We start from the raw sequence: 230,695 nt of genomic DNA, 5'->3' as shown, positions 1-230,695 counted from the left end.
ATATGATTATCGATGGAGACTGTTTTCTTGAGTTATAAATGTAACTTCCTCAGCAATAGCATTGACATTGCACGTGTTCAATTCTTCAGAATTAAAGCACTAGATAAAACAAAGTGGTAGTTCAGCGTTTTTTTTTTGAGAGTGGTGTCCATGACACCTAACTGCCGAGTCACCTGATGTTACACGTCACCCGATGTTTGCATAGCTCCAGGGCGAACAGGTGAATAGCTACCAGATCACCACTGTGGGTCTGAAACCTCTCTCTGTGAGCAAACAGTAGCTTTCACACACTGGGAAGGTGATAACTCCCATAATCGGGATTTGGGAACTGCCCTCCACAAACACAACTCTCCCCACCTCAACCACCATAAACAAAATTCCGGCCGTCCTGTGGTAGCCGTCTCAAACGGCTTTTGCCTGAAAGCTGTACCACAACTTTGGTTCTGCTTTGTCGGCACACATCACCGTGGCAAGCTGCAAACTTGTGTTTTATTATCCTACCGATTTCCAAACCTGGCTTGGGGAATGATTCCGACACTACCATTGTTGAGAAAGGAGCCGAATCCCTCTTGAAAGAGCTGGGTTAATATATAATTAAGTACATAATTGGCAAACCAAACAATGTTCGTGATTGAGTGTACAGAAGAGAAAAACGCAAACGGAGCCTGGATCCAGACAGGCCTATAAATTATGTGTAACGGTCTGATGTCAGTCAGATATCGTTTCTCAATGTGATCTTAGGCTCTGCGGCCTCCAGTGTTGGTCCTGAGGGAGGGGACAGTCTTTGTTTTTCTAACGAAGCACTTTGATAATGCTGTGAAGCGACTCCGCCTCTCCTGTGATTTATCCTGTTTCGCTTCACACCAGGAAACCCTCCTCGCTACACCAACAACAGGAAGCGGCCATCCGTCAACTACAAAGCAAAACAGCTGTTAACCTGGACATCAAGGCCTGACTTGAAAAGATGCGAAATGATCCCACATTGTCTTTCGACCCCCTCGCCCCCGAGCGCCTTTTAAGTTCTCAAGTTAATGTAGGAGCCCGCGGTCGCTCCAAGAGGTATCTTTTACAACAACAACAAAAAGAAATAGTCGCTTTAAATAAAACCACGCGTTTGGCTGACGTAGCCGTATTTGCAAATGGTCTCGATTCTCAAGTTAAACGGTGGTTTAAAAGTTTTAGAGCTGGGCGCCCAACGATATTTTCGCGAGACCAAATAAATGCAGGCAGCTCTGTCACTCTGTAGTTCAATTTAAAATGACCAGGACGGTCAATTTTAATTGTAAATTCCTCCCGTATTGTTGCATTTAAAAACACTCAATTCCATTCATTACTTTTAGATCCACCAGACACACAATAAACAGGCAAGTATTTTTTTTTAATTGTCTTAGACGATTTAAGAAGGAAAATGAAACGTGGTAATTTAGGAATTTTGTACTGGAACATACTTTCCACGTATTTTAAAGCACTCTTGGACTAGCGAGTGATTCATGAAGTGGACAGGTTTTCGACCTGTCCATTTTTTCTGAATGCTTGAAAGAGTGTAGTTTTTCCTGAAACGTCCTGTGTGCCGACCACACCAAAAGCACAATAGGATTTCACCCCAGTTAACATTACATGAGAATACAACAAAAAGTCTCCGATAATTTAAGAATATTATGTTTAACTTGGACAAAGGGCTTGTGTTTACGCAACATGAGGGTTAAGGTTTCATTAGTAGAGGAAGGAGTATAATGTGTGTTTATTGGCACGAAACCTTTTAGTCATGCGGCTAGGGCAGAATTTAGCGCCGACAAAACTCGCAGGTTAGAATCGGGTTGGCCTTCCTGCTCGACCCCGAGTCTTCCTTTCATCCCGCGACAGACAAGTTTCACTCACAACCACGGGGACTTGTGCAAAGAGCCGCGGCCTTTCAGATGACAGAGCCGCCAAGGACCGAACGGTATAACCACCTGCGTTTTCCCTGACCGCAAGACGCACAGCGGCTCGGTTACCTCGGTTTTGAGAGAACAGTTTGCGGAACGTGAGCATTTTAGGATCAGGCGATTACAGCACCACCGCAACCAACGCAAATTATCAGTAATAACAGTATAACCGGGTAACAGGCAAAAAGGTCAAATATTATTTAATAACTGACAACGTAAACGGAAAATGAAGTCACCGGAAAAAAAAAACAAGAAATTCCTATTAAGTAAGGCGTAATTCTATTCTCAAATGCACAGAATGAAAGCTAAATGCCGTTCTCTGTGTGGTTTTATTAACCAACACCAATAAAGACGGATTCCTAATGCACGAAATTGTATATGGCTAATAAAGTGATCTTATCTAAATACGCCAGGATGTTCATTACGTAGGAAACTGATATAGGGTTTACTGTAGCAACATAACAAACTTTATGTTCCTCGAATTAATCTACAATACAATAGGTTGGTTTGAGAGCATACTATTAAGCATATGCCTAAACATACAAAATAAATACATAGTAAGAAAGTGGACCGACGTTCCTTTCTTCCTTTCACAACAAAGCATTATTTAAAACCTAAGCATGAATTTAATATATTTCAGCTTCCTGGAAAGGGAAGAAAAATGCTTTGTCTACACACTACATAACAGAACATACTGAAATAATTCATACAGAATAGGACTAACCAGAGTTAAGAAGTGGCGTGTATCTGGGTGTTTTTGACTCGTTTCTCATGATACTGTTTTTAAATAAATATACATGAAATAGAGTTTAGCTGAGGTATGTGCTAAGTTTACATTCCCCTGTTGCTGGTTTGTATTCGTTTACTTAGGCGTTAGTGCTTTCGCGTAGGTGATAAGTGATCGTGAACACTAATAATGACAAGCCAAACAGTAAGCCTGTTGACTCGAGGAGAAGTGACTGCATCCTCTTCCCTCAACTGACAGGAGACAAATGGTATTAGTCATCACAGTCAAGGAGCAGACTCGTGACAACTGTTGATTAGCCTGGTGTTAGCTCTCCAGCTCCTCTGTTTTGTTATTAAATAAAAAGCTCATTGTAGCTGCTTTTTTTTAACTGCTCTGCCCGGCTACTGCTAATGGCTAAGGTCATACGAGACATGTCTGAAAAAAAAATACACACAGCGTTTTTGCGTCGTACACGATGTTAAAATGATGACAAATATATATATATATTTTTCAATACGTTTCAGACAAAAGTCTTTGTAAGGTGAGATTTTGCCTGGAAAGGCGAACTTTAGAAGGACATCATGAAACCATTTTCAGCGCTCTCGTTCACGAGCTTTTTGTCCATAGTGTTCTGAGTTTGCAATATTAGCATCAACTATTCGCTTAAAGCGTCCGCTGTCGTTTTCAACTACTAGAGTAAGTTTGACTGTCATTAATACAGTTTACTTTTGGTTGGAATCGTGTTCTTTAGCAATCTTTAATGTACACTAATCTGCATCTTCACAACCCCTCAAGGTAAGCTCTATGACAGTCAAAATGAAGTGTTTTAGTAGTTAATCCATATATTTACACTGTCATAAAGTCATGTTATTCAGAAAAAGAAAAACTAAGTGAAAACAGTGGGACAATGCAAAATGTCTACAACTTGCATAACAATGTATATATTTATGGTACAGCTTTAAAATGACTAATAAACACACATGCTTCATATATTTCATGTACTGTATGTTCTGGACTTTAAACAGATGTATAAATCTTTGTTCTTAGCTGTATTTTGCACACTTTTGGTTTTCATGAGAGGACAATGGAAAACCCAAATATTTTAGCAACTATTCATGTGCAGGTCCTGAGAGAAATAACTTTAAGTCTTCTTCATGGGTTTTACTCACATTTTCGATGTGAGACTTTTGCCATTTAAGCCATAGTGATGTGTTTGAGATTGCAGGCCAGTGAAGTCGTCTTTACTCGTTGGTTGAAGTGATAAACCTCCCTGAAAAAAACTTAAAAGCTCATGTGCTCTCTTTGAACATCTCACCTGCCCTTTTTGAAATGCCGTGCTTCACTGTAGAGGGATTCAGCACTCTGAGTGGGCTGCTCACTGCGAAGAGACATACCATACTTATAAAAGTGTTTGGCTGTATAGTGATTGATGCACTGGTTTATGAGAAATGCATGACATCATGCAATCATTCCCGTGCAATAATAACAAATTCTTTGATGTCCCGGACTACGTACAATTCCTGGCTTCCCTTTTAGACAGCACAACAGCGTAATTCTGTAATTTCCCCCTTTTACTCACTACAGCAAAGCCACTAATGGGCTGTGTTTATACCACAGCAATGTGCCAACTCGAGCTGAGCTCGCACTCCTACTCCGGCCTGACTGTGTTGCCGATGTGAGACTCCAGAGGAGAAGCCCTGCTTTCATCTGCTGCTTTCTGGTTCCTCTCTCATTTGCAAGAGTAGGAGAGAGGAAAGGAAAAGAAGCTGACCTGATGATGTTTTGCTTACTGCGAAGGGAAGTTGGGGATGAGGAGTATCGTGTCGCTCTTGTTTCAGATGAAGAAATTAGCAGCCTCCGTCAACAGCCACTTCCGTCTTAATTGGATGCAGTCTGAACTGCTTTTTGAAAAAGTTTCCTGAAATAATTTCTCCTCAATCATTGCTGCCTTTATCACTCCTCCCTTTTATCTTTTTGGGGAATATTTTAGTTTTATTTTTATATACGTTGCCATGTTCATTTTGAATCAGTCTTGCAGCTGGCTTCAACAGTAGACATTTAAAAATACCCCTCCCATTTTATTTTTAGTCTCTACACAGCCTGGCTGTCAGGCCCCATCAAAAGCAGTGATTGATCACTGGATGGGAAAGTGGGGTTAAATGAGGGATATTTCTGCACTGTCAGTTAAGCATCCCACTAACTCAGTCCCCATCCACAAAACCACAAAGACGGCAGTGCAAGACATCTCTCTCGCACATTGGACAAATAAAAAATCCCAGCCCTCTCTTCTCTACAATAAAGTAAATTACATTACCCTAGATCAATGTCTCCCTAAGGCAAACAACATAACCAAATGTCGCCACTTCAGTGATTTAAGACAGTCGTGGCATTCAGAACTATGCTAAATAAATGCAGTAATTGCAAAGATTACAATAACTGGGATGTAGGAGTCCTCTACGCTTGCTGTTAGCTTGTGATATCTGCGCAACATTTTATAGGAGACCTTGCTAAATATTAAAAAAAAAAATGTGTTTTGAAAAATTGAAAACAGACACTAACGACACACTGACATTTAAATTAGGCTTAATGCTTTGTGAGTAATTGCCTACAGAGCAATGACAGCACTTTGGAATAGATTGAAAATGTTGTTTGGACAGCATAAAAATGTCAGCGGCATCATACAACAGGCTACCTTTGAAATTAGGGAAAATGCGGACAGCTCAGACTTACTCCCGAATTTTCTTAAAGCATCTCTTTTAAAAATTGCATTATAGCCCCTTTGTGGCGCTAGTACCTTCTGGCACTGCTGTATCAGGCTGTGTGGGTACGGTGTGTTCGCGGCAAGCTGGACTGAGATCACGAGAGATAAACCCTGAGGCTCCTGCAAGCAGAAATGCCAAACAGGAACTCGCTGGGCTTTGAAGACATGCACTGAAACTAGATTGATGAGACTGCAAGTTAGGAGCGCCCGCGGAGTCTTTCGACAAACACGAATTTGCTCTTGTGCTGTCGTGTTGCTCTTGACCTGTAAATGACCCTGTCGTTACGTCACTTTAATTAGAAAATAAAAAAGGACAACAAAAGAACTTCGCTTCTTCAATTATCAGAAGAATCCAAGATGTCACAAGGACCTTGGAACGAATACGTTCATAGATGAATGCCAACATACGCGTTCTTTAAAATATTTCACGGGGGACAACAGCTCTAACATTTTACTTTACGTGGGGTTTTCTAGTTTAAAAAAAGTTCATTAAAAATACATATTTGATTTTTAAAAATCGTATTACATCTTCGAATAAACAGATTTCAGGAGCGCCCTGAGTTTATTATAGGTAAACCCGATATGTCGTCTTCATGCATATATATGGATATATATTCACACGAATCTATATGTGGAAGGGAATTTAAAACCGAGAACAGGAGACACTTCTTCACCCAAAGGCTTGCTACCCGGGCAAGTTGTTTAGATCCTGGGATAAAAAAGCTACTAACTGCCAAATGAACTAAATAGACCGACCAGCCTCTCGTATTTTAAATATTCTTACACGCCATTAGTCCGAGTTGAATAGCTGAAATCTATGTTTATCTGTCTATTGCCTGTCGTGGGCTTCAGTTCAACAGGTGTTCCGCTTGCATCGGAGTTCTTGTTCTTAAACGTCGTCTCTCTGGCTGACAGACAGATCGATACAGATGATGGGTAGGTATACCGTTACTATCCTGTGTAAAATGAAAAATAAAAGAGCTGAAACGAAAGAAATCTGTTATGAATGACTAGTCATTGTCCTATCAACCTCTTCACCCACACCAACATTTTCGTTTTAAAATTAATCATATTAATGTTTGACCGGTAAATTATGTAGACGTTTACGGACACGAACATTTCAGATGTTGAATGGCCACAACCCTGCTCTGTAGTCCGGCCTAACAATTAAAATCCTGTTTAATAATCTCAGTGCCTGCTGGGGATGGCGCGTCAATTCGGGAGAGTCTTGATTTAAACATATGCATTCATTCGCCTATAGGTTACGAAGGATTAAGCCTGACAAATTTCGCACACAATTAGAGTGAAAAGCAATGTCCTGAGCCTCAAAGCTTCATGCCGCCCTTCTATTTCGGGAGACTTCTAATACTGGATGTCAGGCCTAATTTTAAAGTAATTTAACCAATTCATCGTATAATTAGTTTTGCAAAATTACCTCATTGGTGAATCACTCACCAGTAATGCAATAAAACTATTAACATTCCGGATTTATAGACAGGCGGGAATACAGGGTGGCTTTTGTGTTATTAGATATCATTTCCTGGATTTTTTAAGTGGCACAAAGGAACTAAGTTGAATGACAAGTGCCGTGAGCATTGCTCTGATTAAATGTTTAGCCTGTAGCCCTGAGCATTCTAAAAAAAAACGCACTATTGATGAAGTGCGAGCTCTGTTCCGAGTTCCAACTCCTATCATGCCAGAGGATTTTAAAGACCACAATAGTATTTAACCAAGTGCTTCTGAACAATTGGCTTTTAAACACCTAGAACTGGGCCTAAGCGTTCCTTATTGAAATATCGCCGCACGGATGTGTGGTACATGTCGAAAAAGATTAGCATATTTAAGTAAAGGACTACAGACGTTTCCTGGAATCAGTACAAGGGAGAACCACCAGTGGCTTTCTAAGCTAGAAGAATGTCCTACAACTGACAGGCTGAAAGACAATGTGTAGGTTTGAACAGCGAAGACCTGATACAAGATTTCATAACAGCTCAGAGGAATCGGCTGTGAAACACAAACCAGAGGACGCACGTGGAGGTTAATTGGATGTGTTTTTAAAACGGAGCAAGGGGCAATTTTGCACAAAGGGTTGTGGGTGTCTGGAACAAGATGCCCAGTCATAATGTTGAAACGGATACCATGTCCGTTTTTTCAACAGACGCCTGGACGAAATCCGAGATCAGTTAGCTAATTAGCAACCAAGATGTGCAAGATGGGCAGAATGGGCTCTCGTTTGTACATTTTGTTCTGTTTTTTGTTAAAAGCGGTAACTCGTCAATAAAAAAGGACATGTTCCGTAATGCCCTTGAATATAGGAGCGGGTAGCAATTCTAGGAGTCAATTTAGGCTGGGTCCAGAGGTCCTGTATCCACCTGCTTGAAGTTTAATACGATTTCTCATTTAATTCGATTTAAAGCTAACAGAATAAAGATGAATGAGGTCACGTTAAGCCACAAACGTCTAATAAAGTTTTATTCACAGGGATACCAGATCTATACTTCTCCTATACCCATTTTTTCCACGCGCTTTTGAAATTGCGTGAAAACACTCCGGGCAAAATAGGGGGTCTTGTAATATGGGTATTATAACACACTATTTGTTCAGTTAAAAAGGTTAAGAAACCTGGCTCAAAACAAATCGAATACGACACAGAGGCCAGACTCGCATGCATTTAGCAAACACAACAACAGACACATGTGATGCTGAGTCCTGTGTGTGGAATAAGTCGCCTACATGACAGGCCTACGAATTGAGGGTTTAGGATAATATATAACACAGCCAGGAAGAGACGACAAAAAAAATCGGTCAGGGCAGTTCACGAAATCTTAAACTACTCATCCCTGGCGTCGGTGCCGTCTTTAAAAAAATCGCTCCACCCCCCCTCCCCCCCCGCGTACCAGAGCCAACCCTCTCATTATCGATGCGGGGACCTGCGATTGGACGGCGGCTCGGTTACTTTGAAGTTTGCCTTCTGATCGGAGATACTTCAAGTGTTGATGGGAGTGGGGAATGTTTGTTAAGAAACAGAGCGAAACAGGCAAGGGAGTTGTGTATGTGTGCCTGCCGTGCTGTGGATTTTTTTATTTTTTATTTTTTTTTGGAGGGGGGGGGGAGTGTTCACACTTGGGCCCGGCGGTGGTGGCGAGCGGTATTCTCCAAAAAAGGGCTTATAATGAGTGATCTGGGGAGATTTCCTTTCCCACTGTAGTGCGAAAGACACACCGCTGCCTTTCCCGGGACGGAACACAATTTCTGCTTGGATTACAGAGAAGGACGCGTGGGGAGGGAGATATACACCATCTGTATATCAGACCGCATCCCCGCTTTCCACTTTTGTCGCCAATCTCCAAATGAACGATTCTCCTTGTGGATCTAATAAGCAACGAGTGAGCGGCCAGACACCAGAGAGCAGCGAAAGCAGGGGCGATTGCTACTCGAAACACCGTGGTCGAAAAAGCTCCCCGGTTTCCTTCTTGCCTCCTTCGGATCCTATACGCCAGGCTAAGCGGCTCCCGATCCGGATTTTGAAGATGTTGACCGCGCATACGAGTCACTTACTGCACGCGGAGTACCTCCAACCACTAACCTCTGCTCCTGTAAGCATAGAGGTAATGTACAAGTTACAGCTACTTTTACAGTATGTTCAAGAGCCATCGACGTATCTGCCTTTTCCATCTGTGGCTGGGTCTTTCCTACTGTAGTAAGAAAGAGTTACAAAGGGAGAAAAACGCCTTTATCCCACCCAATTCGCGCTCTGTGTATAACCATAGCGGCATTCCTTTAAAGCTGTGTTTTCCTAAGCGGGTGTCTTCATGTTTCCAGTGTTCAGTCCGCTCCATCTAGGGCGCAGGAGGACAGCGGGATCGAAGTTGTTTGGTCTTTAATAACACGTTATATATATATATTTTAAGTTCTCTTCAGCCACTTCCTTGCCGTTGTCTGTTGTGAAATATGTCCCTAACCGAGACTCCTATAGGCGATTCCCACTTCTGCTACATGAATTTCCTGTCTTTATCTGTAATTACATGCCGCAGATTTTTCAATACGAGCCGATCAGCCTCCTGTCAGTTGCTCTTGTTTCGTTGCCTGAAGTTGGTACTGTTACGAGACGTGGGGTTTAATGTACATTTTCCTCCTCTAGCTCGAAAGATATCTTTCCACAAAACTGCTACTTGTTCACGAATATCCCGAGACGTGAACAGGAGTGTTGGTATTTTTCCCCTTTCAACTTTTAGTCGCCTATGCGTCTTAAAATAAGACCCTTTGAGACTGCTTTTCCTCAAATGACCCGATTCGCAGTACGGATGATACTTGAGCAATATACTGACCAAATATGCGAGTATTTTATTCCACAAGCTGAGAATATTACTTCCAGGTATAATACATCCGTATTAAATAAAACTGAATATTTGTACTGTTTGTTCCAATTAATTGTTAGCGTTGGTTTATAAAGTTAAGACAATTGCAATCCAGATCTTATGTTTAAAATCAGAAATACTATGAACAATATTTACTTAAACAGTGCAGAGTATTTTTATGCAGACAATAGTTTTCGTTTTCTCCCAATAAACAACAATAATCATCTGGTGGAAATATTAAATCCTGTTACTACCAAGCTATTTTGAAATTGTAATTTTATACTAACTCTATAATAGCCACTCAGTGTTTCCTTCCGAGACTTAAACATGAATGTGCATCATTACTATTTTACAGAAAAACGGCTTCTGAATGTTGTCTGGTGTGAATGGTGTAACTGTACGTCGTTGCACACGCATAGTCGCAAATTTTTTTTTTAACTTTGTTACCGAAACTCCTTTTGCCTTCGCTACTTAAAAGCGATATCTTTTTTTTTTAATTGTCGAAATATAGTAGAATATATATATAGTGTGGTAATATTAAAGGACGGAGGGGTTTGCAAAACTAAACAACTTTATTGGGGAATTAATTACACTTCTCTCTGCTTTTGAACCTCCATAGCTGGACGCCAAGAAAAGTCCCCTGGCCTTGCTGGCTCAGACGTGCTCCCAGATCGGAAAACCTGACCCGCCGCCTTCCTCTAAACTTAGCTCGGTGACGGCCAACGGCATCGGCGAGAAGGAGCCGAGCGGCAGATCTTCCAGTTCGGGTCTGAAACTCGGGGTCGGGGACCACCACCAGTCTCTGGAAGACAAGTCGAGCTTCAAACCTTATTCCAAATCCGGAGGGGAATGTCGGAAGGACGCGGCCGGCTCCGGTGCAAACGGGAATGCGGATAAGGCAGGCTTTAGGGTCCCCGGTGCTGCTTGCCCGGCTTTTCCTCCACACGCCATTTCGCCAAACTCCAGGGTCTCGTCGCCACCTCAGCACCAACAGTCGCAGCAAACGCAGTCACAGACTCAAACGCCCTCCCAGCAACAGCAGCAGCAGCAACAGCAGCCGCCGCACCACATACAGAACCCGCACGTCGAAAACAAGCCTCTGGGCGGCGACCTGCTAAACCAGGATAACAGCACCGGTGGCGGCGGCGGCCCGAAAAAGGACTCGGACCTGGCGAAGCCGAGCCCGGAGACCGCTCTGCTCGCCAACTCCAGCCACGCCCGCGCCAGCGCCAATTCGAGCAGCGCCAGCTCGGAGAACAGCCCGCACCACGACGGCAAAACCGACTCCCAGCCCTCGCAGCAGGGCCTGGGCTCCGGCCACATCGCCCCCGTGTCCCCCTTCAAACCGGGCCATTCCGTCTTCCCTCTGCCGCCTTCCAGCATGGGTTACCATGGATCCATCGTGGGAGCTTATGCGGGCTACCCTTCCCAGTACGTCCCGGGTTTGGATCACACCAAATCCAGCCTGGTGGGGGGGCAACTGGGGGTTCCAGGGAAGCACCCCAGCTCCAGCCCCCTGACCGGTGCTTCCCCACCTTCTTTCATGCAGGGATTATGCAGGGACCCATACTGCTTGACGTACCCCAATGCCCCCCACTTGGGGGGCAGCAACTGCTCGTCCTGCGTACATGACCCTTCTTCCACGCTGAAATCGGGGTACCCGCTGGTGTACCCCACCCACCCGCTCCACTCCATCCATCACACCGCCCTGTCGTCTAGCGCCACCCCCACTCTGTCGGGGCACCCCCTGTACACCTACGGCTTCATGCTTCAGAACGACCCCCACCCGCACATATGCAACTGGGTGTCCGCCAGCGGGCCCTGCGACAAGCGCTTCGCCACGTCCGAGGAGCTCCTGGCCCACCTGCGCACGCACACGGCCCTCCCCGGCGCGGACAAGCTCCTGGCGGGGTACCCCTCCTCCGGACTGGGCAGCGCGGCGGCGGCCTCCTGCCACCTCCACCTCCCCCCCGGCGGGCCGGGCAGCCCCAACGCGCTCCCGGGCTCCTTCTCCCTGAGAAGCCCCCACAGCCTCGGACTGGGCCGCTACCACCCCTACAGCAAGGCCCACCTGCCCACGCCCGGCTCCCTCCCCATGCACACGCTGCAGGCCACGGCCAGCCCCTACTACTCCCCCTACGCCCTGTACAGCCAGCGGCTGGGCTCGGCCTCCGCCCTGGGCTACCAGTAGTGTGGCTGGGGGGGACGGGGTTGGACCCCGCGGACAGAGGCAGAGCGATCTTCCTTTCCTTTCCTCTCCCACCCTTCTGTTTGACTCTTCCTTCCTGGGACTGAAGTGTATTTATTTACTGAGCGCTTGGCTTCTAAGTTGGGAAATTTATCCAGATGCATTGTTCTAATTATTGTTATTATTAATATTATTATTATTATCCACCTTTTATAGAGTTCTGTGGTATGCAACATTGCAAAGGTGAACTGAGTCTCCTATAAAGTAATACCCGTTTTTTTTCTTCTTTTTCTAAAGATCAGATTTTCTCTCTCTCCCTTTTTCTGTCCATATAATTTCAGTGCTTCAGTTTCCTGCTCTGCGTGCCAGGGGGAGTGTCATGCATGTTCTGTCTCGGCATCATAACTGCATATCCACGATTGTGTTGTTTAAGATTCCATTTATTTTTGATTTGTACAGCTGAAGAAGAGATGTAATATTTTTTGTAATGTATTTGAGTGATGGGCTCGGGGCAAGGGTGGGGGGAGGGATTGTCACAGTGAGAGAGAGGGGCCGAAACCAACAGTAGTGATGGCAGGGCTATCCCCAAAAAAGGAGGGGGGGGAGGTCTTATTTTCTTTAATAAATGAAAACTTGATTATATTTAAGTAAGCTGTCTTTTTTTACATTTTGTTAAGCGATTCAATTTTTTTTTTCGGTTCGAAGTCTTATCCTATTGATCTTTGTGATAAAAAAAAAAGCACATCACCAAAGAATAAAAGCCCTTTTCTCTTTCTCATGGGATTTCTGTTGATTTGTACTTGCAGGTAGGAAAGCACTCAAGCCAAAGTGTTTTTCAGCTTTTGAGGACTTTTAAGAGGTTTTTTTTTGTGCGATTCTGCCTTGATAATGTAGACTCTTTGCCCAATAACACAGTAACGTACTGTGTGTATATATATACATACAGCTAAAACACTGAGACTGAGAACACAGCGTGGTCCGATTCCTCCACGCAGCTGATGTGTTGGGAGCCAAGGGTGTCCCTGGAACTGTCCAGGCACCTTTTTTACCAAGAGAAGGAGAAAAACTAAGATGAACGTTTTGAATCTGTTACTGAATCTAAACTTCCTGAGTGAAGTGAAAAACAGAGTTCAAAGCCCCCGTGTCGCTTTTGAGCTTGCTGGCAGGTTTTCCAGGAAAGGAGCTGGGCCCTTGTTCAGCTCATGCGCTCGGTTGGGACCTTCATCTCCGGGTCCGAACTGAAGTGTGCCCCCTCCAGCTCGCTGGCCATCCGGGCAGCACGGCATGCGCACGCAGACCCTGGAAACGATCCCGGGCATGGGCGTGAGCTACCCGGCAGAGAATTGGGGAGCAGATTGAGTCTCCTAGCAAGGAAAACTGGGAAATGGATCATCTTGGGTTTTGATGTTCTAACACAAAGGCATGCCTTCCACATGGTAACGCAACTGTCCGCTTTGTCGTGATCCTATGTCTTCCCTCTGAGTAAATCCAAGAGGCACTGCAGTGTAGACTCAGGGCTTTCTGAAGCACCCACTCCGACGACTTTCCTTCCCTTCGAGTGCAAGAACTCCACTCTTCTCGCTCTCCTTGTCCGGCAGAGGAAATGCATTTTAATTGCTGATGCTAGATCTTTCCGCTAAAAGCCACTTCAGCACATTGATGCGTTAGCAATCCGGGCTGCTGTAGTGAGACCGGCCTTTTAACAACCACTCTAGGGAGCCTCCCACACTCCTCCGTGCGGATGTGTGATTTATTAGAGGAGCTACACTGGGATGCTTCCAGACCAGCTTCGCTTTACAGGAGGCCTTTGTTGCTGCAATAGCGGAATACAGATCACAGAAGGACAGGGCCACACCGCCGTCGTAATGCCACTGTAAACGGGAGCGCTCCAGCAGGATATAAACCTTTAGTCTTGCTAATTGCAGTTTGAGTAAAAAGTACTGCTCGGGTGCAATAAAAAAAATGCTGAATTCTGTTTTACCCATGGTCAAACACACTCCTGGGCCGTATTCAAAGAATGGGTTCCAGGTTTGACGACTCGGTTACTAATTGGATAGATGGTAATATTACATAGAAAGATAAATGCAGGCCAAAGTCACTTAACACAATTGCTTTGAAGGGAGATTAAAACCCTGACAGAAGATGTAGAGTATAATTTGTCTATTCGGCGCTGTTTGGTCTTGAGGAATTGCTCCTCTTTGAAATATGCCACAGTATTTCACAATCATTTGTGTGTTTTACTTCTGCAAGGTTAAGCCTGTTTTTAAACTTGTTTATTGTGGCATCGATCTGTGAAATAGGATCTTTCAGATGTGCCTGAGTCAGATGCCTTTTATGTAGCCTTTAATAACACCTGTGTTTCAAGAGATTAAGGCCAGCAGTGATTCAGCAGTGGTATTTATCACAGATGGACATACTAGAGAGAGCAGACTGTTCGACTAACTGGGATTATTGACAAAGCTTGTAATCTCTGTTAAATGCCACCAGTGTGTGTGAAAGTGGTGTAGCATATCAAAGGAAAGAAAACGTTGGATTTTATTTTTTATGGTTTTTTTTTGCTGTAGATTTATTATACACAGGACACACTAAGCATAAAATATTACTCATCCACATGTACTGTACATCAATGTTTACTTTTGAGCAAGTCTCAACTTCTGAATCTACAAATGCAAATGAATAATAAAGATACATTACCTACTTAAATTATTGCACTCTTCCAATTCAATTACTAATTCATAAGTAGATATTTTGTTAATACATTTGAAAAGTACTTGATTGTTAGAAATTTTAGTTTAATTTCTGTGGGGTTTATAGGAGAACGTTAATCATCCTCCTTCACCAGAGAAAAAGAATTGTCTTTTTTTGGTTTGTTCTTACAAAATGCTTTAAGGGTCTAATTTAAGTTTTTCGCCCCTATAAAAAATTTGAGGCAGGAGCATTAAATTATCATGGCTTGACTTGTATCGCCACCTATAGGCCAGATGTAAAAAAAACATTTAGAAGTGCTCCCAACATTTTTTAAGTGTTCATTCCTATTAATTGACGTCCATAATAACTTTAAGATGTGTTATAACAACATTATAATGGGCTTCTGTTAACACTCAGAGAAGTTTTGATGACCAAATTTCAAATGACCTTAATAGTAATTTTGAATTTTGCCTTATAAAAAATATATTCTGAGTACATGCTGTATGAACCTTTTGTGTATGGTTCTGTAAAAGACATGGAAGTCTAAAATTATGGTAAAGAAACGTCGTAGACACAAATCCATTAGATGGGAAATTTTCCAGTCCAGTGCCTATCCTTTGAAATAATTTAGTCTTTTAAGATGTTTGAAAAGTGGTGTAAGGAGCTGATCTACTGGTATTGTGTGTTCTAGTTCTTAATAAGGTTGTGGTCTATTACTTGACAAAAGTTTATGTACCATATAAACTTTGCCCAAAGAAAATCAGTGTTGATATATCAGAAAAAATAAATAAATTGTCCGTTAAGTTTAATATATTAACATTCTGAAAGATGTGTGCTGGCACTTTGCAACTACTTGTTATTTATTTGGATAAAAAACAAAATATAATTTTAAACTAAGCAGGAAGTTGAGAGTTTTATTAAAGTGGCCTATTATAGTTTACCAGCAAGATATATTTAAACGATTTACCTAGATTGGTGGTATTTACGTAGCGTCTACTTTATAGCTGGACCGTGTAGCGTATCTGTAACTGGTTCCCTGCTTGGGAATACTGGGAATACTACTATTTTTCCACCTTGGAAAAAAATATGATGAAAACATCATTATTCTTTGTTTCTAAAAAACAAACATTCACGTGCTAAAAATGCATCACGTTATTAAGCAAGCAAGTAGCAGTGAGTCTGACCACTATTGCATAGCACCACACCACCAACATCTGGTAAGCAGCTCTTGCAGAAGAGGGATTTATTGGGAAGGAGAGGGTTCGATGGAGACAGATGTATAACAATCCGAGAAAGAGGGTGTGAGTTTGGAATAGCATTGAAAGATGTTGTCTCTGGGTGTTTTGGGGTTAAACATTCGCTTGCGGTGAATTTGTGGGAACCGTTTCTCCACGCAGCACTTCCCAGGATGTGGACGACTTCAGATGTGAAATCTGGGTGGACAGAGACCCTGATTAACGATGACAGACGGAGAGGATGATCTTCAGTTAAATGCCACCAAACTGTGACAGTTTTAATGGCCGAGACAGACTTGGAACAGAGAACAACAGACAGAGAGCACACACACACACACACACACACACACACACGCAAGCAAAGAAAAGACCATCTCCCCCTTCAAAAGTGGATGTTTCCCATAGGTTCCCGAGTGATGGATTACACCCTGAGTCACTGGTGGCCTTGTTGACCAAAGAATAAAATAACCCAGATGTCTGAATCCCATCTAACACTCCGGTCGTAAAAAAAAAGGCACAATTTATTTGTTTTTTTCACATGCATGCTACCCCCCCCACCACCCCCTCCACAAAAACACTAAATATTATAATAATAACAACAAGACGTTTTGAACAAATTAAAGAAGGAAAAAAGCCAGCCAGCCAGCTCGTCAGTCCTTTCTCATGACATGTAATTTGAAGACAAACACCCTCAGCTGTAAACAAAGCCCGTTATAATTATGGCAGACCACTAATGTTTTTAAGCCCAGCTGGGTTTGATTTTGCTGGTGCTCGGGGAGAATGCTGAGAAGATTTAGCTTTCATATATCATAATGGAGCACTCATGGAAAACGTGCTTTGGCAGGGTTGTGGCGCTGGCTGCGTGAGATTTGGAAGAGGGGTGACATCACGTTCCCTTGTCTGCCTCTGGAATCTTTGAGAGGGTTTTGGTCAAATTTCTTTCTTTTTTGTTTTTCACCAAACCGTCAAAGGAAGCTGCCAAGGGTTGACCCCAAACTACAGCACAACCATAGGCAGGTCAGAGCAGATGGATTGCTTTAGCTCTTGTTTTTTTTTTTTTGTGGACTTTTTTATAATCTCGTTTCCATCACCTAACTGGACGCGAAGCCTAGAATGTTTTTAAGAAGGGCTTTCTTTCTTTTAATAAGGCAAATAAAACAAATGTCTTTCCATTAAAGCTAATGACCGGACTAATTTTTAATTGCATCAAATGTTTAAAGTTGTATAGGCAGGGCAACGCAGTAAATTAGCCCATATGTGTTTCCATTACTTGGAACACACGTGTTCATTTAGTGCCACTGATGATTTACCAGGCTGTAAGAAATGGTTCCAGGTTTCTCTGTGAACCCAGAAAAAGTTCTGAGGACACCCAGGAGTACTCAGACCTCAGGACCACTACCCTAAACCTCTCAGACTGGCCCAAAGCTCTATTCAGGTCTTGTTTTACTGTAAGGCCTGATCAGCTGCACTGCCTCCACTTCTGTAGGAGTGGAAGACAGTGGTAGTGCCAGGAGACAATACGACAATCCACTGGGAAACATTAGCAAGAAAAAATAACTTTGCATCCGCATTCCTCTCCTTCACATCCCCGTCAATCCCGCTGCGCTGGTGAAATCTGATTAGAGGGGAGAAGAGTGCTGTCTGACAGGGAACACATACATGCACATCCACACTTGTTATCGCAGGCTCGTGAAAAGCAGGCTGACAGCTCACTCCGTCCTGGAGTCCCACAGTAATGAATTCCGACTTGGCATGAACCAGCTCTGACCCTCTCCTGCAGGCCAACGACTGACAGTGTGGCGTGCTGCACAAGTAGAGAACCCCAGGCTCACGGGCTTGGTGCTAAGAATAGCCCAAATATGGGTAGCACAACAGTCTTTGGTGTAGTGGGCTCTAGAGAAGATTGCATTACCGGACAACACTCATGCACTGGAGCTCCTGCGTCATTCAATCAGTGAACGCAACCAGTTGTCCCTAGCAGGATTTGGAGTTAAAAAGAAAGAATGTGGCTAGAATCAGGAGTTTCATTAGCTTTGCAACAGCAACCTCGGGAATTGGCCTCTGTGTTTGGGTTTGTGGCTCTGTCAATAAAGAACTGTGTAAGTCTTCCATCCAATACTTTTACAATGCTGTTTGCACTAAGGGCTTGCAGATGCATGTGAATTGTCCTCTTCTGACAACAGTGGTACCACCCTGTAGCCTGATCTTGCCAGAACGCAGAAGGTAAATAAGGATGGGCATGGCAAGTTTTGGAACCTGAGACCTTTAAGGAAAATCAGGTTACTACTGTAAATGGTGTTGACAGACCAGTATTTCCAAAGCAACGCTCGTTACGGCAACAGATTGAGAGTATAAGAAAGAATATGAATGTACAGAGACCATTCAACTCATCTCTCTTGTTCAGTGGCTAGCAGCTAAGTTATCCTAGCACCAGAACCAGCTGCTGCCTGGAAGAAGCCAGGGTTAAAAATCAGGGCTGGACAGCTTGTTCCAGACCTCCACAACCCTTTTTGCAAAAAAGTACCTCCTGTTATTACTGGTAAACAAACCAGAGCACGGCAGCGAGGAGGGAGGGCAAACAGAGCAATCCCATGATCCTCAATGCACTGCACTATAGCCCTTTCTACATGCGGACTCACACGGCCCTATGGACATCAGTGTGATGCTTTCTGCTTTGAATAACTGGAGATAACTGGGGACCTGACACAAATATTAAAAATCCTCAAAGGCAGCAACAAAGTCAACCCAGCAGATTTATTCAGAATGAACAGTGACCACAAGTGAACCAGGGGCCACAAGTGGAAACCACGTGGAAGCACACTGAAAAGAGAGAACAGCACTTCTTTACACAAAGGGTGGTGGGAGTGTGGAACAACCTACCCAGCCATGTTGTTGAAGCCGATCCCCCAGCTTCTTTTAAGAAACAGCAAGATAAGAGTCTTGGATCAATTAACTGGTAACTTTACTTATTAATCACTTTGTTGATGCACTTTTGTATTTAAAGGTTTATGACCCTTAATCACAGGAGATTCTCCCTCCTGAAAGTCTAGGATTGCATTTTCTATATTAGCTATCCTGAGCGTCCAGCCATCACTCCTGCAGAAAACTAGATGCCATTGTGAGGATGGCCCTGGTAACAGGCAACGCTCTTGCCACTGAACCTGTGTGCTTAAGAAGGGAGGTTTGTGTTATTAATTATGTAAAGGTTTCAGCTCTCACCTTAGTAGGCTTGGCTCCTGACAGTCTGCAATAACAGGGTACAGTTCATTGAGCTTCATTAATCTAAAGCCAGCCTCTGAGTGTATGTACTGTATTGCTGAAGCACTGAGCTTAAACTTCGCAATTGGACTGTTAAGAAAATCCCTCACCTTTCAAAGGGCTAGTTTTTGTGGCGCATCAAGCGACAGTGACCACACTGAAGAAATCCCGCTCTCTCCCTGTCACTGTCTTAACACAACGCTAAGCTCTTTCTTTCTAAGAGGTGATCACGCCTTGCATGAAATTTGGAGGGTGGAATTTTATGTGGGAGAAGGGAGTTAGTGGGTGGGTGGGGGGGGGGGGGGGCATCTCTTCTTTAACCTCTCTGGCCATTGCCCCTGCCCTCCTGTACTCCACCCCCACCCCCCTCTACATGCCCCCTTCCTCTCGCGGTCTGGAGCAGCCGGCTAGCCCAGCTGCCCACCAGTGCCGCTGCAGGCAAGCACAGAACAGGCTGATTATCCAAATACAGTCATTAAAGGGGAAATGTGTTTTTAGAACTGTCAGGATGATTAATGGGACCTAGCAATCCTCGCAAATGCTCTTGTTTAGTCTAACTGGCAGACACGATTTTCCCATTGATTTATTACAGCAGTTGTATGAGGCCTCGCTGAGGTTAGAAAAGAATACGGCTGGGTTGGGGAGGGGGGAGGTAGGGGAGGGCTTGGAGAGTGGTGGCAAATCCCATTCTTACAGTAGGGACTGCAAAACTTTGGGCAGGAAGGGGAAGGCTACAGTGGATTACTTTTCCGCACTTCTGCACAGAGCGATGCAAAAAAGCTGGGGCATGTTGTTTCACTGCGCTGTTCCTCAGATTGTCCTGGGGTTGGAGAGCATTGCTGGACTTCGCTCACTGGCGGGTTTTCCCATATTTCTCCACACTGCTACCAGCTACTACCCTGGCGTCCAGTTTCGGTTTGATCTAGCCTTCAACCTGGTGCATACCGCACTCTGTCTCTGAAATCAAAAGTGGCTGAAATCTGGGAGTCCACATTCATATAAAACAACCCTAAAGACTGGATGAAAACATGCTTTGTGTGTTATGTTCTGACTGGTTTTCAAGATGTTGTTTCAACCTTACAGGCTGCCTCGGTGTTCACTACTTCTCCTTTGCATTTCTAAAAGCAGAGGGCAGGACAGTAACATTTACCAAAGCAATCATATACTCAATGGAATACAAGCTTCTTTTTTAGATGTCAAAAGATCTGCTGATAGCAAACACTTTTCATCTCCACATACCATACTCCAAGTATCAGCGGACATCCAGGACCCTGAAAAAAAACGAATCTACCATTTGATTTTTAATTGTAGTATAAATGTAGACTTCACCCCCTCTCCCGTTTTCATTGAGTGGTTCATGCAGGCTTGTGGTGTGCAGTCGTGGATTAAATCAATCAATCTGTTGTCAGGGCTTGGTCAGACTGTATATCTGTCACTTCACCATTCACAAAAAGAAAAAAAAAACCGTGCAGCATCTAGACCACCACACTGAGTGTTAATCTGCCCTGCTGTGTTGTATAGCTTCTCAATGGACTTCGCTTCATCTGTTTCTGTGCTTCAGAGATCACACAAGGCCTCCGGGCTTTATTTACACTGTTTCTCTCAAAACTCGCTTCGTCTCTCCTTCCTCTCCCTCTCAGTTTCTTTCTCCATTTGTCCCAATGAGCCACCCCTTTATCTCCTCTGTAGGTACAAATGAAACTGTCAAATCTGATCAGGCACTTGATGTGACAGCCTGTAGGAGTCAGGACCCCTTGAACAGTGGGGTCCTTGTCTGTCACAGCTGCCTGACACCTCCCATAATGCACAGATTGATGACTCCAATAGCTGAGCCAGGATGCCTTTTTATTTTCCCTTTCTTTTTTTCTTTCTTTCCTGAGTTCCTATGTGTGCTGAAAACACTTCTTAGGTGCTTCAAGAGACCATGAAAAGCCTTAGCTGGCAGACTGAGCAGCAATAATGATTAATTGGCTTTAGCACAAGTGGCTGAAGTGCTGAAACCAAACCATTCTTCCTGTCTCTGCAAGTCCTGACAAGCAGGATACACACAGCATCAAGGGCAGAGATTCAGCCCTGTAATCCCCTGGACGGCGTTTTAAATTCGCCTCTTAAATGTGCCCATTTCAATTAATGAACAAAAGAGAATTAAGGCAAGTTACTTTTATTTTTGGACATAAGGTATTTGCTTCTATTCCAAGCATCAGCACTGCCACTGTCAAGTGTGGAGAGCTGCAAGAATTGCCTTTCAGTACTTGTATCAGTGGGTTTTGTTGACTTTTTTTTGCTCCCGTCTTCATCAGGCACCTGGCATTGACCATGTCCCTGTGATGCAAGGTTTTCAAAGCTGCATTGGAAATTTTATTGTTTGGATTCGACAAGAAGACGTTCTCTTTAAAATGCCTGGCATTGCTGGAAGTAAATCATTCTGAATTTAAATGTTGGTACGTAACTGCACTGATTCTTCAGTATGCAAGCTTTTTATTTGTACTGCTAGAAATATAAAAGAGCAATAGCCAGTAAAAGAAGGCATTGTGGGACACCTTTAAATTCAATCCAATTCAAGCTTTATTATCCTCTGCAGGAAATGTGTTTCATTTTCAACACAACAGTACAACAAAAACAGACAAACGTCACCAACGAAGAACACAGAAATAAACGCAGTAACACAAATAATAAAGCACTTGATATAGTATCTTTCATGCTGAAAGCACTGAAAGGCCCTCAACAAAACAAAATTATATTTAAAACAGGAAAAAATAAAAAAGCATTTGTAAGCATTATGAACAGCAACAAAAAAGCCGATTTTATTTACAATGTTCTTTTTCTGAAATAGTGTGTTTTAAGTCTTAGATTGTAACCTGTCACTTTAAGGGCTCTAGGAGTGTTCCATCATCTTGTAGTATCATGACAAATGCACTGTCTCCTTTTCTGCTGTTCTCTTTAGAAGAGACCCCTGGAACTGTCCTCAGTGTACCGTGGTCTGATACGAAGTTTAACAGCCTAGTATCTGGCTGCTAAAGGGGTTTATACCTTAACTCTGAACTATCTCATCAGGAGGAAGAGACTTATCAGAGGGAAAGGATAATAAACTCTACTCCAGAGTACTTTTACAAAGCTGAAAAAACAAAGAGTCAGGATCTCAGCACTAAGGGAATCCTTCTCGAGTTAAAGACACATTAGCATCAAATAAGAAGCAAGAATGATCTGTAGCAATATGATTTACAGTAACAGTAAGAAACAGAAGAGCTGTGACAATCTAGCACTAAATATTCAAACAATATTTTCATTTATCACCAGATCTCAAGAATGACCCTTTTGCATGGTGGCCCCTTAACATACTGAACACCGTTAAGGAAGAATGTAAGGCCTTTTTTCATATATCTGTGTATGACTCAATATCAGTATGTAGACTGATATCTCTGTCTGATCTATAGAGTAGTACTTAATATGATATTACGTATACTACCATATATGTATCTATGAATAATCATATAGGACATGTAATGTGAGACGAAATTCTGCTAATTCAGAGGAAAAAGGTATTTCAACAGCCTCTAGGCCTGGCAATCAATGCCTCAAGAGAGGCAACATCATCAATACTGTGTCATTATTCAGTTAAAAATAGTATAAAATAATATAATTGATTAAAGGTTCCTTATTCAATAAAGAATAAAGCTTGGCATACCATAAAACAGTCAACGTGTATGTTTTTGTGTAAGTGGAATAGTTACAATATTAAGATTTTCTCCTGGAATTTTATTTCTTTGCCTAAATGGACGATGACCAGGTTTTAGTTTAATAGTCGCTATTAATTGTACACATAATTATAAGGATAGCTCAGAATCTATTTCCTTAGGGCAATCAGGTGGTGCACTGCTGTCTGTAAAATTAAAGCCAGAAGGACACTTAGTTCTTATTACATCTGGAGGACAAATACCCAGTGAAATTAAATCATGTGACTAAAATGGAGCAATTTACACAGTTAAAATAGTTGTACAGTTCTCCAGTGAGAGGTTTAGCATTTAGTATGTCTATCTGTCTCTTACAGTTTTATGTATATGCCGTACATACTGTATTTATACAGCTTGTAGATGGGCTAGTTCCATACTCAACTTGTATGGAACATCGGGTCAGAACGTATTCTGGTTTAAGTGCCATAAATTGACTGGGACACTGGTCCATCTCTGTGATTACTCCCAGAAATGTTCCCATCTAAACAGTTCGGGTGGGGCTGGAGTACCTGGAATAAAGAACCTTGCTTTACGTACAACAGTAGCAGCGACATTTCAACCTACAGTTCACTACTATATGAAACCAGACACTTACCCACTATGCTGCACTGCCCCTAGAGCCTTTATTTACAGCTCAATAAAACTATTGGAGAACACATCTAATATGCAGTTTTGTCCAGCTCTAATAATGATTACAGCTGTGACAAATCATAGCACGGACCACACTAGATGCTGACAGAGTGCTATGAAGTTATGGGATCACTCAGGCAATGGCAGTTGAAACAGATCAGTGTGAGAAACAAGTACCAGCTCGGCAATTCCTTACTGTATGTCTTTAACTGAGTTTTCAGTTTTTTTTATTTCCCAGTCATTGTCTAGAAACTCATGAGGCTGTCTGAATTGACATATTAGCCTGGACTGCTGTTGCCTTTAGTGAAGCACAATGTCAGTTAAAAAGCACAAGGGCTCTCAATCATCAGCATCTTTAAACTCTGCGTGAGGGAAAAATTAGGTAAAACTTCCAGGTACAAAGATATTTTAAAAAGTAGCTCGTCCAGGTTTGTAATTAGCAATTTCCTATTGTTTTTAATTGGGAAACATAAATGCAGATGGTAAATTTCAACACATTTCACACGATTAACCACGGAATAGATACCAAAAACAAAGAGCCCTACCAAAAAAATGACACACTGAAGAAAAGGCCTGGTCTGCTACTAATTTACAGTCCTCAGGAATCATGGGACATGCTTTGGACAGTATATGTCACAGCTAATGAACTTGCACTTCTCTTCTATTTTGGTATTTTATTTATTGTAAAATAAAAAAAGAGATTAATAAGATCAAAAAAAGATCTACACACACTCTGGTAGGCTTTGAGAATATTGTGATGGGAGACATCTGGATGTATACTGTGCAATCCAGTTGTTGGGTAAAAACTTTTCCCATGCTTCTTTTCTGTGCTTTGCTGCCTCATTCAGACACCTTTATGCCTCAAAATGTCTGGGCATCTTCCCAGTTTTTCTTCTTCCAAATGGTTTGGTCAGAGGTCCTCATCTCAATTGATGTTGCGTTATTTGATTTTTTCCATTATTTGAAACACTTCTTTGAAATCTGTCCTCTGGTGCTCTGATCTCCTTGGTTAAGCTGGAGAAGGAAACCTTACTGGAGCCTGGAGTCTGACATCCAGATGACATGACCAGCCCAGCGGAGCTGATGGCAGATAATCATTGCAGCTGCAATGCTTGTGGTTTCTGCTTGAAAGAGGTGAAATTGGTGCATGTGTCCTCTCAGTTGGTATCTACTATCTTCCCAGCAGCTTTATTGATATGACTGCCGTCCTGTCACGTGTCTTCTCTATGTTGTTCATGATTCAGCTGATGACTTGCAAAGTTGACCAGTTTCATGTCGATTTTGATGTTGTGATCCTCAAACATCTGCTTCTACAGGCAGCCACCTACATAGTTCAGGAGGATTTCTTCCTCAGGTTCAGCCTTCAGTGAAAGACAACCACTAAGATATAGAAAGTCTCTGCTTTCATAAGACACTTCTAAGTTCCAGCCTATGGTGCTGGGGCGTGTGCATTTGGAATTTGCTGATGGAGGACTTTTGTCTTCTGACTGTTAAGTGTATTTCTTCTCATATGCTTCAGTAAAGGTGTGGGCAGTTCTCTTGACATCCATTTCCATATTGCACCATCATCAGAATGGTGGAGACCAGTGACTCAATTTGAGGAGCTTTTAGTTTTGTACGAGAGTTAGTTTGCTGGTAAATCAGCTGCTCTCCAGCAAGAAGCTCGTCAGTCATCACATGGATTCTGGCACCCAGAAATATTAAAAATAGAACTGGGGCAATTCCACGTCCTGCTTTGACTTCAAAAGGGTACTCGGTCACAGATCTGCTAGAGAGGATCACTGCACGCATATCATCATGGAGCAGGGCGAAGGGTGCTGATGGATTTTGGAGGATCTTCCAAAAGTGCATCACGATTCACAGCTTCAAACACCTTTGTCAAGTTAATGAATGCATAACACAACAGTTATCCCAATGGCACTTATTCCATGAGCTACATACAGCTGTCACAACTGAAGTCTAAATAATTTGCAGGTTACTACATTTGAGCTAGTCTCACCAAGTCTGTTAGTGGGGTCTTTCTGTGCTACCTGTGAAGAACCAGTGCTGGGGTCAGAGCTAACTGTTGTTAATTTAAACAATGACTTTATGGGCAGTAACAGAAGATGGCACGCTCCTTCATGAGTAATAATTCAGAAAGAGGCAGCAAATCATTTTTCAAGGAAGAAGTGGTGATAACCAGTCGAACAGTTGTGCGAACACCAAACAGGGTGTTTTCTACACCACTCCACATGAGGAATAAAGATTGCCGATCAATAACTGTTTGTCTTCTTTTTCTTCTCTCCGGCCCCACAGTATTTTTACCCCACTGCGAAGCCACACACACACACAGAAATACACACTCCATACACTCATAAATCTTCACACTGAGAGAAGACAGGCAGGCACCACATATGGTACAAGTTAGCCAGGGATCTGTGGGCCGAGAGGGGACGCGTCTTCGGTTTCATTAGTCTAATGTGTTCACGGCCAGGGAGGACCGCGAGCTTGCATATCGATCACAGCATGACAAATGGCAGTCCCCCAGTCACAGGTCCCTGTGTGGCTTGGCAAAGCTAGAGCAACCCAGACAATCCACACAAGAACAAAAACAATAATCAGCGTCATCGCTGATGACGCCAAGGTGGCAGTACTCGGAGAAACACACTGGCAAGGCAGGGAAACAAGGCAGAAAACAACGGCAGAAAAGAGGAGAAAGTGACAGATGAGAGGCAATGGGAAATGGAGAGAGAAGTCTGCATGATGGATGAAGCTATAAAATATAGGTTTAGGTTTAACTTGTGAAAACATCTGAACGTTGTGTCAACGCCTTAGGTGTTTAAAATGCTTTTTAGAACACGATTTCAGGCTCATTTGTCAAGTTTGTGAGTTTCATCCACATAGAAGACTTTTGCTGGATGGTGGAAAGCAGGGAGAGCTAGCAGGGTACTTAGTGTCTGTGATTAGGCTGTTTATAATGAACTACAAGGGAGGGCCAGTTATGGTGCAGTGACCAGTATAGTGACAGTAACAGGCTACTAGACTGATTGCAGTGATTATGATGTGCTAGCTACACTACAGTGACTATGAAAGGCTAGTATGTGGTCTAAGTGTTCTATTTACAGTACACTATAATGGCTATGAAAGGAGACTTTTTGGTGTATTGATTATGGTGCTCTAGTTACAGAGTAGTGATTGTGATGTTCTTGCAACACCATAGTAACTATGACAGTCTAGTATTTATTGTTCTCATAACACTGCAGTGGCTATAATAGCTTAGCATTTAGTATTGTGACTTTAATGTACTTGTTACACTACAGTGACTACCAATGCCTAGTAATAATGTAGTGACTATGATAAGTTAGTTACTGTATATGGACTATAATAGGGCAGGTAATGAAGTACTCACTACTGAAGCAGATGTGAAGTATTAGGCACTCTTCATTTTACATGAACTAAGTTTTTGTAACTTAGAAGAGATGCCTTAAGAATCAGGAAAAAAGTTTCTTTAACTACATTTCTTATTCTTATTCTTAGTAGTTAATAACCTAGTATCAGTTAGCAGGACTTTAAGCAGTTTAAATTTTAAACTGAGCCTTTAAGGTCTGAGCTCATGTCTGTAGCATTAATTAAACTGAGCTTACCAGTCTGCTCCTGGACAGCAATCTTGCCTTACTCACATTACCCACCCTACTGGAGTACTGGTACCCATCTACACAGCTATGTGGATGCAGCATATACTCAAGTTGCTCAAGGACAAAACATAAAATAGCCTTACAGCCTTACATATGAACAAAAAGGTCATAAAGGAGAGGAGGCCATTTTGCCCATCCACTCATGCTAGTGGATGCTAGTAGCCGACTCATCCAAAGATCTCCTCCAGCTGTTTCTTGGTAGAAGCCAGAGGTTTAACAACTCGCCCGTATGGTATATATTGTTCCTGACTCCCACAGCTCTCTGTGTACGTATTACCTTTAATCCATGTACTTTCCATCTGTGTCCTCGGGTTCGTGTTTCGCTCTGCATTCTGAAGAGGTCCACTGGCACGACACTGTCACACTGTCAATAAAAAAAAATCCTTAATTTAGCCTGTCAGAATGGGACATTCCTTTGAGCCCAGAAATGCATGTAGTTGCTCATCTCTGGACTGATCCCAGGGCAAAGTGATCTTTTTGTAACATGGTGACCAACATTGTACACAGCATTCAAAAAGAGATCGTATCATACAGTACATTAAGATAATTGATTCTATGCTTTTAAATATATATCCTAACTTTCTGTTTGCCTTTTTCTGTAGCTTTCCCACACTGTCTAGATGAATAAAATGAATAGTACCTAATGCTTCTTCAGTAACAGAAGCACGTTTTCAATTCTGTGTTTCCCATGTTTTATCTAGACTTTAGAAAACAATCTGTAAAATTCTACACTAAAAAAAGATCTCTGCCAGGCATTTGCCAAATTTCCTGAATTCTAAATCAAATATTTTGGATTTCTTTTGCCGGTTCTTCAGTGTTTTCTAAGAATACTATTTTTATATAGGTCATAGGTATTCCCTCAGTATTAACTATTTCAGCATCTAGGTGATTGATAAAAATTAAGAATAGCAGTGGACCTAATACTGATCCCTGCAGTACTCCACTAATTCCATCACCTGAATTTGAGAATCCCATTATCCATTAGCCATGCATCCTACAGTATATTGAATGCCTACTGCCTGCACTGTAATAATTAATTGTTTAGGAGGACCTTTATTGAAATAAAAATCCAAATTATATTACATATACAGTACCAAATATTTTATGCACTGTGTGTCTGTTACAGTTATTTCTTTTTCAAAGACCTTAGTTAGTCACACAACACCTAGCTGCTCTACAATCATGCTGACTGTCCTGTCAGAGAATCCTGTAGGTTTGACCTGCTGACCCTCAGATAACAGGATGCAATGTTCCCAGCACACGACTACTGTATATAATTGGCATAGTTATAATACTGTGCAAAGAACTTCATAGGTTACTGGTTAGCGGTACACTACGTGTATTAATACTATCTCGCTATATAACGGATTTCTGAAACCACAGTTTTTCATTCCAATTAGAAAAAGGAGGTTCTTAAAAACTATGCCGTTCTTCTCGGTACAGATGTTTGGTCCAGCAGCGCAGGGGCTGCTGTGTGGGTCCTGGCCCTCAGAGGGGAAATGAAAGTGAATCTGGGGAGGTACTGTAGGACAGGACTCTGCGGTGACTCGAGCCGGACAGCTGGCCTCCCTGTCAAGAGGTGATTAATGACCAGCAGGCCTGTCACTGTTTCCTTCCACACTTCACCATTGTTACCCTGTCAGAGAATGGGCTCAGTCAGATCTGACACTGGAAATGCTTTTGCAGCTGGAGAGCTAACTGCACAGCCTGCCTGGCCGTATAAATATATACATAGTTAAGAAAGTACAAAAAAATATAAAGGCTTGAGATTTGCTTTCTTTTTTTTGTTTTATTACTCAGCCTTATTAAGAAACCCAGCTGATGAGGGTGATTCACAACCTTGTTTTATTTTTAAAGGGCTATAAACAGCATCCCTCGCACAAAAGAGCACCGCCAAATCAAGGTCTTAAAAGATGCTGGGGTGCTATTGGTTGGGGTAGTAGTATCCATGTCAAAATCCAACACAGATGCCTATTTAAAATTGTGCCCCCGTTTCTGAGATGTGGTATACACTCACCAGCTCCTCTCAAAGTGTTCAAATTAGGACCGAAGATTAAAATTTGAGCTCTTTTCTGAGGTACGCAGCCATTCATGGCTTCCGAATATAGTGCTGTTTCTGCACATCAGGACATTTACTGTACTAGCACCTTCTACATTCTAGCAGTGTGGACTCAGCATGGGCAGGGAGAGGGTTAACTGAGAGGTTTTGAGAGTGAGAGACTGGGAGGAGGGAGGAGTGTATGTGTGAGGGAATGCTCACACATGTGAGCCCGTTCCCAGCCCGTCAGCTCTGTCAGGGAGTGATTAATGGTCGCGAGACTCCAAATAGTCTTCTTTGCCAGTTCAGTATTGTTACAACTGACAGCTAATGAGGTTAGACGTGCTCTCTAGCAAAGCACTTAACAGGGTTTCAGTCTTTTTAGTCCGGTGCCTTTTTAATGGCATCGCTGAGAAGGATTTGAGCCCTGGAACTCCATCGCCTCTGATAAATCCAAGCCAAGAGGGGTGATAGAGACACGCAAAGCCATGGAGCTCCACGTCACGGACCGTGCAGAGCAGGCTCGGGCAGACGGAGGAAAACAGGAGAGGGCCGGATCAGGGTGCTCTCTCCACACAGCTCCGCAGCAGGGGTCACCAAGGAGCCCCGTCTCACCCACAGGGAGAGAAGCACACTGAGTGTGCTGTGCAGCGCAGTCATTTGAAGAGGGTGTCTGGGATACTATGACGTGATGTCTAAAAATGCAGTATACTGACGAATATGATACAGAAATAAACAAGTCAGGAATGCAAAGAGATTTTGCAATGAAATCGGAGTAGAATGTGGAGACCTGAACCTGAAATATCAGCATGCAGTCAGTGCCACTGACAAAACGTGCCTGGTTATTAGATTTTATCCATCCGTCGCATGGATCCAAATCGAATAAAAAACAATATCCAAGCATCCCAGAGGTCAAAGGCCAAACATGCAGGATGTATGCAGTGACTGAAACAGGTGTTTTACACTGGGTAGCGTGCCGCCCCTAATGGTCTCAAAGACTTTCCAAATGAGACTGCATGGGAAGACCAAAGGCCTCTGAGAAATGACATCATTTCACTAGCCTCAAACTGTCATTAAACCATTACGACTATTATTTTAAATTATTATAACTGCAGTTATGTTTCTAATTCCTATGGCGCAAATGATTCATCTAATTGGAAAACACCAGAACGCTATGGTCTGCTGAAGCATGCTTCATATCTGTCAGTCTCCCGCAGAAATAAAACACACACAAAATAAAAACAGACACAGTGTTTTAAAAGACAACAGCTGTTGATACACATAGTCGGGCTGTATTAAAATGAGCACCTCCCCTCCCTTACACGGAGTGGAATGCTCCAGAATCCTCTTGTACCCACGGTTTTTAGGTCTGCTCCAAAGTTAAAGCTACCAGCTTTCCAAGGGCTAAATCTGGGACAACCTTCCTGAGGACTGCTGATCTGTTCCAGATATTAATTTTGTGTCTCTTCAATTTGTTTTGTGGAGCAGACATTATCGATTTACTCTTTTTCTATCCCACTCGAGAAGGGTGGATAGGATTTCTTTTCTGCTTGTTTTCGTTGGAGGTGAGAGGTGCTTCTCTGTGGTGGATCCCAGTTTTTAGTGAGGCCTGATGCACACATGCACTTCTTGGCAGTCAGTGCAGAGACAGCGTAGGCAATCTCAGGGTTGGATGCTTTATTACTATTGGGTCTTCGACTAAGCGTGGAAGAAAAAGTACAAAACAGGGCAGCAGCTTCAAAGCAGGTCAAAAATTGGTTCATAGAAAATTTGTGGGCACTGCATAGCATGCCACTTACAAAACGTGACTGTCCCATATGAAGCTGGACAGATGCGTAGCCATACCCCTTATCTCCTGTTTCACATGAGGCCTTCTGGGACACAGTGCATACACCCACCCCGAAAGAGGAAGAGTGGCGGTTCTGCCAGTGCGCTTCGGCAGGTGGACCCATCCCCAGCCGTCACCTGAGCTCACGGTCTCAGTAAACTAACACAGAACAGCAAAACGCATCCAGTACATCACGTCAGAGGTGCCGACACGAAATACTCGCCTAACTTTTCTGTCTTTTATCGTTATCACTGTTTTTTTTGTGAGGTAAGTTAAGTGTTGTACAGTAACTGCGTGGTATTTTAACAGCCTGCACTCTCTTTTCTACACTGTAATCACTACCAGAGGCCTTGGCAGCTCTCCCCCTCGCCAGTTCGCTTGTCAGCAGTGATTAATGATCGGCAGGCTTGGCGCTGCCTGTGTTGCCAGTTCCTGCATTGTTCCCCAGACACTTAATGAACTCTGACAGACTTCACCCTCCCTCCCTCCCTCCCTCCCATTCTCTCTCTCTCTCTTTTGATCCACATGGCCCAGCACAGCCACAGCATCACGCGGGCATCCGAAGGTATTGTGACGCTGATCGTTGAAAGAGAAGTCACGGGAGGGAAAATCGTGATTATGAAAATGCCCACCTGAAAATATTCTGGCTCCCAGTGCTCAGTCTGTGCCACGTGCCAGGAGAGAGTAAACAAATGCAAACTTCCTACTTCCTCTAAGAGAAAATGAGCCAAAATCGCAAACAGAAGTTGTCTACTGGCTTGTGTTAGTACTGGCTTCTACATGCCTGTGCTAAGAAGTGGATCAAATCTAGTCGTTGATTTATGCAAAAATGATTAATGGTGTGAATGTATACTATTTTCATAAAGAATAAGAAAGTAAATGTGCCTATGAATTTCTCAGGGCATTTGAAAAGAACCCACGGATTGTCAGAGTTCCTGCATCAATAAGGACACGGAGTGAAATCTGGCCTCATGTGATGTATTTTATTTTAATGTTAATACACATTAACACATTACGTGCAACGTGCGCATTTATTTTTTCTAACGGTGAAATGTTGGTAGGAGTTTCTTTAAACCAATCACTGTAAGAGGAAATTGTGATTTGAGAAAGCTACATGACACTGGACTGAAACGGTGGATAAAACTGCAGCATTCACAGTTCACAATACCTGCCTACATTGCACGCGTTTCTTTCGCGAGGCAACTATAAAATCAAACAGTCTTTGTCTCCCTCTGTTGGCAAACATGACAAGCGATTATCACCTCTCGTGTCCTCACGAACGTATCAGGCGCGATTCAATGACGCAGGCACTTTGGGCATTATGGGATAAATATGTTTTCTTAATTTTTTTTTAAAACACCAGAAATACAAAAAAGGAGGCAGAATAATATGAAATATATACAGAAATAGACACTTCAAAGCCAGAGGAATTCACAATTGTGAAAACTAAAAATTATAAATTTAAAAATTATATTAACTTATTGGATATTTCCATTGTATGTCTTGCCTTTTGATTCTTTAAATTTCTAATAGAATTTAAATTAAAAAGGAACTCAACTTTAAAAGCATGAATAGAGGGAGCAGTATTTGACCATTTACGTTTGTGGATAAAGTATTTTGCCAGAATAATTAACAGATTAATAATAAAATCATATCCTTTATCCAAATCAGATCTAACAAATTATAAAATAATATTGTAGTGCTCTCGGGCTCACGTGAATATGCACCCTCGCCACTGCCACCTCAGGTTGGCCCCCCACTGATGGGGACTTGAACCCAGGCCTCCAGCGTCACTCAACAGGGACCCAGCCAGTTGAGCTTAAGCTAAATCACCCATCAGCTGCGGTCCCTGCTGAGTGATGCCAGAGGCTTGGGTTCGAGTCCCCACCGGTGGGGGGCTGACCTGAGGGAGGAGCAGCGAGGGCGCTACATTGGTGTCAGGAGTGGGATGGGAAAGCCCTTTGCCGAGGACAGCGAATTAAGCGGGGGAGAGTGTAACGCATACGGCCGACATTGCAGGTTGTGCGAGCCGGCTTTCCAGCGCCGTGACATCACCGCAGCTGCCAGGCTGATGGGAGACTTCCCTGTGGAGTGACGCCAGAGGCCTGGGTTCGAGTCCCCAGCGGTGGGGGGCCGACCTGCGGCGGCAGTGGCGAGGGCGCATACCCACGTGAACCCGAGAGCGTTACAATATCAAAATCTTTCAATTTAACATTTACCTTTACATGTTGAGCAATAACATTTTGCAGATCTATGGGAGAAATCTACTTGTGAAACTGACCAATTTGCGATGCTAGCAAAAAGTATTATATTACAGGGATAGCCACCCCTAGCCCGGGAGAGTCAGAATCCATCAGGTCTGGTAGGTCACCTGCAAGTCATCTATTTGTAAAGCCTAAGATATCATGTGAGTTTTGAGCTCTTTAGTAAGTTGGGTCTCCTACAACGCGAATGGCCGGGCCGTGGTGCTTATGAGCTTCCTGCAGTTAGAGTATTTATTTCAAACAATCCATCAATTACTTCTCTGACGACTTGCATAGGTGATGAAAACTAAATTGGGCATGCGTTTAGACATCAGTGAGTTAAGGGTGACCCAGAAAACTTGCTGGAATGTCACAGTACACGCAACCAACATTGTGCGACAGGGGGAGATTATGTGGGGGAGCAATGTTTGGCATTTCCTGCCTTTTTCCTGCTGTTTTTGGTACTTGCGCATATTCCAGTTATCGTTGTACCTCTCTCTGTTCGACTGGCTTGGACTGTTACATTGAGACCCCGTCTCGGGCTGGACAGTGTAGTCCACCAGGTTTTCCGAATAATTTTAAATCCCCCGTGAGTACAAGCAACCTGGACCCTGTTAACACAAACAATATTACTTTGAACTATTGATTTCACACACGTCATCAGCTGTGCAGGCTGTAGTGTACTAGAAAACAGAAGGCACGTCATCCCTCCATCACCAGGACTGAATGTCAGATTCCAAGAGCTTTATTGACATGACCGAAACATTACTGCGTTGCCAAAACAGAAACATTTAGCAGACATCTACAGTAAAAACATGATTGGACACTTGGCATTAATCAATACATAAAATATGCTTTAAGTCGGTAATATCTGTTTCACTCCGCTACTGTAGATGGCAGTCTCTGCACCACAATGTATTTCATTCTACCATAGACATCACAGACCAAATCACTAGAGCGCTTGTATCTTTTCCGGAAGTGGTCGTGCAGGTGATTAATTTCTCTGGAGCGAACGCGAACAGGTAAGGCGATTCGAGATATGTTACTTTAAAGCGGGGGCCGAATTATCTCGACACTGGACTATACAAAGGTGTTTCTGTCTCAAAAATCCCATAGTCGTCAATACCATGTATGTCTGGACTTCATAGTGTGATACATTTCTTAAACACAGATGGACTTAATTAACTTCAGTTTCGGTTACTCTAACCAACCTTCGAATGTGTTCTTCTGATTATGACTGTCTGCACTATAAAGATAAATGACGTTGCGTTAAGGCTCTGTGTTGGAATAGCAGTTAAAGGAATAACAGGCGTATTTGCTCCTTGTTTGTATCCTGACGCAAGACGTGTAACATCACATCGTATGGGTGACATTATTCAACAGAAGAAGTACAAAAATGTTAGTTAAGGCAGCGGACTGAAAAGGTCATTTACCTTAAATGAATGCAGGCTGTACTGAAATTCGGACAACGGGATTATATCGAACTAGTAACCGCTGAGCAGATAAAATCTCCCTCCTTCTCTCAGGCGAATCCTCTTAATATCAGGAGAAACACGGGGTCATATATCCTATTGTAAGATCCTACACCGGCGAGTTCCGGCTGCAGGTTTGCTCTGAGTGAGCAGCTGTTGGCTTATTTGTTCTAAGATCTTAGGTTACCGGTCAGTGAGTTCCAGGAAATGTGCACATTGAGTCAAAGTTTGAGCGATCCTCGAAGTGTTGTCGAAACCAGTGCTTTCCATGACAAATGTATTGGTTATTTAAATTAATATTATTTCCACCGGGTTATGTAGCCACTGGCCAGCACCTCTCCAAGATGCAATGCAGATTAAGCAATGCTTTGTTTAAAAAGTCTAATATATTACACAGTGTGTAGTGACATAAACCACTATGTAAAACTAGCTGTGCACTATATTGTGGAAAGGAGTTTGAGATGATAACCTCAAATGAAGTTAAAGAAATAAAGGTGCAGAAGAGTTATCTAGAACTTGGAGATCTGCACCTTGACAAATGTGTTAAAAATAACCACAATTCTGCCCACTATGTTGTGGCACTGGAATGCGAAGGTATTTAGATCTATTTTTCTTTACACTTTACACTAAATAGACTGTTCCTGTGAAGAATTTCCTGAAGAAATTTTAAAAAGGGGCTTCAGGAATCAGTGTGTTGATGCTGGAAGAGGTTTTATTACATGGAAACAGCCAGTCACATGAGCACAGTATGACTGACATTCTCAGTTAAGAGTGGGGGCTCCAAGACTTGTTCTTCGGATTACCAATCCACATGATGTTTTTGCATCAGAAGAATCCTGTTTCTCCAAAGTGTACACTTTGTGGGGGGGGGAGTATTTGATGAATAACTAACTAAATAAGAATAATTATTTGGATTGCCTTTGCTTTATGGAGGCGATGTGTGCCGCAGCTTAGAGGGTGTCAGCAGTCCAGTGCCAGCAGCCCTGACATGATGCTGAACTCCCGGTCCTGGGTCGCGTCTGACTTCTGCTTCTTCCCCCCAGGATGACGCAGCTCGGCGCCATCGCCTCCGTCGTCATGGCGATCACCGCCGCTGCCCTGTTCTCCTCTGTGCACAAGATCGAGGAGGGGCACATCGGGGTGTACTACAGGTCAGTGGCCACGGCTCACTTCACTGGTGCCACCGGTGCCCCGTCTGCTCTGCCCGCGGCTCGCGAGCGAGAGTTTTGCATTGCTCAAACGGTGCAAAGTCATGAAATCGGGCTGCAAATGGACGGGGCTGTTAAAATACTTTTCAAGGTGGTTATAGTGACAAGGGCAGCACGGTGGTGCAGTGCTTAGCATTGCTGCCTCACGGCGCTGGTGCCCTGGGTTCAGTTCCTCTGGTGCTATCTGCGTGGAGTTGTTATGTGTTTCCTGTGTTCATGTGGGTTTCCTCCAACAGTCCAGAGACATACTGGTAGGTTAATTGGCATCTGGGAAAATTGGCCCTGGTATGAGTGGTTCTGTGTGTGCCTCGCAATAAACTTGTGTGTCATTGTCAGGGGGTATCAAGCCTTGTGCCTGTTGCTTTCCAGGATAGGCTCCGGCTTCTCCGTGACCCTGTATTGGATACAGTGGTCAGAAAATGGATGGGTTATAGTCACGGCTTTATTTTTCCTCTTTCTCAGTCACTTTCACTGTTTTCCTTGCCTTCTGCAGGGGTGGTGCCCTCTTGACGTCCACCAGTGGTCCTGGGTTCCATCTAATGTTGCCCTTCATCACCTCTTACAAATCCGTGCAGGTGGGTATTCGTGTGAACGTTTGCCTTTGTAACTCTGTACTTTTTTTTTTAAGTGTTGAATACAAATAGAGCGTTTGTATCTATCCATACATAGAACTGTAGAATCTGCATGAAATTGGAATGAAGGCAGTTTTTCCAAGTTTGAGTTCAAGATCTTTAACCTTTTGCTTTTGTTTCGCTTGTGGCCACACTAACAACTGTTTTTGCCACGTCAAATGAATCCCTCAGTTCTATCCGAAATTCATAAAATGTCAAAGTTTCTTGTAACTATTTGTAGAAATGTCTTTTTTTTTCCATAATGTTAAGCGGCAGGAGATGAATCTTTTTTTTTCCTAAATGAATCAAGTGGTGACAGACTGGAAGATTTCCTTTTGCAAGCTTTTAGAACTGTATACGGTATGGGAATTTTACAAAGGCATCATTGAGCTAAAACAAAGTTCAGTTTATTGGAGATCCACCTGTGATTACTAAATACAGAAAGTGTGTAACAGATCACATGGTTGGATTGATCCCATGAAATTAAACTATCTCACTCAACAGCCCTTTTCTTATAAGATCAGTATTGAAGCTACATAGTTATAGTGCATTGATGTTTTTGCTTTCTGCACTGTTTGGTTCATTCTTGTTCTTTATTCTGCAGACGACATTACAAACAGATGAGGTTAAAAACGTCCCTTGTGGAACAAGGTGAGATATTGATGGGTTTTCTTGCTTGCCTTTATTTGAATAATACTGATTATAACTCGAATAGTTCAGATTACCACTAGTGCTAATATTACTGTTCTTTCACAGTGGTTTGGCAGCGTTGAACAATCTTGATAATGAGTTTTCACTGGCTTATCTTTTACCACACGAGGAAATGGCCTCCTCCTGCTTCCAACTGTTATTGTGTTCTTCAGCACCTGTATATTTACTCTATATCTGTATCTTGATTTCTGATCTGTACAAGTTACACCTGCAAATATTAAAGATATACTCCTATTACAACACGGGTATAGACTACAACTGAAGTGAGAACAGATTTGTTTCCTCACTCCGGTTTCTATGATCTCTTGGCAGTGGCGGTGTTATGATCTACTTTGACAGGATAGAGGTGGTCAACTTTCTCATCCCTTCAGCAGGTAATTCCCTTACCTACAGGGGCACACCCATTATTAACATGGTTACAGGGTCCTTTAATCATGCACGTTTATCACATCTCCATCTGTCAGTCATTAGAAGGCTGCTTGTTCTTGTTATAGTCTCTAATTGGTGTTGCTGTAAGGTGGGATCACACCTCGGATGGTATGCTAGTCTCAACACACAGCCAGCATGTTATTAAAAAGATGAGAGGAAACTGGCACATCTGGAGAAAACCCATGTGAGCATGCATGAATCTGAGTCTCTCTCCCACTCTCTTTGTCTCTACCTGGAGTATACGATATTGTGAGGAACTTCACTGCAGACTATGACAAGGCCCTGATCTTCAACAAGATTCATCACGAGCTGAACCAGTTCTGCAGTGTGCACACCCTCCAAGAAGTCTACATTGAGCTCTTTGGTGAGAAATGCACTCCCTCTGCTGTACTGTGATCTCCTCATTGCTTCTGATAATTGTGCTGTGGCTCCTACTGTATAAGTGCAGTGGGACACTTTGTGCAAAAAAAAAATAATTACGTGGTGAGGAAAAAACTCTCAACATTGGAAATACTCCTAAATTAATAGGAAACTAATTTAAAATGGTCTAGAAGATGCTCTGTGTTTGCTTAATATTAACAGAGTTAGGCTGTTTTTCCTGAAAAGTGAATGATGTTCTCAGTTTTCCACTGAAACAGCTGAAAAATACTGCTTAATCCCAACCCAGTGCATTTCATGAAAACTGACACCAGAGGGCGCACCAGAAAATATTTACCATAGATAAGTTTTAGAGTGCATATTGTGCCAAGGAGGAACTTGCTGAATGACTTTCAGTATTTTCTTTGCACTATAATCAGTATAGCAAAAAACATTTGGTAAATCAGTTTTATTTTGTTTCTTAGCAATTATATTAGTTGTTTTTGTACATTTTTGTGTTGCCTGCAATGATCAACCCAATTTGATTGCAGCATTGGAGCTGAACAAGCTTTTTATAGGAAACTGTGGAACAAAAGGGAGTTGACATACAGATAGTGGTAAAAATACACACTTCATAGGTCATTGGGCCATCATGAGCAGCTAGTAAGGCCTGCATGCACCAAGGCATAGTCTAAACGGCAATAAACTCATTTCTGGTTGACGGGGGAGGAAAACACTGACTGGGACGTCATTCAGGAGTACCCCATTAATGCTCAATTTGGGTCAGATCTGGCGACTGAGAAAACCATGATATATAGTATGGTTAAGCTCAGTGTCTCGTACATCAAACCACTGGGCAACCACACGTGCTCGAAGGATGGCCGCCATCATGCTGGATGGAACTCCTCACAGCAGGAAAGAAGTGCTGCAAAATGGTGTGAAGATGATCGCTCACATTTTTGTTTTAATTAACATTGAACTTGACTTCTAAAGGAATGAGTGCACTCAAACACTCGTCCTTTTGTTGGTGGAGGATGTTTCATTTGACCACGTCACATTTCTCCACTGCACTTTCTCCACGTGCATTGCTGGTGTGATGAGCGGGCTTATGCATTGTAACCCGACTGCAATGTCCCGTTCACAGAGATCTCAGCAGACCATTTTAGATGAAACTGGCTACTCACACCCCAAGTTAAAATGTGAAATCCGTTGATTTGCAGTGATTGCCTCTTTTGCCCTTTGCTAATGACATCCCCCCCCCCCCATCAGAGTTCCAAGCTGACTTCTTCTTAGACACTTGCTTGTGTAACATCGGCATGTTGTGCGCTCCTGGTCACTGAATACATCAGTTAGGTCCTGCCAAATGCGTTTTAACACTCACCCTCTTTCAAAGTCACTGAGCTCTCTTGCTGTCATGCCAGCCATAATGATTTTAAACTGATCCAAAATTACAGGCCTGTCCAGACTTGTATTCATTACCCAGAGTATTTAGGGATATTTGCTTAATTAGTGCATGAATCACAGTGGTGGAAGAGCTTGGTCTCAAAATACTGATCTAGTCTTCCTTCATATACCCTAGGCTTTCCATTTTTTGTGTCCACTAATTGTAAGTCAGAATGAGTGTATTTTTGCTCAGAATCCCTGCACTTCCGTGTCCTCATATGTAAATTAAATGGCATGTGACCATGAAAAACTGTTAAATATTTAAGTAATATAAAAAAACTGATTATATAACAACATGGCTTTTTTTGCAAACTGGAACTTAAAATGTGAAACGGAAACAATTATATTTGATTCTGGATTGCTGCATGTCAATCATTAGTGATTTCATATGGAGGCAACAGAAAATCAAATGTGTATTTTATCTCAAGTGGAAAAAAATATTCTCAAAGAATAGTGATCCACTCGAGTTGTGTGAAATAAGCCAGGCTTTGTAATGAAAGACAGAAGCCATCTGTGTGAACTGTGTGAACTTTTGTCTCCAGAGTTCTTCTCAAAAGGTGATGAATATAGTATAGTTCCTGATTTGGTTTTTGTGGTGGCCATGCGAGCACTCGAATTCCTTTGCTAGCAAGAATCGCAGCTGGCGGTGACGTAAAAGCACATTTCAAACTTCATCAGGTTTTGCCGTGAAAGTGTATCCAGAGCTATTGCATTCAAAGATAATCTATCTCGCATTCCTCTTTCCTTCAGATCCTTGTCAGTGCAAAACAACCTCATGAGTCATGCAAAAATTACTGTTAGTAAGTTGTCTGGACTGCAGATCCATAAAGGTTACTGGAAGCATTTTGCCCTCTTCCAGGGAAAACGTTTTGCAACAATTACTAAGGGTTCACAGTTTTAGCTTACTGTGTAAATTTAAGATGTCCTTGGATAGAATACTTCATGTGTTTATGGATATTGACAATGAACTTGGTGACTGGATCCATCTTGGATCCAATACCTACCTCATGCTACACTACAAGCGTTTAGGTATTAATGCTTCCATGGTTTTATTAGGTCATAGTGGCTGAGTGTTCTCCCTGGCTTTGTCTTCACAGATCAGATTGATGAGAACCTTAAACTGGCTCTGCAGAAGGATCTGACCACCATGGCCCCTGGCCTCATCATACAGGTGAGAGAAGGAATGGAGTACATTTAGGCAGTTATTATAGGCTGTGGCAGAGGACTCAGTTTTGCATGACAGTTTGATTCCAGCATTATCTGCTGTCGTCACACCACATTAATAATGCAACTGCATTTTGCCAGACAAGTTAAAGGAATTCTAAAATGGTTTCTTCTCTAAAAGAAAAGTGCTTTATAATCTTATTTTTTATTTTTTATCTTTTATCTATATGATTGATGGCTGAAACTGATACAGATATGCAGATATTTTCTGTTAGAGATGTAGATTTGGGGGATAGATTTTTATTTAATTTTGTAATCTATTTACTTCTTGCCTTTTGGTTTGGTTTATAATAAATACGACTTGCTACTTTAAAGTGTCAAATACTCCAAGCTTTAAAGCAACATAATGTAAAAACTGTGCACGGATTAGAATCCTTATGCAAAGAAGTGTAAAATCTTGTTTCGATACAGTATGCTTTATAGTGTTGACTGCTTACCTGAAATTTGATTATGAACATTATGAACATTGATTATGGAACATGTAACAACAAAACATCCCTACTCTTATTTTCTCCCAAGCATTTTTTCTGTTTTAATTAAGACCTTCCAAGTAGTATTTGTGTATGTGTTTTAGACTTTTTTCCATTATTTTCTTAATGCCTGTTTATACAACACTTCCTGTAATGCATGGTAGCTGACCACAAAGGGCAAAAGATGAGATAAATCATAATATAAACTTGGATTGGTGTTTCATTTCCCGCCTCTTCCTTTTTTTCCTCTTGCCTTCAAGGCTGTTCGTGTTACAAAACCCAACATTCCAGAATCCATACGCAGAAACTACGAGCTAATGTAAGTTCTCTACTGCTTGCATTCCTTGTTTGAAAGGATGTATGTCAGTTGTTTTGTGGGGCGATAAATCAATTTCTGACATAAAGCTAAGAAAGGAAAAGCTTTCTTCTGAGGATTAATGGTCTTGGGAATCAGCAGAAGGATTCTCATTCATTGAAAGATCTTGTATTCAAAATGTCTGTGTTCTCTTCTAAGCTTCTAGTAAATTTTAAGCATTACATACCAAACTCAGTCAGCTTTTGCTTGGTTTGAGTGAGTTAAGGACAGATAATCATTTATATGCCTTTTCATTTAAGTATTTGTTTGAGTCATTAGTTAAGTCAACATTTTTAGCATTTTTCCTTGTTAATAAATAATCAAGCATGAAGAATTTAAGGGGGGCATGCCTGTCTATAAAACGATTAAGTATGCAGATGGGAGGAGGCCATTTGGCATAGAACTTGTTCGGTCTTTTGTAGCTAGGTGATCCAAAGCTCTCTTCCAGCCATTTCATGAAAGTAGCTTTGTTCTCGGTTTTGACAGCATGGCTATGTAGTTTGTTCCCACAATCCTTTGTGTAAAAGACAAAGTGCCTCTTGTTGCCAGTCTTAACTGCATTTTGCTTTAGGTTCCATTTCTCCTCTTATTCCTTTTTCACTCTTTCTATGTACAGTATGTCACTGCTGTGTGCGGCATATGACATGGAAATGTGAAGTGTAAGCGTGGCACGTCTCAGGCCTGCTTTAGGTTTGTTTTTGTTTTTTTTACTCTCTCACTAGGGAAAGTGAGAAAACGAAGCTGCTGATCGCAGCGCAGACTCAGAAAGTAGTGGAGAAAGAGGCAGAAACGGAGAGGAAGAGAGCTGTGATTGGTAGGTGAGGAGGGCGGGGCTGAAATGAAAATTGGAGATGTCTGAGACATCGAAGTACTTGGTGATGATGAGCTGTGATTGGTTGTTTCCCTTAAAGGGTGGGATGTGGTATCAGAAGTCGATCTATAGGTTTGTGCCACCACCTGGTTCATCTGAAAGATGCACATTCCACTCTGCATTCACTGACAAGTTATGGGACATCATTAAAACTGTCTAAGTATTAGTCCTTCACTGTTAAAAAGAGAGCAGTGAATTTATTTGGGGGTGGAATTGCAAAACAGAGCAAGATGGGTAGTCAGTTAATTCTTTTTAACTGCTTTATCCAGTTTTCTGGGAGAGCCAGAGCCTTCTGAGCATGCAAGAGGTGTAAGGCAGGATACACCCTGGACAGGACACCAGTCCATCACAGGGAAAAGATAGACACAAACACACATTCACTCACAACAGGGCCATTTTTACCAGAAACCTATCAGTATGTCTTTGAACTGTGGGAGGAAACCTGTGTTAACATGGGGAGAACGTACAAACTCCATACAGACAGCACCCCAGGGATTGAGCCCAGGACTCCAGTACTGTGAGGCAAAAATGTGCAGCCTCAACCTAAGTCGGTTAATATGGTTCAATGTTAAAAAGAGATAATTAAAAGATGGTACAGTATATCTGTCAAAAAATACATCACATGCACTCAAATGAAAAACATTTTTTTTAAACGGGTGCATCTCTGCCTTTCTCCACTTTTCTTACATGTGAGTGCAAATTAAATGTTTTAAGGACAGAACTCCTGAAATCGTGACTGTTTCAAAGTAACAAAATAAGCCTGTAGACTCAGGATTTATGACATCTCAGATTAGGAACCTATTTAACATCAACAAAGCATTGCATTTGTGCTGTATTATAAGATAGGAGACTTAAACATGTTTTAATTTTAGTTATAAATTAAATTTTAATTTAATTTTATCCCCTAATGTGGGATAACGGTGCCCTTTCTCTTATTAAACCGATACCTTCATCTGTTTGTTCACCCATTAATTCATTCTGTTTCTATCCTACACAGAGGCGGAAAAGCTGGCCCAGGTGGCAGAGATCAAGTATGGGCAGAAGGTGATGGAGAAGGAGACGGAAAAAAAGATCTCGGAGATTGAAGGTGAACGTTTGGGAACGTAGAATGGAAATGTTGACAGCCGTCAGTAGTGACAGCTCTCCTGTCAGTAATCCAGCCATCTCCTCTGACTCGCAGTCACTGCTTTGTGCTCAGTGAAGGGCATCGCCATGAGATGAATGTACATCCACTCACAGAAGTAGACAGATGTTACTGAGCTGAAGCAGACAAAGGCAGAGTGAAGAGACCGACTAGTAGATACACACTAGTAAACCCATATGCTTACAATGGAAAGCACATTGTAGAATATAAAAGCACAAGTGTGTAGAGGGAGATTTTTAATGTGGTTAAGATCTATTTTTGAATTTCCCCCATTTTAACCATATTCTAGATTGTCACCCCTAAAATAAGTTTGGAGGTATAAATATTTTTTAAATAGTTGCAGGATTCATTTTGCATTAAAATCCTCTTGAATAAGCACTTCTCAGTACAATTCAAGCTGCAGTCTTTTTGCAGTCTAATTGTTCTTCTGTATTATATAAATTCGAAGTTTGCTAAGATGACATAAACACAAGGAGCAGATCAGCTCTTAAAATTAGTGAGCATTAAGAATTCCTAGATTCTGCTATGAAAAGCATGCTTTCTTCTAAGATCTTGTTTACATTGTAAAAGGGCTGCTTCATCTCACTCGTGGTTTGAAATGCACTCATCAATGTCGATTTCTAACCTTGAAATGTAAAAAGTGTTGCATTTCCCCTTTATGATGTGCGTGATAGTGTTCATCATCTACACTCAAAAACAGTAAAAATCCATTAGTTACTTTTCAAATCCCTATTGAAGATGAATTTAAATTGTATTCAGAAGTGCAGATTAACAGAAATTAAGAGCCAGAAGAATCTATAGGACTTGTGTACTATTTAATATTTTTGGATGTTTTTTTATGGTAGATAGGGGATATTTATTAAAAAGAAGCGAATTTTCTCAGAAATCACTGTTTACTATACTGAACCTGAGATCCAGGAGGAATGATTTAGGAGATAATGCGATGTGGTGGCTCTGTGGCTAAGGATCTGTGCCTGTGGCTGCAAGGTTGCCGGTTCATATCCCACGGCTGGCAGAGGAATCCTACTCCGTAGGGCCCCTGAGGAAGGCCCTTAACCCCAACTGCTCCAGGGGCGCTGTATAAATGGCTGACCCTGCACTCTGACCCCAAGCTTCTCTCCCTGACTGTGTGTCTCATGGAGAGCAAGCTGGGGTATGTGAAAATACAAATTCCTAATACAAGAAATTGTATATGGCCAATAAAGTGATCTTATCGTAATTCTGCAAGGACCAGCTGAACTGCCAGCAGTGAACAGCTACAGTTATTTATCCAACGCAAGTTGTGGGTTATAGGATTTTTTTATTTGGTTTTTAATTATTTTCAAGTAGCATCTAGAAAAATCCTTGCACAGCTAGCTAAAAAGTAAATATCTTGATCATCACTTTACTTTTGCTTACTGTTACAAATGCAATCGAAGCAACAGAGGCATTGTATTTTTTGTGTGAGTTTGTACTGCTTTTGCTTAATGGCTTCACCAGCTGTTCTGATAATATATTAAAATTATTGCCAGATGTTTATTTGCTGTGTTAGTCATGGAGCTACAAATGTAGCTCATTGATTTAATGATCTCCTTGAAAGAAGCTAGTTAGTCATCTTTGTTTGACTTCAGATTGCTCGAATGCCATCGTACTGTTACACATACATTCAAAAGTGCTACATTGTTATACAGCCTTTCCCCTGGCTAAGCAAAGGTTGACTTGCATAAATTCAGCTTTACTTGAAAACCTTCCTGCAGCACAAATGCTGCGTTTTTAATGAGGTTTTCTATGTTTTAAGTGATACTTGGTTGTGTGAAACGTGTATAAAGGAGACTACTGTATATTTAAAAATCACTTTAATTGATTGGCAGTTCCACCTTGCTGCCCAGCAAGTAGTCAAACCCATTTACAGATTTGTAGATTTTGTTTCTTTCTCGTCCTTTAAAGAGAGACTAAAAATGGTTCTATTATAATTTACTATTAAATTAAATTATTCCTTTGCTGCTGCCAAGTTTTAAAAACAGGTTTTTCGTTAAACTGTTTGTTGGAATCCATGTTGAAAGTTCAGGGGTTGAAGAAAACCCGAATTTCCTCTCTTCATGCTCTCTAGCATATAAGTAGTGACCCTTTTTCTCAGCAGTGGGTAATCATAAGGAGTTTCAGATGTAGTCATTTCACAAGACAAACATCTCTCCAGCCAAGCAGTCTGTAGCCAAATATGCTTATTAATACAATTTGTTTCCCACAGTAAAATTATTGTCTACATCTTCTGAATTTACTCTGTGTAGTTGTGGAGTGTAATATTTGCTGTGAGATCATGATTAATTTTTGATTAATAGTCAGAGAGATTTCACACAACATTAAGTTCTGTTTCATGATTATTTAGAGAACATCAAAACAAGGTGGAGACACTAAATATTTTTCAGCAAAACAATAAAATGTCCTTTCAGTTTTCGGAATTGTCATGTACTTGTTTAAAAAGCGATATTTTATTTTCCCTTGATTGATTTAATTTCAGTTATATTTGTCTAGTAGAAGTTCTAAAACTCAGCTCTTTACGAAATAATTTAATAAAAAGGTTGTAACTCGAAGTCTGAAAACAACCCATGGATATGACTCAAGTGCTATGTTTGGATAGTTCAGGGCCACAGATGTTTTAAATATTCAACTGCTTCTCAGTAGGCCTTCCCAAGCTTCTCTTTTAACAAACTTAGTTTTAAAAAAATCTTTATTAGCATGACAACGTCTAAAGATGTTAAATATGATGTTTAACATTAAGGTTGTGACTTTTTTTATCCCTGATTTAAAATTAAGTTTCAAAATTATTAGGCTTCCAAAGAGCAGTGTTTGGAGAAACGTATCTCAAGTAATGTTAACTGTTCCTGTTTAATGATGTGGCCAATTAACTCCAAGCTTGGTAGATTTTCTGTGTAAGATGACGACAATTTGACTGCATTTTTCTTCTGAAAAACCCCTGTACTGATTGTTGTGAAACTTTGGGGGGTTTCATCAATGTTGAAACCTGTTCAGATGTGCTCCTCTCAGATTGCCTTCATGCTGATCTTGTCCATGATTCCTGGCCCCAAACACAAGCTGGTCCTATATAGATCATAATTTTCAAGTTCAGTGAGGCTGGGATTTGTCTTGAAGTCTTTAAAATCACTTCCACTTCATCATTAAATCTTGTGTTATTCTGTTCTTTGGATCATGCGATATTTGCAACAAAGTTTCTCATCAAAAAACAACAGGTGTTGTTCAAACGATTGCAACAGAAGCAAATACAAAAAGTAAATACATTGACTTTGCTTTCTAAAGCAGAGTATGCCTCAGTGCTGATATACTGACATGAATCAGATTATGTTGCACAGATTTCAAGACTTTATTTTGTGAGTATTAAGAGAATAATTGCACGTTCTAAACCTGTAGCTGAAAGGCTGTAGGTTCAAATCACGCTTCTCTACACAGATTGCTTCAGTAAAATTCCTAGATTTGTTTAAAAGTTTGTCAGCTGTAATTTCATGACTCGTACCATTTTTCCTAGCAGAAAAGATTTGGATGTTTTAAAAAGATTTGTCAAGACTGTCTTCATATACATAAGATGGATTTGAATGCACAAAATCATGTTCTACTGTACACTGTGTAGTATTTTTGTAATGTTAATATGATAATAATTATTAATTGCTTACACTTATATAGCACTTCTCTGGACATTCCATTCGAAGTGCTTTACAGATAATGGGGACTCCCCTCCAGTACCACCAATGTGTAGCCCCTACCTGGATGATGCAACGGCAGTCATAATGCGCCAGAATGCTCACCACACATCAACTATCGGTGGGGAGGAGAACAGAGTAATGAAGCCAATTCATAGATGGGGATTATTAGGAGGCCATGATTGGTAAGAGCCAAAGGGAAATTTGGCCAGGACACTGGGGTTACACCCCTACTCTTTTCGAGAAACCCTCTGGGATTTTTAATGACCATGAAGAGTCAGGACCTCGGTTTTACGTCTTAATCCAAAGGATGGCGCCTTATTTCTGTATAGTGTCCCCGTCACTATACTGGGCATTAGGACCCACATAGAGAGCAGGGTGAGCACCCCCTGCTGGTCCTACTAACACCTCTTCCAGCAACAACTTTAGGGTTTCCCATCCAGATACTGACCAGGCTCACACCTGCTGAGCTGCAGTGGGTTGTCAGTTGTAAGTTGCAGGGTGATATGGTTGCTGGCAGCCATACAGTATGTTACATATTAGATATTGTAATATGTTGCGAGAGGTTATTTCTGCCTCTCCAAGGTTATATATTCTACTGTTCAGATACTTTTAAATATCTGTTGAATAAGTAATCCATGATCACTTATTCACACTTAAGGAACATTTATCTCTGAGCTTATGTACAGATTGGAGCCGTGCACAAAGACTGTGCCATGAGCTGGTTTCTCGTGTTGTCTGTTTGTGTTTCTCTGAGTATTGTCAGCGGTTTAACTTCTGTACTAAACTTGGTTGTAGTAAAATGTCCTGCGGGTTATGCTGGGGGGTGGTAAGGGCCTCTCACCGGTGTGTACTTAGCATGGTACAGAAACTGTTTTACGTCTTTCTTCCCACGCCCACACTGTCTCCAGGTCTTCGTTTGCCTGTGTCAGTCGATCCTTACTGTAGCCTGTAGTTGCTGAGCCTGGACTTTGTCAAGGTCTGTCTCAGCTTTGGGTTGTTCACTCCACTTAGGTCTCATACCATGGCAAGGGAGTCTAGTATCTAGCTGGGGGCCTGTATGCCTTTGGCTTCTTTTTGCACTTAAATTGAGTTCTTAGATAAACTGTGCTGTGCAACAGGATTTTAGGTTGGAGACTGTTCCTCTGTACTGAGGAGGATGTCTGCTGCCCAGGTAGTCTGCAGCTCACTGATGATGGTTGAGGGATCTAAATCTAAGGATCTCTCTCTCTCTGCTTCTCTGTTGCCCACTCAACTCTTTGTTTTCCTAGATGCTGCCTACTTGGCCAGAGAAAAAGCACGAGCGGATGCCGAGTTCTACACTGCCCGTAAGAATGCAGAAGCCAACAAGGTGACTGATCATGGGACTGTCTTCTGTTAAGAGATGTAGACTCTGTAGGACAGTCTGATCTTCCTCAAATCTTATCTATAATAAAGACAGTGTCCAGGTATTTCCTTTTATACTGTTTTGGATTCAGCAAACTAAGTTGGAAGCCTTCTGTATACATTAAGACTTCCTCATAAAGATTTTCTTGACTCCTTTCAATGTTATGAAATTTCCATTACTGTCTGTTCATGTTTGGCAGGAGTGTTTGTTTTTTTTTACATGTCAGGTCCATTCTTGTTCATTTATCCCTTATCATTGATTAGAAGATGTAAGGCTTCTCAGTAGCTGATCGGGGAGACTGGCCCCTGCTATCTGAGTGCTAGATGTCTTTTAGCCTTGCCGTGGCTACTGGTTTTAATCTGGGTTGATCCCATAGTATACTGTAGTTCTGTGCCATGTGTGCCTGGTTGTTGGGTTGGATGTTTGAGGCAGAATAGGAAATTCTTTACCTCGGCTACTACCTTGGCCTCTGACAGCTTACAGTGTCATCAGTGAGAGCTGTTCTGCCCGGGATGATACCTTTGCTGATTCTTGAACCCTGTCTCTTGAAGCTGCTGAAGAAGTTTGCTGTCATGCATTTGAAATGCTGGTGCATTAAACACTCCTACCATGTGATCTGTGGGATTCTGGCTGCATGCTTCCAAGCAGACATTTGAAAAGTATGGCAAGCATTAATGAAACATTTATTTTTTTGCATCCCAGGAGGATGCTGATTCTATCTGCATAGTACTCCTTTTTTTCTTGGGCTGCCCTGAGTCATGAGCATGTATCGCCAAAGCAAATGGTACCTGGGAATTTCCAGGACCTAGACTGGTCACTACTTTGTGGCGTGGGGCATAGGAGGCTGGGTCCTGGGTGAGAACTTATTTGTCCATTTCCTCTCTAACCCCCACCCGTTTCTCTCTGCAGCTCAAGCTGACCCCGGAGTACCTCCAGCTGATGAAGTTCAAGGCCATTGCGGCCAACAGCAAGATCTACTTCGGGAGTGAGATCCCACACATGTTTGTGGACTTGGGGGCCGGTGCCCAGCGGACCTCGGCAGTGGACAGCATCTCCGAGGGCGGGGCCCAGGGACACAGCTAGGCCGGGCGCTAGGAGGGCCACGGAATTGAGGAAAGCCAAAGTGAAGTGGGTACCTGCCAGGGCACAAGGAAGGCAGGCTGTGAGGGCTCTGGAGGTTAAGTGACCTGCCCTGGAAGAGAAAGAAACTGTTTAGTTTGACAATAGCATTAATAATAGCACCTGTTAAGGGGTGTGTGGTGGGGGTGGGAGAACAAGAGTAGTCAAATACCAGATCTTCCAGTACATTCCATTACAGGATTTGTGTACAACCACCTCGTTGTTTGTTAAAACTGAGTTCACATTAATATATTGAAATAGCTCGTGGTATGTAAGCCTGGCACTAAAATGGAAGTTCTAGTATTTCCCTGCTTCTGTTCCATAGTGTAATGTGTTCTTTTAAATGTGCACTGTTGTGTTATTTTTTTTTTACTTTTCTTCCCTGTTGATTGAATCTGTTTGAACTTTGTAAAGATCAAGTCATAGGTAAGCACTGATTTACTGATGGAAGAATCAATCGTATCAGTAAAAAAGAAAGTTTAACCTATTTGTATCGTTAAACCATCTCAGTGGCAGAAATGCTTTTTTTACTGTTTGGTGCTATGACACATGATTTAAAAAGTTCCACATTGCACCTGATTGTGCTTATTAAAAAACTGACTTCTACTACATTGAAAATACTAAATTTTAGAAAAAGTTAAATGCATGTTTTAAGATTGAGTACACTGGGAAAAAAATAGCATCAGTTTTCCTTATGACTTGTTCAGATGGTCTGAAGTCTGGAGGTCTGCAGAGGGTTAGGTCAGCAGCAGCGGTGGTATACAAGTATGTGGCAGTATCCTTCTAAAAAGAATTAAGATGACTTGCTAAGCAAAACCAAATAAAATTCCATTTTCTGGTAACTGTACCATGTGTATTGTGCCAGACGCTGGCCAGGGAGGGACTGAGAGATATGAGCACATTCAATGCAAGATGAACTACAGTGACACCCTATGGTCGATAACACCATATGATCCTCCTGATTGTGAAACTGCAATTTGACATGTTTGTCAAAAGGGGAAGTGGGCAGACTGAAAGTTCAGGATTTTCCAGCGGATTCTAGCCGATTCTTATTAAAACAATTTAGTCCTCTGTCCTCTAAAGTGTGGCATAGTTTATTGGCCCATCTCCTTTGGTTATAATCAGTGGCAGCAGCATTTTATTAAATAATGGGTTTATCAAGAAATGCAATTGAGACATTATTTGAGAACATTATTCTTGGGCAATGAGGGAAATTCTGGTTTTTATCATCTCTAGGGGCGGCTTCTTTACTAAGCATTTCTGCATAGAGGGTTTGTTGTTTTTGTGAATAGGGCACCTGTCTGGCTTGTCCTCGAAACTCAGGTCAGTTTTTCTGCCTTTACTTTGGAATCTTTTGAAGGTTATTTCCTTTATGTCTTATTGTCCTTTCTGCAAAGGTCATGTCTAGTAGGTGTTTTTAATTTAACATCTGAATTCATTCACCTGAGGAGATCCATTGTGGACAAAGGCTTGTACATATAATCCAGACAAATCTCAGTCATGAATTTAAACAAAATGTTGGTGCACATGTACATAAAATAATACGTACTTTTTCTACCCAAGTCATGAGGGATCAAACATTTTATTCTCTATTTCATCCTTTTTTGCCTTTACTGTGTAAATTTACTAGCATCATTTTACTAACTATCCTGCTAGAAGAATGGAAAATTGCTAACTGCAACTTAAGCGTGAGCTGGCAACATGCATGGAACGTGAGGGGCAGAGCCCGCATCGGGCACCCTGAGCAGAACTGAGAGTGCCTGATATCTGCCTAAGCCATGATTGACAAAATCTGGAAGTTGTCTGCTTAAACAATAATTAAAGGAACCCAAGAATATTCTTACATTTTATCATGTACCAAGGCTAGCAGCCGTGGCTTTATACCATATATGGCATGGAATTGGACTGAAACTATTCTGGGTGGGTTTTCCGTTTGTGATTTTGTATAAAAAGCGTCCATTTGTATCAGTAAGTTGAGTCAGTGCTTCGTCGGCTTTGGCTCCTGTATGCATACGTAATGAAGGTAATGCCAGCTTATTTTTAGTTTTTCACACCCTATGTGCAAATAATGTCCATGTCAAGGGAGGTAATATCTGTGGTCTTACGAACATTACAGAGACCATCAAGTAGCCTGTTTTTTTAGGCTTAAGCAGAGCAGCTGACAACTTGTACAATGAGAAACTGGCTTGTGTCTCAAGGATTTTCCAGAATAGGGCCTTTTGTGTCCAATGATTTAGGCACTTCAAGGTATAATTTCTAACAGGATTTTCTACAACATAAGGCTTTTGCTGAACACTAGCAGTAATTGAGTTTAATACCTCATTGTTCAATGGAATAATGTTAAATGGGCAAAAAGTGCAAAGTGTTATTTTTTATTTTTTAACAGGAACCATTGATGTACAGTGCCGTGAAAAAGTATTTGCCTGATTTCCTCTATTATTGCATATTTGTTACACTGGATGTTCTCAGATCTTTAGAGAAAGTCTGCTATTGGATAAAGGGAACCTGAGTGAACTAATAACACTTTTTAATTTGATTATTTCATTTATTTAAAAAACAAAGTTATCCAACACCCATATCCCTTGTGAAAAGGTAATTGCCCCCTTACACTTAATAACTGGTTGTGCCACCTTTAGCTGCAATGACTGCAACCAAATGCTTCCTATAATTCAATATCAGTCTTTCACATCGCTGTGGAGGAATTTTAGCCCACTTGTCCTGACAGAACTGCTTTAATTCAGAAACATGGGCAGGTTTTCGAGCTGCATGACCCAACTACGAATCAGCTCACAGACGGGTGACTGGACATTCTTCTTAAGAATTTTCTGATACAGAGTAGAATTCATGTTTCCTTCAATTATGGCAAGTCATCTAGGTCCTGAGGGAGCAGAGCATCCCCACTCCATCACACTCCCACCACCATGTTTGACTGTTGGTATGATGCCCTTACTGTGGAATGCCATGTTTGCTTCACATCGGATATAATGGGACCCATGTTGTCCATAAAGTTCCACTTTTCCCAAAGAACATTTTCCCAAAGGCTTGGGGATCATGCAGGTGCTTCCTGGCAAATGAGAGACGAGCATTTATGTTCTTCTCGGTTAGCAGTGGTTTCCTCCTTGCTGCTCTCCCATTAAGCCCATTTTTGCCCAGTCTCTTCTGATTGTGGAGTCATGAACATTAACCTTAGCTGAGGAAAGAGAAGCCTGCAGTTCTTTGGATGTTTTTTTTAAGATCCTTTGTGACTTCCTGGATGATTTTCCGCTGCGCCCTTGGAGAAATTTTGGCAGGTCGGCCACTTCTGGGAAGATTCACTATTGTTGCAAGTGTTCTCCATTTGGAGATTATGGCTCTCACTGTGGTTCGGTGAGTCCCAGAGCCTTAGAAATGGCTTTGTAACCCTTTCCAGACTGATGGATATCAACAACTTTTTTTTCTGATCTCTTCAGAAATGTTCTTTGATCATGGCATAATGTGCTTGTTGAATCTTTGTGCTGGCAGCTTGACTCTGAGGGTAAGGGTCAAAATAAGTGAGGTTTATATCGAGCAGGGCTGGCTGTAATCAAGCCTGGCTGTGTTCAATCAACTGACTAATTATCCCTTTAATTGGGTTGATTTCACTAAGGGGGCAATTACTTTTTCACACAGTGCCAGTTGGTGTTGGATAACTTTGTTCATTGAATAAATTAAATAAGTAAAAAAAAGTGTTATTTGTTCACTCAGGTTCCCTTTATCTAATATTAGATTTTGGTTGAAGACCTGAAAACATTCAGAGTGTCAAAAACCTGCAATAATAGAGGAAATCAGGAAGGAACTTTTTCACAACACTACTTAAATGTTTCATTTTATTTTGTAATTTTTATTGGTTTTCTTGAATTTGTCTAGTATGATGTTAGTGTTGCACTGAACCAAAAAACTGCATCATATAAAACAGTTTCAGACTTAACCGTTCGTACCCTGGGTCTCCAGTTTTTCTGAATTTCTCAAGAATTTGCTCGTTTCAGGTACGAGATGCAAATGTTTCTGCATCTATTCAGAAGCCTGTGGAGCTGCTAAAGTAAGGTCTCTCAAATGAATTAATCCACTACAATTCTCATCTACCAAGTATGGCTGAGTGTTCAATAAATGCTACAAATGTTAGTACAAATTGAACTACTGTAGCTAGTAAAATCAGAAGAAATGTTATTGTGAAATAGTATACACTCATCGTTGGCTATACAAGTGCAGTTTGTTCCAAAATTTCCAGTAATAGATGAAAACTTGTAATGGCAACACTAAGTTCCCATTAAAATATATGTACAAATCTCTGATTCATTCCATGTGCTCATAACTGCCCAATATTTAATTTATTTGATGTATTAGAATAGTTTGGCAACATAAGTTGCTAAGTATGTGTTACAACATTTATCTACAATTCTTTTTTTACACAGACTGTTATGTTTAAAAGTTTTATGAAGATATTTCTAACAAAAAATGTTTTTTTATGATAGTTAATGAATCTTGTGCAAAAACAGAATGAAACCCATAACTGCAGAAGTAAGACCTAGCTGTCTGGTGATATTGATGCTTTACATTCATAGTGATTCCAATCAAAATGAAACATTGCATTGTATAAAATGATTTAATTTGTGAATTAATATTATATTTAGATATTATGCATTCAAACTTGTTCTACACCATAACTAGTACAATACCCTTACAATTTCTGATAAGATAAAGTCAAGTGAAGGGTAAAAATGCTTGGAGCTTGTATTGGCGGGGGAAGTAAGGTCGTATACTGATTAGTAGATATGTATGTTTTTCTCGTTTTAGCAAGTAGCCATAAGTGCTCATTTAACAAAGGATGAGTATTTGAATTTTTATTAAGTCTGCCAATTGGTGACAGTCTTTACATGCAATATTCCTTAGAGAGATTTGTAAGGTTTGGGCTAGTTTGCAGCACCTTCGAGTTTCATGGCAAACATTTATCGTAAAAAAAAGGGGTTCACTCCGGTGTTACTTCCTGTTGTTGTCCTCATCGGATATCACTATGCAAAAATGGGATGTTGCTGTACGCATGCTTTTTTCTCCAGGTTCGACCTGCTGGCACTGCTGAGTGCATCTCCCAAACGTGATCCCTGGTGTTCGGGATGCTGCAGGTTGTTTCTTTTTTTTACGTTGCAAGAAACTTGAACCCTTGGAAAGTGAAGGTGGACCTCTTTCTGCCCACTTCCAGATACTGAGAGCCACAGTTATACAGCCCTGAGTTGCCCTTTCTTTTGCAGCACGCTCCGAGCTCAGTTTTAGAGCGCCTCACTTGTGATTTCCTCACTGCAGGCTGGCCTTCTTGATGCTTTAGGGAGTTGGCACAGCTTGTGGGTTTTCTATTCTGGATCATAGACTTTGTCACTGCCTAAATCTGGGTATATGCGTTTTTTCAGTGTTGTTTATGAGGCTTTCTTTTGTGTGTCTAGTCGTACAGTATATCAGTGATGCAATTCCACAGTGATGCAAACTGTTAAAAAAAGCACTTGTTTTCAAGCAACAGCCATTCCAGTGTGTGTTGGAGGAGAAAACTTGGCTTTCACTTTTCTTCAAGTCAATAATATGGTCTTTATTCCCACTGCTTGTAGCCAAGTCTTAAAACCATATCTCCAACGCTTTCAAGTGTGGAGTTTTTATTGGTTTACTTTTTTCTTTTTTTAAAAAAATTGATTAAAATGTGGTTTTAACACTTGTTTTATTGGCCTTTGTAATCCTCAGCTTTTGGGGTCCCTGTCAGTTTATATTTGTGTTGTTTGCTTTTAATAATGTGATTCTACCTTTTTTCCATACCCTGTCATCAAAACTAGTTCTAACTTTATTGTGAATGGGAAAATATGTAGTGTTTGCAAAGGAAACTAAGTGTAAACAAAGTGTGGAGGTGCTGTTTGTAATTTGTTCATTTTCAAAGCTATGTCTTGGAAACAGACCCAAAGCATTGATTTGTACTGGGAGAAGCTTTCATTCATAGAGATTTTACAGTGCGTCTTTATTAGCGTCTCCAGTGACCTGACTAGGAGGGAGTGGGCAGTTTTCTTGACTGCTATTTTAGTATTGGCAGATCAGAGGCCATACCGATGCAGTCTTTAAACCCAGGAAGTGGAGGAGGATTGCCGTTTCTGAAAATTGTGATCTTTGTTCATTTTTTTTTCTTTAAACGAACTAAAGGGATCAAATAATGTCCTGTGGTGTAATTACACAGTGAAGGCCCTAAATCCTGTGAAGGTAGACTTGCCAAAATCATTTATTTTAGTTTAGAAAATAACTTTAGGTTTTAAATATTCTGCTGTTGTAGTTTTCTTCTGTTCACTGTTTTTTGAAACTGTACCCTTTAGAAACGTACCAGAGCAATATTGCAAGTAGACTACTACAGAGCTCTTATACTAGCTAAATGTCAGACAGATGAGTAAGATTATTCTTTGGAAAATTATACATACAGACCCTTTACTTTTTAACATTTCCAAGAAAGCTAGTCACATTGCCGATAATACCCAGTGATGTTGCCTGTAATTAACATTGTCGAATAATCTAAACATTTTTACATACTTCTTATGCTGTTTTCCTAGCAAACCACTATGCAATTTTTAGAAAAACGTCTTGACCAAGCTAACTAAGATGTAATTAAAGCATTCTACTGACTTCCATCCACTCTGTCACCATTCTGCTGTCTTAATCACCACAATTAATTTACAGATATTGCGGTTTGTAATAATGGAATGTGTTGTGAAAGTCCCATTGTGGTCACTGCTGAACGCAATCCAAGTTGTACATCTGTGCGGCATTGATATGTGTGAATATCCAGTGTGCAGTGGCTGTTTGTGTTGAATCCTGTCCAGTTCCTCTCATTGAGCCCGGACAAGCTTGTGTTTCTGAGCCATAGATGCAGTACTTAGGACATAACAGAAGGGTTACAAACGAAACGAGAGGAGGCCATCTATTCCATGTACCCCGCTTGGTACTTCGTTGAGCCAAGGATCTCATCCAGCCGTTTTGTGAAAGTAAGCAGGGCATCGCCATCAACGACGTGGGTGGATAACTTCTTCTGTACTCCCACAATCCTTTGAGTAAAGAAACGCCCCCTTCTCTCCATTTTTAATACACTTTCATATGTCTCAAATTGACAGATATCATGCAGCTTGATAAGTAAGGCTGTTGGAGAGAATTTGTTTTAAAATGGAATATTTTACCAGGTAGCTGCGTCAACAGGTGTAGGCTGCAACGGAACAGGTACAGGTTGATTCCAGGCTGAGAGATACTGTAAAACGAAAAGAAACGGTGTTTTGGCTGTGGGCCTCCAATTGCTGTACACACTCCCCAAAGAAAACTCCATGGCAAAAACTTTTCCTTACCTTTCAGCATGGAATGAATCTGTACCTGTTCATCTGGTCATTTTCACTGCTTATTGAATATTCTTTTAGTTAGCATTGTGAGATTCCAAATGTTTCGTTTTGTAAGTCTTGTCTGGTCTGCAGTTCCCATCTGATATTCTGTGCTCTTTATTGCCAAACCTAAGAGACGTGTTAGCGTGCTAATAAATTTGGGGGTTCCTGACTGACAAGCCTGGCTAGTCATGCAGAACTGTATTACCAGCAGTGTATGACAGGTACCATCATCAAGTTCCCAGACGTGTATGTGCAGTATATATATGAGTAATATTTCCTTTCTATTATGTTCTTTGTGCTTAAAGGTTTTATTACACACGTTTCAAAAGGTTAGTGTTTCTTCTTGTGTGGGTGTGTGTCACGATACTGGTGACTTCATTTTCATGAAGTCACAAAAGGTTGATTTTCGGTGGTTTGTAGTGTCCTCACTGGAACCTTTGTCTGGATCACAAAACATTTTAACGGGATCTTCAGAGAAGTTTTTTAAAATCCTGAATCCCTAGAAAAACCCATAAGAAAAAGACTTATTTTTGTTTCTAGCTTACATGGATTAGAGGGAACATTTTAATGTTCCAAGTTTGGTTTTCTCAATTTCGATGCAGTATTCAGTACCAAAGGATATCTGCCCCCTGATGACTATGGTTTGGCCAGGAAAACACAGAGGTTTTAAATTGTAATATCCTTTTTATTGAGGAATGTCTCTTATGAACAAATACTGCCTTATTTTATTTAATGACTTGTTCCTCCCATGTTCTCTGCTGAATGTTTTTTCCACATGAGAGACTCGGCAGCACATGATAAAATGTGGTAACCAGGTGCAATTAAAAAATTGGCATCTTGGTAATTGGGTGCAATTTGACCTTCAAATAAAGTATTCAAAAGCAAGTAAAATATCCTAAAGTGTTGAACATGTTCTAATACAGTGCTGACAGAATCCTCCTGGGTTAGTCGAAAATCTTGTATTTTGCAGACCTAAAATGTAATTTGTTCCTCTTAAATGTTTTAATGAAAGATCAAAGTAACATGACCAAATGGATAAAACAAAGACATAAGATGTTTTTGGACTATTTGATTTACCAAAATAATCCAACATTAAAAATCCTTGAGTAAATTAGTACAGTATGTGAACCCGATTCAGTAACTGGTGGCACCCCTTTTAGCAGCAGTGACTTCAGCTGTCATAGCACTTCAGTGGGGCTAAGGTTAGGATTTTGACTTCTGCCATTCTGGTGGATATCTGCTTGTACGTTTAGGATCTTTGTCATGCTGCACGACCTCACTTTGAGATAAGCTTCAGCTGACAAATGGGTGACCTGGTTTTCTCCACCTTATACAAGGCCAAATGCATGGTTTCATGGTTCTTCAGAAGAAACTCAACTTTTGACACATCTATCCTAAAAACATTTTCATCCAGGTGTTCTTTGAAGAGCCTGAGCGGGGCGACAATAATAATATTGCTCAATAATTGCTTACACTATATAGCGCTTTTCTGTCAAAGCGCTTTACGGGTGATGGGGACGCATCTCCGCCACCACCAATGTGCAGCATCCACCTGGATGATGCGACGGCAGCCATAGTGCCCCAGAACGCTCAACACATATCAGTTATCAGTGGGGATGAGAGGAGATTAATAGGCCAATTCATCGATATATAGACAATGTTCTTTTTAGAGAGCAGTGATTTTTTCCTGGCTGGCCCATGAAAACCATTGCCACCACAGGAGACGTGAACAGTGACTGTGACTTCCTGGATGATTTGCCAGGTTGCTCTTGGGGAGATCTTGGCAGGTCTCTGGTCCTGGGTGAAGTCACTGTGATTTTGCAACTTAAGTTTTATTTTTTGTTTTTATTTAATTATCAGTGTGGTTTTGAATGTTTTCCATTTGTCAACTGTCTGACCTACCTCTTTTCCTGAGAAATCCCTTTGATTGTGGCATGACATGTTTCCACTAACCTGTATGATACGAACCAAACTCCCAAAGTATCTGACCATCACATATGATAGCTCTGCCCAAACTCAGTACTTTTTTACTACTCACCCAATGAGTTAATAACCTCATGTTGATTACCCCCTTAACTGTACTTATTAGAGGTTTATGTATTTTCCATACGCTGATTCTAATTTATTTTTTCTACTCTGTATACATCATTACATCTCGATTAGACATTGAATTTTTAATTGAATAATTCAATTCTTAATGCCCTAATTCAGGTCCTCATTTGCTTAATTGGACACTTTTGAAGCTTTCCTTTGGTGGGGAGGAGATGGAAATTCACAGAGACTTACTGTACAAGCCTTCTGGACAGCAGCCCTTGAGGACCAGAGCTACTCTGGGGGTGAGGCAAGTGCCAAAAATGGATGATTGTGTAGCAAAAGAAATATAAAAAGTCCAAGCTGTCCCCCGGGTCTAGTGAAGTTAGTAAGACCACAGGTTGTAATCGAAATTTCTTCCTGTGCTAATATGATTTACTATTAATGAAAACGTGGATGGCTTGTGATAGACAATTAATGTAACACTTTTCCATTTTTTTAACTTATCCACTTATTAATTGTTCGTGATTTAACGAAGTTAAAGATCAAACGAAGCTGCTGCAAAACGCAACAGTTTCCCTAAATGCACACAATTCTGGAGAGATAGCGATGTTGGACCGGAGTTTGTTGAGCCATCGTTCCAAAATACTACTCCCCCCACACACACACACCCACATCAAAACTCCCCTCTTCTGTTCTGCTTTCATTCTTCCCGAAGTCCCGAAGTCGTGATCTGTGTCTCTTGGTAACCGCACGGCGAGTAACACCGTCAAAGCACCTCTTTGAAGCGAAGAGTCAGGGTGAACCGAAGTCGTGGAGAAAGCATTAAGAGGCAGTTTGCTTCCATCAACAGAAAGAACAGAAAAACGAATCGAGATGTAGACTGGAAATCGGAAAATTATCAACGAAGGAACAAACAAACAAACATTGAGATGAATAACACCTGCCCAGTCGGACCGTCGGTAGCCCTTCAGCCTGTGTGGGATGCGCTCCGCAGTCACGACGCTCTCCTGCTGTCACCGTTCTTCCCGGCTTTCATTGCGTTCGCGGCTCACCTGGCTATGTCTTTACCTTTCCTGGCTTTAGACCTCCTCGGTCCTCGCTGTGCCACGCTGCACCGATACCGTATTCCCCGCATCAGGGTCCAGCCGGCGAGTGTGCAGGTGTGGTGGCAGTGCCTGCTGAGGATAGCGCGCAAACACCTAGCGGTGATCGTCCCTGTCACCTTGCTCATCCAACGGGTGAGGACGCCGTCTCTGCCAGCCGAGGCTCCGAGCTGCGCCAGAGCCCTGACCGAGGTCACTTTGTGCCTGCTCCTGTTCGACTCTCTATACTTCGCCTGGCACATCTCCATCCATAGGTAAAAACCCAAATTACTTTTTTTTTTGTAATGTCAGCTCTCCTTAAACTGTTAACGACGCTGTTATTCTCTCCCGTGTCCTCGGAGTTTTAATGCAGCAATGTAAATAACATACAGGTAGTGATACTTCGCTTGCGCTGTCCAGAAAGAAAGTACACTTTTTATTAAAAAAAAAAAATATTTCGTAAGGTATTGTTGTTTAAATACCTATATGCTAAATTCTGTCATTTTAGCTTTAGTGCACAATACAAGCTGTAAATAATTGTATAGAAAAAACTGTAGATAGTCTTACCTCTACTGTAAAGCGTCATTACAGTAAAAACGACTGCATTGTTTACTACTTGTACAATAAAGTAGAAAGTACACGTAACCATACTTAACGATAATTAACATGCTTGCTGGGTTAGGCTCCGGCTTCCCCTGCGACCCTACAGTGAATGAAGAAATGGATGGATGGGTAAATTATGTTGGTTTTAAAACAGAAGAACCTGTGTATAGGAATAATAATATTAGAAATAGTAATATAATAGGAAACACTAGTGACGCGGTCTGTTGATGAATACAGACGAAGATACTGTAACTCTCCTTACTCTCTACGTGCTGCACCTTACTTAACCTCCGTTACCGCTTCTCTGCATTACATTCAAATAAAGTAAGTTATGCCAAAACCTACAGCTACAGATTACACTGTTTAGTGTGTTTTACAAAAAAACTACTGTAAAACTGTACATAATGCAAAGGGAAGAATTTTAGAAGTCCCCCCACAGAAAAAAACACCACACATCTGCATACGACACAGAAAAACTAAGTGCAAGACATTTACATAACTTAATTAAACAAAGTGCGGGGAGTGGGCGGAAGAGGTGTCGCAGATGTTTTATGTTTGTGCTTTCATTCTGTTTGCTTCTCAGTTTAAACGTTTAGCGATTGTAAACTATGACTGTTTCTTTTCCCCCTCCGTCTGTGAAATGCCAGCTGAATGCATAAAACTGCTTTGTGAACTGAAAACAGAAAGTTTGTTTTCCGCCCCCGGAAAAAGAAACATGTCCATGGATTCTGGACAGAGGTCCTGTAAGAACCCCCTTACTTACGGTGCAGTCCATACAGTACTGCGTTTTTTTAGAAGTCTTGAATTGTGGCTGGAGCTGCGTACACCGTCACCAGTAGAATTCTTTAACTGCGATCTGACCACACTCCAGTGTGCCAACAGATTTTCTGACAAAACGATCTAAATCCGTCTTAACTGGGCCAGTTTAATAGCCTCTCCCAATTATTCAGGTATAGGTGCCTAGAACCAGCAGACATACTGTAGGACACCTGCAGACACACACACAAGCCCACTAGGATACAGGCTGGGGACCTCTGGTTTACTGTACATCGCCACTTGTTTTATGTCTGAAAAGTAAAGCAAGTATTGACCTGTGGTGTTATGAAAGATCAGAAACTCTCCAGCATTTAGAATACAGGAGCCCCGCAAGATTGAGATATCTTTAGATATCTTACAAAATACACAACAGCTTTAGTCCTCAGTAAGTTGCTGCTCACACTGCGGCAGTTTTCTGATTCAAAACCATATTGTTTTGACATTTAACATGTGACTTCACTTTTCTCAGTGCGCTAGAATCTCATAATGAATGTTCATGGCATTTAGTGTCTGTACAGGGCAAGCTGCAGGTGGGGTGGTGGTTTAGCTTTGGTAATGAGGCAGACCCTTTCCAATAACCTACCAAATGTTCATAAGAGGAACTGGGCTTTGAACTTTAAATTCTGTAACCAGTGCAAAAGAAAGAATCTTAATTAATCCAGAGCAGATTTCACTAACAATGTACTTTAACCGAACACCGAGCATATTAAGATTCAATGCTTACATTGTCTTTAATAAGTTCACCAGGAGAATCAAGATGGAGTGATAATGGCGCAGATCTATAGCTGCTTGTTTTTGTTTTGCTTTATGATCATTTATTTTTTAACCCTAGAAAATCACATTTTAATGCGGTCATATAACTGTAAATTGCCCTATGTGCGACTGTTGCTGGTGACTTACGAGCAGCACCTTGGACATGGAATAGTGCATTTGGACATGAACTTTTAGTTTCATCTGCCTGTCTTGGGACAGTGGGGAGGATGTTGCATAGATCTGTGAAATAGATTCTTCACACCCAATACATCACATGCAATGGGTGAAACATAGTGAACAATCTCAGACCCGTGAAGAATATGACGTTTCCACTGAGTCATAGTTACTGCAGTTTTAGTGTGAGCTTTTCAGTTTTTTTTTCTCTCAACAGTAACTTTGGGGGAGCTAATAATTCCAGTCAAATGCTTAGGAGATTTCTAGGTATTGAAAGTGTAGGAGTGCGATAAAAAGAGTCTTCTGAGTGCACTGCAGTCTATCAGTGATTCAGCAAATGCCAGAGATAGAAAAACTTCCAACAACTCTTCCAGGCATGAAATATTTTCTGACTAACCAAGTAAAACAGATTAAGTGAATAAAGATAAGAATGAAGCTGGACGTAAATGTTGTCAGCATTTAAAGATTATACATCCATATGAATAAAATGCAGGATTCAGTTGTGTTTCCTAATAGAAACAATAAAAAGCTACTATTTAGAGTGTGGAAAGCATGCCTAAAAATATGACTTATCATCTTAAACAATTTTAGGAATAAAAAAGGATTTCTGATAGAAATTTGGTATGGAATTGTTTAACTGTTTAGGGCAGTAGTAACACACTCTCTCTGCAGAACAGACCTTCAGAAATCTTGTATAAGAACTAAAGAATGTAGAAAGGTTACCAACAAAAGAAGGTTATTAGACCCACCTAGCTCATTCGGGGACTAGTACCTAATTAAACCAGGGATCTCATTTAGTCCTGTCTTGATCCTGTCCTGTCAGCATTGAAACATGGCTTCTACCAGATTCCTACAGCCCTTTGTGGAAAAAATACCTCCTGTTCTCAGTTTTAACTGCACTTTCCCTTAGTTTGTACTTGAATTGTCTGCTTTGTGTGTCTCTGTTCTGAGAATGTCAGCTGTGTTGACCTTGCCTGCTCCTTTGAGGGTTGTGGATGCTTGAGTCAGGTCTCCTTGCAAGTTTCTCTGCCTGACATTCTCTTGGGCCTGTCCTGGGAATGTGTCTCTTTGCTCTTCTCTGGAGTGATTCCAGTATCTTATTTGTAATATGGTGACCCCATTCTACACAGTATTCTATTATTTTATTTATTTGTTTTAGATCAAATTCTGAACTATAACTAAAACAGTAAGAGAGAATAGTGGCCCATCAGCACACAGCTTCAACAGAAACCAGGGAAGTAATTTGATAATAATTAAATAATAAACACTGCCGCGCAAAGTACTCCTTCCCAATTCATGCCCTTATGTTCCAGCAACTGTCACGTGGTTATTTCTTTCTTTCCTGTTTTGAAAATGATTTTGGAATTGATTTTTGGCAGATGGTGCACATGACTGCATTTAGATGAGGGAATGTTTTAAATGCAGTGGAAAGCAGACTAGACCTTGATTAGTCAGTTGCTAGTTGGACTGAAGAACTTGAGAGTTACTGGGGAACTGGAGTCCTGGGGGAGACTGGAGCTTGATGGAGAATTAGGAATTGTGGATATGTGAAGTATTCTGTTTTGTTCTACTCTGTTGATTGAACAGTTGTATGACTGGTGCATTCTGCAGGGTACCACAGATGTTTCAGTTGATGCACAGTGCCCACCATCAGCACCGGGACACCTTTGCCCTGGCAGCCCAGGATTCCAGCATCTGGGAGTTGCTGTCCCTGCAGGTCCTGGCCCTCTCCATCACCGCCCTGCTGGGCTGCCATCCACTCAGCGAGGTAGTCTTCCACCTGCTCAATTTATGGCTGGCCGTGGAGTACCACTGTGGCTACGACCTGCCCTGGGCTACCCATCGCCTTGTGCCCTTCCACCTGCTTGGGGGGGCCCCTTTCCACCAAGCCCACCACCAGCTTCTCCGTGGCAACTACGCCCCCTACTTTACTCACTGGGACCACCTGTTCGGGACCTACCTGGAAATCCCCAAGGACAGACCAGCTCACCTTTTGCTGGGAAAGAAAAAAGACCTCAAAGACGCTGCCAGCATCTCCAGGACCTAGTTGCAAAGCCCTGACCTAAAAAAAATGGGGAAAGAAACAGAAAAGCTTGTCTTTGTTTGCAGTCTTCTCCTAAGTACAGCTATGCCCTCTTTGTAGATGTACCACAAAGAGAATTACATCCTGACAGCCTGCTTATATTTGTAAATTGATTATGTTTGTTTGAGGGCATTCTAATGTAAAGTGCTTTGAATATTTGGCTTGGGGGACTTACATTGTTGCTTTGCAGAGCTTGGGCCCTGAGATCAATTCCCTCGTGGGGTGTTGTCTGTGTGGAGTTTGCGTGTTCCCCTTGTGTTTGCATGACGTTTCTCCTAGTGCTCTGCTTTCTTCCCATGGTCCAAAGACACACTGGTAGGATAATTGGCTTTTGGGAAAAGTGCCCCTAGGGGTGAGTCTGTTTTTGTCTCTGTGTGCCCTGCAATGGACTGGCGTCCTGTCCAGGGTGTACCTCACCGTGCACCTGTTGCTTGCCGGGACAGGCTCCAGCTCCCCTGTGACCCTAAATTGGGAGGAGTGGTTTGAAGATGGATGGATGTGTAGCTTAGAATTAAGCTACTTGATGACAATGCCTGTGCAAAAATCGAGCTAACTGACTGAACAGTTGAGTTACAAACCTTTTAAATTGTGCTTCTGTAGAAAAGTACTCCATGTTACTGTTTTCATCATGTGTGCTAAGTCTTGAAGTATTTGTTTGAATCCGTGTCTTGGAAGCAAGTCACTAATCAGCCTCAAAGTGTCTGTTAATTTTTAAAGATGTGCTGCAGATGTTTCTTTGGATAGAAATATACAAAATGACTTTGTTTTAAAAATGTATGTAGATTGATGTCTCTGAAGGGGAATGATTGTCTTTAAAATGATGAGAACACAAAGGTCTAGATGGCAAATGGCATTCATTTGAGGTTTGGAATACAACTCTTTTCTATTTCTGACTGCGAGGTATTTCTTCACCCGGGCCGTTAAGGGACTTGGCAAGCACTCTTATTTTTAAGAGACTCCATAATCTACTGTATGTGGACAATTGTGTCAGTACCATCAAGGCCTGTGAGACTTTGCTGGACTCCACCTAATAAAATGCACTATTGCTTTCTATCTCAGGGCTTTTTAACCAGTCGTCCTGGAACCCCACTTGGGTCATCAGCGATTGTCCAGGGGATCCCCAAGAACCAAGAGAAACTTTTTTCTGCAAGTACAGCCATATGCAAATAAGTACTCTGACGCAGTGTTAGTGCAGCTGCTGAACCCCCTTTCTGCTTTTAATGTTTTATAATGGCTAGAAATATTATTCTTAAGAATGACACACATCCATGTGATTATATGTTTAAAATGGAGTTCTTGATGAACGTCTTAAAATGGGAGTCCCCCAGCACTGGGAAAAAATTGAGAAATCTGCTGCTTTAACTCGTGCAAAGGGGCGTATTCTGGGTGTCTCTTGAACTTCAGGATTTTCTGCTTCTGATTATTGCCAATACGAGACTCAGTCATATGAAATCCCCTTGACCGTGTCTTTTGAGATCTCTTTTGAGACTCTGTCTTGCACGTGGTGACTCATCACACCCACCAGATCTGCTGGACTGGTGCGAATGCTGTTACAGCCTCGTCCATGGATGGAAGGCTCATCAAGGTGTGCTAGTATCGTTTCACGAGGAACAGCAACACCTGAATGGACTGAAAACTGTCTATTGCTTAGTCCTAGTAAGATTTGGCTCGACTCCTTGGCTGTGGGACAGGAGAGGGAGGAGTGACAAAGAGGGAGCTAGAAATGTGGAAGAGGGCTGCAAAGGAAGATGATCACAAAGGAGAAAAGATGGATGTGTGGTATGTACAGTATTATAAATAAAGAGTGGTATTTATAGGGCTGGCCTCAGCAGAGATGGGCATTAAAGCTGAACAGGATTTAGTGAGTGAGTGCATGTGTGTGCACGAGCCCTAAGATTGACGTGCGTCTTGTCCAGCATGTATCCCATCTTGTGCCCGATCTTGGCCAGGATAGGCTCCCCCATGACGCTATATTGGAACGGTTAGAAAATGGAAGGATTGATAGACGGATTCATAGGGCCGGTCTAAGCAGAGATGTGCACTAAAGCTGAACACGGTTTTCGTGAGTGAATGGATGTGTGAGCAAGCATCCCTGTGATGGACTGGCATCTCATTCAGGATGTAGTCCTCCCTTGCAGGTTAGGCTCCAGGTCTCCGAGAACCTATAAGCATAGCAAGGTGCCAGAAAATAGTTGGATGGCTTTACTTCCCTGAAAAATCCACAGTGCATCCCTTCAACAAACAGACAACTGCCTGGTGTCTAAGTTCAGTCTGACATTTCAAAGACCTATTTTGTGTATTCCCCCCCTTCCTCCATCTTTCTGACACATCCCCGAGGACTGCAAAGCGTTTTGAACAGAGGAGGGGACCCAGTCCACACAGTCCACATGGATTTGGGTGAATTAAGAAGGGAACTTGAAGAAGATACGACTGTTTGAGTATGGAGTGGAGTTTAGTCAGAGCACTAGAGCTAACACCTCCTCTCTTCTGAGCAGTGCCATAGGATTAAGGATTTAGTAATAATAATAATAACAATTGCTTACACTTATATAGCGCTTTCCTGGACACTCCACTCAAAGCGCTTTACAGGTAATGGGGACTCCCCTCCCCCACCACCAATGTGCAGCATCCACCTGGATGATGCGACGGCAGCCATAGTGCGCCAGAACACTCACCACACATCAGCCATCAGTGGGGAGGAGAGCAGAGTAATGAAGCCAATTCATAGAGGGGGATGATTAGGAGGCCATGATTGGTTAGGGCCAATGGGAAATTTGGCCAGGATGTCGGGGTTATATCCCTACTCTTTTCGAGAAACGCCCTGGGATTTTTAATGACCACAGAGAGTCAGGACCTCAGTTTTACGTCTCATCCAAAGGATGGCACCTGTTTACAGTATAGTGTCCCCATCACTATACTGGGGCATTAGGACCCACGTGGACCACAGGGTGAGCGCCCCCTGCTGGCCCCACTAACACCTCTTCTACCTCTACCTAACACCACTAACTACCTCTAGTAGTCTGAGGACTTAAAGGACTTAAGGATTAAGGACTGCAGTTCAACATACAAAGGGCACCACCTAGCACAGAACAGAGCTCCTGGTCACCACACTGGGACGATGGTATATAAATTCTTGTTCAGGAGGAAGAGCGCCACCTAATGGTCCATCCACACCACAGCAGCCAAGTTTTCCCTTGATGTCTCTTGACCCAGAACTGATCTGCAAGCCATGCTTAGCTTCATAGATCTGACAAGATCAGGCTACAAGGAGCTTCAAAGAGGACTTTATCTGGAAACAATACCAAAAATTACATATGAACTAATGACTCCATGGATAATTCGAGGCTCAGGGCAGTTAAACACAGTGAAAACGTATTAAAATAATATATAACCACAGCAAGGGTCAAGTAAAGCTACAGCAAAACCCACCAAAACGTCGCTGTACACTTTCATCAGCCAATGATGTGACTGGTTCGATATAATGTGTGAAATTAAAAGTGAAACCAAGAAATACATATTCCATGAACGTCTTGCAGCAACAGATAACTTTCCCAAACGCTGCTTTGAAGCTACTGCAGACTGTATAACCATCTGCTTCCATCTAGCGGTGAAGATTAGAAATATGAGCATTTCTATTCAATTACAAAACATAAAGATGTTTTGTGGTACAAAAACGAGCAGAGGAACCTTATCGTATCGAGGACAAAAAACAATACATCTGTTTCTATCGTCCATTTTCTCACTATCATGACATGAGTGTTTCAGTGTATTTTCCCTTGTTTAAAAAGTTTTTTATGAACATAAACATTATGCGATGTGCCTATGTTTGCTTTAAATTAAATAATGCCGCTCAGTGGTATCAAAAATTCTATAGTAACGAGGAAGGTGCTAAGCTTCTTGTATTTTATAGATGAAATAAATGTTTTTTTTAAGTTTTTTATATTTCCTTTTCACACTATTTCAAATGCTAATTTGCACATATTTGACTCCTTTGGATAGTCTCCAAGGTGCTACCGCGTGCGTTTTGGCTGTCAGATTTGAACTGCCGGAGAACGTTAAAAGACGACAAGGGGGTCTGAATAAAAGTAAGTCGTGGCACTGTCTTAACAAACAACTCCAGAAATTATTTGTGTGAGGAAGAAACGATTGAAATGGAGTTACCTATACACTAGAGATACAGTAATTTATGATGGACTTTTATCCTCAAGGGGCAATCCGTTGTAAATAAAAATGAACGGGAAAATCAAAAATAGGCCATTCGCACCGGCTAGCGCGTTTGTTTGCTACTAGATAACGTAATGACCCCATTAAGGTGTTAATAAAAACTTTTGATAAGAGCCTACCTCAGTAAAATACTGATATTCCAAATATTCCAAACTATGACCGTCTGTGTTAAGGACGTTTCTAACCCTGTTTTCTGTTTTGAGTGCTTGTGAGACTCATTTCCCCTCCCGTCTCCCTGTTTGACAACGCCATATAGCTTCATGAATAGAAATGCCCTTATGGTTTAATGAGAAGGAGTACTGAAGTACTTACAAAAGAGAGACCCTATCCTTCAATCACCGGCACTACGTCATTAATGTCTAAAATGGTGTGCGTATCTTAAAACCAGAATCAGTGACGCCGAGGGAGAGGTTGGACACAAGGTTGCTGCTGGAAGAGGTGTTAGTGGGGCCAGCGGGGGGCGCTCACCCTGCGGTCCATGTGGGTCCTAATGCCCCAGTATAGTGACGGGGACACTATACTGTAAACAGGCGCCGTCCTTCGGATGAGACGTAAAACCGAGGTCCTGACTCTCTGTGGTCATTAAAAATCCCAGGGCGCTTCTCGAAAAGAGTAGGGGTGTAACCCCGGTGTGCTGGCCAAATTTCCAATTGGCCCTTACTAATCATGGCCTCCTAATAATCCCCCTCTATGAATTGGCTACATCACTCTGCTCTCCTCCCCACTGATAGCTGATGTGTGGGGAGCGTTCTGGCGCACTATGGCTGCCGTCGCATCATCCAGGTGGATGCTGCACATTGGTGGTGGTGGAGGGGAGTCCCCATTACCTGTAAAGCGCTTTGAGTGGAGTGTCCAGAAAAAGCGCTATATAAGTGTAAGCAATTATTATTATTATTATTATACTGTATCTACTTCTTTCCCTCCGATCATCCTGACAATGCGGACATCATTTTAATTCAGTGTGTCCCCCTCTCCTTTCCACCACACCCACAGTGTGTAATGGCTGATCAAGAACTATAACTGTATATCAGAAACTGAATGGGTATAATAAGAAGGAAATTGCAAGTACACTCAATAACTGCTTTGCTTATGTCTTTACTAACGAAGTGGTCAGAAATATACCTATTTACAGTATATGGTATATGATCAAGTCATTGCACGAAGCTTGTCAATTGCAGAAATATAAAAAATAAAAATTTTAAAAAATAAGTGAACATGGCCAGTAGGTATATAACTTTAAGAAAAAGTATTGCATGTCTGTCACAAACAGATTTTTGCTTCTCACTATAAACTGGAGAAATAGCCAGAGACTGGAAGTTTCCACATATGATATTTATACACAGAGAGAGGAAAATACTGAACATGGCGGTTATAAACAGTTTGACTTGTGTGTCATATAAAATACTGTAGCCTGCTTTTAGGGACAAGCCGATGTTATATTTCCACAGTAATGCTGTTCCTGGGTACAGTCTACATTTGTTCTGCTGAGGGGGATCTTGCTAAGCAAATCGTCTGGACTTTTTTGAAGAAGCCATAAAATGTTCTGACGCTTTGAAATGTTGTGTCTGGATGTTCAGAACGTACAGCAGAACTGTAATAATTGTAAGCAGGGAAGAGTCGGGGGTAGGCCAACGTGAGAAGCGAAGTCTGGTGAGGTGAGGCGTTGGTGTTAATCAGAAATTAGTCTGATTTTCTGATGATACCAAGCATGGGGGAATGAGGAACAATCAAGATACAATTAGGACAGTATGATAAGATTTTTATAGCATTCAGGAGTGGGTAGTTATGTAGCAAATGAAAACCAATGTTTGTCAATATAAACATTTGCATGAGAAAGTACTTAGTTTAAAAAACGAGATTTTAAAAGATTCATTACTCTCTCAACATTTTGGCAATCCACAGAAGGAATAAAACGCAAACAGGATGCTTATTTACAAAGTAAGGAATGTAGAATACATGTTAAGAGGTGTTATGCTGAAACTATACAAAACACACTGTTGAGCACTGCACACACTTCTAATCCCTGCTTTACAAAAGGTTTCAAGAACCATTGGAGAAAGTCCAGAGCAGCAACACTCATTCCAGGGGCTTAAGGAGATGAGTTATGCAGACAGGCTGAAGTAATTTAATCTTTTCAGAGGGGATCTGATTTTTTGTCTTGGCTTGATGCTGTGAGATTCATTGAGATTATAGGGAAGAGACAAGTACTACACAAAAATCAAGAAATCTGAACTTTCATCAAATTAATGTGGTACATTTGCATACAATTGTAGTTAAAAGCAACAACAATATTCAATGCTAGACTAATGGAACAGTGTCTCAGATGGCACTTTCCAAAACACACCAATTGATTACTCAATCATGATATTATGATAAAATTATGATTTTCTTTTTTAGAAACTGCATGACATCCTGTCTGAAGATCTAGATCACAATGAACAGGTGTCTTCACCTGCTACTTTGCAAAGGTAGCTATTGCTATTGAAGAAAGAAACGTTCTGTCTCATTGGGCTTTATTCTTAATTAACCGATAGTGGGGGGGGTCTTCATTTATCTTGGCACTGCTTCTGGCACACTATGCCTTTGCAGTGCAATTTTGATAAGCCAGGATAAAGAAAAATCCCAAAAGGAGGACTCAGGTGTGTGTCCTGGGGCTCAGGCTATAAACTGATCTGCTGTAAGAGCGATGATCCAAGACTCAGTGTTGTTTGCACTGAAGCATGTGTACAGTGGAGGACAGGTTTCCTGGAAGTTTGTCAGAGATCTTTACAGTTCCCGGGTTCGCAAATTTTCTTCAAGCTATGCGTGGTTAGTATGTGCAGGAGCTCACGTACAGTACTGTGGGCCGGGTGTACGGTGCCAGAGAACAATGGATGTCCCATCTCATCCTTGGGCACAAAGCACTAACTTCCAAGTCACATACAGTACAGCCAGCTAGTTATCAGCAAGATCTCGAGCGCCAAAGCCCTGCTGAATGGAGAGATGAAACCGTGACCCTGAGGTCAGGCCTCCCTGGTCTTTATTAAATGCAATTAAGACATTTCCTCTCTTCTAAATCACCACGTTTCTGTGCCTGCTCACTCTCGCAGCAGCCTCTGTGCACACTGTGAATAACAGCAACAAACAAAAAAATGACATAGATTGGAGTGATTACGCACAGCCTACCGTAGGCGAGGGACGATTTCAAGGAAGTTTTAGTTTTGTCAAGGGAAACCCTTGCCTCTCTTTATATGCACCAGTGACAGGGTTTTGAACTTTTCATGTCCTAGGAGACTCTACAAGCTTGATTGCGAAGCCTAACAGGATCTGATGATGGTGGGTCATAATGATTTTTGAGATGCAGAGATATGTTTTTGATTGGGGGAGGGTGGGGCGATGAGGTCCCGCGTCAGAGCGAGGGCCTGGCAGGGCTCATTGTCATCAAGGGCCCCTGCGTGATTCCAGACAGAGGAGGTGTTGGGAGATCTTCCTGAAACGTGCAGCTGACCTGGTTCTCATAAACAAGGATAGACGCAGGGGATGCATGCAAACCATTGCACATACTGTATTTTTCCGTGCACAGGTCTTCTGCCTTGAGAATGGCAACCAAAGTTACACCTCAGCTAATCTGTTGATCTGTTGCTCAGGTGTGGAAATTGAAAGAAAAAAGTAAATAGGTGGAAAAGAGTTACATTTTCGTGCAGTGTGTGATATAATTGAAAATGCATAAGTATATGTCCTTTGGCCTCTTTTAGGGGATGTTTCTGAATGTCTTTATTTGGGAAAATGTAAAAAAAACAGACATGCACAAGGAAAATGAGATGAGACAGAGGAGATTAACTGGGGGGTGCTAAGAGCTTTCACAGTGTTTCAAGAGTTTAAGGAGTTGTAATGTTCATTTATCATAACACAATACTAAAGAGAACAAATATTGTATACTAAAGAGAACTTCATATGGGTATACATGCAGATAAAACACTCATTATGTTGAAGGAGTATTTCAGGAGGCACTGCAAAGAGAAAAAATATTTTGAAATTCATCAACTGGAAATTTTATGAGCTACTTTGGCAGACATCCTTAAAATTAAGGAAAGGTCCTAGAGCCAAAGTCTAAAACGTCAGTAGATAACTTCTGGTGAAAATATGCATAAAATGTATTTTTATAACGACCCCCTTTTTGTCTAAGAGCTCAGAGCACCAGATTTAGAAAGTTGTTGTTTTTCCAGCAGATTATAACTTCCCCCTTTCAACACTGAGTCGCATGAGATTAAGTCAGTTGAAAAAGGCCAGACTCTCTCTTGTAGTTCAGCTTTTATAAATATTTCATTAATTATCATTGCTCAAAGTTTGTTTTAAATACTCCGACTATCAGCTGAAGGTTTTTGCCCTCCTTTTGAATGTGCCTTCAGCAACAGAACTTTACCAGCATTCCCATCTCATTAGTAACTAAGGCTGCGAGAAAACAGGTCATCATGCTCTCCAAAGGAAGTTTAGTTTCACAATATCAACATCTAATCCCCTTTTCTAAACACTTTAGCGCAGCTGGTTTTCTTTGGTCAAGATGCTCGTTTTTCAAGCAAAGTGGGAGCTCTTTGCAACCTCCAGTTGCCAGCTGGAACTGGAATTCAAAACCGAGTGGGGATGAAACAGCACTGGAGGTGTGCCGAGAGGTGAGGATTAACCTTGAAAAAGAGTGAAATTCACACCAGGGACAGGCTGCAGACTGAATATAACCATGTGCTGTTTGTGTTTCTGGACAAGTGCGCTCTTCAGTCTATTGACAGCACTGCCATGTGTACCTGTCATGAGAATTCCTGTGTGAGAGAGTGTGGACATACCACACTTGTTGCTCTCCCGGCAGCAGCACTTCTGCTCTGTTGTGCTTGGGAAAGTTTCCATGGGCACCGAAGGGCAGCATAACTATTGAAGCCTGCACAGCAAGTCAGCAATGTCCAAGTTCAGTGCTGCTGCAGATTTTGTATTTATTCTTCAGTCTTCAGTGGTAAAACACTTGGGAAACCTACAGTCAATCGATCGAGCAATTAGTTCAATTAAGAAATGGAGAGCAGGAATCGTGGAAGCCAGGAAGACCCTACGAGTCTTCAAGATAAGCTCATTATTCAAAGCTTTCTCCTACTGATCGCGCAGGGCAGTTGAGGTTATAATTCAGACTATAAGGCTGTTTTCCATCATGCCTTTAGAGATTTGCAGTGAATTCCGTCAGCAATCACTGTACTATATACACATGTCTTGATTTTAGAACATTTCTTGTTTTTCCTTCATTTCACAGGAAAGATACTGTATTTGGTCATAAAGTCCAGAACTAGGTCACCAAATTAAAATGTCCAGGATTCCAGCTAACAATATTTATAAGCATATGTGTGAAATTGTAGATACAGTATATAAGCTAAGTGGTTTACACAGTACAATTAGTAATGTTCAATATTGACTTAAATTATTTTTTTGTCAATGATTAGTATGTTTGAGAGTTCAGAATAGTTTATACCCATTATAAAATCACATGAACTTTACATCAACCTTATACTACCTCTCGTTTTCACTGGAATTAAATTCAGGCACCTTGTAAGAAAGCTATTATCTCTAGAGCTTTTGATAAATGTTTTATAGCATACTGTAGCGATACAACGAAATGCTATTACCTATATGTTTTATCACTCTTACAACTTGTCTCATGTCGCTTGGTCACCATCATATCTCCACCCTAGTTTAGGCAATGTGATTAAATACTGTTTTTTTAAATTTAAGGTTTTCTTCTCTGATCAAATGTTGACAGTTTGTGTTAATGCATATACACATTAAAAATCTATTTAAATAATAAGAACAAAAATGTGCATTTCTCAAAAGATCGGAAAGCAGTATTCTCTGGCATATGACTTGTTCTATAATGAAAATCCTCACATTTTTATAATTTTATAATCATATTTTTTTCAGATGCATACAAAAGCCTCCAAGTGTTCCATGTCTGTTTTCTATTCTGTCCATCTCTCATAGAATGGCATTTTCTCAAGACGTTGTTGCTGTTACCCTGCATAAGATAATGTTTTGCTTTATTCTAGTTAACGTATAGTTTACATACACTTATATGTGAACTCCATGAACATTCATACACATGTAGTGAAGTTCATACACATTCAAACAGCCCCCCGTGCTTTGATGAGGAAGTAATTGTACTCCCAACATAAAGACATAGAACAAGAAACAAAGTGATGTATACAGCTATGCATTCTCCTTTGTTATGTTTGGAGAACTTGAAACTGTCATAAAACCTCACAGACAAAGAGGAAGTTACCCTTTTTTTGCGTGCTGAAAACAAACTTTTAATCTCTTGGAAATACTGAAACATTCCCAAAACACCTACTACACATTTATGTTTTCTTTAGTCAGTATTTTTTATACATTATGCTGTTTAGTTCACATTTTCATTTACAGTTCTTCAGTGTCACAATCACATCAATAAATAAATCAATAAATATGATTAATGAAAGCAGCACAGAAAGGGGAGTGGGGGCTAGTGGAGGGAGGGGCAGGGAGTTTGCGTGAACCCAGCTGAAAGTTAGTCAGCGTTGGTATTTGATAAAAGTATTTCTCCTTGAGACCCTCATGGAGTGTTGGGGAGGCATGCTCTTCAACAGATATTTCCACTTATCGCTGCCAATGATAAGTGAGATCTTTGCCATAAAAGTGAAAAAAGAGTCACAGTGCAGTTCTGCAAGACGGAGGGGTCCTCGTCAGTACCATTAGCCCAAGAATCTGACAGCTCCCAACATCTCTGTTCCACCAAGTGACGGGACACATGTTTCTCAGCCCTAACACCTCCTTATCACAAAGCTATAGGGAGCAGGGAAGTGCTAATAAAGGGCATGTGATCCTTGGTGAAGGTTGTTGGGGGGAAGATAACTTGTGGAGAAAGGTCCAGCTCTTTTTTTTCCAATTGTTTCTTGTGCTTTTCTGCCATCCATACAGCACAACAGCATACCACGCCAATTCTGTTTCTGTCGTGAGACATCCTGACAGGGAAAAGCCTTTTTCCATAGTGTTTTAAAACTACTGGAAATGAATGGTGGAACAGACCGTTTGAACATCTGTCCTTAAAAGGGGGAGCAGAAGGAAAACATTTGATCAGCTGGGATGTTCTTTGCCTACAATTCTTTTTACCTTTCTTTAGGCATAAAAACTAGGATTCTTGAGGTTATAGATCTGCATTATAGGTTGAAGTTGACAACCATGACAGTTACGTTCCAGCAAAACTAGAGGCTAATTCAAGAAAAACATGATGGTATATAATCAATACAAACACAGAATAGTAGGGCTTTCTGAAGTCCTGTTTATCCTCCTAACCATACATGTGTATCCTTTCCAGAGAGAGGTAACTGTAAATGCTTGTGTTCAGTTTTTCTTTACTCCTTGAGAGACAAGGAGATATTGCTGTCCAGGGTATTTGCTGAAATAAATGCTGAAAGAAAACAACTGTTGTGGCAGTATATGGGTTATGCATTCGGAGTTTGAAGTTCAAAAGCAGTTCTGACAGTGACTTGGGTCTTCCATGGAACTTGATGTGTCCTTTAGGGACTGAGCATGTAACTCTGGACCCTAAGAGCTGCAGTCCAGTAGGGTTTATAAGTGTGAATAATCAGCAGTTAATTATTAATCATTCAAAATAAATAATTAGTTTTGCCAGGTAAATCAAGAGCATTTGTATGACCCTGCAGTCTTTGAGGATTAAAGCTGTGTACCTTGTGTCCAGAGAGGTTCTTAGTTCTTTTTTTTAAACATCTCGAATGAGGAGTCCACCCTTCACTTTGCACTGTAGTCTCACAAAGCAGGTTTTCTGGAAATGACTCCCGGGTTCTCCATTTAAAACTGTAAATATCTTTAAACAAGCAAGAAAAAGCTTAGAAATAAAATGGTAAGAAGAGTATTTTGTCCACATGGTTCATCCTTCATCAGTGTCAGTCAGCTTATTTTCTGCACCTTGATGTAGACTCAGTATATCGCTGCTGTATTTGGCTGTTTCTCCATTCCTAGTGTGGGTCCAGTTCTGTACACTCTGATGGTGGTTCACCGGGGCTGATAAATGCACATACAGAATTTGCTAGATTTGCCTTATGCAGTCTAGATTCAATCAAATGAAAAATATACATCCAAAAAAGGAACAGAGCATATTGATCGCAGATATACTTGATCTAAAGCTTGTCACATGATCAACAGCAAATCTGTTTAGAATAATATGTTACATCATAATAATCTAATTGAGTAAATTTAATGTCTAACTCACTTTACAAATGATTACTTCAGATACTTGTATCTTACTCTAATTTTGGAAGGAAGGCTTTGCATCCCATTGAGTATTGAATACTACCAAACTCATATAAAATCTCACTGACATAACTATATAGGCTTATACATCATTTAAAGATGTTTTAAAATTAATCTTCATTAACAAATTATTTCAAAGCAAAAGTATAATTAATTTTAGGATGAAAAATGTAAGAGGACAATTTCACTCTTTGCATACAATTTCTTTACAGATTTAACAACATGATTAACAAACACACTGTACACAATCATTAAATAATCTCTTTCTTTAAATACAAAATTTACACATTTACAGACAGGTAAAATTAAATATCCCCACGCTGACTATACATACATATGTATTCCCCCCTTTTGTGTATTTCAAAGTCTGTGACTATCTACAGCCGCACTCCGCCACTACCATCCCTTCGTACTTATATTTGTATGTGACAACGCCTGTGTCATCCATATAAAGCAGTGATATGGGGTCTAGCTTTGTGGGCACACAGCAGGCTCTGGACACCTTCTGTGGGCTCCTCATATGAACCAAAGTCCGAACGATGGCGTGCTTTGTTGGGGACACATGCTCTGTCATGGGGTAGGTGCACATTCCATTGCACTCGTATGCCTCATAGCCAGTAGGAGCGAGTATCCAAGTATCCCACCCAATGTCTTTGAACTCCACATAGAAGGAGGTCTTTTTGCAGTGGTTGCCCTTGGCGTTCCTCCGGATGCGGGAGGCGGTGTCATAGATCAGGTTGGACCTCATCTGGATCAGAGACTCCTCGTTGGGACCTTCCTCTCCGTCCTCCCCCAGCCCATTTAGGTCCATTTCGAGGTTCTCCAGCTCCAGCGGCTGTTCGTGTCCGATCATCTCATTGAGCTCTTTCTTCTCCTCCTTGTGGTCGCCGCTCTGGTCGTCGGAAAAGACGATGAGCAAGGGCTCGTGCTTGGCCTCGGGGTTGATGTCGATGTCCAGGTTTCCTCCCTCAAAAGCCTCTCCGCCCATGTCGTTGACGCTCTGGATGTGCACCTCCAGACGATGTGTGGTGTAATCTAGCTTGCGCCAGTGCCTGGTGGCCTCAGTCAGGTCAAAGGCTTCCCAGCTACTATCTGTCCCGAATACCTGCCTTGATGCAAGTTCCACCAGCTTTTCCTCTCTCCCAACCCGTTCTCCTCCAGCTCTTCTCTCCGGCTCCTGACCCTCCTTTTTCTCCTGTCTCCCCTCGCGCACCTCATAGATCGTCACCTTCCTGTCCACTCCCTCGTACAGCCGGCGGTCTCGCTGAACCAAGGTATAGAGACGCAGCTCTGCCATGGTGATTCTCTCGTGGTGAGGAATGGACACGTTGAAGAGCAGGGGGTGTTTTCGGATCCCACTGATGTCCATGCTATATGAGGATGTATCTAAGAGAGAGGAATCAGAAAAAAAACTCATCGAACTCTGCCAACGGGCACATTTACTTCATTCACGTTACTTTTTTATGAATGCTGCGTCATATTGTTGCACAATTAAGTCTTTTCAGAAAGGAAAGACGTTTTCTTGCAATATTTTTTTTAGATATTGCTTGTAAGCATACCTGTGAAAAGAAATTGAGTAGAAGCTTATGTACAAGATACTGCATATTTAGAAGGCCTTTTTTCCCCCTTTTTTCCTAAAAATGAGCAAATATTGTTTCTTCTTCTCACACCTTCCAGTATTTTGTGTGGTGGCACTTCCAGATTATGAAGGGAATTAAATGCCTATTCAAGGGCATGTTTGAAACCAGTCATAGTAATAAAATTAATTATTACTTAACCAAATAAACACATTCTGTTTTGCAAAACATATATAAACAATGAATCAATGATTTATGTCAGTTTTGTCAAAAATTACAGAATAATTAATTTTGATCTCTGTGAAAGATTAGTGAAAGAAATTAATTTTGTGAAAGAGAATTAATTGATGCTACTTCACAAAATGGGATTTTGCATAAACATAAAAATTTAAAAGCCTGGTAATCAAAAAAGCTCAAAATACCTTCACTACAGTTGAATACAGTAAAAATGGTTTACAGAAATAAAATAACAAGTTTCTGTGTTTTTATATTTATTAATTTTTAAGTACTGCTTGCACTAGCATCCCACAACTTTTTCTCCTTTGACAGTAACGTGTGAAAAATGTATCCCACCTTACAGATTTCTGTTCTGATAGCAAGTGTCTTAAAGTCATTTCCTCTCTAGCTTTTAGTGAGTCAAAAACAGGAAACTGGTAGGGCTGTGAACTTTGACCAATGGAAAGTGCTTTAATCATGTGCCATAATATCCATTGTCAAGTTTTGTAAGTTATCAACGATTTTGGTAGTCATTGAACAACTGTTTCTTTGTCAAAATCAACATATCATATTCTTAAACTATAGTGTGCAAAATTGAGATCTTTGAATTCTTTATTTGGATGCTGACTTATCTGATGTCAAATGACCTTAATTCCTTAATTCTGTTTATATTTTTGAAATCATATTGTTTTACAGTACTGCTCTCCTTCAACAAGCTTTATTCATGAACTGTATTACTGTTTAAGCAAAATTGTGCAGATTTTTCTTACAAATATATACTTATATCCTAAGTATATATTTGGCTTGTATTCCACTGTTTTGTTAAGACTACTGCGTGTTAGGTAATCTGAAAGCCACATCTTCCTAGCTTGTTACACCGAGGAAAACAAAATTATTTTCTGGGCATGTACAAACAACTTGTGCATTTCACATTATTCTAATCTATAGATTTGATGTTTCACCTTCCGTATGCAGACAGATTATCCTGTAATGTTTTCCTACTGAAATTGTAACTGTTTTACTTTATGGTAAAAGTAAATCCTGATAGATCATCTTTTTGTAGTAAATGAACAGCCTTTAAATTCTGTGTATATGCAGAGATTAGAAACTGTGATGTATTACAAAACTGCAACACTTCATATTTTTCATGATTTCAATCACTGTAAATTAAACTTATCAAAATGACAAGCTTGGTTTCTTCTCAACTCTTCAAGTTGTAATAATAGACTAATAAGAGTAACAGAGGTTTATATTAAGTTTTTAATCTTTACAACATAAACACATTTACTCTGCTCCTAACTTGTCTAAGAAATTAAAGACATTTTCTGAGTTGTGTGCTCAGTTTACATTAGTCCTTCTTTACAAAATAACTTAGCAATTTACTATTTTGCATGCTTTTACCATTATCTTTGGTAGTTAGCATCTGCTTCTAATTCCTGAATTCACCATCATTGTCCTCAAAGCAAAAGTGCATCAGCTACATCTTCATGAGACAGGAATCTACAAAGCAGATATTTCATAAGAATCAAATCTCACTTGGAGATCTTATAAATCTTATAAATGACAAAGTGCACTGAGGTAAGATCTCCAACAATAATAACACTGATTGAAAATACATTAAGTAAATACTGATTCAATGAATAAGTAAAGATACTATAGTCATTGGCAGTATTAAGATGTGACTTGAGACTTGCAATAACCACAAATAAACTTTCCGTACTTTCACTTACCAGATGTATGTGTCTACGTATTTGTTTTACCCAGAATTCTTTGTGATCGTTAGAAGCATTGTAAACACTAATTTCTGACTACCCACTGGATTTTTATATTGTGGAGGTGCCCTTCCCCACTGACATGAGTCCAAGAGCACTTAGTTAATTAAAATACAAAACACTTGCAGATAAATGTTCACTATCCCTGCCTTAATTTGTGAAGTGCATACCTTCATTTTTGAAGCTCCTGACAATGTTGCCAGAAGGCATGGAAGACCGGTCATTGGCAAACTTGTTATAGAGCTGCAGCATGTACTCTGGGGGTTCCACTTTGGTGGCATCTTGCTGCGGGAAACCCGACAGGTTGAAGGTCTTTAGGAATTGCTCCCGAATCGTCTGCACGAAGGTCTGGAAATCCAGTTCGCTGTCTTGCTCTAGAAGGGGGTCTCCAAAGAGGTTGTGCCTGTCCATCCCCATTGCAGGACGGGGGTCTTCAGGAGCCATGATAGGGCTGCAGCACCCAGAGTGGATAAGGAGCCACAGGGCCACAAGTGACCTCAGTCTGACAGTGTCCATAGTCCTGCTGGCTTTCGTAGCACAGGGGCGACCTATAGATGTTCGTTGCCTTCCAATACAATGACAACACTCTGCACCTTCAGCTCAATTTGCTAGCTGGCTGGCAGGAATGACTGGTGGAAAGGTTTGCCTTTCTTATAATCTCAGGAGGGCAGGGCTGGTGTCAACCAGAGCTGACAAGTTTGGAATTGCTTCTCCACTCTGTGACTTGTGACCACACACTCTCGCGCTCTCTGTCCAATTTGAGAATCTCTGAGCTTCAGTAACAGGATGACTCTGCTTTGTCCAACTGTGACATCCTTGTCTGTTTTTTTTTTCTCTTATCTCTGAATTGGGAAGCACTGCAACAGAATTTTGGCGTGTGTGTCTCTGTGTGTGTGTGTACAGGGGCAAGTTTCTGTGTGTTGTTATCAGTCTTATCCCCTCTCCCTTAATGAGGATTTTGTAAACATCATTCCCATTCAGGCAGTAGCTTCCGAGATAGGATGGTTTGATGGGGTGGGAGAGGATGAGGAGTTTTTCTAAATGAGAGGCTAAAGTGGCACTGCTGGAAAGACAGACCCTTCCTTGTTTGATGGAAGTACGAACAGTTAGATTGAATGTTATTGCTTTAGATGAATGTACTGGATGAAAGTTGAAAAATAGCAATATTTAACATCATGCTTGAAACATAATTGATGGAAAGAAATAATGTATAGATACAGTATAGCTCTGCATATAATATGTATATAAGAAATTAATCAGACTCTGACAGCAATCTGGAGCAATATAGGAAATGTCTTGGTTCACTGAAGGATGCAGAGGTCTGGGAAAGGTTGAAAGCAACAGCGGCTTTTTTCTTCAGTTTGAAAAAAAAAATCAACCAGGAAACTACACTCAAGTTTCCTTCCACTTCACAGCTCAGATTTAGCAGGATTGGTATCTGTGATTGACATCTACTGCAAATTCTGTATCTGGCAAAGTACAGATAAACCTATTCTACTGGTCTAAGGTTGTCTGGATTTCACTATTTATAGGACCAGTGTCAAGCTTCTTGGGGGTCCTAATTGCCTGGTGTATATTATCATTTCTAAGCCACTGTGATTCCCCTGTTAATACGTTTCCTGCATTAGATTGTGAGATTTATCTGTACATTGCTTCTACAATTACAGTTCTTTTGGATTTTGTGATTAATGTCCAATCATGCCAGGTTTGCATCTTTGGATAGTAAGAACCTTGTATGATCAAATCTTCTGAGTGACTGCAACATGTTTAATGTAATAAAAACATATTAAGTGCAAGAAAAAATATTTATCTTTCTAGATACTGGCACAGAGCTTTCTATTCAACAATTGTGTTTGTAAAAATATAGTGCTTCTTCTAAATCTTAGAAGGAAATGTCTGACATGTTCTACATTAGTTTTCATTGTGTTTGAATGATGAATATTGCAAAGTAAAAACAGCATTTTAGTATTAGTTTATGTTCAGACACTTTGCAAATAAATATATCAAATCGTTCTGACCTTTAAATAAATACAGATATCATGCTATATATGTACAAGAATGATTCAGGCAGAAACAGTAATTTTGAAAAGTGTTTGGGATTCTGATCTTATTAAAACTTTTTTAACTATTACATTCCTTACTAACTTCCACCCTCAATATTTTTTAAAGTCATGCTTCCAATATATACTGAGAGAACAATGCATTTCAAACTAAAAAAAAGCTATATGTTGTCAGTATTCTTTTACTGAGTTTTTAATATCTCTCAGTATGTACAGTATATATTAAAAACCATGCAAATATGTATGGGTATCCTACATCCCAGACCTTAATATTAATCAACCTCTATATATTTTTAGACTGGGCAGCAGACACTTTTAAAAAATTCCAGATTTTCACAACATGCCTTAAGAAAATGTTTTAGCTTGTTTGATGAAATGACTTAGCTGAAAAAGGCTTCTATAGACACAAAGCAGCAATAAAGTTTTAATAATATGGTAGGAACAGATCCTTACTCATTATTAATATTTGAAAAGTCAGATTGTTCTGTTATATAAATATGTTATCAATGGATACTTCAGTGTGAATAACATCATCGGTAGGCATTTACAAACTAATTTGAAAGTCATAAACTAAAGTTAAAAAAATAATAATGTTCTTATTGTGGACTGGAGAGGAACTTCACTTAATCTTTGCACTCTGTGCTGATACCGTGACACCAAATTTTTTACATATCTCCAGCACAATATTTAAATTAGTCTATCTAGTACAAAACCTTTTTTTAAAAAAATGTTACTGGACACACAAATTGAGCAAACAAAAGCTTCTGGAATAAACTATTCATAATTTTTTCTCAGGCAGGCAAGGTCTAGTATCATCTCTTGCATATTTGCTTCAAAATATCCAGCTGCAAACTGAGCAGGGTTTTTCTGCATATGTGTTTCCAGATTGAACAGCTATCTAAGGGCTGTGAGGAAGCTAGATGACTACTAGATAATATGTGCGCTTTGCTAATATGAAAACGTAATATTTACATTTTGAAATAATGAATGAACTAGGATGGGAAGTACTAAACTGGAAAGGTGACAGAGTTCTGAGGCTCATTCAACATTTCACTTAACCATCTAATCTTGCATTACTGAGTTCATGCCTAACTGTTCATGCCTGCCTGCATTATAAGTGTGATTAGGAGGGGAAAAAAGAAAAAAAAACAGGGCTGCAGATGTTTTTGTAGCTCTGTTTGGTGGATGTAAAAGTACAAGTTCCACTGTATGGGGAATGAAGATAAGTAAATGAAACTGTAAAGTAGTTTTAGGACTAGACAGTTTGATGCGCAGTGTAAACCGGTCCATAACGTGGAAATTTCAGAGGAAGCAGTAGGTGATTACTTAGAAGGGCTATTCCAAAACACGTGCCTCACACTGAAAATGTGACAAATTCCCTCATTACAGCTAAGAATGGTTGATTAACTGTCCAGTAGGTGGATGGCAGGGTGTGAGATATTCAGATATGACCACAGCAAGATGCAATGATGAGTCCACAGGGGATAATCCAATCAACCTTCTGAACTCTTTTCTAAAGCTCTGCTGCAGTCTTCTTCACATTACCCCCACAACCCACCCAATTTACCTGTCAGGTATTTAACGTTGGTGTTAAGTGCCAGAAGTAAAACTGATGACCAAAATGTTCTCCATATGGTACATTGGACACTCTGTTAAAAACTGGAATTTTCTGCTGAAAACCTCTTTCAGTATGTTTAAGGATTTTGGATTTGCACACTTACAATATGTCCTGTGTTACCTGTTGTGTTAAGCAGAACCTGGTTATTTTAAGTTCTGAAACTGTCCATCTTAAAATGTTGAATGACTCGGTATGTATGTATATGGAAACATACAAATATTGTAAAAAACACACAGTCATTCTTTTGTGACATTATGGATATCATGCCACAAATATTGAATCTAAATATTTTTGATTCTCTTTAACAATATTTCACATTATTCAGAACCTAATCCTTAAAAGTGTTCACATGTACAGTATGTACTGTTCAAATGGTCAATGAAACCTAACGTTTGCAGGTCTCAAGATCTAGAAACAATGGAGAGAAGAGAAGGTGTTTACTGAGGTATAGCAGATCCGAGATAGATACACTGATCAAGAGGAATAGTCTGGTTTACCTTAGTTAACATCTTGTTCAATAATAAAAAGTCATTAACAGTCCAGAGACAAAGGATAAAAGACAGTCAGGCAGAGGCAGGGGAACACACATGAGGGAGGAGGAAACGGGATGAGAAGAGAGAGGAGAGTGCCAGGCGAGATGACCTTGTTCGAATCAACCTTAAAGACCAGGTTTTAACGAAGAATTTGAACCTTGATTAAGAGAGCCTGCTGTTCTGTGTGTTATTTTAGGAAACTCGGGTTTCCTTTTATAAGGAATTCCCAGGCATTCTAAAGATGTTCTCTCCAGGTTAATGGATGCAATCAATTTTCGAATATGGAGATAGGAAACTGTTCACTTTGTAACATGCAAATTTATAGGAAGAGAGATTTAGCTTTGGGATGTATTCTGTTTTTTTTTTAGGATGCAGGTTTAACTCTCTTGTTGGCCTATTAGGCATTATAGAGGATTTCTGAGTACTGGGTTAGTGCTCTGGGTTTTTGTTTGGTTGGGCAGGATGTAGGCCTCTGAGATGCTATGTTTGTAAATATAGTAAATTATATTTGGTGTGTTATATTGTGTGTTGTTTAGTTTGTGCTATTGTCATTGTTAATTTTTACCTAATGTTGCCTCTCATTTGTTACTCTTTTTGTACAGCTATTCAAGAGAGCAAAGAACTCAAGTGTCTTTAATTATACCAACTGCTCGGGTGTATTGATTGGCATATCTTTTACAGTTTGGGGGTTATGATTATTTATTTTAATGATTAATTATCCCACTCTATTTAGTATTTTTGTAACCTCCTACTGTATTTGTAACAGTACTCTATGCAATAAGTCATTAGCAGACATTGTTAAGCAGTTCATAAGCGCAATTCCAGGTATCCTAACAAGGCATTGTTCTTCCTGAAAGATTCCTGCGTGACTTTTTGACATAGCAGTTAGATGGGCACACCACCTAAATTTAAGAGTGTCTGAGTCTGAAATTCTCCATGGTGTTAAATGTATGATAAGGGGTCTGTGTGAAGACAGTGTGATGCTGATGGCAGTCTGGGAGATGACACTGTCTACTGACAGCTCCCTGTCTTTCTCCTTTGGCGTTCCCCCAGAGCTTCTTCCTGCTGTCACAGGGATTAATAGCTATACTAGAGACCTTAATAGGTGCTTCGAGCTTCTATGGTGGTGTAATCCTTCATGGCTCCTGTTGAATATTAAACTCATGTCTTTTTTTGTACATTATCCATTGATTGTTTTGCATGACCTAAAGAGGTCCTAGAGAGAAGCTAATTGTATAAGATTTCAAGGCATAAACACTGATTTACAGAAGCAGAGAATAAAATCTGTTTAGTAGTAATGACTACAAGTAATATTAATATAATCTCTCTTAATAATACACCACTTGTCATCTGTGAAAAAAGTATTTGACAATCCTGAAGATCCCTTTACACAACATCACGTTGTTGTCCACTGGGAGAGCAAAATCATGGCACTACATGGTCTTGTGTTGCATCTACTGTACATGTGTTCTACGGGGCTGATCACATCAGGGGAAAGGGGTAACACAGAGACAGTCTCAGAAAGGAGAAGTACCTCTGGTTTTCATGACATTTTCTTGGACAAGGTGCAAAGCTTTCTGAACTGGTATTTCCCACCAGCTTGAAGCTTGACAGACATCCTGTTATCTGTCCTACGATGTCTTGCATAATACCTCAGTCTAATGAGGTGCCTAGGCTTTTCTCAGCTATGTGTGTTTAAAAAGCCTGCCCCTGGTGCCTTGATAACGTGTCTCTTCTGACTAGCAGATGGATCTCATGTAGTGAAAGCGGTGCTCCAAAGACATTCCTGACATTGCTTGTAATGGTATATTCTGTTACCATCAAACTAAGACTGATTTATTTTTAAAACTGAGACTACTTTGCCTTGCAGGTTGGTGAGAAAAAAATTGGTTTGGCAGCGTAAAAAACTCTGCATTATGTAACTTAATAATGCAGGGGACCTGTAACTAAAGTCTTAATGCAGAAACTTCGTTTTGGTAATTGTGTTCCTCTCTTGACCAAAATAGTGTGTAGTGCTGTATCTTACAACATATTGAATACCATATGTGTTCATAGAGAACATCCACAGCTTGATGCATTATTAGTCTTTATGTACCTACAGTAACGGTATACGTTTATATGCAGAAGACAAGAGTTGTTAAATACATCAGACAATACGTTTTTATATAGTTGTAAAGATTGACAGTAGCTTTTATTCAAGTATTTCATGTATTTGGGTTGTATATGATACTATACAATAGTTATCCAGTGTAAATAAGAAAATACTGAATGATAAAATAATACTGAAGCGTCTCCTAACGGATTCTGCATACCCAACATGAAAACTGAAGGCCCCGTCATTTGTACTGTGGTGCATAATATAAAATATTATATTCCAAATTTTAAAAAAGAAACAAAAACAAAGAACAACAATCCAAAAATATTTTCAACATTCAACTCTGTTCCAGACAGATTAGCTGTAACGCCTGAAAATCCTATTGTGTTTTCGTTTTTCTTATATACAAAATATCATTATAAATCTTTTAAATATATGTTGTGCTGCAAGGGAATGAAGCAATATCAGGTCTTCTCCCTCAGTCTGTGCTTTGACACCTGGGGTTAGGTCTCTGTTGCACATGAATAGCAGTAGTTCGGACCTTCATCCTGCACTATCACTCAGGTTTTATGTCTATGACATCTGCCGTGTAAAACTCCAATGATTTGGATAGTCCCCAAAGCATTAAAGACAAAGGCATTAGACTGCAGCAGAATGATGCCTTTCTGTACCAGTTCAAACCTTACAAACGTTTACCATGGTACATTAGGAAAACATTTCTGCAGTTGTACCGTGGTTGTACTTGTCAATTATTTTGCAGTGCAATTTAATTTGCTTTTCTGTCCTGGAGTATCTTGAAGAAATTCAAGGTAAATCCACTTTGGGTACTTATTGTCCTAATCAAGACTAGCCAATGAGAAAAATGCAAACATTATTTCCAGTGGCCCACAAATTTCAGTGAGGATCATGGGACACTTACGCATTTCTGTAAAGGGGAGCATAAGAAGAATTATATTCCCTTGTAGATGACCAGTCCCACTGATTATGCGCCAGGAAGTGAGCTTTTATTAATAAATCTCATTGTTAAAATTAACAAATTCTTGAATGAGCTAAACCTAGGTTATATTTAACCTCATCACCATGCTTGCATGCTATTTTTCTTCCATGCCATGCATTAACCATCTATGCCCTGATTTTGAGCCACTGCCTATACTGCATTGAGGGGCAGTAGTAAGGCCAAGGCATCCTGTATTTTTGCCTTGAAATTAAGAGGGCCCAGCAGTGGCTTTTTCTCTAGAGAGGAACTGCTGGATCTCACAGTCTAGAATTTGGTTCCGTTTCTCTGCCTCCTCCCGGGCCCTGTCTGCATTTCGAAGGCGGATCTCCAGAGCAGTATTCCTCCGTTTCTCCACTTCCAGAGACGCCCTCAACTCAGCCACTGTGGCCGAAAGCTCGTTGTTCCTCTTCTGCAGGCTGAATAAACACAAGCACATGCTGGGTGAGTTTCATTAAGTACTATCTTCTACAGCTTTCAGCCAGGAAACGTGCTAACAACAATTTAAAAAAAAGAAAATCATTTTAAAAAATGCGTGAACTCCAAAAGCAGCAAAACATTTGATCTCTTCTTTCCTTAGGACTAGAGAAGTAGTGTCAGTAGTGTTGCATTACATCTGCACCTAAGCATAGTGTTTATCTTAAAGTGAGATTGTAAGAATTTTCTTTAATTATCGTTAGATATTCTAAAGAAAATATTTTGAAGTCCTTGTGAAGATGAATATACATACCTATTAATTTGATCTTCATAGACCTTTTGGCTGCCATTGTCTTCCTGCTCCCTGCTCTGGACAGTAGTGGCCTTTTGCTCTTTTTCAGTCTCAGATCTCTGTAATTCCCTGGGCTGCAACACCTCAACCTGAGCAGATGTGGCTTCCAGAGCTTTGGAGTCAGCCCGTTCAGAAGTTTTCCGCAGGCTAGGGTAAAGAGAGACCCGCTGGAGGTCAAGAATCTTGAAAATATCCTCCGAGAGCGTGCCTTTCTCAGAGTCTGACTCAAGAGGGGAAGATCCTGGCTGGCCCCAGAGGTTAGCTTCTAAAAGCCCAGCCCTCTTCCCACTTCCATTCTTCCTAGAGCCCTCTCCTCCAAAGGAGGACGTACGAGACGGCAGGGTCTGTGTGCGCTTGCGAGGGCTGCCTGTCCAGGGGTCTGTGCATGGGGAAGTGAGGGAATTAGCTCCTTCCAATTCCAAACCATCACTGTCTAGGAGCCTGGCCACATCTTCTGCAGATTCGGACAAAGAACGACTTTCACTCTGCAGGAGGAAAAAGGACAAAGAGGCTGTTGAGAAAGAAACCAATGATTTACCAATTAACAGTGCCTTCGCAATGTTTTGAAGGTTGCGTTGGAACAACAAGACTTTCAGAGAGGAAGATATTAAGAATATAGTGCCAAATGCTGTGACAAGTGGGGGACAAGATAAACATATTTCATTCCTGAAGGATCCAGGATAATTTTAGAAAACTGGAGACTTGTTTTTGCTTTACTAGCTTTTTAATAAAGCTGAAAAATGTAAAATATAGTACAGAAGAAGCATGCAATGCAAATCTGTTGAGATACTCACTATGTCATCCTTGGCGCTGTCTGTGGGTCCTTCTGTAACATCCCAGCCCACAGAGCTACGGGGAATATTGGACTTCTTATTGTCACTCTTCTGAGGTGGGGGGGATGGAGCCACATCTTTGGATTTTGGGAAGAGCTCATTGTGAAGGCTTATCATCACTGTCATGAGCTTCTGAATCTGGGGTGTGCCTGCAGATTACAGGGTCACGTAAAATGAATCCATTTCGATGACTCACTATTTCTGTTATATAAGAACGCCTGTAGGCTAGATGAGCAGAATAGTGTCCTGTTGCCTGTGACCGATCTTGTCTATATTGTAATACATGGGGTAATACCTGATTTATTTGTCATGAACTAATTGCAACCTGGAAAATCTACATTGTATGCCCTTCCCACCCATATTTTTTTGTGTTTAAAAAACATTGGGCTTTGAACAACTCCTCATGATGTTTAATTACATAGGTAACAAAACAACAAGATGAAAGGTCATGTCTTTAAAACTGATTTTTGAATCCTTTTATTGGCCAGGTAATTCAATCAACACATTCTCATATACAATGTACAGTTGAGGACTACCCATTCATACAGCAGGTCATTTACTCAGATTAGCAATCTGAGTGCCTGGCTCAAAGGTACAACAGCAGCATTCAAAGCAGGATTTGAACACGAAACCCCCAGCTACTGTAGGAGTCCTAAGAGCCAGAGCTCACCTTTCATGATGGTGACGGGATCTTCAATTCGGGGTTTCAGCAAGTTGACACCTATGACTGTGGCAAGGTTCTCAACACTCATTTTATTTACACCCGAGTTCAGCTGGATTTCATATAGAAACCTGCAACAAGAAAAGAAACTCTGCATTCAAGTGACAAACAGCCATGATTCACAGCAAATAATTCCTTCATCCTCTAGTGTTCAGCATGTCTTGAGCACTCTTACAGGCAATGAATGGATCCAGCAATCTGCTCTACATGTTTGGCATCTGTTACAGGACAAGAGTGATAAAACAGGCTAATACTGGGATTTCAGTGTAGGCAATGGTTAGACCTTCTTTTACATGGGATAGGAAACGAATGACCTCTGCTGGCCAGATACTGGAGGTGCATGAAGCCCTTAATATAAAACCAGTGAGGGCACGTTTTGTCATTGTCCGAAGCTCAGCGTATTATTTCATCAGAGCACAGGGCTCCTTGTTCGAGTCTTCACTTGAGAATACATAGCCTGATCATATATTCATTTTTTCTTTACATACTGTACTCCAATCAGTCAGAAGGCATGAAATGTGATTTCTAAACAGATACTGTAGTTCCAAATCATGAAATAAGAAAGACCAATTAAGCTGCACACAGAACATTAGCAAGAAAATTAAATGTAGCATACCTGCAGATGTAGCTGAGAAGTTTGTAGTTGGCTCTGGGAAGGAGGGAAATCTGCTTCTCTATTTTCACTCGACCCTGGAATATATTTAAGTCATACTTAAATATTTCAGACTGTGCATCACAGAATATTGTCATCAACAACCTTTTGTGTTTGAATATCCCTATGGATATTTTAAATGAATGCAACAGTTAAAGGATAATTGGAAATGTATGCTATCCATTCATCATCAGATAACTTACTCCTGGCTGGGATCATGGTAACCTAGAGCCTATCCTGGCATCATAGTGCACAGGAAGCCAGTACCACACAGTGCACACACCAGTTAACCTAGACACCAATGCCTTTGGAAAGTGAGAGAGATCTAAAGCACAGGGTGAAAAACCCATGCAAACATGGGGAAGAGAATGCACACTCCACACAGAATGTGCCCCAGTCCAGACAACACGCAAGACCTGAGAAGCAGCAACTCAAAATGACACACCCTCCCGGTGCCAGTACTACATCCCTAAACTAATTGCCAGTTAAATAATAATTGCATAAATAATTGCCATCGTGGCTATTTACAAATAATTTAGTGGCTGTCAAGTGTCGCTGTACTTGCATCTGTCTCTTTAGCTGACTTTCCACATGGTCCATTGATAATGGAAAAAGATCAAACATCAAAACATCAAAATATGCAGATGGGTGTACAGTACTGTATGCGGTAGCACCTACCAGCTCTTGGTTAGTGCTGAGAAGCTGGCTGCAATCCAGAAAGTCCTCGTACTGGCACCAGGGCACTACAGGCTGAGGAAGCTCCCGGAGGTACAACTTGAACAAGGAGGCCACCGTGTGGACATCAGTGTCACTGCAAGACAAAATCATCATACGACTTTTGAATGTATTTATAAAAAATAGACCACAATCAAAATATTTTTATTCCTCCACTTTTGATGTTCCTCCCTCTTATTTTATAGAAAACAGAGAAAAGTTATATTAGGCTTATTTTAAAGGGCAAATCTTGATATTTTGGTAAAAAAAACCCAACTCAATATACAATGTATTGAAAATGACACTGCATTTTTTTTTTAAGAAGACTCCAGGACTGGCACATTGGGAAATCTATCTTATTGGAGAATGATTTAAAAAGAGGGGAGAGTGGAATACATTCCTTCCCAACAGCTTACAGATTTAGAAAACATCTCTCTGTTTTTGCCATAATAACCAACAAAACAAGCTGTTTTGTGTTTTACGGTCAGGAATAAAAGTGGAGGTAGATCAATAGGTCGAAAAAATACAGTATGTGCATTGCAAGACAACAAATGCAAGAAATGGGAGCAACAGTCAATCCAGCCCATCAGCTTTATTGTGGTGTGCGATGCTTGCTGTTGTGCAGTCTGAACATCCTTCAGAGGAGCATTCTGAATAGACAGGATGTGGTTGAGTGAGAAGGAGGGTGTGGAGGCTGCAAGTTGTTTCTGTGTCAAGCTGTACTTCAGTGACTGTGGGCTACCTGGCTGTCTGTGGCTTCCACAGGAGAGAACTGAGCAGTGAGTCAGCAGGGAGAAGGTGGGGCTGCATCATTACTGTAACATAATACAGCTTTGGACACCATGGACTCATGTCCAGTACAGTATGTAGGTCACAGACTGTGATTTCTCAACCTCTTCATAATTGCTTTGGCTTTGCTTTTTTTTTTAAATGCACACCTATCTTTTACTGCAATTGTTTTCCAGGCTACTCCCATGCAATCTCTTAAGGATGAACCATACAAACTATATTAATATGAACAGAGCATTTATGATTTTAAAATTAAGTCTGTACCATGTTCATTTTCTTTTTTTACAAATCTGTAGTTCCTGTAAACAAACTATGGACATACAAGACACTTTACCAGGAACAATAAAGAACAACACTGAAAACTGGTGCAGAAAAAGTTTTCTTTGTTAACCCACTTGGATGCTGACTGTTTCTGCTTCTCTAGGATCCACTGCTACCAAAAAAGAGTTTGGCTTTCATTTTTTAATCGATGTTGTCAAAAATAACCCAGTTCACAGCACAAATATCCTGTCAAGGCCAGGTGGAAGAAGCCAATGCAATCAAAATGTCAGCTGAAACTCACTAATCTGATACAAAATGCATGTGCAGCTGTCACCTCCAAGAACGTACCTTGGGAAAGAGGGTCTCTCTCCTGCATCAAAGGCATCTCTGAACTGTTTCACCTGGTTGTCCTGTCCCGGCAGACGGAAAATGCCCTCCTCGCTTAGCCCGTGTTCCCGGATGAATTCGGCACACTTCTCCACTAGAATGGGCACGGATTGATGCCCGAACTTCTGCTCATACAGCAAAGTGTCTGCAAGATTCTGCCCAAAGACAGCTATAACAAAGAGTAGTGGGGCTGTTACATCACCACAGAGCATTGAAACCACCTCTCGGTAAACTGGGGAGGCTGTTTCGACCTGAGGTGCCATTACAAAGATGACCTAATGTGAAAAGGTTGGAAATCAGTTCTTATCCATTTGCAAATGTTGCTGATGTAATTTGAATGACTTCATAACGAAGTGTACATTATGGCCATTGGAGAGGACTTACAAAAGTCTGCATGAAATTGGTTACTGCATTGTGCCTCCTGCAGTATGTAATTATTATCGGGCATTCTTTGGAAAGTCTTATGAACCCCAGGCACAGTAAATTGATTTATGTTATTGCAAGTCAATGTAAATAAGTAGAACATACTGGTTAACTGTGCAATTCATACTTGACATACATCAATATGAAGCTTTAATACAAAGTGGTGGATTTGTGGGCTTGTGTGTCTTGTGTACCTCCACTGGAGGGCGCTCCTATCATCCTGCGGATGGTTTTGACCCACTCCTCCATTTCGTTCTGGGAATTTGCCATAAGGATGTGGGAATCCCGCTCTCGGTCCCCAAAGCCACCTGTAAGGCAAGCCTTGGGTCAGCTGAGCCTGAGTTGCAGATTAACCCCTTGGCTGAGATCAAGTCCAGAACACTATACATAGCTACTGCAAGGCTGGCCATATCCCTGACACAGACAAGAGATGTAGGTAAATACTCTTCAGCTCCTTGAGGAAAGCAGAAGTTATCACTGAATCACGTAATGTGCTTGTCACCTCCCACTGACCAAAGTGTTAGAATAATGTCTAGAATATTATACTGTGTCCACAGGAAATAAGCAGGTCTCCAGAGAACTTCCTAGAACTGTCAGTGGAGGGGAATTTGTTGCCTTATTCATGTGGCAGTGAGCTTTTGCATCACAGATACTGCAATTATTACAGTAAGGCAGAATAAACTGTGAAGTGCCTATTTACATCCTCCAGAACGTGAATAGATTGACATTGAATATAATTATGTTAAAGAGCAAACCAGCTTGCTCAGCTCTACTGAGGCAGAAACAAAGCTTAGATGCAACTAACAGAAAATAGTATTTTGGGCTGATCTAACACCTGGCATACACAGTACAGTCCCAAAGAGATTACATGAAAGTCCCCAAAAATCCCAGTAACCATAATTCATTTTCACCCTGCCAAGTGCTGAAGTACTATGTTGTATTACGAAGTACACTATAGAATCAAATGAATCCCCTTACATCAGTCATTCTAAAAAAAACTGTTTTTCAGCCCAGTGCTATTATTTAAACAAGAAATAAGAGAAATATTTGAGGGCTATGATAGTATAACAAAGCCAGAATAGGTCAGGTTGACAGATTCACTAGTGAAAAGTATTTGCATGCATAATGGTCACTTAATTATTATCTTAATAATGCAAGCAGATTTAATACCATGCACAATAAGTGAAACACAATCCAACTGTACTTCTGATGAAAGGTTTAGTAAGTTTATTTTTCAGCTTTTCTTGAAGTTGTAAGGGAACCCAGGGTCAGAGTCTGTCAGCACTGGGATTAATGGTAGCTGTAAAAAGGACAGTGGCGCTTTGTGAAAAGCCTAATTTCAAAGGTTATTCGTTCACTATCCTATAAATCCAGAGACTAACCACATAGAAAAACACAGGGACGCAGCAATACAACCGTAGCATGGTGCAGTTAGCATTTTTGTGCCTTACCTGGGATGATTTCAAATAGAAACTTGCTGGGGTCATCAGCATTCGAAGGAAGTTCATTTATCTGACTGGACTGTAGTGCAATGTATCCCTAGACATAAGAGACACACTCAGTTCACTGATTGGTGGGTTAGCTGTGTAATGAAAAGAGCAGGACTGTTCAGATTTATGATGCACTTGAGCCAGAACTGTAGCATCTCTGCCAATTCATCAGGTTAGAAGTAGGACTTATTTTAAATTGGTTTATCTGTATATAGCAAAGGAACAAGTAATAGGTTTATTCCATGCTGAAAAAAAGAAGAAAGAGAACACAACGTTTCGGCCGTGGAGCCTTCTTCAGGTGTGTCACACCTGAAGAAGGCTCCTGAAGAAGGCTCCTGAAGAAGGCTCCACGGCCGAAACGTTGTGTTCTCTTTCTTCTTTTTTTCAGCATGGAATAAACCTATTACTTGTTCCTTTGCAGCCTACGCATGCTGACGCAGCTACCCACCTGAACTACATTATCTGTATATAGTCTGTCTTAGTTTTCACTGATTATTAAGAGTATATAGTGTGTACTATGTATATGAACCCATTGTGTAACAAAGCACAAAATCCCAAGAGTGGAACAATCAATACATGTATTTTCCAGCAGTAAGAAGTCAGAACATTCAAAGAATAGTTCTTTTTAAAAGAAATAAGCCATTGCACCTTCTTATTTGCTGTGTTTTGTGATTTTTATATTGCACCACAGCAACAAATGTGACTAATCAAACAACAGTTTTTTGCTGCATTTAAGTAAACAGACAAGGACTAGTGAAATGAAGGAGTTAACACACATACTGTAGCTGTGTCACATTCACACAGAGCCCACCCCTTTCTCACCTGGCAAGTACTATCCTTGTCATCCTTGTAGTAATAGAGATTTTGTCCCTTCAGCACAAAGTACTTCAGCTGCCAGTTCTTCACTATTGACCTCTGCTTCTTCAGCCAGCCTGTCTTCAGTGGTCTGTCCAGGGAGTTCGAGGAGCCAGGCTGGCCCAGGCCAGAGGAGGGGTCGGCTGGCATGACGCTCTTAGACCGAGCTGCCAGGGGAAAGGGCAAGTTGAGCATAGCCGGCGTTGAAGCAACAACAAGGTAAAAAAAAAAAGAAAAAGAAATCAGAAAAAAAGGCTTGTGAGAGAAACAAGGAAATGACCTTTCAGAATGATACTGGCTGCCTTTACAATCTTTTGCCTAGTACGATTCAGATAAATATTCAATATATAAAAATGTAAATGAAATGGCATTTGAGAGACCAAACGTATTGCTTAGATTTTTGTCCTGAAGCGTCATTTCCTACAATGAACATGCAAGCTTATGTTTTCCCAGCTGTATGCTGTGTCTGTGTGCCTCTGTGTGTCAGCATGCTGCAGCTGGGAGGAAGTAGCCGTCCAGCTTTTGACCTGATCAGTTTCCTGTTGAGCAAATCGTTTCATATGGGTAGTGATTGTTCCATAGAAGGAAAAGCCTTTTTACAAAGTGTGCTATAGGCTGACTGGGGCCTGTGGGTTTGAATGCAGCAGCGAACTTGGGAGGAAAGAAAAACTGAAAAGCAATTCACAGGAGTACTTCCAAGCTTTGCTCCAGAGCTGAATTTCTAAAGTTGAAGAATTTCCTGAGTTGCTGAACCTAATTGTAGAAGTATGAAGATAATGGAGATGACTATCAAGCTAGAAATAATACAGTTGAGGAGAACAAAAATAAAGTAAGTGCTATGGGTTTTGCCACTTAAGTTTAGGGATTTAAAAAAAAGGGCTCTGTATGGAGAGAGCAAATGTGGACCAAAGTTTTTTTTTTTAAGCACAATGACTTTGAAAGTTCTTTTGCAACACCTCAAACCACAGAAATAGAAATGTGAACTCAACCAACGCAAAATGTGAAGGCAAGAGCTTTTCTTGGTCTTGGAGAACAGAAGAAAAAAATGTTTTGAAGAAAATCACAATGATTGACAGTAGGCCAGGTTTCCTAGCAATGCACTAGCCAACAGTACAGCTCTCAGCTTACGTTTAGGGAAGTACAAATGGGCGTATTTTCAGGTGTGGCCGTAAAATGGCTGAATCAACAGCAAACTCTGCTTGCCTATACAAACCTACAGCACCCACAGTGATATTAGTGTTAAATGAACTCTGGTGCTTCAGTGGAACAAGTCCCAACAATACCAGCATTACCCAGACAGCTTTAATTTAAAAAATTGAACTTGTTTGTTATGGTTTCAAGGAACTGCTTAAGAGCAACAGCCCTTTTTCATACTTTTAAAAAGCAATAACTAGAAATATGATGTATGACTTAAAAATACACACAGGTGGAGTGCAGGGGTCATTTATGTTAAACACCTTTAGTGAAAATTTCCCTTGATTGTTCTCTTGAAATGCCGCACAAAGAAGACAAATGCATTTCTAATTTTAAGTGAAAACTGACCATATTTAGCACATTAGGTTTATAAGTGTTTTACATCTATCAGACAGGGCCCAACTGAGAGATACTAATGACTGAATACAGGGTGGTGTACCTCCAGCAGAGTTCTGTCCAAATCAATATTGTAATGCAGTACATCATGGATGATCTGATGCCCAGATTACATCAAAGTTATCTATCTGATTTTTGTAATTCTTTCATAACATGGTGTATTTGTTTATTGTGTTATAAAGAATGGAGTGCCTGAAAATATACAAAGTACATACATTTGAAGTACCGCATTACAGAAACAGTGCTGTACAGTGCACATTAATGCAAAGTACATGTTCAATGAGAAATAAAATAATTTGTAAATACCCTGTGATATACTTTTGTCTGATCAGCTTGTGACTGCCAGAAAATGTTGGAAGCCAGACCATCTGTTTTTGAATAATTGTTTAGTTTTAATGGCAAACGAGTTTAATGGTAGAGTGCTTTTCCTGCATCCTTTGTAACAATCGAAAGTAAAAACAAAATCATAAAGGAAGTGTGCATTTATCTGTTTTTAGACATATTTGGGCACAAGTTCATGTTAATCTGGCACAGCAGTTTTAAATAACGTCTAACTATTATCTGACAGTCACTTCATTTACAGGATGCTTAAGAAGAAGGGCTGGCACTGTCTAAGACAGATAAGATATCAGGTTTTGTCCTGTAAATGAGAAATGTACGCAGAGTTTTGGGAGAAACTGGGGAAGGCATGAGAGAAAACCACCTGCAATACCAAAACACTGTCTTATCAGAAGTAACCAGTGCGTCCATGACCCGACCAAACAGGAAGTCTCACCATCATGCAGGAAGAAGATTTTTAAGATCTCCACCTAAATACAGCTGCTTCATCTTTTCTCAAAGAACCATTGGCCCTTTGAGAAAGGTCTTCAACCTGGCACTTCATTTAAACTGTCACATTTACTAAACGTTACCGAATGTATCATACAGTAGCAAGTAGACTGCAAGAGGCATTATTAATTATGATACAATGTTAAGTAATACATTTCTTTAGCATGTCTGAAATTTTCTAATGGATGATCAGTAATCCTAAAGCATTAACTAAAGCATGAGTGAAATAACACTGCAATGGAACAGATATATTTTGCCCCTCTTTGTATGTACAGTAAGGGTATTAATTCATTAAAGAACAACTCCAGTCTGTCTGCCCTTTCCAAGTTACAGACCCCCAACCTGACTAGTGGATTGTCTCTAAGAAAAAAAGGAAGCTTCTGGAAAACCTAACGCCATCATCAAAACCCAATCTTGTAATTTTTGACTCTTTGAGTTGAAGCTTCGGTCTAACCTGGGCTGAAGTGTAAGAAATATTTTGTGTATTCCTATTTGATAATACCTCTTTTTAGGGTATTGAACATTGTTTTGTCCTAGCAAGGGAAGATGTTGTCCTAGCAAGAATTGTACCTATAGGATGTGGTATACAGTAAATAGCTGATGTGGGCAACACTCAGATGCATGTCATCTTTTGTCAGTAACGTATTAAAATTTTAATATCTCACTAGGCCAAAGTAGGAGATAACCTCCATGTTCCATTTAAATGCTGAGTGTGAAACAGTCCCCTCGGTTGAAACTTTAGGATTTTGTATACCTGAATCAGATCTGCTCGGTACTGGACTAAGGAGATTCATCTTCCTCAGCCTGACTGTATACAACAATCCCCTGAGGAACCAGGAATCACCTTTGTTGCTTGGGTTTGAATTCTCAGGGGGTAACTTCTGTAGTCTGGTGAGCCATTTCAGAAAGCAATCCTGGCATCACTTGTGCCCAGATGGCAGTACAAGCAAACCAGCTGTGTCTGCTGAAGATCAGAAAGGAGTGACACGGAGTGGGATTGTTTTATCTGAGTGAGAACTGGTGAAATTGCAGGTTTGGTGCTAATATTCTAGCCTTTGTAAGTGAGACATCTTTATGAGTCTTCCTTAATTTCTTTTCCGACTGACATTTGTCTGATCTGAATGTAAAGCCGTTAACCCTATTGTATTCGACTGCATCACAAAGCCCTGCATACAGTATCTGCTTAGAGGCTTTGTATGTTTGTCTCACTGACAAACATACAAAGCTGGCAATTTGAAACCCTCTGTAGTGTGTTTCTCTTCTCACTTGGCTCACATTTCACACACCATCACAATACAGCAATAAGCCCTCCTTTAATTCACAGCCCAGTGTAACGTCCTCACATTCAAGGGAAGATTAAATGAGAATTATTTGGATTGGGACTGACCTATGTGATTGATTAAGAATTTGGTAAATGTCACTCAAGTCATTTTTGATAAAATTAATTGCATATGTGTAAAAGTTTTACGATCCCTTTAAAATATGTGGTGTCAAAATATTTGTGTGCCGCTCTGTAAAGAGACTAAAAATAAGACAATAGGATCCATGTTAAAAAAAAGGGACCAGCTGGTTCTCAATCTCCATGCCTTCCTTTTAATAACAGCTCTCATACTTTCTAGTGATGTCTTTCAGCAGACAAGTCAGCAATGTGCTTAAACCTTGTGTGAATCCTTAATCCTGGACCTGGAGCTGCAGAATATTACTGAGACATAACCCATATGTTAAACTGCAAAGAATGACATTTGTAAAGCAATTAAATATAAATAATGATTCCTGTGAAGTGTCTAGGAGAATGTTGTTTCGTGGAACTCAGCATTACATAGATCCACTGTATCTTTATTTAAAGTGAATGAATGGAAAAAACAGTCCAATATGACACTGCTAAAAATGACTTCCCCATCTGATCTTTTTAAATGAAAAACATTGACACACTGCTGTCCAGCTTAACTGCTTGACTTCTGTTTCATGTTTAAAACATAAGTTTTTACAGAACATTACTGACTGATATCAGTACTTCATCATAATGGCATGTTACAATATTTTCAAAAACTTGCACGGAGCATTGTTGAAAGCCTCCACTTCAAACCTTTCAAATTACAAATGCAACACAAACTACAATGCATTATAAGGGGTAGCTGCAAACCATAGTCTATCAAGAGCTTGTTCAAATTTCTTAACCTTTTTCATCTGAAGTAAAACTGACCATTATTACTAAAGCTACATAATGATCTCAAGGGTTATGTACTGTACAGCTATATTTTTAATATCTTTTCATAGTAAGCCTGATAAACTATACTGACATAATTGGAGCTCATTTTTGTTCCAATTAAACTTCAAAAGTTACAGTTGTTAATGCTAAGACCCACTGCCTCCAAACTATGTCATTTGTACTGTACTTTGTCTCACCTTCAGTGACAGAAACCGACAAACAGGACATGGATAAACAACATAGCAGGACATGGATAAACAGCTAACTTCAGCCTTGTTTCAGTAGCTTTTACAAAACTGTATGATGCAAAAGCACGCAGATGTCGAAACTTGAGGTGGAAGACAGAGGTTTTGAATTCAGCTATTGTGAGTTAAAGATCAAAGTTATGATGGAACTTGCATAGAAGAGGAAATCTGTCTTCCGGCAGCATTAGTGGTGTGTGCAAGCTGTAAACGCATGGCATTAGAACGAAACATGCCAGAGGAAATCACTCTGAACCAACAAATCAGAAAGATACTAGATTCGACAGCTCATGGTGCAAATTGACCATGACAAACTACATGTCAGTAGCAGGCGATAGAGATGATAGTGGTCCATTTTCTAGAATCCTTTTTACTATGATTTTACTGGTACAGAAAAAAACACTGCTGCTTGACAGTCTTCTGTTATACTTAAATATAATTCTCCACGTTTGAGAATGTATTTTACTAATAAATATGCAACACCCCTTTATTGCAAGTTTAAAACGGATACGCCATCATGAAGACTTAGTAGCAACAGGGTTAGCATCCCTGAACAGAGGCAGCCTATATGACAGAGAGCAAAGGGGAAGTTGTCTTAGCAGAAGCATCAAGTGTGCGTAACCCAGTGCCCGTTCCCCTTCTCTATAACCAGAAGCAAATGCTTTAGTCGAACGTGCTCTTACCTATCTTGCTGGCTTCAGCTCGGAGGTTGAAGTCCCAGTTCCGAATCTTGAGTGACATTTCTCCTACAGGAGACTCACCTACAACCGTTTTTAGAGAAACAAGGGAGTTAATGATATCAGATGCTCTTTCACTTCACTTCCTCCTTCCTGTGTGCTGACCTTTTTTTCTTCTCCTTTTTCTCTTCTTCTGCTCACTCCTCACAGACCCGTTACCTACAGCCCAGCCACGACAATTTCTGCCCCCCCCTCCAAACTGATGCTTTTAAGGATGAAGGATTTCCTTTAGAAGTCTTTGTTGGCCTCTCCTGCTCCTTTTCTGTTGATGAGAAATGACCTCTTTTCTCCTGACACTGATCACATCACTCCGTTACCCAGATATCTCATCTCACGCCCCTATCGTTTGGCTGGTTCTTCGTGCTGAAGGAAGTGGGTTAATGACTCTGTTTTCTGCTCTTGAGTAAAACAGTGGTTAGATTAGTAACATGCCTAGTTTTGTAGCGGAGGGCGCAAGAAGCGAACGTGGTTATTAAACTATTTATATTGCATTCCAGGGTTATTGAGAAAGAACACAGGACTAATGCCTTCATGAGAATACATCCCTTTTCAGCATAAACAGATGTTTGTTTTCTTTTTGTTTCTATGCCACACTGTTTATTATTTTTGTCATCAATGCTTAACTCATTTTTAATTAAACCCTTGTTGTTCTGTATTAATTCACAGTAGTTTTTTTTTTAGCTACCAGTATTACAAGATTTTCATTTGAATATGACCTCTTCTACAAAAACCACTGTGCTACACTGAGAAGGCTAAGATAAACAACAATATTGTTTTACATAAACGGTATGTATATGTGTAGGAACAAGCAAAGGTTTATTCCATGCTGAAAAGACAAGAAAAGAAACACGTTTTAGATGTGAAGCGTGATATCTTAAGATATCAGAAGAAAACTCCACAGCTGAAACGTTGTTTCTTTTCTTCTCTTTTCAGCATGGAATAAACCTTTACTTGTTCCTTTGCAGCCTTTTGTACATATGCTGACACAGCTACGTATTTGACCTACTATGTATATGTATGTTTTCATATCTTTCTATGACTGCATACCGTACAAGTGAATATCTACATTAATATTTTTGAGGAATCTAAGTGAATAGGTTTAATCAGACTTGAATGCTTTAGCACTTATGGATCCAAGATCTTCCAAACTTTTAAAAACTGCAAAAAGAAAGATCAAAGAATAAAATGGTGAAGGCACAAGCTTTCACTCCGTTTGCTATGGGAGTGTAAACTAGTTAAATTACTTATATTTTTACATATATATTTAAATTAACTGTAAATTAGTTCAGGTGCACAAAACTACTTGAACAAGTCACACAATTAGTTGAGTGGCCTCTGTCTGTGTGCAAAATAAAAGAGGTTCACGTGATTTCATCATAAATCCACGTCTCTGTAAGGAACTTGGTGAGATTTTCATTTAAAGCAAAGATTCTACAGCAAAAACCAAGGAGCTCTCCAAACTCAGGGATAAAGATTCAGAATAGCACAGACCAGGAGACAAGTATAAAAACAGAGAAACATTTTAAAGACGCTGAATTACACTTTGAGCAAAGGGAAGTTCATTGTTAACAACTGGGGGACACTCAGACTCTTCCCAGAACAAACCGTCTCTCCATACCGAGTAGCTGAGCATAGAGAAACTGCTTAGGGATGCCCCTCGGAGACCAATGGCAACTCTAAAAGAGCTACAGAAAATGTCTACGAGACAACAATAACCCAGTGACAGCATAAAACTAGTCTGCACAGAACTGGGAAAAAACCCCATCAAATTCTGCACGGGATATGCAACAAAGCTTTTATGTGATACTATAAAGATAAGGCAAAAGGTTTTGTGGTCAGACAAGACAAAAGTGTAACTTTATGGTTTAAATGCAAAGCGTTACGCCTGACAAATCCAACATGTGCATGATATTGGTCAACACGATCTTAACTGTCGAGCATGGGGACGGCAGCATTATGTTATAGTGTAGTTCTGCTTCTCATCAGCGGTGACAGGGAATGCTGTCATGAATTATGGGAAAATGGAAAAGCAAAGTACAATACAAGCAAGCCTTGGAAAACTTGCTCCCATCTCCTAAAGACCTAAAACTGGTTTAAAACATCATCTTTCAGCAGGGAAAAGCAAAATGGCTCCAATTTACCCCCTGACTCAGTTTTGCCAGTGGAAACTTTATCATATGAAACATCCACCACATTAAAAACCAGAGACCTTAAATATTCGGTCGTGTCCTGTCAGAAGTAGATTGTTGAACCAATAACAAGAACCCCTTTACCAGTAACCCTGAAGTATTCTCCATCTTCAAACCTGGACCTAAAATATCTACTTGAAGTCCAGATTAGGATTCTCCATACGTTCTCCTTATTGAATGTTGTATGAACGTTAGGAGAGTAAATTTGCAGTTCAGTGTGTTATTTATAGAGTTGACTTCAAGAAAGGTGTGTATTGAATCCTTGGCTTAGTTTGGAATCCCAGAATCGAGTACAGTATTATAAAGGCAATATCACAGCAGAAAGTGTTGCATTTAGATATCTTAGTATATCTGATCACGCTTGCTGGGCTCTGGCTCTTGGTGACCCTGTATTGCACTGCAATCCTATTTCCATATATCGATGGTAAGGGAAGTAACAAGAAACATTTCACAGATTCCCCCTTATTATTTCAAACATCCTGTTAGTGCAGTACTATACCTACATTACTTTTCGGATACCAGATGTGTGTAACTGACCAGATTAGTCCAATATTTCCAGTCACCACTTTCACTACCAACACTGTAAACAAGTTGAAAGAAAAGGGTAACTAAAAAGAGGAAATAAGGAGAAGTTACAAGGTCAGTCTGCGGAACCCGGTGTTAGACTATTAAATACCCAGCAGAAGCACTTCTGTATTATTTTTTAATATATTTAACACAGTGTGGTACATAAATAGGTTAAATATTCTTTTCTTAAAAGGTTTACAGTCTGAGATATACAAAAAACCAAAACAAATACCAAGTATTTACGATCATTCAAGACCACTGACTAAGGAACAGCAGGAAAAAGAATGACATACCCGATATCACAAAATAAACCTAGACGCACCGCTAGAGCTGCAAAGCTTTAACCATTTATTGTCCCCCCTTTTAATGTCTTTTTCTGAAGCAACTAACAAAGGCTGCTATACAACTGTTTCACTAGAGCACCATTTCCTTTGTGTTACAATGGCACTGCACTAAAGTCTGGTACAGTCTTTCTGACAGTATGGAAAGAGGAGTTCACTGATAGCACATCTCTATTAATAGCACTGTTTCTTTAGAAGGACTGCTCAGCTGGAAGACTAGTCTATTTCCTTTCAAAATGTCTTGGAAGGAATAAATAGATCTCGGTTCTCTGTCCACACACAAAAAACGCGGATAAATATACAGCACCCAGAATGCTGCCATGACACAATAATACCTCCACAGTTGGACAAATCTGAAAAAACGTGTTTCTAATGTTCAGCTAAGCACCAAAGAGATGTGCCAGAATGATAATATCTAAAAAATAATAGCTTATTGCAGTGCACTGCAGTATCTTGCCTGTGGCACACAATAATACCACATAGAAGTTTCTATATTGGACCAAACCAGACATTGAAATGGCAGTGAAGCTGGTTAGGTATGGAAAAAAAAGGATTTCCCCTGTATACCTCTTTCTAAATATATCTGGAATTTAATAAGAAAACACAAAGCCATTATAATAACTTTTCATCAAAAGCAAATATACAATATTTCAAAGCCTGGGGTGCAGAACTGACCTGTTAATTTGACTCTAAAACAGCTGTGTTTTGTTAATAATTTCAGTACTTTCAATACCTCAGGCAGAGAAACGCCTACTGCATTAAGTCAAGTCAAAATCCTGACCAGATGACCGCTCCTCTGTAAATTTCTTACACAGTAATAAAACACTCAATCATGCAAGTGAAAAAAATATAGTTTGTCAATCCAAAGCAGGACAAGTCGTACTAAAAAATAAATATGAAATGAATGTATAAATAGCCCAACTCAGGACATTTTGCAGTACAGCCTGTGAGGCTTAATCAAAATAGGAAATTCCTGTACATGGAGGTAAATGCTACCCAGTGGATCCACCTTCTGGTTAAAAGTGCTAGTGTCAGGACACGTCTGGAGTACGGCATTGATACTGCGCACACAAACCGGGATCAGAAAGAAATCTGAACACTCCAATTCTTCACCTCTCATTTTGCAGATTAAAAAATTGGTTTTAAATACAGTGTGCTGCAGCATTCTGCACCCCGAGCCCTGAATAATAAGCAGACATTGATAAAGGAATCACAGACAGTACAAAAACAAAAAGACCCAAACATTGACTTACATTCACATGAGGCCCATAGAATATTTAAAAATAGTTATTCTGATATCATTCTCATACATAATATAGCTTTAGACACAATATGGCTATCTTTCTCGATAAAATCTAGTGATAGTTCACAGAAGTGGTAAAGCACAAAACTAAAATTTTAAATATGTCATGTAATTCTGACCACAATTATGCCTTATATATGTAAATAAAATGCACTGTACTAGTCAAGTTAATTTTCCGTTATTAACATAAAGAAAATTAACTGAGACAACTTGTGTATGACATTTCATGTGCTTGGACATGTATGCCATACTTTAAAATACATTAACAAAGAATATTTTAATATACATAAAAACATTAAAGCTTTACAATAGTGTTTGAATAACAGATAATTAGCATGTATGATTTTCCATACTGGGTTCCCTCTGTATATGCATCTCTTCAGTAAGAACTCATGTATCATAAAACTAAAGCAGTAAACCTACTAGCAAAAATGGCTTTCAACCAGCAAATCTCAAATTTCCCATCCTAGATAAACTGTTTCTGGTATCTTTTGCTAAATCGCACTTTAGCTCTTTTAGTAGAAGTTTTTAAGACACTCTGTGGGGGGGGGGGGGGGGGGTGTAGAACTTCAAACTTAAGAAACCCATTGCAAACCTCTCTTGTGTAGGATTTACAAATAAATGGATTAGGAATTATTTTTATCATAGTATTTCTTCCCATTGTCAATAGCTTACTGAAAACAATTAACGTGGTCATGTATTGTTTTACTAAGGTTTTGCTTTTAAAAATTATGCTCTCCCTGGAATGCATTTTGATTATCAGAAGAAGCAGTATGCATTTTTAACATAAAATATTCCTACATTCCTACAAATATTCCTGAAAAAGACTGAATACGCATAGACCATAAAGTTCATTTCTGTCTATAAAGAAGGTGCTGTTTATCCCTTGGCAATTGACAATAAAGTTCAGTTTAAAAACAAAATTACTGCACTGCTTCAATTTATTAAAAAGACCACATTTGAATTGGTACACATTAAATAAAATTATCCTTTTTTCTCCCTTAGATATATTTTTATCTTATTTTTGGTTACAACGGAATGTTCTGCAGTTTCTATGTACAGTAATTGCAGTATAAGGAGTAAATGCTAAAAAATATTTCAGTCAAAATCTATAATATTACTGTATGGTACTGTAGGTGGCATTAAAGTACACGTACCTGAGCAGTACTTAGCTACAATGTAATACTGGAACTTCAGAATGCAAACAGTAGTCTTCTAAACCAAGGCCTTACTGAGACTGAAGATTGAGCCCAAACACAAAAAGAATGATTTTATGTTCATTGCTGTGCAATAACTGGTTGTTTTTCTATTCACTTTGACTTCTTGGCTACTGTATAAACAGGAACAAGTTTAGACTAAATCCACACGGAAAAGTAGAAAAGAGAAACATTTCAGGTGTTGAACTACATCAGGAGTAAGTCACCTGAAGAATGCTGGCACCTTAAGAAGGCTGAAAAGCCAAACTGTTGCTCCTTCTACTTTTCAGTGTGGAATTAACCTTTACTTAAGTAAAATATTGACACAGCTCGCCACTCAAACACGTGACTGTAAACATTACCCAGTGTATTTAATTTTGAGTCCTTTCACAAATGTGACATTATACTGCTACATAATAAGCTCCAGGTTCAGGAAAGGGGAACAGATCTGGTTTCTACCCCTGTCTAAACTAGGCCTATTGAATTAACAGCTCTTCCAATCCACTCCACTCCAGAGTTTTGATAGAACCAGGTCTTTAACGTCGATATTGACGCTGAACTGTTTGTAGCAAAATGCTGGAATAGTCACTGAAATAGGTTGAGAAGCCCAGGTCTAAATTATACCGGAGAACAGATGACAACTTCTGCGTGGGTTTTCATCAAAGGAAAAATGTACAGCGATTTCCTTGTACATATTAGCAACTTCCCACTTTCCTGAACCTCCAAAGCATTAGAGGAAAGCAGTTGCCATTTCTGAATAAAAAGAAAAACAGCAATTTCACACGAAAAAATAAAAACAGGAAATAGAAATTAAAAAGTGAAATACACATTTCTGCATGAAAACAAATACAAACACAGCAAACACTTAAGATTTGATTCAATTTATCTTTAACATAAACACATATTAATCGTTTGGTTGATATATTGCTCAAACTATTTTCCAACTCCACCACCAGAATAAAAATGTAACTAAACAAAAAAACACCAAAAGTCTGTAATTACAGTGTAAACATGATTGTACAGTGCATTTAAAACCCACTAAAAATAAGTACCATAAAAATATTCACATATATAGTATGTACAGTATACTCTGTTCTGTATATAACTGGGACTATTTAAATAACCAACAAAAAAATATAGACAGCACTGTGTTTTTAATATAATTGCAGTATTAAATTAAAAGAATATTTAATTAAAAAAACAGTCGCGCACTAAATGGACACTAACATCAAAACACACAGAGTGGAATTGTCCAGGTATTGAGTCTGTCTCTGGTAAGGGCTGTTCTTTTCTCACTTCCCAAAACCCCCCGCCTCTCCCCGTTAGGTCATTCTGCTTCTGTCCCATCATTGGCTGACGAACCCCCTAAGCTGCCTCCTCATTGGCTGAGAGCAGCCCCTTTTCCAGCAGGTGGGCTTTGAGGGAGTTGAAGATGTGCAGTTGCTGGTCTAGTCGCAGGGCCAGGAGCTGCTGCATCACCTTGCTCGGGTTTGGACCCCTGTTGAGCAGCACAGAAATCACAGCATTATGAAAAATCGCCCCTCGTTGAAAGTGACATCAGCGTTCTTACTAATTGAGCCCTGATGGAGTGCTACTTAAACGAGAAGGACCAACAGCTCTTTGATTTCTGGTTTTCCACCTGATCCACCTGAAACTGAATAGACACAAAACTCTGGAATGGTGGCTGGTTTTCAGCTACGATAACCTCTCTTGCCTCGGCTGGTACAGAAAGACAAATCATGAAGAGCTGATGTCAGTTCAGCATTTTGGCAATATCGGGAAACACAGTTATGTTATTTGGAGTAAAACAGGCCTTTCCCCTAGTCAGTGCTTCGCCTCCAGCCTGTGATGTTAAAACACAAGTGGCTCAAAAGTGGGGAGGTCACAGGGTTTATAGCCGCAAGCCGAGAAATTCCCCGAATGGTAAATTTAATTTAAAAAAAACCTGGTGATTAAAACTCACTTAAATGCTCTGTACAATACAGCAAAAATGAATAACTCAATAAATAAAAACAGTGATACCATAGCATCTCAGGCTTAAACACAAATGCTCTGTGGAAAATGCACCACTACTATTTTTGCCTCTGTTATGGCATTATGCCTCCAGAGGAAAGCAGCACTTTACCTGATAAAACTGGCAATGTAGACATTGACGAAGGTAGCCATGAGGTACTGGCAGTCAAAGCGGTCCATGATCCCACCATGCCCTGGGATAGTGTTGGCAAAATCCTGTGCAAAACAAGGAAAATAGCTTGAAGAAGCTATAACTTGAGCAGGAGAAATAACTTGCATCTTTGAACCAGGATTTGGGGAATTTTATGTGAGATGCAGATCACCTGTAGCAAGACATTATGTACAGTAGGTAAGCATGTGAAATCATTTGCCTCCGAGATAGGCATTTGATTATTTTACTGTCCTCCTCTACTGTACCATTACAGCAGTTTCAGTTCTACTAAGATTCTTTTCTCTGTAGCAAAGGTCTTCTGAATCCTTCTCTGCTCCAGCACAGACTGGCCATGTGCCTTTCAGATCTGAGCCATGGGAAAAATCATCCACTTGCGCAAGTTCAGATACAGTAACTTGGAGTAGGAACATCAGAAATGATGGAATTATTGTTTGACGGATGATGCTTTCTAGGTTTCCAAGAGAAACCAAATGATAACCAGCAGCTTGCATTTATGCACTTCATGCATTCCTGACTGTTCTCAAGGCTGTAACATCTGCTCTTGGTATTACATCACAGATAGGCATACTAGTTTTAGAAAAGAGTCATCTATCATACAAAACATGATATGGCCATTTCTGAAGTCCAAGTACCACGTTATCAGAGCAGGTGTGGAGGGTTAACTCCAGTGTTGTACAGAGAGCAGGATGCGCCTCTTGTGAATACAAAGCCCATACCTTAATCTTGAAGGCTCTTTTGAAGCCGCTGGCAAAGAATCCACCGAATGGACCCATGAGTGAAGCAAATGCAGACAGTGCGATGCTATGGATCTGGAAGGGGTACATGCGCATGGTTTTCTGCGGAGAAGAAAGGAGAAGCTGATCATATTACACAACCTCTCATATGACAATATTCTTAATAAATCCCATGAATTCACAGAATCCCACAGGACATGGTGAAATGGTCTATTTCCCTGGTTGTGAGTGTGCACTGTAAGTAAAGAGGGTTTTGCAACCAACAGCTGTGCTTTTCCATTTCTGTATGAAATAGAATAGAAAACAGATACAAATATTTTAAAAATATTTTTATAGTGTTCCATTATTTGTAGACTTGTTAAGGTCAATGCAAAAGCAAGCTGTGGATGTTTACATTTATGTTAGCATACAATAAAAAAAAAGTTGTTGTTGAAACTCTAGGTCATGAATGATTTTATTGGCAGATCATTTTAAAGTCAGATGTCTTAGCAAAAGGGTAATCATGATACTTGCTCTTTTATAGGGGATATCCAGCTAAATAAAAGCTCATTTAAAGGTTGATTGTATTATTGTAGGTCTAAAGTAACTGGTCTTCGTTTTTATACCAGGGGTGCACAGCTCCAGTCCAAGGGGGCCAGGTTTCTATTTTTTCTACCTTAGCTCTTAATTACCTAATCAAACTGCTTATTTGCCTAATTGGACATGCTGGAGCCTTTCCTTGCTCTTGAGAAACCGAAGGTTTAAAGAGACAGTGACCCATGAGGACAGGAACTGGACTCCTCTGATGTACGATTCCGTCTTACATGAGTTAACCCCATCTCGCAGATAAAGAGCACCACTCAGATGTGAAGACAGACCAGTAAGAGAGCCATACCCAGCCGGTGAGGGACTGCAGGACAGCAGGAAGGCTGTAGTCCTGCAGCTGGAAGAGCTCCGAGGGCTCACAGTCCACTGTGAATCTGTTGGAGTCATTGTTGAATTCCACAGGACACACAAAGTATTGGTACCCTGCCATTACATAGGAGAGCTGAGAAGAGTGAAGAGGAGAGAGGGTCAGAGCAGTGGAATGGCACTTGAATCCCTGTCTTCAGAAACAGGATCACTACTAAAATACAGTGCATCAATCTGAGCACTGGGTTTAGGTTAAGAGTGAAAACTTGATATTTGCTGACATCTTCATCTGTCTGCTGATCATAGGAGCTGAGCTTTATTACTACAAACAGTAACTGGGATTGAGATATCCCAGCATGAAGAGCGGCACACCAGCAAACCTCATCAGAGTGCCTTTGGAGAGTAAAGTATATATACAAAGTTCAGCATTTACTTACCAGAAGTCCAAACACGACAGTGGCGAAAAACCCTCCTATGAACCCTTCCCAGGTCTTCTTTGGAGACAGCTGGACAAAATAAAATGGAACATTTAAATAGATATTTATTTTCTAGTATCAATTATAATAACTTTCAAAATATGTGAATTTATCCGTTTTTTAAGACTGCATTATCTTTGTGGATGTACTGAAGACCCTTGTAATTATCCTTTGCACCTCATACCGTTAGTAAAAACTGGAATTATTTATTGGTTATGAAACACATCTAACAAACCTCGGGAGCAACCTTTCTCGGTGAGGGAGAGGAGATCCCCAGATATACTGTATATTTAAACAGCTTTTTATTCAATTAATCTAAGCTGTATGGTCTGCATTCCCTCTTCTGAGACAACATAAACCTGACTTCAAGGTGTTCTCTTAGAAAAAGTCATAATTTGCACTATTACTGACATAATCACTGTCCAACATGTCATTTTCCAAAGTGGCTGCAGTTACTCGCAAGTATATGGAGTGATCTAGATCAATACCTCCTTGCTCACAGACATAGAGGACATTTCTAAAGTCTATAAGTATACATTTATCTTAACATATGCTGAACAGATCTTCTTTAGAAAACAAAAAATAAACAATTAACATGTACAAATAAAATCCGTCCAGCCTGACCTTAATGAGCGGAGTTCGCCCAAAGAAGAAGCCGAACATGTATGCCATGATGTCATTACAGATCACACAGGAGATGGGAACAATAAACCTGCAAAACAGGAGTGCGACAAGTCAGCATCCTGGGCAGAACTCTCAAAAACACAGCACCGGAAATAATAATGGAGACGAAGAAAAAAACTGTTAAAAGTATGGAGTGAGGGCTTAAACAGAAACATGTTACTAAACACAACATTAAATTGACATGCTGAGCTGGCAGTCAGACATCAGAAAACGGCAAACTGCCACAAGTGCGATATAGGTGTGTGCTGTGAAACCAATACACAGTGTAGCTGCACGGAAACCTTTGCCGAGCAGCTCCACACCCGTTATGACTATATTCTGTTCTGATTAAATGTTACCTCCTGCAACTACAGTGAGGTTATTCTCCAGATCTCTACGGCAGCCTCACCTAGGACATGAACAATTTACTGCAGGGAATTTGGCATCAGTTTTTGTAGAGCTTGCATTTGTCTTCCTTCTTTTGTCTGCAGCCCCTGCTTCATGAACCTCCTTCAGAGCCTTCCATACGGCACAGGGTGGAAGGTGAAGGAGGAGCAGCGTTCAGTGGCTCAGGCTTTCACTTCTATGCTCTTGCCATGAGAGGTCTCCTTCCCAGACACCAGAGTGTGCACCACATATTTAAATCTCTACAACGGCAACAGTGCCTTTACTTACACAGGTCCTAATGCGGACAGTTGCTATTTTTTATAAACTTAGAATTGCCAATTAGTTTTGTTACATCCATCCAATTTCAAAAAGGCGAGAGTTTTGGTCTCTGCACCCCTTGTCTGTATCCGGGGAGAACAAGGAACGGAAGGCAGACTCTTCTGGCTTGCCCACATTTCACTTGAGCCACTGGTCTCTTAACACATCCATAGACAACACTGCCCCCAACCTGCAGTTCAGTGCCAACAGGAGAAGGCATGTCCCTCACCGACAGCACGACAAGCCTGCAAGTGCCAAGAGGCCAATAGGGTGACTGTATCCCTGGCTGAATTACCCTACCATACCCTTGGCAGCACTCAGAAGTGCGGCAGAGTCTGTGCTGCCCCATAATGACTTTGCAGTATGACGATATAAGGTATTAAGTAACACTACCTTTGGACACATGAGCAAGTCATTTGTATTTTGCATCATACACACAATTTGTTCCTCCATTTTCATAACTTCCATCTGGATTACTGCGTCTTAGTCTCTATTACTATAGCACAGTGACTTAAAATATCTTTTTAGGAGTCTGAAATCTGTTCTCTAGAAATACATTTCTAAATGTGCGCTGATCTAGCCACCAGAGAGGCCCAGCTCTTTCTGCATTGGTCTCATTTACATATCTGATCAGAATACCATGGTGGTTGTGCCTTGATAACATCACAAACACTACCAGAAAGAACAGGATAAGAAGTAAAAAGAAGCTCATTATAGTCTTAGCAATGAGGAGTGTATCAACTTAACCATAAAGTAGGAGTGTAATGTTTATTAATAAGTAGTTTTAATTCCCGCAAAGTAACCTACTTTGAAATGATGTATGAGCATTATGGATTCATTTTATAAAAGTAAAATAATCTCTTGGAATTTTGGTACACGCTATAGAGACAAGAGACTATAATGAGACTCGAGTTTTTAAGAGGTGTCTCTCATTCCTGAGCACATTTTTAGATGGTGAGAAGGAGAGAAGTCTACGCTGTTTCCTGTCACTGCTCTTCATCTCACGGCAGCTACTGCCAAATCTGGAAATCCTGCTGTCCCGCTTCCTGCAACTGGAAACTGGCCTCATTCCCGCTCCAGAGTAAGCCTAGTATCGTCCCTGCTAGCAGGCGCGCTCCCTCTGCTTCCTGCTGCATGAGGAATCCCCTACATCCTCAGTTCTTACGGCTAAGGCATTGCAAAAAGTGGGTTGGGTTGCTAGGTCAGTGATCATTATTGTCAGTGAGTTGAGTTTCTTTCTTGAACCAGTAGTTTCAAAGGTCAAAAATGCATTTTTAAGCTTGAATGAAGCTTGGTGGATTTCAGAGCACTACTTTAAAGGTAAATGAAAGTCAGCGCAAAAGGACTTTCCACTCTTTTTGTTAACGACGTGCGGTCTTGATGCTGTCCCATGGCCAGAAGGACAGTCATGAGTGACGTACCAGATCATGCCTTCAAAGAGATTGTGGATGATGAGGTGAGACTGGGTGACGACGATCAGCAACGTCACGTGAGTCCAGCCAAACTGTGGGGGAGACAGAAAAAAAAGCTCAGTTAGCTTAAGGGGATAACCTGGTGGGTCAACCAGTACATGTAGTTCCTCACAGCACAGGCTGGGACAAGTCTGAGGAACTGGCACAGCGCCACAAGGGTAGGTGCGGTTTTATAAAGAAGACGACGACCTAGTTTTTCCACAATTTCATTTAACCAAATCAGTCAGTTCAAAAATGATTTTCTTCAAGGACAACCTGGAAAGTGCCCATTAGCGAAGCGGGACACTTAATGGAGCAATCTGGTTGAAGTCCTAAATAGCGTCCTGACAAATAAAATAGCAGCAAAAGAGCCAACACATACCATGTAGAACTGCAAGCGGTAGTGCTTCTTGACCAGACTCAAGACAAACATGCAAAATCCTGCAAAACAATAGGAAGAAAAAAAGAAAATAATCTGCAAGGTGCCAAATATCATGGTTTCTAAAATCTGAGCTTTAAGACCTCACATTTTTAAAAGCTTTCCCAATATGCAATTAAAACCTGAACTACTGAGATCTTGGAGATACCAGTGTAAATACCAGTGAAGTTTAGCTACAGGTGAACTACTTTTCATTTAAACCCTGCATGTGAAACATGCCTATATCTCCATGTTTTAAAAACCCTGCATGCAAAAATTACATTGAGGGTTTCTAGCTGTCTTGTATATGATTTAGCTGTATTAAACCTCCTCCTGAGCAATTAATATATAACATTCAACAGGTGTAGTAGAATATTTTCATCTTTAGTTTCCCCATTATTCGGGAGACACAAGCATCTGCATCTGATTCATTCAGCATGTGGTTCCTTTGTTCATTAAAAGACTGGCAGGCAAACAGCTTTTCTTTCATTAGATGCCCGCTTGAAAAATAGTGGAATATATCAAAAAGGACAAAAAAATGTGCTGTCTTTTTGCAAGATTATTCTTCTTTTAGTGCTGAAAAACCATATCCTACTTCATGCACACAGTGGAGCTTTCCTTATGTCGGACTGTCCAGAATGAAATTAAGCATAACAATAAATTAACAGTAAATTGAGACGTAAAACCAAGATCCTGACTCTCTGTGGTCATTAAAAATCCCTGGCACTTCTCGAAAAGAGTAGGGGTGTAACCCCAGTGTCCTGGCCAAATTTCCAATTGGCCCTTACCAATCATGGCCTCCTAATAATCCCCCTCTACGAATTGGCTACATTACTCTGCTCTCCTCCCCACTGATAGCTGATATGTGGTGAGCGTTCTGGCGCACAATGGCTGCCGTCGCATCATCCAGGTGGATGCTGCACGTTGGTGGTGGTGGAGGGGAGTCCCCATTACCTGTAAAGCGCTTTGAGTGGAATGTCCAGAAAAGCGCTATATAAGTGTAAGCAATTATTAATTATTATTATTACTTCTGAATCTCCTTACAATAAATCAAGACCGCTTTCTGTCAAACACGAAATATGTTTGCTACCCCATCTTCCAAATCTTTCAGGTGCTTCATTGACATGTGCTTCAGAAAAGATATCCTAAAAGCTGTGTTTTTATTTAAATTTACCAGCCTTTACCCATCAACACTTCAGCGTCAGTGTGCTTTCATTGTATCGCCCCTCCTCGAGTTATAGTGTACCAAACAAACGTGCTCAACCACATCCTGTTGAAAATGAGCTAAGGGGAAAAATAAACTGCTTCAGTTTTGCAATTAAAATATTGCTTAAAAATGCACTTAACAATTGGGTTTAAACACAGGAAAACCTACAGCAAATTCAATTTTGAAGTAATTTGATGCCTTGTAACACAGTTTTAATATCTAAACAAAGTCTCAAGTGTGGCAGTGTGTTATGACTTTACTGTTCTGACCCTTATCCACCAAAAAACTGTTAAGTGCTTCTCTAGCAAGTATATATCTTTACAGCACCACATAACTGCAGTGTAGGTAATATACATTGACGGACAAGTAGCTTTTCTACACCACACTGGTTAGAACACATTTCCATTCTGCTATGGGCACCTTGCACTAAATAAAATAAGAAAGAGAATTGCAAAGGTCCAGTAAAGCTTAAATAGTGGGTTACAGAGGATTTATTACAAGTTATTTACCTTTAAACTGTGAATTGATTAGGAACAGTGTAAAGGGGAAAGAATTATATGCTTGCCTCTTCATCTTTCCAGCACATATGTGAGTTTAATGGGGTAAAGGCTGAACTTCACTACAAAAGAGAGAGAATGTAGGTATATGGAGTTTAACTGGTAAAGGCTGGTCTTAACGTTCAGGTGTGTACGGGTGTCGTCCCTGGTGGCACAGCCTTGGCAGGTGTTTCATGTGGGTGATTTCAAGAACACCACCCTCGACAAGAGAAAGGACTTTATGCAAAGAGTATCGGGAGTCTGCAGCCCAGCTCCTTTGCAGTGCCTGCCCTACCTGTCAAGTACATGGCAAAAGAGATGAAGCGATGGTATTTGCTGAGGATTCTCAGGGGCTCCTCGCGCTGCACCAGTGTGAAGAAGTAGTCTGTCACAGTTTCACCGTAGAAGAAATAATTCACACACAGCAGAAAGTACCTGCATAGAAGACAGTGGAAAACTAGTTAGATCGTCCATTAGCACTATAGCCAAATAAAAGTCTTCTCCTGCCTCACGCTGACACGAGCTGATCTGAGGAAAACAAGAGTCAGAATCAGACTGCAAAGAATATCTGTCGTGTGTGCATCCTGTAAGGACCTAGCACTGCATCAGAGATCGCATGAGATACAGACACCCAGCTGTGACAACACGCATTATGCAACACAGCTCCTTTTTTACATAAAATTTTCCATGCACCTTTCATATCTTGTGAAATTTCTAGATGCAAAGTGAAAATTTCATCTGATGGGACAGATCTACTCTTTGTCTGAAACCGCTTCTCATTTCAAGAGATCATTTTACCCTAGTGTGCGTCATCAATAAAGTTTAAATTTAAACATTCTATAACTTTATCACTGTTTAATATGTAACGATTTACACATATATAAGGTCTTATTACACTGATTAAGGTAGATCAAAGAATACAAACATAAATATGTACATTGCTTTAATGAGCCCACATCTGGAGTGCTGCACACCGTTCTGGTCTTTGAGTCAGAAAGAAAAGACCCACAGTAGACAGGACAAACTTCACGGAACAGCAGGCAGACAGACAAAAGGATCAAAGAACACGAGTTACAATTATTGAATCTCATCAGTTATAATAAACAATGGTAAAAGGAGACTTAGGCAGATGTTAAACTTTATAAGAATGAACCTGAATCCAGATGACACTTCATACTTCATTAAACAGAACGCCAGAGCAGAAAGTAAAGCTTAAGTATAGACGGCTCACATTACAGAGCAGTTTTTTCAATAGATGATTACTCATCTATTAAAGCCACTTTCGGAGGTGGATATTTAATCTTTCAATTCAGCTAGAAGCTGAAAACCACTGTTAATGGTAAACTGGCAAGCTCTTCTGGACTTTGTTCCTGGTCTTAACTTAAGATCTCCTTATGCTTTTAAGGGACAGAGCAGGAGTCCCGGCACCAGGGCACATGACGGACAGGCTTACCAGCTGAGTGTTCGGAACCAGGGCAGGTGATACGAGTGATAGACGCTGTAGCCAATGGTGATGATCTCTTGGAAACACTTGATCTGCACGCAGAGCACCTGCGCAGAGAGGGGACCAGTCAAACGTTCATTCACCCTCCTCCTAACAAGGGGTGGTGGCGGTCTTTTCAAACCCAGCAAATACGTCAACAGCGATGAAAAATGAATATGCTGTTACTTATTTCCCTTGGCTGAAACATTTGAATACATTGCCTCAAAGACAGAATACATCAATGGTTTTATTTTATGTAAGTTAATAATACACGAAATATAAGGCTCCTGACTAAAAATGTTATTTTTTTTCTTTATATTAAGACAGTATTGGTAGCCTTTGCTTCAAGATTGAGTCAATTCCTTAACAGACTATTATACACATGAAGGGCTTCTCCAAAAAAATCAACATTTTAATTTTCCCTCAAATTTGGTTTTATGGCGTAAACTAAGTAGCAAAAGTTTTTTCATAGTTTGCAGAAAAACTGCAAATAAACGAAGGAGGCCGTTTGGCCCATCTAGTCACTCTATTAGGCAGTAACTAAGCGACCCAGGAATCTCATTCCTCTGCCTCTTGAAAGAAGTCAGAATGGGAGCTTCAATAACATGGCTGGGCAGACTCCCACAACACTCTGGGTAAAGAAGTGTTTTAAACACACTTCCCACTGTCTTCCTGCCTCGTCTCACCTGAAACTGTATTGATGTTCCAAACAAAACAAATTACAGCTGTGAACCGGCCCTCACGTATTCCTTTTAAATGGGTGGGTAGGTAGCTGGTAAATGATACCAAATAAAAGATTCCCAAGTCCAGTATCTGGAAGGGGTAAAGAAAGCAATGTTTTGTGAAAATAAGGGGCGACTTACGATCATCATTAAGACCATGGGCCCAAGATAGATGATGATGAAGAAGAAAGCGATCATGGCCAGAGTGAGGATGCCACGCACCCACCAGTTCCTCCATCTGAAACCAGACAAAGACAACACATCCTCCAACAATCCAGCTCCGCGGATTTGAAAATAAAAATCTGCTGTTTGGGGTATGCCGACCTCATAACGAAGGGTGAAATTACCTAAAATCAGTTTCATCGTTCACGCTCTACAATGTACTGTAGAAGTTGAAGTAGGTAGCCGTGTCAGCATGCGTAGGTTGCAAAAGAACAGGTAAAGGTTTATTCTGTGCTGAAAAGAAGAGAGACATTTCAGCTGTGGAGCCTTCTTCAGGTGTGAGGGAGAGTGGAAGTGTGGGAATCCGGCAGTTAAGAAGGCTCCATGGCTGAAACACTGCGTCTCTTTTCTTTTCAGCATGGAATAAATCTTTACCTGTTCCTTCACATGTACTGCATGTTCTCAGAAATACTCTTTGATTAGTGTCTCTCTGGACTCTGGTCTCCCTATAGTTGTACTGCAAGAATTTACCCTCAGGTATTGCACTTCAGCTCAGAAGAGGCTCTCCTGCATTTTAATCAATCAAAACTGTTGGTCAAAACAAAACCGAGCCTTGATGGTTCTGTCGACTCCTGCAGGGCCAGAGAGGCTCCAGTTACCTTGAAGAGAGCCTGGCGAGGGCTTTGTTGAGGACTTCGGGGGTGTCGTCTGCAGGGGGCACTTCGGGGATCCCCGAATCAGGCTTTGTCTCGCTGTCAGAGGCCGCCTCGCCATCGGTCTTCACTTCGGACTCTGAGCCCTGCCCGGAGCAAGGGAGAAAGAGAGAAGGGAGTGAGGAAACCGAAAAGAGAGCCAACAGATGAAGCAGGTTTTCAGAGAAGGAGAAAACACTGAGAAACAACTCATGGAGCACTGCCAAATTCGCTCTCCTCCCCAGCTCTGTGGGGCTTGTCTGAACTGCATGGCTAAAGAGATGGTTTGTGTTGGTGAAAACAGCATGTGAAAATTAAGGACCCACCCATCTGCCACCTGCAGCTGAATTAAGATCCCAAATCAAGGACAATTTAAAGAAGTAATAGTTCACCAGTGCTGGAGAAAACATCTTTTAACAATAGTTCAGGTGGGTAGCTGTGTAGGAACAAGAAATAGGTTTATTCCGTGCTGAAAAGAGAAGAAAGAAAACACTGTTTCGGCCATGGAGCCTTCTTCAGGTATGAGAAGGAAGCTCTCACACCTGAAGAAGGCTCCACGGCCGAAATGATGTGTTTTCTTTCTTTTCTTTTCAGCATGGAATAAACCTATATCTTTTCACAATGTAGTTCAAGTGGGTAGCTGCATCAGCATGTGTAGGCTGCAAAGGAACCAGTAAAGGTTTATTCTGTGCTGAAAAGATAAGAAAAGAAACCCTTTTTGGCTGTGGAGCCTTCTTCACAGCCAAAACAATTATGTACAAACGTCATCAGATGCTCTTTTATTCTACCTAACTAGCTAAGAATAAAGACACTGTATTAACAGCTATTGAAAGAAGTAAAGAAAGCCACCATTCCAGCTGAATCCATCTCCCGTATGGAATAAGTTGCCAACTTCCCTTGGGCAAAAGAAATGGGGATACCTCTCAACACGCATGCATACAGATACATACTTCCTCACCCTGTTACAAACAAACAGACTTGTTGAATGAAGCAGCAGGTTCTGAGTTTGCCATGGAAACACATCCTGTCACTTCTCCCCACAGATGGGAAAACAAGGTGCTTCTGGAGCCTTAGGAAACCCTGACACTTCCTGTTGTGAACGGGAAGTGTGATCAGCTGGACATAGGAACAATAGCTGCTCATCCTCCAAGGTCCTCCGCCTCTTCTCTCACTGTAAGAAACCCACTCCAACTACTTCTAACCCATCTCGACCATTACCTCAGTAACATTAACGATGACTCCATCAGCAAAATTCAAACCATTCCAGTCTTTACCATGAATGTGGACGGCAATAAACCTGTCAGGTTGGTCTAGCAATGCATAGCAACTTGATCCTTTCCCATGTGCTCTGTAAGTTCTGTTTTTTGTAAGCTAATTCATAAATACTCCTGCCTAAGAGGAGGCTTTCTAAAAAAAAAATCTTATCTTCAATATCTCAAACTTTTTTTAGGATAAACTAGAAATTAACAGCTGCGCTCACGGATGAACAATGTTGTTAAGACAGGAGACAGATCCTTCTTGATCTGGAGAACGAGCCATGTCCACGCTACAGGGGCGCACAGTGCTTCTTAGACACACTTCAAAACTGACTTGAGCCTGGAGCTGCTCAGACGCAGCGAGGAAATAAATGAGCAGGTTACAAAAAATGGTACTCTTGTCGTTCGCCCTGGACATTTTACACACACAAAAGGATTAATCGTATTCTCCGCCCCGTGTGATCATGCAGCTTTGAAATTGGGAAATTGCTACATTTGCAATGCAAATCTCTACATACTGGAAGAGCAAACCTGATAGCAGTTTTCATCCTGAACACATCACTTTCCTTTCTTCTGTGCGAGCTGGGCGCTGGCTGGGGATGCTGTTAATACTTTATAAATGTACTTCTTCACACCCCAGCCTGTCTTCTCATCACAATGCCCGCACAATCACGGCCCACTCTGATCATGTAATTGATTAAGATGCATCAGTAACACACCCACGGGGGAATACAGATGATATACTATTACCTTCTAGTGCAGTAGGAGATATCTTCTCAAAGACATTTAAATGTGCTGCAATAAGAGACCATTATGAAATGATAAGGCACTTTGTGAACAAATGTTAAATGAAAAAAATAACATGCGGTACAACACAATGGTTCTATAAAGAGGACTGATTAGTTGAAGATATTTTGGATTGAAAACAATGTCCTTAATTCAGTCTGGTATCCATTTTTGTTTTATTTGGAAGATCCTTATTGTGAAACCTAAAGAAGTGAGACAGATTTGAATTGTACACATTGTATTGCATGTTGGGAGCTGTGCTGTTTATTAAAAGCATGTTTGACTATTCAGAAGTGCGAGTCTTGTCCCCACCCTCTCCCTGTGGGTGTGTTGCCAATCCAGTCGGCCTTGCTGTGATTCAGGATCTGCTGTGTTTATTCTGCTGCAAGGTGTGGGAACAACGTGCCTCCAAGCAGGAACAGCTCAGTGTTGGCTCAGCAGTAGCTACCAATATGATAGTCTCTTTGAGTTTTAGTCATATCACTAATTCTGATGACCATACAACACCATTACTGTCTTATCTGAAAATCGGTGTCATCTTTCTATGGCTACTAACACATATCTGTGTGCATTAACAAAAGTTAAGAATTCTTGCAAAATCACGTGAAATTCAATCTGAAATCAGATGCATTTAAAAATACACAAGCCTAAGGACTAACTTGTGCATGATCATTCTTTTACCCAGCGAAGGGCAACACAGGGTATGTTCTGTGTCTATATTAGATCGATCCCTAACCACCGTGTGAGCTGTAGATAATGGAGACATTGATTACATTAAAGCTAAACCCCAGGTCAAGCAGAGTTCACTAGGAAATGCTACCACAAAAAGTAATGGAATAAGAACGGAGTCGCCCACACTAATACTGCCTCCGCAGGGTGGGGCATCATTGCTGAAAATTGCCTTTAAGATTGTATAGCAAAAACTGAAAGCCCTTGCACACGATTCTCCTGAATCTAGTCTTTTCCTTCTCCGTTACCCAGTTAGGTCAAGGAGACACTGTGACAGACAAAGGGTACAACATTCAGACACTATTCTACATAACCATATTTAGACAAAACAGCAAAAAATGAAAAAGGGGGCTGGAAACGTAACATGGCTTAAATGTAATAAAGCACTAATCTGCAGCATGTGATCAGCATGGAAGTATCTGCGGAGAAGACAGGCCTCGACTGGATGGGCCACACTGGCGGAAACAGCGCCGCCCATCTATCCCCCTGGATGACTGCGTTCTTAAAATAGTTCTTCAGCCCGGGTCTTACAATGTGCTCCATTGTGGGAGCACCAGGGAATACATAATTATAGGCTAACAGCACCTACAGCCCACTGAGGGCTTCAATCACTGACTGCTGACTGTGACTGCTGCTGTGTGTAACCACTGGGCCAGAGGCAGAAAAAGCTGCTTTTATCCAGTTTGCTTTTCCCCATATTGCTCTCCTTGAAACATGGAGATCTCAATCTGCCCCGAGACCAGGGTTACTGTCAAGAGCCCTTACTGAAATAATGCAATGTGTGCTGGTGACACAGATTGTTTTTTTTTTAAATACACATTCTTTCTACATTAGCAAGTGGATTGAGAGATGGGGGGGCATTGTGTTTTAGACTTTTTAGAAGTGGTATTGTTTGGTTTTTGTCCTAATAAGCGTTTTGAGAAGCTGAGGAGAAAATGAGCAAGGCATCCTCTGCTGTAGTGGCTCATTTGTGAAAGCTGACATTACTTCTGCACTCATATTTGGTTTAGGGTATTGGAACGCGTCCTGCAGCTCAAGGCTCATTCCCTTTCCAGAAGACCACCTGAGCAGCTCAGCCACCTCTGTGTCAGTGATCACTGCTTTGCCACCGTGACACCAAGACATTTGCGTGCACCTAGGCTTAACTGTGGGCTGGTAACGGTTTAAAAACAACGCAAGAACATCCACAATGGTGTGAACGACGTCCCAAGCAGAGGGGGTTGAAGAGAAATTGTAACATGGGAATTCATCAAGAGGCCCCTTGATTAACAGGGGACATGGATAAGTAGGTGTACTAACCTCAGTGCTCTGGATAGGTTCCAGTATGAGCTTGTACAAACTGGCCTTGCTAAAATTACCCCTTAAAATTGGCTGGTGAACCTGGGTGTGACACTGCAGTGGTGGACGACATGAGTCTCTTCCTGCCTACCTTAGGTGCCTTGGTAGGAAAACTGTTCTGCAAATTCAAGGAATGATTAAGGTAAAATTTCACAAATCAATTACTGATGACCTGGATGAAACTAACTTCCATGGAGCCTTTCACATCCAAAGGACAAGACTTTGCAAGACAATTCTTTAATGAAATAAAACTTCAAACAACAGCTGGGAGTCATCTGTCGAGTTTATCGATGGTTTTAACATGACTACAAAAGTAGCCATCAATATGTCTAGAAATCCATGGTTCAAGCAAAGCGAAACAAATATACAAGTGAGATGAGATGACCTTTACAAAGAGTATTTTTCTTCCATCTATCCCCCCCTCTCTATAATGTACGACTGAAGCCACGTGAGGACATTGGAACAGAACGCCTCTTTGAGCGAGTTGACGTCATCATTCGGAAACCTTGGTTACAGCAAGTCCAGTTTCTCACATCCCCCTACCGTTACCAAATAAACAATACTGAAAACACAAGAAATGGATATTGTAAATATGATGTGTTTTTTTTTCTTGAAAACCCCATTTAATACGATATATTTGCAAAATACATTGCCCTAGCGTAGTTACGGGGGTGTGAGGGATATAAATAGCTTTCTCAACCCAACCGTCTTCCAAGCGGTTTCCAGCTGTATCATATACGTTATTTCGTGCAAAGCAGAAACATCTACAAATCAACAATACCCAAATGAAAACCTGCAAATACTTCACTCGTTTGAAATAGTTTAAAAAGCTCTTCCTAAAGATTGAAAAATAACGTTTCTGCTTATAGCATCACTTCATCGGAAGTCTAGACGCCTCATCTCGGCGCTGAATTTAACAACGTTAACGAATATATCGACGCCCGAAGTAACAATTTTCATTTTGAGCAACATGACTGTAAATTAATCCTTTAAGACACACGCTAGGTTTATTGTTTTTAATCTTGTTTCGGGAAGGATGCAGACAAAGCCTAGTTAGATCACTGGCAGCAGTGTGATGCCAGAAACCAGGTTAAAGTGTTCACGGGGTCGTGCTTTACATATCCTGACAACGACCAGAACAGTGCAATTGTGCAATTTGGAAATGGCCTCACTGTGTTCACACTAATGTAAACGTCACCCACGATTTAGAAAATATGAGACTCTGGATTCCGAACCAATTAAATGCACACAAAAAAATCACTTTTCCAGAATTTTATTCGTCTGTTCTGAATGCACGGAGGCTGAAAATAACACACGTATTTACCAAAAGCATCGCTGAACATTTCTGCGACGCGGTTTTTTTTTTACATTTAATCCACTGGAGCAACAGATCGCGAAGTAAACGGCGACTACCAACGCTGAAGTAGCAGTCAGCTCGCAATGCGAAACACAGACCAGTTTATTTACCTTGTCATCGGCTTGTCGCCGTACCTCACTCTCCTGCGGGCCTCGGTGCCTCAGTTCTGCCATTGCAGCTGCGTCAGAGGGAGCAGTACACAGCCGATGATGGGTTATATTGTAGCGAAGGCGCCTTAAGGTTTAAAAACGCAGTGTAACAATTCAATGTCCCAGTGACGAACCGTGATGGCTTGTAACCCTTAACCCGCTGTTTCACCAGCGCAACGGCGCGACATCTCGCGATACTTGGACTGAGGCTTGACGCGCCTTCACCGCACTTTTGGCGCTAGTCGAGAGAGTTCGAGGAGTGATCTCACGAAGAAAATATTACCCATCTAGTAATCTTGCGAATAAAAATAAAATATGAAGTATCACACATTCCTTTCAAACAGTTCGGGCTGGGCATTATTAGTATTATAATCACTGTGACTGTGCTTAACATATTTATTCCAGAGAGATCCAGTTTATAAATTCCAAGTTCTCGGTTACTGGTGAAATACCAGGGGACAAATTATCCTAACCTTACAAGTGTGTGTAAATCACTATACTTATTTTTTTTTTCACTCCACACTAGTCAAAATGCACTTCTTGGTTTGTGTAGGCAAAGGCAAGACATAAAGTTGCTGACACAAACTGAGCCGGTAAATAATAATTAATAATTGCTTACATAGCGCTTTTCTGGACACTCCACTCAAAGTACTTTACAGGTAATGGGGTCTCCCCTCCACCACCACCAATGTACAACTCTACCAGCACACATCAGCTATCGGTAGGGAGGAGAACAGAGTGATGAATCCAGTTCATAGATGGGGTTTATTAGGAGGGCATGACCGGTAAAGACCAATGGGAAATTTTGCCAGGACACCAGGGTAACACCCCTACTGTTTTCGGGAAACACCCTAGGTTTTTAATGACCACAGAGAGTCAGGACCTTGGTTTTACATCTCATCTGAAGGACAGCACCTTTTTTTTTACAGTTTAGTGTCCCCATCACTATACTGGGGCACTAGGACCCACACAGACCACAAGGTGAGCACCCCATGCTGGCCCCACTAACACCTCTCCCAGCAGCAACCTTAGTTTTTCCCAGGAGGTCTCCCATCCAGGTACTGACCAGGCTCACATCTGCTGAGCTTCAGGGGGCTGCCAGTTGTGAGTTGCTGGGTGATATGACTACTAGCCAAAGTGAGAAGAAAATGTACATTTGACTAAAAATGTATATGTGAGATCATATAATAATATCCACTTTATACATAACAATTTATTATTTCAAGTTAACCTTCTTATAGGTGAAGGTAACAACTTAACCAAAAGTGATAAGAAGTGAATTACACATTTCTGTGGTGAAAATTGGTGCTTTATTGTTTTTGCTGTATGAACTGGCAGAAAAAGTCTTAAAATGCATGTTCAAGCATGTTCATTCTAAAGTATACTAAAACTGACAGAAATGAAAGGTCTTAACTGTATAGTTACCATTGAATGGCAACAATCAGTTCAAGTGCAATGACTTTATTTTCTCTATCTTTGCATTACGACACATGAAGTCTATGTATGCTTTTAAAGCACAAAAAAAATCTATTCTATCTTTAGAAGTTAAAGTAAAAGATTTTCCTCTGGATCTTGAATGTTGGGGGGGGGCTGGTTTCTTCCTCCCATCTCCCCGAACACATGCAGGTTCTGCTTGAGTGGCTGCTCTGCATTGTCACATTGTCACATTGGAGGTTGGGAGTTCTGGAGGGTGGAGGGTTCAAGAATATTTTATACCTGGAGGGGAGGGGGGTTGTTCCCAGTATGACCAGTACTGGCTGAGAAACTGTTAAGAGATAGAACCAGATGGGTTAAATGGGCTGTATGACATCCTTTCTTCCTGCCTTCCATAACACTATAGAATTGTCTCTCATGTTCAGCACTGGCCAAGGATCTAGAATTCATAAAGCTCAGTTCTTACCCCCAGAGCCCCAGAGTCTTTCTGAGTCCTGGGGCCTGATAACAGATAAAGTGCCAAAGGACAGAGAGACACCAGCAAGCACACTGCACACAGTTGTACAGCACCGCCATACTGAGAAGCATCAGCAAGCAAAGAGCTGCAGACATTTGTACCTTCATACTGAGAAACAATAGTCAGCAATGAGCTGCACACAGTTGTACCTTCGTACTGAGAAACATCAGCAAGCAGAGAACTGCAGACATTTGTACCTTAGTACAGAACAAACTTTCAACAAAGAATTCGAGACCTTTGTACAGGTCAAACGTTTTTTTAAAGTGGCAACACAATTAAAGAATTGGCAAGTAATTGAGCATGAGATCAGAGCTTTGCAGTACATTTTGCAGGATTATTTAAAGAGTTAAAGCAGTAAAGTTAGACTTTTTCACTGCTTAAAACCTATTTATTGTTGTCTTCCGACATAGTCAAAATTCAGGTGTTGCTGCTGAAGTTGATATTAGAGACGGGGTTGGCATAGATGTTGGTTTTGGATTCTATCATCTTTGCCTTGGGGATTTGGAACATATCTTCCATTTTGAAGGAGTTGCTGTAAATACAGAGAAGGCAGATTAAATTCTGAAATAAAGAGTATACTTTATACACACATTTTCTACCAAAGTCTACAGTATACAGTATTTTACAGACGAGAAATTACTGAGTCAGGAATTAGACACTGCTGTTGCCATCCCCAGTCATTTAGCATATAATTAGATATGTGAAAAAGCAATAGATTCAGAAACATTTTGATTTAAGACTTGTTTATACATACTATGAATATTTTTTAAAATGTTCAAAACAGCAATGTTCCAGCCAGTAGTTTAAAACATACAGAAATATGCTTAAACCTGACAAGATATCCATTTACAAAAAAAAACCCATCAGTAGGAGTGAAGCCCTTAAATATAAAACACAGCCAGCTTCCCCACAATTTCATTTCCTGTGCGTCCACTAACCTTGGTCTGCTGAGGGTTGGCCGGAAGTACTTGGCTGTCTTGACTGCAAAGATGATGCTAGGAATCAGGAATACAGAGCACCAGCCCAGGCAGTGCCAGAAGGCATTCTGAAACAAAGACATGGGAAAGTGGTCACATAGGGTGACTGTCGCCATCGCAGGCTGCAGAACACATTGTACTGTACTGCAACAGTGCAAGAGTCTCACAAGTCATTCACATTCTCCTGTGCACGTTGCTTTCAAAACTAGAAACACTATGTCTGTTGCAGCCCTGCAAATGCACAGGACACCAGCTCTCACTCCACAAAAAGTATTAGAACAGCATCCGTCACACACTGGCACAGAAGAAATCAAAGGCACTTAATTACCTTTTCAGTAGTTCAGTCAAATTTTAATAGCAATGAAAAAAGCCAACAGATATAAAGGGGACAGCATACTTAATTCCCCTGGCTGAGGAAAAGAGTATGTTGGCTTAAGATCAATGCTGTCACTAGTCCTCTTACTTACGAAGGAATGAGCTAAGGAGGCAGTGGCAAAAGTGAAGTTGGGGTGAAGGGTGGGAAGGCAGAAAGATGCATGCAGAGCTGTGGGCAGCCAATGACTATACACAGGAGAGCGGAAATCTGACAGAATTTGATTTCCTCCAGAATGTCTGTTAAATTATACCATTTGAAATTGTATATCAATTTTACAACTCACTAAACACAGGTACAAGAAAGTGTGACATTAAAAAGGCATATTCATCATTTTTTGACCTTATGTGATGAACATACTCTAGTACAGTTCAAAAGATACACCAGATTCCCAGACAGAAGAGACTGTGCTGTGTCCTGCACCAGGGTAAGGACAGAAAAACACAGTGTCTCTGATGGTACTCACCCAGGGATCAATGATGTTCTCACACAGCACAGTGTATACATTATCCACATAGATGGCCAGTGGCTGGCAGACCAGAATCCTTTTAAGGATCTACAAATGAAAAAAACATTTCCTATCATTCTGATCCTTGAGGTCAATGATCTCCTGAGACTTGCTGACGAAGGTGAGCTCGTAGAAGAACAATTAACATCTGTTTTTTTCCATTTCTTTAACCTTCTGTATTTAAACTAGACATGATGTAAGAAGTGAAGCAAATGGGCCGTAATAGCAAGAGGGTTGAAAACCGAAAAATAGCTGTCACGATCGTTACTCCTCCTCTTAAGGGCGCTCCAGCCCTTCCTTGTTCTGTCCCATTTTCCACACCTGTTCCTTATTCCAGCCCCTCTTTAGTTCCACCTTTAAAGCCAGACGCAGGCGATTGCTCGGGGCTTCTCATTGATTTCCGTGTCGTGAGAGCCCGGGGTCCTGCCGCGTCTGGCTCCGTTATGGTTTTAGTTTCCTGGTCCTGATTCCCTGCCCCGCTGGTCCCGACCCGGTTCTGGTTTTAACTACGGATGGATCCCCTGGTCTTGGACTACACCTCCCGTCTTGGATTCCGCCTCTGGATTTACCCTTGGATTGTTCCCCCTGGATTCACTCCCCCCGGACACTAGCACTGCATGGACACGCCCCCCTGTCTCCTGACCGACTCCTGCATGATATTTTTCCCTATTGTTTCTTCACCTTTTGGATTGTGTCGCCCGCATAGGGCCCGGAAAGAACTGTTCCTGACAATAGCATTTGTGTGAAGGTAGGTACTGTATAGCATTGTGGGGGAAGAGTGACTGTACTTGTTAATCTCAGTTGTATCACTGTTAACCAATATATATCTTATTTACTACTTACTGATTTACCTAGCTGATACTACATACATATGTATATAAGAATTCCTTATACTTATTTTGTGCTTTTCTGGACACTGCATTCAAAGAGCTTTACAGGTAATGGAGACTTTCCTCCACCATCACCACTGTGTAGCCTCCACTTGGATGTTGCAATGGCAACCATAGTGCACCAGTACACTCCTCACACACCAGCTATCAGTGGGGAGGAGAAGCCAGTTCAGAGATGGGGATTATTAGGAGGCCATGATTGGTAAAGGCCAAGTAGAAATTTAGCTAGGACACCAGGGTAACACCCATACTCTTTAAAAAGAAACAATCCTGGGGATTTTTAATGACCACAGAGAGTCAGGACCTCAGTTTTACATCTCGTCTGAAGGACGGCACCTTTTTACAGTATAGCGTCCCCATCAATATACTGGGGCATTAGGACCCACACAGACCGCAGGGTTAGCATCCCCTGCTGGCCCCACTAACACCACTTCCAGCAGCAACCTTAGTTGTTCCCTGGAGGTCTCCCATCCAGGTACTGACCAGGCTCACACCTGCTGGGCTTCAGTGGGCTGCCAATTGTAAGTTGCAGGGTGATATGGCTGATACCATAAATCATACACTTGCAACTATTCACACAGCTGGGTATTTTTAGTGGAACAGCTCAGGTGAAGAACTTAGCTCAAGGCTGCAATAGCAGTGTCTCACCTGGGATTTGAACCCACAACCTCCCGATGATAAGCCAAGAACACTAACCACACAGCTGCCCATATCTGATGACCAATATTTCATTACGCTACCTCGTCTGGCTGGTAAGGGTTTGTTAAAAAGCTGTCCTTGATATACTTGATATCAAATGGCCGTGGAAAAGTCTAACAAAAAACACAAGGTCTGCATCTAAGAGCCGCTGTTAGGTTGATTTTTAATTGAACACCGAGGTATGACACATCTCCAAGAAGAGGTAGTTTGAAGATTTCAGTTAGTGTACAATGAATGTCTGATCTCAATCTTGGTTCATCTGACACATGAGCTTGCTTTATGGTTCTGCCTATGATTTGTTATGATTGGTTTACATATTTCTGAAGAAAGTGGATTCTTTCAAATCTTATGCTAAAGGCAACGGCTGGTAAGTTTTGCTAAGGTTTACTTTGTGTGTTCAATTTGTTTTGAAGTCGTGAAATTCCTGGTGAAAAAAGAATAGAGGCACAGGTCAGGAAGTGAAAAGTGCACCGAGACTCATTGCCTCAGGGAAAAGAAACCGATCTGTTCTGCGCATCATCTTGCATCACTATAAACAGCTACCAAACATGAAGCAGAAAAACCCTAAAAATCATTTAGGCTTGTTTTCTTCTGTGATACAAACAAATGAGATCAACAGAGCATGGTAGAGAAAATCAGAAAGCCCACTTGGAGAACTCCTCTAATCTGCCACCACACAGTAGGTATTGTTACAGCTTTAGGTGACTGAGAAGTGTCTCTTAGATTTCAGATTAAGTTGTGACACTTGGAAGGGTAAACACTTCATATTTTAGAGGAAAGAGGATGTTTGCTGAGGTCTGGGGGGAGTCCCTTGAGCAGGAACAATTGTAAAGCTTAACATAGTGTACCTAGGTAAGTTGTGGGTTAATGATTGCAAAGGAGCAGGGCAGAAACAAACAATATAAGGTCACATTAAGAGTACAAGGAGGGGGAAGAAAGGAGAAGCAGGCAACAAGGAGAAGAGAGAGGAGTCCAGAGGAGTTGGGACTTGAAGCTTTCACCAGGCGAGAGCCCCTGCTTCATGATCATCCAAATCAAACCTGACTGGAGCTCAGTATTTGAAACTTGTTAGAGAGAGCCTGCTATTCTGTGTTTAGGGAACTTGTGTTTCCTGAGTAAAACATACCTCAGTTAGAAACGTCTTTCCTGCTTAGGGTGCATTTTTATGGATAGGGATATAGGCTCCCATTTATTTTGTTGCATCTGGGGTGCAGAGAGAGAGATTTAACTGCAGGTTGCTTTGTATTTAGTTAGAAGGCAGCTCATCTCTTATGTAGGCGTATTAAGAGTTTAATGCTAAGTAGCAGTGTGGGGTTTTCTGGATGACCAGAATGTTAGGCCTCTGAAATGCCTTGTTTGTAAATACTGTACATAGATTAACTTGTGTATTGTATGTTTTGTTGTGTGCCATATAGTTTGTGTCTTGTCATTGCAATAAATATTTGTTGAACCACGTGTGCCTGGATTATTACTCCTCTCAACATTTATTCTCTGTGCCAGAGAATAAAGAATTCATGTGCCTCTAATTATACGAGCCACTTGGGTATATTGGTAGAAATCACTTACAAGTTGGGGGTTATGAATAAGTATTTCACTTATTGACTAAACTGCTCGGTCAATTGCTGATTTTTACCAGTTTCGTAACCCCCCATTTGTAACAGTATGTTACATGTGCTCCTATTTATATCAACTTACTTGATATAAATATAGTGATATAAAATTATTACTATTAGGGGTGATATAAAATTAATGCCCAATATAAACAGTAATCATAAATATTTCAACGATATAAAAGTCACATACCCATGATTGTTTTGTTCCACATCTTCACTTTCTTGAAGAACATTCAGAGCTATTCGCAGATCTACACACTTTCTAATCCCTGGTAACTAATAGCCAGCATGGACTTCAACAAGAAATTGAATATTACAACTGACTGAAATTGTAATGTTTAAGTTTGTTATTCCCCTATTATTCCAGGAGATTGTATATTTCTGCAATAATCTTCTCTCTCTGCATTTAAGTACAACACTGTCCAATCTTCATGGTTATCATTAACAATTATTTAGTAATTATATTTAAAGCATTTTGATGGTTTAAGGAGCTAATGATTTAAAAATGTCTGGTTTTCTGCTGCAGTCTAAACACATACTAGTAAGTTAATTGGTACTGGTGTGAGTGTGTGTGTGTTTGTGTCTGTGTGTCAACCCAGTGATGGACTGGTGTCCGGTTTAGGCTGTATCTTGCCTTGTGCCCATTGCTTGCCAGGATCTCTCATGGCACTGTATCGGATAAAGCTGTTTGAAAATGGATGTGTGTATGATTTTAAAATAATTCCCAAAACACAGAGAATCGCAACCCCTAACAGCTGGAGTTTGTACAACACAGTGGATTTTCTGTTTTGAAGCACACAATCTCAGTACCCACCATCTGCTTTGCCCACATCAGATACTGCTGGAAATAGTCTATTCCTCTGTCCAAGATGCACTGGGCATGCTGCAAGAAACACAGCACAACTGTATTGGTCTAATAGCAACTTCACACAGGAGCAATTACTGTATAATGTTATGTTTAACATAAAAACTAAACTATGCTGAATTTTATTTTAGTACGTGCATTTAGAAAAATTACTTAAAATGTCTGCCATGTTAACAAAGTCTTCATTTCTTTGAGAAAAGGATCCATTGGGAGTGTACTTGAAAGAACAGAAAGTATATTGCATCTTTTATAGCCCAAATTAGAAAAAAAACTATTTTTGTGGCCATGATTTGTTAATTTGTGCCTCCCAGCTATACATTAAAAATTGCAAGGCTGTAAAAAAACTTACATTTTGCACAATCAAAGGCACTGTTGAGTTGATTTTATTCTGAGTGTCGTTGATACTCTGCAGGGCATTGTCGATATTCCTCTGGAAGAGACAGATTAGTTTAAAATTGTTTTGTCTGAATGATCAGAATAAACTTTTAAATTCTTTAGCTATACTAAACATTGTGCAGTAATGTTTCCTTGCTTTACTAATCATGCTTTGAAATATAGGTGTGCTTCCTTACTCCCTGGCATCAGGACCAAGGTTTAATTACATCAGCAATGATTTGAAAACCCTTAGAATCAAAGGCACTGTACACAGAGAGGGAGAATAAAAAGTAAAAGCTGTACCTGGAGGTCTTTACTGATATAAGATAATGCATCAACACTTGCATTCAACCTTTCCTGTGAAAACAAGGAACAAAATTTCCCTAGTCAAAATTAAAATTATATGAACAAAAGAACACAGAAATGGTTACAAACTAGATGAGCCGATTCAGCCCAGCTAGCTTGTTTGGTAGTAAGCAGCTAATTGATCTAAGGATCTTGTCCAGGTGTTTTTTCGAAGGAAGCAAGATTACCAGCTTCCGGGGTAGCTTGTTCCATTCTCCTACAACTCTTTGGGTAAAGAAGCACCTCCCATTGTCAGCCTAGTTTTAAATGTCTCTTCAAAAAGAGCTCTCTAGGAGAGGAATCAATACCGAGCAGCGAGTTTAGGTGGTTTAAATAGAGCTGTGTGCCGCATGGTATAGCGTGTGCTGATGGATTAACATTTAATTATTATTAACCCATTGCTGGTACTGGTCAGCTCTCTTGTGGGCTGATCTCTGCTGGCTGGCAGTCGTGACACTGTGGACATAGTAGCAATATGCAGTATTAAGCTACCAATATTTGTTATGGCTTCTTAAATGATCAAACTATTTAACGCTGCTCTGACTGCTACTATTGTCCTGATTAATCCAGGATTTAACAATTTTGCATGGAACTGGATTGAAATGAACCACACTAGGTTGCTGGGAGGTTTATACGAATTTAATTTACTTTGAATTCAAAGTGATGGGGGGGTGGAGGGGGGTGATGAGGCTCTACTTATGTAATTTAAAATCTGTTTGATTTTAAGGAAATGTCAGCTAAGAAGGCGACATCACAGAAACCAATGAGGAACATCTGAATTGGGTGCATCCCTGCCATTCACTAAGGTTTAAAAACTCTGCTCCTTTTGGTTTGCACTAGGTCAAATGTTCTAATTCCCCCATCTTGGACTATGGTCACATGTTGTTTACAAATGATCTCTAAAGCTGTTCTTGGATAAGCTGAAGTCTTACACCATTCTGCCTCCAGCTTTATCGCTGGTACCCCCAGTACATCGTAATGATCTTTGTTTTTAGATTGATTGACTCTGTAAGCCTACTAGATAACTGCTTCACTGGTTAAGATAATTTACACATTTTCAACATCTTGCGCTTATGATACATATCGAATGTTTGGTTTTCTGGTCAGAATAAGGCTTATCTTGGAGTGCTGCAATAGTGTGGGTTGTTAGGGATTGATCATGGAGAGCTGTTATAACATAAAAACAAACTAACAGGTTACAGACCAGAAGAGGGCTTTTGTCCATTTGCAGGTCATTTGGTTGATGGGAGATAATTGATCTGAGCATCTCAACTAGCTGTAGTTTTGAACGCAGCCTTAGTATAGACTTGTTTTGTTCCATTCTTACACAGCTCTTTGTTTAAATACATACCTCATTTTGTCCTGTTCCCTGTGTACACAAGACCCTCATCTCGTTACACTATCCTTGTGAAAAGTGTAGAGGGTTACATTTTATGTTCAGATACCTAAAATAAAGCTCAGTGAAAAGAACATGACAAAAACACCACCTCACCTGATTTGCACAAGGGTCATAGTCGTTATGTAGTTGGATAAAGTTTTTCCAGAGTGGGCAAAACAATATTAAAATTAATTATTCAACATGCAATGGGGACTTACTGCATCTTTCTCCTGCTGTCTCACTGTTGTGTTGTGCAGGACTCTGATACTGATAGACTCGTTTTCCAGCTTTTGCTTACTGCTGTCCGTCTGAAAAAACACTGTGTTTCAGACAGTGCTACACATTGTGCTCCAGTCTACCACAATGTACAGGACTAAAGCACAATGTAGCAGAGTGAGAAAACCTCTAGGCTTGCATGGAAGTAACCACCTCAGGCAGGATAAGACAGACTGGTCTACTAATCCTTAAGAGATCATAAAAGGAAAAAGATGAAAGGAGAAGAAATACCCTAAATTGTTTAATTAAAACTGTTGCAATGCTACTTAATGAATTGTCATTGCTTTTTTATTTTTCAAGAGTCAGTTTTCCTGTTTTTGATAGATGTGATATGGGTAGGACGGTTCAGCTACGGTAAATTGTACTGCACACCATCGATACACCATCGACAAAGAAAAGAAGGAGAAAAAGCAACCCACTTTTCATAAACCCACTTTCAGCTGCAGAACATGCAGGAAAGGAAGACAGAGAGCAGAGGGATTAACACTGCGTCTAGATGTTCACTCACCTGCAGCTGGGCTGTTTGATTCAACAAGTCTGCAAATCCCAGCAGGTCTGTCTTCACCACCGGCCTGCTCAGCTGCAGGGAGAGTTCAAAGCACAGCAAAGCTGAGTGAGCCTCACACTCACACAGCATTCAGACAGGCAGAGTCAGCCATCTCTCATGAATCTGATTCCTGGTGTAAAGAACAGCTGCTGTATATCTCTAAATGTGACAGTCATGGTTGGTAAAAACAGGGCGGAAGCAGTAATAAAGAAGCAGCAAAAACACTTCTTTCGAACTCTTTTACACGATGGTGAGAAAACAGCAGAGGTCCTGTAACACATTTCCACCCTACCTGTGATTTCAGGAGAGTAAAGTTGATTTTATCGGCGCCGCTGTCTTTAAAATCTTCAAAGCTTTTTTTGTCTTCATCAGACAGCAACCTCAGTTCACTGAGATCCACGGACAGGTTCAGGACCTGATTCTTCAAGTCCCCTGAGTACTGCAAGACGGAGGAGGCCAGGGGCAGGGTAAGAGAGGAAGGAATCAGAAAAGAAATAAAGAGGAGGAGTAACAGAAACTTTGGAACAAAAGAGTTTTTATTACACAATTAATACATAAGATCTTAATTAATAAGATAATTCATGAGCAGAAAAAGATATAGCAGGTAAAGTTGTGATGTTATAGGATTGCTATTCATTTTTTTTAAATGAGAAAGGGACACCCTCTGCTGGACACAGCTGGTACATGTAAAAAATCCAATTACCTTGTCAATACTGAGGATATCGTTAAAATCCAAGATCTGACTGTGGTGCAGGTAGTCATACATTGACTGCCCCTCCTCACAGGTCCTGCAACAAACAAAAGCGATCTCTCAGCCTCCTGGCACAAAGGTATTTATCAGTGACATATCTGTAAAGCATGAATGAAAATGTAATCTACTGGTTTTTGTGCATATATCACCAAGCCCAAAACCAAAGGCACAGACACAGCCATGGGTGCCGAATAAAGAAAATGGAATCTGCAGGATAATGTAGCCTCTCTCCTTTTCTGTAATGTTCTTGTTCTTATGCAGTAGGGAAAGAAAGACCATATATGTTTGCCTTTTTACTGCAGACAATCTAGAATGGTTATACTAATATTATATACAGTATACACATACACATTATATATATATACACCCTGTATGCTTGAAATAATAATAATGACAAACTTTGCAGTGTAAATTCAGAGAACCTCACATGTAAAATTTAGAGAAACTGAAGTTAGTTCCCAGGATCTCGCTGATATTCAGTCCCACCGGTAGCAGGTTTTGTGAGCTGTCCAGAAACTGGTGCAAAGAGAGTACAGGAGACAGGTCAGCACAGACGGAGATTATTTCTCCACAACAAGCAATAAATTAATTGACAAAGAGAAATAAAGAGGAAAAGAGAGAATGCTGTCATTTTTTAGTTAGGTAGAGCAAAAAAACATTTTCAAATCCCCCGTTAAGCAAAAGGCACTGTCCAACACATATTGAAAACACATACTGAATTCCAGAGACACAGTTACTGATACTTGTAAAATAAAAGACCAGTTTAACCAGGTTCACTGCTCTTGGAAAGAGGTCTCCTTGCCTATATTGAAACAGCCCTTTGGACAGGTAATAGACTTATCTTTAAAACTCCAGCAGCTACTGTATATGTCTCTACAACTCACAACTGGCAACCCACTGAAGCTCAGCAGGTGTCGACCTGACCAGTACCTGGATGGGAGACCTCCTGGGAAAACTAAGGTTGCTGCTAGAAGAGGTGTTAGTGGGACCAGTAGGGGTGTTCACCCTGTGGTCTGTGTAGGACCTAATGCCCCAGTATAGTGACAGGGGCACTATACTGTAAAAAAGACCCTGTCCTTCAGATGAGACATAAAACTGAAGTCCTGACTCTCTGTCACTACAAATCCCAGGCAGGTTCTCGAAAAGAGTAGGAATGTTACCCTGGTGTTTTGGCCAAATGTCCCCCTGGCCTTTATGTATCATGGCCTCCTAATAATCCCCATCTATGAATTGGCTTTAGCACTCTTTTCTCCTCCCCAGTGATAGTACGTATGGCTGCCGTCGCATCATCCAGGTGGGGCTACACATTGGTGGTGGTGGAGGGGAGTCCCCCCATTATTTCTAAAGCGCATGGCGTGGAGTGTCCAGAAAAGTGTGATGTAAGTGCAAGGATTATTATTTATTTAAAACTCCAAAGACATTTCCAGAGAAAAGGAATGGGAAAGATTACTACCCAAGAGCAAACAAAGCCACAAACAAAAGCAAACAAAGATATTAGGTTAAATTACTGCAAAGATCTCCTTGTTGTGCCAGCTCCTGCAGCCCAAGGTATAGACGTTCCCTCCCACCACAAAGGTGACGAAAACCGTTAGCATAAACAGCCAGGAGAAGATGAAGCTGAAACCAACCCCCCTACAAAGAAACAAAGCCGGATAAAGACACAGCTTTAGTGAATGCGTGGCAGTTCCAGCACAGTGTAAACTGTTTATAGGGCAGGGAGACTGTTGCAAGGAAACTTTGCAGAAAATGTATGTGACATTTAGGCTATAAGGTATAGTGTTATCACATACTGTATGGAAGTCTGTCGAACTAAGAGGTTCATTCTAAATACATCCTGATCCTAAAACATGTGCTTCTCTAAAACTGATTCATGGTAAGTGAGAGAAGGGTTTTGAAATATATACAGGTAAGCTGCTTGTGAACGTCAGATTGGCAGAAACAATTTTAAAGGAACAGGTAAAGTTTATTCTTTCCTGAAAAGAGAAAAGAAACACAACGTTTCGGCTGTGGATCCTTCTTCAGATGTGATCCTTCACGCTGTGTTTTTTTTCCTTCTCTTTTCAACATGGAATAAACCTTTCCTTGTTCCTTTGCAGCCTACACATGCTGACGCAGCTCCCCATTTAAACATCAGAAATAATGTCTCGTCTTTCTATTATCCAAAGAGGCCTTTTCCTAACAGATTAAACCTCAAAACTTCATTAACTGCTGTGACTTCCTGCATCCACACAGCTTGATGCACAGCAGCTGTGCTGATGGCATAGGACTCTCAATGCGAAATCTAGAATGGGAGTTCAAGAATCAAGGTCACACATAGAAACCAGCAGGTTCCCAGCTATCTGATAATGTAGTTACAGTTTGATTTTGCAATACGTCATGTGTGTATATGCTGAAGTGCTGTGAAGGCACAGCTGGTCCAAACAAAATGTCCACTTTGTCTGGACCACATTCCCCAGAAGCCTTTGAGGAACGAACTGCTGTTGCCATCAGTCACCTGATCAGTTTCAGGGAGATGATTGGTTAAGAGATTACTTAAACTGCTGAAAGCAGGTTTTTTTCTGGTGGTGGTGGTGGTAGTCAGTCAGTCAGTCAGTCAGTCAGTCAGTCAGTCAGTCAGTCAGTCAGTCAGTCAGTCAGTCAGTCAGTCAGTCAGTCAGTCAGTCAGTCAGTCAGTCAGTCAGTCAGTCAGTCAGTCAGTCTAATGTCTGGAGTTGGAAGTCAGAACAGCTATGTGAAAGACCACTGGAGTGCAGAAGGACTGAACTAGACCTACAAACAAAGGAGCTGTGAGTGCTTGAATGTAAGAAATCTGTGTGAATGAGAGATTTGTTTTGTTTTGTGAAGAAGCAAGACACTGAGTCCTGCATGGAACTAAGTCTGTGTGACTTTAAAAGTTGTTTGTATATGAACCTGGTAAGCAGCTCAACCACCTGGTGGGTTAGTTCGGAAAAATACACAAGTTAACAGCTTAAAGAAGATCTAGGCTTTTGTTTGGTTTGTGGAGGTTGGTTGATTCCTTGCTTGTTAAAATAAGGAGTGTTGTTTCTGAACCCTAGAGCTGGTGTCTGTTGTCCTGGGCCTGCCTATGTTAAGAGACTTTGTTATAATGCCCCATCAGGCATCACAATATATACATAAAGTAGAATGCCAATGGATCCTATGTTTTCATTGAGGATTTTCTAAACATGATAAGCATGCCCCTCACATGATGCTGAAGAGAAGTGAGGAGACAGTGGGGTCCTTACGCCATGAGTAGGTTGGCACCAGTGCTTGCCAAGCAGCTCTCGTGGTAATCTTGCTGGCGAGAGCTGACCCCGGCAATCCCAAATGCCAGGCCCAGAACATTGAGCACCACGATGAACAGGATCACGCAGCAGAGTGCAATGACCACAGCCCACCTGCAAGAACCAAGAGACTGAATCACTGGTGGCAACTCAAAGCAGCCTGAAGGGTCTTCTGAGTGTGTATGTGGTGGGATGGGGACAAAGCTGCAGACTTCATTGCAGCTGGACTTGTAAGCTCTGCAGAATTTATGCAGTGGGACTCATGAAACCAATAAGTGAAGGTAGACTGCTGGACAGTTTGCATTCCCTTTGTAAGTGTTATATTGCCTCTGTGGTTAGGTGGTATTGTTTAGTGCTAGATGCCTATTAACAAAGATCAGGTTATTTTTGTTTGTAATAGCTGTCTCTTCTTCACAACAGGACTAAAGGTGTGGCTGTCCCCCATCCTGACTTGCATCCCTAATCATGTAATGTAATAATGTAATGAGCCACAGCTGGCACAATGTTGTACAGCTTTACCTGTAAAAGTCATATCGCTTGACCTCTTTTCCATATGATGCAATGGGGTTCTGGATATTAGTGATCTGCTGAGAGATGGACGCCAGGGAGGGGAACTGCTCACTGCTCTGCATGATAGACTTCTGAATATCATCCAGAAAGAGTATTACAGCTGTGAGGATAGAGCAATGTGAACAGTGTTACCCAATTGGCAATGGGATTCTTAAAAGACATGCTGGGGTGTTGTTTTGTGTTTACTCAAGTTGAAATTGTTTGCCAGCTTTGGGAAGACAACCAGGGATCGAAAAAGCCTCCTAACACATAGACCAAGCGAAACAGATACGGATTATCACAAATCTGCACAAGAAACATGGCACTGAAAACTGAGGGGATCCTGCAGGAATTCTGTTATTTGAAATCTATTTTTTATGAACCTAAGAAAGGTTACAAAAGAGAGGAGGATATTTGATACCATGCAGATTGGATGGTAATTACTAGTAATTGAACCAAGAGTCTCAAAAAGTCCTTTATTTTAAAGGAACAGGGGGGCTGGCATCAAAGAGGATTTTTTATGTTGAAAACAAGAAATGTAATGACAGTAAGCATCTGATCAAAGTACTTACCATCTACTTTCTTAGTGGTTTGATTTCTACACATCTGCGGAATATCATGGAAGGTTTTATTTCCCTGAAACAAAGATTACAGAGATGTTTTTATTTTCGCAGTATAAGTCTTGCACTTAATCATTGCACTTTTTATAAAACTCTGCACAGCACTCTGGAGGGAGACCATTTGTAGACTGTAGATTTTTGAGAAGGAAGTAATGTTTTTTATATGATTTACTATATATAGAGAAATACAGTCCTAAAACCCTTTGAAGAACAAAGTATCCATAGCTTTAATCCTTGTTCCATACTATAGTATTGTATAATCAGACTGATAGTTTAATACTTACAAGCATCTTGCATCCTGAAGGCAAGTGCATAATATTTTACACAAATCTGAATATCATTTGCCAAACTTGGGTCGGTGCAAGCTTTACCATCTGGACTGTTGTATGTTGGATCTTTTAGCTCTAAAGTTTGGCTGTGGTCACCTGCTCCAGCTCACCTTTTCAACCAGGTTTGTCAGGTTGGCTGTTGGCATACTCTTCAGCTCTTTCTCCACACTGGGAATCTACAGCAATTCATAGAACACAGCTGTAATAACAGTACCTGCTCGCACAGTTATAAAATCCAACAAAATGTGCTTGCTCATCTGATTCTTCGAGGAGCAGCCCATGCCCAGAGTACAGAGTGCAGGATGGTAGGAGGTAGGAGGCCACTGTTTTGAATCTAATCTGTGTAGCTTGTAAGAGGACACTTGTAGCTTCAGTAAATTGGTCCAGTGGCTTCATTACCACAACTAGATTCATGCTACTCTTCTCAGTCTGATATTTAAGCACATATACTGGATTAAGGAGTGTGAAGAGGTGATCAGCTTGGAATGTACATGCCACACGGGCTTTCATTTAGTTAGGTCAAGGCAAAATGAATTGAATTGTTCAATTAATGCCTTGATCATTGGATACACAAATAGGAAAATGCTGTATTGTATTGTGAAGTTTGAATAATCAATTGAACAAATGCAATCTGAAGAAAGATCTCAACCAAAACTGGATCTAAAATGTCATTAGAGGGAAAAATTGATTAAGGATAGATTTAATATAAGTCTTAACCATTCTGAAAGCAATGGCTTCTTAAGAGCAAGCATGCCCATCTAGTCCAATATATTTGATGGCAGCTGGGGCTAGGTCAGTATCGGCTTGTTCACCTCACTGTAGTTTGCATCAATCTGCAGTTTCCCCACATAAGGAGACAGAGCCGAACAGTTTCTGCAGTTCTTCATTATGGCTTGCAATGCTTCCTGATGCTGTTTCAGCCCAGAGACCAGCGAGATCTGACGAGACTGGAGGGTGGCTGTTGTCTCATTTATGGATTGCAGAAGCTCTGTTACATGCACTGCCTCTGTGAGAGGAAAGAATAAAAAAAGATACAACATCATAGTACCATGACCACGAATACACGAATAAGTACAATAGAAGTGAGCTAACTCATATTCCACATTTCTTTTGGCCACCCACAAAATACCTCTATAAAAATCTCAACATTGAAATTTAAGACTAGTTTGACACCTGCTAATTGCTTTCCAGCTCTGACCAGGTTGGGGAGTTTCTCCATTTACAGGAATAAGTGTGAATGAATTATTTGTGTATTAATCCTTAAAGCTTCCTCAAATTACGTAATTTAAGACTTAGTGGGAGAGACAGATCTTCCAATCCTTTGAAACAGGTGGGAGGGGGTGTTGCTTTCTTAATGCATTGTTGTCATTATTTAGAAACTAAAGAACATGTCTGAAATTGCTAAGCAGTCCCAGGCTTTGAATAGTTCAATGTGTTCTGTACAGTTCAAATACAAATGAAGTTTAAATGTATTATTGTGCTCATTGTATTATGATAATACCCACCTAAATTGCACAATGGTGGTTTTTATTGGAATAGCTTATGTATTTGGTTCACTAATGAAGTACATCCCAAAAGACTAATACACTTGTTTTTTTTATCTTTTTGCACGTTCTTAGATGTTTTTTTCTCTCTCTTGTTGGTGTCAGAATTTTATATATATATTCCTTACATTATATAATGTGCAGCATTCCCTTTTATGCATAACTGGTAATAAATAGGGAAATATTAAAAAGTTCAGAATAACTGCTGGTAATGGATAACTAATGTCATACATCTATCCAGGGAAGGTATTTAAAAGAGCACATTGTAGCGGCAATGCTTATTAGTAAGATGGAATTAAGTGTTGCGTGTGATGGACACACAGAGGCCATTCCATGTGTTTTCTTACTGATAAGGAACCATCAAAGAATGGGGATGCGGCTAAACAGTCACGATCAATGGCCATTCCTGGTGCCTAACTGTCCATGAGATTCTCGGGAACGTCTGGATTGCGGTCCTAGGGTCAGAGTTCATTGCTACTCAACCAATCAGGTTCGTGGGTCCCGAATGCCCGCCAAACTCTCGACCAATCAGCAGCCATATTGTCTCTAGTTAAAAAGGCGCGCACAGGCCTCAGACCAGGCTCCTCCGTCCCCTCTGGCGCTCTCTCTGACTTAATCACGTGACTGCTGGCACTGTTGTCTGAGTGTGGAACTTTGTTCCAAGCGCCGAGCCAGGGGGAAGCCCGTACGTTAAGATGGAATTCTTCTTTAGAAGCCTGCAGCACAGACCTCGTGAATGCTAGCAAACCGCCATGGACGCCCGCCTGATCGACAGAAGCGTTACGGTTGGATCCTTGGCGACAACTCAATCCTTGTCTTCAGTTTCCCCTCCCCCCAAAACAGCAGCTTGCTCGGACCCGCGGTTCAGCCCAGACGCTGACTAGAGGAGGTCCTGTGGGAGCAGTGTTGTCTAGCATGTCACAGCAGCAGCTATTTCTCCTTCTTCCCACGACTCGGAGCTACACCAGGACTGGGAGCTACAGCAGGATTTGAAATGCAAATCCGCGTCTGGATCAGTAACCCAATATTCTACATTGCCTCTCGAGAATTCAATTGTTATCTCAACACGGGTTGACATCAAGTTGATCCGTATGAGTAAATGTATTGACTTATGAGTATTGAATGTAGAATCTGTATTAATGAGACTGATTAACGATATGGTATACTGGAGCATATTCCTTGTTTGTATCTCTTGTGATATTCTACAATACCTTGGTAACCCTCACAGTAAGATCTGCCCTCTGTATCCAGGCTACCTGATATAGTTTTATATGCACAGTTTTATGTATTACTGTATTCCGTGTGTGTATGCATTGCTGATTTTTATGACAAATGATCCTCGAATCCTCGACATAAAAGAGTCAACTCATAATTTACTGTTACAATTAATAAATTGTTCCAGTAAGTTCACAAAACCCCTACAACATATCTGTACATGTGTATACTATTTTTTAGATTTTAGTTGCTGCCTTCCAGTCATTTCCACTGAGGAAAACTGGCTTTACCAGATTATAAACTGTTGGGTTTATGTGGAATTAATACAAGAGATAGTTGTAACAGAAATATGTAACAGAAATAAATATATAAACTGTTTTAACAGTCTCACTATTTTGGTTATATGAGAGGGAGTTGGTGAAAAGGATTCCCTGGGATTCTGATTTTTGGCTTGTTATTCGGACATAGAGGAATTACTTACTATTCTCCTCTAATCCTGTTAACATCAGTCACACTAATGCATCACTACATTTGTCTTGGTACATACTGTATATCTTTATACGTGTGTATTATTTTTGTAATATCGATTGCTTAGATGTAAACTAAAGCACTACTTCATCAGACCAGACCATATGTGCGGTATAACTAGGCCAAATTCCAACATCACACAGACACAGACGTATCCATCAGGGCCCCAGAGTTCTAGTGGTGTCAATGGAAGTCTATTAAAAAGAAACCTAGCAGTGGATTGATTACCTTGTGCTGAAATGGACAGCTCCCTCGTTGCATTATAGGCTGAGCTTTCAAGAGACAAGATGATGGCATTTCCAATTTGATCACCAACACCTGGAAAAGGTCAAACACATGAACCAACAGGGAAGAGAATAACAGCATTTTAGGCTGGCAAATAGCAAATACAGTACAGAACAGTAACCATCTGAGCATATATAGAAACAAAAAGGTTACCTTTTAATTCTTCTATTATTTTTTTCTCAGGGACAGTATACTCTTTGGCAATAAATCTGATTTTCTGTGAAAGAGAAATGAATCAATTCATTAGATCACCAAGAAGAAATTTTCATTTCACACATTTCTGGCATTACTGTACTCTAAAATACATCGAAACCAGGGATCTGAAGTCCCTGTTTTCTGATTCATGAAGGCAGCTTTTAACAGAATTTCGGAAATCAATTTCATAACAATCAACTCTATTTAACCTTAGGACCTTAAAAGAACCTCTGATAACTCTAATTTAGTGCTTTTTGAAAGGAAATTAAATGGTGTCTAATTTTTCATATGTGCTTAAATTGGTAGTTCAATATCTTCATTTGATGTTTTGTTGTGTGTGATGCTGGGTTTCATTTACTGTATGTATATATTTATATTCAGTGTATGAAATATACCATAAGAACTTCTCCTGAATGACAGCCCTTTATGAAATACCTTAATGTTTCTTAAAGCGTTCTTCAGGATTCTTACCTCAATGACTCTTAATGAACCAGATGAATTGTATATATTTAATTTCTGCGTATTGTTTGCCTTTTCTGCTTACAGTATTTTATGTTTTTATCTTTTAAATCCTCCAAGAGAGATATGCCTCTTTCTACTATTTCATTTGGGCAAAACTGTAATGAAGGGCTTAAATTAGGAATGGGTTAAATATGTAAAGCAAAATAATATTTTCCAGTTATTATAATTGTAAAAAACAGTTAAATAATAACTAGATTAGTTTATTTTTGGTTCAAATGAAAGCAGGTGCTCAACAAGTCAGCATCTAGAATAAGTCAACCCCAAATTTCAAAGAGCACCTCCTGGGTTTGTAACAGAACCATGGCAGTAAAAGACTATAAAATAAGCCAAAACTGAAGGACTGCTGTTTTTTGCACTTTGTGCATTTACTGTTGGTATAATAAAACTGCAGAAACAAAAAGGATTATATTGTAATCCAACACCTTCATTTCCCCTGACTCTTGACGATTGAATCATTTACAGTAAATTCTGCGGTTAGAATTGTTTACTTCTGCTATCTATAGTGATAAGCTTTTTTTTTTCTTTTCAAAATGCTGTATCGAGCGGAATTAGTAACCTTTCAGGATGATAGCTCATGAGACTCTTTTGTTAAAAGCTGCTTCCTTATTCCCGTGAAATAATTATTGCAAAAAGAGATGTTAACTCTACTACGGCAGTTCAGTGTTAAGCAATCAGTGGCCTGGTTTTTTGTTCAAATCAATGCTTGAAAGCTTGTTTAAAACATTCAGTACAGCTGTTTCCACATGATGCTAAAAGACATGTAGAAATCCTAACCACACCATTGGTATATAACCTCAGATAGCAAAGAAAATCATTGCTCAGAATAAAGGGGTTATTCATATGTGAAACCAGAGCCACAGAATTAGAAATAATCTAAAACCGTTTCCCAATAAGGGCCAAATTCCCAACAGGTTCTAATGGGATTAATAGCAATTAACTACAACATGATAAACATTAGGGATTCACCAACGAAAAAAAGAAGCATGTGATAATCTGTGATGCTCACCCAGGAGATACGCATGCAACTGTACAGGTGCTAAATGCATCGTAATGTAGGCAAATAATGTAATGTAGTGAAATAATAAAAGTAAGGAGGGTGAAATGATATGCGTGGTATTCACATGTACAGTTGATTCCCTACAATGTTTGCCTTCTACTCGTCTTACGGGAAACACATTCATTTTTTCGCTTCTCATTTTGGAAAAGAGGTGAACAGGTCAGTAGGAGGTTCAGAGTTTTGCCAGGGTCATGTGAGTGCCCACTCCACCCTGACTGGGCATAATGGATTCAAGCCAGCAGCCCTGCTCAGCCCTAAACCCATAAACCCATGTTCCCCAGCCTCACAGACGCCAAGACCCCACGCCATGTCCTGACCTCGGGAAGAGAGGAGAGAAGCTCTGCCATGTCCTTCAGATCGGAGATGACAGACTGCACCCCAGGGTCCACATTCTCTGTCACTCTGCCATTGGCAATGAAAGCCAGGATCACCCCCGCCCTGCGCGAACACAAAAATATAGATCCCACACAGCACAACATCCATCAAGACCAAGAGCAGTTTTGGTTTGACTTGCAAATTCATTTTGCCGGAAACATCGGCTTGGGGTTCATAACTACAGCCCATTTCAGCATGAGGACAATAATGGGGACTGACTGGGATTGAGGTCAGGGCAACAGTAAATGGACTGAAACCGGGATCTGGGAAAAACCCTTGATGACACAGATAAGAGTCTGAGTAACAGTGAGGCAGGGCAGGCAGACTCCATTTCCAGTACAGCCACTGCCATTTGACAGCAAGTCTCAAAGGACCAAAGAATTAAGTGCTCTCACCTAGGTACCGAATAAAACACAAGAAATCGAAACGATTGCATTCGTTTTCAGTCATGGTATCACTGGAATCATTGAAACATGTTTCACAGAGAGTGATTAAAGGACAGACAGTATTCCAAAGTGACAGGATAGATGGAAGGGATAGAACACTATACTATAGCATTCAGGGACAGGAAATTATCCTAGAGGAATCAAGGTCTCAGAATCTATGTGGGGCAGATTCAGGAAGTGGTTACAATGGGTGATATTAATTTTCCCCACACAGGTTGGAAAAAACCCATCAGAGACACAACAGCAGCTGAAAACGGAATCGTTAAACATGGTTAAAACATTGCTTCTTCTCTTATTTTGTCCAGACATCTACTATATGTCAAATCAGGTGTTTTACCAATTATGCTTAAGATAAAAGATGTTATTCTTAACACAATTTTTCCAAGGGTCACTTCCAAATAGACAGGGTTAGTACCCATGGAGTAGAAAATTGCTAATCCATTAATAAGAAGAAAACCTAAACGAAGTAATAACAGACCAATAACAGACCAGGCAGTTTTACTTCCATTACTTGTACAGTAAAGGATCTAATAATTAGAGCTAAATTAAATTATCTGTATGATAGTAAGGGTCTAGGGCATAGCTAATGTGAATGTAGCAAAGAGAGGTCTTGCTGAAATAACACATTAAAGTTCTTTGAACAAGCAACAGCAGGAATGGATACAAATACAGCATCAGATATGGTAATAAATACATTTTCAAAGAATGTACAGTAGTTCCCAACACTTGACAGACTTCGCACAATTATATGAAACTGGCATAAACACAAACTAGAAGATCAGAAACACTGAGCTTGAAGTGCTACCAATTAAAAAGATTTTGGTATTTATGTACTGTATATACAAGCAAACTGTGAGTTGCGTAGTTAAACTGTGTAGAATTGAAAGCAAGGAATGTTATGATAACATTTTACAACTATCTAGCAAGTTCTAATTTAGAGTATGGTGTAAATAATTCTGATCACCACGTTACAGAAAAGAAGATTCTAGTGCTGCACTAGAATCTGTCCAGGGAGGAGCAACCCATAACATTCCTGGGACTGACAGGCTCAAACACTGCAATTAAATATTTTAAGTCTTGAGCAAGAAGACTAGAATGCTCAAAGAAACTAACACGGTCAACCTTAAGGAGTTCTTCAGGATCAACACAACTCTCTGAAATTATGGGAAAGTGCATTTAAACTGTTACCAAGAGGAAACTTTCCTACACTAAGGGTTGGGAGCTTGTTTCAGACTCTCACATCTGTCAAAGTGGACACCCTGACCTCTTTCAGAAAATATCTGGATGAGCACCTTAGATCACTAAACCTCTAGCTCACCTGCTCTAGAGGCACAGTAAAGCTACAGGAATGTGTGGGATGAAGTAAAATTCTAGACAGAAAACAATTTAAAGCATCAGACAGAACCCACTTGCAGTACTCTTGTTTTCTTTATTTCGATTCAAAATATTGTCTTGACGAAGAACTTTTAATTTACTTTTGCATGAAGCAGAAGGTATTAAAGGCATTACTGCTCCAATTTGTTGCACAAACTAAGGATTTATTCCGCTGAATCAGCCTAAAAGGTATAGTGTAAGAACAGGTGTGAAATCCTTACTTTCATATAAAGGAGAAATTAATTGGCTCTTTACTTGAAACTGCACCTGAAATTCCTATTGAAAGTGACCGGCCCTGTCTTGCGTGTTTAGTTACTGGTGGAGCTGAGAGCGTCCACGCTGTGCAACTGAGGATGGCTGAAAGGGAGACTTACAGGATGATGATTGTGATAGCACCCAGACAAGTTGCCAGTGTGTTGCGATGGCAGCTCAGGGATTGTTGATTATGCTTGACCTTCCCTCCGCAGTTTCCACAGCAACGGCAGCAGGCGAAGATCACGCCCACCAGGGGCATGAGCAACACATAGAGGACAGCAATGATGAGGCACACAATGTATCCAGCCTCATAGCGTGCCACCTGGACAGACAGGCACACAAGCAGTCAGACCGCACCACACCCACTGCATAGACTGTAAACAGGACGATCACAAGGGATGTCAGAAGACATTCCGCAATTGAAATCCCCTTAAAACGGCTGATGTTCATGTGGCATAAAAAAAACACAGAGGGAAAAGGGTGGGTCTGCTTCACTGAGTAAGACCATGGTCAAAATCTCTGTTACCCGCATAAATTCAGATCTGCCATATTATTTAAAAAATCATACATTGAAGAAGGGCATCAGGACAACCTGTGTGGTTTGTGATATTGCTGTGTCACTTGTAAACTAAGCATGTTGTGGGTTCTTTATTAATGAAAGTGATGCACAACATTTATCTGCCTGTGAATGACCCTAATGATAATGTTTCTGAAATACACCTACAGTGCTCTTGGTCAGATGACAGTGTTAAAATCAATGGAAGTTGTCATTTGACTAGCACAAAAAAAAAAGCTTCCGTTGTGAATTCTATGGGACATAACTAAATACATTAGAAGTAAAAAAATATTGGCTTAAGAAAGGGTGGAGCTGATCATCTTCTGCACACTGACTAGTGACCAGGAACGTTTGTGCTTGTCTTCTTTGTTGTTAATTCTTCCTCCTTTTTTAAAATAACCTGCTCTGTGCATCACCTGATTTGATTTCTCCCACAGGGAAGTAATTATGGGTCTTTGTTACACCTGGCTGAATCGTTCACTGTTGCTGGAAAGGGGAAGTTACAGGTCAGCACGCTTCCACCAGATTGCAGGAACCACAGCAGGTAAATGCAAAGTCTCTTTAGCAAAATAATTCATGTCTTTCTTACTGCAGACGAATGACCACATAGCTTTTGGGTAGGAGGCATTACCACTCCAATTTCTCAAATTGACAAAAGATTGAATCCCCTGAAATAAGCTGAAATTTAATTTATAAGAACAAGAGAAAGAACAATTTATAACAAAGATCCTTATTTTTAGATAAATAATCAACTAAGAGGCTGTAAGCCTGTCTTTCATGATAAGGCTAAAGTATTGATTGTTTTCCACGAGCTTTGATGGAATATTATTTATTTTTAAATTCCCAGCTTTTAAAATATTTTTCTTCCACTAAAAATCTCAATTAGAAATTTGAATTAAGTTAAAACTGAATTGGAAATTTAATTTTACATACAAAAGTCATTCGTTCTTTATCCTTTTAGACCATTTTAAAGTGTTTTTACCACTTTTGTAAGTTGCAAACTGAGAGACCAATGAAGTGAAGCAATCTGAGAGCTTTAACCAGTTATATTTTTTTTCATTACTGTGCAAATACCAGTCCTTGGGAAATAAAAACCAGACAGCTCATGCTATATTCAGTCATTGCACCAGTAAAAAAAAACTTTAAAATGTCGCTTAAAATCCCTCCTGGAGGTAACAGCATGTGGTTAAAATTCTCTTTGATCACCTGTTCAAAGTACCCTGGTATTGAAATTCACAAGCCATGCTTTTCATTTCTTGAAGTTGCACAGCACATTGGGATCAAAGGCACTGCCCTGAACTACCGTCTGTTCAGCTATGTAGCATCTGACTTTGTTGGAGCACCTGTCCTCACAGAGGGATGACACCCTGACTGGGCAAATATCAGAGGGTTAACTAAAATTCCTCTTCTTTATATTTCCTAGCCAAATATTTAAAATAAATAAAGGCGAGGCTGAAATCATTTGGTTAACAGAGCTCGGACGTATATTTCATTTCAGCAAAGGGCATTTAATATTTGAATCCCTTACCTTTGCTGGTTCAATGTGTTTCTCCAAGGCAGCTCTCAGTAGGTCTGAAACACAGTTTGTCACGCTTAGAATTTTGTCACCTTTCAAAGAGTGCACCCTCTTTGTCACCTTCCTAAATAAACCTCAGTATTATATGGAAATGCTTATGTGTCAAAAGCCAGCACAGGAGTTTTAGTATCTGTTGCTTTAGAGAGGGCCCGCTGGCCGTTTCCACTTTCCGAGGAAAAAGGCTGAGATTTTTTGTGTACTCCGTGCTGAAAAGAGAAGAAAGAAACCACAACGTTTCAGCTGTGGAGCCTCCTTCAGGCGTGAGAAAGACTTTGCTTACTGCCCTGACTTTCTTACACCTGAAGGAGGCTCCACGGCTGAAAATGCTGTGTTTTCTTTCTTCTCTTTTCAGCATGGAATAAACCTACTACCTGTTCCTTTGCAGCCTACGTGTGCTGACGCAGCTACAGTATCCCCCTGACATTTTTTGTGACCACCAATGTTAAAATAAAAGTTTTCAAGTGAGAGGATGCTATTTGATCTGTCTAGCTTGTTTGAGTTTTAGTGGCCAACTGATGTGAGGATCCCCACCAGCCGTTTGTTGAAGGATATCAGGGTATCAGCTTTGACCACTTGGCTGGGTGGCGCAGGGGCTGGAACCTATCCCAGCCAGCAGCAAGCGCAAACCAGGTGGGACACCAATCCATTGCAGGGCACACACACGCTTACACCAGGGACAATGTTCCCAGACGCCCATGAACCTACCAGTATATCTGTGGACTCGGGGAGAAAACCAGAACACCTAAAGGAAACCCATGCAAACACAAGGAGAACATACAAACTCCACACAGATGGCACCCCAGGTCTGGAACTGAACCCAGGACCCCAGTGCTGACCACTGTGCTTCTGTGCCTCCCATGTACAAGGTACAGCTGCTTTAAATAGAAAAGATGACAGTATGCATGGCAGCTCAGACAAGTACAAAAGACACACAGGATCTACGATGTTTAAGATGTAATTTCTACACAGTCTCTTGCGACATTCATCTACAGCGGTAAATGAACCTACTAGAACCCAGTCAAAGAAAATCCTCACGCTGTTCTTCACTGAGAATACCTCCAGGGTGGAGTAATGTACTTCTTTTGTGTAAATCTAGATCCAAAGAAAAAAAAAGACTTACCTTTGGGAAAGGAATTAGGCTGCACCGCATCCAGAAACAGGTGAACAAAGCTGTAAAGCTGCGTCAGCGAACCGGCAGTATTCGGTGTCCGTTTTGGTTCGTGTTTGTCTATGGTGCCGAACTGGAGAGCGACAGAACTATTCGAACAGCTCTGGATCCGAACCGCACTGGACCAAGCGCACACCGCTATAAGACACACCACTCCACCTCGCCAAAGCGCCTTCATCGTCTAACCACGGCGTGGCTGTGAAAGGTTATTTTATAAAGCTTTAAACAATTATATGAATTTATGTTTAGATATAATTTAAAACGGGTTCAGATTTAAACAAGACGTCGATGCGAATTCGAGTAAAGGGATAAAAACTCCTGCTAGACCGCAGTTCTTAAAAAAAAAAACTTCACAAAAAAAAAAATAACCGTAAGGTGAATCCTTACGGACTTCTCAGGAGCGCAGATCTTCCCAAAAGTAATATGCTGTATGTATCAATATCTCTTTATTTCCACACGTATTTTTGTAAACGTGTGTTGTTGTTGTTTTTTACGATTTCTGCGTTGTTTAATTTAAAGTGTACTTTCGAACAGGAGAACGTTATCACCTTGCTCTGCAGTTTACCAGTCTCTTAGGGTTAGTTCTTGTTTGGTAAGTTGCTTGCGTTTGTGTACCACCATCCCGTCCGTTGACCGCATTATTGCGCTTGAGTACTGTCCGCGCGTCAGGGCGGCGCACTGCGAATGAATCAACCGGTTTTACAAGTAATTACTATTGTCTGTTAGCAACAGCTGAAGCAGCGGAAATAGAACAAAATACACAGTATGTCCTCTTATCTTAAGTCAACTTAAAATAGTTGGAAGGTCTGTATTTATCCTTCTTATAAAAGTTAACCTACAGTATTAGTAGTAATGATAAACCAGCAGTGTGCATTCTATTTAGTTTGATTTCTTGGTGATCTCCTCCCACGCTAATGTTCCGCTCGTATTAAAATAAAAGGCAAACTAGCAGATGCAAATTTGGACCAGGCAAGTATAATGAGAACATCAGGAAAAGCTGGAAATTTACATCACCCAATCACAGATTTAGCGTCCTTGGACGAGAGCTTTCATGGTTTCATTTCGGAACTAGAGCGAGAAATGTAACAACGACACGAAAAATAAAGCAAGAGTGAAATCAGGAGAATTTCCAATAATCATGGCCTGCGATGCTAGACCTGTTTTGCTAAAGCCAGGCGCCTCAAACTCAGCTTTCAGTATTTGTATCTCAGTTGCGACCTCTGAAAGATTCGTGAGTGAGTGTAAGATATATATTGTTTGTCATGATTATTATGAAAAGAATTATTAGAGCAATAACGGTATGACACTTTTCTTCCCCAAACCAAATGTTACTTATTGAACAAACAACGTATTTTGAGCTTGTTCATTACATCTGGTTAAAATGTTCAATTAAGAGATCTTAAAACACCGTATCACTGTGTTATTGTGGAACTCTACACAAGTCTGCAATTGGAAAATAACGTTGTTAGAGATGAAGAGAGGTCTTGCTTACTGAATGTCTGTGGCTGAGTAACATTTTTATGTTGTAATTGATGACAATGTGGGTGGCACAGCAAAATCCAAGAAACCGGTTGTATTGTACAAGTAGCACTCCAATAAAGCAGTACAAATCCTACAGAAAAGGGTTATATAATCAATAAAGTACCTAACCAAACTCCAAACGTTATAGGGGTACTGTAGCACAGAGATAAGATCTCCACTTGTCATGTGGTGTCTGCTAATCTCAGTCTCTTCAGGTGCTGTAGGATCTCATTTTCATTCCAAATTTAAGCAGTGATCGTATTCTTGGCTCAGCAGGAAATATTCAATGCCATTAAGTTGATACTTTTTAAGACAACTTATTCAAAGAAAAGACCCTGTTAAATATTTCCAGTTAACCTAGTAATCACACCCATTTAGTAAGAGAGGCTTCAGGACAGTGAGAAAGCATGGAGATCATATTACCCCCTAGAAACTAATCCAGTCTAGCTTCCTGGACTGTAATTTCAAGTATGCAAACAGGGGTAGTGAGCACATATCCTGCACATAAATAAAACTGAATAATACAAATGGGATTTGCCAAAGAATATGGTATTTCTTGCAGGTAGTCATCAAGCACATTTTCACACCCAGTGTGTGTAAGCATATCAGGCATCCTCTCATTGCACGGCTGTAATCATTACGATCAGTACGAAGATTAAGATGAAAAATAATACATATTACACATTTTTAGATAAGATCACTTTATTAGCCATATACAATTTCTTGCATTAGGAATTTGTCTTTTCCCAAACCCCAGCTTGCTCTCCATGAGACACAGACAGCGAGAGAAGCTTGGAGTCAGAGCACAGGGTCAGCCATTTATTCGGGGGGGCAGTCGGGAAGCAGTTGGGGTGAAGGGCCTTGCTCAGGGGCCCAATAGAGTGGGATTCTTCTGCCAGCCATGGGATTTGAACTAGCAACCTTCCAGCCACAGCGCCACCACTCCACCCTTTAGAACCTGGCCAACAAGGAGCAGGAGCACAGGCCACTTGATCTGTAGTGGTCAAGGCTTAGACCTGAGATATGGACACCATACAAGTGGCTTTTCCAAATCAGAATGGTATAGCAAATAATTAAAATGTCTAAATTATTTGAAAATATATCAATTTATTTAAATATAAATCAGTGAAATATTCATAATTATATGTATAATTAAAATAAATAAAGAATAAGTATGATGTGAATATAAAATACAGAAATGAGAGGGATACAAGTTGTGCTAGTGTGGAGATCTTACACAAATATATTGAATAACCTCTGCCTCTGTAAAATACAGCTTGTCTGTGTTACAATTATTAGCTCCAGTTTCCTTCCACAGTCTGAAGACGTACTGGTGGGTGAATTTACTTCTGTGTGCGTGTCTGTGGCTTCCTGTCCAGGGTGTATCCTGCCTTGTGCCCTTTGCTTGCCAGGATAGACTCCAGCTCCCTCTAGATCCTGAACTGGATGAAGCGGTTTTAGGAAATGGATGGAAGGACGATTGGCAGCTGAGAGTATATAACAGTCTTTTGTTTTGTTTTTCTGTTACAAGTTTCACTTAAGGAGAATTATGACTGAGCACGGAGCTATGGTTCGAGCAGTGTGTTCCAGTTTCATTCACACTTCGGATCTTCGGAGGCCATTTTCCTCTTTGGATCCGGCTTCCTAGCAGAGATAGCACTTAGGATGCGGACTGTACTGTTACTGACATACAAGATCATTTAAAGTTCACAAGTGATCATCAAACTTATTTCATTACCTTCTCTTTTCACCTCGCAACACCTTCTCTCCCAGTTTCAGACCAGCCCCAACTAGCGCATAGCCCATCAACAACTCTTAACAGCCAGTAGAGGTTGTGCATTTAAAGTACAATTTTGTCAAGGTTAACAAACTGCAGTCATTTATATATTTGTTTATGAGAACACGATTTATTGTTTTGATGTTTCTATGCTAAACAATACGTTAAAAAAGGAGGCTTGTTTCACGTCTCCTGCAACAGTGCTGGCATTTGCAGTAAATACTGTACAGTTACAGTACGTAGTGTTCGAGGACTAGTGTATTGAAAATGACCTCTTGTTTGCTTTGCAGGGGGAGGGAACTATGGGGACATTTACTTTTCAAGCATCCTTCCAGTAATTTAACTCTTTTATTGTGATTCATAATTGGCTGGTTTTCATTTGGGACGTTATTATCTAAATGACTCAGTGTCGAACGGCTAATTGTTTTTAAATCTGACCGTACAGAATGGCATGGAAGCAAAGACACACTCACCGATCCCTTTTCTAACCGTTGAATCCAGTACAGGGTCGCAGTGGGAGCCGGAGCCTATCCCGGCAAGCAGCGGGCGCAAGGCACCCTGGGCGGGACGCCAGAAAATGCGGGCTTGGGTGTAAGACACCAGGAATGGGTTGGCTCAGCTCAGTCGATGAAGGGCGCGCTTCTTCTCCTATCCACAAGTCGGCGCTGGTCCTTCGGGAGGGGACAGTGTTGCCTGTGACGGGCTAAAACAGTAGTGGGTCGAAGGTGGGCTGGTTTGAGCAGCTGGTCAGTTACCTCTTTATTCCATTGTAGTGGAACTGTAGTGGTGGTCAAGGCTTAGAGCTGAGATATGGACACCGTACAAGTGGCTTTTCCAAATCAGAACGGTATAGCAAATAATTAAAATGTCTAAATTAATTGAAAATATATCAATCTATTTAAATATAAATCAGTGAAATATTCATAATTATACTTATAATTAAAATAAATAAAGGATAAGTATGACATGAATATAAAATACAGAAATGAGAGGGGTACAAGTTGTACTAGTGTGGAGATCTTACACAAATATATTGAATAACCTCTACCTCTGTAAAATACAGCTTGTCAGTGTTACGTTTCTCCTTAGGGTCTTCAAAGTCCGTTAGGATTCAGTTAGAAAACGGATGGGTGGACTGTAGGGTGGTGAAGGACATGGTGTTAAACTTTGAATTGACCCATTTCCCTCTCTCTTCAGTGACCATAGTTCAAAAGGAGGGGATCTCGTCTGAAGGTGTGAAAACGCAGATGTTATAAATCCTGTTCCTCCTCCTGCTGTAATGGGCATATGCCCAGAGATCAATCATTCTTACAGACATTCTGGACTGCGGGAATGAAGGTGTCAATATTATGGGTGTGCTTTAACAAGACAGATAGCGCGTCTCAGATGTCATTGGAATAAAAGATCCTGATGGCAAAGAACTGTGAACGCTCTCGCACCTGAAGAAGACTGTACTGCCGAAACGTTGTGTTTCTCCTTTTTGTTTTTCAGCATGGTATTAGCCTGTAATGTTTTCCTAATTGTTATATAACTATATATAATGGTCTTACAAAGATTTTGGACATTTGTTACAGTAGGTTTATTTCAGATGAATTCTCTAAAATCTCAGAAAACGCGCTCCTCCCAGAGGAGGGCACGGAATGATGTTATTTTTCTGTAATAAAATGTATTTCTTACTTATTAACCACAGTGTGCTGTTTAATTTGTTATACCGCAGTGGGGTTTTTTTCATTATTTTTGCTACATTGAGCAATATTTAACGATCAGTCTCTGTTGTACACACATTAGGAAATGTACTTTAAGTCATATTCTAATGCTTCTTCAGAACGGTTTTTTTATTAGTTAATTTGTGTACTGTGACACGGAAAAATGGTTTAATTGCTAAACTATTACCGGTATGCCATTTGAATTCTTATTTTTATCGATATCCAATTTTAAACGTTGAAACAATGGCATTCGCCCTAGAAATAAAAGAAAATCTATTAACCTTTATGTCGAAAGCCGATTGGAGTGAATGTTAAACACCCAACATCTGAAATATAATGCGTGATGCGACCGGCAGAGGGCAGAACCGCTGCGACATCGGGCTTGTCGCTCGCCATGAATCTGCCACCTGCTGTCCCTGATTGGCGACTGATATTATTTTCTTCTTTCTCGATCTCAACTTTTCATTGGGGGACGTCACATCAAGAATCCGTATTCCACACCGCCCATATCACCGAGCTGGATTCTGGGACTTGTTGTCCGTTAGCACACTTCCTTTGGCGGATGTCTACTGTACTTCTTTCATACAAGAACTACATCTACCATATTGCAACGGGGCACCGAAATCGTGGGGCAATGTTATCAAAAAGAAGGACCGTTTTTAAAGGGAAACCCAAGGTTATTTGGGTTTAAGGTGGGATATCAGGTTTGGGTAAGTGTGCGATGTTTATATATTTTACACTTTGTGCGAATATTTTCTCCGGTTCGAAAAGCTTAACCGGCGCTGTGTGACCTAAACATGTAACATCAACAACAGTCCCACAACCGACTCTTCCTGTCTTGAGATCTTGGGTTCCCCGTGGTTATTAAATGGATGTAACTGATGGTGTAGTTGCATTTTATTCCCCGGTTTTCCAGGAACGGGTAGTTTAAGAAATCAATTAGTGATGGGTCTGTTTGGCGAGGTCTGCATATTCATCTATAAATAAATAAGTTGGCGCATTCACACTGTCACAAAGTACATACACTATATACTGTGAGGCAGCGGAAAAGAAGTTACGTGCAGTGGAACCTCCGCCATTTGATACATATTTTTTGGTTACAGTTTTTATTCTCCTTCTGTGATTTTTGGTTGGTCTTCTTTTTTAACATCTACGTTTACCGATTGCAATTTCGGAGTGCTGGCCGCAAGTGTTGTTCCCCAATGGCGATCTTACGGACACTTCTGGTTTTTATAGGTTTCTAGCTAGATTAAATTCACGTTTTGCAAAATAGATGTCCTCGTTGCTCCCAGGTTGTGGTGTTTTTGTCGGTGCCTAAGTAACGTCATCTTTTGACAAAAAAAAATACACATGAACAAATCTGCACGTTTTCTTCTTCGTGATTTAACTTCGTTATGACCTGTAATGGAGCATCTTTTCCTGAATTATCTTGCTCGCGTTCAAAAATGAACGTCTATCTGAACAGCAGTACTGCAAGTATTTATGTTGCAATAAGACGACTGCTTAATTCGAATAAGTGTGGCATTTTAATCGATTTTTTAAAAGCTTTAGATTCTGACGTTTTTTAAACTTTCTATATATTAGCGACTTTTTATCACATAATACGATAAATTATGTACTGTACGTGATTACATTTTAAGAGGTTCTTAACCCAGTTCGTCGTTATAAATTGCTTTCTCAAAATCCTAATATTTTAACACGCGTAACCTCTTGGGCAGCTATCGTGGAATGTACTCTTTTAGATAAAACAATGGACTTGAAATGTTTTTCGTCTCTTCTTGTAAATTTATAGGTTTTTTTTCTTTCAATTAGTTAAATTTGTTACATTCCTTTTATAGTTAAAAATATCCTTGTAAAAAGTATGAAACTACGTCATAAGAATGGGAAATCTGATCAAATTTGTGGGAAATCACTTCCTGCTTCGGAAAGATCAATGACTTTCTTCCTTCGAACTGGTTAGCTATTGAATGATACCTTCTCGGAGGAACTTGGTTTCGTAATCGCTTTCTTAATCCTTTGACTCTTGTTCATAAAGACAAACAGATACACTAGAAGAGTTCTTCACATTTGTCCCAGAGCGCGGGTTATAGTGTGTTTCAGATTCTAGACTTTTGTTTAGGGATAGCGTCCAGGTTTTTATGTGCCCATTATGTGTTTTGGACCAGTAATTATAAAGTGTTATGGGGCCTCTAAGAAAGTATAATAGAGGGTTTAGGCAGCCTGTTTCAAAGGAAACATCATTGAAGGATCTGTCTCTGTTACCTGGGTTTCACAAATGATTGTGACTACTGTCGTGATTATACAGTATATACTGTGTTAGTAGTTGGGGGGAAACAGTAATCTTGTGTTTCATAACTTTTTGGAGTCTATTTTCTTCTCCACTTCTGGTATGCAACTTGCTAAGACTTGTTTTCGTAAGCCCACACAAGCCCAGAGCAAGCTTTCTGAGAATCTGAATCTGTCCTGCCCAAGCTCTTTCTTTGTGATAACTCTGTGATCTGTGCGGGAAAGGCGTCGTGTCCTGCTTGTTCGTGCTGAGAGGAACGGTCCTAGTACATCGTGTCCTCGCCTCAAACAACAGTAAGTGAGAAATTCAGGAAGGCAGGAGAAAACGTCGACCAAAAGTGTCAAGGCTTTTTTTTTTTTTGTGCTGCTTTCCTTCAGAGACTTCCCAGGATTACAATGGTTTCTCTGAAGAGCGCTTTAAAGATGATGAAAAATGTATGTTCTCAGTGATCGCCAAGAACAGCACATATCATTATCCAAACACGGAAAATGCTGCTATCGTAGTAACCAGGGAGAGTGGGGGGTACAGCCCATCTATTTTCACTCTTTCAATTGGGGTGCACCAGCAATGATCTGATGGAGGCATTGTGGACACTATGAAAGAGATAAGATCAGATCACTTTATTGGCCATATACAATTTCTTGCTTGCTCTCCATGAGACACACAGACAGGGAGAGAAGCTTGGGGTCAGAGCCCAGGGTCAGCCATTTATACGGAGCAGTCGGGAAACAGTTGGGGTGAAGGGCCTTGCTCAGGGGCCCAACAGAGTGGGATTCCTCTGCCGGCCGTGGGATTTGAACCGGCAACCTTCCAGCCACGGACGCTGAGCCTTAGCCACAGAGCCACCGCACCGTACCAAAAGGGATGTTTGTGAAGAGTTGTGGTCCATGTCGGTAATCAGGACGCGGAAGTCGTGGATCGTGTCTTTTCCGTTCATATAGTCCAGTGTGAAGACCTCCCTCCTGGATTTCTTGGTGTTTTGAGTGGCGTTCCTGTGTCTTGGCAGGTCTGGGAAGGCCGGGGGTGTCAGATGGTCCAGTCGGCAGCAGGAGCAGACGCAGCAGTATTGTCCTCCTCATGTCCCTCCTGTCCAGCCTCCTCTGCTAGTCTCCTCGTCCTGCCCGCCCCGGCCCGGCCCGATCCCTGTCCCCGCCCCGCCTTCTAGCCTACCTCTTCCTCATGCTTTGGACGCCCGCGACTCCCCAATGACTGCCTGGATCATTCTCCCCGTCAGCCTCTCTGCCTTCTCCATCACAGGGATATGGATTGTGTGAGTACCGCACGCGCGCCCCGCCACACCCACATGCTCGGCGTTGACACAGGTGCCCCCGCATAGCGGTCGCATTGGCACACAGCCGGGCTCAGGACCTGGCAGGCCTTGGGCACAGAGAGGACAGCCCGATTTGCATGCAGATAGTAGAAGAGTGCAGACAGGCAGAGCCGAGAGCACGGTAACGGGGTTAATGATGATGTTCAGCGCTACAGGTGCGTCCCAGAAGATTCGTTTGGTAAGTGATTGGACCTGGATGACCTGGTTTATGGGACAGATTTGAGATGTTTGAATTGAGTGCTCCAGGGGTGGGGGAACTCTCATTGTATTATGTGCCTGGATAGATTTATCCTAGAGCTTTCCCTCTGTCGTTCATGGGTTTAGAATCCCCTTCTTCTGTTGCTCAGCTGTAAACAGTAAGCTCTGCTGTGTCCAATGCTGAGCACTGGGCAACCATGGTGGACTCTACTCCCATGCTCCTCAGCCTTGTGCTCCCCTATATGAGACACCCATGAGCCTTGAATACATCTGCTTGGCATGGCTCTGGCATGTCGTAAATCTTCACTGACTTTACTTCTTCCCGAATACAACACCCATCTAAAGCTCTGCTACCGCGTTTACACCACCATGTTTTAGCCAGTGTTCGGATTGTTCTGTGCTGAGCTGCCCCTGTGTGTTTTGAATACTCCACAGATACTGTACGTGGCGAAACAGTTTTCAGGTCACACTGATGCAGTGGAGCTGTCTGGTTTGCACACTTGCTAATCCAGCCAAGTGTGTGTTTCGCCTTCTAGGTATGCCATGGCAGTGATGAACCATCATGTTTGCCCTGTAGAAAACTGGTGAGTCTTTTTCTATTTTTCTATTCTATTATTGCTCCATAATAAATTAGGCAGCTGGTTTGAGTGGAGGTGTGTAGGCCTGTATTTTCATATCCTGGGCAGGATCTGAAGCTATAGCCTTGAGCAAGCTACTGTGCTTGGATTAGTGCTGTATGAATGTGCACAAATGGAAACATTGCTTTTGGATTAATGTAAATTATGAATTGTTGTATATTGGGATAGATTAAGGCAGAATGAACGTTGCTCATTCTGCCTTAATCTGTGTTTGTTTTCTCATTATTGTTCTTAAACAATAGATTGAGGAGGAATCCTTTTCATCCATTTCCCCTGAGAGAGTCAGCTGTTGTTAGTCACCAATAAACTGGGGGGTAGGGAAGAGCTGAGGGGTATTAAGTGTGTGGCGTTACTGATTGATGGGTTCATAGCCAAGATGCTTGCCCGAAGCATGTAATCTGTACTAAGATATAGCTGAGCCATCTATATAGAGAGCACAGTCGCAAAGCGTTTTTAAAAAATGGAAAAAAGGTAAATTAGCAAAAAGCAAAACATTTTCAAACATTTGATCTAATCTGAATGCAACATTACCACTTTTGAAACAGAAAGTTTTGATCAAAATCAAAATGTTTAGCATAATAGCGGTCTGTGCAAAAGCAAGTATATATTTCATGAAATGGCATTTCATTGTGGATTTGTTAAGGAAGCACTGAATGGGTCAGATCAGGCTGCCTTTTTCCAGCTCTTCATGGTGCCTTGGTTTGCTGGTCTTTGTTCCAGCTGAGTCCAGATTAAAATTTTACGGACAGTAATTAAAAACAATACTGGTTTTTAATTATTTAGGTTTTTGAAGTGATGTTTTGTTTGTAAAAAATCTTCTCGTTCTTAACCTGCAAAATACAGTGTTTAGAAGCAGAAAACAATGACAAATGTTTGATCACGCCGTTGGTTTGATGGAGCTACTGAGAGTCCAGGGTGCAAGGAAACCAGTGGAGAATGGGGTCACCAGGTCCAGGATTGGGAAACACTGGGCTAGTTTTAGCACACAGAACCAAGAACGTAATGGATTGTGTCCCAGTGTGATAGCTTCAGCCCACTTGCACTGTTTCAGTCACCCTGCTGTCGTTGTTTCCTTAGGTCATACAATGTGTCGTGCTCAGAGGAGACCTCCAAACAAGGCTTTCCAAAGAGCTGCTGCACGCTGCAGGACATTCCTCTCATCAGGTGGGTACCCTGGCCCTGCTGGCAGCACACACACTGAGTTTTATATTCACAGGATTTCCAGTGGCACCTAACTTGTTATTATAATAATAATGCATAATTGCTTACACTTGTATAGTGCTTTTCTGGGCACTCCACTCAAAGAACTTTACAGGTAATGGGGACTCCCCTCCACCGCCACCAGTGTGCAGCCTCATCTGGATGATGCGATGGCAGTGCACCAGTACACTCACCACAAACCAGCTCTCAGTGTGGAGGAGAACAGAGTGATGAAGCCAGTTCAGAGATGGGGATTAATAGGAGGCCAAGATTGGTAAAAGCCAATGGGAAATTTGGCCAGGATGCCAAGAGTACACCCCCTACGTTATTCTCTGTTGCATTTCTGTTGGGGCAAAGCAATAATATTTAATGTCCCTTTCAGTCTCACATTTTGTCATGGTGAGATTTCCAATAGTCAAATAGGTGGTCATGTTGTGCAAACAAATGCTGATGGTCAAAGATGAGAGGTGTTGTTAACAAATGTAGATTTGCATGGAGCATTCACTTTGTCATAAGGCTGCGGCCCAGTATGCCTTAATCCAATATAAAGAATGCTACTAATGATAGAGGGTGGCGCAGTTGTGAACATTGCTGCCTCCGCAGTGGTGGGAATACATGCCTTACATGGCATGTCAGTGTTGTCTCTTCATGTGCTTGTTGAGTCAAAGGTAATTGGATAAAGTAGGTTAAGGCATGCAAGTCACTTACCATAGCTGAAGGAAATACTGTCACAGAGTAATACTTAAGCTGTGCCATGCAATGTGAACGTCGGCGTTGTGAATCTGTTGTATTTGAGTTTGGCTTCCCATTCATCTCTTGCAGTAAATGTGGCTCGTTCCCCCCGGAGAGCTGCCTGTTCAGTCTCATCGGGAATGTGGGAGCGTTTATGGGTAAGAAACCAATGTGAAGGAGCGAAGAATGCCAGGTTCCTTTATGAGTTCAGCTTCTGAAAGCCATGATTGTGAGATATTGATGCGCTAAAACTGACTTCAGATCACACCAGTGTAAATACCTGGTGTTTAAACCAATCATTTTGATGGTGGAACAGTTCAGCTGGGTGAAAATCCAATGAATGCAGGTGCGATTGTATACAAATTATGCATATGCAAGATTTTGTCCATTTTTATTTATGAATAACCTGTGCATATCTATTATAAGGTATAGACCTTGAAGTATTTTGGGTAGTTGTCCTGTTGCTGAAAGTGGCTGATAGCCCTGCTCTAAGAGCAATCCTAGACATATTTGCTGCCTTTATGAAATCATTAATGAAATTATGAAATTAGTTTTGCTAGGCATTACAAATTTGGTGCAATTTACCATCAAGGTGTGACTGATTCTGCTATTAATGTATACAATTCCAGGTTTGAAATGGTTTGTTAAGGGTATTACTTTATATTACTTTACTGTTCTTGACATTGTTCTCATGGTTTCGTGGTGTAGTTCTTCCTGTTCAGAAGCTCTCAGCAAATTGCACAGGTTGAGTCTGATCTCTAAAAGTCACCGGTGAGACTCCTGGTTGTGAAGCTTTGCCAGTCTTGGTAGGGAATAGAGTTATCTTGGCCTTTGAGCTCCTGCAGGTAGGAGAGGGAAAATTCGGCAACATGGTCCCCATAGGGGAGAGAGTCCTGATGCAAATGAACAGATTACATTAAAATTGATGAATGTTCTCACTGCAAACCTGCCATTAAATCTGTTTGTATCTAGAGCCATATCGACCATTTAAATAGATACTTTATTGATCCCGTGAGGGAAATTGCAGTGCAACAGCAGCTTAGCACAGTCAACACAGCACAGTGTAACGAAATGATACAATAAGACACCAATACAATACATACAATCCAGTCACTACAGTCAGTGAGAAATGCAGTATAAGTAAAAAAATGGATCATAAAGAGTTGCTCACGGTACAAAATATACAACAACAGACCCGAAAGTACAGTTGTATTGCACATGGTAAATATATGCTCAGAATACATGAAATGAGCTATGTGAAGGGCTGTGAGCTGCAGAAGTAATGAGTTATGTAGAATGCAGGTCATATAAGGAATGAGTGGGGAGACCCATCAGGCTGCATTGGCTGTAAAGGTTAATGTCCATGCTGAAGAATAGACAGAAGTTTAAGGTACTATAGATATACTGGTAAATTGTACTGTGGAACAATAATATGTACAGTAAGTATCCACAGAGAATAAATGCATGAATAAATCCAGGTATAAGTGCTCTTAAGGGTCAGCTAAAATCTGCAGGAAATAAACATATAAAAAATAAAGCTTAAACTCTGCGATGTTATAGTGTCGCATTCCAAGTAGTCTTCCATATTAAGGTTTTAGCACCAATATCTTCACCTTCTTCTACCCTAGTTTCTGTGAAAGCAAGTTTTTTTTTAAAATAAAAAAATTGTCAAATTGTCCCCCACCTCCACGCCCATGATAAAGGAGGAAGCCTTAACGATGCATCTGCTAGCTGTACATATTGATGCGTGCTAAACAGACATCAATAATGGATGGGCCCCTTGCTGTAATGAGCTGTAGGATGGGGGAGGTCTGTGCATTGGGAATGGAAGTGGGAATGGAACATTAATACACAGCTCCAGTAATGAGAGACTGGCAGGCAGGATTGCTTAACAGCCTTGCACGTGTGCAGAGCACTGGAACATCAGCTCCCTGCCAGGATGGAGCTGGGCGTTGCAAAACTCAAAATGTGGCAAAGAGTTGAGGTCTCTTTTTTTTGTAATTCTGTATTGTCCCCATCTTGCGTTATCTGCTGGAGGTGGCTTTTTGCATAATTCCATAATTATTTAGCATTATATGGAGTGCTTGGTTTTTCAAACAAATAAGTTGGTGTAATAATTCTTTGTGTGCTTCAGTATCTGACCCATTTAATGTAAAACCGTTTACAGCACTTTACATACCCATGTTGTTAGTAAAGCTTAAGGCTAAACCTGGGTTCTGTTTGCTCAATGCAGGCCTTTACAATTAAATTTCCTGTTCCATGTCTTAAGAGCCAGTCCTAGATATGTGGTGAGTATGAGCCTGGAATGGTGTGGTGCTTTAGGACCAGGAGATTAGAGCAGGAACTCCAAATCCTTCCCTGCATGGTAAACTGTATTTGTTTTTTCCTTACATCTCTCGGTCTGCCTTCCCCTCCACAATCCGCCTCCTCCCTCCCTCCCCCTCTCGGTCCTCCTCCGTCACCTTCTCTCCCTCCCCGCTCTCCAGTGGTGATGGTGTGTCTGCTGCGGTACGCCCAGGTGATCGAGCACAGCCGGCGTTCCTGGGTGAACACCAGCGGCCTCATCACCGGCTGCACCAACGCCCTGGGTCTCGTCATGGTGGGGAACTTCCAGGTCAGTGCCCCTGCTGCTACACTGGAGGAGCCCATGTGCCTTCCTGTTTGCGTAAAGATGCCTCTTCATGTTCACGGCCGCTTTACTAAGAGAAAGAGCTGCAGTCAGTTATAGCTTTGTAGCCCCTTTTGCTGTAGGGGTTAAAAAAGGAGTCAGCGTTAGATCTAGGAAAGTTATGGTAAAGCTCTACAGTGCGATAGTAAGACCTCCTCCAGAATATTGTGTTCAGTTTTGGTAACTATACCACAGAAACATATCATAGCCTTGTGAAGAGCAACAGAGATGATTGGTGGATAGAGAGGTTCAACTGTGTAGTGAAACAAGGACACAGCATCGCAATTCATTTGGGACACAGAAGAGGAAACACTTCATTACTTTAAATCAGTTGGTCTTTAGAACAAGCTGAACTATTGTTTGCAAGCCTTTCTTATGTTCTTTTGTAAGAACACGTTCTTCAGAGGCAGGCATGCTGACAGACAAGTTTCTATGTGTTGCATCAAAGACAAATCTATCCATGTTAATGGTCAGTATACTAATGAACTGATGTGTCAGTTGAACAGTGCAAGTGAGTTGCAGGGGTCAGATATTTCCATTCAGGCTCAACACGCAGAGCACTGGTAGTTCAAATGATGACCTCACCCTGCCACCTCCATGAGCAGCTTTTTCAAGTGGCTTAACTCTGGGGGGGAGGGGTGTCCGGTCCTGGTCCAGTTTCAGCTAATGGTGCTTGAAAGAAGAGGCGAGAAACCTTGCAGACCCACCAGCCTTCCTGAACCAGGCTGAGACATCTGTGTTTCAGCTGCTGCTGTGGTCATGAATTGTAACTCATCAGCTCTGTGCGGAGTCAGCCTGGGCCTGTGCATGTCAAAAGCTGTTTTAATTTGCTGGTATGTCTATCCTTACCTCCCTTGGAGAGCACTGTAGCATTACATTTTAGAGCACAATTAAATACTTAGGTACAGGCAAGGACCTGTATATGCATGAGTGTTGTAAGTCTAAACACTTAATGTATAATTCAGTTTCATGTACAGTCCAATGAGTGCAGCATTCCTGCTGTCCTGGGATGCTATGCCTAGTTATATCAATATTTAATTGGCTGCTTATTTTAGTGTTAATTGAAATAACCCATGCCTGCTTTTAAACTCTAAAGTCACATGAAGTCAGCAACAGTGGCTCCAGTCATGGGAGATTAAGGACAGAGTACCCCCCCACACCTTAAACCAGACAGTATTTCTAGGCACTGCAGTGATGCTGTGTCAGCTCACCTAAAACGTGGAGTGAGCCTGCTCTGTTCCTGAACACATCTGAGCACTTTAGCTTTGTGTCCAGAAGAAAAATGTAACATCTTCCATGGATTGAAAGAAATAGTCAACTCAGTGTGAGAAAGTTATTCTCCTGCTTCCTCCTAAAACAAGCAGAAGGCCTGTTGTAGACACATATCTCATGTTCTAGAAAGAAAGAACCAGTAAATACATCTGGATTCAATCCTCAAGCATGTACTTAAATAATCTGTCTGTACTTCTTGAGGCTTTCTTGCTCCACTGGATGAACACATCTGTCTGATCTTTGTTTCTTGCTTGTTTATAACTTATACATTGCTGGAAATGTTGTGATGTGTTGAGGTATTTGTGCAATACAGTGCATTGTTCACATTCGGGACAGCTGTGAAGAGTAAAACGTGTGGTTTTGGGGGAATGTGAATTAAAGAACGTGGCTAAACTGAAACGCCTTGGGTCTCTGTAGTTCCAGAGACACATGATTTGTGAAGTGGGCAAACTCTGTTTCACCAGACAAAGCAGCCTCTGTTGCAAAATGTTTTTATAGCCTTTAACTTGCATTCTGTTGTCTGCAAGCCTTGTAGGGGAAGGTGACAAATTAACCTTGTGATGGGCCTGTCCCTGAAAAATGAAGTCAGGGACATTTGGTACTGATAAAGGAAATGGAGGGTAGGGTAACGCAGGGAGCTGATAATCGCTGCTGGAGTTTTTTTTGTGGTTCGCAGTACTTGTCTCAGAAGCAGCCCGTTGATTGAAGCTTAATCCCCTGAAGTCTGACTGGTCTGTGTGGAATGTGTGGTGAAATCACGCACAGTGGGTATTAAGCGGGTGAACATGCAAAATCTGACTCTTGGGGTGATTTTCATTCCAGAAATTAAACTGGCCTAGAATAGGTCATTGTCGAAGCATAGCGCACTTTTAACATCATTGTTCCATTTCTTGGTGCTCCTTGCTTTATTACTGGTGACACTATGGAAGGACAAAATTGCCCCCCCCCTCCTCTCCCTGCGTCCCTGTGTTCTTCCCCAGCCGCTCAGGGGTCTCAGGCCTCCATGCTGCCAAAATACAAAACGGAAAACCTTTAACAGTCGTGCCGCACTTGAACAGAAAACGCTCTTGGAGGATATTCATTTGCTCCAGTGCTGGGCGGTTGGAGGAGGGCGGAGACACGTTGTCTCCTGGCCTGCAGTGTCCCAGCTCTGGCCGTCTCGCTCTTCCAGGTGGACCACGCCAAGTCCCTGCACTACATCGGCGCGGGGGTGGCCTTCCCAGCCGGACTGCTGTTTGTGGGTCTGCAGTGTGTGCTCACGTACCGCATTGCCATCACCGCGCTGGACTACTGGATGGCACACGTGCGTGTGGGGCTCACCGTTGTGGCCTTAATCTCCCTCATCCTGAGTATCCTTTGAACGGGGACGTACCATTTTGGAGGTGGTGGGTGGGGCAGCACTCTTCATCTGCTCTTTTTTCTTTCGTATGAGCGCAGAAAGAGATTTGGCGAATGCCATCATAGCGTTTGGCCGCCAGCGTCTAATCTTCTTGACAGGAAGGGATCGTAGCCAACAGGAAGCCCAGAATGAGGAGTCCCCAGTCCTGGTCCTGCAGAGCCAGTGTCTGCAGGTGTTCTAGGTCTCTTTAAAGCACCTGAAGAGCTGTAGGCACACTGGCCCTTCTGGGTGAAGACTAGGGACCCCTGGGCTATGGTGAATGCTGTATCCTGATGAGATTCCTGAAATCTGAGTCTGGTAAGAACTTAAAAAGGCCCAAATGAGGAGGGAAGCAAAGGGGCCATGTTTTAGATCTGGATTTGTGTAGGATTACAAAAACTAAAGCACTGGCAACGTTTCGTAAAAAAAAAAGAATGACGCACAGCTTTGCAGTTCGCTGGCTGGCAGAAGACCAAATGACCTCTTTCAGTAATGCGGGCAACTGAGTTTAAGAAGTGCAGGAAGTTCCAGGAATGCAGACAGTCGAGCTGTGATGGCTGTGGCAGCGAGCGTTCTGTAACAGTGTGCTTTTGTGAGCTGATAAGCTCATTTAGATAAAGCACCAGTGAGTTAGATAGCTGCTGGCAGAAAACTGATCTGGGCTCAGTGTATTGTAAAATAATTAAAAGAAACCGCAAACCGTAGCTCAGGGTGCAATTTATCTCTTTTTCTAAAGTTCAGTGGTGTAAAAAATGAGCTAAGGCACTGTGGCATTTGCTCCTCTTTTAGTTCAGCTAAACTACAAGAGGAGGGTGGCATGGCCTGATTCTGATTGGGGGCACCTTCTGTGTGGAGTTTGAATGCTCTACCCACACTCCCCTGGGTGCCACAGTTACCCCTCACCTCCCAGAGACCAAAAACAGGTTCGCTTCATTGGAAATAATTGTCCTTTTCTGTGCGGGCATGTCCTTTAGTGCACTGCTAGCATCAGTGATAAAATTACAGGGATGTCCCTGGCATAGTAAATTCACTGGGCCCGTTAAGCCGTATATCTTTTCTATACTTACATGAGATGGACATGTCAATGCCTTAATGCACTGTTAGACTTTTAAGTACACAGGGAGTAATGGGTCATGAGTAACTGGACTTTTCCCAGAAAGCAAGACTGTGGGTTGTCCTGTTCCCTGTTACACTGCTACATAGAGATCTCCAGTTTTAGTGCAGTCCCAGCCCAGGGGGTACAGCTTTAACACCCTATCTATGGCTTCAGGAGTTATTGGATTCTTTCAGCAGGATATGAAGGCCTCACCCCCCTTCTGCCTTTATAAAAAATTCCTAGACCCCAGGTTTCCATTACCACAGCAACCACACACTTCTAAGCAGGACTTAGTAACCCGCTTAGAAGCCTGTGCCTGTATACTGAGTGAAACTGTTACTTGTATGCAATTTTATTTATCTGTGGGGAAAATACCACTCATAATTATAAGTGCATTTCCAAGGAGAACTGAAATTGGCCCTATAAAAAGTTTCTTTAGTTGGTTATTTGTCTTTTAAACGCTTTGCCAGTGCTGACGTACTTTTGTGTTGAATAAAATATGGTGATAACTGAAAAGCCAGAGACTGGTTTAGTCTTTGTTTTTCTGAACGAGTTTAATTTACAAGACAGGTTTTGAACCTTGGTTAAACATTTCTTCTTTGCACCTGGATTCTTGTAAGTCATAACTCTTGTGTGATTCATATAACTCTTGTGTGGCATGAGGAAAGATGCATTTATTGTGCATGTTAAAAGATGGTCTGACAAAAAATGATAGCTGGGACTATCATGTAGCTTTTTATTAATAAACACTGTCACGTTTGTCTGCTGCTTTTTTAAGACTACTGTAGATTAGGTCTCCTGTTTATTGTAGCAGTTTTTTTTTCGAAGGCTGGCAAACGCTGTTCATTCATAGAACACTTTGAGACTCTGTTAGTTAATCATTAGGCATTACTTTAAACATTACCTTACCCCCAATGGTTTCCTTGCCTGGTTCTGGAGGTCCTGAAGGAACACTGTCTGCTTGATTTTGATCCAGCTGTACAGTGATAAATGCATTTAAGTTTCCTATTTGAATGTTCTTCCCGTGTACATGTGGGTTTCCTCCCACAGTCAAAGACATACCAGTGGGTTAATTGACTACTAGGAAAATTGAATGTGGTTTGAGTGTGAGCGTGTTGTGTCTGTCTGTGTGCCCTGCAATGGACTGGTGTCTTTTCCATGGTGTACACCGCCTGGCGCCTGTTGCTTGCCAGGTTAGGCTCCAGCTCCCCTGCGACCCTGAAATGGATGAAGAGGTTAGAAAGTGGTTGGATCGATGGATTTATGACATCGTTTGCTGTTAATAGGTCGAATAGGTTTTGGGTTTTGGCCTCAACCCTGTGTCAGCTTCTGAGTTTCAAAAGTGCCCTCATTTGGTTGCACTGCCTTAAATATAAGCTATTGTACCCTGCAGATGGGAAAAACGCTCACTGTAGGTGTGTTTGACGGTGTCATCCCAACCTGTCTGTTTGTTAATTGTTAGTTTAATGAACATGAATGAATGAACATGAATGTTTAATGAACGATTAATTGATTAACTGGTAAGAGCTGTGTAGTCAGAAATAATGGGAAGTAGATTGAGGACAGGCTGTATTCTGGGTCTAATTGAAGAAACAGGTTAAAAGCCTGAGCTGGCTACAGGACTCAATCTGCATTTTGAGTAAGTGCCTTTACTAGTTGACCCACTGTTCCACCTTTTTGATTTTTTTTTTAGTGGCTTAAATGAATATATTGGCTATCAGCAGTTTTTCTTAGTTAGAATTGTTTGTTAATTGCTAAGAACCCCTGAGCCCTCCAGGAAAATGACCACAGAAGATTGGAGTAGCCACTCTTCCCCCAATTAGCGTGGATTGGGATTGGCACGCCCTCCCCTCCCCCTTTGAATTTCCTTAACCCTGCTGCTCCCAGGTGGGGTCTTCTTCATCCACGAGAGCTTCCACCTCCAGCATGCTGCGGCCATCTGCGAGTGGATCTTCACAGTTGACATCCTGGTCTTCTACGGCACTTTCACCTACGAGTTCGGCGCCGTGACCAACGACACCATGATAATGGCCCTGCAGCGCAACCAGGGCCCCGGGGGCATCGGGGGCAAGAGCTGCAAGTCTCCGGGCAGCAGCAGCACCTCCACCCATCTCAACTGCAACCCCGAGAGCATCGCCATGTTGTAGCCCCCTCCCTGTCCTGCAGCTCGCCGGCTCCCCCTGCTGGATCCTCATAGGCGGTGCTCTGGAACCGCGGGGGGCAGTGTGGTTGGTGTGGTGTTGGGGCATCATGCAAACGCTAGGCACAGCCCATAAAACGCTAAAATGTACCTCAGTTTTGTATCGGAGTAACGCGACGTGGCTCAAATCTAAGTAGTAATAGAGGTGAGCACCACGAAAAAGTTTCAGATTGTACTGTGGTATATTACTGTGTAGGGAACAGTTGGTATTGCAGTCTCAGTATTATATATATGGGTAACTGTAATTATTTAAGGCATTCTGTTGTTTGTGGATTAAATTGTGGATACGCACATGGTCCCTCCCTACGTAGTCTCACAGGTGTAATGCATCATGGTTGATAACGGGTGACACCTGACTTTTTGTTTCTCCAATGTTTACTCTGCAGAGTCTTTAGGGACTGTGGAGAAGTTCAGAGTTTTTTTAGTAACAAAAGTAGCCCCCCTGGACTGTAGAATACGTGAACTCTTAAGCAGACATTTGACCTGAGCCTCTACGTACACACACCTTATTCCACTGATGATTTCTTACAAACAACAGACTGTAGGAGCTGCTGTACAAGTTACCCTGTATGTATATTGAACGCAGTACTTGAGGTCAGGCTCACGATGACTGCTGTAAATTGTGGTCTTTTTAAAAGCTTGAGGAGTTGCTGTGTGCTTATTTTGTAAGCTAAAAGCCATCAACCTGCATAGCTGTGAGCTATCACAGCACGTATGAAACAATCATGTAAGGTTCTGTTTCCCTGTAGTTTTTGGACCTTTTTTGGCTAACAGGATCTTGTTGGGTCTTAGTGTTTTTTTTTTAATTTGCCTCTTGGCATGAAAAATAGATATAAAAATGATGCTATATTGCTGACAGTGTTGGCTATCAGTTTATTGATTCCCTTTGATTTAAAAATGTTTTAAATTGTTTTGTTTTTTAGTCACCAAATGGTTATCCCCCAAGAAAATTCATTGAGTCTCTTGGACCGAATGAGGCTTTTCTGTGGTAGCCTCTTGACCAGCACTAGTCCTCAGAAGCTTTAAGAAGACCTCATTTTATTTGGCACTGCATGATCAACACACAAAGGCCAAAGATCTCAGTCTGCTGTTTCAAGCATCAGGCCTGTAGAAACTTGGAACTGTGGAATTTCTGATTGACACAGTTCCATATTTTATTTAGTTAAGAGTTAAACAGTCTAGTTGAAAATTTACAGGCCTGAAAGAAAGTAGGCTGAAGTCAAGATACAAAGCTCATTATTTTTGGTCTGAGGGAATAAAACTGCTTTCACGATCACGATCACTGAGCTCAAACTGCCAAGTACTTTAGACATTTGAACTGCTTGTTGCATTAAACATGCAGCATCATTCACAACACCATTAAGAGTGAGGTCTTTGGCCTAAGGCACTTTGGTCAAACCTGTGTGCATTTTGGTGTTGCAAATTTCTTGCGGGTTCTTGTTTATTGTTTAAAAAAAAATTTAGGCTGGGGAAAGCAAAAATAGCCCAGATTCAAATTTCTCATCTTTTGTTTTCTGTTTGCTGTGTGTCCTGCTGAACATGTTGATGTGCTGTTGGAAACTAAAAGCCATAGAAGCAGACAGGCTAGTGGGAAGCATGCAGTGCGCACAGGAGAGCTGTGACTCTTGCCTGCCTTGCTTACTCGCTGTTGGTAAGCGTGTTGTGATAAGGGTTGGATGTTTGCTTTTTTTAAAACGAAAAAGCATTGGTACTTTTTGTTTTTTAACTGTGTTTGTATGCCATATCCCATGCACTCATGTGGGCAGCGGTTTCAGTTGCTTCCGTCACTTTCTCCACGGAAGGTGCCCCCAGGCCTCGGAGGCATGCTGGGACTCTGGAAAGGGCGAAAATATTTCTTTGATTCTCACAGAAGCATTACATGAGATTTCCTGAAAACCGCAATGGTCGTGGTATAAATCGGCAGCTACACCTCTCCCGTTTTTGATTGCGTCTGACAACAGCACCAGCATCGCAGTCCATATGAGCCAGTTTATATTCTCCTCGGTGTCCAGTTTTGTTTCCTGAAAGGCCCCATTTTTGAGCTGTTGCGTTGCTAGGCTACGCCGCCAGATGTAACCTGTCTTGTGTCTTGGCCAGCCCTTCTCTCAGGCCGCTAAGTTGACTTTGCGCAGAGTGTGTTTCAAAGGTCCCCTGGCCTGTCTGTGGTACACAAATCTCCCTCATGCCCCCGTTTCCTTGTTGCAGTCCTGCCAATTTTTTTTTCCGGTACTGCCGTCTTCACTTTGCATTTATTTGTTTTTTTAACATGGGGAACACTGCTAGAATGCTTTGTCTTTCACTTCAGAGAAAGGGGACTGTTTGAGGGGTTCAGTGGCTTTGCTGATCCAGGGCCCAGGCTGGTTGGTAAGGCAGCCACAGTACTCGTTTCAGAACAGGGAAACCAGTTAATGGCGCTGTATAACAATGGTGGTTTTTTTCTGTATAATAATATAAACTTCAAGGCTGGTTCCTTGAACGGTGCAGAAGTTACAATTTTCTAGTTTTTAGGATTTCTAGTATTAAGAGTCCAGAATATGGCTCTACACGTGCTGTACATTTCCACTGTGTTTCCACTGTGAATTCAGTGTATGTTATCAAACTAATGGAGAGGAGCTGCCAGCTGTGGGATTGTGTCAGAGTCTGCACATCCCATGAGTTCAGAATTTATGGAGGGGGAATTCGTTATGTTATACAGCACCACGTCCCTGTGGTAACAAGGATACAGCTGCAGTTGAAAGTAAAGCTTCCGTACAGCTATCTGTGCATTTTAAAACTTGTTAAACAGTTGCACTATGCTTACTCCTGTAACAAGAACATTTGTTATTGCAAAGCTCAGAAAATCAACCTACTTTGAAATTCCCTTTTCTAACCTCAAGACAAACACCAGCTACCTTCATTGACCATAGGAGGGCACTGCAGTGGCGACTGAGATTTCCTGCGGGGTTGTGGGTCTGAAATTCCCAGCTTCCACAGTGAAATGGCGAATACACCAGCCTCCGCTCACACTACTAAGACTTTGCCAAATGTCAGTATTCAACGGTGCCCGTTTCTTTCTGTGGCGCTGAGAGTTTTCTGTGCCCCAGTGGCTGTGAACACTAAATGTTTGCTTTGTAGCCAAAGCGTCCTCCCCATTGCTGCCGTTGTGATCTCACTGTCGGGAGACAGGAGGCCAGCGGCTCACCCTGCCCCATCCCCCCAGACACTGTGCTGCCGACTGGTAGGGAAGTGCTGGAAGGGGTTCTTCTGTGCGTGCTTCTGGATTTCTGCCCGCACAACCAGTCAGGACAGGCTGGAGTAGTTTTTCTGCTTGGAAGGGCTTGTGAGTTTTAAGGAGCTGGGGACGGGATAACTCCAGGGCCCCTTTGCATTTAAGAGTTTTGTTTGTTTGTTTTTTTTTATAAAAAGTGTTCTTCTCAATGCATTCATTTCAGGTTTCCTTTACTTGTGTGTTCCACATTAATACTGAGTTTTGCTCTGAAACCTCACTCAGTGCTAGCAGTTGTTTTGTGAATAATTCCCTGCCAAATTGGGGGGGGTGGGCTGCTTTCGTTGTTCATAACTCCACCACCTAGCTGCTGTCTAGGCTGGCCAGTTCATCACAAGATTTAAGGTTGGACCCTGTCTCGTGGCGAAGATCTTGAGCAAATCTCCTGTGTGTATCAGCTGGCCTTTTCATTCTTGTTTGCCACCCACAGTTTCACTTCACTGGAATGTTTATTTCCTGTTTGTCTGGTCTTCATAATCAAGAGTTTATGGAAGCCGGAATTAAAAATGATTTTGTTAATACTGTTCATTAGCTCTTGTTCCATCCCTTCTTCTTTGGCTGATCTAAAACCTGAATGTCAGAACTTTATAGGTTAAGAAATGTGATTGGCCTTTTTTAATGTCTACAGTTTGTATGTTTTTTTTTACATGAGAAGTTTTGGCTTTAGGGGGAATTTTGTGTTACAATTCAGTGTTTACGGTTTAACTTTCTTCCAAACAAAATGGTAAGGTGTGCCAAGGGGGGACAAAACATCTATCATAGAAATATTAATTGTAATATTCATCTAATATTAATGCTCTATAAAGCAGAACTTGCAGAAATTTCGTTGACAGTGGGTCTCCCTGATCTCAGGCATTGACACAGAAAACAGTAGTCAAACTGTAAGAACAAAATCAGTGATGTAAGGAAAGAGCTTAACCCTCCAGCAGCACAGCTGAGAACAGCACCAGCCACATAAAGCTGAAGCAAAAGCGCAGTGGAGCTGGGAGGCCCATTTAAAAAGTGCTGTCGTGCAGAATTAAATTATTTTTTAAAAAATATGTATATTTCAGTTTTTATGTGTATATAGACAGGTGTAGTGGGTGGAGGTAGATTTCTACTAATGTTTCTCCGAGTTGTCAGAGTTCTTGCTCCCTGGCTGGGGCAGTATATTGGCCAGCGTGGGGGCGGGGCAGTATATTGGCCAGCCGGTGTGTGGGGGCAGGGCAGTATATTGGCCAGCCGGTGTGTGGGGGGCGGGGCAGTTTATTGGCCAGCCGGTGTGGGGGCGGGGCAGTATATTGGCCAGCTGGTGTGTGTGGGTGCGGGGCAGTATATTGGCCAGCCGGTGTGTGGGGGCGGGGCAGTATATTGGCCAGCTGGTGTGTGTGGGGGCGGGGCAGCCCGGGGCAGTTTATTGGCCAGCCGGTGTGGGGGCGGGGCAGTATATTGGCCAGCCGGTGTGTGGGGGGCGGGGCTGTTTATTGGCCAGCCGGTGTGGGGGCGGGGCAGTATATTGGCCAGCCGGTGTGGGGGGGGGCGGGGCAGTATATTGGCCAGCCGGTGTGTGGGGGCGGGGCAGTATATTGGCCAGCCAGTGTGTGGGGGCGGGGCAGCCCGGGGCAGTTTATTGGCCAGCTGGTGTGGGGGGGCGGGGCAGTATATTGACCAGCTGAGCTCGTGCAGAAACGTTGGCTCTTGGCGAAGGGTAGCTGTGACCATCCTGTTGCCTGTTTTCAGGTGCTCGGTGCGAGCTCCCACACACACACCACTGCAGTGGACATTTAGTGACCCAGTTCTAGCGCTGGACTGAGTGGACTGTGAAATTTTGTGGGTCCTGTTTGATTCTGGGATCCTCTTTGACTTGTTCTTTTTGTTTCAAATTTTTAAATTTGAGCCTAAATCAATTAAGGTCCCGGAAGAATTCATTAATGAAACTGCCCCATGGCATTGCTTTGCCAGTTCTTGGAAAATACCCCTACATCTCTCTGGGGTCAGAGGTCCCTACCACGTGACCACAGCACTTATCTACGTCCTGTTTCTGAGAGAGTTCAGTTTGTTGAGTAATTGTCAAATCACTACGTTTATAATACAACTTTGAATATTTTTTTTTTTACTTGTTGGTTCTTTCGGTTGTGCCCTGCTGTAGAATGTAACACCTGAAAGTCTCTCCAGACCTGTGAGGAGAGGCCTGTGTGTTGAGGTGTAGTACAAAGATCCACCCCAGACATGCTTCTGTTTCCTTGACTCTTGCTTCTGTTCATCCCTCATGGGCCTTACCTCTGAGCATTATTAATGTGTGTGGGGGCAGAGTAGGCTATGGTAAGCGTTATGCTTACCATAGCCTACTCTGCATAATGGCTGCTGTTTTACAGAACTGGCATAGCAAAAAGACTGCTGTTTAAAAACAAAAACAAGAACAAGTGAAAGCCCTAATTAGAACACAAAGCAGTGGGACGGTGACTCATTTATCTTCCTTTCCGCCCTAAGGAAAAGACCAGGCACAGACTAATGTGGTCCAGTGGTGTTTGAATAGTGAAGGTTCAGATGTGCCAAAGCCTTAAACGATCAGTTCAGCCAAGCATCTCCAGCAGTCAACTGGCTGCACACCGACACAGACATTTCATTGCAGCAGTCATCTTTTTAAAAAACACACTACACTCTCTGACTGCAGCTTGTGCCAAATACGTACTGAAAAAGAGCACATCCTGACAGTTGTGCTGTGTTGTTATTAGAGGAAAACAATTCGGCCAATACTGTACATTCATATTTTTGTTTTAAAAAAAAATGGCAAAAGGCTGTTATCAGTTCGCAATTGCTTAACATGATGCGATGGTGCACAAATGGCTTTGTACTTAATTTTCTTGTCTTGTGCTGAACAGTAAGATGTGTAACTGCCTGGCTGAACACAGCCTAACTGGATTGTGGGCCTGTATTACAGAGGCACCATGTTATTGACTAACACCACTCCAGCACTCTAGTTTCTGGTTCTCTCTCACATCTCAAACCTTTTATCTCGGAATACCTGGGTTTCAGAATTGCTCGGGTTGTGGAGAACTTCCACCTAGTCTTCTCTTGAACTCTTTTATTTCCCCCCTGCTGAAAGTGCCGTAAGGTCTGACTGAAGTGAAGATGGTTTTATGACAAAAGGCCACTGCAGTTCCCTATGATTTCTTTCACCTTTCTCTTAACTCTTAGCTCTGCTGTTCATGTCTCACATCCGTATTTTGCCTATGGGATTCTCATTACCACGTTGCAGAAAAACAAAAACATGATTTTGTGCTGAGGATCCCAGAGGCAAAATGTTTATGTGAAACAGAATTCCCCACCAATCTTTTCCCCGGAACATGATAAAATTGCTGTCACCATGCCACACCATGCATTTGTTCCTGCATGTCATGAGAATAAGAATGGCTCATGAAGAGCAAAGAGCTTCTGGTCCTCTTTGTGTTGAACAGCACTGCTGTTTGGGAGAGATCTACACTGCCCATCACCACTGCCTTTAAGGGTGGGAGAGAGAAGCTGAAGATAGAGTGAGGATCTGGGTGTTTTTGGTATGGATGCAGCGCCAGTCTGCTTCTCCTTTTAAGTTGCAATCAAGCAATGCGTTGTCTCTGTTATCGTTTTTGACTACTAACACTTACAGTGTTGAGCAGACGAGTCAGATGGGCCTTATCTACAATTCCTCTTTGTGTCTTGGGGACACGTGTAAAACCAGAGCAATATTAAACCGTTTAATTTTACACTTAATCCAACAATTGACTGATGTGTCCTCTCTTCTTAAAGTTTCCCGCCTTCTAGTTTTGTCAAAATGATTTGCAAAGGAGGAGAAAAATAAATGTGCCTGTATTCAACCCTGATTTTCATAAGAAGAAGTAGTCTTACAGACAACCCGTCTGTACTTACAGTGGCAAACGTTAATTGGCAGCAAGGTAAAAAGATGGATTTTGGGACTGCTTAATCATTTCCAAATGAGCTAGATGGGTTGAATAGCCTCCTCATTTGCAAACCTTATTGTTGTATTTATTGAAGATTCACACTAAATATACAATAAGATAAAGGTTCTTCAGTAAAATCAGTTACAGTGGCAATCATTTACAACTTAAAAGGAATTGCATGGATGTTTGGTTTGGCAGGGGTGAGGTGATGGTAGCACAGACATCCAAAAAAATATAAATATTTTTGATTGAGACTGTAAAGACTATTTTTTCTTTTATAATAGCAGGCATAATTACAATTTATGTATTCTTTTTAATGATCTTTTTGTTCAAATTTATATATAAAATGAAATCAAGGATTCTGATTATTATTAAAGTTCTGGTTGTTCCAGATCATTTTAAAACAATTTGGGGAGTGGTGCATTTTTTTGCAAGCAGTAGACTTGTGGGTCCATTTTTGGCAAACACTTAAAATAACAGAATGGAAAAACAAGATTCTTTGTAGGAGAACAGAATCAGCTCAAAGAGACAAAACTATCAGCCCCAGTGACAGTCCAGCCGGATACTGAAAAGTTGAAGCTCTGTCCTTACTGCCATGGAGATTTTAGTCAGGAAGCAGTCTAACTGGGAGAAAAGGGTCTATGACTGACTCTGCCCTATTCCCAAAACACACAATGACCACTGACCTGAAGTCCAGGAGGCTTTACTGTAGTTTTTTCCAAGGCTTCTAATAAAAGATTTTGCTTCCCTTGACTGTTAACAAACCCAACTACACCATGCACACTTTACATCCATCAGAAATAATTAACACCCAATGTGGCTATTTACAATAGTTTAGAGACCCTTTAGCGGCCACTAGTGGCAGGTTGTTTGTAGTTGCAGGTCCTTCTTAAGCCAATGCACTGCTAGCACTTACTCGGCATGCAGGTTTGAGCCCTTGGCCCACATATCATTGACTGTTGCCCTATGCTATGGCAGTGGAGACTTGTGATTCCCTGAACTGCGGTGCACAACTGCTAGAGTAATTGGTGAGTGATTTTAGGAAAATGGCAATTCCTGTGACTTGTCAGATCTGCAATCTTGTAATTGCATCCATAAGAGCTGTGACGGTTCTTCCAGTGCTGACTCCCGTAAGGAACTGCGGAGCTTTAACGACGTCAAAAGGTGAGAAGCTTAGTAGGCAAGTGTACTGGAGGATGAGCATATCTGCAGGTCCTTCTTCCCTTGGGGTTGTAACATGTAAAAACAATTGGTTATTCCAACCAAGTGAAATCCAGTTTGTGGAATTTTTCCCACGCTCTGAAGGGAGGTAGTTGAAAAAAGAGCTTGGAAGCTCATCATTATGTGGTTTTAATTAACATACTTTTTTTTTTGCCAACAAATCCATTCTCATGTAGGAGAATCCATTCCATTGTAGCACTTTGCTACAACCAGTTAATTATTATGTTAATGCAGCTGTTTGCTAAACATCAGCTCTAACTTGTGCAGTCCTTTGGTAGTTGAGCATCTCTTCGGGTTTCGAGGTTGATGGTGGACAGTGTTATGATCATGTCAAGAGCTTTCAGTGGAAAAAAAAACCTACTAAGAACAGAGCAGCAAACTGCCTGATTGCAAGTCTTCATATACTTGTGCTAGTGTACGAGTTTCATGCTGTTTATTTTTTAGGTGGGAAAACTTGCCTAATATGGTTACTTTAACCAAATTTGCTAGATTGCTCTTACTGCTGCCTTTTTAAATTTATTCCCCCGAGCTTTGATTTATTTTTCAATTTTAGTGTCACTTATGCAAGTCACTTTAACTGTACTAGATTTCTTTTCAAAAGAAACTTTTCTCAGCACTGTTACATATTCATGAAATCCGCAAGGTTGTGTTACAGATTTAAACAAAGCCTTGGCGAGAGAAGGATGAACACATTAAACATCCATATAATTGCTGATTAAAATTATTGCCTCAGAAGTTGTCTCACTGAGGAGCAGAACTGAAACCACTGAAACACTCAAGAAAATCATAACTGCTGCAGTGTTTGTCAAATACTTTTTACATACTTAAGTCACTAAATGCCTCTTAAAAGGGTGAATTTTATTTTAGAATCCAGTGAATGTATTAATAAGTAATTACACTAATATAGGTCTTTTCTGGATGCACCCTTCAAAGTGCTTTATAGATAATGGAGACTCCTCTCCACCACCACCAACGTGCAGCCCCACCTGGATGATGCAACAGTGCCAGTACACTCACCCCACACCAGCTAGCAGTCAGGGGGAGAACAGAGTGATGAAGCCAGTTCAGAGATGTGGCTTATTAGGAGAACATGATTCGTAAAGGCAAAGTTTGAATGAATGGGGATAGTATTCATATTTGTTGTGTTTATAATGAAGTGCTAGGCAATGTGCCTTCTTCTCAACATCAACAGTCTTTAAGTCACTTCGAGGTATAAAACAGAGAGACACACCTCATATTTTTACATTTAACGTTCTTGTAATCATCTATTGGCCTGCTGGAGGAATTCCCAAGCTAGTGATTACTAGACCTGAAACTCCAGAATACAATATGAAGGAATTTGTGCTTAATTCCTAGGACAACACAGCACGCCACTTGAAATCTGAAACATATTTAATTTATATGTAAAAAGGAAAATACAGAAATTCACAATTTCTAGAATAGGATCTAATTACAAATTTCTTAACTTGAGGAATGAAAGTATTTGAATGTCAGACAGTCCAGACATGGAACAGTCTCTTGCCTTTGGTTGTTAGTGAATGGTCTGTTTTCTTATTCTTTCTCTGGAAATTGTACGTTACACACTCCAAGTTGTTCCATAAGCTGACTGAAGACCTGAGCCACTGTTAGCATTGATACATTGATACTTTTTCTGCTGTTCTGCCCAGATTGGAACTGATGACTGAATTACTGACCCTGCTGCCCTTTCCTGGGGGAACGAAAGGCGCTCACTCATTCCCACATTCGAGATCTCTGTGCAGGACACCTCTCACTCTCACTCTGGGGCTAGCCAGGGATTCCAACTTTCAGGGGCCCCAAGCTACCAAAACATCATACACCTGAGGAAGGCTCTCCAGCCAAAAGGTGTATTTTCTGCTTTTCGGTATGGAATGAACTGCTGCAGGTTAAACTGTTTCTGTTAAGAAAAATAACGTCTCAAGCACTGTGCTAAAGAACGGAGCAAAATTAAATGACGAGTTTCCTGTGGCCCTTGTGGACTGCAGTTTTACACTCCACTGCTCTAAACTTGAACTTATACATTTAAAATAACACATGTGCTGCTGGAGCCACAACTTCATTTCAAAGTGTGTCTTTATCTCCCAGGCAAGCCACTTTAATGATGACATTGCCAGCTTGTTCACTTTTACTAAATTTGCAGAGATAGCCTCATAAAGAAGTCCGTGTGCAACACAGCACAGAGAGGAACTGGTGACCTCCGGGTAACCAGAATCAAGGAGCTCATCCTTCATTGTATAGGGAGAGAGAGGTTTCTACTGGAGTTAGTAAGGCACCTTCTTCCACCTCCAATGTGACTGGACTACAAGTACCAGAATGCATCACAGATTACATCCATACATTACAGGGTCAAGCTACAGTGCATTTAGAGAACATCAGCAGAGAAAGGCATCTTCAAGATGGGTTCAGTTTAATCTATGGAATATATAGTGAATATAGAGGTAGATTATTTATTGTTCTGGACTGAAAAACAATAGGCTGTAAAAAGGATTTGTGTCTTTAATCTTTTGCCATTAAAAACGCCACTACAGACCCATTCCACAGTACGAAATGGGCCAAATCCATATTCCTTGCTGCAGAAAACTACCAAGAATTTAAGTTGACATAAAAGCTAATTGAGAATACAACATGAAAATTCCTTCAAGTTTAGTCTCTTGACACTAAAATGTCGTCCCCTCATCCTCCGCCAAAATCAATATTGAATGGTAATAAAGCAAGACATTGGTAAAATAAAAAAGCAATGATTTGTAGTAAGGTGCAGCAGATGTTCAGCTGTGTGTGAACGGACTCTGGAGCTCCCTCATGTGTACATGGCCCCATGTAGATTGTCCAGCCTGTGCTTGCGCTGTTTCATCCGCTCCTGAAAGACAACCCAGTGCACATTACACGACATAGCACAGCGAACAAGAGAACCCAGCTCTGGCTGGGGAAAATACATTCGGAAGTAATAAACAGCTGGCACCACACCCTAAGACTCAACAAACTGCATTTCATTCTCCCTCCAGTGACCCGTCAGCTTTATCACCTTATTCCAGACAAATTGCAGGATCTCTAACCTCTAACTGAGCAGCTAAGAATGTGGTCTTGGGAGAGGTCAGTAGAGTCAAAGACTGGCCTCCCAAATGTCCGTGGTTTGAACTGGAGTCATTGTGCGGAGAAAAGAAAAATGACTAGATCTTTTTGTTTTACCCAGATGAAACCCGCTGGATTCCAATATTATTTGCTTAAACATCTGGGAGGTGAAATCTAAACCCAGCACGTGGATGGACTTGCTGTCGGATCAGCAGGCTCTCACCTTTTCTTTTCTGAACTCCTCGTACTCCTGGTTGTCTGTGGGCAGCTCGTGGCGGCACACGGGGCAAGAGTTTGTCTAGAAAAAAAAAAGATTGAACATGTTACTCTCAGGAGCAGTGGTTAACAGCAGAGCTGAGGCCCTGGGTTCAATTCCTGGGGTGCTGTCTGTATGTTCTCCCTGCCTTCATGTGATCAGGTGCTCCGTTTCCCTCCCACAATACAAAGTTAATATTTTTCATTAATTCCAGATGACCGTCTTTTTTAGCTCCCTGAATCCCTGTTTCCAAAGCTCCTAGCATATGTAATAAAATGACAAGGTTTCTTAATCGTCCTGTTCATTTAGTGCTACAGATTGCAGAGTGGGCTCACAAGCTGGCTATGAGAGTTTTTTTCTCGCTGGCAAATGTAGTCCAAATTCTTCCGATATATTTTTGTAAATAATACATTTTAATACATATGACTGTACAAGGAGTTTAGATGTTTGCATAGGTTTCCTCTGGGGGCTCTCGTTTCCTTCCACAATAAGAAGACATGCTGGTAACTGGCTTCTAGGAAAACTGATCCTGGTGTGAGTGTGTGTGGGTTTGTGCCTGTCTACCCTGTGATGGACTGGTGTCCTGACCAGGGTTTATCCTGCCTTGCAGTCGTTGTGTGCTGGTATAGGATCCGACGTCCCCACAACCTTGAAGCCGATAAAAAGGCTAGAAAATCGATACATAGATGTTACTGTAAAGCCCTGCACACCTAGACACGGGACTAAAAAACAATGAAGAATTCCTCCCTTCACATTAGGTACAGAGTGTAGACCCAGTTTTTTCTGTCTCGTATGCTCTTCTGTGCCTGTAAGGCTCACCTATTGACCTATTCACTAGAACGACAGCCCTGGGAGGTGAACAGAAACGTAGTACAGGGAGATGTCGTGCGGTGTCTTCTGACTGAGTGTAGCTGAGGGGATTTCTGAGCGTGACAGCGAATGTCTCTCACCTTCCCCAGCCAAGGCATAATGCAGCCGGAGTGGAACAGATGCTGACAGGGCATCTTCCTTACTGTCTCCTCCTCCTCAAACTCCAGCAGGCACACTGGGCACTTCAGCCCCCTGTCTGCGGCAGAACCGAGAAAGAGACCAGCAATCAGACACCACTGGACGACTATGCTAGGGCAAACATTAAAAAACACAGAATATTTTCTACAACGGTACATTTTGCAAATACACTTAACTTAAGTCAGCACACTATTTTTTTAATGCAACGTGCACCACATTATGCTATTTGTTTTTTCACATACCCCTGCCTTCGGCCTGTCCAGTTTCTCTTAAAAACACAAACTCAATTAGAAACGAATTAGGAAATAAGTTGAGCTGCTTTTCATTTCAAATCTCAGCCACTGAGTGGTTTATACATCCTCAGTCCTCAAGCAGAGGATGATCCCCTAATCCCAGAGTCTGTCTACCTCTTATTTCAACCCTGCAGATCACCAGCTGACACATGTTGGCCACACAGTTGTTTCCTCCTGTTCTTGAACTGAACATCTAACAATATTCTTTCAACAGAACAACAGTAATGGTATTTTAAATAAATATGATTACTAATGATTAATAAATCCTACTCTTGGGGGGAAAATTAATACATTTGGCCAAAAAGGGGTCTACTAAAGACACACCGACTGCAGATTGTATTTTAAAGGGTGGCACGTGACTGTTAAATAAATAGTGAGCATACATGTGTCGGTTTTGGTGTTCTGTGGTAACAGTAACGTAGTAGTAAAGTGACTTGTGATTTTGAGTGACAGACCCCACTCGACAACAGACAAGCAGTGGACACTCTCGACAACAGACAAACACAGTGGACAGTGGACAAACCCCTGTGGACAGAGAAGAAAAGATGTGCTCGAAAAGCAGGGCTGCAGCAGAGCCACCCAAGGCTGAGGCCACGGGCCGTGATCCAGCCTGGCTGGGCTCGGTGCCGTCCAGCTCACCTGCCTGCTCGGGGGAGATGATGACCGTGGGCAGGCTCTGCACCACCTGCCTGGCAGCAGGAGGGGGGAGCTGCTGGTTCCACTCTGAGAAGACATCAGGGCTCAGATCAATATCCATGCCCTGTATCAGAGACCTGCCGTGACACGACACAGAGGACCACATCAGCAGCAGGAACACAGCCACTTCTCCCTTACAGCTAAGAATCCTAAAGCACTCAGAGGGAAACTCCCATAAAAAAACAACCACTACAGGTTGCAGGCCAAGGAGCAGGGCTCAGAGAGTTTCACTTTAATACATTGCTTTGAGTCTGGCTATTACCCTACAGTAACCAGTAACCAATTCCTGGTATTGAGAGGCATGCCAATACATTTTCAGTAGTTTGGTTAGATCCTAATGAATGTGACAGAAGGACAGAGCTCTCTTGTAAAACCTGCTGGACTGAGGCTGAGACCTTGTACCCCAGTGTGTCCCCTCCCTGAGGCATGAGATATATCATTAAATACTGGAAACCCTTGAGAGACTAAAAGACAGGTGACCAAACTTGCGTTCTAAACACTGAGATTAGAAGACCAGGCAGAAACTGGTAGGAGAGCAAAGATAAGTAGAAAGGCAGAAAGAAGAAGGAAAACTTTGCTCACAATTAAATCCAACAGATCAAGGGTGGCACAACTCCCATCCTGGAGAGCTAGGTTTAAGGTTTTCCTTTTACCTGAGCCCCTAATTACCTAATTGGCCCGGCCATTTTGTTTAATTGGACAGGTCGAAGCCCTCCCTTGCTCTCATCTCTCACAAGATTGATTTAAAGAGTGTTGAACCAGCACGCCCCTGGCCTGGCCCATCCATTGGCACAGCCTCTGCGCATAGTGGCCACGGCTACGGATTAAAACGAGTTAATGTTCCCGGGAGTCATGTGCGGTGCAGGTCACAACAGACACCTGGCCAGTTCGAGCAACGCGTTCTGCCGGTACTGCTCCTCCGGGTTCGTGGGCTCACAGTCGTGCTCGTCGAAGTACGAAGCCATGTCCACGGGCGACCAGCTGCTCAGCCTGGATACGGTCACGTCTGACGATGAAAGTGAGTGATGAAAGGCAGAACTCCACAACCAAGAAACGACACGTTTTTCCTGATCTCAGGTGACGTGATAACTCGAACCAAAATCAATACAGAGGAAACATTTGTATACATTATTTTTTGTGCTTGTTTTGGTTCAGTTAAAAGAACAGAATAAAGACAACACAATACGTACCTTTAAAATATGCTTCTCCGTACTCCTCTGTAATGCAAGTTTCTTCTAGGACCCGAGCTGAAGCCGCCGATTATACAAAAATTGTTTTTAAGGAACGGCAACTGCAATACGGATGTTCAATAAAATCCGTTGCTTTTCAAATGTGGTCATTTAAGATCACTGTCCGGGCTGAAGCTGCTAGGAATCATGACACTTCGACATTTTCAGGGAAAAATAAAACGATAAATACAAAGACGTCTGGCTACGTTTTCATTAAAAAAAGAAATATTTTCAAAAAGCTTGTCCAGCATGAATCGACAGATTAAGTTGGACGGAAACTGAAAGCAGGTTTAGGATTGGCTCAAACTAAAGTCTCAACTCGAATATATCCAATCAATTATCAAGCCGGTGTTAAAGCTACCAATCGGAGGTAGGCGGAGGCCGAAGCTAGTTTGTTTGAGAGGCTCATAGGTACCGTAAATGAAAGACTATAAGCTCATTTAGTTTTATGTATACCATGGGAATTTGAAAATTCACAAAGTTTCACATCACTAGAAATATCCTCTTCCAGTGAATAAAGTCAAAGTCAGAGCCACGCTATTATTTTATTAGAGTATGATATACCATTATATATAATATTATATAAATGTGCAACATGACACAAAGTTTCCTTCAGGTAAGAATTCTGAAAAATCTCAAATACTTCTTTCACGCATTATTTTACAGTCCATTTTGTTTCATGTTCCTAGATTTATGCAGGAAATGATAACCAACATCTGCATACACCAGTTAAAATATCTGAAACTGTACAACGCACGAGTATGACCTTATTTAATCAATTCCATGGTTTATCTGTGACCTGGAAAAGTGAAGGTACAGTACACATGAGCATACAGTTTCGCTGATAAAAAGTATGATCAATTAAATCACCAGCACCATATTTATGAAAGTAATGGCATAAGATGTGTAAGAAAATGTTTTTTGTTAGCTGAACACTGGCCAATATAATCTATCTGTGGATCAGCAACCTGAAAGACAGAATTATAAATAATCCACTAATGTGTGAATTATCTTCCTTTATATTTGATTCACAATTCAGTATACTTATGTACAAAATGTCACACCATAAAATGAATCTATAACATGAAATTTATTTGTGTATTGACTTCTGCATACTGTATATATATACATGTAAAGTGCAATGTGTATATACAGTACACATCCATCTAAATATGACAAAACTAAAATATACACAAGTATTTTTGTGACTGGATTTTGAACACGTTTGTATTTTCACATATACACATGGTAAATCATCCAAACCTCCATTAAATAATTTCCTTTAAAATTACATTGGCCTAGAGTATTAATTTAAAACAACTGTCAAAATATTTTTTTGTTGTTTAATTGGACTCTAGTGAAAAACAAACTTCTTCTAGTGAATAACAAAACGACCCAAAATTGAAAACATGGTTGTACATTACTTTTTTAAAACTTTTCAAGATCAGATGGTTAAATTTAGTAAGATAGCCAAAAACTGGCACTTTGTTGCTACCTTCTATTGTTCATTTATTAACAAGAAACCCAAACAGAATTCATCACTGTATTTCAGTAAAATTTACTTTAAGGTCTGTGCTGAACTTCATGATCTTTGGCTACATTAAAGGTACTGTACATTAAGGGTAATGAGGCACATTTCCACGATAGTAGCCTTAAGGAGGCAGTAAATTTGCAGCTTCTTGTGTTACTGTTCCACAATCCCAAATCACATGTGCTAGAGCATTATCACTAAAAGGCATTAGACTATACTGCTACATGTACTGTATAACCTTATGTAGACACTCAAAACCACACAAGGATTTATTTTATAGAATTACCTGGTCAGGGGTTTGGTATTTCATTGAGCAATAACATACAACATGATGTTTATATCACCTCATATCTGGCAATCGTCACAATGAAAAGTAAACCTGATAAATATTTATTACATTTCCGGAATTTAGATCAATAGAACAGTAACACATGAAAATGTTTTTAGAAGCCAGTATAAAATAACCCTTTGGCTATCATATGTATTTTATATGTTAAGATCTATGTAGTAACGATGTATTTTTCACACATATCACATTGTATGATACTTAGAGAATGTGTAACATGGTTAGAAACATAAATCGATTAAAAATCTAGGAACACATATGTTTTCACTTGTGTCAGATCTGGCAGGTAACACTGTAATTGTGATACATCAGTTTCAGGTGATACCTGTCATTTTCAGGCATTTGGAAGGAGACATTTTGAAAATTAGTATTAAGAGTAATGCTTAAAGGGAAAGACATGACTAACCACCACTTGTTTGGATTCCCTCATACTGTATGTCTCAAGTGTTTAAATGGTATCTTCCGCGATGGTTTAAATGTTTTAAACAGTAAAAGAACTTACGTGGAAAAGAAATTATGCAGTTCCTCAGACAAAACGTGCTCCCAGAGAGCAAAATATTTCAGTAGTTATTAACATTTTATGAGTAAATATGTAAAAAAAAATAAAAATGAATGAATATTTTTCACATTTAGTATGGTTCATACCAGCCCTGTACAGTTTTTAAAAAGTTGGAGACAACTCTCCTGTCGGTCACTGTGGAGCTCGAAGCATTCAAATCAGAAATGGCTCTGACAGGCAGACACCTCAGGAGTATGCCAGTCGCACCTCTGAGACTTAAAACAATCTGCAATTCTAAATGCAGTCAGAAATTATAATAGAAGATGCAAATATCACTGCATGGAAATAAAAAGATGACACATTAGCAATGTGGACTAAGTTTGAATGGAGCATATATTTGCCCGCACGCCGTTCCACAGAGAATGTGTCCCTGTATGTGCATTTAAATAGATGCATGTGTCATAGGAAACTTATTTTTATGTTGAGAACAAGAAACTTTTCCACTGATGAATAAACCATTTCTGTCTATTAAAAAAAAACATCCAAAGTTCCTATGAAAACAAATCTGATATCAACAAGGTGCTTGTGTTATCATTCCTGGGTCAGAAATGTAATCACTAACTTCAACTAGATGCTGTTTTACAGCAAGAGGCATTTAGAAAAAGGCAAAAGAAATATTCTTGGTTTCTTAAGCAAAACAAGGGAAAGATTGGCTTCTTCTGAATTATACTAAGCCTATGTGTGCAGACATATGCAGGTTAAATCGGTATCTCAAAATGTTTGACATAGTATATTTCAGAATTTCAGAAATGTTGGGGACAGAATGAGATCTCCTATTGGAAGGCATCATATTGGACGTTGCTGCCCTCTGGAAACAAATTCTGAACTTCTGGAGCTAGAAGGCAGCCTGGGCCACTTCACCTGCAATCCAAAGTCTGGCCTTATCAAAAACATGGCGGAGCCACGAGCTGAGATTAACGAGTGGTGCCGAAGAAGCTGTACCGTTGTGAGGCTAGATACTGCAGAGTTGCTTGCCATGGGCGGTACGGCTCCCACAGGCCTCTCCTGGACTCTGCTCCCTTCCTAAAGTCTAAAGTCTGTGAAATCCTGTAGGCTGTCCCCAGGAGGGTATGGGTGGAGGCTTACTGTACTTTTTCTCTTCACCCTCGCTCTCCTCCCCGAGATTCTGTTTCGTGAAGACAATTTGCCTATGTCTCTTCTTCGGGTATTACAGGTGTAGGGACTGTCACCTGGGGCACCGATGTTTTGATGGAGGTGGAGCTGGAGCTCAAGCTTGAGCCCGGGCTCGAGGCCATGACTGCAGCCACCCCGATGATGATAGCTAGCACTAAGACCACGATGAACACCAACAACAGCTTCATCTTAATGTGCTCCCAGCGCTTCTTCTGCACCACTTTGCCAGTGGTCTTGCTGAACCCTTTGCTCTGGAAAGGAACAGGGACATCAGCTGTTAAATGACAGAACACAGTCAAATTAGGTGGGAATGAATTCACCAGAGTCCTCTTGGCAACACCTGTGTCTTCCCAGGCTCCTGCATTCACACAGCAGTGAATGAGCAGCTGCAGAATCAACACAAAATGTAAATTTACCTACCACATATATTACTTGCACCTTCTGGAGGTGCACCTCCTCCTGGAGCACTGTGAAGCCAGCTAGTGTTTGCCATGGCAGCCAGCCACACCTAATCACCTGTCAGTCAGTGCTGGTTTCCATTGAAATGCATACTGACAAGAATCCTGAATCACCTGTGGGCGATGTAACACCACTCCAGCCTCTGGTGGATCTGAATATTTGAGTTCTGCTCGGACAATGCTGGAGGGCTCTGTTGTAAAGTTTATCTCTAAACCTTGCTTCACTGCCAGGCTTTGTTTTTGTGTTCTTGCTTGTTTCTCCCAGCATATTCAACCCTAGCTTCACCCTGACTCTGGATTTTACCCATTGTGCCTTGGAACTGTGTATTCTCATGCTGTGAGCCTTGCCTGCTTTTCTTGACTATGATTGTGGAATTGCCTTCGTGCTTTCACAGTGCTGTGCTTCCATCTTTGTTGAGCTTTTAATCATGCTTTGTTTTTGACCCCAGACCCTGGACTGTGTTTGCCTGCACCATGCTCTGCCAAAGTCTCCAGCCTGCTAACACACCACATTGCTTGCAGCTTCCCTGTTTTGTTTCTCTCTCACCCTGTACCTGGGTTTGCCTTACATATCAAACTGCTGCTTAGTTCCATCTTAAACCACTGGCTATGACATTAATCACTTTACTGGGGCGCTGATTGGAAATTCTGGTCTTGAGGGAAAAGTGCCTCCTACCGGTCTATCAGAAACCATCATTTAATCTTGAACCTGCTGGTGATGCAAAAACTGTAGAGCTTGAACAGGTAAGTCTTCCTGCACTGTTTGCAAGACCCATTCCAGATAATACTTCTATCTCTCACCATGCAGTCTGCCTATACACCCCAGTTACCCTGCAATCACCTTCTCAAGCAGCATGTTGGACCTGTCCTCCAGATCCTCCAACTTTCCGTGTCGCTCCTGAGCCTTGTTGTAGTTCTCCAGCATGATGACCTTCACCTCCTCCGCCTGTTCCTGGGTTTCCTGGAGCATGGAGTTCCCACTGTCCCCCTGAGACAACAAGGAAAAAGGCTGAAGGATACTGTGCTGTGGATAAGGATTTCTGTACTGCAACATGGATCACATACATAATCACAGCTTCTATGCTGTTCTCCTGGGGATAGCTGTGATAGTGTGCCTACACGAACACCTACAAGCCAATAAATGAACTACAGGGTAGGAGTCCTGAAGATCAGGTGGTGAAGAAAAATTCCAGGTCCTATCCAGAAGACCTGCTGGGCATGATTTCTTTGGGGTCAGGAATGGACACCCTTCTAGCACACAGTAGCAAAAGTTTAAAGCTTTATTGGCAATGCCTGACTTAATATTCTTTTCCAACAGATAAAAATATCAAGTCTAAAACATAACATGTAATAATGCATTCTTCTTACACAGTTGCTTGTTGGAACAAGTCTGATGCCTTTCTGGGAAGCAGGCTGTTCTTACCAGAAGAACTACCAGCCACACCGCACAGGAAATGTTATCAAATCACCACAGGCAGATGAGAGCCTAAGAATGTTTTTCAATCAAGCTCATCTGCATTGATTGGTAATTAGTAGCTAATTGATCCAAGCACCTCATCCAGCCATTTCTTGAAAGAAGCAAGAGTAACGGCTTCTGTGTCCAGTGGTTTGAGTTTCACTGTTCTTTCTGAATAAATTGACTTGGTTGATATTGTCAATGCCTTTGAGGATTTTGAATACTTTTATCAATGATACAGTGTTATCATCCTTGTGGTCTTCTCCACATTAAAAAGCTTCAGCTCCTTCAGAACACTGCCTTCAGCCCCAGAACAGAATATCTTTGCTGTAACAGGATGACCAGAATTGTACACTGCATTATAAATGAGGCCTTACAAGCACATTATACAATTTTAACATTTAAAAAAGTTTAAACTGTTAGCTTTGTTTGCTTTTTTGCTTCCACAAATTGTGGAGAAGAAGAACTAAATTACATCACCCCAGTTGTAATATCCCTCGCTATCTGTAGTACCTTCTGTTTTCTCTTTAATGACTAATTGTCAACCCAATGGCCATCGTCTGCAATTTATAAATTAATTAGTTTGACAAACTATCAAAAGTCTTCTGAAACTCTAAATACAATGTATCATATGCCCTGTGTGTGTATTACACTTGTTGTTTGGTAAAATAATTCTATCCGTGTTGACTAACTCCTAAGATATTATTTCCAAATAGGTTATCCTCAAGTTTAGTTCTAATAATTGTTTCCATAACCATCTTATATTTAACAGTCAGACTTATTGGTCTATAATTACTTGGTTCAGTGGGATTGGTTTTACATGAGCAATTCTCCAGTCCTTGTAATCCCTAGAGCTACAAGCACAGTTGGTCATAATAGTACTTTTCTATCTTAAAGCAAGAGTTCCAGACTCTTGATTATCACTAATTTTGGACTACTTCATGTTAAATGAGATAGGCACGCCCAGGACCGTGTTAATTAGAGCCCGTAAAACCATTTCAAAGTATATGCCTTACTTTGTTTCTTTCATTTACCGTTCGTCTGTGACTTTTTTTGAACGCGCTTGTATAAACTGCATGCACAGATGAACCCAGCCTGTGTAGTTGTTTTTTTCCTACAAATTACAGGTAGTCACGTTTTATTAACCCGTTTCTGATGTTCACTCAGGTTTCAAGGTCTATAAGGAACCGCCTGGAAGGTTATCTCTGCTCTGGTCATTTTGAGGCCACTCGCGTGGACCTGAATCCTCAAAGGCTGTAATTCTTTGGCGCCACCTAGAGTAGAAAGCCAGGCATTGCAGCTATCTGATGGAAAACGTGTTTAAATGTCTTCCATTAATTGTATTAATGTGTGCAACCACAAAGATGATCGCGGATACATGCATCACCATTTTCGGAGGTTATTACATCAACTTTGGTGCATTTTAAAGGCAGTAAAGCCACCGAGTTCACTTTGAGAAAACAGTGGGATGCGGGATAATACGGGGATACAGAACTGGACCGCTGAACGCTTTAACTTTTTAAAAGGACACCCTAAGAAATCGGACAGAAAAGCAACCGCAGGTTACTGAACATCAGTTTTCGCCATGTGGTGTTTGTCTCTTTAATTTATTACGTCTTCCCCTTTTCGCTGCGTACAGATAAACTGACACAAAACTTTGTACCTTGGTTTGCAGTGTTTACACTGATATGGGTCATTTTCAAGAATGGAAAAACACGGTTGCTTCACCTCGAGACCGAAACAGGGGCGTGTGCGACAGCAGGGACCCACTTACAAATGCCAAATTAAAAAAAAAACTGCATTCCGTTTTGTGTAACAACGTTTGACTTTCAAAAGTCAGGCTTTGCGATTCTTTTCAACTTTATTCCCTTGCAAGTCCCCGTATATTTCAGCTTTATCTATACATTTAACAGGGTGCGTGTCCGAAATGATATTTTCGCGAGTATATTTACAGCATTTATCAAACAGTATTTCAGCCCAAACAGCGAGGCCTGTAGCTAATGAAAGTAAAAGCACAGCGAACCATAACATAGTTCAAAAACAAAGAGCGGCCCAAAAACGGAGCTTTAAGGAACTGCAATGGGCAACGGAAATTGGGCTGATCGCCAATACACACACTATCAAAGCCTGGACAAGAGATCTGAGGGGTTTTGTACTATTTTCTTCTTTGTAGGCTACTTACCATTCTGACAGTCCTATTCCTGCCTGAATGGAACAAAAAACGTCAGCCTACGACGAAGTCGGGTTGCGTCCAAAGTCGCTCCCGGAGGAAAGGGAAAAAAAACAACAACCTTCTGCTATTGTTCAAGTTTATTTTTTGATGAACACACTTCAACCTCAGCTCTACGTCCCTCGACGAATTCGTCCTTAGGCCCTTTCGCTTCCACCGTGTCCTTTCTCTTTCTCCCTATCTCTGGATGACTGGCATTCAAAACACCACCCACAAGACTGGGGGTGGAGGCCTGCGGAGACTGGTTTTTACGTTTATATTTTACTCAGGGGTCGGCAAAAAGTGTATTTAAGACACAGATGTGTCTCGAGAAGAAGTAGAAGAAGAGAAAAAAAAACGCGAGGCAGCTGTTTTCGAGACTTCGGGATGTGGAAGTTGTTTTTTCTTCCTTCGCTTTGTCGGTCAGAAACTGCTCAGCAGTTCCTGGCTGTCAAAAGCCGTGGAGAAAAAAACTGGAAAAAACTCAAGTCATACATTGTGGTTTGAAAAAAAGTCCGCCCTAATTTCCCTTAGTGTCTCTAGAGCGGTGAAGCCACAGCAGCAATATTATATATATGATACTATATTATATATTTTTATATAAACAATGCTAGTAAATCTGTATGTTTGTAATCTGAAATAATAATAATATGTAATCTGAAATAAAGTATAATAAATTAGATAGTGAACCGATACTGACTAATGTACATACAGTTCCCTCCAGAATTATTAGGGCAGTATCGTAGGTGAGATTAATATAATTCGTAAAGACAACATACGTTTTATTTTGGGATCACTCCAGGCAAACATTTTATCCTGGATTTGGCCAGTTTAAGAATTTCTACGTTTTATCCCGATGAACTGTTTGGTACTCGATCACATTGCCTGGGTCATTGTCTTGTTTGCACTGTGAGGTGCTGGCCCATAGATATTTTTTCTACGTATGCAAACAAAATCTTTCCTGAAGCCCCCACAATTACTTCCGCTTCTGCCATCACTAGTTTCATCATCAGTGCAGATAAGCGAGTTTCAGAGGTGTTTGTGCATGTGGTCCTTCCTTACTGACCACTCAATCATATGTACAGAACTAGTACATACATGTAAAAATAACTGCAAGGACTGTAGTCATCTACAATGAAGTACTATAGGACTGTAGTTATGTACACACGACTAAATGGACAGTAGTCACATGTACTGAACTAGGATTAGTCATGTACACATACAGTAACTAGATGCACTGTAGTCATTCACAATTAACTACATGAGCTGTGTTGTGCTAAAGTGTTATGCTTTGCACCGGCAAGTTTAATTTAGTGAGATATATATCACCTTCAATAAAATTCACCTCACTTATAACTATTTCGTATAGAAAAGCTTGAAGACAACCGGAAAACGAAGTGATTCTTGATTCAGTTCCTCTCAGCAGTTACTAGTAGTGCTATCTTTAAATTACACAGCTCTTCATTTGAACACCTGCAGGCATGACTTCCTTAAACTCTGAAATGGTAAAACCTAATGACAAAGGCCTGGATTTAACCACGGAAGCAAAACAGACATGTGTTTAAGCTAATATTTGTTAGTTCCTCCGTTGCGAACCACAGAGATGTCGAGTGCTATCGTCCAAGAGAGTTGCAAAAGATTAGCAAATAAAATCACAGAAGTCTTGTTGATAACGCAATTTAATTAACCTTTCCCCTTTCTGCAATACAGTAGTTGCATATTTAGAACAGAAGATAAGGGACAGACCAAAACGGAGACAGGAAAAATAAATATTTTTTCCACTTAATTTTAGTTCAGAATTGCTCAACTATTTTATAGATTTCATTCTTTAAAGAATCAGTAACTTCAGTCTTGATGTTTACATTTAATGTCTCCCTCTTGTGATTAATTACCGGTACTGCCGACGTCACCCTCAGTCATTCATTTCTAACATGAATGACTACACCACATCACTAGCTTTCGGTGGCATTAGTAGATGAAATGAGTGGTTTCTAATTTGGAACCGACACTTCAAAATATCTTTAAAATGCCATTTTTAACCTATGAAGATTTTATAGTTGTGTTGCATGGCTTTGATTATATGATATGCTGATGAAGCATTGACAGTCTTATTCTAGTTTAATACATGCAGGAAAATAATCAAAATAAAACTATCTTACCTGTTCTACCATTTTAATTTTTCTACACACAGTATACGGATAAAAAGTTATTAAGAATATGTACAGTTTGATTGTCTAAGTTAACTACTTTACTGCCTCATTGGAGAATCACAGTATGTTTAGGGTTATGCATCTTCTCAAGTTTAAATTGAGTTAATTGCATAACACCCCAAAACCCAGTATTAGCCTATTTGCTTAATGAGAACAAGTTAATTTGTTAACCAAATCTCACAAATCTTATTGGCTACTTAAATCAACCTGAGAACAGCCTGTGGGAAAACGGCTGTTCGAGATCAAATTTCCAGTGAAGAGGTTCATTTTGGTGATGTTGGTTTTCTTGCAAAGAAAGCTGTACCCTTTGACCTATGATGACTCTCATAACTTTCCTTAGGACACACACACCATACAAAGAGTAATGCGCACTTTGGCTTAGACTGCCCTGGAAGACCCATGGCAGCTGACTTGAATCTTTTTGCAGCCAGTTACTGTAAATTAATTCCTTGGCTTTTGTAATGTGCGAGTACAGTCCTTGCAATTACTGTGAAAGATTTTACATAGCCTACTTCGAGAAAAGAATTAATTATACACAATGAGGAAAATATATTTGATAAATAATTATATCTTAACACATAGTAAATTAATATTCTTAACTGAAATTTGGGAGGAATACTGACAATTTTAACCCAGCTGTTCTAAATCATCAATATTACTGAAGCGAGCTATTCCCATATTGCACACAACATGTAGCTTACGGCTACATATTGCACACACACAATAACTTTCTATTGTGGACTCTGTGGATGGATCACCCAAAGATTGACAAATCTCATTGCATATAATTCAACATGCATTCGATTCTGTTCACTTTAATTAAACCCAGGGCACAGTTTTCAAGGGTTACATTTTTCATTTCTTTTCAGAACACTAACTGTTCTAAAATATTTTTTTTTACATCCTAAAATAAATTCTTTAATTGAACAGATTTTAACCCAGAGACACAAATGAGAGAAAAAATGCATTTAATGATTCAAAGCATTAAAAAATCTCTTAAAGAAAGTTTTTGTGCACATGGCCAGTAACAGGGTTATAGGAGGTATCTTATAATTATTTCTGCAATGAACAGACAGTGGAGTAACATAACATTAACAATATACAAGTGTTAGATATCGCTTGGTTACTCAGAACTAGCATCACAGGTTCCATCTCACCATTTCAACTCTAATGTCAAACAGTCATTGCAGCACTTCTGCTGGTGATGTATCTTTAGAAGTTCTTATCAAAACAGTTAAAATACCATTTCTGGCATGATGGTAGAACAATAGCCAAGAAAATTTATTTTTTTATTCAAAAATATCTTGGGTAAAAAACCTGGTTCCAAAACTGAGTGCCACACCTTACCTTTGAACAAGTTGAAAGTGGACCCAGAAACCTAGACAACTCTGGTGCAAACAGGAGAAACAGACTATAGCTCAAGCAGCAGTAGTCTGTTGATATGAATTGAAATACTTCACTTTGATAAGGTGCAGCTAATAATTTACAGGTTACTGTTCACTCTTCAACTCCTGAAGTACTGTACGGTTAAGTAAATCACCACCGAATTAGAATATAATGAAGGCAGAAAAAGACATAAAGTTAGTCCTAAACAGCCATTTTAGGGTAGGAATAAATGGAAAAGGTATACATTATTAGTTCATAATGCAAAGCGACTTTTCCATATTTGGAATGGGAAAAAACACATTGCTTCCCAGATTCCAGCTTATGTGTAACATTAAAGTGCCACCTCTAACTATTCGTTATTAAAGACCCTCTGTCCATGTAACTTAGGTGGACAGATTTTTGAAGTATATTTCTCTACAATCAAACTTTGATTAGGACACTGCCCAGGTAACTGCCAACATTTGTTGACTATAAATGTAATTTAAACTAATATGTCCAGTTGTGAGCCTGAGCAAAATTACTCAGGCTCAGGGACATTCTTGTAACATTGTTCTCCTAGCTAAAAAAAGGTTCCTTCCAGAAAACAGAACTGGTTTTCTTAATCACGGTGCAGGCATGCATGCCTACAGAATGTCTGGGAAAACACTGTGAAAATGAATTTTCATAACATTTGCACAAACTAATACTATAGTAAACTCTATATCTGTTTACCCAAGAAAAAAATATATATATACACTGACATGTATACAATAATTCTTAAGTCTGTAAGATCTGAATTAATGATCTTGCTTACTTCAGAAAAAAATATTCATATAACCAAGTTGTGAGTATTTGTAATGGTCTGTGATGTACACACAGTACTTGAATAGTCCTACCTGTATATATAAATGTGGTTAAATAAATAAGGGAGGAAACATAATGGCAAAAAAACTCCTACATCAAAATGGGTGAGTTCCAAATTGGAGGATATAATGCCCTCTAGTGAACTGATGTGTTAGTACAGGTGGCATACAGCAGGCAGGTCAGCTCCAGACTGAGCAGTCATCATCGAACCTGTCTGAGATGCAAGGGGGGGCAGGGATGTGTTAGATTGTGTAAATCAAGGGGCACACACAGGTTGAGTAGGAGTACAGGGGTGCACCATTTACAGAGAAAATGGCTCACTCCCTTTTCCTTTTCAATTATCACAATTTCAAATACTTCAGCTCACTCCTCTGTCAAACAAACAAAAAAAGACAAGTGGCCAGAGGTTAGTGGGGAGCTCGGAGGGACATGGCGTGTGTGTGTGGAGTGAGAAAAACCTCCAGGCCGTACAGGCAGTGAGGACTCAGGGAGAAGGTTTGGAGCTCGAGGTGGGGATGACCCCCGTGGCCAACAGGATGATGATGAGGATGATGATGACAACGACAACAACGATGCATATGATCATCTTGACGTTCTTCCACCAGTACGATCGGGCCACCTTCGTAGAGGTGTGCTTGAAGTGCTGGGCCTACGGGGACAGGAAGGGAGGATCGACAATAAGAGTCAGAACGGGGGAGGCCGGGAATCGAAGAAAGAGAGAAGCAGAGCTGAAGAGTGAGGAGCATACGAGATGGGAGAGGGAGGAAGAGAAAGAATGAAAGAGAAGAGGGGAGTATGAGAGAAAAGAAGGGAGGGGGACATAGGAAGGAAGACAATGGAAGAAAATACAAAATGAATGAGAACTCATTCTCCTTCCATCATGTGGGACTACCAGAGAGTGAGGAGAGAAAGTAGCAAAAGGAATAAAAGCAGAATAATGGAATGAAGGATGGAGGCGGTAAGACTGCAGAAGGTGAGAATGGTGTTACAAGGCCCCAGAAACAACCACTGGGAAAAGACAGTTCTCTGTCCAGACCTCAGATCCTATGGAGGATGAAAGCAAAGCACATGGCTAAAAGAGACTGAAAGTCCAGAGCGAGACAGAGAGCAGATTAAAAAAAAATCGAGTGAGGAAGACAGAGTGACAGACGAGGAGGGGAGACTCACGTCAGCCTGCAGGTCCTCGGTCTTGCCCATCAGATCATCCAACCTCTCTCCGCGCTCCAGGATGCGCTCCACGTTCTTGGTCATGATCTCCTTGACGCCATCCACTTCGCTCTGCAGAGTCTTGACCCGAGATTCACCAACCTTTACGGCTCCCTGCTCCTGCCACCAGCACAGAGACAGGAGTAGGTGGTTTAGAGCAGGACTGTCAAAGCCCAGAGCAAGCAGAGACGCACTAGTGTCTAGAGTCTGTGTTTGACCTACCCAAGCTCTGTCCTCAAATCATTTTGATCCTTAAGGTGCTTTTAAAAGAAAATGAAGCAAGTCAACAGTTTGAAACCTACTATTCATATCACAGTGTTTAGTGTGGTACTAGCTACAAGCACCTCTGACTTCAGAGCCACACAGCGCCACTCCCCAGACAGGGGCACGTTACACACAAACTACATCACACCTTCAACACTGCCTACAGCAAATTCCAGTGGGAAGCAACTGTATATCTGACAGAAGCTTCTTGCATCTGCTTAATGGAAACGCGTATAGGTTCATTCCATGCTGAAACGTAAAGAAAAGAAAGAAGAGCCTTCTTCATTTGTGAATGTTAATGGAAACACATCACATATTAGGTTGAAAGTTTGATTTAATCCCAGGTCCTTGAAATCCAGTGTTTAATATATATGAATATGAGAGACTAATTGCCTGTAAAATTCCAGAAAGCAAGAGTAGTGAAGGAGAAAAAGGAGAAGATTAACAGTTTTTATCAAGGGATCACCTTACATTGGAGTGAAAATATGAGGAACTCATGGCTCGTGTGCACTGCAGATGGACTGCTTGATATCTTATTGGCCTGGCCATGCTGGAGAAAAGCAATTGATCTACAGAATTAGGAAGGATGTTTCTAAAGCCAGTGGGAAAGGCCCATCCCCAGACGATCTCAGTGAGAAGGGAACAGGCCGTATCCTAGAGACCAGGGTGTTGTGTGCTTCTGTCAGCACAGCCTCGCCTCCCCAGTGACACTCGCTAACCTGCTCTGCCAGAACACAAACAAGGAGAGAGCCAACCCTGACTGTTGCTCCGCTGGGCCTAATACTCCTCCAGAGCATAGAAAAGCAGCTGTACATCTGAAATCTCCATCAGCTCTCCTCATGCAGATGGATTTCAACCCAGCATTCTTCTGCTCCACAGCACTGATTATTTTTTCCCTCACTATTTTCTTTTGGTATAGTATAAAGCAGGTGTGGCCAGTCCTGAAGAAAGACAACCCCGTGTTTTGTTATACAGGTTTGTCCATATATCATTAGGTGTTAAGTAGCTGGAACGCTTGGGTCAGATTTATTAAGGGCTCTGATAAATAAAACCCAAGTCTTTGTGGCTTTCCAAGAACAGGGATGGTTGACCGTGGCATTAAGCCCTTTGAAAATGAACAGACAGGGTTGCACTTAGAAACTCAGTCTTATTCACAACTGTTTAAAACTAAGGTTTGTGTAGATTGTAGAGTGCCAATACTAGTGCTGTTACTAGAACTACTGGCTGTAAAACACAATATTGGTGAACAGCAATGTGTGTGGTGAAGGTATCATTTGCCAATAGGGGTTCAAACTGATTTTTTTCAAACTCTTCAAGTAGTTTAAAAACTGGTATTCCCTATTTTGCCACGGTTAGGCTTGCCAAGCACACTTCCCCTAGAAAACATCCATCGAATATTATAATTCACCTGCTGATGGTCTTCCCAAACTCTGAAGGTAACAATTTAAAAGTAGTAGAACCAGTGAGTTTGATGTGAAAGTATGATTATGTTGTTGTATTGGGAATGTGATTGGTGGGCACAATCTCAACACTATGTGAACAATGTTTGCAGATCCATTTGAACCCATGTCTGAGCAGCTGCATGTGATCTTTTCTCCTATTTGGATTTAATGATCTGTTAAAGATCCAAGAGGTGGGCCACCACACTGTTACAGACTCTTCACGTCACACTTCTAAGGCAAGATTAGTGTGCTTACAGGCTCACCAGCTCATTCAGACATTTCTTATAAACATACAGTACAGTGCACAAAATGTAAACCACAAACATTTCAGATAGTGAAAAAGCAAAAATTAAGGAGCAACTCTCTTTTAAACAGAGATCCAATGTCAGCTGAACGCATCCTGAATGAATTCAGGGTTCAGCTTTCCATTCTTCTGCAGACTGTTCTCAAGCAATGATGGAAAACTGCTGATGCCTCTTCACCCCCTGTGAGAACCAAACCAAACCCCTCTCAAGGTCTCCAACAGGAGCTCTGTGCGAGATAAGAGCCAAAACGTCTTTTCACACAACTGGTGTGTGAGCTGTCTTCACAAGTCTCTCTCAGTATTTGAAGTGCTAAAAAAACTCAAGAACATTTTTAAGCCTCTCTTCGGGCAGAAATATTTTCCAAATGAAACCCCGTAACTTGCTGGAAGACTGTTTTTTTTTTTACACAACCTCCCTGGAACAGCAAAATGTGAATCACAACACGTGTGTTTGGACAGCAGAGAGATAAGCGACACAAAAAGAAAGAAAGAAAGCTCTTGCAAAGACAAGAATCACCTTACTGATAAAAAAAACATGACTGACTTCTTACAGAGTGGTTTAAAGGCTTGTCTTTTAAGAAAAAACATATTTCCCATATTGAGTATAATAAAAATTAACCTTTGGATAATGGACACTGGAAGTGAACACACCAAGTAGCATCGACAAATCATCATTGATTTGCACCATATGAAAATTAGTTTCCGGATTTTTCTGATCTTCAGAAAGCGTTAGGATTACCATATATTTTGCATCATAGCCGTATCATTTCTTCCCCATGCATCCAATTCAACTAAAAAAAATGTATTTTTTAAAACAGTAAACAGTAAAGAAAGGTGAAAGACGGTTTACTTGATGAGAGGAATAAACATGTTTCCTGTGTTTTCTTGCTGGGCCTCACGACATCATTTCTCTGTGAAGCGTTTTAACTGGTATTTACTGCCACCGCAAGAATCTGACCAAAGACGAGAAGGCCATTCCAAAATGAAACGGTTGGCTCAATTTTGTTCCTCAAATTAGTTAAGTAAGAGGTTAAAGGAAAAGTACGATTTCCTTAGGAAACCGCAAAAACGATAACTAGTTTGATAAGAGGATTAGGTTATGTTTTGCAACAGCAACTATAAGTCAGATGATAAGAACAAAAGTAAAGTTTTGCAACAGCCTAATATCAGTGAATAATACAGTATCTTGTTTAACATTCTTGCACGAATTGTATTGATCCAAAGAAAGATTTATATCGCTCACTGTAGTTTCGGCTCAATTCCTGCGTTACTTTAAGTGGGGGACTCGTGTCGCTACAAAACACAATATGATACTACACTACAGAAATTATATTTCAGTAACTTAAATACGTGACCGAATAATAATAATAATAATAATAATAATAATAATAATAATAATAATAATAATAATAATAATAATGTTTGACATAAACATGTTTCCGGAAAGTCTAAAATTAAATTGTAACACTCTGGTATTTTGACGACGAAAAAGTCAACCCCAAAGTGCTTTAAAACTGCGAATACGAATATTCACATTTCATCAAACTATATATATACACACACCATAATTTTTCATTGCTCAGTCTCGTACAGTAGCATAGAACCGACTCCACTGTAACCAAGTTAAGCGCCCTTCCGCGTACAACAGTTTGCACGGCTCTTTCTAATCCGTACAAGGAACAAAAGAAAACTTTTAAAAGTTGACTTCACAACACTCAGTGTTTGACAACCAAAAAATAAACTGTTACTAAAAGAATCACGTGTCTTAAGCTTCACTACAGATGTAAACAAACATCGAATACCCCTCCAGTCCATACAACGGCTACAACCCCATTATCTTAGGAGGAAAAAAAACGCATACGTAAATTTGAGGATCAAGAAAATGACGAAAACACAAGTAACGTATAACTTTAACCGATCAGACGTACCATTTTGTTTTCCATTATGAAAGACGAAAGACCACCGCCTCCCTCGAGAGCAAGTTCAGTGTTTCTGTCTCTTGAACACTTCGCCTGTCTTTCAAAGCCGAAAACGAAGGCTTTCTGTAACTTCCTGGTTTTGAGCGAACTAAATTCCTTCGGTTCACCCCCCTCCGCAGAGTCTCGCCTTCCTGCTTCCTTTTACGACATGACCTTACAGAAGACGTCATGACTTTACCTGGGCGACAGGTAAGTTCTGGGCGGTGCTCCTCTACGAACCACTTAATAATCAACATTATTTTTATATAGCGCCGTTAAAAGCGCTTTACAGTACAAAACAAAAAAGAAAAATACGCAATGACTATAAAAATGAGAACCAGCCAGGTAACAGGTCTCCCGAAAAAGAAGGTTTTGAATTCTAGAATTGAAACAGCTCAGGGAAGGTGACAATCTGATATCCTTTGGGATAGAGTTCCAGACCTTGTCATGACATTTTTTTTACGCTGTATTTTTTAAATGATGTTGGAGATCAGAGTCGCAGGTCTAACTAAGTTAGTTAACTAAGGTTAGTCCTAAACAGCCATTTTAGGGCAGGAATATATGGAAAAAGTATCCATTATTAGTTCATAATGCAAAGTGACTTTTCCATATTTGGAATGGGAAAAGACACATTGCTTCCCAGATTCCAGCTTATGTGTAACATTAAAGTGCCACCTCTAACTATTCGTTATTAAAGACCCACTGTCTGTGTAACTGTCTATGTAACTTAGGTGGATGAAAAATATTCATATAACCAAGTTGTGAGTATTTGTAATGGTTTGTACACACAGTACTTAAATAATCCTACCTGTATATATAAATGTGGTTAAATAAGGGAGGAAACATAATGGCAGCAAAACTCCTACATCAAAATGGGTGAGTTCCGAATTGGAGGATATAATGCCCTCTAGTGAACTGATGTGTTAGTACAGGTGGCATACAGCAGGCAGGTCAGCTGCAGACTTAGCAGTCATCATCGGACCTGTCTGAGGAGCACAGGGGGTAATGATGTGTTAGATTGTGTAAATCAAGGGGCACACACAGGTTGAGTAGGAGTACAGAGATGATGGCTCACTTCCTTTTTTATTTTTCATTTATCATAATTTCAAATACTTCAGCTCAGCTCCACCAAAAATTAAAAATATGAACAAACTAACTAAAAACCACAGACAAGTGGCCAGAGGTTGGTGAGGAGCTCAGGGGGATGTGGTGTGTGTGTGGAGTGAGAAAAACCTTCAGGCCGTGCGGGCAGTGAGGACTCAGGGAGAAGGTTTGGAGCTGGAGGTGGGGATGACCCCCGTGGCCAACAGGATGATGATGAGGATGATGATGACAACGACGACAACGATGCATATGATCATCTTGACGTTCTTCCACCAGTACGAGTACGACCCAGTCACATTCCTAGGGGTGTACTGGACCTGCGGGGACAGGGACGGGGTTCGACAACGAGGGAGGCTGGGAATCGCTGAAGGAGAGAAGCAGAGCTGAAGAGTGAGGGGCAAACAAGATGGGAGAGGGAGGAAGAGAAAGAATGAAAGAGGAGAGGGGAGTATGAGAGATAAGAAGGGAGGGGGACACAGGAAGGAAGAGAATGGAAGAAAATACAGAATGATTGAGAACCCACTCTCCTTCCATCATGTGGGACTACCAGAGAGTGAAGAGAGAAAGTAGCAAAAGGAATAAAAGCAGAATAATGGAATGAAGGATGGAGGCGGTAAGACTGCAGAAGGTCAGAATGGTGTTACAAGGCCCCAGAAACAACCACTGGGTAAAGACAGTTCTCTGTCCAGATCTCTGATCCTATGGAGGATGAAACCAAAGCACATGGCTAAAAGAGACTGAAAGTCCAGAGCGAGACTGAGAGAGCACATTAAAAAAAAAATCGAGTGAGGAAAACAGAGTGACAGACGAGGAAGGGAGACTCACGTCAGCCTGCAGGTCCTCGGTCTTGCCCATCAGATCATCCAGCCTCTCTCCGCGGTCCCGGATGCGCTCCACGATGCGCTCCATATTTTTGGTCATGATATCCACAACACCACCCAATTCTCTCTGCAGGGTCGTGACCCGGGTTTCACTGGCCTTTATGGCTTCCTTCTCCTGCTACAAGAACATACAGTAGAGACAGGAGAGCAGGACTGTCAAGCCCAAAACCCAGCAGAAACGTGCGATCTTCCAGAGTCCCTGTTTGACCCACTGCAGAAGGTGAGAATGGTGTTACAAGGCCCCAGAAACAACCACTGGGAAAAGACAGTTCTCTGTCCAGACCTCAGATCCTATGGAGGATGAAAGCAAAGCACATGGCTAAAAGAGACTGAAAGTCCAGAGCGAGACTGAGAGAGCACATTAAACAAAAAATCGAGTGAGGAAAACAGAGTGACAGATGAGGAGGGGAGACTCACGTCAGCCTGCAGGTCCTCGGTCTTGCCCATCAGATCATCCAGCCTCTCTCCGCGCTCCAGGATGCGCTCCACGTTCTTGGTCATGATCTCCTTGACTCCATTCACTTCGCTCTGCAGAGTCTTGACCCGAGATTCACCAACCTTTATGGCTCCCTGCTCCTGCCACCAGCACAGAGACAGGAGTAGGTGGTTTAGAGCAGGACTGTCAAACCCCAGAGCAAGCAGAGACGCACTAGAGTCTAGAGTCTGTGTTTGACCTACCCAAGCTCTGTCCTCAAATCATTTTGATCCTTAAGGTGCTTTTAAAAGAAAATGAAGCAAGTCAACAGTTTGAAACCTACTATTCATATCACAGTGTTTAGTGTGGTACTAGCTACAAGCACCTCTGACTTCAGAGCCACACAGCGCCACTCCCCAGACAGGGGCACATGTTACACACAAACTACATCACACCTTCAACACTGCCGACAGCAAATACCAGTGGACAGCAACTGTATATCTGACAGAAGCGTCTTGCATCTGCATAATGGAAACATATATAGATTAATTCTATGCTGAAATATAAAGAAAAGATAGAAGAGCCTTCTTCATGTGTAGATGTTAATGGAAACACGTCACATCTTAGGTCAAAAGTTTGATTTAATCCAAGGCCCTTGAAAACCAATGTTAAATATACCTTAATCCACTAATATAATTGCCTGTAATATTCCAGAAAGTCTGTAGAAGACTAAGGGGAAAAAGTTTTTATTAGGAGTGAAACTGTGGGGAATCTGTGGTTCTTATTGCACTGCAGGACGACCCCTTGATATCGTATTTGGTCTGTTCTAATGTAGCAGATGCTGTCAGACCCTAGAAGTGAACTACTGGCTCAAACATGCCTCTAAGTGGCCTTTTTACAGTATGGTGTCCCTGTTACTATACTGGGGAATTAGGACCCACATAGACTGCAGGGTGAGCGCCCCCTGCTGGCTCCACTAACACCTCTTCCACCAGCAACCTTAGTTTTTCCCAGGAGGTCTCCCATCCAGGTACTGGCCAGGCTCACACCTGCTGACCTTCAGTGGGTTAAGCAACATCCTGAAATTATTATTAATTTGCAGCAAATGAAAAGTAATTCCCAGATTTTTCTGATCTTCAGAAAGCGTTAGGATTAGCAGGATTAGAGTATATTTTGTATCATGACCTTATAATTTTGGATTTTGTTTTCAAATGCCAAAGTATATGGAAAGTTGAAAGAGACTAAATAATGGTTATTTAATTGATTTTTCTGCTGGTCTTTACAACGTTATTTTTCTGTGAAGCATTTTAACTACTATTTACTGCCACCCAAAAGGACCATTTTCTGATATTTGCAGTCAAAATCACATTCCTGTACTGAGATTGAATAAAGCTTAGGAAGACCCTTATACAATCAATCAATTTTGTTGAACATACTAGTTAAGAGGTGAATATTATATGAATAACTAGTTAAGAGAAATGTATAACAACAACAACAACAACAACAACAATAATAATATTAATTATATTAATAATAATAATAATGCCCTGTTCCAAAAATAGATTAATGTCACTGGCCTTTGTTTCCTTTGAATTCCTACCTTAATTTAAAAGGAGGCAAAATCTACTCAGCAGACTGTGATATTGTATAATACAAGTTGTATTTTATTTACTAAATCCCCCTCAGAATTGACTATTCCTGTGCCATTTGCCCTTTCCCCTCTGGCTCCACGTTTCCTGCCTTCCCCCCATAAAAGAACAGAGAAAGCCATGCCAGGGTTGTTTTCAGGAGCAGCGCCTATTTTTCTCTTTCTTTTCTTCTCTCCTTGCTTTCTCACGGCTCGTGAACAGCACGGTTCCACTGGGTCTCCTTACTTCCAATGACAACCTCAAAAATGTTTATCTCCACAATACTAAGGTTTCAAGATTTTTTTAAAAAAAAAGACAAGATTGTTTCTGGAAAGTCTAAAATTGATTTAAAACATGTTCAAGTTCAACCCTAAAGTCATTTGAAATGTGAATAACACTTTTATTCTCATCTCATGAAAAACTATGCAAACCTGAACATTTCAATATCGCCCAATACAACCTACTCCACGAAAACACAAGTAATGTAGAATTTTAACTAGTTAGACTTACCATGGTGCTTTCCTTTTGAAACACAAAAGACAGCCTCCTGCTTCGAGAGCAATTTCTGCATTTAAACACCTCACCTTTCTTTCAAAACTGAAACCAAAGGCTCTCTGTAACTGGTTTTGCTCAAACTAAATTCTTTCTCTTTAGGAAATTCAGACTCTCGCCTTCCAGCTTCTTCTTTAAATCTTGTGTCTTTAATCAGCACAAGTACACAGACTGACTCAAAGGTCTGAATCTCTTTAGTCTTGAGCAGAGAAGACTGCAGAGGGCCGCAATATCTTCTAGTTTTCATTCCACATTGGACCTAATGACTTTTCTGAGTCAGTTGTTCACTTAATTGCTGTGTATGAGCACAGTGTCCAGGTCTTCACTCACTGAGTATCATTAGGCTCCTATAAAGCCTAGTGGATTGTGGCCCTCCAGAACCAGGAGCAAATATGACAGGGTATTTGAGTACATGTATTATGGAAAAGTCAGCCTTCAAAATGACCTTCTTCAGAATCAAAGCCAAAGACAATCTAGAGGACATAAGTGGTAACCTCAAGGAAGTGCATGTAAAACTGAGAACAGGAGGCATTTCTTTATACAGAAGATTATGCAGCTGCCCAGCCTTGTAGCTGACAATAGTTCCCTGATGTCTTTCAAGAAATAGCTGGATAAGCTGAAAAAGTATAACCTACATGGGCATCTAACTTATTACTAGATTGTAGATACCAGCCACATTGTGTAAAGAAAAGCCTCATAAAGTCCATACATAAAAAGTTTCCAAAAGAGTTATGGGTATCTGAAAAAAAATTGAAAAGAAAAAAATGCCCCTGGAAAGCAGTACTGAATGGAGATGCTGCAAGTTTTATTAAGCAATATTTCCAGTAACTTTCTGTTCTTGTTTCTAATCTATACAGCTCTTTGACACCTCAATCACATGGGTAATTATTAAATAGAAAATATGTCCGCTCCAGGCAGATACATTGATGCATGGTTACTCACATAAGTAAACACAAGTTTTCAAGTTGACACAGAAAAACAATATCCTAACCTGTACACAAAGACACACACACACTAGCACAACAAAACACCCAGAGCAAGGATCAGTTGATATTAGCTCTCCTTGTTTACAAAGAATGTGCAAAGTGTCTGTTTTTTTGTGAAACTGTGACAACTGCTTTGTGGAGTTAGTGATGATGAATTATTAGTTAATTAACAGGTCGTTTACTCAGCTAAATAACATGGTGGCAGACGTTTCTGCTTCACATTCAAGGAGGTCGAAATGCTGAAAATGTCGTCCGCTGAAGAGATTGTGAAGAACCTGCTACTATAGACTTGATCACGTGGTCTGCACTGCTGGTGAGGTCTACAGGGAAGGTCCTCGATACCAGAACACATGGCCCGCTGTCTGTTGTTAAAAAAAGTGCACCAGGGGCTCATAGACTTTTGTACACTCTTTTACTAAAGAAACAAATATTCTTTGACTTTTTGTGATTCTTGCTCACAACTGAAAACTGTCAAAGTAATTTCTCCCCACTAATAAAATCGGAATCAATCCTGGCCTGCACAAAAACAAAAATAATTATTACAGTATTTACACATCTGCAGCGGTGCAGAGAAGCATTTCTCAAGAAATTTGTTAGGCCTTAAAGCTGGGAAGTTGATTTCTATTCCTCAGCAACCTGTTTGCGCAGTCTGCTCTGCTGGTTGGAAGCTTTTCCTGCAACATGTGTGAGAGACTGGGAAACATACATGTCCTTCATCAGTTTCACTCCTGCTTGTTTTCTCCTGCTTTGCAGTGATGGGAGCAGTGGCTGGAATTCAGTCAATGAATTTCTCTGAGCCACATTGTCTACACTGTGACATTAAATACAACAGCCAGTAAGCTTGGATTCAAACTAGCATTCTTACAATAACATAAAAAGTTACAAGTTAAAATTATCACTATGCTACACTATCTCATTGGTAGTAGCAAGATGAGGCTCTTATTGGGGCTCTTTGCTGATAACGTTTCTTTTAATCTTATTTATTGTACCTAATCTCTAATGGACTGTATCCTAGAACTGACTAGTGTCTTGTCTGAACACCCAACAAGGATTTGAATAGACCAATTTCGCTTGTGTTGGGAAATGTGCTTTAATTTTTAAGCTTGAATCTGTTTTTTCTGTTTTTGCTGCAATGAACCGCTTTCACAAAATCGGGCCCCTTCAAACATAATTTTTTTAAATTATTTGATGTTGGCAAATTCCTGACTTGATAGGAATGTCGCAGGGCAAACATCTGGGGAAATTGGAAAAGATAAAAAAAAAGTTTGCTATTGCTTCTTTAAAGATAGTTCCTAAGATTAAAATAAAACCTTGGCACTTATAACAAACCACAAGGAGCCTGGTTTTGGAAGGGAATGTCTTATCTGTATTTCACAGTGCTTGTGGTTTCATGAGGGCTCTCCGCCATGAAGACTTGCTGTTTCATCACACAGCAGCCCAGCACTTGAGTCACTAAACTGAACAAACCAGATCACATAGAACAAGAATATTTGAGCTTGCATACAGTTCAGCAAGCCAGCACTCTATAGACTGAAACAGGTTAGACCACTTACTACCGACACAGTGATACTGGTGACTCCCGCTTCGATAATGCACTGCACTACTGCGCACAAGCACAGAACACCGAACAGCAAATGATCAGGTTACCCATTTAGGACAGTGATAGCTTTCCTTGTACGGCACCTCTCTGCGCAGGCTTTTAACAATGAGTCTCAACTTCCACCAGCCTTGCTTGCCAAGGGAACCGAAAGGGTTGTTACTTGACACCTGGCAGTGACGCACCAGGCATGACAGTGCACTTTGGAACGGAATGGGTTTGCTCTCAGACAGAATGCCGCCTGCTGGACATTGCTAAAGGGATGGTTGCTTGCTGACATTCACATCTAATGGCTTTTTGTTTAATGTTTGTCTTCATCCATTCAAAACTAAGCAAAGCTTAGACCTTATCAAAGATAAATATGATTCCTCAAAGCATAAGGAGGACAATTTCTAAATGTATTTTAATCTATCTAATCTTATTCAGGCATCCGTTTCATTTCATATTTCAGTTTTGTTTGTTAAATATATAACTATGTGACTAATATAAAAGTCACTTTAGAATCATATTGCTGTTCCCAGTTAGACTGTGTAACACTGGAAGCATTAAGTCATTTGGTATAAGTTAATGGCTGTCACATTATTTTTTTTCCCTCGATTATTGTCTGGTTTAGCTCCACACTCCAGAAACCAATTGCAGCGCGTTATCAAGTGTGCTGAGAAAGCGATTGGCTGTAACCTTCCATCCCTCGCCGTGCTTTACAAATCTAGAGCAGTGAATTGGGCCACCATGATTCCTGCAGATCCCTTCCACCCTGGACATCATTTATTTCAAAAGTTTCCCCACTGGAAAACGCTTCAAGGCAACCAAAACCAACAGACAGTTGAACAGTTTCTTTCCCAATGCCATATTTCTGCTTAACCAGCCTCCTCCCCCTACAACTCCCCTTTTCATCTGAAAAACTTTATTATTGTATTATTGTTAACTTGGTTCATACATCTTGTACATTTTGCACTGGTGCGTTTTCCCAACATGTGCACATAGTTGCACCTTACTCCTCACACGGTACTTTCGCACATGGTTTGAACTTGCCACGTGTCTTTCTTATACTATAATGTCTATCGTTTGTACATTTGTACTGAACTGTAAAATGTGAATGCACTTCTGTCTTATATATACTGTAATGTCTATATGTTCCATACATCTGTACTGTACTGTGAGCACATATTGTGACTGTGCTTTTGTGTCTCCCCATCTTTTGTATATTGTCGTATGTCATTATGTCAGTAATGTTAATGCTCCTTTTGCACCTGTGTGATTTTTGTGTTGAGCAGGTTCCAAGTGTGCCAAGACAAATTCCTAACACGTACTGGCGAATAAAAGTGATTCTGATTCTGATTTTTTTTCTCTGTATACCTATGAGTATCAATCGCTCCATCAAAGAATTGAATGCATTACTAACCAGCCTCTGGTTAAATTTGGAAGTTGTGTGAATGACATTAAAATAACACAGAGTTCTTCATAGCCAGGCACATCCAGTTTTTTCTGAGCTGTTTTGTGTGTAGCCTGCCTCCTGCTAGGATTCTTGTGTCACGTCACACAGCACCCTTGTCCAAAAAGAGGTACAGTCCTCTATGCCAAAAAGGCCAGCCTCCTGTCAGGTCAGAATTAAACATTGTCCAGGTGTGTAGGGTCATACATCACCATGGAACTGTTTCATATTATGCATTTCCTGAAAATAAAACGTTATTGTAGGATGTCGTCTACATTGCCAGGAATGCATTTAATTTTACATTTATTGTACAAGCGAATATTCTTCCTATTTCACAAGTGGAACTTATGCCTTTTTGACAGTTGGCTTAGGAAACCTCAGCAGTCTCAGTTGTCCTGATAGAATGAAGCCAACGTTTGAAGCAAACACTTCACTCACTCAGCTGCTCAAATGGGAGTGAAATGAGAGAGAAGCTCATACTACTAATAATACTAATGTTTAATTTATATAGTATATTGGATTACAATGAATCTCAATGTGCTTCACATCAAAGAAAAAGCTAAAAAGAGAAGTCAATGAATTTAATAACCAAGAAGGAAAGGGGACTTTAGTTTATAGTACTGGAAGGTTTGTGGGTAGAGAAGGGCTTGAAGGTCTTAGTTGAAACTGCTTGCCTGAGATGATCAGGAGGCTATTCCACCAGTGAAGAGCAAAGACTTCTGGGGACCTGCAGTAAGATTAAAAGGAAACTGCAATGTTATTTTTATAATTCGGAGTTAGAAACAAACAGCAATGATCTCAAACCACAAAAGTAAAATGTAAACTGTAACATGTAAGTACATCACAACATAGACAAAATGCCCCTTGTATGTGCAGCGCCATATTCTACCATTTGTAATGAAGCAAAACTTCTGGTGACGTGAAGCAGCCCTATTACATAGTAAACAAGCAGACTTATGAATATATCTCTTTTAATCCAATAGAAATTTTGGTCCCGACTTCCAGATGGTTTTGCCAACAGATACTACTTGTTAACTCTGCACGTAGATCACTTTGGGACATTTCTGCAGTGAAATATCTGCTGCACAACCTGTACTAATTCGCTCGCACGTCACATTAGTCTTTACAATGACTAGGGAACAGAAAGGGCCATGTCACCTCGCAATTTGTGGAAACTCTCACTCTCGCCCATGGGGGGACCAGGAGTTTGCAACAACATGGCGACTTATGGCACTTTCACAAAGTTCACGATTTCGTGCTCGATTCAAAATGTGTACATTTTGTTAATGAATTTAGTTCGTCATTGAGATTTAATAACTGGTCTGAGAATTTAGGATTGAATTTAGGATCCCTTTTAAACTGATCTTAATGACTGGGGTGGGGCTGGACAGGGAGCCAGTGGAGCTGTGCTAGAACAGGAGTGAGATGCTCTGAGCCCTGGCAGCGCCGTTCTGGAGAAGCTGTTAATTTGATTAACAAGCTCGAGGGCACAACCACAAAAGAGATCATTACAATAGTCCCGGAGAGATTAAATGAAGGCATAAATTAACTTTTCAGTGTCTGCAAAAGTGAGAGAAGACCTTAGCCAGGGGATCTTTTTCAAATGGAAATATGAGAACTTACAGATGTTCTTTATATGATCCAGACAATTGAGAGAAGAATTGCACTTTACACCCAGTTTCACTTCAGTTTGCCAAATGACTAAACCACTGTAGATGAGATGATTTAAGTCATCAAACAGGAAAACCTTTTATTACAACTTAGCTACACTAAAAACTACAATTATCATCACAACAACAATCATAGATAGCCCGTGTAAAAAAAAAGTCATGAAAATGCTCAAGATGTTTTTAAAATTTATTGATATTTACACAACAAACACATACAGTAAAAGAAAAAAGTTAAAAATCATAAACATTTTTTTAAAAAAGACCACAAACTGTACAAAAATCCTGCCTTTTAAAAACAAGAAGCTCAAAGCTAAAGACTTTTCAAGTCCTCACTCAGAGTAGATGGAGCACTGTGACAGGTTGTCTGCAAATGAATGCAAAATAGCAGGGCTGGGCTCTCACAAGGCCCCTGAGGTAAAATAATTCATTGGGAAATAGAGCTTGTCAGAGTGTCCCACCCATGTGATACCTAATGTATCTAGGCCGTCCACTCTCAGAGCTTCTGACCCACCAGACAAGTCATCATATGGTTTAAAAAAATAGGCAGACATGAATAAGAAAGGTCAATCATAGACAGACGGCAATGACAAAAATATCAAAACAGAGTTAGCAGAGTTTTTGAAACAAACCTTCACAAGACACAGAATTCCAAGATGTTACAAGTACTTTTGAAAGGGTATCCCATTAACATCCAGCCCTTTAGATCATATAATGTAATGATTCAAAATGATTTGGAGCTGCACGGGACAAGATTTAACACAAATGAGTACATTTTCTTTCTAAAACATACAATATGAAAAAATGCATACAGTTTCTCAAAAGCAGATATTATATATCCTGGGGTTTATGACTCCTCTGAGGAAAACTAATTAAAATAGAATAAAATAAAGATCCAATCATCTTAAGAAAATGATGTTAACACAATAAATTTAATAGCATTTAGCTTTAAATAACCAAGATTATTTTTAAGCAACACTATTGCTTCTATATTGTGCCCATAAGAACACGACCCGTTGTCATTTTGTCAAGTTCCCTAATTCAGCTGCCTTTATGCCTGTTTTTTGTTTAAAGAAACAACATATGCTGGAAAAAAATAATTTTGAAAATCCCTTTTCAATGAACTCCGGGAATGAAACAGCTTTATTTCCTACCCCTGAAGCAGGATATTATTCTCTATAATATGGCCTGGCTTTTGTGTTTCATTTTAATTCATCTATTAAGTAAGAATGGCGGGTGTGTCCAGGCTATGTTTTTGAATACATATAATTTATTGAAACACATTGCTGTCCCCCTACCGCAGTGCCAAATTCCCTGAGCTCCCACTTTAATATAAAAAGCTTTTCACTTAGATGTGTTTGATCGGAAGAGTGACAAATAAGCATAACTCTTTGAAAGAATTATCTTAATAGATACAGCCTTCCTCCAGGAAAGGAAAAAAAAAGCATTTTCACATTTTGCAGCCCTTTCATGTGGAGAACAGGGCTGTTCCAATACATTCCCCAAGAGGTTAAATATATTCTGGTCTACCAGCGCTTAGTTACACGGACAAGCCAAAAACTGAAACAAAAGGCTCCATTGACCGGGGAGCCAGCTGGGGCAGAATACAGAAACACCAAGGCAGCTCTGTGCCCCACCAGCTGGAGTGGTTATTCCACTCTTCTCCTCATTAGGCCTGTCACAGATCTACTCTGCTTCCCAGAGCTGTTTCCTTCCGCCCTCTCACCCGCGTGGGAAACAGACCGCTTCACTCTGAGGGTCAGACAAACTGGGATGTCTTTAGAATTCGGAACAACAACAACAACAAAAAAACAGATATACACAAACCCCACCGAGTCAGGAACAACAGTCCAAACGCATAAAGTGATAAACAAGCTCAAATGAAAAAATAGCAATTGGGATGTCTGTCCTAGCTTGGAGGATGCATGATATACCAAGACAATCTGGTGTGCCCGGATTACATGATCAAGACATAACTTTCTGACAATTTTTAAAAATCAAAATTTTTGGAAAAACAAAAATGGCCTTCAGAACTTAGCATGTTGTTTTTTTTGTCTTGCGCCAGATTTATTTCTTTGATAAAAAAAAGATATCATATACACCACATGTCCATCATTTTTAACTGGAAGGTTCAAATAAAGTACTTATTTGCACACGTGGACACAGCCATGGTCTCCACACAGAGTACTGTTTCAATATTCGGTATTCTGCCAACAAGAAGACTCTACAGGCCAGACTGGCACAGGTTGAGCTGATGCTAGTAGTCACCAAGTGTATGAATATCATGTATTATCACAATCGTCCTGCAGAGAAAGCACACTTTGAGATCGTGTGGCACGCTCTGCGGTGAATGGAAGCTTCTCTAGCTAGCCAAATGTGGTAACTGGGGATGTAGGGAAATGAAAACAACAGTAACACTTCTCTGGTGAAAGAACAATTTACCGACTTCTTATAAAAAAAAATAAAAATAAGAAAAAGTTTAATATAATAAAAGACAGAGCTAAAAGAAACCTTTGTTTGTACAATGCAGTAAATCCAAAGGTCTTTCTCCCTTACTGGCCTTGCTGTATTATAATGTCGCACATGTCGTCCACCTTGAGCAGTTCCAGGTTCTGCAGGGAGAGAACAGGGAGCAGAGCGATCAGAGAGACCCACAAGGAGGGCCATAGCGTCAATGCACATTCCAGTCACAGTTACACTGACCACTGCCTCTCAAGGCCATCGTTATATCCTCCGTGTGGAGATCGACCTGCAATGCTTGACCATCAAGGACTATTCAGACAATATATTCAACCCCTGTGAGGGTAATTACTCTGGGGGCTTAAAGCCCCCGTTGCCCAAGAAATAAAATAAAATAAAATAAAATAAAGGGATGGCCTGGCTGACACAAGTTAAGCTGATCCATAAAGCAGGGGCAGGTTAAAGTGTAGCATGTGCACGTTCAAGGTTGACAAACTTTGAGGCCTTCCTGAAGTAGAAACATATCTTTTAAAAAATACAGTCATTCTTTGAACTAACAAGTTAACTAGAAGAACCTAACATTTCTGAATATGGTTTAAACTTCCAAATACATCTGCATTCATTCCACAAAACTCCAATTGTGGGACAGTTTGTAGAAAGTACAAGTAAAGAGTCCTGTTTTATCCAGCCCACTGTGACAGTGACAGTGAATGGCTCCAGCAGTGTGGACAGCGTATGACTTCTATCAGCAGAGCTGGTTTACCAATGTGCAGACACACTCACCTTCTCATTGGCTAAGTGCAGCAGGGCGGCAAAGGCCAAGGGGACAGACAGGTTCTGGGCCATATTAGAGGGGAGCCTGGGACGAAACAGAAAGGAAGTCAAAGGAAAACAGAACCATGCTGTGCTCCAGCTTGGATTCAGTCTGCTTCCTAACCACATCTCCCCTTTAATGTTGGAGCTGTATCATATATATCATTAGGAGGTAGTACTACCGTATATGTCTTCTACAGCTTTTCTGTGCACAAAATACCATGACAAAATGCACCAGCCCTTTAAAGCTAATTGTTTTAAGCTGACTTTAATTGCTGTTAAATAACTGTTAATTGCTTTCTTGGTCTCACCAGAGGGTGGGGGAGCTTTTCCATTTAAAGTGATAACTGTCAAATGTCAATAGCTGCTTATTAACTGTATAACTGAAACTATCTCAAATGCTTTAATTTAATTACACCGAGAGGTGCATCGTTTTAGTCTTTGTTAATAAAAGGTATTTGTTTGGAGGTAACTGAATTCTCCCACTTTCAGAAAAACATTGAATTTTCAAGTCATACACAGTTGTGACTTATTGCCTTTAAAATGGTTAAGGTCTTTTAAAATTGGATTAAAAGGTTAAAATAAGCAAAATAACACAAATCCCTACAGATTTAAAAGTCTGTTTACAGTTTGCCTGCATCAAAAATATAAGCTTTGAAAAGTAAGGAGTCTAAATATAACTGCCTTCCTCAGCAGATGTCTTGATCCACATGACAAATAAAATTAAAAGAAGTCCAGTATAAACTATGAATGCATTATATTGGCAGCAGGGCTCCTGATGTGAGGCTCTAACAGTGATGTTGCCCTCTAAACCTGACAGGAGGTGCCAATGGGGTCACATGGATGACTGGTATTGTTTGCCCACCTGTGTGCCGAGTCTTTTCAGAGGGTTAGAAGATTCCCAAGGGACAGCAGATCTAATCCCACACAGGGATGAACTGCTTGTGACCCATGCATACGCACAACATTGGTTTACTCGACAAAGAAGCACACTAGCTTAGCACAAAACCTGGGGTGGAGGACTCAAGGGTTGTTTCATGCTTAAGTAGCACAGAACTGGCAATAACACTGTGAAACTGGAGTCTGGTAGTGCCTTTCCTTACAGCAACGAGTGACTGTTCCTGATTCCAGCGTCCTGACCCTGCCGGTCTGGTTACCTACTCTGTGTTTGCACTCTAATCAAGTTCTTGGTAAACTGCAGTGTCTTGGCCCACTCTGAAATGCAAATAATTACTAATCTGGCCCTTAACCAATCATGACCTGAGTATCTCACACTGCTCTGAAAGGGGAATGTGATCTGGCCTTGAAGAGTTACCTCTGGAGCAGACTCTTGGTGGTCTGACTGAAGGCTTTCATTCCATTCACTGCAGCCGACTCATCGCCCTCTCTTGCCTGTAGCAGAGACAGATATTAAAAAATGTAGTGGTTTCCTTCACCTCGCCAGCCTCGTCTGAAACGCTTCAAGGGAATACCATCTCGCACTCCTCTTTGGCATTGCATTTTTGCGCTGCAGTGTAAAACACAGGTCTCCAAACACCTCTGATGATTTAAACAATGGGGGAAAAAAAAAAGAATCGAACCTCTGCTGATTTGTTTAACTGGTCAGTCAGCAGATTCCACATGGTGTGCTTCAGTTTCTTCATGTCCATCTTCTTGGCTGTTTTGGCGTAATTGATCTCAATCTTGTTCACCTGACAGACAACAGAGGTGGACAGATAGGCCGGCAGTCAAAACATACAAATCAATAAGTTTTTTGGCGCAATTGTGAATTTCAGTCCCCGGCGTTTAATTCGATGCCTTTCTGCCACCCTGAGCAGCTTTGACCTCTGACCTTGTGCGGCTCAGCCACCAGGTTGTCTTCTCCGTAGGTGGTGATGTCTGCTCCATTTGTCTCCGCCGGGAGGGAAATGGATCCCCCTCCAGGGTGACAGGTCATCTCAAATGTTCCATCCGGCCCCACGAAGCCAGCCGGCTCTTCATCGTCCTCCACCTGCACAGACAGACACATGCTCCAGGTTAATTAGAACGTGGAGTCAGGCACCGCTCTGGCTGGGACAGCACTGATTTTAGGAAACTGAAGCTCACACTGAATGATCAGTTCAGTCCAGGAATGACTGAACTGTCCCAGGGATGACAACTGGCTTCAGTACTACCACACATCTGTGAATTTGCTAATTATTTAAATAAGTAATTTTCTTATGTGGAACGTCTGCATTGCACTAATGGTAACTTTTTAGGAGTAGGTTAAAACTGTGCTTGGTGGGGCTCTTAACTTCAGGGCTCCGGAAGACAAGCTCAATTAGATTCATTCCATGTAAAAAAACAATCTATTTTTAGTTTTTTAGAGCACTATTTTATGCTGAGCCAAAATCATTTTAAATCATTTTAGTCCTAGAGATTAGATCAGAAGTATGCTGACATATCAGTGTAGTATTTCTCTTGGGAGAAGGGAAAAAAATCTTGAAATCTAATCTAAAATGGGAAAAGCAGAGCAGTTCATAGTCATCTTCAGCGGAAACTGTACAATGATGTTCTAACTTGCAGGGTTGTGTTTACTGTGTAAACAGACCTCAATGTCCGGGCAGAAGTTGGCAGTATCATTGGGGTTGTCATAGTTGTAATCTCCAATCTCTTCCAAATTTTCACCAGAAATGCGCATCTTCGTCAGTTTAGAAAGCTAAAGAAAAAAAACAGGACATCTGACAATGTAGCACTAATTGCAATTAATCTACATTTGAAAAAACAGCTTTTACTTCTCATAAAGCAAAATCAAAATCTTGTTGTTTCACAGATCTTTTTTACTGATTTACAGAGATCCCTGGCCTCGAAACAGGTACAATGGCACATTTCTGAACAAAAATCTCTGGATTAAATTATCACTTTTTCTTCCTGCATTTTATCACCAAGAAAAGTAAAATAAATATTACAACAGGCCAAGTCACACAATTGCAAAAACAACAGGTCAAACCCAGTTTTAGTTCAGCAAATATTTCTTACATTCCAGATTTCAGGAACACCAAGGCGCGCTCACTGCTCCAAATATTAGGATACTCGGTCACATGAACAGACTTTCTCAGTAGCAGTAAAGGCACTGTCAGCCCTAGGAGCATGTCACGAACTTCCATTATCCCTGGCAAAAACAATTCTAGGATTTCAATCCCAGTGAAAATAACAGTGGAACCAAAGGGGGTTCTGATCTCACATACCATTCCTATTGTCACAGCCTCAGCTGGAGGTGATCCTGACTACAGATGTTTCACAGCTTTGTGATACACACACAATGACCTTTGGAGAGCTGTTCTTGCTGGGCCTCCCGAGTGGCTCAACCAGAAGGGCGTTGGCCTACATGCAGGCCGAGCTCTATGATCTCAGGTCTGAGCCGGTGTCACGTCACTAGCCGACTATGACTGGGTCTCCCCCAGGAGCATTGCACAGCTGGCTGAGCTGCTGACGCGGGAGTAGGGCTTGTTTCTTCTACCAGAGCTCTCTCTTAGACCTCAGCGAGGCAGCAGATATGTGGTGGTGTTAAAGTTCAAAGAGGATTAGCTCAGTGGGGTTTGGGATCAGCTGAGAGCCAAGACAAACACAACTAGCTGTTCCATATGGGGGGGGTGGAACAAAACAATTGGTTAATTTTTTTTTTAAAGTGATCCTGCTGCTCGCAGAGGCCTCGTGCTGAAGGGTGGGTTTTCCTAAGTTTGAACAGTGAGTGTGCCATGATTAGCAACACGTGGCATTTGGTTCAAGATGCTCAGACACCACTCACTGTGTTTGAGGGCTTGTAGCTCAGTTTAGCCAAGCAGTCTGGCTCGTAGTGGAAGTCTGCAGGCAGGGTGGTCTTCTTGTTGAGAGTGTCCAAAGCAGACTTTGTATTCGTTGTAGCTGCCTGGAATCACAGAAAGCAGATCTCATAAGACGGCAACACTGGATTTTTAGGTCATCTATCTTTTCTTCCTGCCGTTGGTATTCATTCAATTTAGTACATCTTAATGTAATTATTTTTGATCAGCTGACATACACATCTTTAGAGAATATAGATCTTCTTTGATAAACTGGTTGTTTCTCTTTTTAGCTGTGCTGAATCCGTCAAAATTAAAGAAATGCTTCTTTAGAGATTCTGGCATGGACCCTCAGGCAAGGTAAAATATCATTTTATCATCATATAAAATCATATCATCATCAATGGAAGTTGTTACCCTGGTTTTTCTGAAGTAGATTTCGAAGTTGACGTCTTCATTAAAGTTCAGTTCAAAGGCTTTCTTGGGCTTCCTCTTCTTGTTCTCTTTGTCAGGTTCATGGTCCTCTGATCACAGACAGACAGATGTTTTAGCTTTAGAACCAGCAGGCATTACTGGTATGGCATCACTGACACCTAGGCTTCTGACAGCTGCATGCAAATTATCCAATATTTCTAACACATACCTGGGTAGAACCAAGTCTACCCACAGTTCTAGTCTGACCCAGACTATTCCCTGACACCATGAACTCTCTTCTTATTTCATTACTGCACAACCTTAAGCAATGCTCTGTCATAATCCCTAAGAAATGATGAAGTAATGTACAAATCCACATTAAGCAAAACCTTAAGAAACAGACACACAAAGATCCTCACGCTTGTGTCGTGGTTTGAAGCGCCAGTGGCCTGGGCCTGCCCACATCGACATAGTCCTGGGGCTGAAGTAGGAGTATTCGCCAGGCTGGGAGGACAGCTGCAGGCACATGGTGCCAATATCCCCCTCTCCAATGGGAATGACGTCCCTGCACAGTCCCAAAATCAGAACATCGGCATAAGGGTCTCTACAGTTTACTAATGTGCTACTGCACTTGTCCTGTCCTGTTGCTTGGCATGGAGTTCAAGCACTTTCATGCAATGCTTATGTCATGGGACACTATTACAGTAGTTCTGGAAAGACATAAATTAAACAATTGCTGTTGAACAATAATTTATATTTGTGTAATAGCAGTGATTCTTGGTAACACCACACAATGTACAGTGGGGATATCAGGGAACTTCTCTTAGGACACCCAGTGCTGGGAAGGGAACATATTTTCAAAAAGGGCAATGTGATGGAAGAAAGCTGGTCCGAGCCAACTATCCTTACCGGCCTCGGCCTTTATCCATCATACAGCCACTGCGGTGCTCCCCCTGCCTGTCGCCGTCCCCGCACTCCTCCGGCCCATCCTCGTAAGCATCCGCGTCAAAATCGTCCCCGCCGTCCGCCGGCTCACACTCGAGCTCGGGCTCCGCGTTGATGTCGAACACGTGGTTGCTGCTCTTGTACTTCTCCAGCATCTGAGTGATGTTCTGCAGGGGCAAAGGGAAGGCAGAGCTAACTGGGACGACACGCACAAGACTCTACCGCTTTGATTACCGGAAACATGGTCACTACTGATCCTTGTGCAAAAATAAATGAATCCGATTTGAACTTTTAAGCTTCAGCTTTTAACTTCAGAGTTTGGAAACTTCAACCTGAAAATACAAAATGTTCAACCTTAATATTCAACGTTCTGTGGACGATTTATATATATATTACATGGAAAGTGTCCAGCCACACTTTTTATTACTGTAAATACTCCTCATGTTGTAAAAGTAAAAAAAAAAACACATTTTAAAATGTATTTTGGTAACTCTTTCCAACTTTCCAACCACCGTGTTGATTTATGAATTTGTCCCAGTATAAACGGACCTGCAAATACCATCTACAGTTAGTTCTCCCTGAAACACTGTTGCTATATAAATGGAATAAATTATGTGCTATATCTTCATTGACGGAGCATCTATAGCATTGTAGGCAAGAGAAACCCAGCATGCACAACAGGTGGATGCATACAAAAACCCTGCTTGAGTGCTTTGACGTATGCTGGAAACATGCCTTATTAAATAATAACATGCACCTGCCTATGAAATAATCCATTAAATTACTTAAAGTACATGGCAAAAAAATGTACTAAATATAGCTTGATGTTGCATACATTCATTTTTAATAGACTATGCATTCATCAATAATTAGATGAGCCGTGATGCCATGTCTAACAAAAGTATATTTATTGTGCATTATATTTTTGAAGATTAGTATAAATAGAAAGCAACTAAGTGTTTTTGTATTTAACAGCTCATACAGTGCTGAAATCTTTGCCTTTCTTCTATTTCATGGCCCCAGGGCTGTTCCATAGGCCCCGAGGAGCCATGCATGTAAAAAAATAAACTAAAACACAGATCTTTTTGGAAACCAAAACTTAAAGTCTGACCAGTTATTGGTGGGGATGGATATGGCCACATACAAGACATGGTGACCTGTAACTATATACATCAATGTATATTTCATTAACATTTAAGCAGGGCCACACTGCCACTCATGACCTAATGTACAAGGTATTCATTTCAAGTCTGTAACATGTTGTATAAGTAAGGAAATTTAAACAATTAAAAATATTTTTAAGGGGGAAGGGGGTCACCTTATATATTGACTAAACAGATATCTAAAGTCTAAATGACTGTAGTGCACAAGGGTCAGACATATGTAGCAGAATACACAACATTTTCTGATCAACCTACCAACTTATATCATATACAGTAGGAAAAACCTAAAATTCATTCATTTGGGCACTTACTATCCAGAATAGGCTGTTCATGCCACTGTTTTGTTTACGGTTAATTTATTCTGATTACTTCTGATGTCCCTCCCACAGAAAAAAAACTTTAAAAACACAGGTATAAAATAACATGTACTCTACATGTTAGTGAAGGAATTTGACTTACACCCTTCACTAGGACTAACCTGTGCTCTTATCCATAAGCTCCAGAAGGTGGCAGCAAAAGTACACATTCATTCTTCAATTGAATGACTTTGCTGTCTGCCTTTTCCAAAGCATGGAAAGTGAGACTACTAATGTTGAAATTGAGCGTGGGGCGTTAAGGAAAGCACTTGCTCCTTAAGAAGCCTTAATTTATGTATTCTGAATTTATGTACAGAATTAATAGGGCATCATTAATTTTACACCATAAATAATAAAGACAGCCAGCAGTAACTCAACAATAACAGCACCAGTGATTGATTAGAAAATGGTCCTCCTATTATGCCATCTTCAAACTCAAGGTTGTGAAATGAGCTGAAAACTGCAACAGCGTCAGCAGAGAAGATGCTTCATGACTGGAGGAACCCTCAGTCAGTAACTATATTATATTAGACCTACCTTAGCTCTATAGTCTATTATTATAGTCAGTGGGTGGGGGCAGTTGGGAGACTTATGTTCAAGTTTGACTACAGCAGTTCCTCAAAACTAATAGACTGGATACCCATAACATGCCTAAACTGGTGTGCAGCTTGTCAGCGATCTCCTGCAGATCCAGACGTTTCTCTCTCTCTCTATGAAAGGAACATCTAAAACTTTTTAATGAAGGTACCTGGTTGTGAGCCTTGTCGCTCCAATTGGTGAAGGAGAAGTCCTCCAGAGACGGGCAGATGGAGCTTTTCTCCTGGGCTTGCTGCAGCCCGGCTGCAAAACCAGACAGCGAGATAAATCGGACAATCAAGAGCAACAGACTGGAACAGCAACTTGCAGATGATGTAACCTGGATCGCCAACAGACGCCAACTCTCTTCCAGAGACGGACTGAGACAGGGAAATCCGTGTCTGAGCGAAAGCCATGGGTGTCTTTAAGCACATCTGCTATGAGCTAGCAGAGAGCTCAGGGGCTGGGAGACAGGCAGGGAAGAGGTTTTATGGGATGGGAAGGTCATTACCTGTGAAGGGGGAGGCTGGCACCTGGGCTGGGGGAGGTGGCTGGCAGGGGGTCCCGGAGGAGAGTACGACAACGTCAGAGGGAAAGCGCAGCTCGCTGGAGCAGTCCTCGCTGAACAGGACCGACAGGAACACCCCGGCTGTGCTGGTCTCATCAAACGAAGACGCCATCTTCTGAAACATGGGATCTACCTGCGCCCCCACATAACACAAGCACGCCATCATACCCCTCTCACCGAAGTATCGCAAACCACAAAAGAATCAAATGCAACCGCCAGACCTACCAGTTACTATGACAAATAGATCAAGTGATTCCATCTGTGTGCACTTAAACAACTGGCTATATAAGACCCGCCCATGTGATACTCCGATGCACAGTCTTAGTGATTTATCCTAGTCTTGGCATCCTCTGTAAGTTTACCTTGCTCCCGACCGTGCCTTATTCAACTTCACCTTTTGAGTTTCCCTCTAGATTGTTTAATCTGGTTTTGGACTGCACTGCTCTCTCTACAACTACATTTAAAGATTCCCTTTGGTACTTTATTTCAAGTCTCCTTGGCTTTGACTCTTGTCTGTTACACTGCTTGTTCACTCGCCTAAGCATATTCGTACTTACCTGCACTTAGATCTACCCTTCAGCCTCAGACAGCTGCGATTTAATAAGTAAGTGCAGCCTATGACGAATGCATGGCAACTGAAGGCAAGCAAAACTGGAGAAGATACCAGCCTGCAATACTGCACAGATTCCTTTGCCAAGACAGACACCAATAACTAAACAGCAGAGCAGAAATCCACTCTGGCATAGCAAATACTCAGGCAGCAGCAAGCTGAATCTCTGGATAAGACTTCCTCACATCTGTTTTGTAATGCTGCACCTCATCTTTGTTACCCATTGCAATCTGCTTCTTTCTGTGGGGTTCCTAGCAGAAAGTATTGACCACAGCTTTATTCTGATAGAATAGAATGTTAAAAGGCACATGAAGAAAAAAACCACATGAAACCTGTGCAGTGACCTGGTGTGAGGTGAATGTCCTCATCAATGATGACAGTACAACCCAGCAGCTTCCTGCCCCTATATGCTGGAGCCACAACAGTCTCAGGAGGCCTTTGTGGCCATGCAGAGGCCTCCAGAATGTGTGCTTATGTTCCCTGTGCTCCAATCGGAAAAGCCTACCAAATTTCAATCGCCCTGCACACGCCAGTACCTCGTGAAACGTACTTGAAAAAAAGTCAAGTGGGGAAGAAAAAAAAACAGTTCTTCAGGATGACTTCTTTCCACATTTTCTTAAAAAAAGAAACCCTCATTTTGCATGGTCCCTACCTCACACTTCCTCTCGGACTCGGCGCTGTTGATGTTGTTGAGATTCTGCTCCACAGTCTTCTTGTTGGGATTCTTCTTCTTCACCACCTTTTTGGGTACTTCTGGGTCTGTGCTGTTCTCCTCCCCGTCCTCTGGCTCTTTTTCTGAACAGATTGAAAAAGCACATGTTTTTCTGGGATAAAACCAGCGTGGTTTTAACAATCTCGCGCACCAGTGTCTGCTTAATCCAGGCTGTTCTGGAACAGCTCACTCTGCTGGTTAACTGACTGGAAGCCTGACTTCTCAATACCTTGCACCTAAGTAGGTAGAAATGTATTTGTACTTTTCCACACATTCGTGATGCTTGAAATTACACAAACATGCCATTAATTTACCAAGAAAATTAAAATGCTGTTAAATGCTTGAAACAGATTGATGTACTTTACAGATTTAAAGAACTTAGATAATTTTTTTAACAAAACTTCTGTTTACAAGGGACCACACTGTGCCACGTGTACTGCTACGACGTGTGTTTGGTAATGTACAAGTGGTCCCTGTGGCGTGAACAGGGAAATCTTCACTCTCCCTCGGCTAGGCTCTTGTAGAAATGTAAGCAAGGTTACAACCTAGAGGCCATTCAACCCATCTGTTTTGTAAAAACCAGCTCATTGGTCCATGGAGCTCATCCAGCCACTTCTTGAAAGAATCCAGGATATCGGCTTCAACAACATGGCTGTTTATCTTGCTCCACACTCCCACAACCCTTTGGGTAAAGTCATGCCCCCCCCCCCTTGGTTTTAAATACACTTCCACGTAGTTTCACTTGTGTCCTCACCATCTGCCTGCTTCATGTCGGAGCCCAGTCCTCCCAGGACTCTGTAAGTGTCGGCGTGGACAGCGTCCACCCTCACTGAGTAGATCTTTGTGCTGGCATCCAGGGTGCCCGCTGCCACCTGGGCAAAAAAGGAAAACATAGGTCAATCACGAAAAACCAGGCAGCTGTTCATTTATGGTCTCCTCTTTGACGGAAGGGACATCTTATGAGAAAGGAAAACAATTCATGGGATTTTAAAGGAAAAGTACCGCACTCACCTTAAAGTTTGTGAGCTCAGTCTCCTTCTGCCTGAGAATTTCTGACATGTAGTCGATCAGGTGAAGGCCGAAGGCATTCTTTGTGGTGATTTTCTATGAACAGAGAACACACACCGAGGTGTTGAATCCATGCGTTTATAGAACAGAAGTCCAAACGAGCTGACTTAAGGGCACATACATTCTTAAAAAGGACTGTTTCAAACTTCCAACAAGGAGTACTGAATCAGAGTTCAATAATCATGATAGTGCTGAATTAGTTTAGTAATTATTAATCAGATACTCTGGGGTTATTCTGTCAAATTTAGGTGCAGTTATTGTCAAGCTATCCACAGACAGTACTGTTTTGGGTAGAACAAAAAATACATTAAGGGAGATTTCCTTTAAGTGAACATAGTGGCCCTCACTGCCATAAGAACCTGTGAAAACAAGCAAATCATCAGTGACTCTCTACTCACATTCTCCGTAGAAAGCTTGATGCAGGTGGAATAGTGCTCAGAGATCTCGGAATTGGACAGTTTGGGCACTGCAGCTGGAGTACCTGTACCACTGAACACATTCCGAGAAACAGAACAGAATTTTACCACAACATAAACCCCTAACATGAACATGCTGGAGAAACCAAAGAAGAAAATTTCTGTTGCAAATTCATTTTGCTTTAAAAACCTTGTACACATCTGAGAGGCTCAGAAATATATCAGAAAGACAAAGGGTCTGGACACCAATCTGTCTCCCCAGGAGATCTCTTTGATCTTTTGATCAGGCTGCTGAGTGAGGCTATATACACTGGATCCCTGCATGCAATGTTCAAAGAGCAGCGCTACCTCTGTTCTCTTTCTTTTTCTTTTTCCCATTGACAACCACTTTTGTGCAATATATGCCAGGGACCTGTGCAATACATTTATATTGGTTACATCTATTGGTTACATCTATGGTTACATCTATATTTATATTCATACGTGTGATACGATTTTCTGTGTACTGTTCTGTTCTAGTTTCCTCTTGTGTGTCCGGACTGTGAGTAACTCTTGTATTGTATTGTATTGTATTGTATGTATTGTACTATTAGTATATAATTCGTTACACTGTGGCTGTGTTGTGTGTGTTAAGCTGCTGTTGCACTGCAATTTCCCTCACGGGATCAATAAAGTATCTATCTATCTATCTACACCTTTTTCTGCTTTTCTGAAAGCCCATCTGTATGTGAAGGTTCACTGATGTAAGAGAGAACTTTCCCTTTGTTTTTCTGGGATTCCCCCAGAACTCCACACTGAGAACAATTCTAACTGCTAATCCTACAATGATGGACAGTATAACTGACGTGCGATACCACTGCTTCAAGAAGCTCAGGCTTTCCATCCCTTTTCTAACCACTTCATGCAAAACAGAGTCGTGGGGGTGCCGAAGCTGGAGCCTATCCCAGCAAGCAAGGGGCACAAGACAGAAAACACCCTGGACAGGATGTCAATCCATCACAGGGCACGCACAGACACAAACACACACACACACCAGGGCCAGTTTTCCCAGAAGCCAATTAACCTACCAACACGTCTTTGGGCTGTGTGAGGAAAGTGGAGCACCAGGAGGACATCCAGGCAAACACGGAGAAAACATACGAACTTCACACTGATAGCTCCCTGGAAACTGTGAGGCAGAAATGTTAACCACTGCGCCACCGTGCCACTCGCTTAAATAAATAAAAAAGGATCTTGGAGGTATTTAAGCAGGAGAGCCCTACAGGAAATCTACTGTAATGTGCCACCTTGCCACCCACAGTCACACAGGGAAACACATGCTCATGAAACTCTGTGGCCTGGCTGTAAGCCCCCGGCTGACCTGCGCGCAGGGGAATCCAGCAGCGAGCCATCCAGGCCGCTCATGTGCAGGTCGATGACCTTGGAGCGCCGCCTCTGCCTCTTCTCCAGGTCGTCATCGTTGCTGGGGCAGCTGTTGAGCAGCGGCTGGTGGGCGACCTGCACCACCTTGGCACGGGTGGAGGGCGAGACGAACTGCTTCCCGGGCAGCATCTCCGTGAGGACGTGGGAGCGCATGCCCAGGCGGGGGGTGGAGGAGGCACTCATCGCGGCACAGGCTGCCTCGGAGAGAGAGATGGCACAGAACAGCACTCTTAGACAACCCCGAAGCTGGCAATAAGA

General features: G+C 41.1%; 13 protein-coding genes across 21 annotated transcripts in view; 4 read left to right on the top strand and 9 right to left on the bottom strand.

Annotated features, from left to right (window-relative positions):
- Nucleotides 1-8,410: 8,410 nt before the first annotated feature.
- Nucleotides 8,411-14,497, top strand: znf703 (zinc finger protein 703). The gene is made up of 2 exons (XM_006625546.3): nt 8,411-9,021; nt 10,391-14,497. The coding sequence occupies exons 1-2, from the start codon at nt 8,764-8,766 to the stop codon at nt 11,960-11,962; spliced, it is 1,830 nt and encodes a 609-aa protein (XP_006625609.1). The 5' UTR covers nt 8,411-8,763; the 3' UTR covers nt 11,963-14,497.
- A 19,738-nt stretch (nt 14,498-34,235) lies between these two features.
- On the top strand, nt 34,236-53,728 carry erlin2 (ER lipid raft associated 2). Of its 2 annotated transcripts, XM_069181707.1 has the most exons (12): nt 34,236-34,306; nt 35,800-35,907; nt 36,458-36,539; nt 37,180-37,226; nt 37,599-37,661; nt 37,952-38,079; nt 40,613-40,686; nt 41,470-41,528; nt 42,287-42,378; nt 43,433-43,522; nt 48,543-48,622; nt 49,568-53,728. In XM_069181707.1, exons 2-12 carry the CDS (start codon nt 35,801-35,803, stop codon nt 49,739-49,741), a joined length of 996 nt encoding a protein of 331 aa, XP_069037808.1. In that variant the 5' UTR covers nt 34,236-34,306; nt 35,800; the 3' UTR covers nt 49,742-53,728. The 2 variants fall into 2 exon arrangements, with proteins under 2 accessions (XP_069037808.1, XP_006625610.1); XM_006625547.3 differs by lacking the exon at nt 34,236-34,306 and having other exon boundaries at nt 37,599-37,660; nt 37,954-38,079.
- A 6,207-nt stretch (nt 53,729-59,935) lies between these two features.
- LOC102688217 (cholesterol 25-hydroxylase-like protein) lies at nt 59,936-67,252 on the top strand. The gene is made up of 2 exons (XM_069181697.1): nt 59,936-60,571; nt 64,254-67,252. The coding sequence occupies exons 1-2, from the start codon at nt 60,144-60,146 to the stop codon at nt 64,687-64,689; spliced, it is 864 nt and encodes a 287-aa protein (XP_069037798.1). The 5' UTR covers nt 59,936-60,143; the 3' UTR covers nt 64,690-67,252.
- A 7,988-nt stretch (nt 67,253-75,240) lies between these two features.
- bmp10 (bone morphogenetic protein 10) lies at nt 75,241-81,614 on the bottom strand. The gene is made up of 2 exons (XM_006625549.3): nt 81,001-81,614; nt 75,241-78,651 (listed from the first exon to the last, which is right to left on the bottom strand). Exons 1-2 carry the CDS (start codon nt 81,344-81,346, stop codon nt 77,639-77,641), a joined length of 1,359 nt encoding a protein of 452 aa, XP_006625612.3. The 5' UTR covers nt 81,347-81,614; the 3' UTR covers nt 75,241-77,638.
- Nucleotides 81,615-87,199: 5,585 nt separating this feature from the next.
- On the bottom strand, nt 87,200-101,986 carry arhgap25 (Rho GTPase activating protein 25). Of its 2 annotated transcripts, XM_015367032.2 has the most exons (12): nt 101,736-101,986; nt 101,577-101,654; nt 95,992-96,191; nt 95,131-95,218; nt 93,874-93,987; nt 93,218-93,425; nt 91,784-91,916; nt 91,070-91,143; nt 90,403-90,524; nt 89,694-89,881; nt 88,861-89,384; nt 87,200-88,549 (listed from the first exon to the last, which is right to left on the bottom strand). In XM_015367032.2, the coding sequence occupies exons 2-12, from the start codon at nt 101,632-101,634 to the stop codon at nt 88,342-88,344; spliced, it is 1,917 nt and encodes a 638-aa protein (XP_015222518.2). In that variant the 5' UTR covers nt 101,635-101,654; nt 101,736-101,986; the 3' UTR covers nt 87,200-88,341. The 2 variants fall into 2 exon arrangements, with proteins under 2 accessions (XP_015222518.2, XP_006625613.2); XM_006625550.3 differs by having other exon boundaries at nt 101,577-101,986.
- A 5,592-nt stretch (nt 101,987-107,578) lies between these two features.
- Nucleotides 107,579-125,368, bottom strand: cds2 (CDP-diacylglycerol synthase (phosphatidate cytidylyltransferase) 2). The gene is made up of 13 exons (XM_006625354.3): nt 125,128-125,368; nt 119,519-119,658; nt 118,839-118,935; nt 117,946-118,043; nt 116,788-116,927; nt 114,714-114,772; nt 114,302-114,384; nt 112,137-112,224; nt 111,474-111,542; nt 111,020-111,172; nt 110,128-110,247; nt 109,352-109,455; nt 107,579-108,724 (listed from the first exon to the last, which is right to left on the bottom strand). The coding sequence occupies exons 1-13, from the start codon at nt 125,188-125,190 to the stop codon at nt 108,592-108,594; spliced, it is 1,347 nt and encodes a 448-aa protein (XP_006625417.2). The 5' UTR covers nt 125,191-125,368; the 3' UTR covers nt 107,579-108,591.
- A 1,085-nt stretch (nt 125,369-126,453) lies between these two features.
- Nucleotides 126,454-153,501, bottom strand: LOC107077348 (prominin-2). Of its 3 annotated transcripts, none has more exons than XM_015347022.2 (24): nt 153,432-153,501; nt 152,545-153,270; nt 151,377-151,420; nt 149,412-149,614; nt 147,160-147,280; nt 145,222-145,285; nt 145,012-145,101; nt 142,309-142,502; nt 141,607-141,672; nt 141,120-141,183; nt 140,518-140,668; nt 139,960-140,112; nt 138,223-138,346; nt 137,142-137,230; nt 136,667-136,751; nt 136,256-136,402; nt 135,925-135,996; nt 135,359-135,448; nt 133,721-133,774; nt 133,392-133,472; nt 132,992-133,060; nt 128,934-129,023; nt 128,056-128,162; nt 126,454-127,649 (listed from the first exon to the last, which is right to left on the bottom strand). In XM_015347022.2, the coding sequence occupies exons 2-24, from the start codon at nt 152,768-152,770 to the stop codon at nt 127,535-127,537; spliced, it is 2,499 nt and encodes an 832-aa protein (XP_015202508.2). In that variant the 5' UTR covers nt 152,771-153,270; nt 153,432-153,501; the 3' UTR covers nt 126,454-127,534. The 3 variants fall into 3 exon arrangements, with proteins under 3 accessions (XP_015202508.2, XP_015202565.2, XP_015202437.2); XM_015347079.2 differs by having other exon boundaries at nt 152,545-152,788; nt 153,141-153,489; XM_015346951.2 differs by having other exon boundaries at nt 152,545-153,489.
- Nucleotides 153,502-158,192: 4,691 nt separating this feature from the next.
- tmem150aa (transmembrane protein 150Aa) lies at nt 158,193-180,184 on the top strand. 2 transcript variants are annotated; one of them, XM_006625355.3, is made up of 8 exons: nt 158,193-158,306; nt 160,890-161,153; nt 161,948-161,995; nt 163,127-163,213; nt 164,072-164,139; nt 166,468-166,595; nt 169,093-169,270; nt 172,283-180,184. In XM_006625355.3, the coding sequence occupies exons 2-8, from the start codon at nt 161,089-161,091 to the stop codon at nt 172,540-172,542; spliced, it is 834 nt and encodes a 277-aa protein (XP_006625418.1). In that variant the 5' UTR covers nt 158,193-158,306; nt 160,890-161,088; the 3' UTR covers nt 172,543-180,184. The 2 variants fall into 2 exon arrangements, with proteins under 2 accessions (XP_006625418.1, XP_015195950.1); XM_015340464.2 differs by lacking the exon at nt 158,193-158,306 and adding an exon at nt 159,829-160,176.
- Nucleotides 180,185-183,498: 3,314 nt separating this feature from the next.
- Nucleotides 183,499-187,865, bottom strand: rnf181 (ring finger protein 181). The gene is made up of 6 exons (XM_006625356.3): nt 187,529-187,865; nt 187,218-187,344; nt 186,282-186,415; nt 185,292-185,407; nt 184,309-184,383; nt 183,499-183,873 (listed from the first exon to the last, which is right to left on the bottom strand). The coding sequence occupies exons 2-6, from the start codon at nt 187,301-187,303 to the stop codon at nt 183,814-183,816; spliced, it is 471 nt and encodes a 156-aa protein (XP_006625419.1). The 5' UTR covers nt 187,304-187,344; nt 187,529-187,865; the 3' UTR covers nt 183,499-183,813.
- Nucleotides 187,866-188,638: 773 nt separating this feature from the next.
- On the bottom strand, nt 188,639-195,725 carry vamp5 (vesicle-associated membrane protein 5). Its single transcript, XM_006625551.3, has 3 exons — nt 195,234-195,725; nt 192,437-192,583; nt 188,639-191,388 (listed from the first exon to the last, which is right to left on the bottom strand). Exons 1-3 carry the CDS (start codon nt 195,234-195,236, stop codon nt 191,152-191,154), a joined length of 387 nt encoding a protein of 128 aa, XP_006625614.2. The 5' UTR covers nt 195,237-195,725; the 3' UTR covers nt 188,639-191,151.
- Nucleotides 195,726-198,421: 2,696 nt separating this feature from the next.
- LOC102689238 (vesicle-associated membrane protein 8-like) lies at nt 198,422-204,992 on the bottom strand. The gene is made up of 3 exons (XM_015341519.2): nt 204,844-204,992; nt 200,867-201,025; nt 198,422-200,348 (listed from the first exon to the last, which is right to left on the bottom strand). Exons 1-3 carry the CDS (start codon nt 204,856-204,858, stop codon nt 200,184-200,186), a joined length of 339 nt encoding a protein of 112 aa, XP_015197005.2. The 5' UTR covers nt 204,859-204,992; the 3' UTR covers nt 198,422-200,183.
- A 931-nt stretch (nt 204,993-205,923) lies between these two features.
- LOC138224417 (vesicle-associated membrane protein 8-like) lies at nt 205,924-209,580 on the bottom strand. Of its 2 annotated transcripts, none has more exons than XM_069181627.1 (4): nt 209,412-209,580; nt 207,276-207,434; nt 206,803-206,976; nt 205,924-206,294 (listed from the first exon to the last, which is right to left on the bottom strand). In XM_069181627.1, the coding sequence occupies exons 1-4, from the start codon at nt 209,412-209,414 to the stop codon at nt 206,133-206,135; spliced, it is 498 nt and encodes a 165-aa protein (XP_069037728.1). In that variant the 5' UTR covers nt 209,415-209,580; the 3' UTR covers nt 205,924-206,132. The 2 variants fall into 2 exon arrangements, with proteins under 2 accessions (XP_069037728.1, XP_069037730.1); XM_069181629.1 differs by having other exon boundaries at nt 206,803-206,973.
- A 4,471-nt stretch (nt 209,581-214,051) lies between these two features.
- Nucleotides 214,052-230,695, bottom strand: part of ncaph (non-SMC condensin I complex, subunit H) — an 18,119-nt gene continuing 1,475 nt past the window's right edge. Inside the window, exons 2-19 of one of the 3 annotated variants that reach the window (XM_069181616.1) lie at nt 230,376-230,631; nt 228,998-229,088; nt 228,543-228,635; nt 228,286-228,403; nt 227,472-227,614; nt 226,153-226,342; nt 225,814-225,905; nt 223,511-223,713; nt 223,021-223,166; nt 222,605-222,711; nt 222,175-222,294; nt 220,978-221,085; nt 220,240-220,398; nt 219,989-220,099; nt 219,724-219,800; nt 218,379-218,454; nt 217,647-217,747; nt 214,052-214,195 (exon numbers count right to left, since the gene is read on the bottom strand). In XM_069181616.1, coding sequence (XP_069037717.1) covers nt 217,688-217,747; nt 218,379-218,454; nt 219,724-219,800; nt 219,989-220,099; nt 220,240-220,398; nt 220,978-221,085; nt 222,175-222,294; nt 222,605-222,711; nt 223,021-223,166; nt 223,511-223,713; nt 225,814-225,905; nt 226,153-226,342; nt 227,472-227,614; nt 228,286-228,403; nt 228,543-228,635; nt 228,998-229,088; nt 230,376-230,620 — 2,139 coding nt within the window. In that variant the 5' untranslated portion in view covers nt 230,621-230,631 and the 3' untranslated portion in view covers nt 214,052-214,195; nt 217,647-217,687. Of the gene's footprint in view, nt 214,196-215,312; nt 217,748-218,378; nt 218,455-219,723; nt 219,801-219,988; nt 220,100-220,239; nt 220,399-220,977; nt 221,086-222,174; nt 222,295-222,604; nt 222,712-223,020; nt 223,167-223,510; nt 223,714-225,813; nt 225,906-226,152; nt 226,343-227,471; nt 227,615-228,285; nt 228,404-228,542; nt 228,636-228,997; nt 229,089-230,375; nt 230,636-230,695 lie in introns of those variants that run through there. The other 2 variants (XM_069181621.1, XM_069181609.1) reach the window with 2 other exon arrangements.

This window comes from Lepisosteus oculatus, chromosome 2 (assembly GCF_040954835.1).
Source record: "Lepisosteus oculatus isolate fLepOcu1 chromosome 2, fLepOcu1.hap2, whole genome shotgun sequence".
NCBI classification, from domain to species: domain Eukaryota; kingdom Metazoa; phylum Chordata; class Actinopteri; order Semionotiformes; family Lepisosteidae; genus Lepisosteus; species Lepisosteus oculatus.
Note: the sequence above shows the minus strand (reverse complement) of the source record. Positions and strands in the feature narration are given on the sequence as shown.

Excerpts from the sequence above, each read along its gene's own strand:
- znf703 (XM_006625546.3), top strand. The coding sequence starts at position 8,764 with ATGAACGATTCTCCTTGTGGATCTAATAAGCAACGAGTGAGCGGCCAG. Across the intron at positions 9,022-10,390 it reads CTGCTCCTGTAAGCATAGAG|CTGGACGCCAAGAAAAGTCC; the intron begins GTAATGTACAAG and ends GAACCTCCATAG.
- erlin2 (XM_069181707.1), top strand. The coding sequence starts at position 35,801 with ATGACGCAGCTCGGCGCCATCGCCTCCGTCGTCATGGCGATCACCGCC. Across the intron at positions 41,529-42,286 it reads CGCAGAAACTACGAGCTAAT|GGAAAGTGAGAAAACGAAGC; the intron begins GTAAGTTCTCTA and ends CTCTCTCACTAG. Across the intron at positions 43,523-48,542 it reads AAAGATCTCGGAGATTGAAG|ATGCTGCCTACTTGGCCAGA; the intron begins GTGAACGTTTGG and ends TTGTTTTCCTAG.
- LOC102688217 (XM_069181697.1), top strand. The coding sequence starts at position 60,144 with ATGAATAACACCTGCCCAGTCGGACCGTCGGTAGCCCTTCAGCCTGTG. Across the intron at positions 60,572-64,253 it reads TGGCACATCTCCATCCATAG|GGTACCACAGATGTTTCAGT; the intron begins GTAAAAACCCAA and ends TGCATTCTGCAG.
- bmp10 (XM_006625549.3), bottom strand. The coding sequence starts at position 81,346 with ATGGACACTGTCAGACTGAGGTCACTTGTGGCCCTGTGGCTCCTTATC. Across the intron at positions 78,652-81,000 it reads CAGGAGCTTCAAAAATGAAG|ATACATCCTCATATAGCATG; the intron begins GTATGCACTTCA and ends CCTCTCTCTTAG.
- arhgap25 (XM_006625550.3), bottom strand. The coding sequence starts at position 101,634 with ATGTCACTCAAGATTCGGAACTGGGACTTCAACCTCCGAGCTGAAGCC. Across the intron at positions 93,988-95,130 it reads TCTATTTGAAATCATCCCAG|GTGGCTTTGGGGACCGAGAG; the intron begins GTAAGGCACAAA and ends CTTGCCTTACAG. Across the intron at positions 89,385-89,693 it reads ACAGCGCCAAGGATGACATA|AGTGAAAGTCGTTCTTTGTC; the intron begins GTGAGTATCTCA and ends TTCCTCCTGCAG.
- cds2 (XM_006625354.3), bottom strand. The coding sequence starts at position 125,190 with ATGGCAGAACTGAGGCACCGAGGCCCGCAGGAGAGTGAGGTACGGCGA. Across the intron at positions 118,044-118,838 it reads CCATGGTCTTAATGATGATC|GTGCTCTGCGTGCAGATCAA; the intron begins GTAAGTCGCCCC and ends CTCTCTGCGCAG. Across the intron at positions 111,173-111,473 it reads CTGTCGTGTTTGGACTTCTG|CTCTCCTATGTAATGGCAGG; the intron begins GTAAGTAAATGC and ends CACTCTTCTCAG.
- LOC107077348 (XM_015347022.2), bottom strand. The coding sequence starts at position 152,770 with ATGAAGGCGCTTTGGCGAGGTGGAGTGGTGTGTCTTATAGCGGTGTGC. Across the intron at positions 140,669-141,119 it reads AACCACTAAGAAAGTAGATG|CTGTAATACTCTTTCTGGAT; the intron begins GTAAGTACTTTG and ends CTATCCTCACAG. Across the intron at positions 137,231-138,222 it reads ACAACAAGGAGATCTTTGCA|TTTCTGGACAGCTCACAAAA; the intron begins GTAATTTAACCT and ends TCTTTGCACCAG.
- tmem150aa (XM_006625355.3), top strand. The coding sequence starts at position 161,089 with ATGACTGCCTGGATCATTCTCCCCGTCAGCCTCTCTGCCTTCTCCATC. Across the intron at positions 161,154-161,947 it reads ATCACAGGGATATGGATTGT|GTATGCCATGGCAGTGATGA; the intron begins GTGAGTACCGCA and ends TTCGCCTTCTAG. Across the intron at positions 161,996-163,126 it reads GTTTGCCCTGTAGAAAACTG|GTCATACAATGTGTCGTGCT; the intron begins GTGAGTCTTTTT and ends TTGTTTCCTTAG.
- rnf181 (XM_006625356.3), bottom strand. The coding sequence starts at position 187,303 with ATGGCTTCGTACTTCGACGAGCACGACTGTGAGCCCACGAACCCGGAG. Across the intron at positions 186,416-187,217 it reads GCGTTGCTCGAACTGGCCAG|GTCTCTGATACAGGGCATGG; the intron begins GTGTCTGTTGTG and ends GTGTCACGGCAG. Across the intron at positions 185,408-186,281 it reads CATCTCCCCCGAGCAGGCAG|ACAGGGGGCTGAAGTGCCCA; the intron begins GTGAGCTGGACG and ends GTTCTGCCGCAG.
- vamp5 (XM_006625551.3), bottom strand. Across the intron at positions 191,389-192,436 it reads CCAACATGCTGCTTGAGAAG|AGCAAAGGGTTCAGCAAGAC; the intron begins GTGATTGCAGGG and ends GTTCCTTTCCAG.
- LOC102689238 (XM_015341519.2), bottom strand. Across the intron at positions 200,349-200,866 it reads CCGAGGACCTGCAGGCTGAC|GCCCAGCACTTCAAGCACAC; the intron begins GTGAGTCTCCCC and ends CTGTCCCCGTAG.
- LOC138224417 (XM_069181627.1), bottom strand. Across the intron at positions 206,977-207,275 it reads CCGAGGACCTGCAGGCTGAC|CAGGAGAAGGAAGCCATAAA; the intron begins GTGAGTCTCCCC and ends ATGTTCTTGTAG. Across the intron at positions 206,295-206,802 it reads CCGAGGACCTGCAGGCTGAC|GTCCAGTACACCCCTAGGAA; the intron begins GTGAGTCTCCCT and ends CTGTCCCCGCAG.